This window comes from Rhipicephalus microplus, chromosome 5, assembly GCF_043290135.1.
Source record: "Rhipicephalus microplus isolate Deutch F79 chromosome 5, USDA_Rmic, whole genome shotgun sequence".
NCBI lineage: Eukaryota > Metazoa > Arthropoda > Arachnida > Ixodida > Ixodidae > Rhipicephalus > Rhipicephalus microplus.
Window position 1 is genome coordinate 194,589,434 of NC_134704.1, and position 288,358 is coordinate 194,877,791.

The window sequence follows — 288,358 nt, forward strand, 5'->3', positions numbered from 1 at the left end:
TGCTTCAATCGAAAGAAAAAGCTCGCCCACGCTTAACGTCCCTCAAAAACGCCTTCACCCTGATGAAATGACACACACAAACAGGTTCGCTATGTTAAAAGACCTCACTTATCGTCCACATGTATCGAAAAACGTAAGACGACGTCGTTATCACGCTTTCGGAGTTGGCAAAGTGCTGACAGCAGGAATGTGGTACAGCCCCGCCATGGTGGTCTAGTGGCTAAGGTAGTCGGCTGCTGACCTGCAAGTCGCGGGATCAAATCCCGGCTGCGGCAGCTGCATTTCCGATGGAGGCGGAAATGTTGTAGGCACGTGTGCTCAGATTTGGGTGCACGTTAAAGAACCCCAGGTGGTCTAAATTTCCGGAGCACTTCGCTACGGCATCTCTCATAATCATATAGTGGTTTAGGAACGTTAAACCCAACATATCAATCAATGAAAGAATGTGGTATATACCTGGCGAGTGTTCCAAAATACGACGCCACACGTCCTCGCTTGAGTAAAGTTCCTCTTCGTAATAAGCAGCACCAGCAAAACACATAGCACGAACGCAGAGCGCTAGCACACCTCAAAAAAGAAGAAAAATCGACCATCTGCGAGGTGCCCGACCAGCGAGCAAGCACGCCCAAAGACGTATCATGGTTACAGCCCCGCAGACGTATATGGGCGCACTTAAAAAGTTTGGTGATGCATATAAACATAAAAATATGCGTAACTATATATAAAGTAAATAGTTAACGCGCAAAATAATTTTATCTATACGAACAAAAAAGTAAACTCTGAGCACGCGGAATATGAAACGTTTGCAGGTACAATGAAATTTTGAACAAACGAACAACAGTGCTAATATTCACACAACACTCATTTCATTTGAATTCAAAATATACTAATGTTGACGCACACCTTTACACTCGAGATTTTATTACAATGATTGATGGTGCTTATGCATAAGCGTGCCCACCACGGAGGCAGGGGGCGAGGGTGGCCTCTGGTCCCTTAGGGGGCAATGTAAAGCCGTATAGATACATAAAGAAATAGAGAGGGGGCACTGTAACTCAAAGGGGGGCTGCAGTGCCCCCTGCTGATCACCTGATACACCCCACCCCCGAAGAATTGTGGAACTGAATAGAAAAACTTTACGGCTTGGGACGCGGCGTCTCACTATATATATATATATATATATATATATATATATATATATATATATATATATATATATATTTATATATATATATATATATATATATATATATATATATATATATATCGCAAATAAAATACATATACATATATATTTAAATATATATATACATATATATATACATATATATATATATATATATATATATATATATATATAGGATATGGCACAACGGGAGCGTTGTCAACAAGGATAAATATATTTATTTCCCAACAGTTTCGGGAGGGGACCTCCCTTCATCAGGGGATGAGTTATACTGACATGAGCTTCCAAACTTCCTTGCTGCCGCGTCCCTCTCGCCTTGAAAGACGTTTGCGAGAGTGAGAGGGAACTGGAAGAAGGAAAAAAAAGGAGAAAAAAGACGAAAAAGAAAGAAAAGAAAGAAAGTAAAAAAAGAGGAAGAACCACTGTCAACACTGAGAACGAAGCCAACTGTCCGTCTACATCCACCTACGGTTCATATCACGTGCTGTTCAGTTCTTGGCGTGCTGCCACCCTAGCGTCGCCAGCGCGAAGTCGGCGACGGGAATGACAGCAGGTTGGTTCGTTCCGTACGCAAGCAGAGACAGTGAAGAGATCAGAGACGTGGGAAAACAAAACAACTTTACTCTAGTGATATTGCAGCACACGGGATCTAATACAACACTTCAATACAACTAACAAAATACATCGACACTTGATACAACTAAAGAGATATATAACAGAAACAATAAACCAGCATACGAGAGAGAACTATTGCAAACTACACAAACTAACAAGAATAGAACGATGGAGGAGAAAGTTCGAAGATATAAACAGGTGAAAGCATACGTGTGATGACCGGCAGCGTTGTGTCCCCGACGATCGGATGCGAGAAGTCGAAGAGAGTTCTGGCACGACTTCGATGTCGGTGGTGTTGCAACGCTGGTGGCTCCGGGAAGCTAGTGCTTGCAGGTGACTTCGAGCAGGTTGAGCTAACTCGAGGCGAAGTCCCGTAGTCTACGTTGCCGACGTTAATATCGCGTCACAACTAGACGAACGGCTAAGTTTAGGTGGCCAGCCGATACAGAGCCACACTAAAAACTTCTAGAAGAGATGCTTGATGATCTGTTTCTACACCATCTTGGTCAGCGACTAGTCTGCCTAGCAGGGCAAAATCCTGCGCTTAAATCCCCCTCGTGTCTCCTCGCTCTCTTCCTTGGGGACAAGAGACCTCTACCTGGGTCCAATCATGCGCGTTTAATTGATGGGAAGCTCCGCCCCAAAAATATTTTGACCCCACCCCTTCTTAATAGGGAGAGGGCCCGCAACTAGCGAGAGTGGCAACCTGTCGGGTTGTTGTCATACGGCTTGGCCCCCAGAGCGTTTCCCACGCTTTTCTCCGTGGGAACGGTCAACCACTTAGCTCTCAGCCGGGCGTCTTGTAGTCTAATCCTTGTACGGGGTATACCGCGGCCTTCTACGACCTTGCAGACGTCGCCACGGTTACAAAAGGATTAACTATCGGCGGCGACGTTCTAAGGAGAGCACCCCATTTTGCACTTATCGGTTCCCTTTCATGTGCCGCCGTTTCTCACGGTCAGTCGGAGAGTACGGCGCCCGTTAATTGCCGTGACGCGGTGTCGCCGAAAATAGCCGTCCGTGACATTGCCCCCCTCTTTCAGAATGTTATTCATAACATTTGTTCGCACGGAGGGGATTTTTTTCGACAACAAGGAACAAAACACCACCAACAAGGGAGGCATGAGGACTGCCCCTCTCATACACAACATAAATAGGCCGAGTGCATCAACGTAACAACAAAAGGAAAAACAAACAATGGTTAGAGTACCAGCTTCATTTACCCGCAACAATATCAATGCGCCATACAAACAAGAAGAGGAAATAGCCGTGTACGGCAGCCATCAATACAGAATACACTGCACGAATGTATACTACGAAATAAAACGGAACAGGTGCGCTCCTCAACTGTAGTGCAATCCTTCAATGTGCATTACAGCAAGTAAAAACAACCAATGCACCAAGCAAAAAGAAAATAACTCAAAATACACTTCTTATACAATGAAATACGTGCATACAAACAGAAAACAACCGACGGAAAAAAAACATGCTCATAGACCTCAAGAACTATATCCGGCTCAAGTAATCGGCTCCCACGTTTTCGCTACGCTTAATATGTGTAATGGTGAACTGGTACTCTTGGAGTAGTAAACTCCATCGAAGTACTCGAGCGTTCAGCTGTTTCGCCTGTTGGATATAACTCAGAGGCTGGTGGTCTGTCTGGACACACATGCACATACAAAGTCTTTACGTTCGCCTACCACTTCATGACCGTTGAAGGGAAACGGACGAAGATTAAAGGTAAATAGCCGACCGACCCATTAACGAGAAACCTTTCCTTTACACACACCGCCCGCCGCCCGCCGAACGACCAATTACGGGGAAACCCCTTTCTTTAGGCACGCCGTCCCGGACCCTCCCGGCACCGCGGCGACAATCTTGGGTGGCCCGACTCACGCCACGAACTGAACAGCACGCGATATGAACCGTAGGTGGATGTAGACGGTCAGTTGGCTTCGTTCTCAGTGTTGACAGTGGTTCTTCCTCTTTTTTTACTTTTTTTCTTTTCTTTCTTTTTTTCGTCTTTTTTCTCCTTTTTTTTCTTCTTCCAGTTCCCTCTCACTCTCGCAAACGTCTTTCAAGGCGAGAGGGACGCGGCAGCAAGGAAGTTTGGAAGCTCATGTCAGTATAACTCATCCCCTGATGAAGGGAGGTCCCCTCCCGAAACTGTTGGGAAATAAATATATTTATCCTTGTTGACAACGCTCCCGTTGTGCCATATCCCATACCTTCACGAAGACTAACTGGCCCATTGAATTATTACTCCCACTATATATATATATATATATATATATATATATATATATATACCGTGTGTGTGTGTGGCTGTATGTGTGTGTGAAGGCGAGAGGCATGTCTCTCCCTCCTCTCGTACCCTTCTCTTCTTCGCTTCGCAAAGGCACTGCGTGCGCTGGCCATCCCATTCTCTGATCTTAAAGAATCACTTCCCGTGCTCCACATGGCTACAGAAGGTAGTGCATTGTTTTTCTTTTCAACCAAGGTCGTCTCGTCCTCGATAATCTTGTGAAAACGACTTGCACTCGAACGCCTTTTGACCGAGCAAGGGTTTTTGTAATACATTCAAGCTTTTTTTTCTCAATCGCTTCTACATATGAATATGTGCTGTCCGTAGAACGCTACAGTAGTCCATTCATTTATTCACATTTATTGTGGACGATATAAAGCAGCAAAGCATATCGAATCATACAGTGCAAAAAGAAGTTAACCTCTTTTACATTTTATCAATTAGTCTTAGAGTGTTCTGTAAAATGTGCCAATGCCTCAATCACTTCCTAGATTTTTTTCATCCCTACGACACTTATCTTAGAAAAGACAGTCGTTGCGCTATGCGTGGCATTTTATTTGCAAAAACGAATGCAGCTCAATTCTTGCACGTGCAACGCAGCGCTACTGGTCTGATACTTATGGTGCTCAACTGTTGACCCGCAAGTCGCAGGATCGAATCCCAGGAGTTCACAGCAGCCACATTTTGGGTGGAGGAGAAATGGTTCGAGACCTGTGTATTTTTACTTAGGGAGCATCTTACGTAACCCCAGGTGGCTTGTATTTTCGGAGCCCTTCAGTACGGCGTCTCTAATAATTATATGACAACTTTGGGACGTTAAGCAGAACAATTTTTATTGCAGAAATTATAGGTGTACATCCTTCAGTTTCTTAACAACCTCACGATCGGCGTAATAACACCCTTATGCCACTTACACTCTTCTCTGAGAGTGTACCAGCAAAGAAAAGGGTGTTACATTCATTCGAAATTGATGTACAGTTGTAAATCACCCTGTTTACACCCATAAGGGTGAGAAAAGTTTTACTGTGTACCAGTGTCTCTAGTGTGTATCCCTATTGCAAAAAATGGCATCCTCAGCCCGATTCCAGAGCGTTTTTTGGCACTAGTACACGCTGGACACGCAGGTGAACGCTGGTATTTACTGGCACTTCGCTGAACGCACTGTGAAACAGCTGTATCGCACTGGTAGGGGCGCTGGCTATACATTTACATGCTGGTAAACACTGGGAAGCGCTTGAAGCGCTGGAATTTTCACTGGCAAGTGCTGGGGAAGTCTGGAGCACGTACACTGTAAGCAAAAGTTAGCCGAGATGGGAGTTTCTCCAGCACATAAGCCCACAAAACTCCCCTGCCCCAATTATTTACTCCCTGGGAGGTAGTGAACTCGGCACATGTCATCGTAAAACGCCCCCTCCTTAATCACAGAGTTTATGAACGACATGACCTTGTTAAACTCCCCAGGGAGTTTCAGGTCACGTGGTTACAAACTCCCTATAGGAGCTTTAAAAACCCTCTTTGGGCGTGACGTGTGTGTGTGTGTGCGGGCGTGTGCGTGTGTTTGTGTGTGTATATGTGTGTGTACGGGCATATGTTTGCACGTCGGTGTGAAACACATGTACTTTGTGTGGCTAACCGTGTAAGCATCTGTCAACAGGCAACGATATTATAAGTGCACCGAAGAATAGCAACGACTGGTTGGTATTTACTGGGAACATTTCAATATATTTCGCACCGTTAAACCACGCTGCACATCGGTCTGATTCCTCAACGAAACGTCGTGAATGCCGCGCTTCAAAGGGCCGAGTAACAAAAAACTTCGAAGAATAAATTAATGGTAGCAAAAGTAAGCTGTTACGATCGTCAGTGGCTGCTCCTGGAGTTTCACCATCAGAAACTTCAAAGTGGTCTGAAGTAGGCTTCGCTCGACTACGGCAGGCTGGCCGGCAACCGGTCTGAGAGTTGCGCCGGCGACGCGCTCGCCCCGTCTCCGCCGATAGTGGCTTCTCGGAGTGTCACCAGTATTTCATTGCGGCTGTAACATCTAAGTGGTAAGAAGGCCTCGCTGTGCCGTCGGTATCAAGCCGGCATCGTATCGAACTCGCATTGCGCGCCGGCCACCGCGGCAAGCGCTACGAGCTAGCACCGACCACCGGCGATGCAAAGAATGTGTTTCACAAAAAATGAAGGCTGCTGGGATGTATAACAGTCTTCTGCGCCTTGCGACCGCAGCTGTCAATGACTAACTACAAGGCGAGCGCCGAACGAGGCGGAGTACGATCGTCAGCGATTGCACCGTAAAACTTCGAAGCGGTTCGAAGTAGGCTTCGCCCGACTACGGCAGGCTGGCCGGCAACCAGTCTGAGAGTTGCGCCGGCGACGCGCTCGCCCCGTCTCCGCCGATAGTAGCTTCTCGGAGTGTCACCGGTATTTCACCGGCTGCAACATCTAAGCGGTAGGAAGGCCTCGCTATGGCGTCGGTATCAAGCCGGCATCGTATCGAGCTCGCACTGCGCACCGGCCGCCGTGGCGAGCTCTGCGAGCTATACATGCAATGCATGCGAGCAACGGGAACAGCGACTGCGAACCGTCTCATTCGTTTAAGTCTATCGCTCCGTAGCTTAAACTGCGTGGATAGCGGACACCTATTTCTGTGCATGGGAAAAACGAGAAAAACTGCACATCAGCAAGCATTTTGTGATCGCCAGCTGTCATTCATCGAATCACCGTGCCGTACTCGTGAGTGAGGCCTAGTCGTCGAACACGGCAGCGGCGGTCTACCTCGGTTCATCGCTGGAGCTGCTAAATGTGCCTCGTTAATGTGTTCATTCAAGGCCGCGCGCACTTTGTGTATGATTCCATGCATTTTACTGGTCCACAAACAGTACTGCTAATGCAAATTCAGCCCGTACGACAGAGCGTCAACTGATGAAACTTTTTCGCTATAGTAAAAAAATAATAAATATTAGGCAGGCTTAGGATAAAAGGCATGTGTGTTGAAGTGCTTACATCAGACCACCGCAAGTTCGTACTTACGCCGTGCGTATTTATTGCCTAATTAATAGCGAAAAAACGCTTTCACCAGGGCTACATGGGAGGTAAAAATGTGGTGCATATATACACCCGGTGACTATATGGTAGGTATGTACTGCGTGTGGCAAGCTGTGGTGAGTGCGAGTGTTGTGATAATACGTGAACGTTGTGATAATGTTTGCGTACAGTAATCGTTGTTGTGCGCAATAAATGTTATGTATTGAAAGTTACGCTTGCGCATGGTACGGCTGCTGACGTATTTTTTTTCTTTGTCGATGCAAAAAATTTACTCCCGTACTGACCTGAAAAAGCTCCCCAATGGATGTAAATAAAAACCCCCCTGGCACCATGCAAAAACCCCCTACTGATGGGGAGTAAATTTTTTACTCCCTCCGGACGGTTTTTTAAAACTCCCATCTGGGCGTGCGCTAGAGGAAAAGGTCATTTACTCCCATCTCGGCTTATTTCTGTTTACAGTGTACTGCTTCTACCAGCGTAGAGGGCACACTATTTTAGCGTGTGCCGTGGTATGTTTCGGTATCGTTAAAATTAAAACGCTTCATTCGACTGCACGGAGAGATGCTAGCTTAACAGATATCAAGCATACGTACTTTTAGCGGCGCACGTGCGTATCGCAGAAAAAAAGACCTTTTTCGCAGGCCCATCGCAGAAATTAATGACCTCTTCGCAGGCCCCCGCTTATAGCGGCCATATTAAAATCAGCCGTGTATTGCTGTAACAATTTCATTTGCAGTGTTTATAAGCCTGAAGGTGGACGCTACTCCTAACCGAAAAAAAGAAATTGTTTTTGTGGGCAAGTTGACAAATTGTAAATGAGCTCTCTCGATCACTTCTCAAGGTTTTCCGGTGGAGGCGAGAGAAAAAGCTGTGTTTCAATTCCGCGACACCGCGTAAATTGATGTCTGGCCATCTTATCGTTCTACTTACTTCAGGTATTAGTTAGAAATGGTCCAAAGCTCAAATGGAGAAACTTCAATCATACCAACATACCGCGTTGGGAAGGCTCTTACTCATTGCCCGGCCCAGTAAGCACTAGGCCTATCATGCCGTTTGCGTCGGCGTATAAGTTACTGGCACTACTTGCTTCATCTACTTACAATTTTAAAGTGTTAGAATAACTGCAAAGTATAGTTAAGAGATCATTGAACCTCAATCCACTATTCTGCCTTGTGTTGATGTTCGCTGAAGGAGCGCTGACGATCGATGCGTCGCGCTTTCAGCTATGCCGGCTGTCACCGAAAGCTGCTGGCCGCACTTAGCCGGTACTTCTCTGACCGATAAGTAAAAACACGCAATTTCCAGTTGGTAATTTGGTATGCCTTCGTGATCTCACTTCCTGGCATATGTCTTCAGCGGATATACATTAGTATTTCTTTGGTTGTTTTTTTTATCGGTTGGTATTGATATAACTGTAAATGTGTACACTGGCACGCACGCTGTATACTGCCAGCGGAGGCCAGAAAAACGACGGTTGTTTGATTCACCACTCCGGAAATGCATGTTGGGCAATGATTAACCTTCTACTGACTTCAGGTACAGTTTAGGTAACAGTTAAAATTGTTTCGAAGCTCAAATGCGGAAATATCAAGCTTCGCAACTCAGCTGCTTCGAGAACGGCCTTGCGCAGTGCCCCGTCCAAGTGAGGCATATATAGTGCAGCCGCGTCGGTATACATGCGGCCGGAGCTTTTTACTTTAGGTAGGCACAATTCTAAAATGTAAAAGTAACCGTAAAGTACAGTTTAGTCATCCCTGAGCCTAAATTAACCATTTCTCTGCGTGTTCTATGCCTGCACAAGGAGCGCCAATGATCAATGTGTGGTGCTTTCAGCAACGCATGTTGTGACCGAAAGCATTCTTCCGAGCGCAGTCACTTCTCTGCCTCTTATGTAACCGGGAACTTTGAGTTGGTAATTTGGTAGGGCTTAGTGAATGAACACACTGCCATATATTTTCAGCGGATTGCATTAGTAATTTCTTAGGCGGTTTCTTAGTTGCAGTTATCGATATAACTGGAAATCTCTAATCTGGCACATCAAATATACACGGCTATGCTATCGCTTGCGCGAAAAAAAAAACTCAATCTTTACGCGTGCGCACGCATATGTACTGAAGAAGTTATTCTAAATCTTCTGTACATGTTGACCAGAAGCAAGTGCGAAAAGCGACTATCAAAGTAAAAAAAGATACTGGTGGCAACAGCAGACGATCTGTGGCTGCTCCTTAAGTGAATTTGAGATTTTTCAGAGATAAGATGGATTCTTTAAAGAACTTTGCGTTCTTGCCAATATCCACACTTCATTCGCTGCCCTTAAGCTTTTCGTCACTGTCGAATCAAGACGCGATTGTTGTTCGGAAATAAAATATTGTGTCAATCTTTACTCTGTGATTTGTAAACATGAAGTCTAATGGCCTGTTCTTTGGATAAATTGTCGTTTTACAACCCAACATACAAGTACTGGCGTGGCGTAGTGGGTAGAGGGTCCAGTTCGAATTTGGAAGGTGGCGAGTTTGAACTCAGCCGAATGTATTTTATTTTGTTTTTCCTTTTCGTGTTTTTTAAATGTATATGCGCGCTATTTACTAATATATTCAGTTATTGATGACGAAGGTACACCCCCATTTTAACCCTGTTAAGCCATTTTGCGAGGAGCACCTGGTGCCTCGATGGTACCGGGAGGCTGCCACTCCAGCGTCCCAGTACCAGCACTGGCAGGCGCTGGTACCAGCACAATACTGTGCCCGTAATCAGGCATGCCGTTACACGCTAGTACCCAGTGGCACTGTTTTTGCAATAGGGTATGATTTATCAATGACCGGAACTGTGAGGAAAATGAAGCAGGTAGAAAGTGTACACTTTGCAATATATGCCAACAATATAACCATATGAAGCACCAACGGCGACATAGGTCATACGTAAAATAGAATAAGGAGAGTGTATGCATTGTGGAAAGCACTCTCGGCAAAATGAGGCTATGTTGTTTGGTGGCGTAGTCAGTACTTTTGGTTATAAATCATTGAGGTATGGATTAATAACCGAAGGGCTATGTCCCAGGATATAAACCCAAGATTGTCTTGCACTGTCACGACAGATCCGCGTTGAAGCAGGTCGAAAAAATTAAACATTCAGGCTTCCACGTAAAACTGAAGGTAGCACCCTCACTGTCATTCAGAATATTTCCAAAAAAAACTGACCAAGTCCTCAGGCTACTAAGAAGAATCAAGAACCAACACAAGGGCCTTGGATAGGACAGCACGCTAAAGCTACTACACGCCTGCACTCTCTGTCACCCCAGTTACGTGGCAGGTCCCCTCCAATGGTCGCATGGCAAGCTTAATTAGCTCAGCACCTTATCAGATAGTTAGTCAAAGCTGTCCTACGTATACCCAAAAGTTAGTCGAACAAGAAGGAGTGCACAATACCATGAAAGAGATGGCCGAAGCGCCGCAGATGGCGCAGCAGGAAAAACTTACAACGACAAGTGCGGGTAGGCTGATACTCAAAGCGATCGGGTCACTCCCCAGTATATTGAAGAACCTGAAGGTTGTCGAGGTCCAGCGTTACGCGGAGCTTAGAGGCAGGATCATAACCACTCACCTGCTAAGAAACATTCGCTCTGAACACAATGTTAGCAGGTGAAAAGTGAGAGTGAAAGCTTTGTCAAAAGAAATTGAAATGGTAATCCAACAGGCAGCCGTCGTAGGCGCAATATCGTTGAAAGGCAAAGAGGCCTACACGGCTATGGTGGCCAACAGAAATGGAGAGGTACGGGATGCCCTGACAATACACACTAAGGACTCCACGGTTGCGAAGCAAGCCACAATTGCTTTAGCTATCAGGAAAAGAAAATTGTCACACATCTATAGTAGCTTCAAAGCTGCAAATACGAGCTTTGACAATGATTGATTTGATTTGTGGGGTTTAACGTCCCAAAACCACTATTTGATTATGAGGGACGCCGTAGTGGAGGGATCCGAGAATTTTGATCACCTGGGTTTCATTAACGTGCACCCAACTCTGAGTACACGGGCCTACAACAATTCCGCCTCCATCGGAAATGCAGCCGCCACAGCCGGGATTCGATTCGTGACCTGCGGGTCAGCAGCCGAGTACCTTAGCCACTGGACCACGGTGGCGGGGCGAGCTTTGACAAGGCTATGTCACTAGGACTATGGTTAAACCTATGAACAAATTCAATGCTATCGATAATGAAATACGATGGTTTCTTGTGCGTATAGGACAAGCGAATGAGACTTGGGCCAACAACGACGAAGTGACAAATGACCTGGCACGAAGAATCGCTTGCCATACCGGTCAGATGTGACCCGATACCCACTACCACTTCGGAGAATATAGAGATCATTTAACCACATACAACGATGTCACAAAGTATATTACTTGTGGCGTAGGCGATCCCCACTGCCACACATCAAGTTGAACAGGGCTCAGGTAGTCACGCTGCGCTTACTGCAAACCGGAGCTTGCCCATTCCGTATTTTCTAAATAATTCACCCTGACAGCAAAATTCAAGATGGGTATGACGCATGCGATGGCATCATTGGAATGAGACACATGCTGGTGGGCTGTCCCACAACTCTCGCCAACCCCGATGAACAGTGGCTTTACTGGCAGAAGATGGTGCAAAGCGCGTCTTTTCAAGACGGGCTACGACCAATCCCAAAGGTCCAAAATTACGGCATAGGTCTCGCCCTGATGGTAACTGAAGTGGACGCGGCACGCCTCATTCTGCAAAAAAAAAACTGGGCATTAGGAAATTATTCAAGTTTTTAAATGAATGATAGTCGCTTAGTCACGTGGTCCCGTCAAAACGAATAAACTTCAACATGGAAAATCGTGCTCCGAACTCACGTTGTGGAAGTCGTACATGTCGGCTCGGTGCACACTCTCTCGACCTTGCGGCGATGGCTGCAGTTGTGGACGACGCCAGCGTAGCAAACGTTTTCAGAACGTCGATGTGGCGCTCGAGTAACACCAAAGTACTGTTCGCCACGTCATAGTATTGCATCATAGTCGTCTAACGTCAGATTGTCTGTCATGAAGGTTTAAACCTCGCTGTTCAGGGCTTTAAGTTCCAGTTTGCTGGTGACTACGTTACCGTGTAGAATTCCAACTCCAGATAGCTCGGACTGATTGAACCGGAGTGCGTGGTTTGACCTCGTTGATGATTCACGAGTTCATCGTTCGCCGCAAGGACCGCTTATTCTTTGCTCACTACATGCCGATCTAGAACAAAGGGGAACTCACCAGGATTGAAAGACTCAGCTTGTTGTTCTATTGATTCCCGGGTCATCGGCATCCAAATAGATTTACAAAACTGCACTTCAGCGTCTCAAGGTGCTAAACGAACAGAATTCAAAGCCGAGGGTCCATTTCAGACAGCGTGTTCTCTTTCACTGAACTTCTCCCCCCCCCCCCACCGTGGTCTACTGGCTAAAGTGATCGGATGCTCACCCGCAGGTCGCGGGATCGAATCCCAGCTGCAGCGGTTGCATTTTCGATGGAGGCGAAAATGCTGTAGGCCTGTGTGCTCAAATTTGGGTGCATGGTAAAGCACCCCAGGAGATCGCAACGTCCGGAGCACTCCTCTTCGGGGTCTCTCGTATTCATATGGTGGTTTTAAGACGTTAAACCCCACACATATCATATCGTTTTCTTCCTCTTCGTCGTTATCACAGTCCTTGGAGACGCGCTGTTTGCGCGGGAGGCTCGAACTATTTAGAACATGCAATTTCTTTTTGTTAGCTCTTAGTATTGTCCTTGTTGTGTGGAACAGTGGCATGCAGACAAGGTGATATAAAATCTAAGTTTGCGGCTTTCGTTCGAGTCAAAAAGACCCAAAATACATTTCTAGTCACTTACTTTTTCCAAGAGAAGTGAGGCCAGGTGTCCACAACGTAGTAGGCGTTCTCTTCATTGCGTTATCGGAAGCTTGGTCACTGAAGATATTCGGTCAAGCTGCTTGGCTGAAGGCGCAGCGTTTTTTGGTGGTGCTTTATTCGTAAATATGGGTAGCGTAGGATAGAGCACGTCGGAACAGATTCTACAACCGAATACACTTGCAGAGTCTTAGCTCCTAATGTGAGCCTTGTTTCTTGAGCAGATACCTTCTCAGCACCTTATAGTGCTTATGTGGGAGCGAAGGCAATTACAGATCAGTGCCCTGGCGAGCTGCCTCAACTAGCGTAAGCCTGAAAGTATCGCGTGCTTCCGGCTTGCTTCGCGATATGTCATATTTTGTTTTACTTTCGGTTGTATGATTTTTTCGTTATTAGGGGCGTTGCAGGATACTGAGTATGCTGTTTGCGTTTCCCTGCAGTTAACGCACCTTGTGACTGTTGTGTCACATTTCTCTCATGCGTGGTTGCTGGCTCCTTATTTTGCGCATGCGGTCGTTCCTCGCCAAGACGGTGAGACATGTCCGTATGCTTGACATTTATTCAAAACGCCTCCTTGGATTTGAGACATATGCACTGGAAAGAGAGTTCTAGTACTCTACGTTTTCTTTCTGGTAGATTGTAATAGTCTATCGTGACCACTATGTGTTTGTTCTTTATCTTCTAGTTTGCTCTTCCGATCGCAGTCTTTAGTACTGGAATAACTCCTCATTTTCGGAGACCTTCCAGGATATTTGTGTCTGTTTCATTTATCAGCTGTTTTTCAGAGTGAAGGTAATTACACAATATTCAAGCTGCGGTGTCGTATGAAAGTGACTGTTTGTTCAGCAACTTCTTTGTGCATTTGTAGAGCTTCACTTTGTTCTTTTGGCTGTACTTCAATCAACAGGCCTCCTGATGCAAAATGTTTGACCTTGTAATCTGTGCCGAATGCCCTTTCGAGGGACAAGATCTTAAAGACAAATATTGATGTCGTTCATTATTTGTGGTGGTTGACTACTAGAAGCTTTGGAAATGTTTTGAGAAACTTACCTCTTCAGGGGACATCGGTGAGGCTTCTTATTTAAGGCCGATATTCGTTTTAAAGTGAACAGATACCATGCATTATGTAAAACAGGTATATGTAATCAGGTGGAGGTTCCGCGTATGTCAATTGAGCTTCTCTCACTTTCTCAGCAAGGTGACGGAGTCACCAACGTTGTAATCAGGTGGAGGCTCGTCAAACAGGGCTTCATTAAGACCCTGATCACCACCTTTTGCGGTTTTCAGCCTTGCAGCTTGTAGTCACGGTACATCTAACAGCGTCAGTATAGAGGCTAAGGGTGAGTAATAGCGCCAAGCGCCATTACCTTGATAGCCAAGGTCCCCCTGCAGGTAGTTCGAATCCGTTGTATTTCTACGAAGCAAACGCCTACCGAAGGACACCCTGTGGCTTGCTATAAGAGTGTCATTGACCAGTCTGTCACTATTGACCCCTTCATCACAATCAATTATTTGCCTCGAACTGTTGCTCATCCAACACAAATCAATGGGCTGGCCTCAACACCTGCTTTTGAAGCGTGCCCACGGTGATAGTGCATTCAACAACAATGCTTCTTGACCAAGCAAGAACGTGTTCCGAATGTTATTCAGCGCCAACACAAGTCAACAAACGAGTGAGAGGACGTAGATGCGCGATCTGCCAAATAATATTTATTCAAAAGAACAGAAAAAAGCAAGCGTAAATACATGCGGGAGTGCAAAGAAAAAAATGTGGCTGATACTTCTTTCTAGGAATCGGTAGAGTGAATGAATGATTGCTACAGCAACAAATTGCGAAGTCATGGGAAGCACGCCAATCAGTTCGAAACTTGCAGCGCGTACCTCAACCAATCAATCAATCAATCAATCAGGATTTATCTTCAGCTTCAAATAAATTCAATGGAGGTCGATTGGTACAGGAAAAAGATCACAGTATATCTAATAATTGAAAAATGATTTGTCGGGCGAAGCGTTCGTCCGTTCGTCCAAGCTTTCGTCCACCCATTTCTTTTTGCTTTCATGCGTTCATTCGTCCGTCCGCGCGTCCGTTCGTGTGTCCGTCGGAGCATCCGACCGTCTATGCGTATCCCATGCGTCCATCCCTATGTCCAATCTTCCGTCTGTTCATCCATCCGTCCGTGTGGCCGCCCCTTTGCCTATCTGTGCCTCTGTGAGTCTGTCCATCTATCTGTATGTACATCTATCCGCGTCTCGAGTAAACACTCCAAGTACAGCCATCTCACATGTTTTCATCATGTAGTCATCGTATACAAATGCCGCCAATGAGGGGACATTCTAATGACCGTTCTTTCGGGTATGTGCCACTAGTGGCTACACACACCATTGGAACATGCACAGACCCACACCCTAAGAAGCTTCGACACTGAAAAAAAAAACTATAGATCAGGCTTCACAGGGACCATACACGCAGGCTTCGCAAACCTGACATACAGAGTATGCAGAAGGGCAAAAACTGGCACATGGAAGTTTTCTTGTTTGGAATAGCAAAATAAATGCGCTAATAAATCTGAAAAGTGTACACAATAAAAAAGAAAAAAGAAAAGGGAGTAAGAGACATTCACAGATACTTTTATTATCATACAGATGCGAATTAGGTAGTAGATGAAAGTGTTGAATATGTTGCTCGCAATCATTCAGTAGTAGCGGTAACTGGTAACTGGTAACCTTAAATGGAAACCACGCACAAAATGAGCACACACACCACCAGCGCGGGCTAAAAATTGCCACTGCTCAGCACCTAAAGTGCTCTGTTCAAATGAAAGACACAATAAATTTACGCACAATTATTCCCAGGGCGAGCGCCAACAACTGTCACAAGTCTCTTTTTCGTGCGTGAGCAACGTGCTTCTTTCGTAAACGTGGCCGTGGCAGCAAGTGATCTGACCTTTGTGCTGCCACTAATCACAGGTGTGATGACTGCGCGCTCAGTAGAGATCATACTGCATGGAGGCGGCGCTCACCAAAACGCGAGAGGTGATGCTGCTCAGCTTCAATTTAGAAGACCAGGTCTGGGCTACCCAGAAAGCCAGGGATGCTATTGGAAGCAAGGTCTTTTATTCTCCATCGGAGTGGTCTTGCAGAAGCCAGCAACTAGCGGGATTTCAAAATAGGTTGTTTCACTCGCTCACACCTTTTCGACCGTGCCCAACGCTTACCCAACGCTACCCAACGCGACGCGATTGTGCCATCTTGCTACTGATTACTAAAACGCGATGAAGTTGCTGAGCTCTTAGGACGGCTAAACGGTATATTGTGCATATAAATCACCTTTCATTAGCGTATTTAACAACGTACGTTCATTGCATAGCAGTTAGCACCACGCGTTGGGGATTGAGAGGTTGCTCGGTTGACGCCCCGAAACAAAACATCTCGATCTCATTCTTTTAAGCAATCTGTTATTCATAATATGTAGGGTTTAGCATCCCAAAACCACCATATCATTATAAGAGACGCCGTAGTGGAGGGCTCCGGAAATTTTAGCCACCTGGGGTTTTTTAACGTGTTGCTCTGATGACTGATGAGTACGGTAGCACGTATCACGTGATTATGGTTACAGTTTCTAGTTATCTTTTTTCGTGGTCATTTTAATCGCAAACATTTTGCGCACTTAGGATTCCTGGTACAAAAGCATTTCGCCGTCTCTAGCGGTGCTCTTTCATGTTGTGCCCCCATTTTTAATTTTTTAAAGTCCCGAAGAAACAATGCCGTTGAATAGTTATTGATACTGCAGAGTTTTCATTACGCGTCTTATAATACCTTGGAGTGTAATCATCAATCCAATAAAACTCAAGACGCACACGGATGCTGTATTAGTGCTCATGCGGAATAACGGAATCATCAAACCCGTATACAAAATTCGGATATCTGGATAAGTATGCCTACCACCATTAGTTTTTGTGAGAATTTTTCCAAGTGAAAACTTCATTATTTAACTACCACGAACAAAACATATGTCCACAAGATAGCACCTTCTCGTCACTGTTTTCAATTACTACATAATATTTCTGCTACAAAACCTTCATTTTACACTGCGGAGAATATTTCTGTATTTCTCTTCTGATTCAATTAGCGTGGATCATTCGAAAAAATCCAACCAGACAACTTGTTAGATATTATTTTGTATTCAAAGAAGCAAAAGTTATGGACCATCTCCCTGAAGGGAAATCTATTGGGGTGCCAAGCAGCAGTGGTGCATGAGGCGTTAACTCGGTTGAAAGGGACGCTGACGTGGTTGCTGGAATAACGATTTGAAGCGAAACTTGTTGTAGCGTTTACTATAGTTAACGCTACTTTGAAACGCAAAGACACGTTGCGGTGGGAACGGTTTTGTGTAAATTTGATCACAGATAAACGAGCCAAAAGAGCACGCAGGAGCCATACGGACGCAGCCTGCTAGTCATTTTCAATCAAAGGGCACGTCCTTACGGCTGCTGTGGACACGTGATTAAATCGGTCTACTGTTTCAACTCGACGTGCGCTCCAGCGTTGTGGGTGGTGGAAAGGGAGAACCGAGTGAGAAGTTTGTTGCGAATGGGCGGAGCCTCCGGCAGCTTCTGCGGGTAAGGAAAAGAGTTACGTAAATATATCGCTGTGGCTTGACCTACTTGGAAACGCTCCAACACCTCTTGCGAGGAGGACTATGAGGACGTACGGGAGAGTGTTACACAGGCTTGTAAAAGAGCTGCTTCGCATCTCATGTTTCAATAAAACGGAAGCAATATAGAGAAAGAAGACTTACCAGTAGCTCTCTTCGTGGCCTTCCTGGGTACGATATCCAACCACTTTCCCCGATCATCTCAACGCAGCCGGTAACTTCGTTGTAGGTTCTGTTCCACCTCTTATCACTGCATACCTGGAACAAGAACGTAAAAGACAACGGTAAGCTTATGAAAAACAAATGATTATGGATCGGGCATATATTGTCAGGGAGTAGTGTGTTACAGACTTTAAATTGACCACCAGCAAGTACCAATCTTTTAAAAGTGTTCGAGCATTTTCGCTCAAGTTTTATTCAGATAGAGAATATATGGACACTCTCGGCTGAATTTTGCCGCTGGCGTCCGCGTCACCGTCACTCACCGTCACTCATATGCATACGTATCTTTGTATGGAAATGTGAGATACAAAACAAAACCCAGGAAAAGACTCCGGCGTGTGGAATAGAACATGGGTCTCTGAATCGTGAGTGCGAGGCGTTAACCCAGTGGAGTGAAACTTCCTATACCCTCCATGGAACGCGATATTCGCTCGCAGCGCCGGACGAACGCCTGGTGTTTGGGGGCGGTACGAAAACATGGCGGCGCATTGCAGACATGCACTGGGGGACGCCATATTGATGAGGACTGAGGATCCGAGTGGCGAGGGGGGGGATTTAGCGCCAAATTTAATTGGGATGCACCAGCAAGCCAAATTGAGCAAGTGGAAGGTATTCAGATAGCGAGCACGTGACCTTCTTCCTGTTGCGCAACCCGCTACATGATGAAAACGGCCAGCATTGCGTTCTGATTGATGGTCTGCACATCCACCTATTTGTGCACTACTTATTCTAAGTAAGACGTTGTTTTTGTTTACGTGTACACACAAATTAGACAAGAATAAAGATCAGAGTTTGTTTGAATGTTTTATTGCCTAAACGTACGGTTTATGCAGTACAAATACAACTTGAATGTTTTACGTTTTTGATCGCATACAAAAGTGGCCCGCACATGCCAGCATGCCAATAACCTAGTATCAATCCAGTGCACATTGCTGCACATACGTATATACAAAGACAAAAGAAAAACAATAATAACTCTACACAAGTTTACAGCACGTATCCCGATATAAAATCATCCCATGAGTGGGACAAGATAATACGGCTCACCGCACACTTAGGATGCAAGAGGAAATGATACAAAAACCATAAGGTACCGGAGTTAGACATTGCTGCATTTTCTATTCAGCATCAGGTTTCTTTATAGAAGCTTAAGCAAAAATTTACAAAATACTGAAGCCACTATAGAGTGTTCTCATAAAATAACACGAAGGGTTTATGCTTTCTTCAGCGTAACGTACCTATATTGCTAATTAAAAAAAACAAAAACAAAATACAAGCAGATAAATAGTACACACACATGTCCGCTTCAGCGGCAGAAAATGGTGACCTCAGCTATAGAAGTAACGGTGACTCAAAAATATGGAAGTAGTGCCTACTTTTGCGCATATGTGTGTCTTTTTGTCGTCCGTGTTTTCTGAGCGCTCAGTTTTTCAAGACCTCAAATATGCAAACAGAATCCTAAAAGCTACAAAAACTTCCGCATTTTTCGTGCTGCAGCAGATTTTCTGGTGCGTTGTTTAGCCAAGGAGATTTTCACGAAGCGAATATGCCACAACAGGCGAATCCTTGCAAAGAGGTGCACAAAGGCTTTCTTGCATTCTTCAGAGCAGAATTTTTGCCTTCCCATACAACTGTGCCAAATGCCTGCCAAAACTCCACTCATATTAGGCAGGTGCGCCACAACACCGATATAATCCAAAAAGCAAGCTTCCATTGCCTTAATATCCTGAAAGCAATCGTCAGAAGGCATTGTTACATAGACAAAAGAAATCTGAGGAGATGTTGCTTTCCTTAAACATAGCAAAATACTGGTGTGATGCACAAAGCTGGCGGTCGGCATTCTTCAAAAGGGTGTTGCACACACAGTGTGGAGGCCTGTGCAACAACAATTGCCGTACGAGATATCCCCCAACATAGTAGAGAACGTTGTCCTCTACTATATCATGGCTAACGGGCTGTTCCTCATCAGGAAGCATATCGACTGTTGGTGCTGCATCACAAGTAGTAGGAAGCGAATGAGGTGGCTCTGACATTTATGCCAACACATTGCTGCGATCCTGTTCACAGTTTCTTTCTGAAAAAAGGGCAACCAGTTTGCCAACAGAAATGTGTTTCAGTCCTGATGTGAACTGAAGCACATTTGGCTTGTCATTGCAGCCATGCTTTAACCTAAGAAGCACGAAAAGTTTCTCCAGGGGGTCCTGCTGTAGCCAGCAAGTCAAGAGAACACGAAATTCAAAATCTTAGAAGAGGTCGTCCCAGAGGAGAAGGATAGCCTTTAGGGTGACCTTCCATGCCTCAACTGTGTGTGGTTGCCGAGGCCCGTCAAATTTCCACCTTTCAACCCACGACAGGCACTCCCGCAAAAAGGCTAGGTGTTCGGACCCTTCCGAAATTGCATAACGTAACTTGTCACTGGCTTTTTTTACAGAACAGCTATTCAGACAGTCGAATAACTTATATATCTTCTCGAGAAAATCAGCTGTTGGTTTGACGAATGCCGGCAACACGCCAAGAGCAATGAATACATCTATGGCCACTGAGACCGATTCACTCATCACCTGGCTGGCATATTTAACTTTCATGTTATTGAAAGGCTTCCGGTAAATGTGGTTGTCGGTTAGTCTCTTCGCCAATTTGAGTTTGAGAGGATGCGAGCTTTCGTATAGTTGGTAATGAAAGACCAATCCACAATTTCTTGCCCGATATGGAGCTTGTGAGGTGCACGGAGATTATTCCTTGCGCATTTAAGTAAGTGTGGTGTGTCATATAGGAAATAAATCTTGCAGCCTTCAAGCACAAAAAACGGCTCTTCAGGCGTCACACCTAGCTTACTTGCCAAAGTGATGTTGCTTCCCTCCTGGTCGCAGATGAGCGCCTTCACAAACAACCGGGCTCCCTGCAGCTGCTTGATTAATGTTATGATCAGATGATGAAGAATGTCTGCGGGCGTTTTGGTCCTTGATACTGTGTAAGCAACAGGCTGAATCCACGTTTTTGAAATGCCTGCCACAAGTATCAGGAGCGCTGAATTTGCCACGGCTGGTGTTCTTTGCCTACCGTCATCGGAGAATCCCATCACACTGTCATGCTTTGCATCATACTGCAGATGTTCCTTCAAGGACATTTCGTCAAATATTAATGTGCACGCATGATCTGTTAAATGCCAATTTCGGGTAGCTTCTTCGAGGGCTTCAATAGCGGTTGGAATAACTCCGAGAGTCATCGGAATATTTGATAACCACTGCTTTAGCGACCTCACAGTTGGCATGTCAAGCAGTCTTGACAGATGTCTGTACGCTTTCGGACCATGAAAGTATAAGTTTAAAGCGAACTGGCGGTGCTCGGGCGACCACCTCCGTCCTCTACGTTTCACGCGATTTCTTTTAACTTGAGTCTCAAGCAATCTAAAGAATGTCTTGCGGACGTAGGGCCTGATAGCATTAAACGCCTCGGACTGGGAAAGCTTTTTAACCTTTCTCTTGTCAATTCTTAACAGTGCTTTCCGAAGCCTTGAATTTTTCTTCTCCAGGTTCGCATTTTTCTGGCTGTCCGGGGCGAGCACCTAGAAGGCTTGTGTTGTCAACCCGCTGGACTGGAACCTGAAAGATTTAGAAAAAAAGCTCATTTATACTGTGTTTTTGTGAAAGCTGACCATGATCTTTAAACCTAGTAAAACTTCTAGCGGCTTTTAGAATTGAAGTGATTACTTCCATGAGTAATCAGTTGGTCATATTTATTTCTCGATCCTTCACTTATTCAAACTTGGGGCATTGGGAACAGGCCTCTGATAAGCACACTGCTGGGCATTGAGCCTACTAATGGCATGTATAAGCATCGTGGGCAACATGAAGCGTCCACTAATTTTTCCTAATCATTAGCATACTCCATGTTAACAAACATTATTGGTTATACGTTTAAAATGGTATATTTAGGAAAAAAACAATGAATTCATAGTCTTCTTTGAAAAACACTAATCCCTCTTATAATAATAATAATAATATTAATAATAATATCTGGGGTATAACGTTCCAAAACCACGATATGATTATGAGGGACGCCGTAGTGGAGGGCTCCGGAAATTTCGACCACCTGGGATTTTTTAACGTGCACCTAAATCTAAGCACACGGGCTTCAAACATTTTCGCCTCCATCGAAAATGCAGCCGCTGCGGCCGGGATTCGATCCCGCGACCTGCGGGTAAGCAGTCGAGCGCCATAACTACTAGACCACCGCGGCGGGGCACTAATCCCTCTTAGGCGGCAACAAACAAGAAAGAAAGGGATCAGACAAGCACTTGTCTGGTCCTGCCTTTCGGTATACATCGCTCTGGTTCTCGTCCCCTAGCAATGAACTAGCTCGCCCAGCTGACACCCTAGTGCACTTTAGGATTTGTTAAATGGTACGTGACATCAAAACGATAGCTGCAGGGCATTAATTTATCTGGAATAGTTTTAAAGAGCTTAGAGAGCAATACAATTTGCGTACATGAGTGCTCAGTCTGTTGAACTTCTTCATCGGCGCTGTGAGCGGGCATTGCAGTGATATTCGCGGGCCGAGCAGAGCCTGTGAAGAGATTTTGGCGGAGCACAGATTTCAGAGTGACATACATACAGCTGGTATTAGGCGTCACATTAAATATTTGCAATTACAATCACTCAGGGCGTTTTCTCACTATTAATTTGTCTCCTCGCGTATTATGTCTCAGTACGAGTAATAAAAAAAGTGTAAACACACAAAAAGAGAACGCTACGTGTCACTCACTAAATATATGGGTGTCCCAACTATCCTAAACCAATATTTTAAAAATCTTAATGCGATGTGCCTAGAACAGGGAACAGGTTAACATCGTGGTGCCCGTGATGACCTAGCGAGTAACCGAATTCTTGCCAATTACACTTATTTGGCCCATTGAAAATAAAAGTAATTTTGTAGTAATAAAGCTAGTAAAAATAAAGTACCTTTTGGATTCTTAATTTTAAAAGCGACCTTGAACTAGGGTGTCGTAGAATATATATATATTTCTAAAAGGCCAGTTCTGTTGCTCCCACTGTCAGAGCTATCGCGCAATTGTTTTAACAGCGACACCAAGTTGGTCGCTACTCACTCGCCATGTGCGAAATAGCTGATAACGCGCCACATGAAGTACTCTCTCAAGTTATGAGGTCATTTTCGCCTTTTCCTGTAAAACGCTACGCCACGGGTAAAATAGCAGAGACAACTGAATCAGAATCGAGGAGGTCACATGTAGAGCGTTCTGAGTGAGACGTTTGCTCTAAATTTAACGATTGTGAAGCCGGCAAATTTTTTACTTAGCTAGTTATATCTACCAGCAAAATCATGCCGGCGAATTCATGGATGCTGTGTACACCATGTGTTGGTATTGTTGGTGTAATCTGCGCGAGAATCTTAAAAATACTGAGTCATGATAACTCGGACAAATACACATATTGAGTATTAAGACATTTCTGTAAATAGATGTAGAGGCATGAAAGTTTGCGCTGTTGTATGATCAATTTACAGTATTCCCACCTGGACTTTAGACGTGTGTCTGCCCATCGCCAAAGATGGAAACTGTTGGCACAGCACATCTTAGCAGCCTTGTCTGTCCAGGGTCTGCGTAGTCCTGCTGGTGAAATGGGTAGAGCACAGGCGGTAGCTGCTGTATATCTGACGAGGTGGTAAATGAGCCAGGTCCTGCCGTCTCGCATACTGAAGCCAAGCGCGAGATCTGGAAAATCAATGTGTGCGTGTGTAGTATTTGGGTTAGAATGGATTTATTTCTGTTTTCAGGCGTAGATGAATAGCTTGGAGTGAAAACTGGCACCTTTATTCGAAGTAAGCGTTATTTGATACATTTCTCATCTTCCTTTCTTAATTGAATCTTTGTAACCAAGACGACTTGTGATAGCAATCCTGAAAGCAAACTTTAAATTAAAATCTGTCTTCATTATTAGGAGACGCGGATACATGCTTCTACTTGCGCGATAGTAATGTTTGGTGGCAACGACCCCAGCTTTCCTCCTAATTCAAAATATGTTTTTGCAGACAATAGCAATCATCCCACACCAAAATCTCTAAACAACTATTCGTACATATATACCCTCGCGCGCTGCGTATTCCTCGGGTATTTCTCGCGCCCTGCTGCAAATCTTTCATAAAAACCTTATAAAGTCCGGTAATAAATTAGTAGAACACGTAAGTTTACATTGTCCAATTATTTATGGGCTTTTAGCTGCAATTGCATTGTTGTAAATATATCGTAATTGTACTTAAGGCTGAAACTGAAAACATGATATTGAAGTATACATTAAAAATAATTACTTTATAAATTTATTGCTAAATTCCCCTGCAATATGCCGTGGATTTACGTGAGGCTAAAATGAAAACACACAATTTAAACGCAATAAGGTATTAACATCCGTCTAAACTCACAAGTGTAATAATTTGTGTACTCAGTACTTAATTAACATAGTACTAACAACACATGCTAAGAACGTATATGGACCCTCCCTTATAGCCAAAAGATTATGGGAATCGCCTTCCTCCAGCTATGGACATAAATAGGCTGACAATATTCAAGAATAATAATAACGCATGCAACGAGAACAGACTGAACGCAGGCAATCAAAAGGTAATAAAAAGAGTGCGGATAAGCTTACACTGTTCTATTAGTTACTGTATATGCTGCTACAAATACATTTGTGACATGCCTTGCATTGCCTTGAGCCAAAGTTCAACATCGAAGTGCAATGCACGATCGAAATGCATTAAATTGAAAACGCAAGTATAAACAATCGTGCGTAGAAAATGTATTCGCTGGAATAATTTCCGGATGCTCTGCCGTGCATGTCATGTATAATTGAAGAATGTAATGAATAAATCATGTACGTGTAGCTCAATTAAATTACACAGTTACTGCAGCAACCGCATCTTGATACGCCATGCAAGCGTAGAAAAGACAAAACAAGCAGCATGCAGATCGTACCTTTCGTCCGCCGGGATCCGAAAGAATTTTATGCCGGTGTGTCGTGAAGAATTCTGACACCACTCAGCGCAGCACGATTTGTGATGACGGCGAGAATCCATGGATGCGTCTGTTTGACTGAATCTTGCATGGGTTTCGCTAAAACAAACTTTACAGCGGTAAAAGCGGCCTTTGGGACACCGCAGGCTGTAGCATACATGGGCGCGCGAAAAGAAACGCCCCTTTTTTGCCGTGAGAGTTAAGACGACTGCGCAATTCCCGTTTTCCATTCGGGTGGCGCTCTTATTTTCGCAATCTCGAACTGCAACCTTTAGGTTTACTTGCGTAGTAAAAACTCCGGAGTTAATGAGTAACCTAGTAATAACTATAAAATAGAACAAGAACGTTCATTTAGGTAGTACAGCCCCCAAACGTTAGGATCGCTGCGGTCACGGGACAGAAAAACCGCGAAGTTTCAGCCTCCTGGTTAATCACTGAGCTACCGAAGAGCACGTCCTTAAACGTTCAAACGGCAAGCTATTTATACCTACCACTTACCGCTGCTGACGGAAATCTCGGGGAGAATTATCGTATTTTCAGCATTAACAGCAAGATGGCGCAATGAGCGCGCGTCGACACATTGCGCATCGGCGTGAGCTCTAATCTCCCACGCGTACTTTGCCCTGCTTATAGGACGGGACCGTTGCTACCTCGCGCACCCTTATATTGTGGTGAGGAGAAGGGGGGATCGTACGTCTTGATCGGCCTCGGGCTTTACCTGAAAGTATACTGTTATAGTTACAAACGTCACTGCAATCATTGCAGTGTCCGGTTGCGAAAAGCGCGCGCTTTTTAAACACAACGAAGAAACAACTGAGAATCTTAATCACGTGCATCTGTATCTCTGAGAACGTTTCGTGCGTCATTTGGGCGTGAGAAACACAGAGCACGCTTCCATCTGCTTTCTATCCTGCACTTGACATTTCATTTTTTGCTCTCGCGTTCATTGTTTCGCCTTTGCGTCAAAGCTGTGACTTTTTGAGCTTCAACAAGCAAAAACTGTGGATCACTTGATACCGTTTGTTGCAATGAGCCAGTGAGTAGCGATCTCTAACTTGTGGGTGTAATTTCGGGACTTCCCCGGAACGATTCTCTGAATTCCTGCGGAGACGCCTAGCATGTCAATGCGTTGCCCGGGCTCTGCAAGTGCGTCGCTGCATACGCGTCGTCGAGCCAAAGGTTGGCCTCCCACTCCATTGTGTCGGTTGTAAGTAGCTTAGACATCAGTTCAAATGAATCGGGGTGTGCAGGCTGTAGCGAAGCCACCTACAAGGAGAAGAAACTTGCCGAGTACGCAGCCCTTACCGCTGATGCTCACACATTAGTGACAGAAAGCGATAATGGCAGCTCACGGACTGCCACCTCTTAGAACCTGTAGAGACGCGTCGTGCATGCTTTCAGGCTCCCAAAACTTCTCCCGCCACTTTAACACCATTACACAGCTACGTGGAGGGATGGTTGTTTGGAATATAGATGTTATCTTCAAGCACTCGATTGCAAAAACGGTTTCACTAAGAACGGAGCAGGTGTTCGACGACACGCTATGCACGAAACCCTTTTAGAGTGATTTCATCTTTGCCACGCTGTTGAAGACGAATGCGCGTGCCTACACCCGAGTACAAAAATAACTATGTGCAAAACTGTCGTAGGGTTGCCGTCTTACGTGGCTGCGTCGGACGACACATGTAAAGAAACGATCCGCGGAACCAATGTGGATCTTGATTGTTACCCGAAGGAACCCCAACGTGCTGGGGCCTCGAAGAAACAAGGCCCCCAACACTGATCGTGTTGTTTGACGGACAGAAAACCCCCCCACGTCCTGTGCGATGGGGTTCAATCAACACCCCCTAAATTCCTAAGGTTTCTCTGATGGTTGCGTGGCGCCAGAATGTGGACCCGTGCGGGCGCTGCGTTCTGGTATTTCGGAGCATCGCGCTTGTTTCGACTGGTATCGCAATAGTATGTGATGGGTGCGATATACCATGTCATGTATTTGAGAAAATATCTTGGGCAAAAGTGAAGCGTTCTGCATGTAGTGTTATGCTCGTAAGAGGAAACCATGCGGCACAAGACGAGGTTTATTCTATTAAAACAGCACTTTTTCTCCTGTGTTTCTGTTTTTCGCGCTGCGGCCGTGTGCGCGTTGTATTGGATGCTGCATTTTTTAGCCTGCAAACGGTGTTCAAGACAGCACTGATTGCTGTGTGACGTACCAAGCACAAGATAGTTTGTGCGGTTTGGCCACTTTTACATGCATCAATGCTTGATTGTGGTTCAAGCAAACAAAATGCCAGCTAAGTTACGATACCACCTAGGTGGATGCATGAGTGAAAGTCTTTGGCATATTCTCCAAAGGACAGTTCCTGCAATACTATATTCGTTACATGAACCATGTCACAACACTACCCCGAGCAGCGCATCAATTGGTGATTTCGGGACGTTAAACCGCACATATCAATCAACCCCAAGCACAAAACTTGGCACAGCGCTACCACAAGGAACCGTTTCGTGTTGCACTCTGTTCAAAACAACAGAAAGTTAATGAGCTAGGAGAACAATCAATAAGCAGTAACGTAAAGAAAAGGATTGTTTTTGTTGACAAGAACAGAACACTTACGCAATCGTAACTGATAGGCACTTTCCAATAGTTAATAGTGCAGATCTGTGATAGCTTCGTTTTGAAGTCCATATATGAAGACACCTTGTTTCTTTTTTGCTTAAGCTGTCTTGACTCAAGTGACCTGTTTATAGTTTCTTCAAAGCAGCGCTCTTCCTTGCGATTGCCCTGCTGCGGTGGTCCAGTGGCTAAGGTACTCGGCTGCTGACCCTGGTGTCGCAGAATCGAAACTAGGCTGCAGTGGCTGCATTTTCGATTGAGACGAAAATGCTGTAGGCCCGCGTGTTAAGAGTTGAGTGCACGTTGAAGAACTCCAGGAGTTCAAAATTTCCGGAGCCCTCCAATACGGTGTCTCTCATAATCACATGATCGTTTTGGAACGTTGAACCCCACATATAAATCGATCTTTCTTGCAATCTTCCTCGCTGGCGATTTACGAGACGTTGGCTTTCAGAACAAGTATCTTGCACAGTTTGGAAAATGGAAGGTAAACATTGCGCTTTAGCTTGCGTTTCTCCCGTTCTACATGCAATGTCCTTCCTGATCGTTCATCTTGATGTGACAGCATCGTTATGAAATCCTCTGCTTGGAAGTGCAGCTCCCGACTCGGCGAGCGTGAAAAAAAGGTGGCTGTTCGAAACTCGCGACACACGAAACATACTACGGGATATATAACATGTGGATAGCTGTATCTTCCCATATCTTTAACAGTGGTATAAGCACGAAGCCGTTCTTAAACGAGAAAAAAGAGGCACAATGATACGCGTAGCAAAGCAAAGAGATCTCTTCAGAAACGGGACTGAAATCGGAAGCGTCCAGGTGATACGGCAAAATGGTGTCAAGAGTACCGCATGGATCATGGTCGTATAGAAGAAAGAAAGGCGAAAAGTCTGTTGTTGATTGCACCGTGGTATGATATGCATAGGTAAAAACGGTAGCACCACATGCCAGTTTTACTGATCAGAATCGATATGCATCGCGAGCATGCCTCCCAGGTTTCTATTGAAGTGCTCCGTCAAACCGTTAGTCTGTGGGTGGTAGGCAGTAGAGGTGCGGTGAACCATACGGCTGCGCGAAGGAGTGACAAACTCCGCGACTCGTGCCTCAGCGACTGAAATACTCAGCGACTCGTGCCCTCTGTCGCTGAGTATTTCGCATGGTGCACCACGACGCAGGACGAATCATCGTAAGATGATGTTGGCTACGTACTGAGCAGAAGCTTAAGGTAGATAAGCTGTTTCTGCATATCTCCTCACATAATCCGCGGCGATGATTACCCATCGATTGCCAGGCAGGACTTGTGGTTCATAGTGGGGTTTCAACCGATCGACGTGCACGGCCTCGCACCCGCGGCCCCGTTCATCTGTAGTTGGCTCAATAAGCTCTCCAGCGTAGTTGACTGAGGATGTCTGGTACAGAACCCGGCAGAGAGCGTCATACTTGGCCATGCAATTTGAGGAAAGGCCGGGGCGAGAGGACTACATGCTGAGCCCCACTACTGTTCCAGGGCAGTATGACGACGCAGATGAACTTCTGTCATGAGAGTTCTGGTGAGACAGATGGTGCGTGGTTAGTTAACGTGTGAGCTGCCGGCAGTCTTCAATCAGTGGTGGCTTCGGCAAGAGTTGTCAATTCTGAAGAGTGTGGGTAGTACAAAAGGACAGTTCCCAAGAACCAGGAACATTCCTGCCTATAAAGAAACAAACGGGGAGAACCTAGGCGTGGATGCTTGAATTGCGTTGTTGTAGACACACATGATAAATCACAGTATGCGGTCCCAATTCAGGTGGTCATCGTAAATATACATGTGGAGTTTGTCACCCTGCGTGCGAATGAAGCGCTCGGTCATCCCGTGCGTTCTCGCCGGAGGGCTTGTACAGTTTCACAAAAAAAAAACCCGCGGTCACTGAGAATCTCGCGGCGTGCACTGTGCCAAATGATGCAGTTGTTAGGAAAAATGAACAAGGCGATTTCGCGCGCGCGGGGGGGGGGGGGGGGCTCTGGCAGATTGAACTTTCAGCGCAGCGCGTAGGGTGGTCCACGGCCATGTATTCTGATGTAAAAGGGGGAGACAAAACAGACGGAAGGAAGCACGTACGTCCCTGCTATGTCTGACCCGTCACGGTGAAGGCACTCAGCTTCTGGCTCGTGAGTGGCGAGGCCCTATCGCGGTCGTAGCGGCCGCAGTTGCCATGCAGGTGAAAACGTTTGAGACCAGCGTGCCTATATTAAGGTAAACTATAAAAACTTCAGGTGGTTGAAAATTCCGGAGCACACCACTACAGCGTCGCCCATAGTCCCGCGGAGGTTTTTGGGGGTTAAATTTGAACAATAATTTTTTCCGCGTTTTTTCAGCGGAGCTAATCAAACTAGCCCTACATCGAAAACTGGTACTGATCTTTTGGAATATTCAGCGCGCACAGGCATACTTGGTGATAGGCGATGTAGCTGGCGCTTTCTGTGATCACTTCCCTCGGTAGTGGCGGATGGGGATGTCCACGGTGCCGCGGGTTGGGCTGCTCCAGGTCGAAGTAAAAGCCAGCAAGGGAGAAAGTGAGCAACATGCGAGACATCACGAGGCGAGCCTGTTTCTCAGAAGCATACGAGGCTCCGATAGAATCAACCAGCTTCGCCTGCACAGGAGTCAAAAGGACACGGCGTATTAGCGCCCTATCAGGCTGGCATCTTTGGCATTCCAATTTTACACAGTACCACAGCCTACTCAGAACATGTCAGGTTTTCCATCTGATTGTGGTTAGTAACACGTTTAAGACGGGCGTATAATTAAAACAGGCGTCAAAGGAGAAACCTAGAGATTATTCCCTAGGTCCATGGCATTTCCCACGGAATTGAAAAAGTTCCAAGTAGGCACGGCCTACCTGTGGTCTTTACGGCGCCTCACAAACTAATTTCACTGTGTCACCAAGTAAACGGCCACAATCAGATGAAAAACGAGATATGTTCTATTAAGCATGTTAACAAGAATGTACTCTGTGAAAAAAAAGATGCTGTGTATGGTAATAAGTTTTCATGCAGGAAGCAGTAAAATGAACAAATTGGTAGGTGCGATAATTCACGTCTACTCACGCATGATTACACCTATACGCTGATTAGTCGCTCCAGTAGCTTAGCTACCCAATGCAGCAGGGGTCATTGTAAGCCAGATTTCGAAATCATCGTTGTACTGAGATCCAAAGAAAAGAAGGAAAAAAATTGTTGAAGCTTTCACGATGCGCATCCTTGGCGAAGCTATTTTAGTGGGTCATCTCAACATTTGTCCGACGATGAATTTTCTTTTTTACATAGAAATTTTGAATAGTAGACTAGGCCGAATTTGATCATGTCAAGCAAATTTTTGCTCTGTTGCCGTGGGCAGTGGGCAGGTTCACGCTTTCTTTCTTCTCCCTTTCCTTCTATACATATGTGGCATGTTTTTATCGAATAAAGAGTTGTTCATGCTAGTGGGTGTCCCTGAAATGCCTTCGGTTTGTCTCGTTTGTGCGCAATTCAGCGCGTCGGGAGTGTCAACCATGCCAGTGGGCCAGCCCTTACACTGGCTCTTCTAACTGAGAAGTATCAATTTGTGGTTTTGATAAAACACTGGTGCTTCATGAAGTTGCATGAGCCGAGATAGCTTTGATAATCGTGTAGCAAGGGCCTGGCGTAATCTAGATTCTTGCATCAACACCAGCTTCTCCGGATTCAATGTAGAAGGCTCACGGTACTTTCTGAACTATATTGCCAAAATGACTGAAAAAAACTATGAAACACTGAAATGGTTGGTGAGTTGCTTTTGTATTGGCGTAAATTTAAATGTGTTAGGTTTAACTAAATTCAAACCAGTAGTTACTGCGCCGGGCTACATCGTTATAATATTGTTACGCACAAGGAGACCCAGGACGTATGCGGCTGAAGGGGCCGTTAATTTTGGTCGCGAAAAGAAGTGCCGGAGTGTCCAACAGGTTGATGATCGCAGTGTCGTCGTCTTCCTTCTTCCTCCAGCTTGGGGCAGCCAGCATGTTCACCCGTCTTTGTTTTCCACCCAGGCGCGCAACGTTCCTCCCCTCGCAGACGAAGCCTACCGGGTAAGGTAATTCATTCACCTTGGTGTGTACAACTTCAGTCGAGCGACATGGACTGCTTCAGTTTTTGGCGGCTCTTCTACCACTTCTCGTGAGGCGAGCTATCGTGTACGTGACTTCCGTGATTTTGTAGAGAACAACAAACGGTCCGTCATATGTCGCCAAGAACTTTTGGCATAACCCGCGTCTTCATACCAGTGTCCAGAGCCACAGAAAGTCACCTGGATGGTAAGTTACAGGCCGATGGCGGACGTCATAGCGTACCTTCAATTTTTCCTGTGATGCAAAAGTTCGTAGACGAGCAATACGACACGCCTTTTCTCCAAGCAGGAGATTTCGGTGACTGAGAGGTTCTCTTGCGTCGAGAATGGCAAAACTGTGTCGAGTGTGTGTCATGGCGGTCGTGCGTACATTTAAGAAAAAGGGGCTATAGCCTGTTTTCTCATGCTTAGCGATGTTGAACGCGTACGTTATAAACAGTAGCACGTCATACCAGTTCTTGTGGTCGGATGCCACATACATAGAGAGCATGTTTACAATAGTGTGGTTGGTGCGCTTCGTGAGCCCATTTGTTTGCGAATGGTATGGTGAGAAGTGACGATAGCGGGACTCACTCAATTGAAGCAGCTCTTCTACTCTATCTGCCATAAATTGTCCTCCACGATCACTTATGATCACGTGAGGTGGGCCATGTAGGAGGATAACGTGCTGCAGCAGAAACACAGAGCCGCCGCTGGCTGTTGCGGTTGGTATGGCCGCCGTCTCGCAGTAGCGCGTGAGGTAATCGACGCATACAATTACCACTTTTCCGAAATCAGCTAAGGGCAATCCAGCGATTGCCCTTAGCCGACTTTGAAAAAGTGCCCACGAGGTCAATGTTCACTTGTTGGAAAGGTGTGCTTGAAGATGTCAAGGGTTGTAGAAGACCAGCCGGAGCAGTGATGGGCGTTTGTGACGTTGACGCTGCGTGAAGCTGGCCACGTACACGTCGACTGACTGTCACATTCCCGGCCAATAAAAGCGTTCCTTAGTACGGCAAAGCATCCACGCAGAACTTAAATATCCGGACGTAGGATCGTCATGCATAGCACATAAAATCGCTGTCCGAAGGCTTTCCGGCACTACCAGGAGGAAACGTGCGTCAGTATCGGAAAAGCTTTTACACAGGAGTCCGTTGCGTCCACAGAAATGGGATGCCGTAGGAGCTGTGCAGAGGGATGATAGCCTGGTGTTCTTTCGCTGTTTATCTTTGAAAGTACTGAAGTCTGGAAACGTTGGTGACACAGAAGCTACGATGCGGTCGAGGTCATCAGCGTCACATTCTGAACTGCTCAGTGGCATGCCCGAAAGGCACTCTGCGTCGGCGTGTCGTCAACCACGTTTGTACGAGACTATGAAGTTATACTCTTAAAGCCGAAGTGCCCAACGTGCTAGACGGCCACAAGGGTCCCGAAGGTTGACGCGCCAACATAATGAGTGGTGGTCGGTGATGACGGTAATAGGGCGGCCATTTAGTAAGAACGAAACCGCCGAATCGCAAATACTACCGCGAGGCATTCTTGTTCTTTGACAGTGTAATTTTGCTCGGGCCTTTTCAAGAAGCCACTTGCGTATGCGATCACATGTTCGCGGTAATTATAACGTTGAACTAGGACGGCACCGATTTCTATGCCGCTAGCATCTTTGTGCAGTTCTGTTGGAGCTGATGGGTTGAAGTGTTGAAGAACAGGCCGCGACGTCAGGAGGAACTTCAGTTGATGAAAAGAGGAGTCGCACTACGGAGTCCACTCGAAGGGAATATTCTTTCGTAGCAAACATGCCAGCGAATACGCGACGTCGGCAAATTTAGGTATAAAGCGACGAAAATAAAAGCAAATGCCCAATAAACCTGTGCAGCTCCTTAACTGAGCGCGGTGCTCTGAACGTTTCAACGGCTGCTGTCTTCTTGGGATCTGGACCAATGCCATCCCGATCGACTAGCTGTCCGAGAACAAGGGTTTGTCGGTCTCCGAAGTGGCATTTATTTGAGTTATGAACAAGACTAGCGTTTCTTATGCAAACTAGTACAGTATCCAGACGTGAATTGTATTCGCTGAAGGTGCGGCCAAAGAAGACGACAGTCGTCGAGATAGCTTATGAAAATGCTCCACTTCATGCCACGCAGAACAGTGTCCATAAATCGCTTCAGCGTCGCCGGTGCTTTGCACAGTCCAAATGGCATCAAGTTGATAACGGTAGGGGCATCAAGATGATAACCGTGGGGGCGGTGTGGCGATGTTGCCACACATCGTTTGCTTAAGTGCTCTGAAGTAAATGTAAAAACTTCTCTGGAAATGGTTTGGACGTGCTGCTACGCCACTTCACCGCGCATGTTAATCGGCTGTTGCTACTATTCACCAAGCGTTGATAGCTCCTTTCTTTCGTCTTTTCACGAAGCATTGTTACAACAACGACGTATCCCAACACTCCTGTTATATTATTCGGTGATTTCAATTTTCCTTCAATAGATTGGTGTAATGTTGCGCCATGTCTTGCACAAAATAACATGGCTACATAATTTGTAAACATATGTTTTATGGCCTCTCACAGCTGGTCGATGAACCTACCCGAGTAACCCAACTCTGGTCAACAGTCTTGGACCTCCTTTTCACGTCACACCCCAATAATGTGCCTCCTTACGTATATCCGTGGTTTTAGGGACCACAACGTCATTCATGCAACACTTCCTTGCAACATCTTGAAAAGCAAGAAATCTAAAAAAGTACTTACGCTATACGACAAAGCCGATTATTCCAGCATCAACCGTGAACTTTCTGTTTTTCACGAGAAACTTGTACTTACATATCGGCAGCATTCAACTGAGAGCGTTTGGATACTATTCAAAGCCGAAATGCTGCGTTTATTAAATCTTTACATCCCAACTATCACTATAAATGAAAAAGCACGTTCACCTTGGTTTAACAAGTCTTCAAAAGGCCTTACTAATAAATAGGCGATTATTTTGAGTTGCTATACGAACTGGTTCATCCTTGGCCTGGAAATAGCATAATGAGGTCGTTAAAGAGTACAACTCATTAAAAGTACGCGCCAAGCGTGACTACTATTCCACTACCATACCAAATATGCTGCAGTCTAACTCGCGGTGTTTTTGGAAAACGATTAAGCCTTATAATAAAAGTGCCATTTCACTATGTGATAACACGGGGACACCCATTGCTGATTCCGAAGTTCCCGACGCACTGAATCTAGCGTTTTTTTCAGTGTTCACAAAAGAAAGTACAGATGCATTACCACACTTTCCACATTTCAATTTTCCTCCAATGGAGGGTATTGAATTCAGGAAAGAGGGCATTGTCAAGGTCACTGACTTCCTGAAGTGCTCTTCATCCTGCGGTATTGACGGAATTAACGCCAAAGTAATAAAAGTACAAAATATGCGTGCAGTGCAATTTTTTGTATTATCTTTCAGCACTAGCTTGACACAGGTACAGTGCCAGATGACTGGAGGATAGGGAAGGTCATTCCAGTCTTCAAAAAAGGTGACCGGTCTTCCCCTGGAAACTAGCGTCCCGTTTCCCTCACCAACATATGCTTCAAGATGATGGAACACGTCATCTACTCTCAAGTTGCTGATTTCCTAAGCTCGGTGAATTTTTTTCATCTGAATCAACATGGTTTCAGGAAGGGTCACTCATGCGAACCTCAACTTGCTCTATTCACTCATGACATTCATTTAATCGTAGACAGTAACAATCCAACCGATGCTCTATTCTTACATTTTGAAAAGGCATCGATAGTGTTTCTCATTCTCGCCTTTTGTTGAAATTTTTGCGCCTAAACATTCATCCGTTTGTTCGCAATTGTATTGACTGTTTCTTAACCAACCGGAAACAGTTCGTATACGCTAACAACTACACATCATCCACTTCAACTGTTCTGCCTGGCGTGCCTCAAGGCACTGTTCTAGGGCCGCTCGTTTTCCTAATCTACATCAACAACCTGTCATCTACTGTAATCTCTGAAATATGTTTTTTTGCAGATGATCGCGTCGTGTACCGCCCTATCAATAACTCCACCGACGTTTGTACTCTTCAGGAAGACCTACTTCGTATTCAAGACTAGTGTACCACATGGCTCATGTTACTGAACCCCAGTAATAACGTGAGCATTTCATTCCATCGTCGACTCAACTATGCACCCTCCGTGTAGAAGATTAACAACAGCATTATAGCTAATGTGCATTCCTTCATGTACCTGGAACTTCACCTGTCTGAAGACTTATCTTGGACGGATCATATAATCCACATTATCAATTCAGCGAACAAAATGCTTAGTTACCTTCGCCGAAACCTTTTCATGGCTCAGTCACATGTAAGATTAATTGCGTACATAACGCTCGTGCGACCTAAACTCGAATATGCCCCTGCTATCTTTGACCCCCATCAATCTAATCTCACTGAAGCTCTCCAATCAGTCCAGAACCATTCCGCCAGATTTATCCTTTCTGACTACTCGTATCACGCAAGCGTTTCGTCTCTAACGTCTAAGCTGGAGCTGGTGCCCCTTGCCTCTCGTCACCGCATCTGACGACTTTGCCTCTACCACAGATTCCTTCACACCATGCCTCGTGACAGTTGATTCGTTCAACTGACTCATTTTACACCCCGAACAAGCCACTTGAACGCAGTAATTCCACCCCGTACCCGCTCCACTACATTCCATCGGTCATTCTTCGTCAGAACTGCCCGAGCCTAGAATGGCCTTCCAAAAGACGTTGCACTTGTCCGCGATGCAACACGCTTCCGATACACTATTGAACATACATGAATTGAGGCCTTTGGACTTGCCTTTGTGAAATGGAGTGTCTTATTTTTATTGCCGCCATCTGTATCTACATTTTGTATTTTAGTCTGATTGATGTTTATTGTTATATTATTTATTGTTCTCTGTTTACTTATGATGCCCACCCCTCATGTAATGTCCCTCGGTACCCTTGAGACACCAATAAACAAATAAATAAATGAATAAATAAATAAAAAAGTTGAACTCAAGAAGGCCGTCAGAGGTTACAAAGGCTGTCTTTCGTTATTTTCAATATGCATAGAAATTCGGCAGTAGCCCGATCTTAAGTGTACAGAGGAAAAATAAGAGGCCGAATGTAGGCAGTCTTTAGCATCATCAATACGTAGAAATGGGTACACGTCTTTTTTGTTACAGCACTCTATCGCCAATAATCGACGCAAAATCTCCATGATCCGTCTTTCTTTTTGCCGAGAAGTACTTGAGCTGCCACCGGACTCGCCGACGCTTGAATGACTCCGTTTTGAATAATTTCATTCACCTGCTCATTAATATTCCGCCATTCGGATGGCGAAACACGGTATGGCTTTTCTCTAATCAGATTAGCCAAACCTGCGTCGAGACGCAGGTTTGGCCAATTCGATCCCTGCTTCTCGGACATGTCCGAGAAGCAGGGATTAAGGGCGCTTTGTCTTTCTGTGCAAAGACGAATGCAGACGCGTGCTTCGAAAGTTCATTCAGCAATGTTCGGCGTTCACTTGTACTCAGCGACTTATTCACCATTGAGAGAAGAGCCCTTTCGAAACTGCGACTACGATGGTGTTTCGGCGCATCTCTAAGCTCGGTCACCAGTAAGGCCTCGTGTTGTCCACTGACGACGGCTAATTTTAGTTCATCTGGTAACATCACGGTTTCTGCCGAGCACATGACAGTCCATAAACCAGCGCGTCTGCGTTTGATCGACACCACACAATCTGGGTAAACACATTCTTTTTCATGCAGTTGGCGTACACTGGTTCTACGTTGGCATCAAAGTTGGCAGAACAGCTTTCACTGCAACGAACAGGTACACGAACGGTTGATAATGGTGATATGATAATGTCACCACAGACACACAATGCCGTCTCATCATCCACAGGGTTTTATAGTAGTGCTGGCAGAACGTGCTCACTTAAGAATGTTGTTACTGTGCGGCTGTCGACAGTCGCACTACACTCCCTCAAAACGTTCATACCCAGAATAACATCACGTGTCACCTGCAGAACAATCACGAACTCTGTTGGGATAAAGTGGCCAACGAGAAACACGTCAGCTTGACACACACCAACAGGTTGCAGTGCCTCACCACTCACTCGGCAAAACTTCGAAGCTTGATTCCACCTAAATAAAACCTTGCGTCCCAGGGTATCTTTAAAATACGCACTGATGACAGAAATTGTTGCCCCCGTATCCACCAAAGCCATCACAGGCATATCGTCAACAAAAACACGTACCTTGTTCTTGAGCATCAACACAGGAGGTATTTCTGATTTTAGCACGTTTCCGGCGACCTCACCTTCATCGGCCGCGCTTGCTAACTTGCCTGTGGCAAAGGAGAGTCGTTGCGACGCCGTGGTAAAGGAGAACGGGGAACACGAAGTGGTGGAGGCGTCAAGCTCCTGTCAGATGTAGGAGAGTGGTTCCGGAAGCTCCGTGTCCTGTAGTCTTCGTGAGGCAGCAGGTCTGTTGCCCTAGGGTCGTCGTGAGGTCGATCAGACGATCGTGTGGAGTGTTGTGGTGCACCATAGTACGTTGCTCTCGGGTCGTCACGAAGTCGTTTGGAAGACCGTGCAAAGTGTGGTGGGTGGCTACATGTCAACGGTTCCAAAATCGCGAAATATGTCCTGGGACACCACAGGAGTAGCAAACCGTGAGAGGTCGAAGCTCTGTTCGTCGGTAAATCAAACATCGTCTTCCCTGGCGTAGTGGACTGGTTCGTTCCGTATATCATAGGGATAGACCGGGCGTCGCGAAGAAGGCGGATGCTGAAGGCGCCGGTCATGGTGAGGAGCTGGCAAGCGTGGTGCTCTCCTTGGCTGTGGGGGTGCGCTGTACTCAGAAGCTGCTGCACTAACCATCGATTGTCAAGAGGTCGTAGAAGGCGGCGGCGCAGTCGCAGCCTCACGTGGTTGGTACATATACCGAATGTTGGTTGTTTATAGAATGGTGATCAACTGCTGAATGAGTCTGTTCTCTATAGCGAAAAAGTTGTTCGCGAACAATCTGTCAAATTGTCGAGGACAGGTCTCGGCAGGAGCTCGTGTTGATGCTGGCAACCGTTGTATCATTTGTGAGTCAGCCAAACTTTGGAGATTCTGCGCATTTTCAGCAGTTCGAAAAGTCGGCAATGACGAATGACGTCGGACACGGAGCTTAGGTGCTCTTTTCCGATGAGAAAATTATAGACATCATCGGCTATCCCTTTCAGCAAACGTCCTACTTTGTCTTCTTCGGACATCTGATCATTGACCACCTTGCAGAGCTTCAGCACATCCTCTATTTACGTGGTACATGTCTCACCTGAAAGCTGCGCGCTTTGACAATGTCTGCTCAGCCCGCTTCATTTTGATGCTCGAGTCGCCGAAACACGCTTTTAGCTCCAAAACAAAAACAGCCCACGTCGTCAGTGTCCCCTCGTGGTATTCGTACCACACGAGTGCAGTATCCGTAAGGCGAAAGACCGCATTGCTGAGCTGAGCGGCGGCATCCCAGCCGTTGAACTTGCTGACTTGCTTGTACTGGACAATCCACGCGTCGACATCTTCTCCCAATTTTACTCCGAAAGTTGGTGGCGCTCAGTAGTAGGGCATGGAACCCACTGGCGTTGGCCTTGAAGCGTTAGATGACTGATCTCGGGTCATTACGACTGCCGCAGGCGAGAATCCGGCAAGGCGGTGACTGCAGCGAAGTCCTGGTAGTGAAGCTCCCGTCGTTGGGTTAGTCTTACCCAGCACCGCCACCAATCTGTTACGCGCAAGGAGGACCAGGACGTTTACTGCTGAAGGGGCCATTTATTTTGGTCGTGAAGAGAAACGCTGGAGTGGCCAACAGGTTGATGATCGCAGTGTCGTCGTATTTCTTCTTCCTCCACCTTGCGGCAATCAGCATGTTCCCCCATCTTCGTTTTTTTTTTCCAGGCATGCGCAACAATATTATTACTATAAATGCCGTCCCTACACATTGCTGGACAATATTGTCGTCTTGTTCTCGTTATTATTGTGTCTAACAGAGAAAAAGGAGCCCATAAGTTTTCACTTCTGCGTCTTCGTTGGTAATGAGGGTCTTGTTCTGTTAAACTATATGCCATAGGTATTGTGTGAAAGGCTGTTGTTCAGCTGCCAGCTGGTAATGAAATCAAGTTTACGTGACGCCAATAGACAAGTAAAGGGTTCCACACTTCTTTTATTGGCTACTGGCTTCGCCGACTGATGCTCCTAAGTTTAAAATGTACAGAGATGCTTCATAACGTAGATGTACAGATGGCCACCACTGTTTGTTTCATGGTACAGCATCAGACGCGTCATTAAAAGGTCACAGGTTTGGACCCAGGGAGCTGCAAGTTATCCTCACGACCAATTTTTCTTTTATCACATTTCATATGCAATTATTACAAGTACCATTGTTTCCTCAGCACGACAGTCTGTTAGTTCTCAATAATAGCCTCATAAAAAGAGAGTTAAAGATCCCACTATGTGAACATTATTCACAACACTTAAAATTATTTATTTTATCTCTGATACAGTCTGATGGCAATCTTCTTCCATCGAATGTAAAAGTGCATAGCGACTAACATTTCATCGCAACCGTCTGAATATTCACATGAAAAGCTTTACCATCGCATTTTCAACACCTAGCAGTTTATGTACATACCAATATAACAAAATTTATATGCCTTTATTCGCTACTTCTTTTGCACTTCCGTGTAATCTATATAGTATTAGTGGCTATTGGATTTAAAAATTAGGTTAAACACGTTTTATTTATATTCGTGGCTATTCCTCTCTCTATCCTTAACCGCACCTATGAAGTTTCCAAATATAGTTACTGATTGTTAAGTAAAGCCAGCCATAACTAGATATTTACATTACGTAAACAGGTTATAGGCATACCAATGATCGTGGCTTGGGACCGTGGTGCTCATGCCGGCTGTTGAAAGGTGAAGGGCAAGTCGCCTCACGAGGGTTGACTACCAGGTCGTGACTCCAGACCACAAAAGCTTCGAGCTTCCTGCGCAAATTTTACCAGGGCACTTTATATCGTAACTACGGGAATGCATCGTTTCATGCCATGAACCATGGATAAATGGATGGATTGAATGAATTGATATGGCTGTACTTTTTAGATAGGGCAGTGCATACCGCCACCAAGCCGTAATACTTAGTGAACTTACCATTAGATTTATCTTTTTTGTCCTTTAAATAGTAAGGTTGAGGATTGGTACTTTGCAGTGAAGGATTTTCACTCGTGCCTTGACTTTAGCCACCAATCGGATAACCTCCTTCTAGTTAAGTCTACCCGCTTAAAGTCTATTTTGCCCTCCCGGCCCTGAACTCCAGTGCTTTGAAAAACTCTGCGCCATCATCCTGAACTATAGGGTGAAGCCCTTTACAGAACATTATCAAGTGTTCGGCAGTTTCTTCTTCCTCTCCACACGCACTGCATACTGTGTCTACCCCTTCGTGTTTGGCTCGGTATGTCTTGGTTCGCAAATACTTCTGCCCAGGCCTCAAACAGTAAAGAAATACCCCGTGTATTATCATAAATTCTTTCCTTGGCAATTTTCTGCTTAACGTTCTATAGATCTCTAGTGCAGACTTCTTAATCATGCAATTCTCCACATATCAGTTTTAGCTTACTGCACCTTTTTCTTAACCGATAAATCTTTTTGGTTTGGCCCCCTGCTGTTTTTTAAGTATTCACTAGTACTTTTTCTGGGTCGCTTCCTCCATTTTGCGTCGACAGTCTTTGTTTACAAGTAGCTGAATACCTTCCTAGCCCAACGCGCCTGCCCCATTTCTTTCAATCGCTTGTCAAATTTTATCTTGCTGCTAGCTTCGCTGCCCTCAAATGATGCCCATCCCATATCACCTTGTATTACCTGATTTGGTGTATTCCAGTGAGCTCCTAAGACAAGCCTACCTATTCCACGTTGCTTAATTTCTAATCTTGCTTTAACTTCTGATCTCATGCACAAGAGACGTCAGACCACGAACCATGACCCCTTTCCATATTCCTCTCACAACTTCATACCTATTGTTATTTCACAGTGCCCTGTTTTTCATTACCACTGCATTATCGTTACCTTTCGTCGTCACGTGTATTTCGTGTTGCCTTCGGTATTCGGCCCCATTGCTTTTCCATAGCCCAGATATTTGTATTTATCTGTTATCTCTAGCGTGACAACCTGTATTCTAAGCATACTACCTTCATTGTCATTAAAAATCATGACTGCTGATTTTTCCTTACTGAACCTGAAATCTAACCTATCTCCCTCATTACTGCAGATGTCCATCAATCTCTGCAAATGTTCCTTGTTGTCGGCCATTAGCACTATATCGTCTTCGTACATCAATGATGGTAGTGCCTGTTCAATGAGCTTTCCTTGTTTGACGAAAGAGAGGTTAAAGCCTAGTCCACTTCCTTCTAATTTGGCCTCTAATCCTTGTAGGTACATCGTAAATAACAAGAGTGACAGAGGACACTCCTGCCTAAGCCCCTGTTTTACCTCTGCGGCCTTCGATACCTAGTTTCTCACTTTATAACTGACTTGCTACATTTATATATATCCTTTAAAAGATTAGTGACTCCCATCTTCTACACCTAGAGTGTTCAGTATTCCCCACAAGTCCTCTTGAACCACACTCTCGTACGCCACCTTGATATTCAAAAATGCTAGCCACAGGGGCCTGTGTTCCTGTTCTACAATTTCGATGCACTGCGTCCGTGAGAACAGATTGTCTTCCAAAATCCTGTGTTTCCAAAACCCACTCTGCAGTTCCCCCAGCATCCCCTCATCCTCTATCCATGCCTGTAGTCGTTTCTCAAAAATCTGCATCGCCAACCTGTAGACCACTGATGTCACTGTTATAGGACGGTAGTTGTTTATGTCAGCTTTGTCCACTTTCCCTTTATACATGATGCTCATCCTGCTAAGTTTGGATCCATCAGGGACCTCAATATTGATTATTATTTTGCTCACTGCCTCTCTCTAAGCCTGCTTAGACTTCGGACCTAATGTCTTTATCAGCATAATTGAAATGCCATCTGGGCCTGTTGATGTACTACTGCAACCCTCTTCTCAGCCCTTTCTCACTCTCATTCTGAAAATGAAGCCACTGCTCCACTTATTCACCCTTGTCTATTGTAGGACGTGAAGTACCTCTTTGTTGAAACTTTTCTGTCACCCTTCTTCATATATATTCAAAAGCTTCGTCCCCTTCTAGCCTAGCACCTTGAGCTGTAGTTATAAACCTGTGCTCTAGGCTCGTCTCATTTCTTAGGGAGTTTATATGGTTCCAAAATTTTGCAGTTGGCTATCTATATTTTTATGTACTTCTGCAAGCCTCTGAGCTCCCTTTCTTCTCATCTTTTCATTGATCAGAAGAGATTCATCCATTCTACAGCTTAGAAAAATTTCCCATTTTCTTTCATCTGTCGGTTTACCCCACTGCTTAGCATCTCCGTGTACATTAGAGGCTTCCTGACGTTTTGCTATGGCTCTCTTAACTTTCTCATCCCACCAACTTTTGAGTATGTGTCTTGTTTTCAGGGGTGACTTGTCACGTGACTTAGCAAGCTCTATCTGCAACAGCTTAATGAGATTCGTGTATGTCCCAACTGTTTTATTCTCCTCAGTGATTACTTTCTCAATTCGTTTAGCAGCTACGTTTATTTGTCTTTCTGAATAAAAAGTTTTCTTTAGTTGCTCATCTTGTCTCCTTCTTACTTTCACTGCTCTTTGAAAACTTAGCTTGATACGTTTGTGATCACTACCCAGACTTCAGGAGCCACATTCATCTATGTGCATATCCCTGAGCCTGTGAAACCAAGCACCATAAACGAGCACCTTCTATCGAGCAAGTTTATTTCGAAGCAACAAATCAGTTTCTTCATTCGGTAGTGTTTGATGGGAGAGGAAAGATATAAAACAAAGAGGGAGAGTGAGACAGGTGAAGCGCACACACTTAGTGCGCTTACCTAGCACTGGCGCAGACGACCTTCTCATTGTCTGTTCGTGCCATCACTGCATCAATGTTGCAGCCAGTTTCAGCCGGTGACGACGGGGAGCCGGCGTAAGGAGCTGAGCTCCTGTGGTTCGGTGTTCGAAAAAAACCAATGCACAAACCTCTTTCGAATCGGGACGCAAACTACTAGGCCCTCAATCGCGCTTCAGGCTTTCAAAAAGGCGGTAGAGTGTGAAGTGGGTGGAAAGGGTTTGTGCAGCGTGTTGTTACGCCTGGGAGTCCACGCCAAACGTCCTCGCCTCTGCAAAGGCAATCTGTGTCAAGACCAGCGCGCCAGCCCGCCTAACACCATCAATTCAACGACGTCATCAATCCGGCGGCACCGGTCCGTCTTACGCAACGCACGGCGAGCTCCCTCAGCCCACGGGCACGATGAAGTAAGTGGCGTCATCCAGTCTGGCGAGCCTTACGCAATGCGTGGCAACATCACTCCTTCTTGGCTGTGACCCAGTGCAGTGGCTTCCGATTTGAGGAAGCTGACGCCACCAGCGGCGGTTCCGATTTGACATTGTTGACGTAATGGATAACTCGCGGCCTATAAAAAAATCCAAGCGGCATGTCAACAAGCAGCCGACCTATGCGCCAGAGAGAAGCAGACCTATGCATCAGAGAGAAGACATCTCGGCTCTTCGAGTCCCTAAGCTGTCGGCCCCAGTGCCGAAAATGTAACGCCCCTATTTATATGCTGTACATAAACCTTGCCTTAACTCAGCGTTGTGTTGTCCGCTAGTCTACCAGCTCCGCGCAGAAGCAATCACGAGCTGAGAAACACACACTACCAAACGGCTGGTGTCCTTGGGAACCGTGGCGTCAGAGTTTCGTAGCAGTGTGCAGCGCATGTCTTCTTCTTTTATTACCCTCTTCTCTCTTGCTTCCTTAGCCCCGGGAATGAATAACTACTGTGCTTATGACAGGGCGAAGCGATGGTTATATGCTTTCGCAATTTTCGGAAAGTCGGTATATTATGTTTCATGGCTCTAGGGCCATTCGATGGCCAGAAAGCGCCAGGACATCACTACGCGAGGTAATCATTGATTTGTAAGTAACTGTAAAGGCAGCTAAAATATAAAAACATTTTAGAAGAAGGTTGACGTGACATGCGTGCTCTGAAGATGAATGACAAGTAGTGTACGATCTCGGCTGCTGACCCGCAGGTCGCGGGATCGAATCGCGGCTGCGCAGCTGCATTTACGATGGAGGCGGAATTGTGGTAGGCCTATGTGCTCAGATTTGGGTGCACGTTAAAGAACCCCACGTGATCGAAATTTCCGAAGCCCTCAACTACGGCGTCTTTCGTATACATATAGTGGTTTTGGGATGTTAAACAACACACATCAATCAAGTGGTTTGCGGTAAAAAAAATTTGAATAGTTTGCAACAGCAACAATTTTTTTTCAACACGTTTGTTGCCGAAGTACTGGAGGCAGCCGCTTATTTTAGTATAGCCATCTCACTACAGCCTCTGTTCAGACTCGTGCTACGGATTGCTGGATATTTTCACATGAAAGCTATTGCAGCTGTTACAATGCGAACAGCGATTCGTATGTAAATCGCCGTTCTCTTCCTGTAAACATAGATAGATGTGATGGTATCTGTTGTCGGGACAGCAACGTCAAAGTGTTTTTTTTCGTGATCGTGTTGTAGTCATTGCCATGGATAAGGATGTGAATCACGGTGAGTGGTCGCCCAAGTACATTATACTTTCGTGGTTCACCACCAGAAAGAAAATATGAATTCATGTGAGCTGTATATGAATCTTCTCTTCGCAGTCTGGTACGTCTAATATAAATGCCGCGGAACCCTAATACTCACGCCTGAATTTAGGAAGCGGTTTGATGACAATATGCATATATGGTGTCGATTTGTCCGATAAGCTGTGCCATTAGAATATGTGTTTTTATAAGGATTTTATTTCTAGTGAATGGACAACTACGAAAGTATGGGCAAAGTTTTCGTGGACTGATGTTGCCACCTCGTCCACTAATACAAGTCCTTGGATATCGCGGTTCCCTGGCACCCATACACGACGGTATTAAGTGTTCAAACCGTGATTAAGAGTGAGAAATAAGAGAATATAATATACTTTTTATATAGTTTCAATGTTTGAGGCTGTTTATGACACCTAAAAAACCAGTGTATATAACAGGCTTTGGTAGTTCTAATTTCCCAATGTATTAAAGTGGCCACGCGGAAGGCATAACCTTCTGTTGTTGAAATGTTAGTGTTGGGGTGCATGGTACGAACATCTGAAAACGATGGTCTGACCACTACTTGTAATACAGATGTGTTACACGTTTAGCATCGGTGAAAAATGTGGGCAGCTGTATTTGTGCTACAACTCAAGGAAGTATGTTCGGATGTTAGCACTGGGCGCGTGCTTTGTAACTTTCACAAAAGATACCTCGCACTCTATGAGCTACGACTACCACGACGGCAGGTATATTGGAGAGCTATCGAAATGTGTTTAAGTGGCACATTCGTTTATTTTGCGGGGCCCGTCACATGAAGTGCCAGGAGGTCTAACCGAAAGACGGTGTTCAAGTAGGTCAAAACTGGGAAAATTGATATATCCTTTGTTGTTCATGGTAACATTCAGAAAATATGCAAACGTACTGTAGGATATTTGCAGATGAAGTCGTCATTTGTTGGACTTCATGTAGTGGGTTTCCACCGGGCTTGCACAAAATCATCTGTAGAAACGCGAGTGCCTAGATGGACGACGGGATCTAACATGCTCAATGCGGTAGGTGTGGCAGATTGACCCACTCTAGGCCCATAGTGGATTCGTCACTAGAGGCCTTTTGCATAAATTTATCAGGCACTTACTATCACTGCGTCATGATGTCAGCACCAAAATTATCAGAATATTGACTGTTTCTATGGGTTTGTTAAAACAACAGATGTCAAATAAAAATCTCTGTTTCTTGTCTATAATGATGTGTTTTGTTTTCACAGGTAGCCGCCGACCACGCAGGTGAATGTCTGGATCCGGCCGAAGGCCTCTTTTTCTTGAAAACAAGATGCAAGTGCTTTTCTATGTGGCAAATGTGAACGCATTCTTGTCTGCCCTATTTTAGTTACTTGTTCACGTTTTCTTTCTGTGTCCAAGCAAAGCTTACCTGTCGTTCTAAGATAATAAGGCTGGACAATTCAAAACCAACAGGGCATTTTTTTCATATGTACAATAAAGCTTTCGCCAGAGGTACCCAGGCGCCGCGAGTTTATTTTTGCAATATAAAATGTGAAACTCATAACAGCACTCGGTGGGACCAAAGTTTCTTGAATAAATTATCACAATAGGGCCTTTTTCACTCGGACATGGAATTCGCACTCCACCAAATCTCTATCAAAAATGTTTAACATTTACCACGTAAAAATAGGCGGTAAAGATCTCTCACAGTTCCAAAAAACAACGTTATATGTACACTTTTGTCGTTTCGACAAAAACAGGGAGGAAACACCTGAATGCATCAAAGGCTGACGAACATCTGCCTCAATGCGTATGAGATGGTCACTGATGGGCTGACTTTCTCGAAAGGCACACTGATTAAATCAAGTGATATTTCATTCTAAGAAACGCACTGAGAAGTGATTTACCATTTCATTCAAAAAGCATGCAGTTGAAACCTGTCAGCACAATTGGTATATAGTAAGCGGGTGAAGACGGATCCTTGCCCATTTCAAAACAGAGATCACTCTTGCTCCTTTCAAAGAAGTATTTAGTTCCCGATAAAAATGTGGCATTGTGCAGGAGAAGAAAACGTTTTTGTATTTCAAAAGGTACGTACACAACGTTTCATATTACATATGGCCGAGACCAGAGAAGGATCTATCGGAACATTATATCACTGCCTGACTCCCAGCTAATAGGAAAGGTTCATTTTACGCTTTGTATTTTCTACTTTAAACATTTTATTTACCAATCCTATGAAAATTTCCTGAACGTAATGGTGACGAATCGCTAAGATCTATGGAGCAGTATGAATTCTTTGCAAGGCTATAATACGTCGGCTACTTCACATTTAAAAGTCAAACTAGATAAAAAAGGGGATCAGTAAGACGAACTCGACCATCACACGAGAATTATCTGAAAGAAGCTTCACGGTTTTCGTAAAGACTTTTCATGTACGACCCAACTTCTTGAGTTTTCAATGACCCAGCTTCACCATAGAGTTAGGTTGGCAAACAGACTGCATGTTTCTCGATTGCAGCAAAGCATTCTGCTTTGTTTCCCTACCCCTGTTCTTTGGAAAGTTACGAGCTATAGTGGTAAACAGTAAGTTTTTACCTGGATCGTAATTTCTCTGTAAACACAACCAGTGTGTTGTTTTGAATGACATTAGGTCGGATTTTCCTAAGGTCACATCGGGCGTACCACAGAGATCTGTGCTGGGGTCTCTGCTGTTTATTATTATCACTAATTAGATGAATGTAAGTGTAGGCTCCACAATACGGCTATTTGAAAGTGACTGCGTTAGTTACAAAAATTGAAATGAAATTCAAGTCACTAATATATAGGCGCAATTTGAAAGTATTGTAACGGGGTCATGACGTGGCCGAAGATAGGAGACTTTATGTTGGGATTCAACTGTTTATTTGGGCGAACCTGGGCCCAGTAAACGGGAAGTCCGATTACAGTAGCAGTCTTTCACAGATAGTGAACGAAGCGTCGGCCGTCGATCAACTACTGACAAGCGGCGAAGTGCGTCGGCACTTATACTCTTGCCATCGCATGTTCTAGTGTTATCACTGGCAGTGACATAGGTGCCAGAATAATCTGTAGAGTTCGCAGAGTGGGCGTGATCTTATCGAATTGATCTACTACAGTCCTGACGCTTCTCGAAAACTGCAGGCGTGGTTTGCACTTAAAATTGTGTAGTTTATTGGGGTGGTAACAAATCTTGAGAAATGAAACGTTGCAATATTCATCAGTAATGTCTTAAGGTTCAAATGTTTTTAAACACAAATAGGTGCGTCCATGTGTGTTTTACAAATAAAAAATATTACTAACACAAACTATTATTTAAGCATAAACATTTTAGACAGAAAATGTAGTTACAAATATTTGGGTGTGCTATTCTCACAAGATTGTTCCTGGAATGCGCCAAGGATTATATTGCTAAACCGTCGGTGGCAGTGAAACACACCTAAAGGAATGTCAGATGTGCAGATTTTCAGCTTAGGAGCATGGCTTACCTGACATGTATTTGATCAATTTTAGAATATGCTTCTACCCTTTGGAGCCGTCACACGTAGGCTTGAATAATAAATTTGAAAAAAAAGTCAAAACAGAGCAGCGAGATTTGTCTTGATTCGGTACAAAAGAAATCGCTGTTGTACCGATCTGAAAAAGGAACTGGGAGTCACTTTCACCATGACGTAAAAATTATGTTTGAAATTCCTATTCCAAATATTTCACAATAAAACAGAAATTGAGCGTGACGTTTACCTACACAGCCATATAACACATCCTGACGTAGAGATCACATACACAAAATAAGGCCATAACGCACCCAGACGAACCTGTGTGCGAATATTTTTTTGTGCAAACTATTATTCAGTGGAACCGTCTGCCGTCTTAGCAAGTGTTCGGTGACAGCTAAGATGTATTCTTGAAGTTTTTAAGCTTCTTGCAGTAACGCCTCCTGGTAAAGCGGGCTTATGTTTGAATAAAGAATAAAGAAAGAATAGGATACTGTGCGCAATAAAATTACCAACAATCAATAAAAGTTGGGAAATTTGATCTAGCAGTTTTCCTAGTAGCGTTTTTGGAGTTGATGAGTTGTTCGTATTTAATATGAGTTTTGCTATGCTTAACTCTACAATCGTATCTCGTGAGGCAAGTCTAGCTGTACTATTGGAGAAGCTAGAAGGTGATAAATATTATGTAGTAAGGCTCACTGAGGTTAGGAGGACAAATGAGGCCTATACAAAGCTAAAGAATTGGCACAATAATTGGGTAGGTGGCTTTGCTGAGAGATCAGAACTTATCTACAGAAATACCGCTGGTAACACAAAGGATACCAGTACTATTATTGAAAGAGTGAAAATATAATAATTAAACTCAATAACAGATACATATACTTTATATATATATATATATATATATATATATATATATATATATATATATATGTTTTTAGTATATATAAATCATATTTACTTTACTGTTGAACTCCTATTTTTAATAAATTATTTGTGGATGACTGCGTGGTGTACACAGCTATTGAAACCCGAGACGACCAAATTAAATTAAACAATGCTTGCACTCAATTGAGACATGGTGTAAAAACTGGGGTTCAAGATTAAACGCTACTAAGACAACTTCTGTTACACACAGCAACAAAAAGAGGCCTCTCGGCTTCACCAATTCTATAGGTGATGCTACAATAAATAGATTTGATAAGGTTAAGTACTTAGGCATCACACTTACAAGCAAACTCAGTTGGCAAACGCACATTGACAACATTTGTCGGGTGCACTTAAGAAATTGGCATTTTTGAAAAATAGGTTGCGCACTACTCCTCCTGCTGTAAAATTACACGCTTACAATGCACTAGTACGAGCTAAGTTGGAGTATGCAGATGTCATTTGGAGCCCTTCCCAACAATATTTAATAAGTAAAATTGAAAGAGTGCAAAGTATAGGTTTGCGCTTCATTTATTCTGTTTATTCGCGTCACTCGAGTGTAAGCACTTTACGTAATAGGGCAAACCTCTAAACACTCGAGCAGCGTAGGGTCATATCTAGATTAAAATGCCTCTATTAGCTTTACTACGGTCAGTTCACTATGTCGCGGAAACACTACATCCAAAAGCTTTTCAAACGATCAGCGAGAATTCATCACGGTAAGACTATTAGGCAACCGATTAGCCACGTTAATTTGCACAAGTTTTCTTTGTTTCCTCGAACAATTTCTTATTGGAGTATGTTACCTGAAAAGATGGTCAAATATGTGTCATTAGAGGTGTTTTCTCAGCGTATTTGTAATATTAGCTTTTGTTAAAGTGCCGTTTCAATATTGGAGGACATTATCACTGTGTTCTTTTACCGTATGCATACCGTATCGTATGCTTACACGCAATAATTTACGAATCTTGAATACCTTGTATTGAAAAAAAAGAGAACCTTTAGTGCAAATGAAGAAGCGCTAATGAAGAAATTAGGAACGAAATAAACTATATATTGAGTGCAAACCCAAGCGTAGGGCAGGATGTGGAAGTGCTTGGCAAGATACGATGCAGTGCATATAGAATAGGATGGTGCCGAATCAACCTAATTTTGAAGAGCGAATGACAGAAACCATTACGCAAGAAGCGAAATAATGAGCTTGCGCTGAGAGAAAAAATTGACAGACCACACAGACGTAAAGCAAGGGCCGCTGACATAGATAAAAAGACAAAATATTTGAATACGGTGAGATTCAGAGAAGCTTCACCACATCAGGCAAATGCAAAGAACATGGTGGCCGTGGTCATAGAGCGAAAAGGAAACGTTAAAATTTGTGCCTCCATAGCTCAAGCCTCTATTACAGAAGCGGAGGAGGCAATCAATGAGGGCAGGGAGCGAAAAGCCACACTGACAATAATCGCGTATTAAAAAGCTGCATGTAAGAATTACAAAAAAGGTAGAATATATCAGAAAGCCTTCCAAGTTCTAACCAAAGCCCAAAGACCCTTTACAATTGAATACACCAAGACCATTATCTGGGCGCCAAGGCTTGAGGGCATCACCGGGAAACTGTTTGCGGATGCGGTGGCTCGAGGCTCCACAAATCACCACGCTTCCTTGCAAACTGCAATAGAGGATCCAATGCCCGTAGACCCTAACTTTGGTACAATTCTTCAATATTACAGGGACAATGGAAAACTGTATCCAGCACCGCATAAGAACCTCGCATTAATTAAATCAGTGGCATTACGCAGAGTCCAAACAAACACATACATGAACTTGCACAGGCTACATTTATTTTACCCCACAACATACATTATATATGTCCGTGGTGTAGGACCACACCAACTCTGTTTCACATCACGAAGGAGTGTACACATCACAATGAAGAACTCAACAACAAGAACAACACCGAGGAACAATGAGAGGCACTGCTGTCCAGCTCGGCCACTGCTGATCAGCACTGGCTGGTCCAACGATTGGGGATGATGACTAGGGCCAGCGGACCCATGGAATAGGGGCCCGATAATTTGGAGTGCTCCGCGTTATGCGCAAATGAAATTTTTCCCTCTCTCTCACGTACAGTGAGAATCGATGACATGCGAACCATGAATAGGGAAGGTTGATATGTCATTTAGGAATCAGCACAACTTTACGAGGTGGAAGTAAATGATGGCATACGTGACGTTCATGTCAGGATTATCGCGTTTGTACGTGTCATTTACCTTCGTCATCTGTTCACGTTACCTGATATCGATTTTGGTATATGTGCAGCTGGCCGCGAGCAAGCTATGAGCGTAGCATGCAGTAACTTTTTACACGACACGAATATCATGATTATCATGTTTGGACGTCTCACATATTATTGTCGTCCATTCACGTCCCGTAATACCAAGCTTGGTATATTTGAAGCTAGCGAATTGGCGGCAAGCGCGCGTAACGTTGACGCGAGCCCACACTAAGCGCGAGACGCTACGCAGGCAAAACGTGAGCACTCTATATTCTGACACTAAGTGCGACCAGCGTCTGTCCGTGAGGTCCGGCGGCAACCGGCTCAAAATTCGACATGCTTCATTTCGCGCCGACGACGTCACTTAGACAGCACAGCGTCTGCTTAGCTTCTTGACGGAAAGACACTGAGCGCGCTCAAAGGCGCATGCTTCATAGCAACGCGCCGCGGCATTTGCCTGCGAATATATGCCTGGCAGATCGGCCCCTGGCGTGGCATGGCCAGCGTGACCCGACAAAACGGACGCCGGCGCACGCGCGTACCGGGTGGCATCCAAGTATTTTGGCGCCTTGGGTGTAGCACGTAGTCATGTTGTTACATTACACGCATCTCATGATTACCATTTTTGCAGCAGTCACATACATACACCATTCATTGAGGTGTCGTATTACCAAATTTGGCATACTTGAAGCTAGCAAAACGGCCGCTAGCGCATCATGAGTGTGGCAGGTAGTCATGTTGTTACATTAAACGCATAAGGTGGTTATCATGTTTGCAACAGTCACATACCTTCGTCGTCCATTTACGTCCCGTAATACCAAGTTTGGTGTTTGTAGAGCTAGCGAAATGACCACGTGCGCATCATTAGAGTACCTGTAGTCATGTTGTTACATAACACGCGTTTCATGATTATCATGTTTGCACCAATCCCATACATTCGTCATTCATTCACGCCGCATAATACCAAATTTGGCGTATGTGACACTAGCGAAACGACCGCGAGCGCATCATGAGTGTGGCATGTAGTCATGTTGTTACCAGACATGCATCTCATGACTATCATGTTTCTACCACTCACATACCTTCATCATTCATTCATGTCCCATGACAGCAAATTTGGTATATGTGAAGCTGGCGAAACGACTGCAAGCGTTCCATGAGCGTGGCGCGTAGTCAAAAATCATGACTTACATGACATGCATGTCATGATTTCCACGTTAGGGTCTGTCACTTGTGCTCGCCATGCAGTCATCTCATACCATGCCGTTTTTTCAACATGTCATGTGAACGACACCACCGCAAGAGCAGCAAGACATTGAAATATAAATCATGACTGTTGTGACTTCCTTCATTCATCCCACGCAGCAGACCAGCAGTCATCATCATTATTAAGCCTCATCACGAGCTGACGCTTGGCCTCATGGCAGCGCCCGCTCACCCTTGTCTTTTTCTTTCTTCTTTAGTTCCATTAAGGCCTTTCATCTGGCAAGATGTGTTTTGCTCTATGTGAGACGCGCCGCAGCAGAAAGGCTCAAAGGTCCAACACATGGTGCCGAAAACCCGGGACCTTTGACGACGCCAACATCATCGACGTTAAGAGCCGCAACACCTCGGAAGACGGCGCCTGCGATCTTGGCAAGATACATCGACTGCGGGCGGCAGAATGGTACGACATCTTAGACGATGCCACAGCCTGCGGTCTCAGCTGGATGTCCTGTTGTCGAAGCGGAAGACCACTTTCGAGGAACTCAAGCAGTCACGGCAGTACAGTAAGTGTATTCCTCAACCGAATAAGCTCATTTTATGGTCAGATAGAGAAAGTGGATAAGTCAATTTCTGAAGAGACGCCAGACGACCTGTTGGGCAACGAGACGTTAGACGCTGAAGAATACCGCGACAATGTTGTTACTCTCACAGCGAATCTACGAGTCAAGCTGAATGAATGTCTGGCTCCTCCAGCTCCGCTACTTACGAACGTTCACCCGTTATCATCTGGTAAAAGCAAGCTTCGCCAACTATAACTCGTAAAATTTGAAGGTAACTGCAGACTATGGCCGAGATTTTGGACGCAGTTTACATCAGCAGTTCACAACAACAGCGAGTTAAGCACAGCTGACAAGTTCAACTACTTGAACAGTTTGGTTACCGGAACGGCCGCGTCGGCCATATTGGGATTACAGGCTACCGAAGAGTGCTATAAGGGCGCTATTGAAATTTTAAAGAAGCGTTTCCGAAATGAACAGATCATAGTGCACGCCCATTTGCAAGGTTTGCTGGATCTAAAGCCGTTGTCGTCGTCTGCTGACGTTCGTAAGCTGAGGCATCTTTAAGGCAAAGTGCAGGTTCATATTCAAAGCCTCAAGGCGCTTGGCACAGAGAGAGAGATAGACTTTATTATTTCCGGCAGATTGCTGGGATGGGCTCCCCCCTAGGGGCCAACGGAGAGACTGTGTCTCCCGGCAGCTTCCTTGGCCTGCTGGATCGCTTGGCACAAACTCGACAACTTATTGCACCATGCTTCGGGAAATCCTGCTAAGAGCTCTACCGACGGACATGGTGCTGCGTTTTCACGAGATGCACAAGGCATCCTCGTCCGCTGCATCCTCTTCGAATACGCAAGGCAAATCAAACCGTGTAACGGTTCCAGAAGATAACGATCTTCGAATGCTTCTTGAATTCTTCGAACTTCAACTCACTTCTCGGGAAGCTGTTGCTGAACAAGATGCAACAGAAACTCGTCGAGCCCCAGATGAGGGAGGATTAAAACACAGTCATCCACGTGACGTTTTCACGACAGCTGCTCTACAAAGCTCAACAAAATGTCCACAACGATGCCTGTTCTGCCGCTTTAAAAAGCATTCTGCCCAAGTCTGTGATACGAAGAATATCGACTTCTCAAACAAGAGGCAGATGCTCATCAAAGCTGGACGCTGCTTTCGTTGCCTAAAGCAGGGCCACATGGCAAAAGATTGCAGAAGCCTGTAAAATGCGGCAAGTGCGCAAGAAGGCACGCAACATCTGTTTGCGCATCCGACGACATCAAAAACAACAAGAAGGTAATATCTCCATCGGTCAATCTGGTGTCCAAGCAGGCAAGGTCAGTCGTAATTCTCCAGAGTCTGACAGCCACCATTGGTTTGGTAAATCAGACAGAGTTGGTCACTTTACTAACAGAAGTGGAAGCAGTAATAGATTTATGTTGCCTTCGTGATTTGCGCATCTGGCACTTGTTTTTTTTTGTCTTTTTTTCTTGTGTGTTATAAAATGTTGTACCCACCCCCTCTGTAAGGCCCTACGGGCCCTGAGGGTATTCTAATAAATAATAAATAAATAAATATTGGGCACCAAATCATCCACTCGCTACCGAGTCCTTTTTGATGGCGGAAGTCAGCGAAGCTTCATTACAACCAAGGCTTATGGAAGAATTGAATGCGAACTAATAGAAGAGGAAACTTTAGCCATCGTTGTGTTCGGGGGTGATAACATACGGAAAACCATGAAGAAAGTACGCGTATCGATTCTCCCTGCGAACCAGAAGCTTCCGATTTCAATAGAGGTGCTGGTGTTGGACACGATATGCACTGAATGCATTCCGGTACCAGAAGAAAACGTTATAAGAGAAATGAACAAGATGCACTTGGATACGCGAGCTCTCTCTTTACAAGAAGTAGAAGACAAACAGATTGCGGTCCTTATTGGATCAGACTATTATTGGGATATAGTAATGGGTACTGTGAACCCTGTGTTCGAAAAGTTGAAAGCCGTCAAGACGAAACTAGGATGGACTATGCAAGAACCATTGTCTACTGCAGCCGATGTTACACAGTGTGCCAGTATTGCAGTCCTACGATCCACAGTGCCCAAGCAAGATATCTCGAAACTTTTGACTCGTTTCTGGGATATAGAAAGCACCGGTATCCAGGCCGAAACTGAAGAAACGACGGTCACTGAATCGGTGCTGGCAAATTTTGAGAACAACTTCAATAAGAAAAACAATCGATATGAAGTGGCACTACCGTGGAAGGAAAGGGTTCACCTGTGTGAAAACTACGCAGTTGTACTCAAATGTCTGCACAGTTTGATAAAGAAGCTTAACAAAGACAGTGAGCTCTTAAAACAATACGAAGCAACTATTCGAATGTACCTCGAAGAGGGATATGCTGAAAAGGTACCTTCAAAAGAAGACCAACCAATTGGACCCCGGTATTATATGTCACACCGAGCCGTCCTAAGAGAGGACCGATGTACTACGAAACTGCGCATCGTGTTCGACGCTTCGTCTCACGAATCCGGAATGAAGTCCTTAAACGACATTCTAGAAGCCGGCCCAAATCTAAATTCCGACGTGGTGACGCTACTGCTTCGTTTCCGACGCTACAAGATGGCAATGAATGCTGATGTTGAGATGGCGTTCCTTCAAAAATGCCGGCAAGAACACGACAGAGATGCACTTCGCTTCTTGTGGTTCAAGACTTCACCTCAAGTGGACAGCGCACTGCCGGAAACAGAAGTTTGGAGAATGACGAGAGTCGCCTTTGGAGCTACGTCAAGTCCTTTCCTTTTGACTGCAACCTTAAAGCACCAGTTCAGGTCCGAAGAGAATCACTTTCCTTCGACAGCCCGGCTATTGCAAGACTCCATATATATGAATGATCTTCTTATTAGCGCTGACACCATTGAACAAGCTATTCAAATGCATAAAGAGATAATTAAAATCTTCAAAGATGTTTCAATGAACATTCGTAAATGTTCCAGCAACAACCCCGTTGTATCTGCCGTCTTCGTACAAAGAATGACTTCTTCCGAAAAATCCCTTTGCTCCCCTTCTGGACCTCTCAAAGTCCTGGGACTTTATCGGAACAAACAGACGGATACCTTTTTGTTTAGGCTCCAAGATATTCTACAGTTTATGGAGGAGCATCGAATTACCCAACGCTTTGTGCTCCAAGCTGTTGCAAGGATCTACGACCCTTTGGGGTTTCTGTCACCCTTTATAAAAAGGGCGAAGATCTTCCCACAAGATCCCTGGAGGGAAAACCTCGGCTGGGATGACACCGTGCCGAAGAAGCTGTCAGCTGTCTGGAAAAAATGGAGCAAGGAGGTAGCCATGCTAAGTGAGATCAGTATTCCCAGGTTCCTCGCAGCGGGCAGCGATGGCGCTTATCAAAAGGCAGAGCTGCACATCTTTGCCGACGCTAGCTATTCAGCATGCGGTGCTGTAGCATACTTTCGTACCGTCGACTCAAGTGGTACCGTTCACACTATACTATTAATTGCAAAGACAAGAGTTGCACCATTAAAGACGGTTACCTTGGCGAGGCTGGAATTAATGTCAGCTTTGCTTGCAGCCCGCTTATATGCTTACATCTTCAAGAACTGTGACCTGGGCATTGGTGAAGTAACATTTTGGTCAGATTCTCAGATTACCCTTTGCTGGATTTAGAAGGACCCCGTTTCCTGGAAAGCATTCGTACGAAACAGGACGCAGGAGATCAGAAATTTGACAGAATATTCTTGATGGCGATTTTGTCCCGGAAAAGGAAACCCTGCAGATTTGCTCACTCGAGACATGACTGTACACAAACTGAGTAAATCAGAGTTGTCGTGGTATGGACCCGGATGGCTTGCCATGTCTTATACATAATGGCCTGAATTTAGGAGAACCTTGACCTCGAAAATGGAAAACTCGAGGCAGCTGAGACGGGGCCAGAAATCAATATTTACGCTGTTAACACGAGAACATTGTGCCAACGCTGATTGATAACGAACGAAAACTTGTAACTGTAACGGCATGGGTTTTCCGTTATGTTAAAAAGTTGAGAAAGGAAAGCGATAGGTTCGAAGAGCTGTCTGCTGAAGAAATTTAACAGGCGGAGTGCTACTTGATTCGCGTAGAACAGACAGCTCACTTTGGTAACGAAGCCGACTGCGTCGCAAATGAGAATCCGACTCCTTCCCAAAGTCCATTTGGACAATAAAGATTGTTCCTCGACAACAACGGGCTGCTTAGGGTACAAGGAAAAGATCAGAGAACAGACGACTCGTACGGTTCTCGCCATCCAATCCTCCTACCGAAAGACTATCACCTCGTTAATTTATTCATCAATCATGCTCACAAAAAAGTCTTCCACGGAGGAGGGCGAGATACACTGACTCAAATAAGGGAACAATACTGGATTCCACAATTACGACAGCTGGCGAAAAAAACAATACGACGGTGTGTCATCTGCCAACGCCTACAGTCTAAACCAGTTGAACAAGTTTCACCTTGTATGCCCCAGGGTCGTTATAAACAAACGCCTCCGTTTCTTATAAGTGGAGTAGATTTTGCGGGTCCACTTTACATCAAACGGCATCTTCACCAGCGCTCTTACATCGCTCTTTTTACATGTGCTGTAACAAGAGCTGTTGAATTAGAACTTGTTGAAGATTTGACGACAATGGCTTTTCTTTGTGCACTTCGGAGATTTGTATCACGTTGAGGCCTCTGTCACACAATGTAAGGCGACGATGCGCGAACCTTCGTCAAAACGTCCAAAGATCTAGAGAAGCTCTGGCGAACAATTCGGCATCCCGATGTACTTGCATATTTCTCTTCCTCGAAGATTCCGTGGAAATTTATTTGCCCGAGTGCTCCTTGGTGGGGCGGATTTTACGAGAGACTTTTACGTTCTGTTAAGACCTGCTTGAAGAAAATGCTTGGTCGACGTTTGGTAAATCAGACAGAGTTGGTAACTTTACTAACAGAAGTGGAAGCAGTAATAAATTCTTGGCCTTTAACATATGTGTAGAATGATGTGGATGAGCCATGCCCCATACCTACAGCAGAATTTCTCGTTGGAAGAAGACTGACAACGCTACCACTTTACGACCTCAAAATCAAAACCGAGTCGACCAACGATCAACTGAAGAAATTTTGGAGCAAGAGAGAAGAGGATCTGCAAACTTTCTGCTCTCGTTGGTTAAAGAAGTACCTCAGTGAACTCGAGAATTACACATTCAACCAAGCAAAAAGAAATCACATATTGAGGGAAAGCAATGTAATTCTACTCGAAGAAAAACATTGTCCCAGGCAACTGTGGACCTTGGTTCGCATAGAAGAACTGATCGGTGGACGTGACGGCATCGTGAGGACTTGCTTTCTACGCTTGCACAACGGCGCTGTTGTGAAGCGTCCTGTGCAGCTACTCTACACTTCCGTAGCTACCTAGCGTCATCTGTCGGCGTGGGAGACTGTTGTGACTTCCTTTATTCATCCCTCGCGGCAGAATAGCTGTCATCATCATTATTGAGCCTCCTCACGAGCTGACGCTTGGCCTCGTGGAAGCACCAGCTCACCCTTGTCTTTTTCTTTCATCTTTAGTTCCATTAAAGCCCTTCATCTGGCAAGACGTGTTTTGCCTGATGTGAGCCGCGCCACAGCAGAAAGGCTCATAGGTCCAAAAATGACATTATTGACATACTCGTCATGACAGCCATGCTATGACTAGTACATTATACTCATCATAGAGTCATGTTTTGCCATACAAACTTTGGTATTGATACCATCTGCGAAACGGCCTGGACAGATAGATAGATAGATAGATAGATAGATAGATAGATAGACAGATAGATAGATAGATAGATAGATAGACAGATAGATAGATAGATAGATAGATAGATAGATAGATAGATAGATAGATAGATAGATAGATAGATAGATAGATAGATAGATAGATAGATAGATAGATAGATAGACAGATAGATAGATAGATAGATAGATAGATAGATAGATAGATAGATAGATAGATAGATAGATAGATAGATAGATAGATAGATAGATAGATAGATAGATAGATACAATCAAAGTCGGCAAATTTTGCCAAGAAATGGTTCACATCTAAATGTGGCCGCATTGTTTAGGAGGTATCAATTGATTGGGGAAGGTGCCAGCATCTTCAAAAAATACGATCATCTTTATCATAAAAAAGGTGGCGACAAGGTCTTGAAGATTACAGGCAGGTCAGCTTAGTCTTCGTCGTGCACAAGTTGCTTAATGAGGTAATTGCTAAGAAAAAAAAGACAACATTGATAGTGAATCAACCAAAGAATTAAGCAGGGTTACGTACAGGCTATGCAGTTGAAAATGCCAGCAGTGTATTTCTGAATTGTTCTAGTGTGATCTAGCAGTCACACCAGTACACACTAGTGTTTTGTGGTCTATAGACTGGCCTGGTGTGCTGTGATCTGGTGGTAACAGTGAGCTATTTTGGTGTTCTCTGGTTAGATGTGTTAGGAACCAGACTCTTGGACTAAAACTTTCCAAAATGTTACTAATCCAAACTCACTCCAACTCAGATTTGCTGGTTGATATAAATATTAGTTGACTCATGAGTAAGTTTGATGACCTATCTATATCCCTTTCTGTTATGTCATATTCTATTTCACAAACCACATCTTCATGTGGCACAATACAGCTAGCCCGGCCAGGTGATTTCCAGATCATCAAAGAAAACAACAGAGTCCTACAATTTACTGAGAACACTAAGCTTTAAGCCTGTACACATTGTGGAACTGATGACCAGCAAAAGGCACAGAAACAGAAGCTATATAGTGTGTATACTATATTGCAGAATACATAGTTAATTACACTAACAAGGAGCTTTTCTACGGCCGTTGCTATTCACAAGATACAACGTAATCTGTCGTATCATACTTGCCTAACAGATACCAATAGTAATAAAGTAATTCAGAAATTAAACAGAACACTTTGAATATTAGGTAATTGAATATAGGAGCACTTGAATTACACATTGTATTGTATCGTAGTCTTCACATAGCAGTAAATAGAAAACTAGGTTGGAAGCGGTCATTAGTACTCGTGTGTTTGTCCGGTGCATGGCAAACACATATCTGTATATATGCGTGAGGGACAATTTGACATGGCATCCATGGTCCAATGATAGCGTTTGATATGGTGTTCACCAGTGCAGCACATTACAATTGTGAAAAGCCACACAATTCTTGTAAAGCTTAATTACTTTCAGTACGTGAGGATTTGACATCAATAAGCACAAGGTCCTATTGACTGCGATATTGACATGTGGTGCAGATTAAAATAGAATAATTTTATCAATTTCATCCACTTATATGGGGCTCTAAACATGCCAAAATTCTAAAGTAGCACAAGTGAGATGGCTTAAGAGTTTGTGAAATCTGTATTCAAAAGTAATAATCCAAAATTACCAGTTGCTTTTTCTAGCATCAACTGCAAGGGCAAGCCTTCAAGGGCTATAGATAGTGCACTAGTAAGCATCAGTGCACCTTCCAAAATTATGTACACGTTAGTAAGAGCTCCTACTGTCCCCTGACACCACGACGTAGTATAAGCTTTTTATAATAATCTCACCAAAGCTCAACATATTGATACCTTTCACTGTTGGCTTTGTTGGAGTCGTACTAGCACTCAACTTGTTTATTTTGACCCTGACATCATCAAGGCTGCCCATACTGGTGCACAAGGCCACAAGAACTACACTATCGGGTCAATATCACAATGTGCACCAAGCTACGCTACTATTCTTCGCCTTTCTTATGTTTCGCACTTTCTCGTAGCCATCTGCGTATAAAGAATATTTGTTTGGCAGAGTTAAGTGAGTTTTTATATTTGGTGTTTGTACACCTTACAATAGACGCGAAAAATGTTTTGTCAAGATAATGCATTATGCCGCTTCAGCAAGCCGTCCACCTGTGTATATTGCAGTCTAGTTGTTAAAACAAAAGCCACAACTAGCACATAGCTTCTAATCTCCTTACAGAGAGGCCAGAAAGCATTACTGCTGAATTTATTATTTTAAAACCCAACATCAGCATCACCATCAATGGCTTGAGCATCTTCAGGAGCTTTTTGACTACATTACGAATCACCGTGAACATCACTGACTGACTATTCAAAAAATCATCCCATAGACTTTGTTCGTCTGTGAGCCCATCAATGTTCTCAGCTAGCTCAATGGAACTTTCCTGCATAGAAAAAGTGAAAGAAAAGTACAGTAAGAAAATATTGGAAATTCATTCATTCAAATGTTAGATCATGAAGCATACGCACATGAGCGTATTTGTAGACACAGCAACAAACGACATCAGAATGACTGACAGGAATAGCTGTCACATATAGAAGCTGAAACCCACGACAACGGTAGCTGTCGATTGTTGTCGGTATGAAGCCAGCAGTATACACTTAAGCTGGCTTGACACATTCTCTAACAAGTTAGCTACATTTGTTTTTTTTTGCTGTTTCTATGTGGCACATTGTGTATCATGTTAAAAAGTACATATTATTCAGGCTTCGTGCTACTGACTGGTCTTTTTATAGCGATTCTGGACAACAAGCAATATATTCTTGTTATCTGCAACTAAGCAATCTAGCAAGGGGAACGAGCTATGGACCAGGTCATGTAATAGTCCATTTCGTCGCTTGCCACTTTTCCATTCAAAATAATTATGATATTTAGGCTTCAAAATGCACTCACAGCATGACAGCAAATGTGAAACTGAAAATTAGGACAGGAAATTGTTGCGATCACAAAGAGATCACAGAACCAGCAAAACCACAGAAGTCATGGGCACAATTCATGGTTCTGGCAAGAAAAGAGTAATAAAAAGTCTTATCCACACAATTTCCTTTATCACTCTCTTTTCAGATGCTAAGCATCTTGAATAACTAGCAACACTGAATGGAAAGGAAAACATCACAGCACAGCTCAATCATTATTCTTTAAAAAGATTTGTTACTAGGTCATTTTTTACATTAAAAGTACACAGTAGCCTTAACAGAAAGAGTTCACGCCAGAATTTCTTCCTAGCTAAGCTTGCAATACTGAGCATAAGTTACTTCATTCATCTTAATAAAGTAAATTTCATTAAAAGCTCCATAAATTGGCTGTAGAATTACGTGTTATTCCTAATATTACACTACTACAAGCCCCCACCCCCTGTTCCTCGCGCTGGACGCCCAGCTCATGCGTAGATGTGAAACAGCTAACTGCGTCACCCCGCAGAGAAAATCTGTCACTTACGGCAAACAAAAAAAAAGCGGTTGCCTCACATGAGCGCGAACGTAAAGGCTCCGTGTGCGAATCGACATTGACAGATGACAATATATACTTCAAAATAGAATTTACCTAAGTGGCATCTAGGGTAGCAGATGATCCTTTTACTGACTCCACACATTCCCCAGAGGAATTTTGATGAGTCGACACGCCCCCGCTATTGTGACTGGCCAACGCCTCTACGGGCCCATCACTTCAACAGGTGAACGCTACTGACCCAACAACAAATAACACCTGCGCACGAACGTATAAACACACGTGCGCGCACAGAAACACCATGATATATAAAATATCACTATTTCGTCGTACGATTGTACATGTGAAGTATTGCAATAACCTGCTCTGTGCTGCGATAGCTGAGTCAGATGGCGCGGTGCCACCACGTGAGTGATTCCACACGTCGCAAGTTCAAATCCTAAGTGTGATATCTATTTTTTCAAGTTTTTTCATGTCACAATTTGTTAAAGCTAACCTTACTGCTTTTAATAATTTGTTGTTTTTATACAAGTAATTTGGCGGAAGGCTGAAGCTGTATTTAAAAGGCCCGACACTTACCCAAATATTGCTTTTTCTGCTGGTGCGTCATTTCAATGAGGCACCAGTCTGATCTTGCCAGCCTAATCTATTACTAAGAGTAATAGCACTAAGTTCAGGAAACAAAAATAGTGGAAATATTTAGCGTACTAATAACAAATCCAACTAGCTTTGGTGTCGTTTGAATTAGAAACTGACTATACAAAAAGTATCACAACATAATGACATAAATATAGTTATTTTATGCTTGTTACTGCTATATTCAAGGTTTAGAATTCCGGTTCCTTGAATTGAAACAGCAAGGTTGATAGACACCAAAAATTTATTATTAGTATACCTTTACCTAGCGGTGAAACATTCATTCTTGCGGCTCTGTTAGCGACACTGACGTATTTTCTTTTTAATTGTTTCACGAAACATTTTGTGTGTGTGAACGATCGTTGGCATGTAAACTGTTGCTGAGACGAAGTTGTTTTACAAAATATAGCAGTTTGACAAGATCAATAGGGTTATAAGTGCTAAGAGCGTGTGGTTGTAGTGGCTACCTTAGTGCGGCGGTGTCTGGGCCGCAGGGACGTTGACGGCTTCACCCCTAGGACGCCAACAGTGCTTACAGGTAGCACGAATGAGAAAACGACACGCTGCCGCTACGACACCGTACTTCTGCATACGACAGGTGCAGTAAAATTCCTATTTACTCATTACAATATCCGCGTATTGTGTGCGTATGTCTAATGTCTTTTCTGACTAGCCTCGTTTAAGAAGAGATCCCCCCCCCCCCCCCCGTTCTTGCGATGCTCCCAAACACGCCGAGTTTAACCAACAAGGCCATGTCCCAGAGTGCTTGCTTTCGCTAGCTCCATGTCCCCTGCGTATAGAATACTGTACGCAAATCTTGCAGTTGTAGCTTTGCAAGCGTCATGGAAAAGGAGCACGCGAGAGATGGGCTCAGAACGCACGCGCAACACAAACGCGAAGCTTTGCGTGCGCAGTTCTAAAATTTGATATACAAAAGTATGTGCTAACGCGAAGCTGCCGTGAACGCGAGAGAGGCATGTCAGTAGACGCAATGGTTTGGGCAGTGTGCAAATTCATGGAATCGTGGTTCGCGAATATTTTTTATTCGGAGTGAACCTGCGATAGTATTCAGGGGACTTGTCGAATACCGCAGTTCTTGGTCAGGCGTTTCGTCCCAAATGGAGTAAGTGCGGCAGGTTCAAGTGAATAACTATTATTATTATTCAATTATTTTCAAGTACTGCAGCCATATGCAGGGCTATGGCAGGAGTTGGGTACTTGGATACAATAAGCAAGAATAACGATAACATCACAGGTTCTTCAACAGAACAATTATCCTTACATTTGAAGCATAATTGGGTACAAAAGGAATGATATAAACCACCAGTAAAAATTAAGCTATTTGCAGATGACTGTCTAATCTATTGTCCGGTATCATGCAGAGAAGATCAAGTGACTATCAATCAGCGCTTACGAACCCTAAGCTTATGGTGTTCTAAATGGGGTGTGGAAATTAACAGTAAAAATCTACTTATAGACACATTACTAGAAGAAAGAAGTGCTTTCATTCGCATATAACATTGATGATAATATGCTGGTGAAAGTCTGTAACTTTAAATACTCGGGTGTAACTATAACAGATAAGTTGAGCTGGCGTCCTCATGTCGATAACATCTGTCAATCAGCATGTCAAGAATTGTGCTCCTTACGAAGGAGATTAGGCCGAGCCACAAAAGATGTCAAGCTGCTTGCCTACAAAACGTATGTCCCTCCGAGATTGGAATACACTAGCGCTGTGTGGAGCCCACATCAATTGGTCTTAAATAATAATTTAGAACGCATTCAGAGAATTTCAGCTCACTTTATCTGCTCTAAATATCAACGAAAGGATTCTGCTGCTGAAATGTTAAAAGTATGTAAATTAGAGTAGCTAGAGTTGACGCGGAAACAGACGTTGTATGGTCTTTTTGAGATCTTGCATGCCGGGGTGAAAATAAACAAAGATGATTATTTGAAGCATTCTGACAAAAGGTTTCCAAGAACAACATGCACTACATTCATACAACCAATACATCCTCGAACAGATATCTTCCGATTTCCTTCTTTCTCGATGCTATTATTATGTGGAACGAATTACCAAATGATATTGTGCAAAAAGAATTTTGAGTGACTTCGAGGTTGCTTTTGATAGACATTTCGTTGAAATTGTATAGTTACCAGTGTTAATGTATGTGTTTCCTTACAAATGTGTCATCGGTCATAGATATCATGTTGTAAATGTATTGAGTTAAAAAGCATTTAACTATGTTTCTCATATAATTATGCTATATGTTACAGAGTTTATATTTCAATTTCTTTTCAAATATTTATTTCGTGCAACTCCATCCTTCACCCTCACTGTAACAACCCTCTAGTGAGGGTTAACAGTATGAAAAAGAAATATATCAATAAATAAATAAATAAATACAGGTCATTGTAGTAAACGTTATTGCCGTTAAAACTTAGTTGAACATATTAGTACATGCACAAAAGTCCTGAAGATAGTGCCTACGTCTAGTTGGAAAAGCATTAGCATACACGATGTAACTATTTTTAGATAGTCAACATATTTTCTTCGATGCACTGCACCACAGTGCTCATACACCGGAAAACCTCGAAACAAGCATGCAACCTTCGCAGGCCGATGCTTACCAGATTTATGGTTCCTTAGTACACTTCTACATTATTTGGCTTCATGTGAATATAAATATTTCTTCAAAGTTTTGTTAAATGGCAGTTATTTTCTGCTAGTGAAGTGTTTCCAGCTCAAATGTGAAAGCGGCCCTGTGTGTCGAAATCACCTCTGTTTATGTGCTCTTTATGTTGTCGCATACTTTTCTTTGTTTTTCTGGCACGACACACTTGGGACATAAGCTAGTAGTGGGTAGTCTGCTGAGGATTAAACAGGAAGTAGTTGGAACAATGGCGGAGATGCATTATTAACCGCGCTGTGTTTTCGGAACCGCGTTTCAGAGTGCTATAGTGTGACTGTTCATGGACACCTCATCGTCAGATGCAACCACTAGTGCCTAATCTTCCCAAACCATGAGCATCTGCCAGTCAAGAAAAAAAATATATCAGAACTCACACTGTCACTGCCATTCCACTTTGAGGCACTAAAGAATGACATGCTTAGTGAGACTGTGTAGTACTCCCATTTGACTATACATATTAATTTCAAAGTTTTGTAGCGGGAGATACTTTGGCTACAATATCGCCGTTTTGCTTCATTCGGTGATTGCATCACTCAATGCTTCTCCTGGCATGCGAAAGAGGAGAAGCAAATCCCATTGCAACTACGTTTACAATTGAAAGTCAACACTGTGACTGTGTGGAATTGTTCAACTACATTTTGCTGTTCAGATATTACAGATGAGGGGCTGTCTTTGCATAGTGAATGTAGAAGCGGGGGAGCGGTCGGTTCTGTTCGAAGATACAGAAAGTGAGTTTTAAACGCGGGCTCAAAGGAGCCTTGGGCATTCGAACGAAACCAGAAAGAGGCAGCGAGCTAAGGACCCAGTGGAAGAACAAGCCATATGCCTCCAAAAGCGTAGCCGTGCAGACAACCAATTTGAATACAATAGACAGATGTAGTGGGCATACGCAGCAGCTCTATGAATGCAGCATGCCACCATTTCGTATAGAAGGCTGCGCTAGCAAAGTTACTGCGGCTGCTAGCTAAACTTCTCCAGTAAGAATAACTATATATCTCGCTACACACACCCACGCATAACTGAACTAAGCCACAGCCGTTTTTGAAGTGGCCTTCCATGCCAAATCAACCAGACCATTACGAATATAGCTGACAAAACGTCCACACCTTTCTTAAAGTTTGAAACTCGTCCTGTTTGCCTACAGGGCTGTGTTATCGCTCATTGACAATGGCTCACGTGAGGACACTTATCGCTATAACTGAGGCCTTTTTTGCCAAGTGTCGGACGGAGTGTCACTATATTTATTAAGTGGATGTGACACTACAGGTGCTGTAGAGGTTTTTGCTGCTTATCTCGAATAAAAAATTCCGCATGAAACGTTGCACATTTTCTTTTCAAGCGTGTGAACTGAAACTAAATTTTGTGTGGTTCAGCAATGCGCTTTTTTCGTTTGGCATGTTTTACAGCTCTTAATTTCATTTCTGACTGTCCTCTCAAGGATGAATCAGTGTGGTTCTACTGAATGTGTTTCAGTTCAAAGTGTAATTCAGAGCTTATGAAACCCAGCACCTCGTTTCAGTCATTTGGATGAAGTGATCAGTGTTGGTTTGCTGTTTTATCATGAAAATTATTTTGGTTTGTGAGGGCACAGGTTCATCTAGCTAATGGTGTGATGGCCTGAAGAGCCGCCTAGAATAGGCTGATGGGAGTTCCAAGAGCTTCCATTTGGTCAAGTGGTCTACCATCACAATGAGGTAAATAAAGGCCGGTACAGCACGCATAGGAGCTTCACAAAAAGTGTTGGAATTGGTTTGCGGCAGGAGGTGGCCAGAAGCCTGCACAGCAGCAATGGCCTCCCCAAGAAGATGAAGCATAGAGAGGTTAGCAAGGAAGCTTCCTCAAGTCAGTGATGCGTATGTTTTGTCATGAATGCGTTTTATAACCTGTTTCCAGTTTGGCGGCTATAGTGCCCTGTTTATGAGCACAACTGCAAGATATATTTCCAGCCACGAAGTTTTCAGCCATTGGCACACTTAACTTTAATGCTTCGACGATTGCTTTAACTGATGCTAGTGCTGCGAAGTGTTGAATTCTGCATGTTTGGTGCACCTTATAGTATGTATGGAGCGGGAGTTGATTTGAATAGTAAATGTTTATTTCATGTCTGGCTGAAAGGTGCGTTTATTTGACTCACTTGCCAAGTTTAATTTTGCCATGTTTCGCTCATGGCTATGTTCCACGCACCCCCCTAATTTGTTGCCATATGCTTGTCTATGCAATAAACCAGTTTGTCTGACAGCTAAAACACCATTCGTTTTCGAAAATTCAGTGGCTGCTTGAACTGGTTCATGATGATAAGGGGCGCGAAAAAAACGACACACAACAGAGAAGAAGTACACGGGACGACGCGCTTTTTCGCGCCCCTTATCATCATGAACCAGCACCAACTCGCCCAACTTTTTACTTTACTGCTTGAACTGAATAATCAATTTGTATAGAAGATCAACTGCTAGCTCACTACCTTTCAGATTTATTTATTGTGGAATACTTGCAAGCACTATGAAAGTATGTTTCCTCAGTTTTTCAAATACATTACTTTTTTCAGCAGCAGCTGCACTTTCAAACTAGAAAGATGCGTCAGTTTTCACACGCAATAGTTCACGTCTGAGACAAGCGCTGGCAACGAATTCCACCAGCTTGAGTAAAATTATCCACGATCAAAATGTAGCCAAACCATACCTGCCAGTTGTGCTTTTGACCTGCCAGTAAGGCAGATTTAAACTGGAAATTTACTCGAGAAATCAACGCGCACTTCATCTATTACTTTTTGCAGTGAAAAACCGTGTTCAACACTTGACAGCGTTATCATCAGTCGACGTAGGTGTGGTGTAGTAAAGCTGATGCTGTAGATGCCTCATGAAGAAAATGTTTAAAGGCATTGCTACTTTGCTGTTGTCCTAATTGCATACAGAAATAATTTGGTATTGCTGACACATAGGTGGCATCTACGTGTTGCATGTTGTTTGTTGTGTGTAGTTGTCTGTGGAAGAAAAATCTAAACTGTGATTCATGATTATACTATCATTCCAGTCGTTGCTGTTTTATGATGTGTGAGCTTTCTCTAAGTCACGGTTTGTTTGACCAATAGTACTACTTTTAAAATGAGTTTTTCATTTAGTTAGGTTGTATGACAAGCCCATAACATTCTTAGCTAATATATATTTACTGCTAGTTCTTTCTTAGCGAGCTTATAATGAACTGCCATATTACAGCCAGAGGCTATTCTTAATGAACAGAAATGAATGTGTGTTCTTTTTTTTCTAGAGCTGTGCAAATAGCAAAAAACTTGTGTGCGAAGCGAATTCTGATATTGAAGTGTGAGTTTGAAGGAAATATTTTTGAGCATTTGTTGAATATATTTTCGGTGCAGCCAATGTGGTGTCGACAGCAGTTCACAAGTGAAGCCCCCCCCCCCCCCGCCCACATTAACTTCTGTGGAGGCCCTTCTGATTTGGTGGGCATTAGCGTGATCTTTTCGAGTTTGGAGTTGCTGATCTGCCTTGCAAATATATGTGTATAAAACACGTGAAATTTCAGATAGTGAGAAGGTTCGTACAATTTTTTCTGACCTTTTGGTCTGAAACGTTAAAGAGCGCTTCTAATCCTGCCATGCAGGTTTGAATCAGCGCTTTCGTGAGTCAATATGATTATGCCTGTAGCGTAGCCCATGCAGCGGTGAAGCACATTGAGAAACGTAAAGGTTGAGTGTACCGGCACAGTCCATCTATATGTTGGAACCAACACTTTCTCGAGTGAATGCAATTGCTACCTTAGCCTATAACGCAGCTTTGCCGCAGGGTGAGGCTGTACTGAGGTAAAGCACCAAAATTTGAACGGGCCACAGTCAATTGCACATTGACTGTTGTCTTTGGCAAGTTTTATTAGTAGATCTTTCAGTGGAAAATACACAATTATCAAGTGCTATTTGAAAAATATTTTAGAGTTCAAATATTTGCACATTGTTAGTTTTTTTCGAAAAGTAAGAGCACAAATCTCCAACAAAATATTGAATTTTATTTATTTATTAATTTGTTTACATACCCTAAGGACCCTGAGGGCATTACTTGGGGGGGGGGGGATCAGGGAGATTTTCAACATGCGTAAGATACATGAAATGTTCAGAAGCATCATTATACAAAGCTTGAATGGAAAAAAGAGTACACACAACAGCAGTGAGAAGAAAAAATGCATATATGTTAACTCTGCAGAAGAAAAAGTAGATTAATAAAAATGCAATAGGCTCCAGGTAACCAAGTGTAGGCGCAAATAGCACACACGAAAAATTAACCGCTTTCAGAAAGGATGGAGAATCTGTTAGAATCGCACTTCGTGTTAGAAGAATCCGTGGCTACATCAGCTGGCAAACAATTCCAGTTATTGACAGGGCTAAGGGTGAGTTTTCGTATTTTTTCTTCTCGGATGGGATTAACTTTGTTATCAAATTAGGCAATGTTTTAGTGAGTTTTTCGTCTTTTTCATGCTCTTCGGTGCTTCCTGAAGCCTTGTGGAAAAGAAAACGACGCTGGTCAACCCAACGATGGAGCCGAGACATGAAAATAAACAAATAAACGGAGAAGTCATTTTCAGTCCTACGCTACTGTGCAAGCTTGCTGCTTTTGCCTATGGGCACCTAAAACTGCATGTTTTCATCTACAATTCATTTATTTACGTAAAGAGAAAAATGCACGAGGGCCCATCGTGCAAAAACAGACCAGCCCGGTTCATACCAAGCCACAACAGTCTGGCTTTTCCCAAGACAGACTAGCCCGGGTCTTGCCAAAATACACCAGTCCATGTCACACCAGAAAACAGCCTTATACATCAGACCAGCCGTATACGCCAGAAACCGTGTCTGAATTCCCGCACTGGTGTGAATGGTAAAACACACCAGACACGGCCTGCTGGATTTTTCGACTGGGCCTTCTAAAATCGACCACATTCATACCAATAATCAGGTGATAAACAAACGCGCTATATACAAGCAATTGTTATTCATATGCTTCCTAGATTACAAGAAGGCGCCTCATTCAGTGCAGATATCAGAAGTCATGCAGACACTGCAGAATCAGTGTTGAAAAACCATACATAAACATCTTGAAAGAAAGCTACAGTGGACAAACCGCCACAATAGTGCTTGATAAAGAAAGTGACAGACTACCAACAAAGAAAGGTAGAGAACACAGAAATAAGAGCTGTGTCGAGCCGATGTTCCAACAAGCAAATTTCGCTTCCTCAAGGCTAGAGATAAACCGAACTGATTTTTTTAGCGCTAGCCTGTCTGCACTTCGTACCCTCTGCTAAACCTTAAGAAAGGGGGGGGGGGGCGCCACTTTGAATATGAATGTGTTAGAGAGTGATGAAGGGCGGGGGGTGCTGCAATGAATTGCGTTAGTGAATACGGAACAAGTTTTCCGTGAAAAGACAGAAAAAATTAGTTGGTGAGGAAGTAAGGATGTACAAGTGTCTCGTAGTCCCAGTTGCCGAACCGGTACTCACAAGTCAAGAGTGGCCGGTTTGAAATTCCTTGGTGTAGGGCTTAACTCACAGTAGTTTTTTTGTATATATACTATACCGAATTGATTCCAGACCCATTTTAGAAACATATACACCTACTGGCTGCAGTGTACTGAACTCATGAATAAAATACGAATCCGTATGCTTCCTGTCTCTTGTGGACATTAAGGTTGACTGAAGAGCGTATAATTTGTGAAGAACAAAGTTGTGTCCATCTACATCAAAATACTGTGCCATTGCTTTCGGCCATTTCTTCGCTGCGTCGGCGTGATGACCATTTAATCCAAGATTAACCGGCTGCCGTGCTTCGCCAATGTACTGTTCATGACATCATGAACATTTTATCACGTAAATAATGTTTTCACTAGCGCAGGTAAAACTAGAATATATCTAACAAATTCACCTCCGGTTCCTTCAACTATAACGTCACCTTGAAGGTGTTTACAAGTCTTGCATTGTTAACGAGAGCAAGATGTTATTTGGGCAGTGTATTAACAGTTTACTTGTCCATGCAATAACATCTCCCTAAAATTTCTATTGTAGTAACACAGGAGCTTTGCTAGTTTGCGTAACGCTTTTCTAAGGCGCTCGTCGCCTGCCAATACTGGGAAATACTTAAGAAGAATATCATTTACGCTTGGAAGCGCATTTGAGTATTTGGGTATAAAGGCTGATGGATGGTTGGTTCATGCCAGGGCTTTTTTTAACTAGTGTTATTTTTCAAATAGTTTTGATGCTTCGTTTTAGACCTTGTTTAGCGTCAGTTCTGGGTTATTTTGTTCTACGTGTAGAGAGGAAGAAGAATATGTGCCGCAGTGGGTCACGCCTTTAGGAAGAGGAGCCGAGCGCGAGCTGTTGCCCCGAGCGTTGTGTATCCTGCGTCGGTTCCTGCTGCCCGGTTCCCGCATCAATAGACCTGCTGTGCAAGCACTACTTGTGCCAATAAACCCCGTTCCAGAGTGGTGGAGGTGCGGGGTAACTCAACCTGGAACTCCGCAACCGGAAACTACCTGCCATCCCAGACATGGCTGAAGAAACCATCCAGCAAGGTACGACCCAGCCTCCGATGGTCATCGTTCCCACTGCGCTACGCGTATGCGATCCACCTTTTTTCGATGGTACTGATGAGCAAGACGTCGAAGATTGGCTGTCGACATTTGAAAAGGTAGGCGCAAGCAACAAGTGGCACGACTCTTCGAAGCTGCAATATGTACCCTTCTACCTGAAAGAGGTGGCTAGTCTCTGGTTTAACAACCACCAGTCGGAATTTGCCACTTGGGGTGCCTTTAAGCTACGCATTGCCGATGTGTTCGGTCGCCTCGAGGTACGCAAGCTCCGTGCCGAACAGCGCCTACGGGGACGCGCACAGCTTCAAGGAGAAGGCTTCACAAGCTACATCGAGGATGTGCTCGACTTGTGCAAGCGCCTTGACCCTTCAATGATTGAGGCAGACAAGATCAAACATATTTTGAAGGGGATAGACGACGACGCCTTCCAGATGCTGCTGGCCAAGGGCCCACGTACCGTGTCCGAACTCGCCACTCTTTGCCAGAGCTTCGAGGAGTTGTGCAAACAACGAGTCATGACACGGCGTCCAGCAGCTACCGATGAAACTCTCGCGGCATTGAGCCTGGGTGGAGACCACAGCGCAATAATGTCCGAAATCAAACGATATGTGCGCGAGGAGGTGGCCCGACAACTTTCGTGCCTGTCGTATCTACCGGCAACGGAACCCTCTTCTGAGCGTCTCGCGCCCGCCATGAGGCAGGTAATACAGGCGCAGGTCTCTGAGGCATTACCGTCCGTCTCTCAGACAGCACCCGTCACCGCGCCATTGACTTATGCTGCTGTTGCTGCTACTCCACCACGACCTCCGCTTGGGCTGACTCCCCAGCCTGTACGAGTATCAACGACGCCATTTCCGGCAACACAACAGCGCTATAACGGAAACCCTTGGCGCACAGTTGACAATCGCCCGATCTGTTACGCATGCGGATATCCAGGTCACGTGGCGCGCTTCTGTCGCCGGCGCTTCGCAACGGGTCCGGCTGCACCTCCGAGGTACCCTGACTACTCTTTACTGGCCCCGTACAAGGCGCATCGAGAACTGCCACGTCAATGCGACCGACAATCAGTGGAACGCGACCCGTCACCAACCGAACTAGACCACCGCCCTGCTGCCGACTACCGATCATTCGGTTCCCGTCGCTCATCCTCACCACGCCGCTACCGTTCTCCGTCCCCTCTGCGTCGCCGACCGAACCCTGTAGAGACGGAAAACTGACTGCCGCAGCTCCGGAGGCACGAGCTGCGAAATCGGCGCATTGTACAAGTCCTCGCCCGTCCCCCACAAACGTTCTGGAAGTGTTTGTTGAAGGTATACAAACTCTTGCGCTTGTTGATACGGGTGCCGCTGTATCTGTGATGAGTCAGAAACTCTGCCGTTCGATACGAAAAGTAACGACGCCGCCTTCCGACGTTTTGCTGAATACCGCTAGTGCGCAACCACTTCGACCAGTCAGAGCATGTACGGCGAGAGTAAACATTCAAGACGTCCTGTACCACATCGAGTTTCTCGTGTTGACCACTTGTGCCCACGACATGATACTTGGATGGGATTTTTTGTCACGCCACCACGCCGTAACTGACTGCGCTCGCGCGCAGGTGGAATTATCTGTGTTTTCAGATACGCCATCTACCGACAATGAGTGCACTCACCTTGGCAAGCTTCTTGTTGCTTCCGACGTTGATGTTCCTCCTCTTAGTGCCATCATTGTCCCCGTCAAACGCACTGAATTATCCGGCTCTACCGTTGTGTTCTCGCCATCTGACGTTTTCAGTCGCCGCCACGGTACGTCTCTGCCATACGCCGTTCTGCCACCTCACCAGGATACTTCCGGAATTGTCGTTTGCAATCCTAGCTCATGCCCTCTCACCTTAAGAGCTCACGAAACACTGGGCTATGTTCATTCTGTTGATGACAACGCTATTGTGCCTATTGAGTCCCACGACCCTGGCCAGCAACTTCAACTGAACGCCGTTACTCCTCTTTTCACGCCGGATGACTACTCCTCGGATATTTTCAATCGTTTCATCGACAGCAAGCTTCCTCCGGATCAACGGGACCAGCTAATGACCCTTCTCCATGAATTTCGAAATTTATTTGACCTTCCTCAAAAGGCACTGAGTCAAACTAACACCGTCGCTCACACAAACTACACTGGAACGCACCCTCCTTTGCGGCAACGCCCCTACCGCGTATCACCCAAGGAATGAAGTGTAATTGCAGAACAGGTGGATGATATGCTTCAGCGCGGCGTCATCAAACCATCTTCTAGCCCCTGGTCTTCACCTGTGGTGCTAGTGAAGAAAAAAGATGGTTCGATTAGATTTTGTGTCGACTACCGGCGACTGAACAAAATTACTCGGAAAGATGTATACTCTCTTCCCCGCATCGACGACGCTATCGATTGCCTACAAGGTGCCGAATTCTTTTCTTCACTGGACTTACGTTCAGGTTACTGGCAGGTTCCGATGGCAGAGTGTGACCGTCCCAAAACAGCATTCGTTACGCCGGATGGCCTATACGAATTCATGGTTATGCCATTCGGTCTGTGCAATGCACCTGCAACGTTTGAGCGAATGATGGACAGCATTTTACGCGGCCTTAAATGGCAGATATGCTTATGTTACCTCGATGATGTTATTGTATTTTCTCCTGATTTCCCTACCCACGTCGACCGTCTGCGCACCATTCTTCAGTGTCTCACCAAGGCAAACCTCCAGCTTAACCTAAAGAAGTGCCGCTTTGGGGCTCGCCAACTTACGATACTTGGTCACGTTGTGACAAAGGATGGAATTTCCCCCGACCCAGACAAACTTCGAGCCGTAGCAGACTTTCCGAAGCCGACTTCACTCAAAGAACTTAGGAGCTTCATCGGCTTGTGCTCGTATTTTCGTCGTTTCGTCCACAACTTTGCAACAATAGTAGCCCCACTTACACAACTACTGAACGGTCCAGCTAATCTTTCTAACTGGAACCCGGCATGTGACGAAGCTTTCCTTACACTGCGCCGCCTACTTACGTCCCTACCGATTTTACGCCATTACGACCCAAGTGCCCCCACTGAAGTGCACACAGATGCCAGTGGCGTTGGTCTGGGAGCAGTACTCGCGCAACGAAAGCCAGGTATTGCAGAGTACGTCGTCGCATACGCAAGCCGCGCACTCACGAAAGCGAAGGTGAACTACTCCGTAACTGAAAAAGAATGCCTCGCAATCGTTTGGGCGTTAAGCAAGTTTCGTCCTTACTTGTACGGACAGAGTTTCGACGTTGTGATCGATCACCATGCACTTTGTTGGTTGGCGTCGCTAAAAGATCCTTCAGGTCGCCTTGGACGTTGGGCTCTTCGACTACAAGAATTCGACATTCGTGTCGTCTACCGCTCAGGACGAAAACACTCTGATGCGGACGCCCTCTCACGATCACCAGTGAGATCCACCGCAGACCTGCATTCGGACACCAACTTTTCCATCGCTCCCATTTCCGTCAAAAGCATGTCGTCTGAACAGCGGAAAGACCCATGGATAACATCTCTCCTTAACATTCTTTCAGACTCTTCAACGTCTGCGTACCCACGTGCTCTTCGCCGCCAAGCCCCACATTTCGCGATACGGGACGCGCAACTATACCGCAGAAACTACCACGCGGATGGTCGTAAATGGCTCTTGGTTATACCACGCCACATGCGATCTGATGTCTGTGCGTATTTTCATGCCGACCCACAACATGCTGACGCTGGTGTGTTAAAAACATATCAGCGGATCTGCCAGCGTTTATACTGGCGTGGTATGTACACTTTTGTACGAAAATACATTCAGTCTTGTTCATTATGCCAACGACGAAAGACAGCTGCCCATTCACCCGGATTATTACAGCCTCTACCATGACCGGTGCACCCTTTCGACCACGTTGGTATCCATCTATATGGTCCCCTTCCTTACACTGCCACTGGAAATCGATGAATCATTGTCGCCGTCGACCATCTGACGAGGTATGCTGAAACAGCTCCACTACCTACGGCTGGTGCACGTGACGTAGCCAGTTTCATTTTGCGACGCTTCGTACTGCGTCACGGGGCACCACGTGAACTAGTGATCGAGGGCGTGTCTTTTTATCCGAAATTGTACAACAACTCCTTCAGGCATGCCACACGGTGCACCGCACCTCTACAGCCTACCACCCGCAGACCAATGGTCTAACTGAGCGCTTCAACCGAACGCTAGGAGACATGCTCGCCATGTATGTCGATTCCGACCAATCAAACTGGGATGTCATTCTCCCATTTGTCACCTATGCGTACAACACCGCGACGCAGTCAACCACAGGCTTCTCGCCTTTCTTTCTTCTATATGGGCGTGAGCCATGCTCCACCCTTGACACAGTTTTGCCGTATCGTCCCGACGTCTCAGAGTTCAGCCCTCTTTCTGAAATTTTGCACCACACTGAAGAGTGTCGTCAGTTGGCCCGATCATTCACCTCGGACAAGCAAGCATTCGAAAAAGACCGCCACGACCGCGACCAGCAAGTCGAGACTTTTGCCGTGGGCTCGATTGTCTGGCTTCGACTGCCCTTCCACTCCCTAGGTCTGTCAGCTAAGTTTGCCCCCAAGTTTCACGGTCCTTATCGCGTCGTCGAACGTCGATCTCCTGTCACATACGTGATCGAGCCGGTCACGCCATCTACAGACAGGTGACGCCTTGGTCGTGCGACTGTCCACGTGAGTCGTCTCAAGCCCTATCACGACCCACTCCTAATATCATCACCTTGACTTGCCAGGGTGGCTCGTCTTCGTCGCCGGGGTATTGTAGAGAGGAAGAAGAATATGTGCCGCAGTGGGTCACGCCTTTAGGAAGAGGAGCCGAGCGCGAGCTGTTGCCCCGAGCGTTGTGTATCCTGCGTCGGTTCCTGCTGCCCGGTTCCCGCATCAATAGACCTGCTGTGCAAGCACTACTTGTGCCAATAAACCCCGTTCCATACGAATGTTTTGTTTAGGTTACTTAAGCAGTGGACGTGTTCACCGCAGTCGCTACTGGTTCTTCATATACGCCTCACTTTTTTGACGAAGATCCATTGTTCGCAGTGTCGCGAGAGGTGACTAGTGTAGTCTGCACATTGTTGGCTGTCTGTCAGTTTTCTGTAAAGCGTCATCTTCCATTGTCCTGCTTCAATTATTTCTCTGACGCCTCGGAAGGTTATATCAATAGGAGAATGTTGCATTATAAGTTGATTGCAAGAGTGAAACTTGTTACATTCATCAATGAATTGGAAGAATTGGGAGAAAATGCACTTAGTGCGCCTATATCATGCTTTTATACAATAAGTATGTCGTCTTTGTAACAAAGACAGAAGGCTTTATTAGATTTGATTTCAACAGTTTTGATTTTAGGTGTCCCATAAAAACTTTCGTGTATCTTGGCGCAAAATAGGCTCCCATACTAGTGCCATGACTAGAGGCAGTAGGACGAATCGAATTCAAAATATTTCAGCGTAAGAACTAACTCCCGTAACGAGAATAAGCATAAGCACTATGTGTCTGCTTGCTTTGTACGAGTGACTTTACCACCACTTCAATTCTTTCAGGAATAAAAATGTTAGCATATAAAGCACATACATATCATTTTATCATAATAGCTTGGCCTGAAAGTGTTTGTGTTAGAATATTGTTAACTATAATTCAGAGGGGAAAGAGGTTTATGCCGAGCAACGGATTGAATGTCAGATGGAATATTAGATATATTAAAATATACACATTTTGATAGTGACTTCGTAGGTGTCTTGTTGGACACTAGAGGTCTTCCTGAAATTTCCGTGGTAAGTAGTTTGTCTATGGCAACCTTATGAATTTTCGGAAGGAGGTGAATGCGACCTTGTTTGTTTTGGGGTATCAGGAAACGGTGCTTACAGGTTGTGATCTTTTTCCTGGCTAGAATATTTGTTATAATGTGTTTTATGCAATTAGTAAATTCCTAAGTCTAGTCTGAGGCTATTTTTTATAGTAGACGTTGTTGCTGAGTAGCCAATAACTTCCTTTTTATATTTTGCAACAAGCCAGATAACTACACTACCATCCCAGTGCACTGCGTTTTGACAACAGTCTTTCTATTTGGAAGCTGTTTCGACACGTCATGTTCTTTACAGGTTCAGTTCTTTGGTTTTCGACTCTGTATAGTTGCTCCAAGGGTTTTTCTTGCAACAATTTTTATGTATTAATCAAGCTCTTGGCATTGTTGTGCATCAGGTACACAGGTTTTCGGTGATCGCAAAGAATCATGGCTAAAGTGTTCAGGTGCTGTCTGGTAGAAAAAGAACTCCTCTATGTGCAAATGTTTTCGAAATCATGTCATATCTTTGTGGAGATAGTATTCGTATGCTTTTCAAGCGTCAGGATAGTCTCAATACTTCAACTGAGACAGTCACCACTCTTGTATAAAAAAGTAATACAGAAGTATTTTTCTCAACTTTTATGAAAAACGACGTGGTACACTTCTAACGGTCTTTTCGTACATTGTGAAAGAAAAAATGAACCTGCATATGCATGTTTCACTGCAAATGTGGTCGAAACACAATACTCTTGCGTCTGGAGAGAGTGAGCAAACAACTTATTTGATGGAGCCGCTGCATTAGAGTGCCTCGATCTGTGCAGCGAAAGCGAACGAGCGCATCGAGGCACGGTAGACACGAGCGCTATCTGGCAGTTATCTTGGAAAATGAAGAAAGGCGTGCACGCCAAGCTGTTTTGTAGGTGATAAGGTGTTGAACGCAAAGCGACGAGCAGGTGCCATCACCGTGCCATCCTATAAAAAAGGCGAAAACACTTCCCTTTTTTTGTGTATATCTTAGCAGTGTCAGCGCAAAGTGATAAACGCTATGGTCCTTGTAATTACGTAAACATGCTTTCTAGAGTTTGAAGCCGCACATACAAAATATTGACGTGTTGTTATGGTTCTTCAGATAAGCGCCAGAATTGCTTTTTAACTCAGAATTGGCCAAGTATTAGTGCTAAACCTTGAGCAACATTGGTGGGTGCTGCGGATGGGGTTGACCGTTTTAGGTACTGTTTAAAGTATCGTTACAACGGGCAAAGAGATCATTTAAAATGGTCGAATTCAAGTAACGTTTGTAGAATTCTTGGTTTTTTTGATTATTCGAAGATGTTTGATATCAGTCATAACTACTTCTGTAAACTTTTTAAGCAGGCGGGCTTCAGTGCCAGGTTTATTAGCATGTTCAGGGCTCTTCATTTTCGCCCTAGTTCTGCTGCTGTCATACAAGATCGCGTCTCAGAGCCGTTTGGTGTGTGCCGTGGAGTCAGTCAGGGTGATCCGATTTCGCATGCTCGCTACGTCCTCGCATTTGAGCTGCTCTATCAGAGGCTTTCTAAAGACAACAGCACTTGTAGATTTCCTCTTCCGCAAGGTTCCCCCTTGGTGGTAATGTTGACCTATGCAGATAACCTCACCATTGTCGTCGTGGACGACGTAACTGCTTGCACCGTCTTGGGTGTTATGGAGGGTACTGCTTGGCGAGTGGCGTCACGATAAATAAGTCAAAGAACGCAGTCATGTATGTGAAGTTCGCTCCCTAGAGACCACGCCCCGTGCACGGCCTCCCCATAAAGCAGCGTCTACGCACAATAGGTTTCCATTTCGAACTAGATGGCATGACTGCCGAAAACTGGTGCCCCGCCGCGGTGGTCTAGTGGCTAAGGTACTCGGCTGCTGACCCGCAGGTCGCGGGTTCGATTCCCGGCTGCGGCGGCTGCATTTCCGATGGAGGCGGAAATGTTGTAGGCCCGTGTGCTCAGATTTGGGCGCACGTTAAAGAACCCCAGGTGGTCGAAATTTCCGGAGCCCTCCACTACGGCGCCTCTCATAATCATATGGTGGTTTTGGGACGTTAAACCCCACAAATCAATCAATCAGTGCCGAAAACTGGTGGTTAGCTAAGGAAAAGCTGGCCAACAGGATCCGGGAACATGGTGGCTTGTCTTGTCCATTTACGGCTAGGACCACAATAATTCAACCACTGTTGTTTAGTTTTCTCATGTATGTAGCTTCAGTTACGCCGGTTAATCCCCATACCAGGATTCTCTTGGAAAAGAAGCCTTTCGATTTTCTTTAGAGTCGTGCATCTGCATGCTTGCCGTGCCCCGTGCTCAAGTTGCGCAGGGATGCAGGAGGGCTCGGTATTCCTATCCTGGGCGTTCTGTCCACTGCGTTAAAAGTTAGATGGACACGGGTAGCTCACTATTCAGATATGCTCCTTACTTTAAGCTTTGTTTCGTATTTCCTGAGCACGCGGCACAGGCTGTTCTCGCTTGGGGCATTTTCAAACTCGGTGCCTCGGGCGGGAACACGTTCTGCCTTCTATACAGGGGCCGCTTTTACTTTGGCCCGTCTCCACGAGCTTGACCCCGAGATTGATTTAACTTCGATCGAACTCCACGAGCTAGTTGATAGACTCACACCAGAGTTACCTGCACGCTGTAAAGATTTTGACCTGTCTCGCCATAGTCCTAACTGGCGGTTCATAACTGCCAGTTTTTTGACGCCAAGTATGCTACATTCATGTACCGCCTGGCCAGAGGGTGCCTGCCTATCATGTTTAGGCCCCTCACTAAAATCCCTAAATGAAGAATGTGCTCCTTTTGCAGCAGTAGGGAGGACGTGGTTCATGTTTTCTACCAGTCACCCTCCATTGAAGGATAGCTAGCTTGTTTGCTCACCCCGGTGTTCCTTTTGACACCGTTCGGTTTTCGCATCCCCTGTAGGTACGAGCAGTTATGCAGTACGTGCTCTTGCTCGTTGAGTGCTCCTCTCAAGTGTGCGTGGCACGGTGCTGTGCAGTCTTTCTGGGAGGCGGCCAGTGCTTCACGAAGTACTTGCAAAGTATGAAAAGAGGTGCGGTTCGTTCTCCAATGAGAGTGGCAGCGCCTAGGTGCAAAGGCGTTTTACGAAATGTGGCACCGTTCGACAGTAATTTTCAGTGAGCCAGGAGGGCCGATAACTATCAAATTTTAATATGGCGTTCTTTAGAGTTCCACCACTTCGCCTAGTCACCCGGTCACCCTTGAGATTAGCTTGTATGGTTGTTCACCTTGTTTTTGCATGCGCTACGCTGATCTTGTCGCCTTTACTCGCAAAGTTCCTCCTGGGCCTTTTTCGCGATTGGTGACTCCACTAGCCGAGGCAGGCGGTGGCTCGCTTCTTGAAGGTCTAAGCTGGCTTTTAGCCGCGCTGGTTTACCAGGATACGTTGGGTTTGCGTGCAGCGGCATTCGCTTCTGCACCAAACAGAAGTTCCTAGTCCCCAAGGAAAAGATTGTGTCTCGCTGGGCCCTAGCAGTCAGGAGACTGCCCGTGACCACAGCGCGCCCAACGTGCTGCGATTGCCCACCTTCTTAGGTTACGTCCACTTTGCGTGTTGTGACCGAAGTTATCACACTGAAGGGTAGCCCCTATGTTGGTTCTCCCTGGTTTGTATGCCGGGAGGCAGGCCGCGTCTGTTTGGCGCCTGGCGCTTAGCGGTGGCCCCGTTGCTAGGATATGGCCGTCTACCCGAAACAAAACTTCCCCCCTCACACGACCCTGACGGGGAAGCACATGCCGGGACAGACGTATAGATGAGTTACGTGAGACTGTGACAAAGCCTCCGGGCGCCGCGTATCTTTCCTATCTGACAACGGCATGTACAGACGCCAAAACTTTTTCGTGGAAGCACACAAAAAAGACTATTGTCTTTAAAATTTTAGCCGCGTTAAGCGCCCCTAACAGTCAAAATGCCCACTACTTATCCCACCGCTAAAAGATGAGTGAGAAGTTCTAAAGTTTGCGCACTTGATGAAAATTGCCGCGGTCAATTTTTTTGCCCTCTATGACCATCACTGGAACTTGAGTGTCAATGAGGAATGACTGATTCATTGATTAGAACTTTATTTTGTTCCTGACACAACGCAGGGGAGACCCCGCGCCACCAAACTAATTCCACGTAGGAACTGTCAAGCCGAGATTGGCAACCCATTGCTTGTCCTCAGTGAAGGAGAAGCCGGTGGCTTCACATGCCCACAAGACAAGGTTGAATGTTGCTAACAGTTCAAAGGCGGGCATTCGGCACATGGATACCGTTCAGGGTACATGGCACGAACAACCGCCGGGTTAGGACACGCATTGGCTTGCAATAGTCTGAGGGCAACTGCCTGTGCTCTGCACAAGGCAGGGTGTGGGAGGGTAAATACCCTTCTTGACAGATAAAAGTGCTTTGTTATTTTTATGAATGCCAGTAAGGGTTCCTAGCGAGGCAGAGGGATGGTGGGGGCAGCGCGGTCAGTGAGTATTCGCGTGGAGTCCTGTGCGCCCTCGTTAGGGTTAGAGATAGGGCCCTCAACCGTGCCCAGGTCAGCAAGAAACCATGTGAGAGAATGGGGTGTGGTACTCTTGACGCTTGAATAATGTTGAGGGCCTGAGGGGCTACCGTCCTAGTTTTAAAAGTAGGCCTTGATAGCCGCCTTGGAGTCATTGTAAACTGACTCTCTGCAACTATCTATCATAGCCAGCGCGATTGCAAATTCTTCGGCTATCACTGGCTTCGATGTGCGTACCGTGGTGTAGCAAGTAAGCCTAGAATTTTAGTCAACGATAGAAACAGCGATTGCCTATTGTAGTACATATGGCGCAATATCCACTAAGCTTGCATCAGTGGGGTTGCTAAGGACGTGCTCGAGCAGATCTCTACCCTTGGCCCTATGTCAACTGGCGTTGTTCGCAAAGTGCATATTGCGGAAATGGGTGCAATGTCCAGTTGAGACCTGATGTGCCTGAGAATCTGCATGGAATTTGGGCACTGGTCAATAGAATCGAGGCACAAATTGTCAAGTACCTTGCCTCAAAACGCGTGCTTCGACAACTTCAAAAACGCGCGCTTCGACAAATAGCCATTGTACCCTATTTTCATCCTAGCGCTCAACTTTTTCAAAAACATAATATAATACGTGCAACAAACCTTTACGAATACCGACTTTTATATTCATTTTGTTTCGGCTCCGACAATATGAAATCCTTCCTAAAACATACGTCACGACTCGAATAAAAAAAAGTGACTCGCGTACTCGTAGCCAAGACAGGTGGTTAGTACCATTCAGATGCACAAATTATCTTATGCAGTCACTAAGACATAGCCTACCTTCGTTGTTAAATAAAGTGCAAGGAGATAAATAAAGTGCAATATAAAGTGCGTTGTTAAATAAAGTGCAATAAAGTGCATTTATTCCGAATACTTTGACTCGCAAAAAATTTAGAGAATACTTTTGTAAATCAGAATGAACATATAAAAGACATCGTTATTACATTTTCGCATTTTCTGTTGTGTTATCTACTTCGCGTTCAATGTTTCAATATACAAAGTATCATCATAATGTGCGTCAGAGTCATATTTATAGCAGTGCTTTTCTTAGTGTTGTAAATACTATTGTTTCTGATATATCACAATGTATTGTCGCATTTTTCTTACATATATATTACATTTATATGTTATTTTTAAGTATCATGTGTTCGTAGGAAATCACTAGTGTTATTCAACATGTTGTAATTTTTTAGTTTCATATAAAGTGGTGTACTATACTTGGATATATACTAAACATCTGTATGTATGCTGGTTTGAGTGTTAATGCTGCCATGTGAGCGCCTTCAGGCCCATTCAAGCTGTCCTGTGCAGCTTTTTGCCTGAAGGATCCCCAACAATTTCGTTGGAAATTAAAAGCATTTCTGATTTTTCTGATTTCTGAAAACGTTCGATCATGTCGATTGCGCGCTGCATGGCTTCCTAAACTTGACCATTACTCCCGCCGGTGCACCAGATAGCTATATCATCTGCGTAGATAGTATGATTGATTCCTTGAAGCTTCCTGAGTTCCCTGGAGAGCCCGATCATCCCGATGTAAATAATGTTGGTCAAAAAACCTAAGCCCTGAGGCATACCGCGTAAACCGAGGTTGATCTCTTGAGAGAAGTGCCCTTCAATCTTGAGCTTGGTAGTTCTTTAGCTAAAAAAGGATCTCATGGAGTCACAGACCCTCTTCTCTATCCCTAAGCTGGCAACTGACTGGACAATGAAATTTTAAGAAATGTTATCGAAAGCCTTCTCCAGGTCTAATCCAAGGACTTCTCTGGTATCTCCTGTGCTCTGGTCGATGATCTGATGCTTTATCAGCTCCATGGCTTCTTGTGTCGAGAGGCCAGCTCTAAAAGCGATTTTATTGTGGGTGTACACGCTACTGGTCTCGAGATGCAACTTGAGTCGGTTCAGCCGGAGCGTGCTCTGCAACCTTACCAACAGATTTATTAAATAAATTGGTCTTAGATGATGCATTTCTGCTGATTTACCGAGTTTCGGGATTTGTACCGTGTAGACCGTCTTCAACTGTGCGGGAGCCTCCCCACGGTGCCACACCTGATTAATCTCTTCTTCGAGAATTTCGATAGAGTCATCAAGAAGGTTCTTGAGCATCTTATTAGTTATGCAATCAGGGCCAGGGGCGGATTTGCCATTTAGGGAAACAATAACCTGTCGGATCTCGGCGACAGTACAGTCCTGGTCTAATTCCGGCACGTCACACTGCATGTAGTCCGGAAACTGTGTGGGTGCAGAGCTATCCGTGACTCACAGATACTTGTCTATAAGCTTCTTGATAACCAATTTGTCCAGGGTAGAGTCGGTAGCAAGATGGATTGCTCCCTTGAGGGATTGCCTCTGGCTAGACCTGGAGCTGCCCTGATCAACAAGGTGCTTGAGAAGACCCCAGCTCTTCACAGATCTCAACTGAACCTCGATGTTCTTGCAGAGCTCATGCTATTGTTGTTTACACAGGGTTTTGCGGTGCTCCTCGATCGCCCTGTTAACCTCGTGAACCTTCTTGCGGAGCCTCTTGTTATGCTTCTGCCCCTTCCACCTCGTGAGTAGGGCTTGCTTGGCTTCTAGTGACTGCGGCAACCTGCTGTCTATGTTGGTAACGACGAGTTCAGTGGCGACCTTCTTGTCGTTGCCATGGCATCATCTCTGATTTCTTCGTATCATCTTTCAAAATCTGTCTCGGCTGTCGGTGCTCGCTCAGCTCAGACTACAAAAAACGCCCCAGTCGACCACAATGAAATTGTTTGTCCTGAAGTGGGCAATCGTGAAGGATACCTCGACGACGTTGTCGTCATTTATGAGGTGTAGAGCCGTGTTGACCCACTTGACCCCACCTATATCCTTAACAAAATTGAGGTCCGGGGTGGTATCCCGGCACGTGGAGTTACCTCTCCTATCGGGGAAGTTCTCCTCAGCGATACGCATCAAGTCGGCTTCTGTCGCAGTGTGCTATAGCTCACATCCCTTGGGCGTATTATAAATGTCTCCCCACACGCTGTGTGGGGCGATGAAATCCCGACAACGATACGGGGTAACCACTGGCCATGTTCACAGCTCATTTGAGGAAAGAGTTTGCTCTCGATCTGCCATAACTGGGGCAGCAGTATACGTTGAGAATAGAAAGGCTGTTTCTTCGGAGGCCTTTTTTGGATGATTTCATTATAATTACACGCATTACGCACTTGATGTCATCAGCAACTGCACCGAGGTCACGCGCTAGATTACTGTACTTTTTGCTGACAAGTGTGGCAACTCCCCTACCTCCTGAATTTGATGTCGCTACTAGGTAACCCTAGAGTTTGATCGGAGTGCAAGATGCAACTTCCTGAACGGCGATGATTTGGGGCTTAAAATCCAGAATTCTTAAATATTGCTGTACAAGGACTTTTCGTGAGTAAACACGCCACAGTTTCATTGCCAGATTTTGAAGATTTTGTCCGCACTATCCACGTTTAGGCTGAGAGAAGGGTTGCGCAGCTATTGCAGCCCGCAGGATCGCACCCTAAGTCGGTGGCGCTAGTACGTTGCGTTGTGCTGGAACCTGAAAAGAAGTCGGACCGAGGTCTCTCCCGCCATCGACCTCATCTAGCTTGCTTACGCGTTCACTCAGTGCTCGTAATCCCATATCGAGGTGCGCCACGGCATCTTGAAATTTCGTTAAGGTAGACTGCATGTTGACCAAGAAATCCTTGAGCTCTGATAGCAAGTTTACCGCATCTTCTTCTTGTGTGTTCTCAACCACTCGGCACTTGGTTCCGCAATAGACCTGTGAGGTGCCTCAGACGTATTTGTGATGACCGGGGCTGAGGCGAGCTGCTCCGAAGGCGGCGACAACCCGAGCTTTCTAATCTCCGCCACCTCCACAGCAAGCCTGCTCATTTTTTGTTTAGGCTGAACGTTTTCTTTGCTCAGATGCTCGTTAAGTCGTCGAATTTCGTCGAGCTCGCTCACGAGGAGAGAACTGCGACTTGATTCGTCATCGCTAGGAGACTCACGTTCTCCTCTGGCCTTCTAGGCCCAGCAGCGCATAGGCTTCTTTCTGTTTGAGGTGGTGGGCATTCGAAAGCGGGATCTGTTTGGCCTCAACGAAACCGTTCTGACCTTGAGGTGCAGTGAGGCTGACAGGTGGAACTTCCTCGGGCTCGTTCTCTCGACCTGGAGCGCGAGCCGGAAAATTCCTTGAAGGCACCACGGCGCCTGGATCCGGAGCTGCCTCCCGAGTGTCCCCTGGAGCGAGAACGTCCACTGCGCTTGGCATCCGTTGTGGGTGACCAAGACTGGAACTCGTTTGCAGTATCGAGGTGTTGTTGCAGGGAAAATGACGCAGCACCAGCCATTCTGGCATGCTCACTGCGATGACGACGCACAATGTATGGCATCTTGAACCTTTGAGCACTGTCTTTCCTAGCCGTGAGACGCTGGCAACCAGAGAGTTTTCGTTTAGGAGAACACACATGCTGCTTCTCGGGGCTTGCGACACAACAGCCTCGGCAAATCATGTCACCGGGAGTGGGGCACACGTCAGCAGGATGTCCAAGACGGCCGCATGCATAACACACGTCGATTTGCTTGCGGTAGAGTGAGCACTGCATCAGCACTGGTCGATACCTGACAAAGTTCGGTACACGATCCCCCTCGAAAGTGATGATGACAGTGCCGGTTTGGGCTATTCTTTTGGCTGCTAAGGCGAGTTAATTATTGATGTTGACAATCTTGGTATTTATAATATCAGGGCCGTCTTGAAGGGGGACGTTGCGAATTACCCCTTTGCACGTGGAGTGTGGGGCAGTCTCATGGGCATTTAGCTTGTGCACCTAGCCCGAAATGAGTATTTGCTTCATGCGAACTTATTGCTCTGAATTTTCGCGCTTTGGAGTACTGGTAACCATTATTGTGTGAGCGCTGACTATTTACTTTATCATCTTCATCTGCATACCCAAAATCATTGTATAAATCACCCTCGTTAGATGCGCGGGCTTAGCTGCTTGTGGCTCTCGTGCCTCTGCTGGAGAATACAGCAGTCGTTTCATCGTACCTGACGTTATCTCACAAGATGTGGAGCGTGCTGTGATTACAAAGTCCTTAATTTTTACCGGTCATCCCTGGAGCTCCAGTCTGGTCGACGGTTGTGCTTGCCAACAGTGATGGTGCAAATCAACCCAACCCTTGCCGCCTTCTTCGCACCACCCGCTCAGCCTGCTGAGCCTCACCACCCCACGAGGGCACCACAACGTCACCCTGTAGTATTTCATGGCCTTCGCGAAGATGTCGAAAAGAGGCGAGATAACTACAGCAGAAAGCGCTTGTAATTATTGAGATTAGGCCGACAAACTGAGCTACGTCACATTCTACCTCAAGCAGGTCGCTAAGACATGGTTCCACAAGCATGAACGCGACTTTCTTGATTGGACTACGTTCATGGTGCAACTCCGGCAGATTTTCGGCACGTCTGCTGGATGCTCCGAAGCCGCCGAACAGGAGCTCGCCACTCACGTTCGAGGGAGGGACAAACCCTATATGTCTTATATTGAAGACGTGCTGGCTGTTCATCACCACATCCAAATTGACATGCTGGAGGCCAACCGCATCTGTCGCCTACTAAAGGATGTCAACTCTGTCACTTTCAATGCCCTCGCCATTCAAACCACCAATACAGTTCAAGACGTCATCGCTACGTGTCAATTTCTAGACGTACTTCATTCCGTCCGCCTTCCACAGGCCTCCTGTGACACCCGCTTTACCGGAGAGCCTGAATTACGAGCTCCCATTTAGACGATTGTTTGAGAGGAACTTCACGGTATTGTTCCGGGCAACCCCACTATCTCCGTGTCCGCCCTCCTTCTCCAAACTTGCATGACATTATTAGTGACGAAGAGGCACCGTTAACGAGCGTCACACAGGCCCCGTCTGCTGTGCCATTTCATGCACCTTCGTACGCCGAAGCTGCATCACGAGCCCCTGCATCAGTTTCATCTGTACCTGCTGACGTTGTATGCGACTATATGCCTTCGATAACACACTACCCGACCTGGCGTCCTCCGTGCTCCGTTTGCCTATACTGTGGCATACGGAGCCATACCCCGCTTCTGCCACCGCCGTCAGCAGGATGAACGACGTCGATATTCAGCGTATGAGCGAGACTTCGCCCCAAGATCCGATGCCTACATTCTGGTGCCGTATTCAGCCTCTTCACAGCATTCGCCCTCACCTCCTCATTCCCGAGGCTTACCCTGTTCTTCCCGCTCATCTCGCTACTATTCTCCACCATCATTTCAGCGTTCGTCGTGAACCTTAAGTCCTGCTCCAACCTCTCTCGACAGCCACCCGTAAAACTAGAGGCTGCAGCTTCTGGAGGGGAAACTGCACGGCATCGAAACGCAACAAGAATCTCTGCCAGCCAATTTAATGGCTGGTTGTGCTGAAGGTGTTTTTGTTGAAGCTCTTACAGACACTGGCGCTGCCATTTCGGTCATTCATCGCGAATCGTATTTTCATTTACGAAAACTGCTGACTGCTTATGTTGGTTCCATGTTTTCCGGTCCTAATGACAATTTATTTGCCCTACCAGATAGTTTACTGCCCGTGTGCTCATCGACGGAATCCTCATCGTGTAGAGTTGGCTGTGCTTCCTTCATGCGCTCAACAGATCATATTAGGCTGGGATTTTCTATCGGCTGCGTCAGCTGTCATTTCGTGTAGTCAACCTCATCTTCGTTTTGCGGACACTGACCATTCTTCTTCCAAAGTTTCGTCGCCCTACTTTGTTACTGTGTACGAGCCATGGCATGGATCAAACAACAACTTCATTGCCGATAGTGACGAGTTTAAGTAGGCCAGGCGGGTGATGCCACGCTTACATAGAAGCGACAGCCTGAGCCCGCTATCTTGGCCATGCCAACTCGTTTACATCTTCCTTTCCTTAGGAAAATATTGGTCGCTTTGGCATGGGATACCGACGAGGCTCGCGACGTTCCAGAGTGCTTCTCCGTGGTAGTGGTGGCTCTGGAACGGGACCCGAACCTGGCAAGCCTGAGGAAGGTGTTGTTTTAGTGTCGGGGCATGGTAGCTCTGGAACCTCCCGGAAATGTCCCCGTGTGCGTCGCATTTCTCGGCCATCTTCTGTTTTTACCAGTAGGGAGTGGGGAGCTCCCGCTGTTCCCAGCACAACGACCAGTGACCACGTCCGTGTGTGCATGTCGTAAAACGAGGCCTTCTGACCAGGTGAGAGGGCACGCATGTCCCGAGCACCTTGATTGTTGTAGACCTTCTGCTTGTGGCGAATCTCCTGGAGACAGGAGTGCACCTTCCTGCTTGGCAGTGAAGACGGATTCAGGTGGCAGGAGGGAACCGGGACCAGTGATCTCGTCTGTTGGCCTATCAGCCGCTGCACAGGTGAATTCAGAATACCATCACGCGCAACTCAAGCAGAGCTAAATGGAAGTCTGGGTGATTATACGAACACTTCTTCAGCAGCGTTTTCGCTTCTTGAACTGCTCTTTCGGCCAGGCCATTTGCACGACGCTGATAAGGGCTTGACGTCACATGGGTGACTCCTAGTTCATGCAGAAATGCACGGAACTCTAGGCTACTAAAAGGGGGCCCATTGTCACTACAGAGCTTCACTGGTAAGCCGTAGACAGAGAAAACTTTCGTGCACCACTCCTTCAAGTGTCGGGCTGTTGTGTATCGAAACTCCTTTATTTCAAAATAAAAGGAGTGGAAGTCTCTTTACCACCGTGATGGAATAAGTTCATTCCAATCATTTCCCATGGCAGACTGAGGACATCGTGAAACAGTAGAGGAATCTTAGTGTTTGCTTCTGGTGATTTGGGCAAACTTTACATGATGCTGCAACCTGGTCAATGTCACTTGACATGAACGGCCAAAACATGAAACTCCTAGCCCGAATTTTAATCTTTTCTGCCGCCGAGTGGGCCAGATGAAGACACCGAAGGATTTGAGCTCTTTTAGCGCTTGGTACGGTTACCTTGTTGCTGCGAAAGACGAGACCACCTTGTGTATGCATCTCTTCTCGATACGCTCAAAATGGCCTGGCACATGGTAGGACATCTTCTTTGTTTTCCGGCCAGTCAGTCTGTGCATAGGATCGGACGGTCGACAGAGCTGGATCATTGGCGGTTGCCACAACTAGTTTCTGTAGGCGACGCTCAATAGATAGAGGAAGGGCAACGACGTTAACATTGAAACGCTCGGTTTTTTTTGTGTCAAGAACGCCTTGCTTGTAAAACGATAGAGCGCATCAGCCAAAAACAGCTCTTTTCTTGACTTTTACAGTAGATTGATGGCGTATCACCGCAATGTCTGTCGCATTCGTTGCAGTTTAAGTGGGCATTGGTGAAGTGGCTTACTGAAGATTGGGCACCAACGAGCTATGGTCGGTTTCCAACGTAACCTCAGATTGCCCGAACACGTAGTCGTGAAATTTTACGCTGCCATGCACAATCGCCATAGCTTTTTTTTATTACTGCGTGTACCGTGTGTGAGCATCGCTGAGCGATCTAGACAAGAAAGCGATAGGGCGGCCGTCCTGTATTGAAACGGCGACAAGGCCCATATGACTGGCGTCAGCAAAGAGGTTGACTGGCTTTTTCGGGTCGAAGTAAGCAAAGACCGGCGCTGTTACTAAGGCTTGGTGCAGCTCATTGTAGCTGCATTCCTCTTTTTCTGTATATACCCAGGCAATATATTTGCGCAGCAATATTCTCAGTGGTGTGGTGAGTGCAGATAATCAAGGAGAGAAGCGCTGCACGTGACTTATCGTTCCGAGGAAGATTTTCAATGCTTTACTGTTACTCGGCGCTGGCATGCCCAAAATGACTTGGACGCGATCACGTCCCAGGCTCAGTCCTTGCATGGTGAAAACATGTCCCATGTAGCGAACTTGCTCCTGCAGAAAGACACATTTCTGCGAGTTCAGGCAGAGGTTGTAATCACGGCAGCGTGCAAGCACCCTGGTCAAGTTGTTTTGGTGTTCTTCCTTCGTTGTGCCCAGAAAACTATGTCGTTCAATACAACCGCTACTCCAGACAGGTCCTGCAAGAGGTGGTGCATGACTGCTTGAAATATTTCCGGGGCGGAAGCAATTCCAAAAGGCATGCGTAAAAACCTATGGCGCCCTTAGGGCGTGCTCGTTGGGCACAATCTGAAGCTTCTGCCAGAATGTTTTATTTTACAGAACCCGGGTGCTGCGTTTATGGTCGAAAAATATTTAGCTCCAGCTAGTCGTTGCGTGACCTCTTCCAGAACTGCCATAGGGTAGTGTTCACGCAGAATATCTTTGTTAGGCTCCGTTGCGTCGAGACAAACTCTTGCTTTATCACCTTTAACTGACGCTCCAGCTTCTACCAAACCACTTGCATATCTAACCTTCGTTCGTCCTCAACTTGAATTCACCTCATCAGTTGGGTCATCTCATCAGGCCTACCAAGTTAATGCCCTCGAACGTGTTCACAACTGCGCCGCACGCTTTATTGCGAAAGATTATAGCCGACATTCCAGTATCACTCACATTAAATCATCACTATGATTGCTTGCCTTAGATTCTCGCAGAAAGATTGCCGTCATCTGCCTGTTTTATGAAATAGCATCCGTAAGCACCAAACCACGCTTCCTCTCACCAAGCCAAAACGCACTTCTCGCCGTTTGCACAATAGCTGATCTTTCAAACGCATTTTTTGGCACACGAACGCATTCAACTCTTCACCATTACAAGTAGCTTAAAAAAATGGAACGGTCTTCCCGATAATGTTGTCAACATTCAAGATCCCGTATTGTTTTGTCACGAAGTAACAACCATTTTTTCATCCCCAGTGGCATCAACCTTCCACTAAACCATTTATATTGGTCTTTGCTGTATATTGTAATATTTGTTATAGTTCTGTGTTGCACGCTTACAAATGAGTTTTTCTGCATTTTATTTACTAGCTGAATGTAATGCCTGCTCTCGCTAACAATTATATAACGTTATTTTTTGTTACATAACGAGTGTAATCATATTTTGATATTTCAGTTAATGTGTTTATGTACTGTATATAACCCCCTCACACAATACTCTTGATGGAGCCTGTGGGGTTTTTGTGAATAAATAAATAAATAAATAAATACACTACGGCTACCATATAGCTTGACCATTTCGTTGGCTTGGTTACCTTGGTTTTGACGTTGTGGTCCTTCATGCGTTGAAGCTCAGCCTTTACTTTTTCTTCAATGGCTACCGGAACCTTTCTGACTGGCACAACAACACCGACAGCACCAGGTTTAAGCTTCATTTTGTGTTCAAAACTATTCAGCTCTCGCAATCCTGCGAAAACATCGGCGAAGGGCTCCATCACCGGGTAGAGTTGCTGCGTCTCGACGTTATCGACAAGATAAATCAAGCCAAGGCTTTCCGCTGCTGCTCCGCTGAGGGTCACCGGTACGTTTTGCTCAATGACGAATAAGGTTTCATCATGCTGTTTATCGTTCATGGATAGCGATAACTTTGAACTGCACTGCTGTTTTGTGGCCGAAAAATTTGTTAACATGGCTCGGCAGACTTCACGAATCTTTTTCGGAAGCGACAAAACATCTTCCTTTGAAATCACACAACAGTTTGCCCAAGTATTAAGTTTGCAGACATTCAGATGGCCTTCAATGGAAGCTGTTGCGGTCCACTGGTCGCTAGCGAATGCGTTCACAGGTAAAGCGTCCAGAAAAAAATATCTCACGTTTTGTCAACATGTATTTCTCGTATTTCTCTGAGCTTTGCATCTTCGCTGCGCAAGAAGGATCACTGCGAGCATGTTTGGGCAAAATGATTCGATCCTCCGCATTTCTAGCACGCTTTTCCTGTTGCTGGGCAGCGGCGGCTGCGGTGAACTTTGTAGCCACATTTGTTACATGGCTTTGTCATTCTGGCCAACGCATTTACGGCTGCAGTTTCAGCGCTTTCAGTGGTGCCACGTATGTGTCGAAACTGCTCCTCGCCTCGCTCTTGGATGCGACAGATTTTGACTACTCTTTGGTAAGAAGGGTTTTCAGAAATTAACTGCTTTTGCAGTCCCTTCTCCCGGATACCGAGTATGATGCGGCTACGAAGCACGCGCTCTTCTAAGTCTCCAAAATCACAGTGTTGGGCTAGCGTTCGCAATTTGACGAGCCAGTCATTGAAACTTTCATCCTCGTTAGGTTTCGGGAACCGAAGCAAAACTCGTCGTAAGTGAGGTTCTTCGCAGGTTGGTAGAAATCTTTAATTTTTAATTATAAGGGTTACATTGGTTGTGTCCTTTCCTGGCTCAAACTTGAACGAAGCGAATACTTTTCTAGCCTCTTCCCTAATGGTCACTAAAAGCGTCGCCACCTGCACCTTTCTTGGTTGCTTGTTCAGCTGAGTTGCCGTGGAAAACAGTTCAAACTCACTTTTCTAAGTCTTCTACCCAAGCCAACAGTCTCGCGATGTGTTCTTGGTCTTCGCAGCATTTATATTCGTTCATTTACGCAGATTCACTGGGCAACGCTGTCCACTGAAGCCGGCATCCGACATCAACCTGACCGAAAAAGATACGCCTGCCTTCAGCTGTCCACGTGGTAACACGGGAACTTGCAATATTCGGCCGGGCTTGGATCAAGATCCGCTGTTGAGGCTCTGCGCTGGCGCGGGGACTCGTCAGCGACATCATCCGGGAAAACTACACGGCGGGCTTTCCTGTGTCGGCATCTCAGTTTGGCAGCAGCGCTTTTGGTCTTCGCAGCACTTATATTTTTTTCATTTACGCAGGTGAGCAAAACCTCTTCTATAATGTTTTCTCGGTAAACCTTTGCACTGCTTCCGGGCTGTAGGACTGTGTTTGTATATTTTAAGTTGACTGTTTTCATCATAACAAAGGAGATGACTAAAGCTTTCGATAATTTCCGCCATGAAATGCGTGCCGAACTAAGAGATACACGCGAAAGTGTAAACTTTTGTAGCGAAGTCTGTGACAACGTTAAGCAACTGTCAGATTAAATTAAGCTGCTCCGTGAAGAGCTGCAACATGCTAGACAAAAAAATTATCAACTTAAACAGAAAACAAGAAATTGCAACGTAAGGTTGATGAGCTCGAGCAGTACACTCGTGTGAATAACTTGAAAATTAAAGGTGCCCCTAGTGATGAAGACCTAATGGAAATTGTAAAAAAGCTTGGCGATGCCATTGGGGAAAAAATGCTGCCATCAGACATAGACACGTGTCATAGAATACCTGTTGGCAGATCTGGAGACAAGAGTGTAATCGTTCGTTTTGTCCGACGTGACAAAAGAAACGCTGTCTTAACTAAAGCACGAAAGAAAAGGCCGTCTGCCAAAGATATGGGTTTCAAATCAAATGAACCCATATATGTGAATGAGAACTTAACCAAACACGTGAGGCAGCTGCTCGGCTTAGCAGTTGCTTAGAGGCGAGAAACAAAATGGAAGTTAGTGTGGACAAACGGTGGCAAAGTTTTTGCGCAAAAAACATAGTAGTCTGAGATTCCTAAGATTGTTGAGCCTGCAGATGTCGCAAAAATGACAATGTACACTATCCAATCAAGCCTTATACTAACGAGACTTCGAAATGAATCCTGTCAATAGCCAGTACAATGTCATAAGCGGTTTCAACAGGCTGGTTAATCAAAGCTCGCACACTTTCAGTGTTCTGCATCTAAACTCTCGAAGTATCAAGAACAAAAAAAATTTTGCGGTGTTTCTCGACTCTTTGGCAATAAAATTTAATGCTCTAACATTTTCCGAAACTTGGTTAACACCAAATGATGTCCCGCCAAGATTTGCTGGCTATACTTACAATGGCTTGGTACGTCATTTCGGTCGAGGCGGAGGCATCGTTGTATACGTCAAAGAACCTCTAAATCATGAAATAATTGATGATCTCTCGTACATTTAACCATGCATTGAATGTCTTGTAGTCAAAATTATTGTAGACAACGTAATTGTTGTCGTGGTGTACCGGCCACCAGCTGGTAAAAAGCAAAAATTCTTTGACTACATAGATACTCTCTTACAGAAGCTACACACAATGCGCATGCCTTTTTTAATTATCAGTGACGTCAACAATAACATGCTAGGCGATTGTCCTAGCTCTCAACAACTTCAGTCGGTTTTGAAATCATACGTATGTGCAAACACAATAACAAGACCTAGTCGCATATCGGAAAAGTCTTCGACGCTGCTTGATATAAGTGTCACAAATCTTCCAAGCAGAAAATGTATTTCAGGGTTATTTTCATACGATGTAAGTGACCACCTACCCATATTTTCTCTTTTATTATTATGTTCAACACCTAATAAAAAGCATATCGTTGAGCAGTATTGCAAAATAAATAATAGCGGACTAAACCGGTTCCGAACGGAAGATGCTTCGACGAACTGTAATATCGTGTGCACAGAAACAGATACAAACCGGGCTTTCAATCTTTTTCTTGGGCAACTTAAGAGCACTTATGACCGTGCCTTTCCTTTAACGAGAAAGCCTTCGAACGAAGAAGAAGATACGCATGCCGTGGATGAACAACGCACTGTACGACCGAATACAAGAAAAAAACAGAATGTATCACGCCTTTGTGAAATCTCGATGATTATCACTTCTTGAAGGCTACAAAAAGTTCCGCAATAAGCTAAATGCTGACATCAAACGAGCCAGGATATCATATTATCAATACACATTTGAAAAAGTCAACGATAATCCCAGGAAAATGTGGAATGAGGTAAATAACTCAACTGAACCTAACAAAAAAGGTTATGGTAATATCACTGAATTTGTAGACAATAAGGCAGATGTCGAAGCAGTATGAGTCATGAATGAGTATTTTGTTAACGCGGGCGACTACACAGACTCATCTTGTGGAGTAGCAATTCCGCCTGTATGGATAGAAACCGTCTATCACACTCACTCTTCCTTACTCCAGTTACACCTTGTGAAGTTGAAAAATTATTGTGTAAAATACGTGACAATGTTGCTTCAGGTGTTTGCAAAATAGCAGCCAGCCCGATAAAATATCTGACGTCACTAATTTCATACCCTCTTTCATACATCATGAACACTGTGTTAGAAACCGGCATTTTACCTTCACAAATAAAAATAGCCCGCGTTTGTCCTATCTAAGAAGGGGGTGCCATAAATGTATTATCGAATTACCTCCTGATATCGATTCTACCGGTACTCTCCAAAAATTTGAAGGAATAATACACTCCAGACTGGTATGCTTTTTCAGTAAGCACCTGATAATCAATAAAGCATAGTATTGGTTTCAAAAGGGTAAGTCTACGGAGTCGGCGCTATTAAATACGAAAGAGAAGATATTAAAAAACATGGAAAACAGAACTTAAACCGTAGGTCTTTTCATTGACTTGAAGAAGGCCTTTGACATAGTCAAACATGATATTCTGATATCTAAGTTGCTTGACTACGGTGTAAGGGGCGTGGCCGCAAAATTAATACAAAGTTATCTTACCGAAAGAAAACAATATTTTAAGGTGGGTAACCTTGTTTCCCCAATGAAAACTGTTAAAAATGTTGTACCACAGGGTTCAATCCTTGGACCGTTACTATTTATAACATATATAAGTGATCTGTGTGACATTCCAAGATCCCCAAAATTAAGTATTTACGCTGACGACACCAACATATCTATTACAGGTAGAATACTCATGCACCTTGAAACTGAAGTAAATGATTACTTACTCAAATTAGAAAAATGGCTTCATCAAAATAAGCTCATGCTTAATATATCTAAAAGTAAGTACATAGTGTTCCAGCCTATTAACAAGCCCTACGAGGACGACATCAAGTTCTTTTTCGAAAAACAAAGGCTGGAGCAGGTTAAATGGCGAAAATTTCTTGGAGTGTGGTTCCAAGAAAATTTGTCTTGGAATACTCATGTTGATAGTCTCGCATCCGAACTAAGTAAGACTGTTGGGTGCATATTTAAAATAAATCCACTAATACCAATTTGGCTTAAAAAAAGATGTACTATGCTCTTTTTGTTCGCGTTAAAATTATAGTGTGCAAATATAGGGTAATACAAGTGAGAAGAATTTAAATAAACTAGAAATCTTACAGAAAAAAGTTCTCCGCCCATTATTATGGCAACCCAAGGGAGATTCCTAGCGGTCCTATATTCATAAAACATGGTATACTCAAAGCAAGACAGGTGTATAAATATAGGCTATTACTTTACATTTATAAAAATAAACTCCACACTATTACGGCACCGGAAGGCGCACTCAAATATTCGCTCCTTGGGCAACAACTTCGCGTTCCTCATATTAGGACTGAATACGGTAGAGCCCTAATTGCATACCACGCCCCACAGCCTATAATTCATTTAGGTGAACAAATAAATTTTAAGCTTTCATTAACGCATTCAAATATCACATAAAACATTTTCTCAATAATTGAGTATAGTAAACGTCACGTTTCCAATAAACTTCTGGCTAGGTTCCACATATACTCTCACCTTTAGGTACGAAACGCGTGTATATACAGTTGCATGTACGTACATATAAGCAGATGTATGTATTAATACGCGAGTGTATTATATGAATATATCCATATGTATGTTTTTTTTGGATATGTAATGAAAAGAGCCTTGATGTCTAATTCCGTGTGTCTATGCAGCCTAATTTTTGTACTTTTATGTCACCCATTTTTGCTTTTATGCTAATGCTGTGTTTCTGTTATTATGCTGCTTCGTGTATTGTGTTAATTATTATCCAATGTAGCACTGTTTGCTGAACTTTTCTAGCGTAGCGAAGCCACGTCAGGCTGAATGGCCTTAAGCTTCGCTTCGTTTTTCTGTATTCTCTCTAGAAATAAAATCTGTCCATTTCAAGAAGAAAACGCTTCGTTGGCAAGCAGCATCACCACCACTTGGGTACTGGTTGCTGGGCTCGTCTCACTCGCCTCGTGCTGATCGTCACCGGCATCTGCCTGAACGTTGCTCTTTCCCGATCGTGTTTTCATTGTAGAGCCGCCGTCGCAACACACATCCATAAACCCCTTCTCAATCGGTCGAAGATGCTGACATTCCCCGTCCCCACCGCTTCACCACGCGAGAGCTGTCCATCTTAGGACACATCGCGTTCAAGCATGGTGTTCTACCCGACCCTGCGAAACTTCGTGCAGTCGCGGAGTTCCCGAAACCTACTGCGCTGAAAGAAGTACGCCAATCGTTAAGATTATGCTCGTACTTCCGGCGCTTTGTTCAAAATTTCGCATTAATCATATCACCAACCTTCTACGCGGTGACGCAGACCTTTCATCCTGGTCTCCTGACTGTGACGTCACGTTTGTCACACTCCGTAGTCTGCCAACCTCACCTCCCATTCTTCGGCATTTCGACCCAACAGCTGCAACGGAAGTTCACACAGAGGTTAGCGAGTTGGGTCTTAGCGCTGTCCTCACCCAACGCAAACCGGGCTACTCCGATTACGTCGTCGCTTATGCGAGTCGCACGCTCACTGAAGCTGACGCCAGTTACAGCGTCACTGAAAAGGAGTGCTTAGCGCAAGTGTGGGTGCTCCGCAAGTTCCGCCCTTATTTGTACGGTCGCCCATCCGACCTGGTAACGGAACACCATGCACTTTGTTGGCTCACCACAATGAAACATCCTTCTGACCGCCTAGTGTGGCGGGTATTGCAAAACCAAGAGTACGACATTCGCCTTATCTATCGCAGCAGACGCAAGCACTCTGACGCTGACGCCCTGTCCCGTTCGCCTTTACCTCCCGACTCGGCCTGCGCAACTACTGGCGCTAACTCCGTCGCATCTCTCGACCTTGACTCCTTTGCCAGAGAACAACACAAGGACCCGTGGATCGCTTCCCTTTGTGACTGTCTCTCTGGATCGTCGATCACGGCGGCATCACGATATCTCCGACGTCAGGCTGCTCATTTTGCCATTCGTGATCAGTTGATACACCGACGCAACTACATCCCTGAAGGTCGTAAATGGCTGTTGGTTGTTCCCCACAGCTTACGATAACAAATATGCGCCTCCTCTCACGGTGATCCCCAATGTGGCCATGCCGGAAGTTTCAAAAATTACGAGCAAATTCGTCTTCTACTGGCACGGAAGGTATAACTTTGTTCGAAAATTTGATATGGGCTGCCCTGAATGTCAGCGCTGCAAATCACTCCCTTTCAGCTCGCCCGGAGCGCTTCAGCCACATCCGTTCCCTGCCAAACCTTTCAATCGGATCGGAATCCATCTCTACGCCCTCTACAAATAACATCAGATGAAAATCGGTGAATCATAGTTGCTGTGGACCATTTAACACGCTACGCTGAGACCGCCGCCCTTCCAAGTGCTACTGCGTGGAGCGTAGTGTCCTGCGTCCTCCATGGCTTCATACTACGACATGGTGCACCTCGAGATTTACTAAGTGACCGAGGTAGAGCCTTCCTATTAGAAGTCGTCATGGATCTGCTTTCTGAATGCCATGCTGTTCTCATCGCAAGACCACGGCATACCACCCGCTGACAAACGGGCTCATGGAGAGATTTACCCAAACCCTCGGTGATATGCTCATGATGTGTATGACATCGGATCATACAAACCGGGATCGCATTCTTCCAATAACAACGTTCGAATACAACACCGTGGCACCGTCTACCACTGAATTTTCACCTTTCCTTCTCCTTTGAGGACGCGAACTTTCCCACACCATCGATACTCTTCTTTCATACCATCCTGACACATCCGAATGCCCATCTGTGTCAGAAACTGCCCGAAAAGCGGAAGAGTGCCGTAAACTCGCACACACCTTTACGTCACAAGAACAGAAGCGCCAGTAAGAAAACCACGCCGACTCTTCACGGAGCCACAGCAATTCCCTGGGATTACTTGTATGGCAGGCCGTTCTTCACCAAACCCCCGGCCTTTCCTCCAAACTCGTCCTAAAGTACGAAGGGCCTTACCGCGTTTCGGAGCAAACCTCGCCGGTGAATTTTCTCAATGAGCCACTTTCCCCATCTGATGACATGCGCTGGCGTGGACCTGACATCGTCCAGGTCACCCGCCTTAAGTCATACCACAGCCCGCGGCCTCCAGACTCTTAGGCCGCCAAGATGGCTTTTTTTTGGCCGCTGCATATTATGAACAAAACGCATCGTTGGCAAGCAGCATCGCCCCCACTTGGGTACTGGGCGCTGGGATTGTCTCGCTCGCCTCGTGCTGATCGTCGCTGGGATCTTCCTGAACGTTGCTCTGTCCTGATCTTGCTTACATTGTACAGCCGTTGTCGTAACACACGTCAAGAAACCCCTTTTAACCGTCTACAACACGACAACCGAATCAATACTACTGCCAGAGGGGACCACTTTTGCAGCATTCTTGAGAAAGCACCGGTATGCGTCGTGACTGTTTCACCTGTGTCCTTCTCGCCACATTGCCCACCCGCAGAATGTCCATCTCGCGCTCTCAAAGCCACTGTGAGCGCAATCTGACTGAGACTGATGCTTTGCTCACTGTACTATTGATACACAAACCTGCTTCGGCGTTTATTCCGATGGCCTTGGGCAAACAACTGTAGTCACTCTCCGCATCGTCACCGACAAATCCCGTATTGTTCGGTGCTGCCCTTGCCTTGCATCACCTTCTGAACGCAAGGTTATAGAAGAACAAGTTGAAGATATGCTCGCACGCACCGCTATTTGGCCATCAGCAAGCCCATGGTCTTCTCCTGTTGTACTAGTGAAAAAGAAAGATGACTCGGTGCGATTCTGCGTCGACTACAGAGCGCTGAACAAGATTACCCATAAGGGAGTTTATCCTATGCCTCGTATTGACTAAGCTCTTGATACATTACAGACTGCCAAGCACTTTTCAATCTTCACTTACGCTCTGGTTATTGCCAGACCCCAATGCAAGAGTCCGATAAAGAGAAGACTACCTTTGCCACACCTGATGAACTCTCCGAATTCAATGTAATGCCTTTTGGCCTACGCAATGCCCCTGCCACATTTGAACGCATGATAGATATGGTACGGTGGGGCTTTAAATGGTAGACCTGCCTTTTCTGTCTGGACGACATCATCATCGTTTCATCCACCTTCTCACAGCACCTAGAACGGCTAGACCACGTTCTAACGTGTCTAGCTAAGGCTAGTCTCCAGCTCAACACTGAGAACTTCCGGTTTACCAGTCGCAGCATCAAGGTTTTAGGTCACGTCGCCAGTAAACATGGCGTTGAGCCCTATTCTCACAAGGTTGCTTAGGTACTTTGCTTTTCTACACCAACGACATCGAAAGACCTTCGCATACTCTGTGGCTTAGCGTCATACTTCCACCGCTTTGTGCGTGATTTCGCCACTATGGCCACTCGTGTGCACAAACTTCTGACCATGAACGTCCCTTTGTCTGGTCGGATGCCTGCGCACTGGTTTTCACAATGTCAAGCGGTGCTTCACATCGCGGCCAATGCTCTGCCATATTGACCCTGCAGCACCTACTGTTCTACACATTTTTGCCAGTGGACGTGGCATCGGTGCGGTCCTGCTTCAGCAAAACGACTCCTCCGAAGGACAAGTCGTGGCCTACGCTAGCTGTACTCTTTCTTCTGCTGAGCGAAATTATAGAATAACCGAACAAGAATGCCTCACCATTGCGTGGTCCGTGCGAAAGTTCCTACTTATACGGCCGGCATTTCACAGTCATGACTGACCACCATGCTGTGTTTGGTTATCGGCTCTCAATAATCTCTCGGGACTCCTTGGGCATTGGGTGCTACGTGTGCAGGAGTGTGACTGCGGCGTCACATGGTGGTCACGTCGGCAACAGGAAGACGCCGACGCTTTGTCGCGTTGCCTACTCTCACCAAGTGCTCAACTTTCACCTTCCATCTGTTCGTCACTGACCAGCTAAGTGACTAAGGAGACGGCTCTTGGTCCGAAAGATTTTGTTTTCCTCGGTGGACCTTCTTTCATATAGAGATTTCGCATCTCTCCAACATTCAGACCCATAATACTGCCGCACAATCATCAATTGTTTCTGTGGCTTATGCCGGGCTCCAAACAGGTGCTTAAGACGACAGATTGGACGCTTCAAACTTCAAGATGAAAGATTATGTCGGCAAATTTACCATCCTCTCGGTAGCCAATGGGTCCCGGTCGTTCCTCGCTCACTTCGTCTCCAGGTTTTCCGACTGTGCTGCCCTAACTTGCTGCCCTCTTTTGCGAAAGAGGGGAGTTAGTGTGAGCGCTGACTATTTGCTTCATCATCTTCACCTGTATATTCAAAAGCAAATGTAAGCATCATCAACGTTAGACGCGCGGGTTTCGCTGTTTGTGGCTCTCGTGCCTGTGCTGGAGAATACAACAGTCGTTTCATCGTACCTGACGTCGTCTCACAATGTTTTGCTGCAGATTCTGGCATAGAGTATCCTGGCACAAATATTCCTGGCTTCTGCCAGCAGCAACTAGTATTGCGTCTTCCACCTTCAGCACTTTTTCAGAGTCCACCTTCCGGCTGGATCGCAATCTGTGTGTCATCTCGAGGAAGCGGGAGTATCTCTTCCACCCGTAGTATTTTGGACTTCAGCGCACCACTGCACGATTTGCCACGTCGTGCGCTGGAATGATGATGCGTTAGAGTCAGCAGTGCGTGTTTTGACGCCAGCTATTCTGGCCCCAGAGGAATGCAAACATTTATATTGAGTAAACTCTTCTGGAATGTTCTTTTCGTGCACTTCATACTTCATCGCGAGGAAATATTTAATCGCACCAGGCCTTCAAGGGCCTGCCACAGGCGAGAATAAACCCAGCAAAAGTGCAGTCTCCAAAACCACTCGTAGGGTTAAAGAGAAAACCGCGCTGCAGGAAAAGAAACTGCTCCTAACTTGACAAAAAGTCACTCAATGTCGTCAAATATGGTATCGTTAGAATCCTGATAAGTTCACGGAACCGATGCGAGTAACACTTATTGAACACTTGACGAAAAAACTCTTAGTTACACATATTTGGTTGCGCTTCAGGAGAAGCCGTAGGAACTCAGCCTCTGTGTGCTGACCAACCTGAATGGGGCGTGCTTTAGTCCTGCTCGCATTGCCCTCGGCCATTGTAGCACATCTTCCTGTGGTGCGGAGCTTACTACGAGGATCGCCGCGACCTCATCGCACTTCACGGCCGTGCGGGGCTCGCAACCACCATCGTGGAGAAGCTGTTGTTCCCAAGGGCGCACGCCACCGTGTTTAAGCGTCTGCTTGGTACGCTCATCACGTTCTTCGGGGTTAGCGCACTCTTCGACTGCCTCTGACTTTGAGGACATTTGTGCTTCTTCCTAAAGTACACGAAAGTTGTGTGAACTTTTCTTGGATGATCCGACGGACCTTCATTTTTTCTGCATCAGAGGCTATGTGCTCTAGCGAGCGCACTACACACTCATACCTTTCTAGCATACCTCAATTGTGCATGATGGCCCTTCTAATGACAGTTCCGATTTTACTTGTCTACTCTGTGGCTGTTCTGGGAGGTATCGTATTGCAATCGTTCGGAGACGGTGCGAGTGTGTCCTACTTCTATTTTTTTTCTTTTTTTTTCATGCGAATCAGCTTTTTGACAGGCTTGTGTAGCCCTGTCCTTCCGCACTGAGGTGGCGCCAAGTAGGCTACGCCTTCCCTCGAAGTGTGCGGGTGACGTCGCTCTCTAAATAGCCTGTCGCCGCTTGCTGCGTGTCATTTCCTCTCGCTTCACCTTCTTTACTGCGCGCAGCGCTCGAGCCCACTTTTTACGTCGGCATCGTCTCCTCATGCACACCACCTCTCTGCATCTGTCAGAGAAAAGAAGCAATGAAAACGCGTGCCTCGCGTGCTCGCGCTCCATCGACTAGCCCGGCCGTGGTCCCGCTGCGCCAGCAATGTAGACAGACCGTGGCTGCTTGACGCGCGATCACGCCGACGGGCGGGACGCCGCTGGCGTGTGCTTCCCGCTAGTGTGCGCATACTTTTCCCGGTTGTCGCCGGCGTTACGAGTTAGTGAATCCGATCACGTTTGCGAATGGCGATGTCACACCTTGAACACCGATGAGGTGCGAGCCAGAGAAGCCGAAAAGCGGAACTAGAAGACCAGCCGGAAGTATAGTGGAAGTGGAAGACCCACGGAAGGCCAATGACACCAACGACGTGCGACTTGGGAACGCCGATCGGGTTCGAGAATAGGGATGGTGCGCGTTTAACACGGAGGAGACACGAGCCGAGAAAGCAAAGCGCAAGCGACTCCCGTGTTTTTGAGCGCAAGCGCCTCCTCCTGTATCTTTGGGCTTCAAGAAACTTTTACTCCAGTAAATGCTACACCCGGTTTCACTTCAAACCGGTCTTCCAGCACCCGCGTCCACGCCAGTTTAGACAGGATCGACGCCAGGTGCACCACTGTTGCTTCGCATCTCAGCAGCGTTCTCGTCGGCGAGATGGTCCATAGTTCTTACTTTAACATCTCTTATTTTTGCTTTCTTATATCTTTATTTTCTTTACCCCATCCTTGTGGCGATCTGTTGAGGCGTCATTCTGAAGATATACACTTATGGGTGGCACTTTTCATTTCATGACCACTCAAAGAGTAGAGTGCGTACCAAAAAGGAAGCATGAGGCAATTCGGAGATAGGTTGAAAAGAACAAACATTGTTAATCACGACGGCATGGCGTCGGTTGCTTATATATTCTTTGTAATATTTTAGAGTCCACATTTTCTTGCATGCGATAGCGCCACGTGTTGTAGATAGAAGCGGACAGCCAAACTGCCGAGTAACCATGTGACCCGGCTGCGATCAGCAAAATCTCATATGTCTAGGCGGCCGCCCACTCTCTCTTTTTCGTTTGATTTTGTACCGTCGTACGAGTAACACCATATATAATTAAACGGTTTGCTACAATTTCATGTTGGTCTGCGGGCTTTCAACGTAACATCTGGCGACAAGGTGCTTCAAACCTGCAGCGGCGTTGGCACAAGAAAAAAGGTTCTACCTTGTTCGATGTTCCTTGGGCTGTCGCCGTCACATAGCGAGCTACCGAAAGAACACGAATGGCAGAGCCTGCAGTGACGCAAGTGGTGGGAAGAATTGGCGACATAGAGCCTTTCGCCGACTCCTCAAACGACCTGACTTCATATGGCGAGCTGTTGACGTCGTTTTTTCAATTAAACAAAGTACCGGAGGGAGACAAAGTTAACACATTCCTGAGCCTAATAAGGGCGAAGACTAATAGCCGAAGCCACGTCTGTGTAGAGCTCACAAGGAGGCGGTTTTTGCTCTGCGGGGCGAAACTTCGAGGAAGTTTCGAGCTCTGAAGTCCTGTATCAGAAGCATACGCGGCCAAGCTGCCAGGCTGACCACATTAGAGTCATAACTGCTCCGAGGTTTGGCCATGTGGAACAAAAACTGCCTCCTCGCATGCTCTACACAGACGTGGCTGTGGCTCTACGCCCTACTCAAGTCGCCTACCGCCCCTGATCTTCCATCAAGCAAGTTCTACCAAACCCTCAGTGATCGGCTTGGTGAATATCTGGCTCCGAAGCTTTCAGTAATTGGTGAGAGAGCCAAGTTTCATCGACGGTCTCACTGCGAGGCTGAATTAACTACCAATTTTGTCGTGGACTTTTGTTGCCTCTCGAGTTTGTGCGAGTTCGATAATATCTTAGACGAGGCACTTAGGGACAGATTCGTTTGTGGGTTACAAAGACAAGATTTCAGCGAGTGCTGTTTGCTGAGAACAAGAAGGTAACATTTCAAAAGGAAGTCGAAAACACTTGCCAGTGGATTCAGCAAAAAAAACTCCCAAGCATTTTTCCAAAGGTGAACGTGGTTAAGTGCGAAGGCACAGGGGGACGCTATGAGGGGGAGTAAAGTCAAAATCTGTTGGCATTCGCCAGCGAGTTAACGTAAACTCCCCCGTGTGATCACATTGCAATTCCCAGGAATCATTAGAACCTCTCGAGCAATCTTCAAGAGTTTACGCGTTTATGTGAGAGTAAATTCGCACTATAATTATGCTGAGGTCCTTGGTCCGCTTTGCCCGCTTGCGCTCGGCATCACGGACTCTTCGCAGCTCTGACTTGTCTTCAACCGGCGCGACATCTTCAACGACGCGAGCAATGCTCGCATTCGATTGCGTTGTACTCAATGTTGGAGGTACCGCAGTCAAGGTTGATGCCTGCGATGGATCCATATGTATGACGACTTGCCAATCTCGAGCAAGTCGTAGCTGCGCGCGCCCACGCAGCCACGGAGTGGAGGGGGGAGCGTGCGCAATCACGTGGTGTGTGACGTCGCTGCGCCGTTGCTGCAGATGCTCCTCTCCGCTCCTCGCGCCATTGCTAGGGGAGAGGAGGAGGCGCACCGTTGCAGGGTTGCTTATAAAGTTCATTCGCACTTAAAAAAAAGGGCAGCAGGAGTTCATGGTTCAATGAGCGTGTCTCACGTACACCATTTTAATGCACAAAAGTCGAGACAGAATGCAGTTACAGTAAATGTGCCAAAAAAAGAAAGCATGAAACATGTGTTTGCAGTGCTGCTCTTTTAAACACGTGAGCGAAGACTGCAGACATGCGTTCGCGACGTGTTTCGACTGTGGGGAGAAAGGGCATATTCAGCGTATATGTCAGTCTGATAAAAAATCAAAATAATCTCGCGTGCGAGCGTGCAGTATAAAAGTGCTTGACTGTGCCACAGAAGTCATGCTAAATGGCATGTCGTGCTCGGCGAAAGATGTAATAACTGTGCGCGTACTGATAAACAAAACTCCGCTTGAAATGGAACTAGACAGGGGGCAGCGCTATCCGTAATTTCTCGCAGACAACAGCAACAGTTTTCCCATATTTGTAGCTGAACATGACAAAATTACATCTACGCAGTTACGCAGATGCATTAGCCGAACCAGCAGGAGTGGCTGAAATTGTTGTAGAGCATGATGGGCAAAGTATTCCATTATCTTCGTTTGTCACTGATGAAGCAGGACCGCCACTTCTAGGCCGAGAAAGGTTAAAACACGTGCGCCTTGACCGGAACGCTGTATTTTTCTGCAACAAGCTCTGTTCGGTACGGGAGCCGACAAACAAGGAAGCAAAAGTAGAGGTGAGCAAGCTTTTTCAAAAGTAGAGTCAACTTTTTAAAGAAGAAAGAGGATGTATTACGTAAGAGAAGGCAGAACTTTCTCAAAATGCACGCTCATCTAAAGTGGTTTGAAGGCCCGCAGTGCCTTTCGCACTGGTTCCTGCAGTTGAAAAGGACCTTGACAAAATGCTGTCAAATGGTGTGATCATACCATTATCCACGTGCGAGTGTACAACGCTGGTAATCTGTGGTAAAAAAAGATGGACACATCTGCCTGTGTGACGACTGCAATACTACCGTGAACCGCATGATAGACACAGATCGCTATCCTTTACCACGTGTTAGATATTTTCGCTGCGCTCAGCGGAGAAAAAGAATTTGCTAAAAAAGATTGATTGATTGATTTGTGGGGTTTAACGTCCCAAAATCACCATATGATTATGAGAGTCGCCGTAGTGGAGGGCTCCGGAAATGTCGACTTCCGGGGGTTCTTTAACGTGCACCCAAATCTGAGTACATGGGCCTACAACATTGCCGCCTCTCCCGGAAATGCAGCCGCCACAGCCGGGAATTGATCCCGTGACCTGCGGGTCAGCAGCCGAGTACCTTAACCACTAAACCACCGTGGCGGGGCGAATTGCTAAAAAAGACTTAAACCGGCCCTATTACGAGATATTTCTAGCGGAATCAGCGCGTCGTCTTCTGGCAATTAAAACGATGAAAGGGCTATTCACCGTAAACTGGCTACCTACGGCGTGTCTTCGGAACCTGGTATTTTTCTGCGGATAATGGACACTGTGCTTAAGGATCTCAAAGGTGCCGCCTGCTACTTGAACGATATCCTCGTGACCGGAAGGACTAGAGCCGAACACCTACAGAACTTGCAAGCAGTTTTAACCCATTTGGAAAGCCGGGGAGTCAAGTTAGACCAAGGGCTGAGAAATGCACTTTTTTTAGAAGAAACTGTTCTACTTGGGGCACAAGTTGAGTGTAGATGGCATACGTCTTATGACGAAGAATACTAATACATGGAAGCCGCTCCAGCATCAAACAACAAGAAGCAACTTTGTTCTTTGCTTGTAGCCGTAAATTACTACGGAAAATTTCTACCTTAACTGGCTACGCTGGCCCATCCCCTGTGCAAACTGCTACAAGACCACAAAATTTGGGCGTGAACCAGTGAATGCCAAACGGCCTTTGACAACATTAGCCTGCGTTGGTGTCCACGGAGGTTCTGCCTCACTATGATCCGCAAAGACCGCTTTAAAAGGCTTGCGATGCGTCTCATTACGAACTAGGTGCTTTGCTTTCTCTTATTTTTGCTGATGGCACCGTTCGTTCTTAAAAGAAGTGTTAGCAATCATCTTCGGTGTTAAGAAGATTCACTACTATATTTACGGGCACCCATTCAGGCTGATAACGGATCACAAAACACTGCCGAATATTCCTGGCTTAAAGTCTGGCACACTAACCTTGGCAGCAGCAAGACCCTACGTTGGGCATTGACGTAATCTGCCTACGCGTACACAATAAAGTTTAAACCGACAAATGAAAATCTAGAGGCTGAAAGCTTAGCGCACTTGCCAGTTCATCAGGACTTCTCATATAACGCCGAGGAAACGTTCGATTCGTTACGCTTGCAATCAATGCCGGTGACGCACCAATATATTGCACGTACAACATCACATATGATCAACTTCTTTGCAGAGTACTCAAGCTCACAAATACGGGGTGGCCTAATTTTACAGATGTTGTGGAGCTGAAGCGTTTCTTCGACAGACGGACACAGCTGACCCCACACCAAGCCTACCTCCCGGGGGAACTGCATGTAGTTGTGCCTGCGAAGCTGAGGCTTCAGGCTTTACAAGAACTTCACGATGGTCATCCAGGTATTGTGCGATCGAAAGAGTTGGCCCGCAGCTGTTTGTGGCCTTCAATTTAGCGGAGCTTGAGTCTCACTACTCATTGTTTGCCTACTTGGTAATTGCCTAATGATATGCTTTGGCATCAATTAACGCAAGTACAAGTAAAGGAATACACAAGGACAAGCCAGTTGTGGTTGTCCTCGCGTGTTCCTTTACTTGTGTTTGGGTTATTTGTGGCAAACCATGTCAATAAGATTGAGTCTCAAGTCAAAGAATCCAAACCTTGCCAGAAGCAGCGTAGTGCCCCTAACAGTGCTCCTTTGCACCTATGGGCATGACCAACATCTCCTTGTAAACGAAAACACATCGATTTTGCTGGTAGTTTCTGACATCACATGTTTTCAGTTGTGTTAGATGCGCATTCTAAATAGCTAAATGTGTGCGTCATGAAAAAAATTGCCCGCAGCTTCCCTCGGGGGAACACTGAGGAGGATGCGGAGCATATAATTGGTTAACGGGGTGTTAAAGTGCGACTTACTTGGGTCGATGGCTAAATTGGTTAACGTGGTTGTGAAATGGGGTGTTAAATTGCTACTTACTTGGGTCGATGGCTAAATTGGTTAACGTGGTTGTAGGAGGGGGTGTTAAATGAGTGAGCACGTACACACGTATGCGAAAGGGCGGCGCTGGTCGAAGGGACGTCGATCATTGTGTTTGTGGATTCGTTGGAATTCATTTCACCGCGACCTTGGACGTCGACACGCCGTACAAACCAACCGACGAGCGGCAACTGAGCGAGCGAGCGCCGACCTTGAGTATATATACAGCTCGACGGCGCATGCACTGTCAGCTGTTGAATGTTCTCGAAGCGCGACGCCACATGCGCGTCCACTGGAGAATCAGGAGAATTGTAGATGTCGAACGCGGTGTGTAGAGGAGGAAGGGTGCACAGATGGTGGAGGAGTGAAGCGTGCGCGGTGTGTAGAGGAGGAAGGGATGCACAGATGGTGGAAGAGTGGGCGACGGCGCGACGGCGCATGCGCGCGCGTCAGCTGTCGAATGTTCGAGAAGTGGTGCGGACCGCGCGGACGGCGCGGACGGCGCACTACAAGGCGCGAGTATAGGATGCTTCCGCATCTAAAAGAAAACTAGCACGACAGCCTCCGATTGTCTTCGTGAAATGTTTCGCCGCTTCGGTTATCACGCAACAATCGTGTCTAACAACAGGCCGCAACTTACGTCTGCCGAGTTGCAGGCGTTTGTGCGCTTTCCAGCGCCTTATCACCATGTTCCAGAGCCTTATCATCCAAGTTCAAATGGCTTGGGAGAATGTTGCGTTCAGTCCCTAAAAACGGCCATGAAGAAGTATTTATCACTGGAAGCCTGCACCCTACTGAAACGTTCCGTAAGATGCGGAGACCTCAAGTACGGAATTATTGGAATATGGAAGAAGTATGATGCGGACTCCGCATAAGACGTATGATGCGGACTCCGCGTAAGACGTATGATGCGGACTCCGCATCTTATGGAAAGACGTATCATGCGGAAATTACTGAAATGTGTGCATGTTACGCCTGAATCTAGTGCAAAGCAATATGTGTAAATTGAATAGACGTCCACATCTTGAGTACTTGCAATACTGTGTACAAATCACAATATTTCTTAAATGTGCATGATGAGGGATTGAATCATCGGCATCTTTCTAATTGTCGTGATGCGGAGGCAAAATTACTTTTTCAATAAAATACATTACAAAACTACTAAATTAACATGCTAGCGATCTTAAATGGTGGTTACAATGCAACGCATTAATGCAGTGTTCTATGCAAAACTTAAAAAAGTTATAAAGTTATTATTATCAATAGGGAAGCATTAATATACACATCAGCCCTGCTACAATCAATATATCTTTTATTTGTCTGTATGCTCCAGCTGTGAATAGTGACATTGCAGTGTTGATTGTACACAAATGAGGTGACTGCACCGTAATTTCATGAGCTCCACCTAAGCCACAGGATGGTGGCACAATGTAACAGCAATTTTAGAACGAAATGTTTAAACATAAATAATAATCATAGCACTGTGAAAGTGTGGCGCTGTGTTTATCTCATGAATGCCTTGTGGAGATCGGCGAAATGCTGCTTGAGGCTCCGGCACCACTGTAAATTTCGAAGGTCACTGCCATAGAACTTATGTGACCTTCATAGGTACCTGGAAATGAAAATAATTGGCACAAATATTGTCAGAGACACATGTTAGCACAATAGTTTACATGCACAAGAAATATAACACACAGAATGAAACTGAAAATGTAAGGCACACAATCCTTCATGTTATGCATATGTGAATAATAGAAGGAATGAGTGTATAAATTAGTTCTGCCACATAAAAAAACAGCATGCTTAACAGTGAAAATAACTAGGTTATCACGATTTTCAATGGTAGAGATAATCGATTATGTCCTTATGAAATTATAATTTAAATGCTTCCTCTACAGTAAAACTTTAGAAACTGCAAGTGAAAGCTCTCAATGTACATTATTAGTGTGTGCATGTACATCTGCTGCCTTTATACTATATAGTTTGTGCACAAAATTGGCATCTTGAACAATTTTGAGAGTTAAACCTATGCAACTTGTGAAGGTGAAAATCACCATGAAAGCAAGCAGGACCAGGCAGGTGCCATTAAAAATCTGTGGAAGCCAGATAACTATAACCGAAATGCACACATATAGGGGAGCAAGAGTAACAGAAATTCGGCTGCTGACCCGAATGTCGCGGTATCAAACCCCGGCTCCATTTCCGATGGAGGCAGAAATGCTGTAGGCACGTGTGCTCAGATTTGGGTGTACGTTAAAGAACCCCAAGTGGTCGAAGTTTCCAGTGCCCTCCTTTACGGCGTCTCTCATAATCATATAGTGGTTTTCGGACGTGAAACCCCACATATAAATCAAGAATAACAGAAATAAACTGCCAACAGAAACGTTGGGTGCATGTGCTATCTGTAAGTGCTTACACCTTACTACATACAGAATGCTCATTCCATTTTAAATACCGATATTGAAAATAACTGCTCTATTAGGAATGTAAAACGTAAGGTAGAACTGAACGACTCTACAAAAAGTGACCCTATTATGACATCACGTTTTCTTATAACAAAATTGACTAAGACTCTCAAATATCATTATGCAAGGAAAAATCTTCAAAAGAACAATCAAGTTTGAAGTCATAATTTTTAATATGGCTACTATGACTATAACCAAGAAATCGACCTCAACATGGCTAATGTTAGTTTTTAAGGCCTATGTTCACTAGACAATGAACTATACCACAAAAAGCACAACGTTCAGGCAAAAAACCACACAAAAAAGAAAGCAGTCCTTTTTGTTATTACCTACAATGCCTTTAAAATGGTATTTTTACCTCTACTTTCCGCTTTTTATCTAAGTAACTGGTGTGAAACAAGTTAGCTGAAAATGCACTGTGCCTCCAAAACCTGTTGGTTGAATCTGAATTTTTTAAAAATGGTGAAGCTTGCACTAAATTAGGCACCACAAGCCTTGGAACAGCGAGGCTACATGACTCTTAGGACTACTTTGGTTACTTGTGTTTTGTTTCTGGGCCTAAGCATAAAGACAAGGGCTTAACTGAATTGCTGCTAACAAACAAATGCTTTCGAAATATCCCGAGCGTCAAGGATGTTCAGCCATTTGTTGTTTTTCGCACTGGGCTATTCTACACCAAACATACAAACCATACCGCCTTGCGACCATCACAGATGTATAGTTTAAAAAATGATGGTAATTTACTCTTCTGAAAATAGTTATTTGCAGAAATGTTTTGAAGAGAAAGAGTAGTGGTCACGTGGGTACCTTCAGAATTTCGCAGAATGTCGTGCGGGTGTTATTTGTGAGAAAAATTTCAAAGTACCGCTTTTTCTTGCCATATCAAATTTGATCTACATATTAGGTAAAGATGCTTCTTAAAGTATTTGAAGCCAAGTAACATTAGTGCAATTTTTCCGCTACATAGGCTTTAAAGAATTCAGCCAAACTGTTTATCGTTTGCATTTCTTGTATGGCAATACTGCATTTTGTATGAATATTTGAGCCACAAATACTCACTGCACAGAAGTTATATTTCACGAAAAAAATAATGTTAGGTCCAGATTACAAATATCACTATATAATTGTTTTTGTCCACATTGAGATGCAATTTGAGCTGTGTGTTTGTCTAATTGAAAATTACTTTTATGTGTAAGTTGAAAGCAAATAAACAGTTCTTGTTACATGGCAAGTGTTATCATTACAATTTTTGTTTAGGTGAGGAAAATGATTTTTGAAGTCTCCTATTGAGGGCCATGGGGAACTTCGGAACAGAAGCTGTCGTATATCAAATGCAGAAAACAGCCATCATAAGAAAACTTCAAAAATTCATTTCTACTTTAAGACAAAGTGTAATCATATAACTTGCCATATAAAGAGAACTGCTTCCTTGCTTTTGATGTGGCGAAAAAATTGCACTAATATTACTGAGCTTCACACGCTACACACAATCACCTTTACTTCATACTTAAACCGAATTTGGTGTAGAAGGGGCAGTATTTTTGAAACACTTTTTACTTTTTACAAACAACACCCAGACGACATCCTGGGAAGTCGAGAAGGCACCAACGTGGCCTAATATTTTGTTCACTGCGATATATTTTAGCATTTTGCTGTTTTCAGAAAAATACACTAAACGAGCACAATATTTTTTTTCAAAACACATTTAGGACGGTTGGCAAAATGGCTGGGATGTTTTAAGCGTAATTGCCTCACTGCCAGCATTTATTTTTCCGAAGCTCAAGCTATCAACTCTCTGTTACTGCCTCCCTCACATACAATGCCTGCAGAGGAAAGAAAAAGCAAGGCAGGTCCGACAAAGTTCACAAGGCAAGATATTTTCATGTTGGATAAATTCATTACCATAAACAGCAGAAAAATAACATTCATTTTGAGTAGTCCAAGACACAAGCTATATACCAGCATACTAAGAGCCAAGCACAAACTTTTCATTTGAACATGTGTGGTGATAGACAGGAAGCACTTATTGCAAGACTGATCAGTCTGTAATTAACTAAATGAAGTACAATGTCCTGTTCAATCCAACACCACATAGGCATCTTTGCTATAGCAAAGCCATTTGTGATTGATTCGTGCACTAGATGGGACAATGGAAATGTAACAAAAAAGATGAAAAAGAAAACAAGGAAAAAAAAGAAGAAAAGGGGGAATGCAAAGTAGGAGCAGTGTAGCACTACTTTTACTTTGCATTCCCCTTTTCTTTCTTCTTTTTTCTTCTTTTTCTATCGTTTATCTTTTTTCTGCTTCCCTTATCCCCAACCTCCGACAGGACAACACTTTGTATCAGCGCAACGTAACTTGAAAAGAAGCAAGGGCTGCACTCTTCTGCGTTATAGGTTTTTTTTTTCAGACAAACATTTCCAACAGGCACACACGCCTACACCAAAAGATGATGTCATTACTGACCCCATTTAAACTAACACGCCAAGGATGACAAGGTGACTTCTAAAAAATTGGTCTTCCTATCGCAACATCGGCCAGCCTGTCTGAAGCACTTCTACTTTTCACCCTGATTACCCCACTAGATATTTCCATCTGTCGACTCACATCTTCATTTTGGATAACACTAAGACGAGCTTACATTGATGAATACGCACGAAAGTTTAGTGATGTATCATGCATCAGGTTAAGCAACTCCGTTAAAAAATTATTGATAGCTTGCTTCCAGGCTTTTTATACTGTAGCCTGAAACTTCGTAATGTCTTCTATGCACATGAACTAGATTGACAACGTAATGCACAACATGCTTAAGATTACTGCAAGGAACAAGATAACGACAAAACGACCAGCCACCCAAAAGTTTCGCTGTACATGTTATAAAATGTTCATGTACCCCAAACGGGGTGCTTATGATACAAGCCGAAAAAACCTACAAGTAGGGCCTTGGAGTCTTCTGGAAGTAGACGTGTTGCATTTTTTCTGTAGAGGGCTTTACACACATAACTGAGGAACAAAACTCCTGTATAATGAAGAATGCTGGCAGCTATCAGTTATAGAAAAACCTAATGCAGCTAATCTTCCCCGACACATCTGTACATTCAGAGGGGTGACGTAGCTTCTGTGATTGTGGCAGTAACTCCAACAGGATCAGTGCGAAAATTGGCACTACTTGGCTAGACAAATGTCCAAACATGCCTGCCCGACTCCCTCTAGCCATCCCGGCTGAATCTGACACATTATTTTTAACTGCTGGCTGGACAAAAACAAAACCACTGAAGCACTCACAATACACAGCGTGAAGTTCCTCTGGAGTGGTCAACTTCGTCTTCTGTGATGAAAGAGCAGCACAGTGTACTGATAAGGCACTCCTTGCAATGGTTTTCAATGCCACACAGTGACCTTGCTGTTCCTGTCGAAGAGAGCTTCGTGAGCTTGGAGGGTGCTTGCTCTTTTCTGGGGGCTGCTGCCGCTCCTCGTTTTCTGCTCAAGGTCAACCTGCATAAATTTGTAGACGAGGCTTGAAGAGTTGTATATAATGATATACAAATTTTCGCTGAACACACATTTCCTCGTGGCACACTGAGGAATTTCTTATAAAACTTAAGGCCTCGCATATGCAAACATTTACAATCGATCCAAAGATGCACTCGACTCTAAAGGAGCAAGTTTGTTATGTAGTGTATATAAAGAAAGGTCATTCAGCACAACCACAACTACAGTTGCACACGAAAACGACATTTTACACGATCCTGTTTATTTACATGGTCCATTTTATTTCATTTACACGATCCATTTTACACGGTCCTGTTTTACACGATCTGGTCTGCATGAACTCTTGAACCGGGCACCATATAGGTTGAAAGACACACACAGAGTTTGAGACAAACCTAGTTTCCCGTGGAGCATCCTCTTGCACTATAACAACACATCTCAATCTGGTTAGTTGATCAGAACGAGGTGAAAACAGCTCGCACTTGAAAAGCACAGGCAGAAGGAATGACGCCTGCACCCTGTGCTTTCTGTACATTTTCGTTGAGGGTGCAGTTTTCACCTTATCCTTATGCAATTTCGCATTTATAACATTGTTCGCTGCATAATCTTTGTGGCGCTAAAGTGTGTCATACCGTCATGTGTATCCTATGTAATTTATAAAAGTAGAATACAAGATAGCTTGATTCAAAAATAACAAAGTGCATCCAGCGCCATGTCCTGTAGCCATTCTTTAGGCAAGTGGCAGAATGATTTATTCTTCAAAACATATCTTACTTGTAACCACTACAAGAGCTAACTCGTACACTGGCACATTCTGTTTGCCTCTTCAGATTATAAGGTACCTTTTTTACACCAGGAAGTCTTCAAGAAGAATAGAAGTGTTGTAATTGTGAAGAAGAAAAAGTAGAAGGAAAAAAAGATAACCTGCCCTGTACAGGGACCGAGACTGCGAACTTCGAATAACATGTTCGATTCTCTATCAACTGAGCTACCATGGCGGCTATCCCTCTTCCATTTTGTACGGTATATATGTGCATTTATACATGGAAGAGTCAGTCAGCGCTGCCTGTTACCATTATGGCGAGTGTGGGACACTTTTGTTTTGCCTACTGGCAATTACATTACGATTGCAATTACGTTACGATTACTTCCAATATCCCTATACTTCTTTGGCAGCAATATGCATCTGTCAGTTCTCAGAAAATCTGCTAGTCACAGAAGGAGGCAATAGTTCGCCCTCCCACCTAAATGCATGTACTTGAACACATGCACAACTGATCAAAAAAAAACAAGTCACACACCTCTAAGATTACTGAGATTCACTGTTTCAGATTCATGAGTAAAAGAAAGAACTATAAGTTTAAGGGTTTGTTGTCTTTGTTGAACACATTATAATGAGAACTAGCAGAAAATGATGCCAAACAAACAATAGGGGATGTTATCAAAAGTAACTTTAACAAAATTGTGAAAAGAAAAGTGAACAAAAACGTAACTTGGCAACGTTTTTTGACAATTGAATTGACATTACTTTTTATAACATCCCTTTATTTTACTGGGTAGTGTTGTCGGGTAATTCTCATTATTAGAGTGGTGAGTAGGCTGACAAAGAAAGTATATGGCATTGATACTTCTTTTGAACACGTAAAAGTTTGAGGAACTTAAAAGAGCGGAAGCTACTTTGAGTAGACCAGAATATTTAGTTGGAGCAAAAAAAAACGTACAAACATTTTTACCAGGCTTTTTAACCTATTTTGAGACATAAAAGTGTATGCTGCCAGTAATGTTAAGTACCACTACTTTTGTCACACTATGCACTGTAGCAGGTGTAGTTAGAGCGGTGATAGTGAAGGATTAATCAAGCACGCCACCAACTGCGTTCACATCAATGGTCGCGTATTTTAAAAATAAACCTGCTGTATAGTAAAAAAATTTAGGGCATTTATAATTTTATCCAAATCAAGTTAAACGGACTGGGTAAGCAAACCATTTGCATAAAATCAAAAGGCATAAAGTGATTCATGTATTATAACTATGTGAACAATTTCAGCAATGCAGGGCAAAGTGACAACAGTTCTATTAAAAACCCCTCTTATTATAACATGCATGAAAAGCACCACACCAGAATATTTTATAGTGCATGTAATATCGAGACTACTAGACGGTCTATTGACCTTTTAGAAGAAGGGTATCTCCTTAACATTCAAGGGGCAACCACTCAGCCTTTTCCTGAGCTTTTCTGTGAATATTTCCTGAATTTCAGATATCATTAGGATTGATTTAGAGTGAACAGATTTCGCTTACGCATTGAAACCTAGTTCTGTATGTAACTGCAATTATGGGTGCCAAACCATCTCCAATTAATTTTTAACATTTAACTTATATTTTAACTGCAGCAGAACAACTAGCTATGGGTGCCCAAAAAGTAGCTAGAAACAATACCTTTACCTCTTTGAGCCTCTGAAAGTGTTCAGCCTCTCAGTGCTCACCTTACAATATATTTTTTAAATTACTGTTTGTGTGCCCACTGCTCTTGCACCTTGTACAGTGAGGAGGAGCATGGCAAGAAGAGACAAGAAAGAAGCATAGCGAAAAAAAGCGAAATGAGCGAGGACCTTTTTTGTATCGTACAATGTGTGTAACATTACTACTGCGACAACATATAGACAAATTATCGCGGCTATGCATCCATTGTAGAGTCATACACAGCTGCAACACCACGACTAAATTTCAACCTTGTGTTAGTTTAGGATCCTTTTATAGTGGCAAGCTAATGATATCTGCATTTGTTTGGCACATACTAAGATGCAGTGAAATGTGATATGGTAATCTCATTTAGAATGCACGTCATGTGGCTTCATTGTATATGTGGCCACAAGTAACTCTAGTTGCAAAGCAATATGGCAGAGCCTAAACAGACGTCACCGACCACTCCAATCTGAACTTGCCTTTGCTACTTTCCCATTATCATCCCAGCAAAAAATGAATAATTGAATCTGCTACAGATAAGTGCTAGCTTATGCTAAGGACCAAGTATGAAGGGTGTTTTGTCATTATTGAGATCAGTTATTTGTTCAAGAACACTTGCTGTCAAACACAAATACGTTGCTGTCGAAGCATCAAGACTCAAATATAAAGCAAAAAGAAGTGTCTCTTTAAAAATTACAGGCCACAAGGCAAGATAAATATTTGATATACTTGGGATGTAAGGCATGCACAAGAGGTTCTGCCATATTATACTTTTCCTTGTGTTGAAATCTGCTTGCTTTACTCACCCAACACATCTGTAAAGATGCCGTGAAAACACCAAGGAGCTGATGCAGCAAGGTTGAACACATGTCCAGGGATTCCACCATTCCTAAGCGGCCCTACAGCCTCCACAGTCCTGCAACCATTTGTAAGATAAATATAGTTCTACCCAAAGTTCTTGGTTTACAGACACACATGCAAGACGCATAACCACATTATAGAAAGTTTGCTTGATAATGCGCTGGGTAGCAAAATGGATGCCAATATCAAGTATCCCAGCCTGCCGCTTCTTTCTTTCCGTTCTTAATTAATCAATCCATGGTTAATAAATGTTCCCCCAATGTGAAGTGTACTGGCAGTCCTGTGAAGAATTGCAATGTATTTCGAACACAGTCCAATTCATGGCAAGTATGCATGCAATAGCCTTTTGTCAGCTCTTCGAGAAAAGAGCATGAAGTTTAGCTAAAACTCATGTTTTTTATAAACACCATTCAATTTGATATAAAAGTTGTGAGCATTATGTAAAGAAACACGGATTCATGTTTAATCAATGATTTCTTATAATGTACTGATATGAATGCAACTAACTGAATATGAAACGTTAATTTTTGCTCGAGAATTTAGAGTTATGAACACTATCGCACTTGCCAGCTGCATCTTGTCCAAAACAGCGGCAAGATAGGCTAGTTTCTGTAGGTGAGTAGTAATGAGCAGTGCAAAGTAACAAGAAACACCAGTAACAACAGTATGGGGCAAGCACAGACTGCCAACTGTATAATTTATTACACAAAAGTTCGCCTGAATATCAGTCAGGCAACTTGTGCAAATGAAGGTCCAGTTGGTCATGAACAAGTTACGAAATCAACAATGCCTGCTTTCACTAACAGGACCCTCATTCACATAAAGTATGCAGCGATAGGCCCCTACCGAGGTACGTCACAGCATGATGTCACTGGCACATGTAAAAGGTGTGGCTGGAAAAACACTCCCACTGGTGGCTCAGCCCGGTACAGTCGTGCGGTGTTTGGGGCAAGTTTTAATTTTTCAAAGCTTACAGTTCACGTTACAATGTCGACATTAGCTGTAGTATGTGTCAGCAAACATCCAGCTGTGTGGTAAACTGTGTGGTAAAATATTTGCCACGCTGTCTGTTTATCTTGAAGAAGTGAACACACGTGGTGGCCTGTGCGAGCAACAGCGGCATAGTCTTCAAAAATGTGCACTGTTGATTGCGGCATGTAGTGTGCATTGGAAGGTATTGAGAATATCGGTTGAACGGAGAATACTGTGTGTAGTGTGTGCAATGTCAATAACAATATGTCTTGTTTGCGAAGATGTTAGCACTCATGGCAGGGACCGGTCGATGAAAAAACTTGATTCGACATTTTAGTCAAGGTAAATATGCACTTGACGCGACCATCTGCGAGTGGGTACATCTCGGTGTTTGCGCTGTGTGCAGAAAAAAATTGCAAGGTCACCGGGCTGGAAGATACCATTTGCTGAAGCTGCATGTATGAATCGCCCCGGCGAGTACGCAAGCTCAATAAAGGTATAACTCGTTTTATCGAAGGCCTCATATTTCTTCATGTAATAAGCAGAGATTCTTGTTTCACATATACTCAGTACCTTTACCGCTCGATATTCATGAAGTGACAATGCAAACAACAAGTTTGTGTGTTACGTCCTAAGGGAGCAATGTAAATATGCAAATAAGTTGTAGGTGTCAGATGCAGCGATGTAACTGCACAAAGGTTACGTATATATTAGGCTACAGGTTTAGAATCGCATACATCTCAGTGGTCTATCAGGAACGTCACAAACGACTTCCTTGCCAACCAGCCCTTGCACAGAGGGAGGGAATGGCTGGCACGGTGCTCGAAGTGACGTCACACTATTTGCAAACATAGAGAGGTTTCTTACTTAGGCAACATTTTGCACAATATATTTTTGAGATGTAAGACTGTACTCATCCACATTGATCATACTGATGTCTTTTGTTGTTACTTTGTGCTGTGAGTTACTAGGCATTTAGTCACCATGATCTTTAAAATCTAATTTCAATGTTCTCTCTCATATTGCTGACAACTGTGTTGTTGCATAAATTGGGCAAAAAAAGCAACACAGAAAGGCTGTCACAATAAGTACACCAACATGGGTATTCTCCTGCAAACAAAAGTCGGCACTGTTCCTGTCATTACCCGTCTTCCTTCTCTCATTGCCTTGTTTGTGCTGAAACAGCAAAACACCTGATGAGTTAGATGAGAAATATTAACGCATCAAAACTATAAGTGCTTGCATCAGCAACTACACAACATCGTGATAACCGCACCCCTGCCACACAGCAGCAAAACATATTTTGAACATGCTGGCAGTGTATTATTTTATAAAAAGCAACTCTGGCAGATTACAAAATCTCACATTGTGCATGCAAGTTTTCTTCAAAGTCAGGCGTACAATGTAGGTGCTGGCCGGTACATTATTAATTACAAGCAAAGGCGTCTTGCAGGTACACATGCAGATTGCACGAACACCTCTCTTTCTCTCTACACTAGGCACACACATTATATCTTTCAACAAGCACACGCCACTGTTTACGGGCATAATAACGCTCTTCCGTGAACGTATGCTAATCAACACACTTAGGCGGTTGGCTAGGTGAATCGAGCCAAGTTACAAAATTGTATCGCCCGCGAACATAAACAAAATGCTGCTTTGCATCAAATGGCACTGCAGGCTTCGTTTAATCAACAACGTAGCAAGCACCGTGTGCGTCTTCCTCATTACAGTGCAAATATGAAAAAATCGATCACCATACACATGCATGTTGCCGCAGTTGTCTCGAATTAGCTCCAGTAAGGCCGCGCCGATGCGCCATGGCTCTGCTGGCGTTAGCGTTGTCAAAGCGAATCGGCAACCGCACTCGCAAAGGCGCGTAAGGTTGTCGTTTCACGACGCCTCGTTCGAGTGCAGCAACACACACTTGCACTGAGTGGCATACTAAGTCTACACAAAAAAGTGTCCCCCTTACCTTTAGTTTCTTTCACACTGTCCTGAGGGAAGTGACCACAGGCGTCAGCCGTCACCTCGGAGTCCTTCGAGCGCCCGCCCAACCCGCCGATTCCTTGGACGAATCGCACTTGATCCGCACTCGAACAACCGCGGGAATAGGGCGCTATTTTAGCACATCACACGAACGAGGAACGGCGCTTCCTTGCGTAAATTTAACATTTTGTGCTCTCGTGTGTAGCAGCGCGAACACATGAGAGACGCAACCAAACGGCATGCCCACAGAAACAAAGAAGACAAACAACATGTGGCTTTAGCTGTGAATGGATTTGACTTGGATATCTGTGTGAGGAAAAAAAGCATCTGTCGCTGCTCTAAACTGAAAAAAATGTATGTTATCTGGAGAAATAACTTTAAAAGTGATAAACGGTTATTCAAAAAACAAGTTACAACTTATGAATATTTTCGCAGGTATTTGTTTTGTTTTTGTTCTAGCAGACGACAGCCTCCTACTGCTTCTACGACAGACGTAGTGCGGTTTCACGTTCGGTGCGTGTCGCCGACGCAAAGCTCTACAGTAGTGATATCAGAGTTATCAATTCTCAATGAATCATAGGATGGCTACGAAGCAGTAACATTTTGATATAGTGCAGTACGCAATCTTTCAAGGTATGACATTTCTTTGCTCTGAAGCAAATCGAAGCAAGCCGGCCGGCGCAATCAACTGATGTCGCCACTACGCGAGGCATGGTCGTGCGCAATAGCGTCGCGCCCCGCGCTCGATTTGTCATCAAGCGATAGAGCTACTAAGTGGAATACAGCTAGATGTAGGGATTAATGGCGTATCACTCTAATTCCCTGTGGTGGCCGACTCAATCGCAAGAGAGCCCCGGGAAACAACCTTCAACTGCTCAAGCTTGTGTGTGGGTGTAAAAATACTTGTTTTCATCCGCTGCGGGGCAGCAATCTATACTTGAAAGACATGCGAAAAGCATGTGACGTATATACAATCCCAAAACATATGCACACAACAATAGATACGATCGCATGTCGTACATAAATATGCCAACACATAGCGTGTAAAAAGCAAATTTATATACATAACATAAACACACGTGCTACTTTCAGCGCGAATAGCTTAGCAAGCTAACGCACTCAGTTCACGTACGCGAGCACAACTGAACGGCGCAGGTTCGAGTCCCGCCAAGTTTAATTTTTTTTGTTTTTTTTTCAACGTTTTTATTGTACTGCTATCTTTTCTAATGCCTTTGGTTCCAAAACGAAATAAAAGCAATTTCGCATTCAAGTACGTATGTGGGACTGTGTTTTTGCGCAACAGTTATTAGTATTTCTATTTTCATTATTAATTTTTTTATTTAATTCATAATGTAACAAAATTAAGGACTAAGGGGAACATTGGGTCTGCTTGATTGTGAAGAGACTCGAGAAGTGAGAAAACTCAAACCAAAAAGTTTATTTGAGAAAAAAACTGAGCATTTCACAGCCGGACCAGTTTCTTGAAGGGTAGGCCCTAGGTATGCGCGAGAGTTGCTATATGACTCATCTCAAGCTGTGGCAGTTGAGGGAAGGCAATATCACTGAGAAGCAGTTCCAAAATATATTTTGGTTGATGTTTTTTGATTCATCCAAAATAAGGGCTGCACAATTGTGATCGAGCCAAACCAAGAATGGCGGGCACGAAGTCATGAAACAAAAAATGAATAATGTTGATTGTTTGAAAAATTGCCCTTAATAAAAGGAAGAGTTAAGGAGTGCTACGTAGCTTAACTCGCAGTAGGAATTTTATATATACATATAGATAGTTTAAAATGGACAATGTTGCACAAACAGACATTGGTTAAATTTATTTGCAGCACAGTTGAAGCATCTATGTAGAACTGAAGCATCAAGAAAAGCTCATGCGTCCTCACTTTATTGCGCTTTACATAGCTTGTATGCGTCCATGCAGCCATGATATGATATATTTTAAAGCATTTGCTTAACCTATAATCTTCTTATTCATTAAAGCTGGCCCATAAGTTGTCTTATGTAGCACTACAATTGAAGCCTAATCTGCATGGTGGTCTAAAACAATGCTTTTGAAAATCTCAAAACGACCCAGCTCTATACGCGACCATCCGTGCATCAATGATAAGCACCATTATGTGTTTGTACATATCAGTTGTGCTCTCATACTTAATTATTTTTCTGACCACTCTCTCTGCCCCTACCTCGTTTATGTCGTGAAGCTGTGGCAAGTTGTGTATAGCTGTATTTATATTGTAGGAGCACATACTATCAATAAAAAAATATTTTTAGGCTACATGCAATTAGTTTTCATAGATTTTCATTTCTTTTGTCGGTGCTCAGGAGAGCTAAGCTCATGGTCGATATTTTAAAATGACATTTGTCTTTGCCAATGTTAATGAGGACAATTTCATTAATATTGACAAGTTCATCCACATTGAATTTATTTCTCATTATTATTGTTTCTATCAAAAAACGCGCCCCAAGTTATGCTTTTTTGCTTGATTTGTTTTCGTGTGACAGCATGCAAGTAAAATGACAGTTATTGTCATTCCTTGTGAATGACACATTTTACGTGTGACAGACTTTAGCACCTGGTCATCTGCAGAAGTTGTATTCATTCTGGAAAAGGGCGAACAGCGGTGACTGACAACACAGACTAGCCTGCGTTATTCTTTTGTACTATATATGTCATATGTCACTGTTCATTCATTTATAACTTTATAGAGCTCGGATTTCCTGCTGAAAATGTGACAGCAACGTAAAGTTTCCACATTTTTGCAACAATCCACATGCCTTTCATACACTATTGCACATTTTCGTAAGCACCTTAAAAAATCTGTATATTTTCGTAAGACCTTACATTCTGCATTTTCCTTATGAAAGCTTCTGTACACTCCATACACTTTCCTTATCCTTCCATATCTTCCATCATGAACTCTTCGTATGCTCCATAGGTTCCTTATCTTTCCTTATCTTTTCGTATACTCCATAAAAAGCCTTCCGTATACGCCATACAATTTCCTTATCCTTTCTTATACTTCATAAGAAGCTTTCCGTAAATGCCATACAACTTCCGTATATTTCCATAAAACTCCATATTTTTTCCATATGTAGCATAAGGAAATGTTACGGAGTCCATATATTTTCCGTAAGATTTCTAATGGAACGTTTCAGTAGGGCAGGTCAGCCTTTATAACTTTCTGCTTGCTTATCGGAACACACTGCATGCTACGACGAACGAAGCACCAGCTGACTTTATGTTTGTTTGCCATTTTCGTTCCACACTGGACATTTTCAAGTGAGAAATAGGGGAATTCTTCTCCAACAGCAATTTATTGAGTCCAGCTAATACTGTTCCTAAGCTCGGCATTTGCTGTAGGTGACGGTGTTCTTGTTCAAAGTTACAGAGGCTTCCAGGAACACAAGGGCTTCCAGGAACTTTGGTGCGGCAGAAAGGACCTGTTTTGTATGCCAGCAATGTACACACAGCACTGGGTCTGGTGGTGTGGCATCGTCACCAAGATCAGCTTTTCTTCGGAGCAGTAGACATTTCTAATGTCCAAGGGTGAGGAGAACAAGGACACCTTTCGAGAGTTCTCGGACACCCCTGCGGAGAGGACTACGGCAGTACCCGCAACTTCGCAGGCAACCCCACCAGTACGAACGCATCCCGTAGACAATCGACGAGTGCCAGACGACACGCTTCTTAGTTTTGTGTAACAGTAGCTAGCCACAATTAAAGCGAACGTAAATGTCCTGTATGCGATATCGCCGCGTGTTGAAGAGCAGCCGGCCAATTCGCCCAATAATTAGGTGACCCGGCTGTGATCGGTATACCTGGCAAGTCTAGGCTGCCGTCTGCGCTCTGTTTTAAAGACGATAGTCTTTCTTAGGAACCTTCGACGGAAAAATTTTGGTCTGTCTGTCTGTCTGTCTGTCTGTACATTTGTCTGTCCGCCCTAACGATACCTCAAAGGTGATGGTCAAATGACCAACCCCATCCGCAGCGCCCACCAATATTGCTCAAGGTTTGCGGTCATAGCTGTGCAATTGCGAATTAAAAAAAAACAAATATTGCGCAAATCTGAGTTGCCATGAAAACACGTCTATGTTTTGTGTGTCTGCCTATATACTAGAAGAGGCACACACAAGTAACTCTAAAGACTGTAGCGTCTATCACACTGCGCTGACAGTGCAACGCGATGCCCCAGAAGGTGTTTCCAACGCTTCGCTACGACGACACGGTGGTGGCACCTGCCAGTTGCTTTGCATTCTACACCTGATTTGACTGGTGCGCATCTTTCTCCGCTGTCGCGCACTTCCTTCGTTTTCAAAGATAACTGCCAGATAGTGCTCGTGTCTAACGGGCCTAGATGCGCTTGTTCACCTTAGCTCCACGCTCGAAGCACTCTAACGCAGCGCCTTCAGAATACCATTCACCAATTTTCTTGTACAGAGCATCAGATAAACTTTTTGCTCACTCTCTCCAGACGCAAGACTGTTGTCTTTCGACTACATTTACAGTGTAACGCGTGGATTTGGGCCAATTTTTTATTTGCTTTTGTACCGTCACACAAGTGACACGATGTAGCAATATTAGTTCAGTGGGCGCGTCGGCTAGCATCCAGCGAGCCCCATGTAAAATACACTCCTGTTTTTCATGCAGCTTGCTCTGATTGCCTCGACTACCGAAGCCAGCACAGAGAACATGGTATCCACGCCTGTTTCATGCCCCGCCGTGGTGGTCTAGTGGCTAAGGTACTCGGCTGCTGACCCGCAGGTCGCGGGTTTGAATCCCGGCTGCGGCGGCTGCATTTCCGAGGGAGGCGGAAATGTTGTAGACCCGCGTGCTCAAATTTGGGTACACGTTAAAGAGCCCCAGGTGGTCGAAATCTCCGGAGCCCTCCTATAGGGCGTCTCTCATATTCATATTGTGGTTTTGGGACGTTAAACCCTACATATGAATCAAATCAACGCCTGTTCCATGAGCAATCTATGGAGACTGCGCAAAAGAATTCCTAAGGTTGGGTGCCGACTGGAGACACCCGTGTGCAACCTCATCGATTACACTGAGCAAAGATATAAACGCCCCATTTCCATTAGATTTCTTCAATGGGCACGTCGGCTGGCATCCAGCGAGCACCATGTCAAATCCACTCCTGTTTTTCATGCAGGTTAGTAACAATGCTTCCACAATTACATCCAAATACCTTTGCCTTGTCTAGCTGAAGTGCCCACGTAGACTTACTAAATTGCACTTTACTGCCTGTGACTTCGTCTTGTCGCTACTCGTGCTATATGGTGACATCAAGCCTGATCCAGGGCCTACCACTCAGCAGGTACTAGCTTAACTGCTTGAGGGCCAGAAAAATATTCAACAAAGGCTGGTGAATATTGATGTCAAAATAGAGATAGTTGATGAAGCTACATCTGCTATAGATGAATCAAGAATTTGACGCATCACCTAGATTCACGAGTTACAGTTTTAGAAAGAAAGCTTGTTGACAGCAGCCGTAACAACCTAATTATTTTTGGGATAGCTAGAAAACCAAAAGAAACGTATGAATAACTGTCGCAGTTGGTGTTGAAGGTTGTGTTCACTGAAACATTATGTGAAAAAGTTATTTTTACAAAAAAAAATCATATGTTAGGTCGCAAATAGCGTAACAAGCATCGAGCGGTTATTATCAAACTATTATCACAGTGAGAAATTATTATCACCATGAGAAATTAAACATACTAAAACATTGATTTAGTCTAAGAGGCAGTAGCTACTTTGTATCGGAAGACTACTCCCCTACTACAAGGCAAGCACGCAAGAATTTATGGGAAAGCACTGCGGAACTTAGAAGGACAGGTCAACAGGTCAATGTATCTCGAACAAAATAACGATTATGAAAAACTGTTCACTTGGGGTGGTGCGCATGACGAGAGAATCCCGGTGCATGATAGCATAGATAAGACAAAAAAAGGAAAAGAAAGCAATAAACTGACACCAGACACAATGAACCAGAAAACCTAGTGCTTCTGGGTTTTAACGCCCACAGCCTTGTAAATAAGCTGATTGACTTCAGTTGCCTAGTACAGTGTCATAATCCGTCAATAATATGCGTCACTAAAACCTGGCTTCATGAATGCATCTCTGAAAAGGAATTTCTGCCCTCTGGTTACTCGGTTATTCGAAACAACAGGTCGAGTGGTCGAGGTGGTGGCGTGGCGCTCTTTATCAAAAACGACATTGAATATACAGCAATGCCTGATCTCCTCGAAACAGAGTCTGTCTCATGTGAGATCAGGGTATGCAGGGCGTTTGTAGTGATTGGGGCTGTTTACCGGCCACCAAACGAAGATGACCATTGCATATTGGCAATCGCAGACTACATCGTCAAGCAGAGGCTTCTTGACGGTAAACTCATCATATGCGGGGACTTCAACGCACCCCACAATAACTGGGAGTCCTTCACTATGACCAGCTGTGACAAGGTTCTCTGTAATTCATTGATTGACTTCGCTGTATCCGATGATTTTACTCAATTTGTTCAAAGTCCTTCAATCCGGGACCTTGTTTTTGTTACAACTGACCAATTGAATGATGACTCAGAGAGCGAGGTTGTAGAGCGTATCTCGAACCACAATGCAGTCTTTGTTCAATTTTCTATTGACTACGAACTTAAGAAACCAGAATACAAAGTTGTTACAGATTTTTCACGTGCCAACAATGAAGGCGTACTTTCCCTGCTAGCAGATTCTTATGCGAATTTTCTCCTTTCCAGCGACAGTCGTGGTGTAAATGCGTTCGTGGAACACTTTGGCACGAATGTGTCCGACTGCATATATAAACTTGTGCCAAACAAATGCATGAAGCGCAATCCTAAACACCCATGGTACAACCGAGAAAAAATACAGTTTATTCGCTGCATAAAGTGATTACGTCACCGATGGATGCCGCTCCAATTCAAACCATCAATTCACTTTGTGTGCGTTAAATGCAACACTCAAAATTCAATTGCATGAAGCTAAATATTTCTATTACAATAACACGCTGTGAACGTTCAATAGGGAAAATCCAACCAAATTTTGGGAGACAATCGCCATCGAGGAGAACATGCTTATTCATTATTGAAAACGAAGTATGTTCAGATGCTCAGACGATCTCGGAGGCCTTCAATAATTTTTTTAATTCTGTTTTCCCCGCTGATAACAGCAATGTTCCTTCTGTTGTCACTCTTCTGTATTGGTAGCTATTTCGGATATTGAGTTAAGCTGCTCGTAGTTCATAATCTCTTACTCAACATAGATATTACTAAAAGTGCCGGTCCAGACTGTATCCCTAACGCTTTTCTAAAAAGGTATTCTGAATGGTCTGCACGATGGCTCATAATTATTTCCAGAAATCACTTGACTTCGGATGGGTCCTGCGACTTTGGAAGATCGCTAATGTTGTTCCTATTTTCCAATCGAGTAAGAAGGAAGTCGCTTCTAACTACAGACCGATTTCATTATTATCCACGAGCTGCAAGCTACTCGAGCACATCATTCACAGGCACATTATTCAATACCTAACTTACAACAATATCCTTTCAGAGCATCAGCATGGTTTCCGCAGCGGTTTTTCCACTGTCACACAATTCATCGAATTTACACATGACATCCCCTCATCACCACGAACAAGTCGATGCCATTTTTATTGATTACTGCAAAGCTTTTGACAAGGTATGTCATAAAAAAATTCTGCTCAAACTTCGTAACCTTCTTACAGGCCCATATGCTGACAAATTACTTGATTAGATTACGGATCATTTGCACGTGAGGAGTCAGTTTGTTTGCTACAATGACGAACAGTCGTCACAACCTCATATTTCCTCAGATGTTCCACAACGCTCTGTGTTGGGGCCCCTTTTATTCATAATTTACACTATGTCCCTCAGGTTGTCATTTACACTCCAGGTAAGTTCCGCCTATACGCCAGTGACTGTATATTGTATTTCATTATACGTAGCGTCACTGACGAAATTTTGTTGCATGATGTGTTTTCTTTTGACGAATGAAGTATAACTTGGCAAATGGAGCTTAATTTTCAGAAAACCATGACAATAACTTTTACAATTAAAAACGAGCCATTGCAATTTAGATATGGCGACTCCAATCACACACTCAAAAAAGTTCAGGAATTAAAGTATCTTGGTGTCGTATTCTCTCCAAACTTTAAGTGGCACAAACACAACCACCTTATTTCTGCAAAATCACTTAAGAAATGAGGTTACTAAAAAGAACGCTAAAGGGCGCCACAAACGAATGCAAGCTTATAGCCTTCAAATCACTGGCCAGGCCGCTTCTTGAATATGCGTGTGTTGTGTGGTCACCAATCTTCCAATTGACATAAAGAAACTTGAGGCCAACCAGCGAAAAGCGATTCGACTCATTTTCAATCATTACGACCGTGATTTCTCCTCTTCAGAGCATTATCATGCTTTATTGCTAAACCGTTTAGACCACAGACGTTTGTGTGAACGGCTTACCATGCGACATAACATCGTGCACAATTCCGCCAGCATAGCCACACCCATTTTGTCCACCAATCATCCTACCCATGTAACTCGCCGATACAATTCGTTTAACATTGTGCCATTCAGATGTTTCATTCATTGTTATAAATACTCTTTTTTTTCGTATACAAATGACACGGAATAATCTGGACACTACTTTGAAACGGGTACCGCATGCACTGTTTGTTAAATAAGTGTCCAATTACGTAATTTGGTGTTTTTTTATTTTGCTGTTGTTTCTTTTGTTTGATCATTTATTGTGTGTTGAACATGTGTCTAACTACATGTTTTTGTTTTTTATTTTTGCTGTTGTTGTTCGTTTATTGTAACCACTCCTGCAATATCTCAAACATGAGACAGCAGTATCTGTAAATAGTTTGCGACAATTCCACGTTGCTCCCAGTTGAAAAATCTACCAGGCCGTGTCTAGTGTGTTTTTCCCGTTCCCACCAGAGCGGGAATTACGACACGGTCTCTGGCATATAAGGCCGGGCTGGTGTATACGACCGTTTTCTGGTGTAACCCTGACTGGTGTGCTTTGGCAAGACTCGGGCTGGTGTGTTTTGGGAAACTCGGACTGGCATGGTTTGATAAGAACCCAGGATGGTGTGTTTTTGCATGACGGGTCCTAGTGTTTTCCTTCTTTTTACGTAAATAAATGCATTGTGGATGAAAACATGCACTTTATTGTGCCTTTGGGAAAAAAAGCAGGCTCGCACAGTATTGTAGGCCTGAAAATGACTTCTCATTTAATTTTTTTCCCGTATGATCTCACCCTAATCTTTGGATTGACTTGCGTTGCTTCCATTTTCACAAGGATTCAGGCAGCACTGCAGGGCATGGAAAAAAAGTACAATTCCACACAATAATGCCCAATTCGATAAATGATGTTAAATATAATTGTTGCAGAGTTGTGCCCTTATAATACAGAGAAAAAAGTGTGGAAATATTCGATCTTTCAAATATTTTTGAATAGCACATACAAATGCACTATTTTACACTGAAAGTTTTACTAATATAACTTACATAGGACAACAGTCAATGTCAATTTACTGCGGCCCCTTCAGATTTTTTAAATGCTTTACCTCAATACGATTTCACTATGCGGCAAAGCTGCTTTTCAAGCTACGGTAGCAATTGCAATCATTTGAGAAAATGGTAGTTGCAACATGGACATGCACTGTGCCAGTACAGTCAACCCTTATTTTTTTAATATGCTTCACCATGGGCTATGCTAAGGGCATATTCAGATTGACGAACGAAAGAGCTGCTGCAAGCCTGCATGGCAGGGGTGGGAGCTTCATTTAATGTTTTTATTTATTTTTGTATAGTTCAATATACTACAGACCATTTCGGTCCAATCAGGAGTAGTAATAAAAATTATTACAATTTTGGCGAAAACGACGACCACATAAAAATAAAAAAAATAAAAAATCAGTTCAATGCTGGATGGTTGGCATCAGGTTCAAAAATATAAAGTTTATATATCATGCGAGCATATTACTAAAATGTTATAACATAACCAGAACAAAAAATATTGCTGATTTCTCGAACATAAGATTCCATCATTTCACCGTTCCCCGCACAAGTTAGACTATTCCAGTATGCTATTGATGATGAGAAAACAGAGTTTTTATGAATGTCATAATGAGTTTTAGGCAGCCGTATTGTCTTGTTGTGGTTAGTTCTTGAGGAGTTTCTGAAGGGTTGAAGGAGATGTTCTTTTACGGATATTTTAGAATGCTCAATATACAAATGATACGGAAATTTAAGTTAGAAAATCATTTTGCATTTATCAAGACAACACAGCCTGGCTTTTTTACGCAGAACTGTAACACTGGTATGCCGACAATAAATGAAAACATAAATTAGACTGCTAAATTCTGAACTCCCCTAATTGTTTGATGAGAACGTTGTGCTGGGGACTCCAAATTACGTCGGCATATTCAAGAGCCGGACTAATTAGTGGCTCATACGTCTGAAAAAAAATTATAGACCTTCTCACTATCTAAAATTTCAGGTGTTTTGATACACAGACATATGCAGGGCAGACGAGCAACTCTGGACTGGAAAGGAGCACGCCCTTGTTCACCAAATCAGAAGGACCTCGACATAAGTTGATGTAGGGAGGAGGAGGGACCTTTCACGTGTGAACTGCTGCCGACACCACATTAGTTACACCAATTTTGATAAGCAAATACAATCCGGTCTGCACTGCTTCATCCTTGATAAAACAAGAGAGCACCTTCCCTTCAGATATTCACATACCTATCCAAAAAGACAATGTCATATACCTATCCTATAGTAAAGGACTCAGAAATCTTTTGCAGCTTACCTTTTGTAACTTTCATTTGAAGTATTCAAGAAATATTCAACAAATGTTCAAGAATGTTTGATTCACACTCACACTTCAATATTGGAAATCAATTTGCACACAAAATTTTGCTATTTTGTTGCTCTAAAAATAAATAAAGTACAGATTTATTCCTCTTCATATTAAATGCCTATTGCTGAACTACGGCAGGTAATTATTAGCTCACTAAGGAAGTACTTGGAAAAAATACATATTGTAACATACTAGAAAAGGGTAGAGAAGAGAAGCAGAGGAAGACGAAGAGTCTTGGCACGACCGCAGTGTGCTGCCGCAAAGGACCATCGTTCACCTCCTGTAAATAAAACCATCTTATCACAGCTCGCTGTTACAGTTGTGGTGGACGTGCTGGGTAATCGACACCCGGAGACGGAAGGTGAACCGCAAGTTCTTCGACGGAGCCGTCGCATTGCTGGACTTCCACCGAATCCATCTGGGCTGGACATGTCCCACAACGCAAGTGAACACCGACCCCTCTCGACTTCTGCGCCGACCAGTTCGGCTCCACAACTGAGAGATGCTCGTCCCTTTGCCGGCAGACCAGATGAAGACGTCGAGGCTTGGCTCATCCATTACAAACGGGTGAGCGCCGTTAACAAATGGGATGCCGCTTCTCAGCTTTTGTACGTCGTGTTCTTTCTGACCGATACTGCATTAATGTGGTACGAGAATCGGGAGGAAACGCTAACGACGTGGGACAGATTTGTTTCTGAAATCAAAGAGCGTTTCGGCGACCCAACAACGATAAAGAAAAGAGCAGAACAGACGCTAATGCAACGCGCTCAAGTGCCAGGTGAAACTTGCACGACCTACATTGAGGAAGTCATAAAGCTATGTAGGACCATTGACTCCGGAATGTCTGATGAAGACAAAGTCGGGCACATTCTAAAAGGAATCGCCGAGGATGTTTACAGTTTCCTCATCGCGAAAGGCACCTTGACATCTGTCACCGATGTCATTCGTCATTGCCGCTATTTTGAGCAACTAAAGACGAGGCGCATCACGCCAAAGTTCGGCAGGCTGCCCAATGTGACGACCATCGCGAGCATAGACAGCAATCAGGCACTTGATCTTGCAACAACAATCCGGCAGATCGCACGTGAAGAACTCGGCCTGTACGCGCAAGTGGTAAACCGCCCAAGCACTCATCCTCCCTATCAGCCACCAGAGTTCGAGCGAAACGTTGCTTCATTTTCCTCGCACCGAGTGGCGGAGGGCTTTGAGGATTCTGATGCCACACCTCAGTATCAGCCACGTCTATACGATAGAAATCTGCCTATGACGCACGATCACGACGAGCACAGCCACATTCTTATACTCAGGGTTCTCAGCCGGACTACGTCCCGCTGCGGTAAAGACAGTACCGACCCTACTACTATGATGTGACTTACGATGAATACAATGCATTCCAGAGAGTGGCAGAAACCCGTTCTTTGCGTGATAACGAACTTCCTCACCGACAACAGCGGCCCAGGATTTGTTCCATTCAATATAGTATAAACCGTGACCCTCCCGTGTGCTACAACTGTGGTTTCACTGGGCATATTGCTCGGTATTGCCGCCAACAACGGCGCCAATCACGAAGGACACCAGCCATGTCTTCGCCACCAAGACCCGGTGCTTCATATGACCTGCGGACAACCGACTTGTTTCCAATGGACCGTTTTTTGCGCGAGACCAGACGCGGTGATTCGCCAGCATCCGAGCGGAGTTTGACACCACCATCCAACCGTTGTCGTCGCTCGCCGTCTCCTCTGCGTCGTTCTTCTCCGCCGCCGAGAAACTAGCATCCGCGGCCAATGGAGGTGAGGTCGCCGGACGGTCTTTTCAAGATATACCTCTGCCTATTGTTATGATCAAAAACAAAATGAATGTGTTGATTGATGGAATACCGACGATGGCGTTAGTTGACACTGGGGCGACTGTGTCAGTGATGAGCCTCGCCTTCAGAAATCGCTTAGGTTGCAAAGTCGTGTTTTCATGGGACGATACAATCACATTTCGTGGTGTAGGCGGCGAGTGGCTCAATCCTCTTGGTGTATGTGCTGTCATTGTTTCATTGGCTGGAAAAGTATTTGTATCGGAATTTCTGGTTCTATCTCGTTGTTCGCACGATGTCATTCTTGGTATTGATTTCCTGGAGCAATGCTGTGCTTCCGTTGACTGTGGTAGTGGGGAAATATCACTAAACAATTTGTTTCCACCGTCGCTTTCCGAAGAAGACTACCGTGGCGAAAACAGGAACACACTTAGTGTGATTGATGAAGTGATAGCACCATCTTGGTGCCTGACACCCGTTCAAGTCTCTTCCACAGCTGTTGATGATGCTTGTGTTGACCTCGTAGTGGGGCCTCTGCGCAAGAATTGCTTCAAGAGGGACATACTTGTGCCTTGTTCTGTTGTGTGCATGACGAAAGGAGCAGCAACATTGTGGGCGCTGAACTGTTCTGCCACGCCGGTTGTGCTTCCTCGCGGGATGAAGATAGCTCTCTTTGATGAAGCCTCATGCAACTCGATAGCAGCAATAGCTACGGACCTCCCCACCTCTTCCTCTGCTTGTGATATTCGCCATAATGAAGATCTAATGCTCGCTATGATCAGGAAGACTCTCAGTACGACGGAACGGCAAGCGCTGGTGCAGGTCCTTTCCCGGCATGCTGCTGCTTTCTACTTCAAACATAGAGATGCACCCCTTCAGTTACCCTCGTCCCGCACTCGTCACAGAATAGACACTGGCTCTGAACACCCCATCCGCCAAAAGCCCTACCGAGTGTCATCCTCTGAGCGCAAAGTTATCGCCGAACAAGTAAAGGACATGCTGAACAAAGGGGTCGTGCAAGAGTCATCCAGCCCGTGGGCAGCCCCGGTAATTCTTGTCAGGAAAAAGGATGGTTCCTGGAGATTCTGCGTAGATTACAGGCGTCTAAACACTGTGACGAAGAAAGATGTATATCCCTTGCCACGAATTGATGACGTCATAGATTGCTTGCATGCCGCTTCCTATTTTAACGCTTGATTTGCGGTCAGGTTATTGGCAAATACCTATGGAACCCGTCGACAAAGAAAAGACTGCTTTCATAACTCCGGATGGCTTATTTGAATTTAATGTGATGCCCTTTGGCATTTGTAATGCTCCAGCCACCTTTGAAAGATTTATGGACACAGCATTACGTGGTCTAAAATGGGAGATATGCATCTGCTACCTTGACGATGTTGTGATCTTTGGCCGTACGTTTGAGGAACATAACAACCGTCTCAGTCTTGTTCTCGACTGCATCGAAAAAGCCGGGCTGGTTCTGAATTCTAAAAAATGTCGCTTTGGCGAACGTCGAACTCTCGTGCTGGGGCACTTGGTCGACAAGGATGGCGTCAGACGCGATCCTCGCAAGATAGAAGCAGTGAGCTGTTTTAAATCACCGCAGTCCGCACGAGAACTTCGCTCATTTGTCGGCCTATGCTCATATTTTCGTCGTTTTGTTCCACGATTTGCGGAGATCGTGTATCCGCTGACAAACGTCTTGCGACAGGATGCAACCTTTAACTGAACACCAGAGTGTGACGCCACATTTTCACAACTCAAGTTTGTACTAACGTCAGCACCACTGTTGCGTCACTTCGATCCATCTTGCCCAACTGAGGTCCACACGAACGCTAGTGGTATAGGTGTAGGCGCGGTGCTTGTACAACGTCACAATGGCGCAGAGCATGTCGTGGCATATGCCAGCCGTTGCCTGAGCAAATCAGAACGCAATTACACAGTTACGGAACAGGAATGTCTGGCAGCTGTTTTCGCTGTACAGAAGTTTCGTTGTTATCTTTACGGGAGGCCATTTAAGATAATTACCGATCACCATTCGTTATGCTGGCTGGTCGGTTTGCGTGACCCCTCTGGCCGCCTCGCACGTTGGGCGCTGCGACTTCAGGAATACGACTTTACGGTGTCGTACAAGAGTGGCCGTCGTCACGCTGACGCAACTGCCTCTCCCGAATTCCTCTTGCGACTACTGACTGCGATGCTGAGAATTTTGACGACTGCTTGCAGCTGTTACAAGCACGTTCCCCAACGCGGCTGATTTCCAGAGAGAACAACGCAACGATCTCAACTTGGATCCTCTTTTTGCCGCCGCACGTGCCTCCCAACACAGTGGTCGCTTTACGGTCCGAGACAAGTTGCTCTATAAAACTAACTACTCTAGACCTGGAGCACGTTTTCTTCTAGTTGTTCCCGAGAGCCTTCGCTCCGAAGTTCTACGTGCCATACATGACGATGCGACGTCCGGTCACTTCGGATTCATTAGAACGCTGAACCGCACGCAGGAACGCTTTTACTGGCCCAAGATGTACGAAACGACGAAGCGTTACGTCGCTAGCTGCAAGACGTGCCAACGTCACAAGCGCCCGGCCACCGCTACACCAGGTCCCCTTCAGCCATTGACACCACCCAGCACACCTTTTGAACAAGTAGGAATTGACATTATGGGTCCATTTCCGTTATCTAACTATAAGAAGCGTTGGATAATCGTCTGCGTAGATCATCTTACGCGGTATGCCGAAACCGAAGCTATTCCCTCTTCTACCGCTGCATGCGTGGCGGACTTCTTGCTTCACTCCATGGTCCTTCGCCATGGCCCACCGCGTGTTATTATCAGCGACCGTGGCCGCCAGTTCACTGCCGATGCCGTTGAAGAATTACTACGCATGTGCACGACACAGTTCCGTCATTCCACAACGTATCATCCACAGACGAATGGCCTCGTTGAACAGACAAACAGAACGCTGACCGACATGCTTGCCATGTACGTTTCTTCCAATCATAAGGACTGGGATGAAGTGCTGCCTTTTATCACGTACGCGTATAACACGGCAAAACGTGAAACAACGAACTTCAGCCCATTTTATCTGTTCTACGCAAGGTTGCCACTAAGCCCTCTAGACACTTTCTTACCCTTCATTCTACACAATGACGACTCTGTATCAAACAACCTGTGCCTCGCGGAAGATGCCCGTCGAATCGCTCGTCTTCGTACTCGGTCCTCTCAACGTCGTTCGAAGGAACGATACGACGACCGTCACGAATCGGTTTTATTCGAAAAAGGTGACTTGGTGTTACTTTGGACACCACAACGCAAGCGTGGATTGTGTCAAAAGCTTCTGTCACGATATTCAGGCCCATTTGTAGTTTTGGAGCGTCTATGCCAGCTCACTTACGTAATAGCTCGTCTTTTGTCCAGTGGTCGACGATCGAGCAGAACACAGCTCACTCACGTGGCTCGCCTGAAACCTTTCCACCCTTCTTGTGCATCATAACTCGCCCTACGGGCTTCGTCTGCTTGCGGGGGAATGTAACAGACTAGAAAAGGGTAGAGAAGAGAAGCAGAGGAAGACGAAGAGTCTTGGCACAATCGCAGTGTGCTGCCGCATACGACCATCGTTCACCTCCTGTAAATAAAACCATCTTATCACAGCTCGCTGTTACAATATATTCAAAAACATTATGTGCTTCTGATACAGCCTACCTAAATAAGAAACTCACTTTTACAAGTAGGACTATCGTTCATAAAAACCGTGACTAAGGCTCACACACCATGAAAGAGAAACGGCTGAATGTCAGTATAATCGTAGATCTCAGTAGAAGTTTTCGTTTCGCAGATCACTAAGGACAATACAGAACATACAACAGGTAGATGCCACCTGAGTTTCAACAATATCAAAATATTTTTGTATGCAAATAATGAAAAAAACTAAGTGGCCATGCCTTTCAGCATTCCCTCCATCAGGCATGTACAGCATCAGCTTTACTCCAACACATGAGACCTGCTTCGACTGATGCTAACGCTGCCAAGTGTTCGGCACGGTTTGTTCACTTCAACAAAAAATAAATGACGTGCAGCTCAATTTCTCCAGTAAATTTTCTAGTTCACTTCTGCCTAACTGGCGGGTCAAAAACAAACTTAGCATCTCCGTTTTTGTCACACTTTGCTCGCGCATATGTTTACGCAAGCTCATGAAATTCGTTGCCAACGCTTATCTCAGCAAAAAAAAAACATTGTGTGTGACAACGCACGCACATTTCTAGTTTTATATTGCAGCTGCTGTTAAAAAAATTGGCAGATCTGACGTACAGAGGGAATTTGATGATATGCGAAGCACAAATGAGGAATGTTGATATGCCATTTTAAAATCAGCACAATGTTACAAGGGGTAGGTAAATGATGCCGTACACGGCTTCCGTGTCATGGTTATTATGTTTGGATGTGCCGTTTGATTGATATGTGGGGTTTAACGTCCCAAAACCACTATACGATTATGAGAGACGCCGTACTGGAGGGCTCCACAAATTTCGACCACCTGGGGTTCTTTAACGTGCACCCAAATCTTAGCACACGGGACTACAATATTTCCGCTTCCATCGGAAATGCAGCCGCCGCAGCCGGAATTGGAACCCGCGACCTGCGGGTCAGCAGCTGAGTACCATAGCCACTAGATCACCGCGACGGGGCTTGAATGTGTCGTTTACATTCGTCATCTATTCACGTCACATGATACAATATTTAGTACATGTGGAGCAACAAAACGGCCGTGAGCACGTTATGAGCATAAAATATTGTCATGTTCTTACATGACACGCGTGTCAATATTATCATGTCTGCAAAAGTCATATATTTCGTCATCATTGACGTCAGCTAATGCCAAATTTGGTATATCTGGAGCTAGCAAAACGGCCGCGAGCACAGCACAAGCAGCCCAATATATACTCCAATGCAGCATTGATGCGCGCGCACGCTGGGCACAGCGCCGCTACGTTAGCAAAACGCGTGCGCTCTGTAGTATCACGCAAGGCGCGATCAGCGTTCATTGACGTGGCCTGACGGCAACCAACACGAAATGCAACATGCTGCATTTCGCGACGATGCGTTATCCAGACGACACTGAGTGCGCCTCTTTTCGTGACGGAGGAACGCCGGAATTGCTGAAACGCACGTGCCTCAAAGCAACAAAGTGTGGCGCGCGCCTGCAAGTATACAGCAGAAGAGGCACCTGGCGTGGCGACGCCGGCGTGACGTGACGAAATGAATGCCCGCGAGCACGCGCACCGCGTCACGTCGAAATGTATTGGCGTCCTTGACTGCGCCATGTCGTCATGTTCTCACATGTCACGCATCTAATGATTATCATGTCTGCACTCGTCACATACAGTTGTCTTCCATTGGCGTTTCGTAATGCCAAATTTGGTATATGTAAAGCTAGCGAAACGGCCGCAAGTGCGTCATCAGTGTTGCATGTGGCCATGTTGTTACATGGCTGGCATGTCTTGATTATCATGTTTCGATGTGTCATTTACCTATGTTGTCCGTTGACGTCGCGTAATACCGAGTTTGGTACATGTGAAGCTGTCGATAAGGACGCGAGTGCATGATGAGCGTAGCATGCAGTCATGTTGTTACTCAATACGCATCTCATGTTTGTCATGTTCGCACCAGTATCATACCTTCGTTATACACTCACGTCCCACAATACAAAATTTGTTATAAGTGATGCTAGCGAAACGACCGCCAGCGCTTCATGATTGTGGCATGTAGTTATGTTGTTACATGACACGTACTTCATTATTATCATGCTTGCACCAGTGACACGCATGTCGTGATTTTCATGCTAGGGTCTGTCGCTTTTGTTTCCCATGGAGTTATGCCATACGAAACCAGCCAAACCATAATTGCAAATCATGACATTGATGACATAATGTCATGATTTTCATATTGTGACTAGTCACATGTGTTCTTCATACAGTCATATTATCCCATACCAAGCTTGCTATCGATACCATTATCGAAACGGCCAGGAGAGCTAAAAGTCGTAGGCTGCTAGATAGATAGATAGATAGATAGATAGATAGATAGATAGATAGATAGATAGATAGATAGATAGATAGATAGATAGATAGATAGATAGATAGATAGATAGATAGATAGATAGATAGATAGATAGATAGATAGATACGCTAAAAGTCACCGAAGTTAACTAACGAATGCTTCCCAATAAAAATTTTAAAATAATGAAAAAACTGAAGATACGCACATTGATAGCACTTGTAAAAGTTCAACTATAAATAAATTTGAAATGTGGTAAGCGAGCATGTCATCTTCTCTACCAATATATTACTTCGTTCAAGCGGCAACTGCATTTATATTACTTCGTTCAAGCGGACACTGCAATGGTTCATCGCATGTGGCAACGAATTTTACGGGGGTGCGTGTAACATAGCCATGAGCAAAATATGGCAAAAATAGACTTACCAAGTGAGTGCAATAAACCCACCGGACAGGCAGACATGAAGTAGAAATTTAATATTCAACTCAACCCCGCTCCGTGCTGTCGGGCCGATGGGCTTTTATCTTTGGCACGCACGATGGACGCAGGGCGCGGAGAACACAGGCGCATTGCAGATGCGCTGGACGAGCGTCAGCATCCAAAAGGCCACAGGGGGCGGAAAGCCGGCTGGAGATAAGGAGTACGAGACAAGCCCAGGTGCTTTTTCGGGGGCAGGCGAGCGATAGGATGCTTCGTCGGTCGCGCTAGGCGTGGAGGGTGTTTCCGCCGCGCGTGCTACAGAGATGAGGCCTCGTCGGTTTTGGGGGCGTCGGCTATGAGGTGATCCAATGGCCAGTAGTCAACGGCGAGCTGCGTGTGAGTGTTAATAAAGACGATAGTTTTCTTGGGGACCTTCAACGAAAAAATTTTGTTTTGTCTGTCTGTACATTTGTCTGTCCGCCCTAACGAGACCCCAAACGGCACCAAACGGCCAACCCCATCCGCAGCACCCACCAATATTGCTCAAGCTTTAGCGTTCATAGTTGTGCAATTGTAAAATTAAAAAGCAATAATTGCGCATATCTGAGGCGCCATAATAACACTTCGAAGTTTTCTGTGTCTGCCTTCATACTAAAAGAGGCACACACAAGTAACTCTAAGGAATGTAGCATTTATCGCGCTGCGCTGACAGCGCAACGCGATGCTCAAATACGTGTTTCCAAGGCTTTGCTACGACGTCCCGGTGGTGGCACCTGCCCGTCGTTTTGCGTTCTACACTTTATCACCTACAAGAGTGGCACGGATCTTTCTCCGCGGGCTGCACACCTTCGTTTTCGAAGATAACTTCTAGATGGTGCATTTGTCTAACGTGCCTCTATGCGCTCGGTCACCTCCACTACACGCTCGAGGCACTCCAACGCAGCGCCTACAGAATACCCTTCACCGATTTTCTTGCGCATAACATCAAATAAACGTTTTGTTTACTCTCTCCAGACGCAAAACTGTCATCTTTCGACTGCATTTGCGGTGTAACACATAGATTTGGCACCAATTTTTTCTTGCTGTCATGTTTCGCGCTGACTTTCCTGCCGTTGTTTCGCTGCGTATGTCCCATTGACCGGCCGTCAGCGGAGATTGTTTGTTTCAGGTTTTCAGTACCTTTGTGCGTCAGTGTCGTGTTGAGCTGGTTCGGAAGAATGTTTGTGAATATTTTGAATCATGGATAAAAGACGGTTGTCGTTCACTGCGTTGCTGGCTCGGGCACTGCAATATTTGCCTAGCTGACCCCCCTGATTGGAGGCGGGGCCATCATCTGGCATCCAACATGGGGCCTTATGCGTGAAGTTCTCGTGGTGCGAAAGTGAACTCCAACGAAAAGAATGAGTACTGTATGTGAAAACCACGTTGGCCCGTGTGCTATATGCAGGTCCTGAAAAACCTAATACGGCTTCTACGTAGGCTACGATTCGTCTTCAAGAGAAGCCTGGCGTGCTGCAGAAGACCCGACGCTGGTTGTTTTGGTTTTTGCATCATCCAGCCGCCAGGAAGCATAGCCGCGGGAAACCTTCAGCAAAGCAGCACATGCCCAAAGAGATAACGCTGCATTCTTTCACGCTCGGACAACTACAAGAGAACCAAGGAACCAATGCTCCTACAGAGTGCCCCCCACCTGAAATCCACAGTCTACCCCACAATACAGTGAGTCATCTGCCGCCTCTTTTTTCCTACGCTGATAAAGCACCATTCGTGATGGTTTCCACGGCAGGAGTAAAAGTCCCGGTTCTTTTGGATACTGGCTCAGCTGTTTCTGTTTTCGGGGATAGCATCAAGAATGCCTGTGACGTTAAAGGCATCAAGAATGCTTTTGCGAAGGGTAAACACTGATTTGCGTGTGGTTTCTGCTCAGCTTGTCTCTTCTAGACTTGCAGCTCGTTTAGCAGTCACACTCGATGGGAGAAATTTTTATCAATGCTTCCTACGTTTGCCTGGACTTTCCTGCCCCGTGATCTTGAGATGCAATTTTATAGCCAAGTCAGGAATCGTGATCAATATCCGTACGGGCACCTAAAGCCACGGCCTCACCGCAAAATTACTCATGTTCGTGCCTACTTCACCAGAACCCCCGTCTAATTTGCATGCAACAAATGTGCATCCGTTCTTGGAGACCACTACAGACTTCTCGATTGTTATAGAATGCTTCCAAGAGCCATCAGAGCCAAAAGATAAAATTGAACAGCCAAGAAGTCTGTGTCGATATTCACAGAGGGTCCTGGCAAGGTCATTGTAATAGGACACAGGATTTACAAGGGTGACACCTGCCCTATCCATTTCAACCTACGCCCCTTGATCGTGAACAAGTGCGCACTTTTGAACGCTGCCCTCGAAGAAATGTTCCCAACTGGTGTCGTAAGAACATCACTAAGCCCATGGGCGTTTCCAGTTGTTCTAGCTCCAAAAATGACGGCTCTGCGCGATTGTGCGTAGACTACTTGCCGTTATAGCCGTCACGGTCCGAGACTCGTACCCGTTCCCATCAATTGATTCTGTTCTGTACTTCCTTCTGGGCCGCCAAATTCTTCACTACCCTTGACTGCAGCAGGGGCTTCTTGAAAATCCCGTTATCAGAGTGCGATGTTGATAAAACGGCATTTACTTGACACAAGTAACTGTTTGAGTTTACGAGGTTACTCTTCGGAATGTGCAATTCACCCGCCACGTTTCAGCGTGTCATGAACATTCTGCTTCCAGACGCAAACATCAACTATTAAATGGCCTACCTGGTCGAGGTGGTAGTCTTTTTTTCAAACCTTCGACGACCATCTGATTCACCTAACCGCACTATTGCAAACAATGCAGGAAGCAGGGCTCACCATCGGCACCCAGAAAGTTCAGTTGGTCTCAAACAAAATCAACCTCGGAGGTGGTCGTTGTCGAGCGAGGCACTGTATTACCAATTGAACTGAAACTTCAGGCAATTCTGCATTATCCACCACCAAAGGGTTTGGGTATGTTAGGCTTCTACCGCCACTTCATTCCTTACTGCACTGATATGACTAGACCACATCACCAGCTCTTGCGCAAGGGTGTCCATTGGTCTTGGACTAACGTGGAGCATGCAGCATTCCAGGCTCTTTCGAAGGCTATCGTCAACACATCACGCTTGCACCTCCTTGACATAAACATGCCTTTCACTGTGCAGATCGATGGTAGTGAATATGGAATTGGAGCAGTTTTGCTCCAGGAATATCAAGGGATGCTTTACCCACTAGCATTTGCGAGCCACATGCTCTCGGGAGCAGAAAGACTACACCGTAACAGAGAAAGAGCGCCTCGCAATCGTATTCGCGCTGAAGAAGTTTGGCATATACCTGGATGGAGCCTCGTTTACGATTCGAACCAATCACTAGGTGCTGTCATGGCTGTCGAAGATGAAACCTCATGCGGTCGTCTGCCCCGGTGGGGTTTTTTTTTCTTCAGAAATATAATTACAGAGCACCGAGCTGAGTACAAGAAAGGTACCGGCAACAAAGTGGCTGACGCGCTTTCTAGAGTGCCACTGTCCGGAGATGGTGAGTCCACCGCCGAGGTCCTGGCTCTGACAATGCCTCAAGTTATATGGGGAACACTGGTCTCACGACAGCAGCTTCTTGACGCTCAGAGAATGGATGCCCAGTGCAAGCAAATATGCAGTGGCCTGGCCACTGCCAATGCCACCCGGAATACACGGTTCACAAACAGCTATGGCAGCTACTTTCAAGCCGAGGACGGCCTGCTTATGCGGTACGTACCCTTATTTGATACGCGTGATTGTGAGCCCCCATTCTGGGTTTTCATTTCTCGGACTCTACGCAAAACTTCTTGGCATACTTTCATGACACACGCCTTGCTGGTCCCAGTGATGACAAGAGAACATTTGAAAAGTTGTGTCGAGTCGCCACATGGCTGCACATGAGAAAGAACGTCACAACTTACGTTCGCCATTATGCTACCTGCCAGACCGCGAAATTGAGCGGAGGCAAATCACAGGGACTTACGCAATCTGTAGAAAGCAAGTACCTATTGGAAATCGTTGCCGGTGACGCAATGGGCCCGTACCTCAAATCTGCTAAGGGGTGTCATTACTTGATAGTAGTCATTGACCATTTTTCAAAATGGGTAGAGCTGCATCCGTTACGTCAGCTCGATTTCAAGGTAATTTGGAAGCGCCTGCTCCAGACATTCACTCACTTCAGTCTTCGAAAGGAGCTAATAACAGACACGCAATATATTTCACAGGTAGAATATTTGCGGACACTTGCAAAGTTCTTGGTGTACGCCACAAAAGAACGACCCTCTACCACCCTCAGGCCAACATTACTTAGCGCGTCCACAGAAACCTCAAGAAGATGTTGGTGGCTTTCACCGACCGGCACAGGGACTTCGATGCCCGTGTACAGGAAATGGCAATTGCCACGTGAACAACGGTAAATCGTTCAACTGACTTTACTCCTGCAGCCATTCTCTTAGCTCGCGAGCTCCAATTTCCCATCGAACATGCGCTCATCCATGACTCCGAATCACCGCATTGCAACTACACAGCATTCGCACAGAATATTTCCCGTCTCTTGAGCGAAATCTTGCGGGAAGCCAGGGAGGATTTGGAACTAGCCCACCTGAAACATTGCAATGAATATAACAAGGGCAGGAGACCTCTCGAGTTCTCGGTCGGTGATGAGGTGCTCCGGCGCACGCATTCACTTAGTGTTGCAGCAAAAAGGTTTGCTCCCTCCCTTGCACAACGATAGGACGGTCCCAACGTGATTACAAAGGAATCTTTAGGTTAGCATACCTTCTCAAAACAAACGCGGGGGTCGAGTAACAGGCCCTGTAAATGAACACTATAAGGCGCAGCAAACAGGTAGAGCCCAACACTTCGCAGCACTGGCATCAGTCAAAGCAAATTAAGGAGCGGCGTCGAAGCATTAAAGTGTGCTGATGGCTGCAAATTCTGTGGCTGGAAATATGATTTGCAGTTGTGCTCACAAACAGGGCAATATAGCCGCCAAACTCGAAACAAGTTATAAAACGCATGCATGATGCATGCGTTTCATTGAAATGAGCAAGCTTCCTCACTAACCTCTCTATACTTCATCTTCTTGTGGATGCAATTGCAGGTGTGCAGGCTTCAGCCCGCCTTCTGCTGCAAACCACTTCCAACGGTTTTCGTGAAGCTCCTAAGCGTACCGTAAGAGCCTCTGTCTACCTCAATGTGATAGTAGATCACTTAACCAAATGGAAGTCCTTGTAACTCCCATCAGCACACTCTGGGCGGCCCTTGAAGGCATCACACTGTTAGCTAGGTGAACCTGCACACACTCAAACCACAAAAATGTTCATTATAAAATACCAAACCAGCACTGATTACTTCATCCCGATGACTGAAATAATCTGCTGAGTTTCATAAGCTGAGAATTACGCTTCAAACTGAAACGTATGGAGTGGAACCACACTGACTTATTCTTGAGATGACAGTAAGAAATTAACTTAGGAGCTGTAAAACAGGCCAAATAAAAAATGCACTGCTGAACCACACAAAATTTTGTTTCAATTCTTGCACTTGAAAACAACCTGTGCAACGTTTTCTCGGGGATTTACTTGATTGATAACTCAGCAATGAGCGATAACTCAGCCCTGTAGGCAAGCGACGAGGTTTGAACTTTAATGAATATGATGAAAAATTTCTGCCATACTCGTGATGGTCTCGTTGATTTGTCGTGGAATGCTACTCAAAAATGGCTGTGAAATAATTCAATTATGCCTGGGTATGTTTAGCGATAGGTTCAGTTATTATTATTGGAGAAACTTAGCTAGCATCCGCATATGTTTGCGAACACAGCCTGCTATACGAAATGGCTGGCAGGCTAAATCCACACAGCGTCTACGTATGTCCCCTAAACCTGAGTATGGTTTTCATATTGCTTCTTTACACGCGTACATTTTTTGAGGCATGCGGCTCATTTTTTCTCTTTGCCCTTAGCTCGCTGCCTCTTTTTAGTTTCGTTCTGACGTCCATGGCTCCTTTGCGCCCATGGCTCCAAATCACTTTTTATATCCGCCAATGATTCCGACCGAGCCGCCACTTCTATATTCACGACGATATGCCAGCGCCGCCTCTGTTATGTCTGAACAGCACAATAGAGTTGAACACGCACACACAATGTTGACTTTCAATTGTGAATGCAGTTGCGATTGGGTTTGCTTCTCCTCTGTTACATGCCAGATGATGCGGTGAGTGGTGCAACCACTGAATGCAGCAAAACGGCGATAATGTAGCCAATGTAGCTCCCACTACGAAACTCTGAAATTGATATGCATAGACAAATGGGAGATCTTTATGGTCTCAAGAAGCATGGCAATAATTATAGCCTCAAAGTGGCATGGCAGGGACGGTTAGAGTCTTGATATGTTTTTTCTTGACTGGCATGCGCTGATCATATTGTTTAGAAAGAATTGACAACGGTGATAGCATCTAAAGATTAGGCGTCCATGATCAGTGACACAAAAAGCACATAAACAGGGGTGGTGTCGACACACCGGGGCACTTGAACATTTGAGCTGGAAACACTTCACTAGCAGAAAATAACTGCCAATGAACAAACACCTCAAGAAATATTTACATTCACAGGAAGGAAAATCATGTAAGAGTGATTGATCGATATGTGGGGTTCAACGTCCCGAAACCACAATATGATTATGAGAGATGACGTAGTGGAGGGCTCCGGAAAATTCGGACACCTGGGGTTCTTTAACGTGCACCCAAATCTGAGCACACGGGCCTACAAAATTTTCGCCTCCATCGAAAATGCAGCCGCCGAAGCCGGGATTCAATCGCGCGACCTGCGGGTCAGCAGCCGAGTACCTTAGCCCCTAGACTACTGCGGCGGGGGTAACATAAGAGTGGTACTAAAGGAACCTAAAAGCTGGTAAACTGCGGGAGTCGCTGGTCGCATTCATGTTTCGAGCTTTTCCTGAAGCATGACTACTGTGGTGAGCGCATTGAAGATTATGAGTCGGCTATCTAATGGCAATTACATCGCGCATGCTAATATTCTCCCAACTAGAAGAAGGCGCAGTTTTAAGGCTATTTTGCATGTACTAATATGTTTTATTGTAATTTTTTTCGAGCAATATTGCTTACAAGAATGACCTATATGGTGTATTTCTTTGCTTTGGTACCCATGACGATAGTTATAGCGCGAGAACAAAACGACGACACAGAGACAAGAAAACACGAAAAAGTCTTGTCTAAATGTGGTCGTTTTGTTCTCGCGCTATAACTATCGTCATGCCATACCAACTAGCCCAAGCTGCCACACTTTGGTACCCAGTTATGCTTTGGATTTATATTCTTTGTTCTGTTGAAGAACCTGTGGTGTTATTGTTATTTTTTCTATATTATTTATGTATTGAACTGCTGTAATAGCCCTGCATTGAGCTGCATGCAGTACTTGAAAATAATTCAATAAGAATATTCAGTCACTTGCACCTGTCACGTTCACTTCATATGGAAAGTAACACGTGACCAAGAACTGCGGTGTTCGACAAGTCACCTGAACACTATCGCAGGGTTACTCCGATTAAAAAATCTTCACAAACGATGGTTCCATGGATTTGCACACTGCGCAAAGCAAAGAACGCTGACATGTCTTTCTCGCGTCAACGGCAGCTCGGCGTGAGCACATACTGTTGTATAGGCAGTTTTAGAACAGCGCACGCAAATTTTCGCATTTGTGATGAGCATGCGTTCTGAGCCAACCTCTCATGTTGTCGATTTACAGGACGCTCGCAAAGCTACACCTGCAAGCTTTGCGTACGGTCTCTTATATGCAGGTTACATGTAGCTAGTGGTCAGCAAACGCTCTGGGACATGGAGTAGTTGGTTAAACATGGCGTGGTTGAGCACATCGCAAGAATTGGGGGGGGGCGGGAATTCTCATTTTTTACGAGGCTAGCGAGAAAAGGCTATAAACATACGCTCACAACAAGCGGACTATGTTATGAGGAATTAAAAATTTTACTTCACCTCTCTTATGCAGAAGTACTGTGTTGTAGTGGCAGCCTTTGGTCTTCTCATCGGTGCTCGCTGTAAGTACTGTTGGAGTTTCCAAGAGTTAAGTCATCAACGTCCTTGCGGCTCAGACATCACCGCACTAAAGTAGCCACTACAACCACTGGCTCATCGCACTTGTAACCTTATTGATCTCGTCAAACTGGTGGATTATGCATAAGAACTTCATCTCAGCAACAGTTGACATGCGAGCGATCGTTCACGCACACAAGATTTTCCTTAAAAGTCATTAAAAAGCGAATACGTCTGTGCTGCTAACAGAGCCGCAAGAATGAATGTTTCACCGCTAAGTAAGGGTATACTAACAATAAATTTTCAGTGTCTATCAGCCTTGCTTTTTCAATTTAGGGAGCCAAAACTCTAAACAATGAATATAACACTAACAAGCATGAAAACTTTTTCATGTAAAAAATTTTCTTGTCGAAAAATTTTACCTAGTAAGATATCCTCTTAAAGAATAATATATTACCTGTGTTGCTATTCTTTTCATTCAGTGTTGCCCCGCCGTGGTGGTCTAGTGGCTTGAGTACTCGGCTGCTGAGCCGCAGGTCACGGGATCGAGTCTCGGCTGCGGTGGCTGCATTTTCGATAATGGCGGAAATAATGTAGGCCTGTGTTCTCACATTTGCGTGCACGTTAAAGAACCCCAGGCGGTCTAAATTCCCGGAGCCCTCCACTACAGCGTCTCTCATAATCATATTTTGTTTTGGGACGGTAAACACCATATATTGTCACGGGGTCGTGACGTGTCCGAAGACAGGAGACTTTACGTTGGAATTTAACTGTTTATTTGGGCGAACCTGTGCCCGGTAAACGGAAAGTCCGATTACAGTAGCAGTGTTGAACTGATACAAAGAGAAGTTTATTAACTTCAAACTCAAAAAAACTCGTCACATCATTGTATACATACAGTGCTCGTTTAGACACCACTCTTGTGCACTATGGGGCATACAAACTCCATTATCCATAGAGGAAACTATCGGCGCATACACAGATGTCTATATATGTATATATACAATTTTGTGCTAAACTACGCATACATTCGTAAAAAAAACCACAAATATATATTTACAATCATATATACATATATTTACAACAGATCGTGAACATGGGTAGGCATATTTACAATAATTCGACTGGCGCTATACATACGCTTGTAACACAATGTTTTGGGGAGAAGGGGTTAGTAGAGGATTATGGGGGTACGGAGTTTCGCACCTCTGACGAAAATAAAACTTTGTGTGCCAGCGGCGAAGGAACTGGTCCTCCCCGCCAGCTTCCAGTTGCTTGGCCAAGTACTGCACTATTTTCTGCCTGATTGTCACGGACGGCCGATTTCGGCGACATCGCGTCACGGCAATTAACGGGCGCCGTACTCCCCCACTGACCTTGAGAGCGGCGGGCGCATAAAAGGGAGCCGAGAAGGGCAGAATGGGGTGCTCTTCTTAGAACGTCACCGCCGACGGTTAATCCTTTTGTAACTGTGGCGACGTCTGCAAGGTCGTAGAAGGCCGCGGTATACCCCGAACAAGGATTAGACTACAAGACGCAGACTGAGAGCCAAACGTTTGACCGTTCCCACGGGGAAAAGCGTGGGAAACGCTCTGGTGGCCAAGCCGTATGACAACAACCCGACAGGTTGTCACTCTCGCTAGTTGCGGGCCCTCTCGCAATTGAAAAGGGGTGGGGTCAAAATATTTTTGGGGCGGAGTTTCCATCAATTAAACGCACATGATTGGACCCATGTAGAGGTCTCTTGTCCCAAAGGAAGAGAGCGAGGAGACACGAGGGGGATTTAAGCGCAGGATTTTGCCCTGCCAGGCAGACTAGTCGCTGACCAAGATGGTGTAGAAACCGATCAACAAGCATCTCTTCTAGAAGTTTTTAGTGTGGCCCTGTATCGGCTGGCCACCTAAACTTAGCCGTTCGTCTAGTTGTGACTTGACATTAACGTCTGCAACGTAGACATCGGGACTTCGCCTCGAGTTAGCTCAACCTGCTCGAAGTCACCTGCAAGCACTAGCCTCCCGGAGCCACCAGCGTTGCAACACCGCCAACATCGCAGTCGTGCCAGAACTCTCTTCGACTTCTCGCATCCGATCGTCGGGGACGCAACGCTGCCGGTCATCAAACGTATGCCTTCACCTGTTTATATCTTCGAACTTTCTCCTTCGTCGTTCTATTCTTGTTAGTTTGTGTAGTTTGTAATAGTTCTCTCTCGTAAGCTGACTTATTGTTTCTGTTATATATTTCTTTAGTTGTATGAAGTGTCGATGTATTTTGTTAGTTGTATTGAAGTGTTGTATTAGATCCCGTGTGCTGCAATATCACTAGGGTAAAGTTGTTTTGTTTTCTCACGTCTCTGATCTCTTCACTGTCTCTGCTTGCGTACGGAACGAACCGACCTGCTGTCATTCCCGTCGCCGACTTCGCGCTGGCGACACTAGAGTGGCAGCTTGTAACACTGATCATGGCTAGTGCTGGGTAGGCCGCTCTCATTGAGGTGTTCTGTACCTCAGTAAGACACCGGCGTTTATGTGTGATGGCAATCACCAGCCTTGCGGAGCAGCCCCTGTTCCTTTCGAGGGCCGGGGGAGGGCGGATGCTGAAGCACCTCGCAACCAGGCTCCATACCAACTTGGCCGCCCCGCATTCTAACAACGCGTGGGTGATCGTTTCCTCAGCGCGGCAATCAGGACACTGGCTATTCAGCGTGTTGCCGAAACGGTGCAGGCGATGTCTCGTGGGCAAAACTTGCCACTTGCGCTTCCACTCGAAGTCATGTACTTCGCGTGGTCGGTACTTATTGCTTTTTTAATTGCACAGTCCTAGGCTTTTGATCTGCTCCTTTTCTTCTTCGGACAACTGGTTTTCTGTTATCGCTTCGACGATTCGGGCGGGTGGGTCTTTGTCAATGTCGCAGTTCGAGGCTTCTTTTTCTCTGATCTCCGTCGTAGTTGCCACCATCCTGTAAAGTCTGAGGGCGCTTCCGTGCGCGGGCCAGTGTGTTTGTGATTTTCCAGATAGTGCGTGATGGTGCTTGTCCAGTAGTTAATTAGATTCTTCCCAACGTAACTCACTGCGTAATAAAGCATGCGGGTAATCTTGAGGGCCAGTATCTGGCTGGTCATTTGTACGTGTGGGAGGCCGAGAGCACCTTTGTCCTCTGGTAGTTGAAGGAGGTCGCTTGACTGGTGCCGGTTTCCCTTCCCATAGCAAATCGGTGATCACGGCGTTCAGTTGTCTCGCGGTTTTCCTAGGGATCACCGCTACGCTATTGGCGTAGAACGAAAACGCGCAAACGGTGGTCCTTGCTGCCAGCGCTTTTTCATGCAACGTGAGGTTGGGGAGGCGAATGTGGTCGGCTGCCTGCTTTGCCATCTCGAGGGCTCTCTGCCACGTGGCTGGTGCCACCCCTACACTGAAGAAGTAGATTCCCAGTACTTTAACGAGAGACACCACTTCGATGTTTCCTAGGGCTTCTCTGAGGAAAGTTCCAAATAGCATCGCCTTGCTCTTGTCCGCAGCTATCGCCGCTCCGGATGCCTGCGCGTATCTTGTGAACGTCACACTGAAGGCTTGGAGGCTGCTTTCATCCCGAACAAACAGGGAAATGTCGTCCGCGTATGCCAGCACTTTCACCTGCTCCTGGCCCGTCAGTGGGAAGCCCCGAATGCCTTCATGCGCAATAACACTTGTGATCAGCGGCTCGCACGACATGACAAAAAATGGTCGGGCCCAATGGGCATCCTTGCCTTATGCCTCTGCTATACTTGAATACCAGCGTTGTGACTCCGTTTATCACAACGGTGCAGGTTAAGTCCTCGTACAAAGTTTTTGCCAATTTTTTGAAACTTTCCGGTAAGCCAAACTCCTGCATCACGTCGAAAAGGTAATGATGTCGTACCCTGTCAAAAGCTTTAGCTTGGTCTAGGGAAATAAAAACACCATTGAAACCTCTTGTCCTTGCGTATTCGAAAGAGTCACAGATCACTGTGAGGTTCGCAAAAAGCGACCTTCCTGGAATCGCGCACGTTCGGTACGGGCTAATGATGTCCAGTAACAGGAGCTTGAGCCTGTAGTTCAGTATAGTGGCTACCAGCTTGTAATCGGTGTTCAAAGGCGTGATTGGACGCCACGCCGTGGGCTCGTTTGGTTGTGCACCCTCTTTCTGTAGTAGGACAATTTTACCCACTCCAAAGGAGCCGGGTTTCTTAAAGGACCTGGAGATCGCATTCACCATCGCGAGCAAGCGTTCATAGAGAACTTCGAGAAAAGTCCCATAGAAGGCTGCAGTCAGACCATCAGCGCCTGGGGCAGGATCGGGGGTCATGCTTCTTATGGCTTCGCGAAGCTCTGCAGGGGAGACTTCAGCGCTAAGGGTTGCTGGCTCCTCCTCCTCCTTAATTCGCTGCAGATTTTTGCAAAGTTCTTTTACATGGTCGGGTCCCCGATTGGTGTCTATCTGTTCAGTGCGTTGGAACTGTATGCTGAAGTACACTGTGAAGATGTTCTGAATTTCTGCTGGGTAGTCGGTTACAGAACCATCTAAGCGCTTTGCCTCCGTAATTCGGAAACAGTCATTTCCACGTACTTCGCTCGCATTAACTCCGGTCGCCGTGCCCAACAGTCCATGCTCACTTCTAGGTCGCCTCATGGTATCTCTGAGGAGTTGGTTGTATTGCTCCTCGAGCGAGGTCAGGTACTCTGTTCTACATGAGGTTAACGTGTCGGCTGCCTTGATGATCTTTCTAGGAATTTGTGAGACCGTAATCTGCTCCCTCAATTTGTATCTTTTTGTCTGCTACCATAGTTGGTCCGCAGCCCAGAAACTCCAGGATGCGTCTCCCAGCTTTGAAAGAGGACAGTCGTGCAGCTGGTGCTGTTTGTTGCGCTTCTGCAATCTCACTAAATGTAGAATGGTTGTAGATGATTTCGATAAAATCACGCCCACTCCGAAAACTATACAAATTATTCTGGAGCCTACGTCACCGCTAGCGATAATGCTTGAACATTCGACGGCAAGTGTATAAGTGCCGATGCGCTTCGCCGCTTGTCAGTTGATCGACAGCCGACGCTCCGTTCACCCCTTACCTGGTGCCGGGATTACCGTGACCAGGCACGCTGCCAGTCGTCGACCCCATTTCATCGAGCATCGCGCGGACCCCTGGACATCCCCCCGGCTCTGTCCAGGCCTTCACGTGACTCAACGCCCGGGCACCACAGCGCAAGCCGCGGGAGCCAGGGCCAGGACGGAAGTGTGATGGCTTTCGCAGCGCCACCGCCGAAAACTCATTGTTTTCATTTCAGCGCTCCAGAGGGCAGCACCATCGACATCATAGATGCCCTCGAAGCCGTAACCGGCCCGTCCGGTATCATGTCCCTCCAGCACATGGGAGGAGCAAAGTTCGGCGCCGCAGCCGCAAGCGTCCACACAGCCACCAAGCTGAAGAGCCGAGGCGCCATTCTATTGAACGGCGTGTCAGTTGCACTAGTCAACGTCGGTCCTGAAATAGTCAACGTCACAGTCTTCTGGGTACCGCTGTGGGTAGGCGACGCGGCCCTAGCGACTGCCCTCTCCGCCTACGGCAACGTGCAACATATCCCCGAGCCAGTGTTCAAAGGTCACCCTGGGGTGGGTACAGGTGTCCGTGTAGCGCGAGTGGAAATGAAAACTCAAATACCAAACTTTCTGACAGCTCAAGGCTACAATGTCTTGTGTGACTACCGGGGAGTCAAGAAAGTGTGCTCTAAATGCCGGAACGCTGGCCACGTAGCCAAAGATTGTGCCACGCCCCGTTGCACGCGCTGCAACGTGTTTGGACAGGCCACACAGGGATGCGCAGAACCGTGTCGCAAGTGCTCGGGCAGCCGTGCAACAGCTGACTGCGTACGTCCGAAGTCCTTCGCAGTGGCTGCAACAGCGGCAACTGAAGAACAAGTGTGCACCGACCTCACGCCCACACTACAAGATGATTATCCGGCACTCGAGCCTGAGAGCGACACTGACACAAGTGATACTGACGCCCATGATGAACCACAAGACGCAAGAAACCTGCCTCCTCTGTCTGCGAAAGAATCGTCAACCTTTCACGCCCCATCTGAGACCAGCGACTTTTCGCCGGACGCCCATGAACACCACAGCTCATTCAAAGCCGAAGCCAGATTGCCCGTACTTCCAGAGACCATGAGGGCTAGAGATCCGACACAGTTGGCACCACCAGCAGCACCGAGGCGCGGAGGGCTTCGATGGGACGCGGCACCCGAACAACGGGACGCGCAGACGCTCCGGTCATCGGCCCAGAAAAGACCACAACGGTGATTATGCCACGGACAACGCCAAGCACCCGCGCCGGCAAATACTCTGCTCAGACCCGCAAACTAAGCCTAACCCCATTTACCAGATTACAGGTGCGGCCGCTGGTGCGAGTGTCGGTGCCAGCGCCATGGAAGTTGACCGCCCAGCAACAAAACGTGCCCACCCACCGACCGCAGACTCTGAGTGCTCTACGGACAGTAGTAAGCCTTAAAAACTCGCTAATGCTCTGACAATGTCAGAGCGTTTCTCTCTTTAGTTACGTTCACTCGTTGAGCGCTCCCTCTTCCTCTGCAAGGGGTTTCTTTGAAGTTTGCGCGCCCTCTTCCTATTTTCGAAATGGCTACGGTGCATTTTCTCTCCTTAAACGTCAGGGGTTTCAGACGCCGAGATAAGCAGAGACAAGTCATGCACTTCACAAGGTCACGTCATGTCAATATCCTCTTCTTACAGGAATGTAATTTTAGAACCCCTTTTGATGTGCAATCTTTTTGTTCACATTTTGGAGTCGATGCCTTTTTTTCGCTGACTGATTCAAACATGTGCGGAGTCAGAGTTGTTTTTTCGACACCGGCGTTACGTCGAAGAGCACACTGTGTTTATGGTTTTGACGGCCGCACACTAGCAGTAGACTTTGACCTTCACGGCAGACGAGTAAGGGCGCTCGTAATATATGCCCCAGCTCAACGTGGGGGCACAGCCGACTTTTTCAGTTCACTGAACTCATTTAGGTTTGACAGTTACCCCACTTTCTTAGTTGGAGATTTCAACTCTGTTGAGGACACCGACAGAGATGCGCGCGGACGCAGACAAAGCAGACAATATAGCGGAGTTAGTGCATTGCGACATCTCATCCGCAATTTCAAGCTTAGGGATGCGTGGGTCGACACTCACGGGAATGACTTCGTTGCAACCTGGCAACGGGGCCCCAACATGATACGGTTAGACCGCTACTATTTTTCAGAAGTGCTAGCCACACATATCCTTAGTTGCGAGGTCCTACGTTTCCCACCGAACGTTCCATGCATTACAGACCACTTTCCAGTGTCTGTAAAACTTTTCTTTGAACAATCCACTACATTTAGAAACTATTGGAAAATAAACACCACACTTATGCACGACCCGGAAAGCGTAGCATTATTGCGCCGCCTGAACCCCGTAACTGGGACGCATTGAAACAAAGTTGGCGCGCTGAGCTTATCAAGGCAGGGCGCGAAAGGAAAGCGCGCCTGACGACAGAGATAAACGACACGCTACGAAAAGAGCGCATTGTACGAAAAGACGAGACGCTCACGTTCGCAGTGCATGACTATCTCGATCAGTTAAAGGCGCGGTACGAACTTTTGCTACGTCTTAGTTCGCGCACGGCTGCGCAGTCTTTCATCATCGGACGACCGGTTTCCGATCCGGCTGTTCTTCGAAGTGTTAGCAACGGCTCCTTGGGTGAACAAATGCATGTTCCTTTCGTTCAGTTGCCGAACAGTGAACAGTCCTTACGAGCAGGAGACATAATGAGGGTCTTTGAAACACATTTTTTGAATCTTTTCAGGGCGGAGAACGCGAGTGACGTGAACCATGCCACTATAATTAATGAGTTTTGCGCGGGAATTTCCCGCGTACCGGAGGAGCTCCGCGATGGTCTGTGCAGCCCCGTGACGCTGGATGAATTACGCATCATGCTTCAGCGCATGAACACAACAGCCGCCGGCCCTGATGGGATACCTTTGAGTTTCTACAAAACCTTCCTTGAAACAATACAAGACCACCTTTTGACAATGCTAAATGGGCTTCTTGCTGACGGAATCAGACCGAATACGCTTCGTGAGAGCAGATTTATACTCTTGCTTAACAGCGAGGGAGAGCCCTCCGATCCAAGGGCGTGGAGGCCCATTTGTCTACTTAACTCAGATTATAAAATATTGACAGCCATCCTTGCAAACCACATAACTACCATTCTACCGGAAATAGTAACCGACACATAAACATGCTGTGTTCCAGGTCGTACGATCTATTCCTCGCTTGCGCTGACCCGCGACTTGTTCACGCATGCGACAAGAGCACAAACATCTGGCATTTTTATTTCCTTGAATCAGGAAAAAGCTTTTCATCACGTATGAGAGAACTATCTCTTCGCTGTGCTTGAATGCCAAGGTTTCCCAGCACATTTATTCGACGTCCTCCGCTTACTCTACACAGACTTAGAAACGTCATTAGTAATGAATGGATATACGTCTGACCCTACTGAAGCCAGCAGGGGCTTTAGACAAGGCTGTTCCTCTCCGCAATTCTTTCGTATTATGCATAGATCCATTACGTATTATGCATAGATCCATTATTGAAACAAATTCAGAAATGCACTTCGATACACGGTTTTCTTCTCCGAGGCTTGGGAGAAGTGAAAGTAGCGGCATACGCCGATGATATCTCGTTGTTTATTCGGAACATAGTTAGCTACAGAGCCTTCTTGCGAATATTTCACACCTGTCGGAAGCACAGTCTGAATCCGGAAAAAAAAGCAAAGGTCGCGGGATCAAATCACGGCTGTGGCGGCTGCATTTCCGATGGAGGCGGAAATGTTGTAGGCCCGTGTACTCAGATTTGGGTGCACGTTAAAGGTGGTTGAAATTTCCGGAGCCCTCCACTACGGCGTCTCTCATAATCATATAGTGGTTTTGGGACGTTAAACCCCACAAATCAATTAATCATCAATCGAATAAAGGCAAGGCATTGTGCTTTGGGATGCCCATTGAAGAGTTCCCTGACGGCGTCCAAATCGTCCAAGGAGTTAGCCTTAGGTGTAACTTTCCTTTCGACTGGTGAGGTAGCCCGCACCACATAGAAAAAAAATCCAACACAAAGTGGACAGACGCATTGAAGTCGCCAGAACCTTTCAACTACCTTTTACTGAAAGAGCTTATCTAATAAATCTAGGAGAACAGCGCCACTGCTTTATGTAGCCAGAATTGCTCGACCACCTCGTCGGGTTTTGCTGAGAGTGGCTACTGCGTGCGGCTCCTTTTTTTTGGTATGGCCACGCCGAAGCCGTCGCTAGAGCCTTGGTCTGCCTGCCAGTAAAATGGGGAGGGCTCAGTGCGCCCAACCTTGATGTATTGTGCCGCATGTCGGCTGTCAAAAAAACTTGGGCACTTTTGGAGAACTCATCGTATTGAGGCAGGCCACTCGTAGTGTATGTGCTAGAAACCTCTAGAAGACTTTTTGGTTTAGCAAACGACACGGGCCCAGCTGCTGAGCAGCCACTGGTGTTATATAGACATGTTATAAAATCTTTGCAACAATGGCGAAATGATTTTCCAGTTGATGAACTTATGAAAATGTCCCCTACCGACATGAGTGAACTAATAGCATTTAAAAGCTTATCTAAGGAACAACGCCAGAAATGCCGGGCGAAAAGACGTTGGACTCTTACAAACACATCTCTCACCTCCGAAGTCCGTGACCTAAACTGGCTTAGGGAATGGGAGGCTTTACCAACGGCCGACCGCCTTGCGGCGTGGAGCGTGGTGCCCTCCACCACATGCCCGCAATGCAGTCGCATTAAAACACTGAACCATGTCTTTCATGAATGTATTGTAGCGCCCGCCTTTTGGCGCATGGTTACCAGAATGTTCCAAATAAGTATGCAGTGGACGTCTAGCCACAGGGATAACTTTGTCGTACTCTTAATGGCTATCGTAGCCTTCGTCTAATGGAAACGAAGGGGACTGGCCTGCCTGAGGGGACGCCCCCCGAGAGCCATGTTTCCCCTACTACAATGGCTAAGAAACATAATGCTTATGCATCTTAATGCAGAACTAGTCATGCTGGGAGAGGAGGCTTTCCTCCGACGCTGGTCTACGCAATTTATTATTGTTAAAATAACACTGTCCATGCCTTTCCTCCCCGATTGAGGTGGTAGGCTAGAGCTTGTACCACTGTGACATTACAGAGTGTTTCCTTTCCCTCCATAGAAACATGTCCAATTTGGTGAAGTATTGTTCTTGAGCGTGAGAGCAAGTTGTCCGCATAGGTGATTGCTAAACATCACCCTACACTGTGAATGACCTACCTTGTTTATTCATATAGCCTTACTATTTATTTAAGTTTAATCATCTCGATTTCATGAATGTCCTGTCTCTACTGTACAATTTTGCAATGTACGCAACTGCATATGCAATAAGTTCTTTTCGCTGTTTATAACAGCTTGCATTGTACATACGCATTGTTCACCATTGTCCATTTTTATGTGTGCACATAAGCTGCGTATGATATATCCGGAAATAAAATTCTCTTAAATGCAAGCCTGCTATTGTGATCCGACTTTCGTTTACCGGGCACGGGTTCACCCAAATAAACAGTTTAATCTTCAACGTACTCCCTGCTTTTTCGTCGACGTCACGCCCCAATGGCAATATGAACGAAAATTTTTAGCTTTGCACTTTCTATGAATATTCAGAACTAAATTTGGCAAATACTATAATAAATACTATGATATGCTGCACAACCTTTTCGAGAATGTCGCCACACCCATTTTACTGCATTGACAAGTTGCCGAAACTCTCCGTAAAAAATATGTCAGAAACATAGATAACTATATTAGAACAAGAGATATGCTAATAAATATTCATGATACATTCTGAATATGCAGAAAATATGAATAAATGCATTTATTTCACCTTGTTCAGTTGTTAAAAAACACTTAAGACACATGTCTGACATTAAGATCAAAGATTTCTATGACATCATTTTCACTCGTGACAATGAAAAAAATTAAAAATCTTAAGCTCATCAGGTTTAAACACTTCCTTTGGCCCAAACAGCCCATCTCTGCAAATAGGTCGTGCAGAATTTGCGGCCAAGTGCTATCCTCTTCGCCACCTCGACTTCGCTAGGAGAGTCCCTGATTACTTTTTAGAGGACATCTGCAAGAATCTGAGAGTGACTAATATAACCTAAATGCACTACTGTGAAATCAGGCACACTATAGTTTTGTTAATTTGCAATTAGTGAGTTCACCTTACCCAAAGGTTTGAGCCAGCAGCTTAAACATTTTGCTAATGAGAAACTGTCTTTAATTTCACTGTGCAACTAATGCTCTGCTGCTCGCAGGTTACAGTGAATTTGTAATTCGGATTTAAAATTTCTTGTCTTTAATTTCTCCAAAAATATCGCCATCCAAACAAGGCCCCGAATGCATTACTACAAACTTGTTCAGCTCTTGTGCTCTCTTTTCAGAAAATTAGCAAATTGATCCAGCAGTATAATTGCAGACGGCCCCGAATGCATTACTACCAACTTGTTCAGCTCTTGTGCTCTCTTTTCAGAAAATTAGCAAATTGGTCCAGCAGTATAATTGCAGACGAAAACAAACCACGGCTGCAAGAACGTTTGGCTGCACAAAAGGTAATTTTATTTTTAGTGTAACCTTTTAAAATATCAGTAAGGCTAATTTTTATATATACAAATTTATGTATTATTTCTAAAAAGCAAAAATTTTAACCATACTAATTATTACATCTGCCTTCTCTAGCGTGGCTAGAAGCTCTGCTACACTGTCTGTCTGCCTGCACTGCTGCCCCGTGAGGATCCTGAAATATCTCGCAATCTGCTTAGCCGCTACCCCCCATTTTCTCTCCGTATAATGAAGCGAAGCATAGTGGCATTGGCGATAATGCTGGATTCAACGTGAACCTGGAGCTTGAAATGTCACGGCAGAATAATAAATTGGTATTGGGAGATCAGTTATTCACGTTTTATTGTTTCATTTGTTGCTGTGTTAGTGTAAGCTGCTCAAATATGCTTTCTAAAACTGCAATGCAGTCCTCTTTTATTGTCCTGGTGAATAGAAGTATGTATATTTTACCTAATTTAAATTTACGTATCTCAGTTTACCAACAAGCCACACAAATCTGAAGCTTCACAATTTGTACCATTGTGCTCATAAGAGACCTTTGGCGCTGTGGCCAGAATGTCATTCATTTTGTGATAGTGCATAAAATTTCGTTTATATCGCTGACGCTGATTGCATTGATTAGAAGGTTACTTACAAATGCCTATTATGTGCTCTATGAATCAAGTTTTATAATGCAAGAAGCATTTCAAAACACTCGAGCTTTGTTTTCAAATGTAGAACGTAATAGCAGAATTGCACCCTAATCGCATCAACGTTTTTATTGCTATACTCAGGTACAAGTCAAAAGCACGGCAGCTTTTCGCTGTCTAAGGGTTCCCATCGAGCCAATGGTGTCGTGGCTGCTTTGTACCATTTTTACGCGCTCCTTTGTGATATTTCTTTTGAGCACTGCAAAAAAGACCGTCTGACGCAGATTTATCATGACACGACAATGTCACTGACTACAGTGGGGTACTTTGACAGTGAAAAATTCGCACTGTTTTTCACTTGTATCTGATTGTAGCTTGGCTTTATTTCTCTTTAGACACTTAATCAATGCCGCAAGAAAAAGAATGTGTTTGAACCTGAAAATTGGCCCTTTCAAACTACTGTATATTGCCGCATATAAGTTGACTTTTAAACCCCGAGATCTATAAACTAGAAATTGAAAGAAATTATTTGAAATAACGAGCCACAAAGAAATGATAAATATTGCCTGCAATTTACAAGTTTAAGACTTTTTGCTGTCGTCATGATCATGCACTTCTTCAAAGCTTCGCACCTCATGCTGCCGGGCAGCTTACACCAAGCGTCACACACCGACAGTGCCACAGTGTACGAAGGTGCCCGCTTCACTTGCCTCACCAATGTCTGAGGCTAGTCGTCCTGCTCTATTTAGGTTTTGTACAGTGCCACCACACGACCCTAAATGGCTAGTTCCATGCCACGTTGAGTGATAGGAGCATAGGAGTCAAGTCACCTAGAATGATTCTCAACCGGCAATCCGCACAAGCCACAGCTCTTTTCGTACATTCCGTCATGTGACCACAGAACGAGTGGAGCACTAGCGCGGTCTGGGCACTGCTGCCAGACGAGACGGGAAGAATCAAGAACCTTCTCGGCGAAAAAACACCTCTCGTTCACGCGAATGATAAATTTTGTGGAGAATGTCTTCCTAGGTATTGTGGTGGCAGTTTGTGGCCATCGGCGATTCAGCAAATCATCCCATAAAACGCTTTTGCTCGTTGCCCATTGTCTTCCCGTCACTTACCACTGACGTTTAGCTGACATGGATAATGTGGTGGGAATGTTGAACCAGATAGGCGTCTGATCAGCATCGCCAATCTTGAAAAGCGTGAAGATGTGTCAAAACTTCAGATCACCAAGAAAATCTGGAAAGGGTCCCGTTTTCATCATATTCATAGGGTGACATTTGACAAACGGTATAATGCCACCTGAGACTTAGCTCATTCCTACTTATGAAGCTTGTCACCAATTTCTTCAAAGTTTTAGTCGTGGCAGGTGATTTGCAATCTGTTCGCAACACTGCAACCTTTCACCTGAATGTCCTTCTGGGACACACTCAGGCCTTTGTCCCACAGTCTGTTTACCCATTGGTAAGCTGCTTCATTGATGATAGAGTAATCACTTCAAGTTCCAGAACAACTTTTGCCAGCCTGTGCACACGAAAAGTTTTTCCTTTAGTTGACGACAACTTTCGATATAATTTTCCCGACATGCTGACTTGGTGTACTGCAGAAAGGTGGCGTGTTGATTTGACGTCAAAAGTCACTTTCTGCCTAGACATTGCATTGTAGCTGGGCTGATGAGTATGTGCCATTTCTGTGCGGTTTTGTCGACGATGACAAACCTCCTGAGAGAGCAGAGCCCTTCATAAGCCCTTGCAGAATCAACGCGCACCAATGCACTCAAGCACAGCGCCCCGGATCGCGAACCAATTGACAGTCCATGTCGAAGCTCTTCATCCAAATTTTGAGGTTCGAGCGTGCAAGAGCGGATTTCAGGAGGCTTCATTTGCCGCGTTGATTTACTGTACGGACAAGCTGCACATAGTTTTATTACTCACATTTGCCCCATTCTCTTCGAAAAGCTGCAGGGATGTTGGTTCAGTTCAATTCTTCCATGCACCACCTTAGAAAAAAAAATTCAAGAATGTGTTTACAAGCAATCATAAAAACAGTGGCGGCACTTCATTGCTAGTAGTTTAACATATCACATTATCTCAAAATAGTAAACAGAAGATCTACAGGATCAAAGCACAGGAAAGGTAGCTCTAGCAATTGTAGCGATGCCCTCTTCAGAGCAACTATATTATCCCCTACACATTGAGCACGTTCCCAAAAACCACTATTTGATTGATGGACACAGCATGAAGGGCTCCTAAAATCTCAATAATTTGGTGTTTTTTAACGCGCTGCGACATTGCACACAACATAGGCCTCTACCAATTCGCCTCTACACAAATGGGACCACTACAGCCGAGATTAAAACCACGACCTTCGGTTCAGTGGCCGAGCAACATAAGCGCTACACAAACACAGAGGGCCTTTTCTCAGCAATTACTGAAGTATTCACTGTGCTTCAAATACTGACACCAGCATTTAGTGAATTAAGCTAGCGTAAAAGACGTGAAAAAATAAAACAAAATTTCATTAGGCCCTACTGCCACAGCATAAAGACCTTATAAACTTTGGGTAGCTCACCCAATGCAATGCTTTTTTTTTCTAAATGAAAGCATAAATGGGCAATAGTATTACACTCAAACCTCATTACAAGAAAGTTGCATCTCACACAAAAATGGGTTTTTTTCTGAAAATTTGTAATAAACATAACTTTCAACACTGTATAGATTTATTGCAACATAATTCTTCATTATACTTTGTTATTGTCTGTCCCCGAACCAGTGCAGGTGAACAGTTCAATAATGCACCACCAACTCTGCTGTTATCAAATGCAAATTTAGCAAAGGCTGTACTGCTACAACCTACAATTTCGCCAAACACTTGCTCAAATACAGGTCGACTTGGTCGTCTGTGCTTTCAGTTCCCACAAACAGTACGTACATCTTGGCCAAAGAAATAATGAAAAGGGCAATGAAGTTTAGGCTTCATGAACTTACTTGCCCTGCCCACCACATTGGAAGAAAGCTGTGACAAAGAAGGTGATGCCTCAAGTAGCAAGTGCTATCATCTAAAATTATTAAAAGGTAAAAAAATATTTAGTACATAATTGAGACACCAACAGTTACAAATCTTGCATCTTTCATCTTTCAGCACGCGAGTGTAACCAGCTCGCTATTTAGCAGCGAAATCATTTCCAGTATTTCTTAAACGGGGGTCCGCGGCTCTGAGAGGGCCTACGAAGGAATTTCTATTATCCGCGAAACCCTCACTTTTATTTAAGCGTGACAGCGCCACACAATGATGAGCTGCTCAAAATGAAGCGATGCGTAACGTTTACCGATGTTTTTGGTAGCAATAAAGGCCCCTGTTTCACGCTTCAGTTGCGTTAATTTACCTACGTACCCACCTTCCCTCCCCTCCACTGCAAGCGGTCCACCATCACATTAATAAATATTCCACAAAGGGTCTCAGACACATTTATGGTCGAGAACCACTGCATTACTTCATATTTTGTAACCCCTAACTAGCATTACAATAACACAGTCATCTTTGCAGAAACTGTGTGTCGCAGTTCAAGATTGAACCCCTTTTTTTTCTCTATATAATCCTATTCAAAAGTCTATTAGGGATAAAATTATTTACACACATTTTTCGCAAGCATACAGCATAACACCCAATATTTCTGCAGAAAATAAGTAATCCTTTATTTCGCAGAACAGCAATAATTATAACAGGTAGATATAACAGAAAAATATAAAAGTTGATTTAGAAAATGCTTGTCCAAAAGACAAATATTTTTTCCTGTATAGCACCCCTTGCCCACACAGCAGACACCACACGTTGTCTCACCAACTTTTAAATTCTGTATTTAGAATACTAAGCACCTATAAAAACTGTACACAGTTCGAAAAAATTCCGTTTCTCGATGCCTTCTCCAGCACTTCATAATCTACAGGTTTGGAGCCTGAGTAAAATAAAGCAGTTAGAAAGAAAAATGCACCCCACTGAACACATTATTGTGATTGTTTTAAAAATAGTGCTGCATCTACTCCCTCTCTACATGAAGACCTTTAAACGTTTGGCATGTGAGTATGCAGGTAAAAATCAGGTGAGAAACCAATATTGTGCTTTTTCAAGCTGAAAGTAGTATAAGAGACAGTATTGCTGCCATTGTCACCCCAAGTTAAGCGCTTAAGTTTCGACAAAAGTTGGCATGACCATGTGCTGTATATTTTGAAAAGGACCATGCGACAAAAATTAAGCCTGCTATTTCCGTTCCTCCTTCTGGACACGTGGAAAGCACCAGTATTTTGTGCAAGACGCACTGCCAAAAACAAAGTTGTTGTAACCTTATTCCAATTTTTCGAAAACATTATTTCAACCTTGATTGCGGATGGCAGCAACACACCAGTATTTTGTGCAAGACGCACTGCCAAAAACAAAGCTGTTGTAACCTTATTCCAATTTTTCGAAAACATTATTTCAACCTTGATTGCGGATGGCAGCAACACACCAGTATTTTGTGCAAGACGCACTGCCAAAAACAAAGCTGTTGCAACCTTATTCCAATTTTTCAAAAACATTATTTCAACCTTGATGGCGGACCAGAAGGGCATCACGTGGCACTGGGTATTTTTAGCATCTCGACATGAAAAGTTGCACGTAATAACTATACAATTCCAGCAGGAGTGCGATACCGAAATTTATATCGAAGACATTTTTGGAGCAGCAGAATCTTACTTTTGGAGCACTAAAACGCAAATTGGTAGCAGGTTACGCGAAATAAAACATCTATTTTTTTATCACGAAATACTACATTTGAGACAAAGAACGCTTACATAAAGAAACAAAGTATGTTCTAGCAATTCGACACCTAAACCATGCTGAGTAAACATGAGTACTGCTGTCCTAATCAAACTTCCGATCTACCCCACTGAGCAAACAATGATGAAGTTCACATTAGCACTTGTAGCGCCTGTGAAATTCTTTGACAAAATCCGTGAAAAAAAATGTAGATCTGCCAAGCTGGCGACCTCGAAATTCAAGCGATTCGTGAAATTGAGGAGTAGGGGCGGCGCAAAAAAACTTGTGCACTTTGTTTTTTTTTCTTGTCTATAGAATGACAGATGTGTCACACACTGCTGTAAATGATTGCCAGTAACTTTTCAGACGTCAGCGATCATGCTAGTTCTCGCACATATGTGATAGTATACATGCATGAGTAATTGAACAAAATTTGCTGTCCCGTGAGTAGGGCTAACAGCCCCTTCCAAATCATGATACGTTTTTCCGCAGGGCATGCACCAGTGTATTGAGGCAAATGTTGTTTAGGCAGTGTTCTGAACGGGTTAGGACATGGGCAATAAATATTTTAACACCACTACGCCTCTACCCCTTCCCTTTTTTTCACGATGGGGGTCAGCTTTAGGGCACAGCATCTCAGCTCGCTTGTAAGGCGTTTTCTACCAGGTAAAGTAAGAGCGGCGCATGCTGTTGGTCCGGCGACAGCACCGAATATCTATCACCGGGACGACGCAACTAAAGACACTTCAAGACAGAAAAAATGTTGTATGTGCCGTTGCTGTGGTAACCAACGTGGCCGCGGGAAACGCTGGCGTTCACAGCACGTGGATTCTGTTTACGCACGGAAAACGGGGTATGCGCTTCCTGTTCTATAGTTGCTAACATGCCATAGCCGCTTTCACTGACCAGGAAGTTCATGTTTCCCGCGAAGCGTGCATGGCTACAGCAACGTATTTTTTTCTTCATGTTGTGTCGTCCCACCGATATGTATCTGTTGTGGTCTGTGGACTGATGGGCGCACGGCTTTGTTATTATATCTAGTCGATCACATATCGCGACTGCCCTGAACTAATAGAATTAAAGTCAGCGTTGTTTGGTTATCATGATTTAAGGTTATAGTCTGCACGCTTGGTTTGATTTATGACTCAAGCTTCAGGTGGGCAACGTAAGTGGCCTCTATTTTTCGCTTAAAGGAGTGCGACTGAGAATATTTGGAGGCTGGCAGGGCATTTTGGAGTGGCGTGGCGCAAGTGCAGTGAATTTCATGGTTGCACAGCCCAGCGCAAAAGTGGAAAATATAATCAAATCGGCGCAGCTGTTGCACCGCTGGGTCCCGATAGGCCACATTATTGCGTGCTAAAATTACAATAGCAGTTTGACACTTCCTGTAAATTTGTTTTTCAAGACAAATTTTGAAAACCATTGCGACATGATGCGCTTGTGCAATGGCCAACATGACTTCCAGACATTCTGACAATGATTGCATCCAGCCCTTGATATTCATGACAGGGGAAATGTCATAAAACACATGTTTTCTCATCTACTGGAGTTTTGTAGTTTTTAGACTAGTAACAATTAATCCTGTGCACTAGTTTTGATGATAATTCATGTAGTCATCTCACTATTCAATCATACACAATCCAGTGATGTATAACGAAGACGAAAAACTCTGCAGGGCCACTTTAGGATAAAACAGGCTGCATTACATACTGAGCTGAGAGTAATGAAACTGCTCCATGTGCTCTGGATATTCCAAAGACCTATTCCAAAATCAGGCACTAGAACTACAGCTTAGATATAAGTCCCCATCCATTTCATTTAGGTGTTTAGAGTACTCTTCTAAGCAACACAAAGTATCAACAGCATCAGTCTTTTAAAGATACAGCGTCCAATTAGAGACACGAGAAAGAACTCGACAGCAAAAACATAACGGAAATCTTTTAGAGCGAAAAATTACCTGCTAGCCTAGCTCTCTCTTCTTCTAAACAACATTCCATTGTACTAAGAACATGCTATATTCTATGGTTGAAAAATAAGCAATAAACTAAACAAAACATTTGTCTGGGCACGACCGGGCAAGACTGCACCTGTGCACGCTTCTTTCCTTACTGCCTTCTCACCTATCACAAAAGCAATAGAAGAGTTTCTTAATATCTTTCGCCATCCATCGGCAGTAGGGGCGCTGCGACCCCAACATTGAAGTATGCAAATGATATGGTAATAATGGCCGAAACAAGGAAGATCTGCAAGGATTGATATAAAACTTCGGTGATGAGGGAGATAGTTTAAATTTGAAGTTCATCAGGGAAAACGGGCAATCAATATTTTTATTGATAACAAAGGCAGTGAGCATAAGATACAGGAATTCATTCTATAAGTAGTAAATAAATACAAATACTTGGTCGTATGGATAAATAACGGGGCCGAATATTCAAAGGAGCACGAAAGATACGTAATGTCTCAGGGCACCAGGAATGCAGCTGTAATGAAAAATAGGACACTGTAGAACTACAACAGGTATGACGTTGTGAGAGGAATTTAGAAAGGTGTCATAAGCCCGGGTTTGACGTTCGGCAAAGCGGTATTGTGCAACAAATCAGAAGTTCAAGCAACACTGGAAATTAGATAATGTGGCATAGGTAGACTTGCTTTAGGAGCACACGGGAATACTCCAAATCAGGGGGTACAGGGAGGATGAGCGCTCGTCCTTTTCTCTTGTGTTAGTTGTCGGAAGTTTTTGCACTGAGAATTTTGATAATAGATTATGAACTAGCCCAATCGTACACTCTACTTTAGTACAGGGAGACATGAAATGGACCTCGTTTTAGTGCAGGGAAGCTAGCAGCAGAATGGAATTTGAGGAGCGATTGAGAAAAAACAAGAGAGGGGCGTTGGGCTAAGAAAGTTTTCAGTTAATTGTACACGAAGAATGTCTACACTAAATAGAGGAAACGAATTCAAAAGTTCTTAGGTAAGCATTTTGACAACAGCAGAATACCAAGCCAAAAGGAAACATTGATTATGAAGAAGGTAAAGGAAACAGAGAGGGACATGTGGAAGATGGGAGTGCTAATGAAATTATCATTGGATACCTACCAACTTTTAAGCAGAAAACTGCAAAAAAAATGTCTGCAATAATTCTCGGGGTGGTAGTTGACTGTTGTTTGAGGCGAGAACTGGAATATAGCTGGCCAAGATGTACCGAGTTAAATACGAAGGCACAGACACGTTATGTAGTGCGTGTGAAAAGGAGGAGAAAACGGCTGAACATTCAATAATGTTCTGTAAAGGGCTCCAGCCTATAGTCCAAGATATTGGCTCGGAATGTTTCAAAGCGTTGGGGTTTAGGGCAGTGAAAGCAAAATAAACTTTAAATGGGTAGAAATAACCAGGAGGAGGCTAACTTTTTGACGGCTACAATCGAAGCGCGAGTGAAATTCAGTCCTCAAAGGTCAACTCCGGTGATTTTTCGACAATGTCAAGGTAATGGTGTTCATATGTTTTCTAAACAGTCGTGTCGCGTGGCCAATAGCTGAAATGCTCAGGCACATTTAAATTATACTTATTAGGCAAAAAGGTGCAATACCGAAGCCGCTACCCAACCGACCACCCTGTCTGTGTATGACGTACTACTTGGTAAGGAAAGAAGGCCGTATACTGGTCCCACCGGTGTGGAGTATGAAAACTGTGAAAGCCAGGCTAGCGAAGAGCCGGCCAAGCAGCACAGAAGAAGGAGGAAAGCTTTCCCGTGTTATATCAATGCAAAACACAACCGCAGTCGCCTTGTGGCCAGCACAATAAACGCTTTAGCAGCCAAAGCAGCAATGCCTTCAGCTGCGCAACTGTGACGTAATGCGAAAGTCGACGTGACAGAGACAAAGTTCCCAATATTTCTTTCAAACAAGGTGAGGTTTTCGAGGCAACATATAAAATCTACTTTAAAGCAATCAGCGCATCTCTCAAATCTGTTTTTGGTATATATGACGAAAATGTGTAAATCAATGTACCCAGCGAATTTCATTAAAATCCATTGATCTCAACAAATCGCTGGCGTTGGCCTTAACGAGTACCTAACTTTATGGCTAGGTGGAGTGGGCCACAGCCCGATCTAAAGGACCGAGCCTGATCCATCCATCCATCCATCCATCCATCCATCCATCCATTAATGCATTGCCAGCGCCGCGCACATGGCATAAGAGTGTTGCTTGAGGTGAAACCGCAAAATGGGGGTTCTCGACGGAGGGGCATTATTCAAGAAGTGGGGGGCAGGGATAGCCTTAAAAAAGACAAATGTTATCAGACTGCTCACCGCGTAGTGTAAGTAAGCATGTACTTTTGAATAATACCAGCTGAAGCTTAGTAAAAAAGTGGAAGAATCGGCTAACGAGCCACAACGCAGGAGGCATAAAGCCCTGGCAACAATCAGAGAGAGAGATAAACAATGCTGCACCTGTTCGGTCAGCTGAGAGCACAAAATACATTTAGCCCTTCGTCCTATTTGATAACAAGGCTGCAATGAAGAGGGGTCACTTACTGAAATAACGAGCAAGCCTTGCCTATGCTAGCTATTTTGCATTTATTTAATTTTGCCAAGTATATCCCGCGTGGTTTCCATCGCCAAAATATGCAGTTTGCAATATGACAGCTTTTTGAAACACGTATGCGAGTTGTATGTCTAATGGTCAACAATCAGTGCACACTTTGGACAGCACGCCGGGAGTGGTGGTGGGCATCGTCAAGGTGTTAAGACCACCTGGAGACATCAATTTCAGGGACCCCAAGTTCCTCTTCGTTCCTTTGTACTGCAATCCACATCCATGAAGAAAGCAAAGAACACAGCTGCTTATGCTTGCAAGCCGCTTGCCCCTGAGTTCATGGAAGAACATGTTCATAAAAAACTCTGACAACATTCCAGCTTTCCCGCAAGTAAGCCGAAAATCTCTTTTTTTCAGAAAAATCTGTAAAAATTTTCCTGTGACTTAGTGCTACAGGCAGGCTGTTGTCAATTTCTCTTTCCCTCTAGCGTCGCTTCCTTTATTCAAGAATTTGTCCAACGCGGATACATTTTGTTCAGTGTTTCCTCACTGTTGAATCAGCAGTTATTTCTCGACTCGAAAAGATGACCGTACAACCTTCAGGACGCGCAGTACGTGCATTATTAGTTTGTTTTAATTTGGTTTCCATGGTGCATAGGCAGCTTAGGCCATCATGCAGGAAACGCATGGTATCATTCTCTTAAAATGTTGGGATACCTCGCTGAGTTTTTTCTTAGGTAAGAGCCTCGAGAATACTAACCAGGTCTAAAAGACCTCGATTGTCTTCTCAAAAGTGAGAAGCCCTACGAGGTGTTTTTCAGTGTTTAGACGATGCAGTATCTGTATTTAAAGTTTGTCTAAAAAACCTGCTCTTTTCAGGAAGCTAAAAATTTCTGAGTTATGAACAAACCCGTCTTCACTTGAAAGCATTGCAGGATGAAGAGGTATATGTTTTTTTTTAAATACGATAAAATGTTTTTCCATAGTTCTTCGAGTTTAGTGCATGACATTTGAATATGATTTACTGATAACTCACATCCGCATTTCGGACAGAGAGGTATGCCGTCTTTTGCTAGCAAGTGTGAGCTGTTTGGGTCCAATGCGTAAACGACATAAAGCTACTTCTACGAAGCGTTCTTGGTGTGAGCAGGACTTCCATTTTATTTAATTGGGTTTCACTAGGTAGAGTTTCGTTTCTGTTAATGAGGGCCATCTAGCTTGTCATGCACTTCTGTGTTTGTGGTGTAGTGATTTTATGACGTCTTTGTAGGGAATATTGATGTTCTTCATTTTTTTACGTCATGATTTTGCTGCACACTTATCTGCCTCCTTGTTTCCACGTCGCTCGGTACCCAGCAAAGCTTCATGTTGCTTTCCTATTCTATAACTGTTTTGTTGTGTTGGATGTCGCCTATCATAAGTACACACGTATTTTTCGGATTGATCAATATGTGGGGTTTAACGTCCCAAACTACCATATGATTATGAGAGACGCGGTAGTGGAGGGCTCCGGAAATTTCGACCACCTCGCATTCTTTAACGTGCACCCAAATCTGAACACTTGGGCCTACATTTCCGCCTCCATCAAAAATGCAGCAGCCGCAGCCGTGTTTCAAACCCACGACATGCGAGTCAGCAGCCAAGTACCTTAGCCACTAGATCACCGCGGCGTGGCCATTTCTCGGATGAAGGGCTTTTAGTACACTTAATGAGTCTGCGTATATTATACTGCTCTCGATCCTATCATTTCTAATTTTTTCATTGCTACTGAGATTGCGTGGCATTTTGCGGTAAGTACAGATGCACATTGTGGTTGCTGAACGGTATGTTCCTAATGATTTTGTATTACCACACTGCCAACATATCATGTAAGTTTGGAACCATCGGTGGGAAAGCCAGGCTAGCGAAGAGCCGGCCAAGCAGCACAGAAGAAGGAAGAAAGCTTTCCCGTGTTATATCAATGCAAAACACAACCGCAGTCGCCTTGTGGCCAGCACAACAAACGCTTTAGCAGCCAAAGCAGCAATGCCTTCACCTGATGTGTGTCTCGCATATTTTGCCTGAAGTGCAAGGAATTACTGTAGTATATACCCACGCCGTGTTTGCTTTTTTTTAATTTAGTAAGCGCGAAGTCCCACACAGAAGGGAGGCAGTACCAAGGCGGGAGTGCATTTGGTTTCTGAGCAATCTTCGGCAACGTGTCCTTTAAATTAAATCTTGGCTCTTTGCTCCAAATCGAAAATGGAGCGGCCTATTCACTTGGTATTTTTTAAAGAAAAAGTGTTCTGGATGGGTATTGTGTTCCTATAGGGTGACAGACGTGGTTGGGCATTTATCGAGTTTTTAGAACGTATGAGCATGTGAGCATATTTATTCTGTCTGCCAGTGGTGGCTCATTTGCTTCTATATAGAAAAATTTTTAGGTGACGTTCTAAATGCACCGCTTGTGAGGGTAAACCGGATCAAGGTGTTTCAAATAGCATTTTCTTGCGGTTTCATATAGTGTACTACCAAATTTTAGGTAGGATTAACCACGAAACAGTAAATTCATAGTAGGCATGTCCTATCTGAACCCCAGCGTTTGCGTGACAGGACCTTCAGTATGTTGAGAGAATGGGATGCTTTTTTCTTTATTGCTTTTTGTGTAGGACAAATATAAACTTTTTATCAAATACTATACCCAAGAACATTTGTTTTTTTACTGGTAACTCGGTTTGATTTAGGTTACAGGTAGGGTTTGTCTGTATGCTCCGTTTGAGAGAGGAGAGAATGGCCGCGGTTTTTAGTGCAGAAAAGCGGAAACGATTTCTGCACTCCCGTGTTGTTAGTTTGTTAATAGCTAACTGCACTTGTAATTCGCATGTTGATGTGTCGCAGGATGTGCTAGCTACTTGGAGTTCATCGACGTAGAGTGAGTACATGATTGGTTTGGGTATTACTTTGCTGATCAAGTTCATTTTTATGAGAAATGGTCTTGTGCTTTGAAGACACCCTTGTGGCACTGCGTTTTCCTGAGTGAAACTTTTTGATAGTGCTGAATACAGGCGCACATGGAATGAACGGTTAGATAGCAAGCTTTTAAGGCAGCTCAACATCCTTCCGAAAATTCGTAGCTCTGCCAGGTTCTGGAGACTAAGTCAACAAAGACGACCAGACAATTTTGTTTGTGTACGAACGCTTCACGGACCGTATGTTCGAGTCAAACTAGGGGGTTGGTTGTGCAGCATAATTTTTTAAAACCACACTATTGAGGAGTTTGCAGGATACTAAGATGACTGACACCCTAATATTATCAACACTTTCAAAGGGCTTCGCAAGACAGCTGGCGAGAGTTATCGGTCTTTAGCTGCTAGCATTGGTTGGTGGCTTTCCCGGTTTCAAAAATGGGATGATGATCGGCTTCTTCTAGGCTTCAGGTAATTTTTCAAATGCCCAAACATGGTCAAAGAATGTTAAAAGTCTTGCTATGGCGCGTTCGGAAAGATGAAGTAACATTTCGTAGTGTATCTCGTCATGTGCTGGTGCCGTTTGCTTAACAGTAGTCCTATTTCTGTGCGTATTTATTGATAGGTAATTAGGCAGTTGTAAGGTTTATTTGTGTTGCCACTTGTAGGAAGCCCGTGTTTTTCGGCTGTCTGCTTGTGCTTCAGAAATAATTGTGTACAGTGTGATGAGCTGAAAAAACGGACAGAAGAATTTACCTACAATATCCGCCTGTCCTTCGATACAAGTCAGTATGCGAGGAAGATTCAGCAACGGTACAGTGAACGGAAAAACCTGCCGTCTATCTTCCGGACCTCTTCTCATATTTCTTTGCACGTAGTGGTGCTGTTTATGGAAGTGACGTACTTTTACCACAATGCTTTTTCAGCGTTGCGACGGATGTATCTAGCCTTCGCTCTAGCTATTTTGTTTAACTTACAAGGTTCTCCGGTGCTGCGTGTCTGCGAAAGGTTACCTAGGCTTGATTTTGTTTCTTTTTAGCTTCTCTGCATTCGTATGTGTGCCATGATTTGTGATTTTCTTTTGTGAGTCCAGATGTCTGAGGGATAGATAGCCGGGCAGCTGTTACGATGCAGTTTGTAAAACATTCGTTTAGATCATCCACGTTGAGGTTCTCTGTCACTAGCTATTCCAGGCAAGCCTTTTCTTTGAAGAGGACCCAGTCGTGTAAATGTAGCTTCAAACGTCGTGGTTTTTTTTTTGAATGACTTGAGGTGATGTTTCGCTAAATAGTATCGGCAGAAGATCACTTCGTATGGGTCATTTAGGACGTCGCCCTTGAAATCCATAAAAATAGAAGGTGAAAAAAGCGATAGGTCTATGCAGGTCATTTCTTCAGCTAGCAGAGCAGTAGGATGGTTTTCCTGTATTAGGTAGTCAAATGTTGTTGCTCGATAAACAATTTTCAATGATTTGGCCTCTAGTGTCGGTTTCTTCACTACACCGAAAATCACAGTGTCCATTAAAATCTCCGACCACCAAAAGTGTCTCCGGCATGTTCTATAAGGTGTTCTAAATCAGACATGGATATTTCAGGATGTGGCTCCAAGTATGCGCTGCACACTGTAATCGTTTATGTGTATGGTGGCCGCCACGGCTTCTATTTTGCTTTCAAGTTTGTGTTCTCGTACGGGTAGTTTGGTCTTGACTATAATAGCAACACCACCTGAGAACCTACTTGCCTGCTCTCGGTCGCGCCAGAATACACTATAGTTTTAAATGCGAAACATTTCTTAGCGAACTTTTTTGACATTAAAAGTATCTATCTATCTATCTATCTATCTATCTATCTATCTATCTATCTATCTATCTATTTATCTATCTATCTATTTATCTATCTGGCCACTTACGACTTTTAACTCTCCTGGCTGTATCGATGATGGGATTGATACCAAACTTGGTATGGCATAACATGACTCTGTGAAGCACATACTTGACTGGTCATAACATGAAAATCTTGGTATGTATGTCATGAATGTCATGATTCCCATTTCATGGTCCTTCAGCTCTTGCGGTAATTTCTTTCACATGAAATGTTGCAAAACTGGTATGGTGTGGCATTATTGCATCGCGAACACAAGTGACAGATCCTAACATAAAACTCATAACATGCGTGTCATGTCACAGTATGACTACATGCCACTCTCATGATGCGCTCGCGGCCGTTTCGCTAGCGTCATATATACCAAAGTTGTTACTACAGTACGTGAATGAATGACGAATATATGTGACTGGTGCTAACATGATAATCATAAGATGGGTGTTATATAATAACATGACTATATGCCACGCTCACGATGCGCTAGCGGCCGTTTCGCTAGCTTCACATGTACCAAACACGGTAATACGTGACGCGAACGGGCGACATAGGTAAATGACACATCCAAACATGACAATCACGACATGCGTGTCGTATAACAACATGACTACATGCCACACTGAAGGTGTGCTCGCGGCCGTTTCGCTAGCTTTAATCATACCTAAATTGGTATACGTGACGTCAATCGATGACGAAGGTATGTGACTGGTGCAAATATCATAATCATGAGATGCGTGTTATGTGAGAAGAAGACTAGATGCAACAGTCAAGGCCCCAATACATTTCGACATGATGCGGTGCGCGTGCTTACTGCCGTTCATTTGGTCGCGTTATGCCGGCGTTGCCACGCCAGGCGCAAGTCCTGCCATATACTTGTAGGGGCGCAGCGCTCTGCGTTGCTTTGACGCATACGCGTTTCAGCGCGTCCGGCGTCGCTCCGTCACGAAAAGAGGGAGACGCAGTGCTGTCTGGGTAACCTATCAGCTCGAAATGCAGCATGTCGCATTTCGCACCGGTTGCTGTCAGGCCACGCCGACGAACCCTGGTTGCGACTGGCGTCAGAATGCTCGCGTCTGGCGTCAGAGTGCTCGAGTTTTGCTAACAAAGCGTCGCTGTGCCCCGCGTGCGGGCACGTCTATGCTACCGTGGACTATACTGAATCGTCATTATGCACTTACGGCCGTATTGCTAGCTCCAAATTTACAAAATTTGGTGTTACGTAACGTCAATTGATGGAGAAATATATTACTGGTGGAAAAGTGATAATCCTGGCACGCAAGTCTTGTAAAAATATGACAACATACCACGCTCATAGCGTGCTCGCGGCTATTTCGCTAGCTCCACATGTACTAAACTTGGTATTACGTGACATGAATACATGAGGAAGGTAAACGATACATCCAAACTTGAAAATGATGACAGGGAAGTTGTGTATGGCATCACTTACCGCTACCTCGTAACGTTGGGCTGATTTGAGAGTGTCGTATCAAGATTTCTTATTCGTGCTTCGCATATCATCGAGTCCCACTGTACATGGGATCTGCCAATTTTTTTCAAGATGCTTCTATGTTGAGCATTTAAATTTGTTTCTTGTAAACACAAGGCTTCTGGTGAAACAGTGGCTAGTATGTCCTTTATGTCGTTTAAGATATGTAGTAGTCCCATGCAGTTCCAGTGTATAAAGATCATGTTGTCTGTTACGGGTAGTGTAAAAACCCAAGTTTTCTTATCAGGCCCAATCCTCAGGGCTTGTCTTTTTTTTCGATCCAGGGAGTCCCGCTGTCATTCTAACGTCCGCTGTCCAGGACTACCCTAACTTATGTCCATTCCACGCTTGACACAATAGACGTCCGTCCTCACTGTACGGATTTCTTCTCGTTTAGCCTCGCCACGTGGAGAAAGGCCTTCAGTCTCACTGAGCTTGAGGTTCGCACAGTCTGAGTGTGAGGTAGTGGTGCAGCGGGCGCTGCGTCCACTTGGGTGCTGTATGCCCTGGACAAGCGCTGAAAAGACCACTGTATTACCACACTTTGTTGCAGCACAATGGAGCAGCTTCTGCTTCGCATCAACGAAAGACGCTTGCGAGCTTCTCTGAAGCTGATGTCTTCCTTAACTTTGAGAGTAAACATGCTTTTTTTTCCTTATTGGACAAGCATGCGAGTACGCAGGATGACAGTGCTGGCTGTTCACACACTGGTGTGGTTCGACTTCGCAGTTTTCTGAAGTGTGTGCGTGAGAGGCACACTTAGCACATGTGTTTTGGCATCTGCAGCTCTGTGAGCCGTGGCCGTATCATTGACATTTGAATCTGCGTGGTGGGTTAGGTATGTATGGGCGTAGTTTGAGTTTCGCGCGCCCCATCTCCACAGTTTCTCGTAGTATGCTCCATGCAAAACTCAGAACAAAGTGCTTTGTTTGTATTTCTTTTTTTCTCGTTTGATTTTTATTCTATAAACAATTGTGGCGTTTTGGTCCTTCAGTCCATTCAGTAATTCTTCACTCACACATTTCAGGTAATCTTCAGAACTGACGTTTCAGACAGTGTTTATTGATTGGTGAGGTGTAATAGACACTGGAATGTCTTCGACGGCAGTGATTTTTGAAACGTTTTCGTAGTGGTGCTCATACAGTACTTCCAAAAGAAGTTCACTAATGACTACTTCCTTGATTTTACAACCTTGCCCTAAGGTGTCGATTAAGTTTCGGGATACTTTGAAGGGAGAAGCATGCCTCGCTGTTCTTACTGCGTGCTCGCTGTGAATCACGTACAATCTTGCGAATGTGCATTTGTGGTTAGTGAAAAACTTTGATGTTACATAGGTGTGCGTCCTCTTGTGAGGGTGGTGATCGGGTGAAAAGACTGGAGAGTTCAACTGGTTTTTGTGCGCTTCAACCGAAGTAGCAGCCGCCCACCATGGAGCGCAACGAGGGGACAGAACTGTATCTCACGTGCAAGACCTGCTCAAGCCACCTGTATACCCCGTCTTTACCCAAATATGGCTTAACTCCGCGCAGTTAGCCACACAAGGTTAACTCTTTCCACCAGAGAACAGGGAATTAGATAGAAAAGAGGAGTAGACAGGACAGATAAAAAGTGGTGGGGAAGACGAAGATGTAGGAGGAGATAGATAGGAAAAGGTGACTGCCGATTTCCCCTTGGTGTTCAGCCCAAGAGTGCCGTCTTCGTGAATCTGGGGCCAAAGGGGTGTGTTCCTTTAATTCCAAGCACCCATCGTCGGCTCAGCCCTCAGGATCCCCTTTTCCCCGGACACGGCTAAGCCACACACAGCGAAAGGTGGGAGGGAGTAGAAACCCCGCCGTTAGCTCGGGTCCATGGTGTCGCTACGCACCAAACGCCTGCTTACGCAGACTCCGCTGTGGGAATCCGTACCTGAATGTATAATGGCTGTCTCTTGGTTCATTGCTGTGTGCTATATTGCGAGTCCTGTTCGGGTAAAACGCCATTTTTCACCAATTCCTAAACAACGCTATGCTTTGCGCTAAATAGCAATAGAATACTGCGAGAGACAACATTATTCTCAATTGCAAGTCTGCATCGACTGTCATATGTACCAGACATTTCCGGGATGAAAGCTGTGTGCCTGCGTGCCACATAAGAAAACGCCTCCCTGACTCTGTGCCTACTCTCATAGTGAACTATCCTTCCTAATTGATTCCAAGTGCAAAAAAGCCTCCAAAGCTCTTGCTTCAGAGGCTTCGCCCCTACGCGAAACATCAAAGAAGTAAAAAAAACAGACGCTAGCGAACCAGGTTGTGACTCCACAGGATGCTTTCACAGACCAGGAAGCATTAAGTGAACAAGATATTTTTTAAGTCCCGCAAAGTTCTCACTTGAAAGTGTTCAATTAATGCCAGTGCCTATGAGCAATATATATGGTATTTATTCGAATTCAAGCCACTGGTCTTTCTTTCGAATTTCTTCGTATCAAACATCAGGATTGACTAAGAATTGAGAATTTAGAAGAATGCGTCATTTTAAATTGAGGAAAAGGCAGAACTCGCGCCACCTAGACGGTATTGTATCTGTTAGTAGCCGAGCCAACAACTGGCTTAGGTACACACCTAGAGCCGCCATAATGATCTTCGTGACAAGTGTTGAAACGAGCCGTTTGTCATTTCAATTTCAAGTTACGCTATGAGTGGTCTGTGTGTGGCGTAGCTCAATGGCGCAAATAAAGGGGTGTAAAATATATTCCCACCTATAAAAGGAAAGTTGTGCTAGCCACGGAATTGCCGCGCAACTTTGAAGCCAACCGGGGCTTAGGAGTTGACAAAAAAATGTACATCGCTGGAAGGGCTGCAGTGTGGAATGACATCCCAAGAACATTTTGCGCTCTTTTATAATGCGCGTTATATATAACGTGCTTGATGGAATCGAGGATTGTTCCCTGTTTGAAGACATCGTGAAGGAAGTCAGTGACGACTACTTGAAATGAGTGCGGAATTTTTATGACCAAATAACTATAAGCTGCTCTAAAAAAACACAACAAGGAAACACAAGAAGACTATCGGTCATATGTGTCTCAAGTTATTTGTACCATGAACCAACTGCTTTGTTTCTACGTCATGTTCAAGAAACGTTTTCTCTTTGTGAACGCTGTCTTCACTGTTTCGTTCGACCTACAATCGAGGGTCCTTTTTTAGCCGGGCTTCAGACTTTTGGGGTAGGCTTAGAGTTGGGGCTGACATAGATGCGAGTAAATACATTATATACTTCCAGACCTTGGAATGTCAACATGCTTGATGGTGGAGAGCTGCACCTCTGGCTCCTAGATTTATATGTTTTTTGATAAACTTAAACTGGATGCACATCACTCAAGCAAGAAGTAAAAATAAACCATTTGTGAGACTCAAACGATTAGGCAAGTTGTTTTTATATTGCGCAGTGAGTAAACAAGCGCACCCGAACTCATGCTAGCGTTGCGTGCACTGCATGGAGCATTGGAGGAGGATCAGGAAGGCCATAAGAAGCATGTGCGCAGGTGCAGTCCAGCCCAGCCGTGGTCTGCGGTGAAAACAGACATTACTAAAGAATCTTGTACAATCTTTAAAACGAGAATTGGCATAAATTAACACTTCTATCCACCTCAAAAACACTTTTGGGTTGGCTGCAGCTACCTTTGTGATTGGCCCCACTGGCATGGTGCCGCTTACACGTGAGCCGGTTGCTTGACAGCGCTCCCAGAGGTGAACCAAAAGCGACAACGACACGCTAACCTTACTTGAAATTTCGCGGGGCCGACCTCTCTCTTCGTAGAATTTTTTGAACTAACCCGTCCTTTTGTCAGCTAATGAAGGGCTGTTCACAATCAAAGCGACTTAAAAAGGGTGGTTATCTTTGTACGTATTTGCTCGTCGGAGTGCCGAAGACAACGGGCCAAGCGACCGAGGTTCATGTTCGAGTGCGTTCTCAAGTTCTCGGTGCTGCCACCATGCCACCATTCCTAATAACCGCGGCTTGCCTGGCGTCACCGACTCCTTACTGCAACAGATTACGCACTTGATTTCTACATAGAACCCAACATCTTCGTGCCCCGCCACGGTGGTCTAGTGGCTAAGGACTCGGCTGCTGACCCGCAGGTCGCGGGTTCAAATCCCGGCTGCGGCGGCTGCATTTCCGATGGAGGCGGAAATGTTGTAGGCCCGTGTGCTCAGATTTGGGTGCACGTTAAAGAACCCCAGGTGGTCGAAATTTCCAGAGTCCTCCACTACGGCGTCTCTCATAATCATATGGTGGTTTTGGGACGTTAAATCCCACAGAACAATCAATCACCAACATCTTCGTGCTGTGCTGTGTCGTGCGCCTGGTGCAATGTTTGTGCAGTGTTTTCTCCCTCACCATGGTACGAACTGGGCGTGCCTCTCTCCTCTTTGCTTGCGTTAGGAAGGAGGCGGTGCTTCACCCTCCCATATCGAGGATGGAGGTGAAGAGGACAATTTGATTGGATCATCCTGGGTTTCATTCTTTCCCCTGCAAGAGATCCTGGGAAGACTTGGACTTTAAAAACACGAGCGCAGAGACATTCGACGATGCTACCGAAAACATTGTAGTATGATGCTAAATTGAACCTGTATATAATGTTAATAAACGCTCCTGTTAACCACACCGGCTCTCTCCTCGACATCTCACCGGGACTTTAGCTGGCTCCGGTCTTATGGCCAGACCCCTAACTACATCACTACTCCATGTGAATAGAGCTTGTTGAAGTAACGTCCCTAAATGTGCACATGGTTTAGGCATATACAGAAGCACAACAACAGCCAGGAGAATAATTTCTTCATTATAAAAGACATTCTGTCTCACTCTATTTCTAATCTTTTACAATGGATTAAAATGTATTGGCAGGCCACTTGGCAAGACTTTAAAACATATGGCAGTGCACTCCAGATTACAGAAAGAACATGCACACAAATAAACGACACACTTGAATTGTGTCTTTCATGATTGATTGATTGACGTGTAGAACTTAACGTCCCAAAGCCACCATATGATTAAGACAGAGGCCGTAGTGGAGGGCTCCGGCAATTTCGACCACCTGGGGTTCTTTGACTTGCACCGAAAACTGAGCATGCATGCAGGTGGTCGAAATTGCCGGAGCCCTCCACTACGGCCTCTGTCTTAATCATATGGTGGCTTTGGGACGTTAAGCTCCACACGTCAATCGATCAATCATGAAAGATACAATTCAAGTGTGTCGTTTCTTTGTGTGCATGTTTTTTCTGTAATCTGGAGTGCACTGCAGCATTTTCGCCTCCATCAAAAATGCAGCCGCTCCGGCCACGATGTGACCGCACGACCTGCGAGTAAGCAGCGGAGTACCTTAGCCACTGAGCCACCGCAGCGGAGTGTGTCATCTCTTTGTGTATGTGCTCTTTGTGTAACCTTAGATGTGCTGCCATTTACTGTAGCGTTAACCAATAAGTACGTGCAGTTTTTGGCATTTCTGTATATTCGGTTGAAGTTCTTTTTGAATAAAGGTGATTTTTCGTTCTCTCAGATGGAATCGGAGAGTTGGCGTGAGATGGGGAATCAGCTTAAAACTACGTCGTATAACCAAAGTTTGTAATCATTTCTACGGGAATTTCGCCAGGACCACACTTGTTCACCATAAATGCAGGTCATCGCAATACTTGGTAACGTATAAGCACAGTTCCACTGTAAAGTACTGCTATGGTTTTTGAGTACATAAGGCCAATAAGCTCTTTCAAAGCATCATTACTATTTTCAATGCAAATTGAAATGACCCCAGAAACGTCTGCATAAAGTGCTCACAACAACCTGACCGAATGCTCATTAAAGTAGCACTAACTTCAAAAGTACTTATGTAAAAACATATTACAACCTTGACAAGAGACGTCCGGCACTTGAAGCTGAGCCACATCATTCTCGACTTGACGAAGCCTTGTGCAGGTGCAGACATTGCGAGCTACTTTTGTGAAAAAATAGACAGCATTAGGTCCAATTTCGTACAATGAAAAAAAGTAAAACACGAAGGCCACATATCTCTAATATACTTTAAATAATGGGACCATTGATTTATTTTTACTACACACATTTAACATCTGTCTCATGATTTCAATACGTATGTACTTTGCCCACCTTAGAGTGCACTAGATAATGACCTCTACACAAACTGTTACAATAACCACTGTCCCCATCTTTGTTCCATGAATTGGTAAGCAAACGACCTAGGTGCCATAAAAATCCCACCTCATTATCAAAACATATTGAAATAGTAACGATGGATACAACAATGCTACTACAAAATGTACCCCCTCCTATATCACTTAGTACAGCCTTTTTGAATTGCAACGAATACTCTATTTATTATCGTACAAACTCAATAAAGCACAGAAAGTATAAAGTTTTCATTGAAATGAAACATTGGTAAAATGAAATCCGACAAACAAATGCATTATGCAACAATCTCACACTACAAGCATTCTTGCACTTACTACTGTGCTGTGTCAGCAGTAGCTTCTCTGTGCCCTGTCACGAGTACTTATATACACATAACATTTGCAGTATCACAAGTACCGAGGAAAACTATTCCGAACTAACACTTAGATTCTCCCACAGAACCCTTATTAAAAAAAAGTTATGCCACCAGTTCAACCGAAACTGCTTAATTGGCAATACTCAGCTACCAGTGGCCGCAAGCAACTCTATCTCAGCTTTATATTTGCTCCAGTTAAAATACAAACTAGAAAATACGTCTCCATGGCTTTATTATCCGGCTTTTTTGCTGGCACACAAATTATCACGAATTATTTTGAACCACAGAAACTGCATTACTGACAATATGACTGCAGCGGTTTGGCTTTTTTTTTCAGCAAAAAAACTTATAATAACTGCAATTATTACAGCAGTCAACAACCACGTTTACTAGAATGCAATGGAAAGCTTGCTGGTCAAGAGTGTTTCATCACGAAATGGTATTGGGGAAAAAAACCCACAAAATTAAACAAAAATGTTTCTTGATGCAGTAGGTAAAAGCTGTGCTGCAAGTTGAGGACAAAAAACCGGAGTGACAGAGGGAAATTAAATCTAACAACTAAAGTTTTTTGAAACAAAGAACGAAAAAGGGGATGCGGTGACCTACGAGGGAGTGGACACTGCAAGCAAATCACGCATGATCCTACCGCAGAAACTATCTATGTCGTAATACAAATGCTTTTATCAAACTCTCTTTTGTCTTAATTTATCGGTAAACAAGCCACTTGTCTCTATTTGTTCGCTATCGGAGGTGTGTTAACGCACGCGCCAAACTTTCCAGACATCATAAAGTAAGCTTTAAAGATTGTTATTCTGATTTTGTCTTTGCTGTGACCCACACTAGTAGTTTTCTCGAAGTTAGGTAGAAATCGACAATCAAAGCAGTTTTGGGCAAAATTACCTTCTATTGCAAGCCTACTGCACAAACTACTGTGTCCCTAACCCTTTGTTAAGGCACCTACCCGTCTGGCCAGCGTATAACGACCCACAGTTCAAGGGAGTCAAATAAACTACTCCTACCCTGCACTCAACAATTTTTTTGACGTGCCTAACACTACAGGCTTTTTCTCTGGCTTCGCCTTCACAATCCTCAGATATTGACTTTCTACACAAGCCTACCAGTTAATAGTGCGCCGAGTAAACGACTTGCATACTATGTCGGGAAGCCACTTTTGTGTTAATATATGTGCTACTGTTGCTACTGTTTGCGTGCACGCCTACACCACTAGCGGGTTCTTCCTTCGTTCCTTCATCTTCACGGGGCAATTTATCTCTTTTAGGCAGCATTCCGCCACTGCCATCGAGACTCTATCTGTATAACCACCCTGATCATGCATGGTTTACTTGCAGTCTCCATTTCCTTGTATGTCCACCCCCCCCCCCCCAACTTTTTGGTTGTTCGTTTCAATAAACTTCCGTTGTTAGACGTGCTTTCCCTGTGTCAGTCCTGTGTTTTTTTGTGCTCAACTTTGAAGTGCAGCCTTTTCCTATAGCATATTCTGGCTAGCCCCCACACAAGCTTACCTTTCAAAATGTAGCCTCTGTAAAATTCCATACATGCAATACATGTAACATACAGCAGAAAGCCAGAGCAATATGTCTTTGTTTACGACTATTGGCTCTGCATGAACCCATTCTGCGCACAGCTCCACATGTTACACTAGCTGCTACAAAAGCAGCATGGCTTCTCAGCATGCAACTCCTTTTAGCTTGCACACAGCGCAGCATAGACAAAGATGGATAATATACAGACCAGTTTCGGGCACTATTACGGTGCACATAAAAGCGCGAGACTATGTACAGCCAACTGAGCGACTACATAGTACAGCTTCAAGGCTGTTCTTTTAGGCTGCATAACATACCCGTCTCCTGTGATATTTCAACGCAATCCCCCCGCCCGAACCTGATATAAAAGCTGCTCAGACTTCGTAAAGAATGCTTCAATCTGTTACTATATTTGAGACTTTTCCACAAGAACTTGACGAATGTCAATTTTTTATCTTGCAAATTCTTAATCTTTTGAAATTCCAACACAGCTCTTTTATTGGTTCTTCTTTTTTACAACCATCAATTAGCAAGAAACCCAGTCCACATGTTCTCATTTCTCCCATTGGTGGCACAGGTTTTGTTTTACTACAGCTCAAGTCATTCTTAAATTACAAAACATGTCCTCCTCCTTTTCCCACACAGCTTTTCTGTTTGTTTCTTTTTTTTTCTTCTCATAGTATAAGACTCACTGAAAGACACACAAGAACACAAAAAGTTTTAAATTCAGCTATATCGCTAGAACTCAGACTTGCAGTGTGTTCTGCTTGGTCGTTTTTCAGAGCCCACTGTGGTGGGCGATTTTTTCTGTTTTTCTGTTTATCTTGTATGTATATGTGCTCTATGCAAATTAGGAACATTGGTTGTAATTTTTTATGCAATGGATACCAATGTGGTGTAGTACACATAGTCAAGGGATAGAATAATCTCACTTTTCGGCGAAAGCCTATCATTCGAACCATATGCCGCAAAATGCTGAGTAAGCTTCACCCTCTCCCCCATCACAGTGAAGTATAATTCGACCAGATGTTTAGGGGGTTCTTGTTCGGTCGCAAATTGGTCATCGGCACTTACTTCAAATCTCTTAAAAAAGGAAGGTGGTGCTTGCTTGGGTGGGGGCAATAGGTCGGCGTTTTATGGCAAAGAGTGGCACTTATTTCAGACCGCCCAGAAAAAGAAGAGGGGGCACTTGCTCGGGTGGGGGCGGTATTGACATTTTACGGTATTGTTAAACAAAAAAATGAATAAGCTATTACCATGAAGGATGGCTGCACAATAAGGGGGCTAGTGCTTGCTGCAATGCAGAGTAACTCAACTAATAAATAAACTACTCAAGATTCCTCTTTCATCGCATTCATAATTTTGAAACATAGTCACCAGAGAAACACAATAATATAAATGCTTTCACTGACCTTTTTTCCAAGAAGTACATCGCACGATCTTGAATTACGCTGCCGCTCTTCCTAAAACTGCCCCTCTAGTTCCTCCACCTTCTTCCTATAGCTTATCAGTGGTGCCTCTTTGTTCGTCCTCTTTTGTTAAGGGTGCAGATAGCTATGCAGGCAAATCTGAGAGGCTTTCCCTGCTTGTCTCACAAGGTTGGAATTTCCTCCCATATATTTTGCCTTTCCTATTAGCACGGCCTTCTCTATTAAAATGGCCTTCCCCTTCTTAAAGACGGTCTTTCTCGTCTTCTGAAGGCTGGTCCTTGAGCTTCAAATAGTACACGCTTCTTCCTATACCTATGCTAAGTTATTGTATGTGTACGAATGAGATCCTCTCTTTACCGAAAACATATTTTTAATATTTTTATGTGCCCTGAAAGCTGCCCGTAAAGCACCTAACTAGCAGTGCAAATGAAGAATTCCAAAAGCATATACTATATTCCACCAGACAATTACGAATGTTCCTGCTAACTGTGTCCACAAAACAACATCACAATATTTTTAGGGGAATGCTGATGTTTTGAGTAAGACCACAAACTGAAATAATCAGAAACTGTTGCACAAGACTGTTGCTGTAGCTAACTGCTTTCATTAAAAGGAACTTTTTTTCATTAGGGCAAGTGCGTTCTTAAGCTGTATTCTTATATCTGCGTAGCTCACTCCCACATATACACTACAGCAGGAGGACTAACATAACCTATGGGAAACGATGACCGAAATATGACAAGGCTGGGACTGTCAATGTCGTGTACATTCTTTTTCTACCAGCGACCACGCACTGTGAGCCAGATCACACTACCATTGCTCGAAAATTGATTGACTTGAGTTTTTTGTAAAATGTGATATACCGGGTGTTCAAAATTAAGCTTTATGATTTTTTTAAAATTAGGCGCTCGAAGGCACGTGAGAACCACTTGTGCAAATAAGTTAAGCGGCCAGGGGGACAGAAAGTTAGATGATAATTATCGCTGTCAGCAGCCCAATTAACTAAAATTTAATAATTAACTTTTTACTGGCTGCGGTAAGTTGGCATGTTTATATTGAAAAAATGTAGGCAGTGGTGTTTGTACACAGTTTCAGTTGGAAGATTTTTTCTAGCACGCCTGTGTTCCGAGATATCCGGCTCCAAAGTTTAATTGTCTTTCGCACGATTACGCATGCAAGAGGGTGAGGGTCCGCGCAAAGCTCCTCCCTAAAGTGACGCATCTGTTGCGTGTGGTGTTTAGTGTGTGAAGAGGGTGGAAGCGTAGGCATAGGTGATAGCAATTACCCTTGCCCTCTTCGGCCGTCGAAATCAAAAATCGAAGAACGCTTGCAACCAGTGTCGTAACACGCAACTGCAGAGCCTCTAACGATAGTGGCAGATACCATGCCGAGATAATGGTGCGAGCGGAGAATCTGGATGCCAGTGCGCGTGCGTAATAATCACTAGAGAAGCATGCGTGGTCGTTGCCTGGGCTACGCGAATAGCGTGACTGCTGATGTCCGAGTACTGTAACTTTTATTGAAACAAGAGCAACAACTCCACCAATAATAACTGAAACAGTTTTATCCTTGCTAACGCATATTTCCTGCTGCTACATAAGCATATTTCGGTCATGCACAAATCTCATCGAAACTCTTCACCTCTCAAGACGTCAATGCCCCAAAAAGTGTTCAAAATGCCTGCCTTCGGCAGCAACGCAAAGCATGAACCGCTGTCGCGTCGACTCGATGACTCGGCGCAGTACTTCTGCAGGAATACTCGCACAGGCAGATGTTATCCTGTCCTTCATGTCATTAACATCGCTGGGCTCTGTTACGTAAACTCGATCTTTAACGTAGCCCCAAAGGAAAAAGTCGAGCGGAGAAAGGTCAGGTGATCTTGGTGGCCAAAACATCGCTCCTGCGCGCCCAATCCACTGTTGTGGAAAACGTCTGTCCAACCAGTTCTTCGCCCTGGTAGAAAAATGTGGTGGTGCTCCATCGTGCTGAAACCATACTTGGCGCAGGTCATTCAGGGAAAGACTGCAGACAAGATCATCAATGACAACACCTAATATTTCTTCTGTGTACATCTTTCCGTTCAAGTTGTCCTCAAAAAAGTGAGGTCCGATGATCCTGTCCCCGAGTATGCCGCACCACACATTCACACTCCAGCGAACTTGATGCTTGTGCTGCCTCAGCCAGTGTGGGTTTTCTTGTGCCCAATAATGGGCGTTGTGAAGATTAACACTTCCATTTCGGCAAAACCGAGCTTCATCAGTCCAAATTATTCTGTGCAAAAAGTCATTTTCTTGATCAGTTTTGATGAGGCCCCAATTGCAGAAGTCAACTCGCCTTTCAAAGTCCGCCTCATTTAGGTCCTGATGAAGGTAAACGTGATATGGATGGAACTTGTGCTTTCTTAAAACATTTGTGACTGTTCCGATGCTGCGACCGCACTGATCGGCAATCTGTCGGATGCTGAGCTCTGGCATCGAGGTTACGCACGCGACAACGTCGATTTCAAAGTCTTCATCGACGATTGCCTTCCTGGTCCGTCTCGGAAGGTGGACAGAGCCTGTTGTGCAGAAGCGTCGAAACAGGTTTGTGAAAGTGGGCCTTGTTGGAAGGGGACGGTGTGGGTGGCGAGACGCGTAAAGCTCCATTGCTAACGAAGCGTTGCCATTCATTTCAGCCATTGCAAGCACCACGTCTACTTTTACTTTGGTAGAATACCTCACGCCAGAAGCAGCCATATTAGCTCGAAAGGACTCCACGTGGATTTCCTTGGTAGACCTTCAATGCAGAGACGCTGTGCTCTAACCGGAGGCACCCTAGTGCAGGACGGTCCTGCTAACGCGTTCACAAGAAGATGTCTCAGTGTGATCTAAAGTCACGAAAAAACGTCGCGAAAAATGGTCTCCTGTTATCGCGTTCATCAGGATCATGCGTAAGGCTCATGGCGCACCGCGCTGTCACATTTTGATTTCGCCGGCCGAAGAGGGCAAGGGTAATTGCTATCACCTATGCCTACGCTTCCACCCTCTTCACACACTAAACACCACACGCAACAGATGCGTCACTTTAGGGAGGAGCTTTGCGCGGACCCTCACCCTCTTGCATGCGTAATCGTGCGAAAGACAATTAAACTTTGGAGCCGGATATCTCGGAACACAGGCGTGCTAGAAAAAATCTTCCAACTGAAACTGTGTACAAACACCACTGCCTACATTTTTTCAATATAAACATGCCAACTTACCGCAGCCAGTAAAAAGTTAATTATTAAATTTTAGTTAATTGGGCTGCTGACAGCGATAATTATCATCTAACTTTCTGTCCCCCTGGCCGCTTAACTTATTTGCACAAGTGGTTCTCACGTGCCTTCGAGCGCCTAATTTTAAAAAAATCATAAAGCTTAATTTTGAACACCCGGTATATGTATGCTCTCTTTTATTCACTGTCAAGTGAGGTAATGTCAATTAATGCAGCCCCCATGCTGGCATCCAGCCAGATAATGCTAAAATACACACTTGAGCACTTTGGCATCTTGCCGAAAAAATAGATAGTAACTGGGAGCAGAAGTTCTAAAATTATGCAACAAAGGCATCACATACGAGGTGACTGTCCTTGCCAGTCTTAAGGGTTTTCAGAATGTGCCCAAGGTCTTCCCTCTCTGCTTGCCACTTTCGCTTGTTGTTCTTTTTTTTTGTCAGCCTTTCAGGAACCTTGAAAATACGCAAAGACACAAAGCACAGCCCACACTGATAAATTCCTAACCTCTCCCCATAAAGATACCTCAATTTAATAAGAACGAGTTAAAACGAGGAATAATACTTGAGACAACATTCTGACAAAAGGACTTGCTTTCTTGAAAAATTGAATTCCTGCACAAACTTGAAGGAAAACAAGGGAGACATGAAAGAGCGCAGGGCAACCACAGTACTTGCTTTCGTAGGGCAACCACAGTTCAACGATTTCAAATCACTTCAAGCATCTCATTTTTTCGTAGGCTTCTGTTTTGTTTGCAACAATATTCCATTCAATTTTTTTCCTACCAATGACTGCAACTAGCTGGCGTTCTCACAGTCCATTTTGTTGAATCTAATTTTCGTACGTCTCCCATACAGTACTACAAGTGCATGTTTCGGTTCAGAACTTGATAAATGAGGTGCACAATGACCACGTTTTGTTACAAATAAGGTTTCTCCTCAAAAGCAAATGTCAGCTTCAAATGATGTGGTCAAGTTTAGGGGTGCCTACTTAACAAGAAAGTACTCTTTGTTACAACATGCGTGCCGACGTCTTATCCTTCTGCACTTTCTTGCTTCAAGAACTTTTCTTAGTAAGAAAAAAATAGTAAACTGAAAGGGCACTTGAAGTAGCCAACAACTGCTAGTTCAGGCAATTATATCTGGGCAAAAACAATATCAGCATGAAATATAGTGGCAGATTCAAGCATTCCTATTGCAATATGAGCAGATTTTATATTTTCAAATCATGTTCAAATGTCACATGAAACAAGAACAAAATGATGGTCTTGCGAACTTGCAGAAGAGCATTGAATCTGGATTACGGAGTCGCTCACTTAGTTGTATGTGATCTGATGCAGTCAATCTCACCAAATTATGTACTCAATATTGGAGTATGTGTATTATTGACTATCTACTCTCTATTCGGAGCTGCTTACACGGCAAAGAAGTTAGCATGCTGAGAACGCAGTGCTCCCTTCGGAACATGAGCGGCATCACATGTGCCGAAAGCTGCCACACACAAACGTGAACCACTCGTGGGCATAACTACAACTGTCTTAAGCATGTGTTACATGTACGAAACTTCGTATTTCACAGAGAGAACTGCTCATGGTTGTGTCATGGCCCTCTATGCATTAGGGGAGAGTTTGGAGGTTCGGGACAGTTAGAGCAATAAGAAACTGGAGGAATGAGGTAACGCATTTATCTCTCCTGTAATTAACTTATATATGTCACCGAAACACTCACGAAATGATGTTTAGCAAACCAATTTCGTGGTTGTAAGTGCTGACGCCTTCGGCGGATGGAGCATTCTGTAACTGAAAATTGCGTTTTTCGCACCTTTGAAGTTTTTCTACCTGACTTGTATCGCTCCCACACTTAAATCGCTTTCTAGATGCCAATCTGAACTTTTTTCCGAAATCACATATATTCACTGTTTTTATCGAAGAAAAACATTACGAGTGAAAAACACACATGAGGACGGTACTTTATCAAAGAAAATCGTTACGAGTGAACTTTGCCAAATGAAGTTTGTCTAACTTGGTAAACATAATTTGGGAGGACTACGACAGTTCAGGAAAGAACTGAGCACTATCCAATTACTTTCTCTCCTACTGCTGCACCAAATATCACAGCGCGAAAAGAAATAAAGACAGAAGTCCTTGCGTATGTATTGGGGAAGCATACGATTTAAGTATGCATAGACATAGCACGACAGTCCGAAAACAGGAGCGCAGTACGGTCAAGACTGCTACCACAGCCCATTCAATAACAAAATGGCTTTTGCTAAAGAATTAGTGCTTTTAAGTGAACAAAGCACATTGTTCACTGTTGCCTTTAGCGAGTTTTAGAAGTCATGTCTAGTTTGAATAATGAGTGGCATGCACTACCGTCCCACTCCTTCCAAGGGATGCTCCATTACACACTCAGCAGAGTCAGGTGGAATGGGACGTAATCGAGCCACGGCAAACCCTTTTTTACAGCTGTGCCAGTTGTAGAAATTAGAGCATCACAGAAAATTTGCACCTCATTCATAACTGTATCATAATCAATCAAACATTGTTGAGCATTCAAGTTGACTGAAAGTATAGTGAATATTGTCACAATCTTGCCGACTTTCCCATACAATTCTCTCATTAGACGATGACCGATAAGCTTTTTATTGTGCTAAAGAAAGCAGGTACCATAAAATAGATTGTCGGCCTTTTCAAACCTTCCGCGTAAAAATAATGTAAGCACTAATGACAGCATCTATCGCTCAATGATCTGAATTTTACAAGAAAGGTATTTTTTTACCTGAACAGGTCTTGAAAAATTCTTACAGAGTCATTTCTGGAGATCTTTCCCAGAATGAGTCTAGGAAAAGAGACCTCAATGTTCTAAAAGTAGCCAAGAGCTTTTCCATTGAGTCTGACAGGCTTTGGAATGAAAAGAATTATACACAAAAACCTTCAACAAGCATGATTCATTCCGTTGTTGAAACTTAAGCGGAATATTGTTGTGCTTGAAAGTATCTATGCAAATTAGAATACTGTGTTCAATCTGCGGTAACAAGGCCCCCACAGTTTAAGATACCGCATTTCTTTATTTCGGCACTTTGTTATTTGACCTGTGCCAATCACTGCAATTTGCTCTACCTACTGTGATCGATGAGCAGCCCGTCACAATCTCTGCAAGCCTAACACGTGCTTGCAGAGCATGTCTGGCTCAAGCACGCTCAATTATTTGCAACAGTTACATCCTAGGCAAGCTCCCAGGTGCTTTTACGACAAAATAAAGTGTACACCTTTGTCACTAATGGATCTAAAAGAAGTGACTGCAGCATAGTGTGATAACGATGTGTAGTGCATATCAGCATGCAAGCTAAATTGTTTTGTAACTGTGCAATTCTCATAAGCATGCTTACTGAAAGGTACGCTCCACCAATGTGTAGAGCATCTGGAAAGAAATAGAGAGAGAAAAAAAACATTTATTGCTAACAAATAACCTGACAGGCCCTGGTAGTACGGGCTCGGTCGACTGGGGCCTGTTGCTGCACTAGGCAAGAGCAGGACAAAATCGCCTACCTTACACAGGCCTCAGCGCAATTTATACGAAGACCGTAGGTGACACACACAACACAGACTAGACTATAATAATAAGATTGCGGCTCGCCGATATGAAATAAAGTGGCTTTCTGGGGGCGGAATTTGCATTACGGGTTGTACACAGAAGGATACAACATAGTCAATACACATCGGGCCTCTGCTGCTTCCTCCATAGCGCAACTTTATGCTCACTAGGACAATCTCCAGCCCCTTACACGGCAACACATTACGCTTAGTAAATTCACTACACCCCACCTGATCCAAACCTAAATAAGGCCGCTAAAGTCGCGTGGCGACGATTGCAATAAGCTGATTGACTAATCATACTTTTCAAATCCTATGCAACTAAAGGTCACCTGGCGACCATTATTTAAGAAAACGCATGCTTTCACTTTTTCAGCAGCGTATGCACGATATTCTTATTACCTAAGATTCCTGAATAGAAATGAAAACGAAATCACATGACCATACTGAATACTCGGCATGCACGTGAAGCGTGCATACGTTCATCTTTTACTCGTTTTGAATGAAGCACAGCCCTAGCACAGGACGGAGACGAGTGACATGAACACGGCACTCCATCCTGAGCCTCCGTCCTGTTACAGCACTGCGTAGCAACCAGCCACAGTCAAGATGCAAATACAATGCTTTACTCACCTGCGAGTGCCGTAACTTTCGATGGATAGAATTTTTCGCATTCTCCGTCCTCGTCGACTCAGTACGCAGAATGCTCGCGATGCTTCTGGTCATCGCCAAAGCTTTTTCCTTTAAAATCCTTGATTATTTTACGGGCAAAATAGTTCGCTCGTCGTCTAGAACATACCTAACGCACGCGTACATGGCTCTGAGATTGCTGCGTGTGGACGCCGAGACTAGGTGCAGCAGAAATAAGCATGTAGTACTGTACTAAGAGCGCCACGAGCGATGCAGGTGTATTGAAAGTTATTCAATCTTATGAGTTGCAAAACTCCCCATAGGCTTCATGTATCAAAATTTAAACACATTGATCGAGAATGAACAGTGTGCGCGCCACCTTTGTGTTAAAATAAATTGATTGATATGTGGGGTTTAACTTCCCAAAACCACCATATGATTATGAGCGACGCTGTATTGGAGGGCTCCGAAAATTTCGACCACCTGGGTTTCTGTAACGTGCATCCAAATCTCAGTACACGGGCCTACAACATTTCTGCTTCATCAGAAATGCAGCCCCCGACGCCGGGATCCGAACCCACGACCTGCAGGTGAGCAGCCGAGTACCTCAGGCACTAGACCACCGCAGCGGGCCTCTGTTAAAAACACTACTCAGGAATAAATCATTAAAGTTTTGTATTTTATTTCCTAGGTGGCACGACAGTCAGCTAACTTCTATATATAGGACATATTGCGTTTTACTCCAATGGTTCTACTCCACTCTACTGAAGCATAAGTTCTGTAAACGTACTGCATTTCATATGGAAAGCGAGCATTTTTTATTCGCAATGTTCATAGACTGTCAAGTCACCTAGCGGAGGTTAGGAGTGTCCTCCCAAGAATCTTCAGTAGGCAGACACTACCGACGCTCCTCTGCTCGGCACTGCTAGACTCAGTGGTAACGTATTAGCAAGAAGTGAACACAAACCACATTGTATATTGCGTGCATCAGTGAATGTAACGTATGGTCCGTAACATGATACATCTGATTCGTTCTCGCGAGAGGTGAAGTATTTGTGAAAATACGTCGCAACTCGCGCTTCCGATTACAGGTCGCAGAGTACACATATCAGCTTCGCTAGGTTTCTGCAGCCCCGTTGGATAGTTAAATGTTATTGTCTAACTTTTGCAGTTCAAGCTCACCTTTTTTATGTGCGTATAGCATTCGTCACTGCTTTTGCAGAGCATAAATTCTATATATTCAATGCAAGCGGAAAGTAGCGCAGGCTCATGATTTGCGCTTCCGAACCACGGCCTACGCTGCGCCACTTATTTTTTAAGTTCGTTGATAGTCGGCAGCACACTGCAAGCGATTCCTTTCTTGCCTGGTATCGAAGCATAGAGCTAAGACGTATTTATTCTCTGTATCAGAGCAAAATGTTCTCCACATCCTTAGGTAAACGTGGTGAGTGACGCTGTGTTGGGGCTGTGAAATGACGTGTTGTTGGTGCTATTGAAGTCCTTCGGCAGAGAAAATTCCTCAGATTCCTTTCAGCCATGATGTGGAAAGAAACCGTCGTGATGCCGAGGATTTTTCACTGGATATTGATGGTTGTCCACGCCATGAGAGTGACAGTGACGAAGAGCGATCCGCTGCTAGCTCTCGAGCAGAGGGTTGCACTACACGTACTGTCATGCGTTAATCTTTTTTCACGGTCGTAAGTAACTTTGATTGTTCTTATTATATAATATTCTTCAATTAGCTCAAAATAAAAGCATAATTTTTCTTCTGCAATGAATGTATCCTAATTAATCTTGATATTACAAAGTGCCGCATGACGAAAACATGCTCGAGCTCGATCATTGAAGGGAAATAATAAGAGCAATGTAGTATGCACTTACGACTGCAGTCCACGCTAAATTCTTCTGCACTTCACCGGCACCGTCCGAATGACGTTGTTGTTTGACAAATTTTCAGAATTTAGACATTGAGAAAAGCGTGGGCGTGCATTCGTTTCGACATCCTTCTTTCGATCGCGCTGATTCAAGTTGCAACAACCGAGTTCAGTGAATTGTGCACTGTTGAAGTCTGATGAAGGCTGTGACACAAGCACTGCTTAATGGGAATTTGAATGCTTGTGTTCTGTTGAACAAAGCAGCTGCATGATGCTTACAGTCCAAGTAATGACGACGGCGTAATATGCTTACAAACCATCGTGACGGTAAACATTTGGTCCTGTGCAACCGTAACAGCACGCTACTCGCTAGTGGCCTACTACTGGGGCGAATTCGCCAGGCAGGCTCGGCACAAATTATCTCGCAGTGCCGTTCAGTTCATATGTGAATTCTAGTTCGCGCAGTTTTCTGTAGCACGCACACGATTACGCAAAGCATTGTTAATACACGGACAATCAGCTGACACCACTACCCTTTGCACTGCAGCAAGAAGCTTCATAGCGAACATTAACCATTTTCTATTGTTTGGGAAAGTACATTGGTTCAATGTACAATAATTTGACGATGAAGAGATCAACCGGTGAAAGAAGCACGGGAAGTACGTCCGTGCATTCTATCTTTTTCTATGCGAGTTCACAAGATGATCATCCCTCCGCAGCAGTCTTGGATTGCACGACGAACCACCTATAGGGCTTGGGCATTCCGAATCTATAAATTTTATTTCTGTGTAAGAGAACTCATTTACCTTACCTCTAATCCAATATGTAACTTTCGTGTATAAAAAATAACCTTCACCTGTAACCAACGCTTTCTGTCCATTCACGCAAATAGCGAGCCAAGTTACAAATCACAACAGCTAGCCTCTCAGCGCGCTTTTGGTTCGCACATGTGCGTTGTACCGAGGGAACTTACAGTGGGTCATGCCACGTATCACTATCACACAATTGCTCGAAGAAATATATGGTTTCACACGGTATTAGTTTATGTTGGCCTACTTACTCGGTTCATTTACTCATGAGCATATCAATAATAATAATCATGAGTCACTTTTCCCCCAACACTTCAAGCATGAATTTGAACATAGGATTCTTAATCCATAGATTCTATCTAACTTGGGTAGAGCTCATGGAGGATGAAATAAACTCCATGACGATGGTAGAGCTAGTTGAGACTTTAGACGGGTAGTATTGCCAGCATCAATTATGGCGACAAACCAACCAAAACGACCGCGCAAGAAATATTTGCACCATTCCAAAAGATTCGCCCTACGAAAAACTACTCAGTATGCCGCACATGAAAGCGATGAAGTCGACGGGACAAAGCAACAGCTTCAACGAGAGGGTTTTCATCAGCCGACGCAGGCAAGTCACGATCACCTGCCGTCGAAAACGACGCCGATACATGACTTCGTCTTGCCGATAATGACAACGACGAAGCGCCCTTGATTACGGGAAGGTGCAATTCTGACGAAAGTGGTACATAAAAGACTGCCGACAAGGAACTGCGCAGCGAAAGGGAGGTAGGTGGCCCTCACGGTGAACACGCCGTAGATGACGATGTTCAAGGCGACGCCGATGCGAAAACAGCGGCACTTTCGTTTGCCAATTTGAGCAGCCAAAAGCTCCCAAGTATTGGAGCATCACATGCCGGGGCCGTTCCCATGACAATGTCCCTCAAAAAGGAAGTTAACTTCTTTGGCGCAAACAATACGGAAAAAGGAAAAAAGAAGGCGAGGAAAGAAACAGATTGACGCCAAACTAACAACTACTTTATTCTTCACACAGCAACGCATATATATGCCGAAACCACATACATTACATGCGCACGCACAGCTTCGTATCGTATACGTAAAAACGAAAAATTCCTAAACCTTAACACATCACACCACACACCTGAATGTACACGCGTGTTGTCATATTACACTTGTAGAACACGATATCTTAACCAAGATGTGTACGCGAAAATTCATATTCGACGGCATGCAAAGAAACGGAAGTATCACTGATACAGTCAGCTCCGCTTTTCTTAATATGATAAGCCTCCAAAGCAAGTCTTGCATCTTCATTCCTGCTCCTGCCCAGAATCATCGTATCATGAAACCGTGGCGAACATCCAATGCAGGATTGCAAGTGAGCAACAACTAGACCCAACGCAAGTTGTACCAACTAGACCCAACGCAAGTTTTACTGAATTTCCATGACAATGTCGTTTGTCGTCGCGCACGAGCTTATGTAGTCCGTGATGGGCGATCTCGCCGGCCTCATAAATAGCAGTGTGGGAGTTCATGTGCTGCCATGAAGCAAATATGTGTTTCGCTAACTGTGGGCGGTAAAACAAAAAATATGGCGAAATATTGTTTCCTTTGGTACGGCTACGACAGACTTATCAGCATGTCAATTGGTCGCGGCTACTGCACTTTCTGCAAAAGGCAAAAAGAGGGTAAGAAGCTGTTGTGTCATGGTTCCTTTTTTATCACAATGGATACGGAGACGCAAATGTGCCCATTATTTGATTGCAACAAAGATGCGCTCAAAGAAGGGCTCGCTCGACGAAATGACGGGAGCGGTGATGTAACAACATCACCACTGCTGCATGTGTCTAAGAACTGCGTGAAGACGAGAGCCTCCAAGAAGATGATTTGACCCTCATAATAAATACGGATGGTAGTCCTGCTTGTAAGTCATCTAAGATGTCTGTGTGGCCATTGCAGTTCAGTGCAAATGAACTACCCCCAAATGTGCGTTTCAGGCAGCTCATTTTTTCGGCGCTGTAGCTTGGCTTGAGACACCTAAACATGCAGAACTTTCTTGGGCGTTTTGTTATACAGACGGCAAATGTGCGGCCGATTGTGCGGATAAATGGAACTGTTGTGCAGAAGTCACGCGTGTTTGTGTTGTGTTGCACTGTTGATGCGCCTGCCGCGGCATCTGCTTTTGACGTAGTGCCGTTCATTTGAATCCATGGATGTTCATGGTGCCTCATTTCTGCTCAATATGTTGAGGGTAAGCAGAAAACATTATCTTGTTTTCCTAGACGAGCCGTCTGCTTTATGTGCTATGAACTCGCTGCATAAATAATCCACGTATGCAGCTGCCTTGTTAAATCAAAGAGCTGGCCAAGGCACTGTGAAACATTCGGAAAGAAATTGTGTATAGGCCACCACAAATGTAATAAAGGAAAAATATATGTAAGCCCAAATGCTACAGGGGCAAAAAAGGTCCAGCAAAATCAGAAAAGAATTATTTCAATATTACATGAGCATGTGTGTGTAACCACTACAATTCTAAAAGACAGGTTCCTCGAAGTATTACCCACTGAAGTTGTGTGTCATGCTTTTTCTTATGTTTCTATCAATGTAAAGCAATAGTTTTTTAGAAAGGTTTATAGGCACATATCACTACTGTAGCTTGTCAACTAATGTACTTCAGACAAATTTACCTTTGCTGCCTAGAAACATCACTACTCAGACATTTAGTATGAACGTTACTTTTTTATTGAGCACGCGTGCTTATTAAAGGGTATTCTTTTCCGCAGCAGTGCACTTTTATTGAGAATATGAATGTGGCATTACCAACACTCGAGTTTGTACGGTAATAGAAAAGCTGCAAATGAATTTTGCGAATGTATAGAGTTAATTTGTAAAATAGTGTTCAGTAATCTGCAAGCTACTTCTGAAACTTTCAGGTAGCATGCAGTATGTTGCACGAGGACGCCCAAAAACAAACAACCAAGTCTATTGGGATATGCACCTTGCTTATGCTTGCGATGACATGGTTAATGGCTTTAGGTTCTTTCTGCCTAATGGGTCTGGAAGTTAAACAACATTTTCAGAGACACCATTTCATTTTAGTTTGTTGAATGATGAAACGAATGAATGAACAGCTCTTTTGTCATTGATATATTTCAACCACCAAGGTTCTTCAGCAGCTAATTTGTTGTCCAACTAATCTAGAGCATGGCGGATTCATTTTAAGGGTAACTAAAATACGAACCACCAACGTGCATTCGATTAAATGTATTTCAACCCATTCCCTGCCATTACTACTGGCCAGTTCTTGTTTGCCTAATTGATTTCATCTATTTACAGATTCTCTACATCATCTTAAAGGCTATATGAAGGGCGGGAAGAGAAAAACAATCATTAAAATGAATGCGTAGCAAAATGTAGAAACACACATACAAATCGCATTCGCATTTATCATAACATAAGTATGCATCACAAAATACATTGTGAGTGCGTAGTACATTCATAATGCAAGAACAATTTCACAGCATAGAAAAATACAAGTCATTATTTACTAAGTCTTCAGTGAAACTATTTCACTATCTTATTATTTTTGGGAAAAAGTTTTACAAAAAAGTTAGAGCTGAACTTGAAGCTAGGAATTTTTTTGCTATTATCAGAGCGAGTGCATTTGTAAGGGGTGTAACAAGGTAGCTATGGTATTTGATTTTTGTGTTAGAGTGATATATCCGGTTCAACAGTTTAAGTCGTAGTTTGTGTAGCCATGGTGATTTATTTTCGTGTTAGAGTGATATATCTGATTGAAAAGTTTAGGTTGAAGTTTCTCTTTACGCACTTGAAGTACATCCCATATCAAAGGAGCCTTCATTTGTAAAACGTTGGTGTAGGGGATATAGTTATTTAAAACAAACCTTGCTGCTTGGTCCTGATTTTTTTTATATTTTTATTGAGGTAGTCTTGGTTGGGAGCCTATACTATGCATGCAAAATCAAGTATAGACCCGACATGCAAATCATATACCGTTTCCTTGATATCGCGCGTCCCCTGTTTGATATTTCTGCAAATAAAGCAAAACATTCTACTAACTTTTGCTATGACCGTGCCATTGTATGTTCATAGAGTGAAAGTAACAAAAAAGGCCCTTTATTGCAAAACAACTGCAAAAACGTTTCTGATACGCGAAGGATTGACTTCTCTGGGCTGCAAAAATACCCCCTAAAAAACTAAAGAACGAGTAGAATTATGAAACTAAACCTGTTTTGTATACCTCTGTCAGCATCCGTTTCCGATACGTCGAGATGTGGTCATCATCCACATAATATAATTCGACGTAAGTGCACTGCTGTATGTTGTTTAGGCCACATTCAAAGGAGAACAGAAATTACTCTTCACTCCTTAAATCCTACCGGGATTTACAGAGCGAGTGTCTTTTATCTCTTTTTTTATTTCCGCGTGCAGCTTATTCCAGTACATGCGCTCATATAGGCAAAGGAAGATGTCAATTTTAATTCTGGTTTTGAGAACTCATTTCTCGAATATATTGTGTGGGTTCAAAAGTTTTATATATTTTATGAAATCATGTGTCGAAGCCGAATACAGCTCGGCAAAATGAATCGGGGCACCTTGATTGCAGCCCTGCAAGACGCTTTTTTCTGTGTAGTGGAGCACGGCCACTCTCCTTTGAGAGTGGTACAAACCACGCAGAAAAGCTGAGTTTGAGTTTGGTAGAAAAAAAATTTTAAAGGGCCTCACGTGGTCAAACACAGTGTTTCCACTATAGTATGCCCTATTTTGACATCATAGTTTTGGCAAGCGAGATTGTAGAATTCTTTTATTTCATTGAAATATAGATAATATAGAAAATATAATGAAATAGAGAATTCCATAGTGAAATATAGAAAATAGTTGTGCAAGAACGACTTGTCTTTCATTTGAAATGCGAAACATTTCTCAGCAAACTTTGGCATGTATGAGTACTGCTCTATCTATCTATCTATCTATCTATCTATCTATCTATCTATCTATCTATCTATCTATCTCCCCGCAGGGGCGCCTGCGCAAGTAGGCGTTTGGTGTGTAGCGACACCACGGACCCGAGCTAACGGGGGAGTTTTGACTCCCTCCCATGCCTAGCCGTGCGTGGCTTTGCCATGTCCGGGGAAAAGGGGATCCTGGGGGTTGAGCCGACGCTGGGTGCTTGGACCTTTAAGGCCCCCCGGCAGAGGCAACACACCCCTTTGGCCCTAGCTTCACGTTGACGGCACCCCCGGATTGACCCGCCCGGGGGGAATCGGCAGTCGCCTTTTCCTGTCTGCCCCTCACATCTTCGTCTTTTCTCTTACTTCAAATCTTTCCTGTCCTCTACTCTTTTCCGTTGACTTCCGTGTTTCCTGGCGGCAAGGGTTAACCCTGTGTGGCTATCCTACCTTGGATACACCATATTCGGTTATAGTGGTGGTGTACAGCTGGCGTCTGCAGGTCCTGTTCTTACAGACCCTGCAGCGTCCCCTTGTAGGACTCCATGGTGGGTGGTTGGCGCTGCTGCCGAAAATGAACTTTTTCTTATGGCTTGTTCCTTCCCCCCACTTCCTGATCGCCCTCAGAAAAGAGGGCGCACCGATGAAGTATTCCAGTTTTTTGGTCACCAGAGAGTATCCTTTCCCCGATTCCACGTTATCCACGCTGACACACCCGGCAAATCAGTGGGAACAATTTCACCTTTTCTTGTTTCGAAGTCTTTGACAGAAATCTTTGGCCCAGGATATAAAGCATCGAGAATGGCAAGTGGTGACCTCCTGTTGGAGCTCCGCGACCAGAAACAATATGAGAAACTGCCTAATCTAGTGAAATTTGGAGATACCAAAATCATAGTAACCCCACACCGAACCATGAACACCACCCGTGATGTTGTTTCAGATGATGACCTGTTAGGGCTGACTGAGGCTGAACTCCTGGAGGGTTTCAGCGAACAGAATGTCATCAACGTGAAACGAATTAGGATGAGACGTGATGGCAAAGAAGTCTAGACTAAGCACCTAATACTTACATTTAATTCAAGTGTACTGCCCGATTCCGTTGAGGCAAGGTACATCAAGCTTCGAGTGAGGCCTTACATTCCAAACCCTCTATGATGTTTCGAATGCCAGCGGTTCGGCCACAGTTCGCAGAACTGCCGAGGCCGCCTAACTTGCGCAAAATGCAGTGCTGAAGACCACATATATGATGCCTGTGAAAACTCTCCTCACTGTGCGAACTGTAATGAGGAGCATGCCGCATACTCACGGTCATGCCCATGCTGGAAAAAAGAAAAGGAAATTATAACAATTAAAGTGAAACAGAACATTTCATTTAGGGAGGCAAGAAAACATGTGTTGTCTACCAGAAACCAGCTTTGCCGAAGTGACGCGTCAGGGGGCAGCGCCACGACGGCCCCCGGCGCCTGTCTGGCACACGCGTAGTGAGCCAGTGGTAACGCCTTCCGCCCCCTCGGCGGTTGCAGCATGTGCTGCTCCGCCATCCAAGAAAGACCCACCAACCCCCGGGCTGGGGGCCGCGAAGGTCTCGTCCTTTGAGGCGAGGCCCTCAGAACAAATGCAGCGCTCGCAAGAGCGCGTGTCCAGCGCCTCGCAAGAGGCAATGGACACAACACCGAGCGTGAAGGCGCAGCCAGCGCCTTAGGATCGGCGCGACTCTGTCGACCAATCCAAAAAAGAAAAATCTCGTGTCACGGCCCCTGGAAAGGGTCCGTGAGCTTACTTTCCATCCTTGAGCACACAACACAAAACACACCTAAAATGGACACACAAATACTACAGTGGAATGCCAGAGGCCTATTTAATAACCTAGATGATATCAAAGATTTGCTTAATGACTGTCAGCCAAAAGTGTTTTGTGTTCAAGAAACTCATTTAAAGTCGACTCATGTGAATTCCTTAAATCAATATGTGGTTTTTCGTAAAGATCGAAATGGTGGCAATTTCTCTTCTGGAGGTGTGGCCATCATTGCACAAAGAAGCGTAGCATGCCAGCACATTGTGCTACAAAGCTCTCTTGAGGCTGTGGCTGTTCGCGCTATTCTATTCAACCGTCCTATATCTATCTGCTCGATCTACATAGCCCCTGACGAACCATTCAATAAAACAGAGTTCGAAAAGCTTATTCATCAGCTTCCAGAACCATATGTGTTAATTGGAGATTTTAATGCTCACAGTTTGCTATGGGTTGATATCAAATGTGATGCGAGAGGTCGTGCAATAGAAAACTTTCTTCTCGCATCTGGAGCCTGTCTGCTCAATAAGGCAGAGCCAACATACTTCAGTACCACACACAATACTTATTCATGCATAGATTTAGCCATTGGGTCACCGTCACTCCTACCCTGCTTAGATTGGAAAGTTATTAATAATCTATATGTAAGTGACCATTTTCCAACTCTTTTAGTTACAAAACAACGGGATGACCGGCCGTCTTATCCCAAAAAGTGGAACTTTCATGTTGCAAACTGGGTGAAATTCAGAGAGCTATGTACACTACACCTCGAAGAGGTAGATAATTTGTAAGTAGAAGAGATGGCCAACTATATTTCGGAATATGTTCTTACTTGTGCAAAAAAGTGCATACCGCAGTCCATGAATGATAAGGTTAACGCAAAGCCATGGTGGAATCGGGAGTGTGAAATTGCTAAAAGCCGGGAAAACAAAGCATGGAGGGTTTTTTCTCGCTACCCAACAGCAGAAAACTTGATAACCTTTAAAAGTTGCAAAGCGAATGGAAGGCGTGTTCGCCGTATAGCCAAACGGGAAAGCTGGACACGCTATATATCCTCAATAAACTCCTACACAGACGTCAGCAAGGTTTATAATAGGGTGCATAAACTTAAAGGACAAGGTCCAAATCCCTTCCCTTTGGTGAATGACTGCGGTGATACAATAGAAGAACAGGCAAACGCTCTTGGCGAACACTTCGAGAAAATGTCAAGCTCAGAAAACTATACCGCTAAGTTTTTACGCCACAAAAGCATAGCTGAAAGTGTACCTCTGTGCCGGAACAAGGCTCGATCAGACGGATAGAATAAACCAATAACAGTATACGAACTGAAGCTCGCCCTTGGTTCCTGTAGATGTTCTGCTCCTGGTTCTGATACGATTACTTATGAAATGATCACAAATTTATTTATTTATTCAGGTTACCCCTAAAGGCCCTCTAGAAGAGGGTATTACATAATCTCCCTGATGAAACCCTGAACAGCCTTTTAGCAGTTTACAACAAGATTTTCAGTACCGGCAAAATACCCTCTGCTTGGAAAGAGGCAATAGTTCTACCAATCCTTAAACAGGGCAAAGATCCCTCTTCGGTAAATAGTTACAGGCCTATCGCCCTCACAAGCTGCCTACTCAAAGTACTTGAAAAAATGATTAACCGCCGCTTGGTCTATTACTTGGAATACAATGACATGTTGGACCCGTGCCAGTCTGGTTTCCGTACAGCTAGATCCACAACCGACAATCTTGTCCTCCTCGAGTCGTATATACGTGACGCGTTTGTACACAATCAATACTGTCTGTCTGTATTCTTCGATCTTGAGAAGGCATATGATACTGCCTGGCGATAAGGAATCTTGCAAGATCTACCGTCTTTCGGTATATGTGGCAGGTTGATTACCATCTTAAAAGATTACCTGTCTGAAAGGAAGTTCCGTGTAAGAATAGGTACTGTGTTATCGCGCACATTTATTCAAGAAAATGGAGTGCCGCAGGGAGGAGTATTAAGCTGCACACTATTTATAGTTAAAATGAACTCTCTTCGCTCTGTTATTCAACCTGCGATATCGTACTCTCTATACGTGGACGACATTCAAATTAGTTTCAAATCGTGTAACTTGACTGTATGCGAACGCCAGATACAGTTAGGTGTTAACCAACTTGCAAAATGGGCTGACGAGAATGGTTTTAAGTTTAACACTGACAAGACTACTAGTGTGCTGTTCTCGAGACGACGAGGTGTGCATCCTGACCCCTGCATACTAATGAATGGACAAAACATAGTCATCGCGAAAGAACAAAAATTCCTCGGTGTAATTTTTGATTCCAAACTCACCTTCATCCAGCACAAAAAACAGCTGAAGTTAAAATGTCTCAAGACCATGAACCTTTTAAAGATTTTATCGCATCAGTCGTGGGGGACAGACAGGCACTGTCTCATATCTCTGTTTCGAAGCCTGGTTCTGTCACGCATAGACTATGGATGCATAGTATATCAGTCAGCTTCAAGGAGAGCACTGAAAATGTTGGACCCTGTATACCACCTAGGTATCCGGCTGGCACTTAGTGCCTTCCGTACAAGCCCTATTCATAGCCTTTATGCAGAGTCAGATTAGTGGCCACTAGACTATCAGCGCACGTATCTAGGAGTCAACTATGCAGTTAAGATCATGTCTCTGAAGCAGCACCCATGTGAAACACTTATGAACGATGTGTCTACTACCCAGTTATACCTAAACCGTCCTTCTATCGCCCCACCGTTTCCATTGGCAATAAGACCTGCAGTAGAAAAACTTGCAATTTTCTTCAATGACTTGGAGGAAAGTGACCATGTCGAACACATCCCTCCCTGGCAGCAATGCCCAGTCACTTGTGACTGGTCTTTCAAAGACATCATAAAGGAAAATTGTCCAAGTGCACTTATTGAGCAACATTTCTTGGCCCTTGAACACAAATATCGTTCAACCGCGTTCTTCTCTGATGGCTCAAAATCTCAAACATCTGTATCTTGTGCAGCCTATGGACAAAAGTTCTCGGACACCAGAACCATGCATACACATACCAGCATTTTCACAGCGGAAGCCTATGGTATCCTGCTTATTATACAAAACATTAAACAACACAAGATACAAAAGTCTATAGTGTACACAGATTCTTTAAGTGTTGTCAGGGCCCTGTCTTGTGGCAAGTACAGCAAGAACCCTACTTTCAACAAGCTCCTTAATGAAATCTATGCAGCCTACAACTTAAAACTTGCTATTGTTATTTGCTGGGTTCCAGGTCATTCTGGAATTGCGGGCAATGAAATAGTGGACAAGAATGCACGAGAAGCCGCTGGTCGGCAAACCATAAATATAACCTCTGTTCCGGGTGTAGACCTAAAACCTGTTGTACGTAGAGGTCTACGCAACCACTGGCAAGCTGAATGGGACAGAGAAGTCGACAACAAACTCCATCTTGTAAAACCCCAGCTGAGAAAAGTTATCCCCCAAAAACTCAACAGGTTCGCCGAAGTCGCTCTAACACGACTCAGAATAGGCCACACTTATGCCACACATAAACACCTTTTGACAGGCACTGATCCACCTACATGTATATACTGAGGAGAGAGTCTAACCGTTGTGCATGTCCTCATACAATGTCCTGTGCTTCACCAAGCACGACTGACCCATTTCAGGGAGCTCTATCGATATCATATCCCACTTCATCCAGTGCTGTTTTTTATCACTTGATGCAGTGGTTGACCTTAAGAGACTTCTTCATTATCTTGGGAAAGTGAAATTTTTAACAATGATATCATTCCATCCTAGGCACCAGGCTGCGCCTCAAGGGTGAGGTACCCCCTGGTGCATAAAAAGTATGCCTGAGCCTTCGCAGTTCTTGCTCAGGCAAGGACTTCAGCTGCGAGGGTCTTGGGCCTTGCAGACTAATTTATCAGCACAGACTTCAGCCAACAAAATGAAGGTTTTAGCAAAGTGACATTCCTTTTTTAAACAAAGTGACATTCTTTTAAATGTACTGCGTTTTAATTGGGTCGTAGATATTTGTTATTTTTAATCATGTTTTAATCATTTCTTTTAATTTTTAAACCAATAACCGAAATGAAACAACACTTGTACTGGCACTCTTTGGCCTTAGATGCCCTTGCACCAATAAAACTTAACGTGATAAATAAATAAAAATTATCTATCTATCTATCTATCTATCTATCTATCTATCTGTCTGTCTATCTGTCTGTCTATCTATCTATCTATCTATCTATCTATCTATCTATCTATCTATCTATCTATCTATCTAGACACCTACGAAAATTTGCTCTCTTGGCCATTTCGATAATGATATCAACCCCAAACTTGGTATGGCATAACATGATTGCATGAAAAACATATTTGATTAGTCATAATTCTAAAATCATGATATGTATGCAATGTATCTTATAGTTTACATTTCATGGATCTGCAGCTCTTGCGCTGGTTTCGTTCTAATGGCATGTTGCAAAACTGGCATGGTATAGCATGATTGCATGGCGAAAACAAGCGACAGACCCTAACATGAAAATCATGATCCGTGCCATGTATCAACAAGACTACATGCCGTGCTAAAGATGCGCTCACGGCCGTTTCGTTACCGTCACACACACCAAGTTTGGTATTACGATACGTGATTGGATGACAAGGGTAGGTGACTGGTGCAAATATTATAATCAGGAGATGCGTGTCACGTAACAACATGAATACACGCTACGCTCATAATGCGCTCGTGGCTGTTTCGCTAGCTTGAGATGTACTAAAGTCGGCATCACGTGACCCAAACAGACGACATAGGTAATTGACACATCGAAACCTGATAATGCCGACATGTGTGCCATGTAAAAACATGACTACATGCCACACTGATGTTGCGCTCGTGACCGTTTCGCTAGCTTCACATATGCGAAACTTGGTATTACATGAGGCCAGTGGATGACGAAGGTATGTGACTGGTGTAAGAATGATAATCCTGAGATGGGTGTCATGTGAGAACATGACTACACGCCACAGTTAAGACCCCAATAAACTTCGACATAACGCGGTGCGCGTGCTCGCCGGCGTTCAATTCGTCGCGTCATGCTGACGTTGCCACGCCAGGCGCTGGTCCTGCCACATAGTCGCAGGCACGTACCGCGCTGTGGTGCTTTGAGGCATGCGCGTTTCAGCGTGTCCGACGTTCCTCCATCACGAAAAAAGTGAGACGCAGTGTTGTCTGGGTAGCGCATCGGTGCGAAATGCAGCATGTCTAATTTCGCGTCGGTTGTCATCGGACCGCGCCGACAGACGCTGGTCACGCCTGGCGCACGTACTATAGAGTGCTCGCGTGTTGCTAACGTAGCGTCGCCGTACCCAGCGAGCGTGCGCATCACGCTACACTGGATTATAAGGGGCCCTTCATGATGCGCTCGTGGCCGTTTTGCTTGCTCCACATATACCAATCACGGTGTTACGTTACGTGAGTGGATGACGAATTATATGACTGGTGCAAACGTGATAATCATGACACGCGCGTCATGTAAGAACATGACAACATATCACGCTCATGGCGTGTGCGCGTTCGTTTCGCTAGCTTCACATATACTAAATTTGGTATCACGTGACGTGAATATATGACGAAGGCAAACGACACATCCAAGCATGATAATCATGATACGGAAGCCATATACGGCACCTTTTACCTCCACTTCTTAACGCGCTGGTTTTAACGTGACATATGAACATTTCTCATTCGTGCTTCGCATATAATCGATTCGCACTGTACGTCGGATTTGCCAATTTTCATTTTGTTTTTTTGATAAGGATTCAGTGCTACACTTTTGTTTAGTCGTCCAATTATTCAAGATGTCTGCTACCTTGCGCCCTTTCCAAGACCATTCATCAACAAGAGATAGTGAAAAAAAATGGGCCCTGTTTCAGCACGTTCCACTGCAAAGGTCGTGTAACTACGATAGTCTTGCGCCTATAGAGTGCCCAAAACGTTTATTCGATGTTCTGCGCAAGAAAATTGGTGAATGGTATTCTGGAGGCGCTGCATTAGAGTGCCTCAAACGTGCAGCAGAGGCGAACGAGCGCATCGAGTTCCGTCACACTTGAGACAAGAGTGCTATCTGGCAGTTATCTTGGAAAACGAAGCGCTATGCCCATGGATTCCTGAACTCGGATACAAATTCGTTGACTCTGAGGACGCCGGAGTTCAACTCGTGATTGTGATGGTTTCAGGGTGACTATCAAGAGCTTGATCCGGTGAACGCTAAGCGGGAGCTTCTTTGCACATAAAAAAACTTTGGGTGAGTTCACGCTACTTGTGCAAGGCTGCAGTCATAGAGGAGTTTGCGATAATCTATAGCGTGTCGCAGCTTTTTAAGTTGGTTGTCTACTTATCTGCGTGGCCGCCTACGAAGTAAAGACCACATATATTCTGTCTTATTTTCGATTGTACTAATCAGCTGGGGCTTACCGACCATTACACTAAGCTGTCTTGTCTTCACTGATAAGGTTTTAATTAAAAGGCAATTATCTCTGGCACAAGCACCGATGACAAGATTAGTATCAAACTATTAAACGTAATTTGGCTTAGCAGAATACTAATTGTCATCATATTAATAACGGCTAATTAACATGGTCTTAGCATTCTCACGATTAACGTCGCGTAAATTACCATAGTTTAGTTAGTTCATGAATTAGCGCAATTTATTAGGCCCCGTTCCAGGTTTACATAACTTCAATAGCATAGTCTGCTTAAGATGTGGTGTAACTACCTCAGCCTTACCATGATTTCACTTAATTAGCTTGGTCATAGCATGTCCAGGCATGACCTTTTAGGTATACCAACCATCCAAAAAAATCACAGCATATTGATGAAGTGAATGATGATGAGTGAGGTAAAACTTCGGAGGGTTCATTGGTATAAACTGTTAATCGTCTGTCGTTCTGCATGTATGTCTGTTTTTCTGTCTGTCTCTTTATCTGTCCGTTCATTTTCCGTCCGTCCAAGATGGTGAGGGAGTGATTTACTAGGTGGTCACGTCAAACAAACTAGAAGGGACAGACCTATGGCTTCAGTAACTTGACCCTTAATATAGCTAATTAGCCAGCCACACGTGCTCTGGTGCTAGCTGGCGATGACAACAAAGACGACGCGAAGCGACCGAGGAGCATGCTAGAATGTAGAGGCTAGCCGTGTGAATTAGCAAGTGGCCTTGGGTTGAGCTGTGGTTGCGAAGTTGTGAGACGCTTGGCAGGTACTGATCTCAGAGGTCACCGTGCTGGTTATTTTCAAAGAAATTCAGTGCAGGCAATAAAAGACTCAAAATTGTAATAAACACCCCGTTGCTCTAAAAAATACCATCACGAAATGTTTATAATGCTTTTGTTTTATGGGTGCACTTCTGCACTCAGTGGAACGAGAAACAAATGAAAGAAGATGCATCCGTTTTGAAAACACCACCCAACTTAGTCGACCATCCCCTACGCAATGATTGGTTACATTGTAAGCAATAAAACGCAGCGTGCTGATCGGTGCATCTGAACTTTTCGTACTGTTGGCTCATTTGAAAGGGGGTGTCACCAGAGCTCAAAAAAATCTCGAGTTTCGCAAAACTCGACCGATCCTGCATAGCGCCCTAAATGACCAGATCTGGGCTTCTCGTCACAGGCTAGAATAATTTTGTGTCATATGTAAGAAGGGAGCACAAGTAGGTACGCTTACCCATGGTCATTCAAGTTTGTTTTGTAAAAGACCTCATTTCGTAAGCCGAATGAATAGAGATTGCGAGAAAGGTGTCGGGGTACAGGTGTGGTGCGTCCTTCCAGATTGTTAATGATTGTGCGAATCTCGATGTCATCGTGTTGTCGTACGGTCAAATCAGTTGCAGTGAAGACACTGAGAAAGGCGCTAACATTCTCTTTGTCGGGATAATGAACTCCAGTAAGTGCACGGTACAACAAATTGGTTGGTATCTTCGTCCTTGCAGCCTGTCATAAAGATGATCGTAAGTCCCATTCTTGCAAACGAAGACTACATCCTGCCGGGTGCCGAGCAGGGTTTCGTAAGTTAGCTAACCAGCACAATAAATGGTGATCGGTCACTACTTTGATGTGGCGATTATAGAGGTGAGGCATGAATTTCAAAGGGCGGGGCACTTCTTATCCGAGGTTGAAAAGTTCATCTCGGCATGAGACAGGGTATGGATGGCGTGAGCGATTACTCGCTCGGTGTCTTCTTGATGTTGGACAAGCACGGCGCCGAGACCTATATCGCTCACGTCGGTGTGAACTTCGTGGGCAGCATGCTCGTCTAAGTGAGCAAGAACTGGGGGTGCCTCACTGGGGATGCTCACGTAAATCAATAAATTCCACATTCTGTTTTCCCTTCCAAACCCATAATACGTTGTGAGACTAATCAGAGGCTCCGCAGTTCTAAATTAAGTTTTGATCAAGCAACGATAGAAGGGGCAAAGGCCGAGGAAGTGACGAACCGCCGTTTCGTCACGGGGAACTGGAAAGAAGTCTACGGTAGTTGTCGTGTCGGAGTCAGGTGTAACACTGTCTGCGCTCACAAGATGGCCCAAAACGTTATTTTTTATAGCCGAAGTGGCATTTTTCTGGCTCCAGCGTTAGAATCGCAAACTGGAGCGCCTTCAGAACAGCCGGCAGACGCGTCAAGTGTTCTTAGAAAGAGATCGAAAACACGACGAAGTCATCAAGATACACTAGGTCTTTCGTTACATTGCCCATTCAAGTCAATCACCGTTGATGGCCGCTTTTGTATAATCAATTTCGGCACGTTAAATTTTGTTTATCGTGCATTCAGCGCTTTCTAGTAGTTAGTACAGTCACTCAACTTTCAGAATCAATTTGAATTAGCTCCTTTTGACAACCTTGTTTCTAAAAAGACTTTTGAACGGACCAATAGGCTTTTATTAATGAAAAAGTGCACTACACTGGTGAACTTGACAGTAGTGTGTGCCCCCCGTAATTATTCAACAGAAACATCAAAGTTCTGTAATGAAAAGAACCTTTGCAAGCCAAGTATTGAATATATATATCATGTTAGCAATTTGAGCATTCTGAGCAATAATAATTGCCAGTAGTTTATGCCAGTGATTCAATAGAGACGTGTTCCTAGAAATCTGGAAAAATTTGTTCTACAAAACAATTTAGGAAGTTCCGTCGCGTCTTTCAACTGTCGAGGTGGCCTTCTCTGACCGTTTATAACCTTGCTTTCGTTTCTATATCCGAAACAGGGTCGCATCTAGTGTCACTAGTCGCTCTTGTGACGTCACTGTCACGCGCCGCGCATGGATCTGCACTTGCGCTGCGAAACACAAGCGCAGTTTGAAACTGTCTTGCAACTTCATTTGAACCGAGTAAGGACGAGCTTAGTATTCGAGGATGACCACACGTAACATTCAAGTTTTATAGACACGCCTTTTTGCACCAGCCTGAGACATTCGCAGCTGTTCATGAGTTTGTTTTGTTTCCATCCTCAAGATGTCTCCTCCGCCGCGAATGCGCATAGCTTCTGACCTTTGTGCATGATCTTATAGCTAGTCTGGTTACGTGCGTGGTTCACACTTCGAAGGGTACGTTGTGCTGGCGCCTGCTGCAGAGCTTCTTCTAACGAAAAAAAGGCCCTCGGAGCACATCTTAGCCCTGACTACGGAGCATTGCGAAACGTTTTACAACTACGTGCTATATTACCCTTTTCAATACGATATGCGCGAAAGCGCAAAAAAATATGTTGAGATTCATATATTGGAATGACAACATATGCGGTGTGAGGCGGCTCATGGAAAGAGGTAGCGCTAGATAAAATAGCAAAGTTCATTGGACATCTCATTTATTGAGAATTTTCACATCCCGTATATTCATCTATATTGGAAGACCAAGGGACTCCTAAGGCAAGACAAGACAAATTTACTCGCAGAAGGGTACGAGTGCACTTGCGCCTCACGAAAAACCATGCAATGTTTCACCAGACGGCATGAGCAACAAAGCAGCACATCGGTTCTGACTTTCTTTGTGTGAAGAGAAACAATTTGTACAAGAAATATTATTTTTCATACTTTTCCTCAGTCATTTATGAACTAAAGCTATATTCAGAATTTTGTTTGCTTTAAAAATTTTTCTAGGTATAGTGTTTTTATTGCATTGTTTACCAGCGGCTCACCAAAAATTTCGCACATTTAACCGTTTTATCCAGTCCAAATAATTTTAATGCTCTACAACATATAATTTTGGAAAGAATATTTACTTGTAGAAACATTGGTATACTGTAATGCGTACTGGCCGAAACGAACTTCCTGAGGTATGCATAAGTTATTACCATGATCGCGACGCTGGTACGTCATGATGTCATTACTCGTGTGCTCGTTTCTTACGTACTCTTCTTGTATTGCCACTGCATTGCCTTGCTTGTAAAGAGTTTGTATCATTTCCACTCCTGTAATAACCCTCAAGGAGGGTTGACAGTATTTTGTAAATAAATAATAAAATAAATCTTAATCATAGGATCATCTTAATACATAAGAAAGGAGATGACAAGGACTTGAAGAATTACAGGCCGATCAGCTTGCTCTCTGTAGTATACAAGCTATTTACAAAGGTAATTGCTAACAGAGTAAAGAAAACATTAGAATTCAATCAACCAAAGGAACAAGCAGGATTTCGAACAGGCTACTCAACAATTGACCACATTCATACTATCAATCAGGTAATAGAGAAATGATCAGAGTATAATCAACCACTATACATAGCCTTCATAGATTACGAGAAGGCGTTTGATTCAGTAGAAATATCAGCCGTCATGCAAACACTGCGGAATCAGGGCGTAGATGAAGTATATATAAACATTCTGGAAGAAATCTACAGGGGGTCAACTGCTACCATAGTGCTTCATAAAGAAAGCAACAGAATACCAATCAAGAAGGGTGTAAGGCAGGGGGACACAATTTCCCCAATGCTATTTACCGCGTGCTTACACGAGGTTTTCAGAAGCCTAGAATGGGAGCAGTTAGGGATAAGAGTCAATGGAGAATACCTTAGTAACCTGCGCTTCGCCGATGACATTGCATTGCTGAGTAACTCGGGGGACGAATTGCAACTCATGATTACGGAGTTAGACAAGGAGAGCAGAAAGGTGGGTCTTAAAATTATTCTGCAGAAAACGAAAGTAATGTACAACAACCTCGGCAAGGAGCAGCGCTTTGAGATAGGTAATAGTGCACTTAAAGTTGTAAAAGACTATGTCTACTTAGGGCAGGTAATAACCGCAGAGCCGAACCACGAGATTGAAGTAACTAGAAGAATAAGAATGGGGTGGAGCACATTCGGCAAGCACTCTCAAATTATGACAGGTAGATTGCCACTATCCCTCAAGAGGAAGGTATATAACAGCTGTATCTTGCCGGTACTTAGCTACGGAGCAGAAACCTGGAGACTTACAAAGAGGGTTCAGCTTAAATTGAGGACGACGCAGCGAGCAATGGAAAGAAAAATGGTAGGTGTAACCTTAAGAGACAAGAAGAGAGCAGAGTGGATTAGGGAACAAACAGGGGTTAAGGATATCATAGCTGAAATCAAGATGAAGAAATGGACATGGGCAGGGCATGTAGCGCGTAGACAGGATAACCGCTGGTCATTAAGGGCAACTGACTGGATTCCCAGAGAAGGGAATCGGGTTAGGGGGAGACAGAAGGTTAGGTGGGCAGATGAGATTAAGAAGTTTGCGGGTATAAATTGGCAGCAGCAAGCACAGGACCGGGTTAACTGGCGGAACATGGGAGAGGCCTTTGTCCTGCAGTGGACGTAGTCAGGCTGATGATGATGACGATGATGATGAATAAAATAAATAAAATATCAAAAACAACCATTTTCGCATGGTAAAGAAACAGGTAGGAAGGTCTTCCGCTTCATACTGGAAAGAATATTGTCCATCGTACTTTGAAACGTCGCTGGTAGGAAACACAGGCTGAAGGGCACTGCCTTGAATACATATATGCCATCCGGTGTAACAAAAGCAGTTTTTTCTTGGTCTTTTCCATCAAACTCAATCTGCCAGTATCCACTTTTCAAACCTATTGATGAAAACTATCTTGCCCATCGTTGTCTGTCTAGTGACTCGTTCATGCATGGCGGAGGATAGTCTTTTTTCATCACGCCGTTCACCATTCTGTAGTCCACGCAGAATGGCAACGTTCCCTCCTTTTTTTTACAATAACGTTTGGCGATGCCAGCAGACTATTTGACGACTCTATAACATCATACTGGAGCATTTCTTCAACTTCAACATTGATCGCCTCACGTCCTTAGCCTAAACTCGGTAGGGTTGTTGCTTTGTGAGCGATGCGTCGGTGCACGTAATAATCGGGTGTTTCGTAAGGAGCGTTTGATGCACCTTTGAGGAAGCAGCAAAACACTCTTGCAATTTGAGCAACAGTTGCTGGAGCACTGCGCATTTTTTCTCCGTGAGGCTCGAATTGATGTAAACCATTGAAATAGCTGTAGAAACGCCTTTCGGTGTCGATGGTAGCCTGCTGTTCATTTATGTGACGGCAAAAGATGCAGTAACGTCTTCGATGGAGTAGGTGAAAGTAATGGCGGTGCGACAAAAAGGAGCCGCTGCTCATTGCTGAAATTTGTCACAACCAGCTTAGTACGTCTGTCGTGAAACGTAATGTGGCTGCCGGCAGCGCATATAGCTATTTTGAACAAAAGTGCCAAGTTGCCTTCGGCGACTGCCTCACCCTCACGTAGCTCGTCACACAGGACATCAATAGACGCTTAAACGCGTGGGCGACATGATTAGGTCGGCCGAAACGCGAAACGTGCTGAGATGGCTGCCATCAAGTTTTTCTGCTGCTCTATGTGTCGAGAACGTCACGGTGTGCTCTCAGAGGTCAATTGTAGCACCGTATTCACGTAAAAAGTAGATGGCTAGGGTGAGGTCTCGGGAGAATTCAGGTTGTACAAGGCAGCTGCAGAGAAATGTGCGTCCGCGAACGCTGACTCTAGTCGTGGACATACTGAGCGGGGTGACGACGTGCGTGCCGGCTGTACATATTTGTGTTCTGTACCACGGCGTAGCAATTTTCTTGAGATGCGTCGCCAGATTGCTGCTTATGATGGAATAATCAGCCCCTGTGTATAGTAAAGCACTAGCATTGTGGAAGACATAGAGCACTACAGGCGTTTCCAGACAAAGTCGGCTTTATGATTCGGAAGCTGTCGTCGAATCATGGCTGGTACGCACTCGCGTTGATGGGAGTCCTTGCTCGAGTTGTTTATCAGCAGCCTCGCCACCAAAGGTCGCTTTGGTTAGTTTCCCCGCCTAGTGCTAAGCCACCGCACTGACACTGCCTCTGGGTAGTTGGGGACACTTGAAGAAGACTTTGTTGGACATGGTGCATAATTGAGACTGTCACCGCGGGGGCAGTGGCATGCGCTGTTAGGACATGTGGCATGCGCTGCTGGGACAGGTATTCCTCGGTCTCTTTGGGTATTTTAATAAGTCTTGGCCTGCACGAGTCGGCAGCGAAACCCAGAAATCCAGGGCAGCGGTACTAACATTCGCCGTATAGATGCAAGGCTCCGCCGCAGTGGTAGCACAACGGCCGCCTGTCCGGTGCGCGTCATACGTTCATTTTCTTCGGGAGCAGCTGCTGATTAACTAAATCCTGGAACGGTTGGATTGATAGAAGTGAATCGTGAGGCGTAGCACGTGCTAAGTTGTGTGAAGGAGCGTTACGGCTCACAGCTTCTGCGTATGTGTCAGGAGCAGCGTAACGACTCGCGGCTTCGGCATGTGGTGCACGCCGAGACTCCGTCAGTACCGTCGGGGAAGCATCACTGGAAAGCAGTACCTGTGCAGCCTGCTGCTTTTCGCTCCTGCTGAGGCTGGAGATGATCCTGCAGTAGATGGAGACAGCAGTGAATCCTTTGCAGGTCGTTGCGTACCCATGACCTGATGAGGTCACAGAGAGCTTCGAGTTTGACGTTACTGCCCGCAACTCCAATCTGGCCCTACGGCGAAGCGGCATTGACATGGCTGTCATACATAGCCGACCACTGCTGCAAGCATGCCATGGCTGTGGCTTCAGTTAAAAACTCCGCCGCAGTGTTTGGGCGACTTCAGACAAGAGCAGCAAAGAGCTGCCCTTTAACTCTTCGCGATAGATTCCGCATTTTGTTTTCTTCTGCCATACCTGGGTCAGCGTGACGGAAGAAGCTTGCCTTGTGCTCCGTGTACATCTGCACGTTTTTGTTCTGCATTACAACTTGTGACTGAATGACCCGCTGTGATCGTTCATGGCGGTTGGGCTCGGCGCACCTTTCCAGCAGATGACGACAAACCACTGTTCACGATTAGAAGGGTTCCCGGTTCTCGTACCAAGTACGAGCGCCATCCTCAATGCTGAATATACAAAGCGCAGCTTGTTGGAGCACTCGTTGAAAGCAGCAACGCGTTCAAAATGAGGTAGCCAGTTCATGGCATTCTTTAAAATGGAGCCACAGAACACCCTTGGAAATTGTGGCTTCTGAAGCGTGTAATTATTTGTCGGAGTATTTTCTGTACCACTCTGAGGTGGAGCAGTTGAAGTAGTCTTCTGCAGGGGTCCATGCTCGGGAGGGAAACCTACAAATTTCTGGCTGGCCGGTAGGAAGGTCTTGTGACTACAGGTACACGGCTAGCAGGAGGCGTTCGAGTCGTTTGCTGGGAATACCAAGCGACTCCACCAGTTGTCAAGCGTGATAAGAAGGACTTTGGGCCAGCAATATTGTTTGTCACAGTGATGCAGGTTAGTGACGTGACACAACAAAACAGCCAGAGCGAGAGAGCGCGCCTTCTCAAAACGACTTCGTTTGTTTCTCCTAAATTCGGGCTCTGGCTCCCCGCAGTTCATGGCCCGGTGACAATTTCCACGGAAAGTTTCTTCTGCTATCACAGCTTCAAGCGTTTGTTTTACTGTCACTCGTTCGCTTTACTTGTCTCCACATATGTGTTTTTATTTTGAGGTCTTGGTTTATACCAAAGTTTTGTAGCCTTCTGTCTGATTGAAGATGGGAAGCAGTAATGAGGGGGCTCACTAAAACACTCTTAAGGACAGTAGCACCTGCGGTTGTGAAAAGGTTGGAAAAGCCGGTTGAGATTTCAACTCAGGAGGACGCACGTTTTCGAACTCCTGTCTTTACCCCAATACTCGATCTGGGATTTTAGTATGCAACCCTTTCAAAAGCTACAAATGGCTCCTCAGAGAGGCAATTGGAAGACAACGCCACAGCAGGACACCGTCATGGCAGCCTCGGCATCGTCATCGGTGCCAACCCAGCAGCAGCAGGCACAATTCAAGCCAGCATGCTCTAGGAAAACCTAGCCGCAGAAGGTCAGCAGGCACCACACTGCCACCCTCTCACCGACTCACAGTTAAGCGAAGGTGCAAACCGGAGCTTCCTCCTCTCCAGCAATAGCCATGGCTACTTTTAGGAAATACTCCCCTGGCAGCAACACCTTCTAATTTCATTTTTCAGCACTGCAGCCACCAAGCAAGCGGCGCCCGCCCTGATGCGCGCTTGCCCCGAACAAGCCTTCGCGCCGCGATGGTGCCCACTTCGTTGGCGAACTTTCTTCTAATGACCGTGTGGCCATCATAAATTTTCAGCCGTTGGGAAGAAGGCCACCTTCCTGGCTGCCTCGGGGGTTACGATCGCCACCTTCCTCTTAGAGTTCCCAGCCACCCTCTCTGTGCGGAAGATTTCAGGCCCAACCTGGTTGCGGTAGACACTTACCCTACCACCGATCTGACCGCCCTACTCTATGTCAAGACGATCCGTGAGAACCAGCTTCAGGCGAAGAAACTCACGGGAACATCTGCATTGGCGTGGTTTTTGGTGTTGACCGAACAATCCCATTCGAGTACCTCACCGGCTAAATTGCATCACCTGTGCCACTCGTGATCAGTGACCGGTGAGACAACTGCCTCACCTCCGTCACCTTCGAAGGGGCCCCCGTCCACCCAGATATATTGCTTTATAAGAAAAGGCGCCCTGTTCGCCCTCATGAGCCTCGAGCTTTGCAGTTCTCAATTTGCGGCCACTTCGGTAACGCAAACGCCACCTGCTCACGAAAGGAACGGCGCCTGCGCTGCGGCAACAAGCACGCCCCAGGATCATGTGCAGCACACCCTCACAGCATAAACTTTCTCGGGAAGCATCCCGCATCGAAGCTGCGTTGACCGTCCTGGCAACTCCAGCGCAAGACCGCGGTCATCATGTCCTCAAATTACGGCACTGTGACTCGCCGCCAAGCCCTGGAACACGCTATCCTAGCCGCTGCGCCATCACCACGAAGGGGCGCTCCTTTTGAGATGCACTCGCTGGTACCAGCGGCACGACATCAGTGGCCGCCCCTCGTCCCACAGCGAATGCGCACGTCGTCCCCACTACAACTACGATGACCTCGCTCTCATCCACATCTCAGCCGGCGCCTGCCGGGATCAATAAATGTTCGACAGTGGCGTAGACACGGCGCGTATTCCACAACCACCGGTTCCTGCCCTTGTTCTCAGGAGAACGATGACAACTGAGCCCGCTTTCTCAACCTCACCGAATTTTGACACCCCAATGAGGAAGAACATCGTGATCGTTCTTGCTTCGAGACTTCGTAGGGCGATCGAGTCCCTCCCAGCTGGCTCTCGCGACCGCGATTCCTGTGCTGTGCCCCTTTTCGCCTTCCAGTCTTCGGATCATCTGTTTGGCCTATCAAGCGGCGCTTCCTGCGGACACACTGTGCGAGTTTGGAAGTCATCGTTCTTCTTGCCCTTGTTAAAGCGTGCACATCCCTGGACCCCCGGCTTTCTCGGCAGTCTTCTCAGTCGAATGCATGTGGCATGAATGTGTGCTCGCGCGCGTACGTGAGGCAGATTGAGTGCTTATTTTTCTCTACTCTTACCTTTTTTGTTCTGTCCCTTTCCTTCCCGTTTTGGAAGGAAAGGGTGCCCAACATAGCGAATGGCAGTAACGGCACTGCGTTCATTTTTTTCTTCTTGCTCTAAACTTTTCTACGTGAAATGGTTGACCTTCACTCAGCCTCCTAATTGTTGCAATATTTTAATAATTTATTTTTCCAATTTATTGTTTTCATTATGGTTTTATTGGCTCGCTACTTGCACGCCTTGTATTAAAGCAATACAATATCGCTAGGAGGTCTCTCTGGCAGCGTTTGCTTCGGGACCTCCTCCTCTAATACTTATTAACATTGATGTTTTCGATGATGTTACAATAAACTTGAAACTTCAACTTTTCGCGGCTGGATAATGAATGATGGCACTTTACTATAGAAAAAGTAAAAACAAGACTAGGGCACTATATTGCGCAAATCAATTTTCCCATTGATTTCTACTAAAATTGACCTATTGGCCGTTGTTACGAAACAAAAATTTTTGAAGTTAGAAAACTGGTGATCATTGAAATACACACTGCGCATAGGAGTATGGCGAGAAGTAGGTGCTCCGACGGTCCTCTTCAGGTGGAAGAACAATGGAGAAAAATTTGTCTCTCTTCTTCATGAACTCATAGAACTCCTGCACGAGAAAAGATAACTGTTTAATAACGCAGGCTGAAAGAAGTTGAAATATTAACAGATGCTCTTTCATCTCGGCAATTGTGTGCACAATCTGACCATGCACCACCTTATGAAGTCATGCATCATGGACCATTGTAAGTCTGAGACCGATAAAAACAGCCTCACTGAAGAGTGATCTCCCTTGGGCAGCCTAGGAATACAATTCCTTCAGGACATTGAAGAATAATGTCATGACATTTCTAATAGAAAGCAAGATCGAACTAGAACCAGATGCAGTGATACTTGTCAATATTTATCTATTTATTTATCTTGTTAGTTATCCATTTATTTTTAGAATCATTGCAAGCGAGTAACTTGGCTGAAGTAGGATTAGTTTTCCGTACACTGCAAAAGTAAATACACAAGCAGTGCAATAGCTCTACACAAGAAGGAAAACCAACCACAAAAACTTGCACGAAAATGATTTTGCAGATATGGCCATCAAATGAAAGGAACGCACATGTACGTGTAGGAACAAGATAAGTAAAAACGTTAGGAAGTGAGCGTGCAAGATCTTCAAAGCTTCATATGGCATATCAACACAAAGTCATCAGAGCTGAATGTGCTACCTCCTTACCTCCAAAGAATTCGAATCAGCGATCATACGAAGAAGAAACTATATTGTAATGCTTTTGTTCGAGTAAAAAATTGGCGTTTTATCATTTATTGAGCTGGCTCAATGTCATCATTGAACACCACGGCGTTTTGTCACGTACTGAGCATGCAAAAGCTTCACGAGAAATACAGTGGGCTTTAGTGAAGGCCAGTTTGTATGAATTTATTAAATTTAGAACGACCACTTGCAAAGCATTGAATAATTTTTAGAACACTGTTAGCTTTATTGCCACTAATAGCAAATTCCAGATGTTTAATAGGGGGATTTAGGGCTTCCATGATACTAATTGTGTTGCGATGCAATAAGCATGCTGCGGAAATGCATCGCATGAACCGGCGTCGACTTATCTGTATTCCACGCTGAAGAGACTAAAACGATAGGCGGTAAAGGCAAGTTCCTCCATGGTTCTCTCTAGTTCTTCTAATTTCACCACTGGCTCTGTTGAAGTGGTGAGATGAACAATGCTCAGGTATGGTTGTATCCCCTAATTGCTAGCTTCCTGGTGATTAATCTCTTTATAGACAAGTGGGGCCCAAATCTGACAATATCGTTGTAAAAGCACTTAAAGCGGTTCAATTGTTCGCAAAAAGTAATCAGGGTAGAAATAAGGGATAGAAATGGGTGAGAACACGTAGTAGAAATCGCCCGGACCACCACTACAGTGTTGAGATTTCAATCAAAAAGACGCACCATCGATTGTAAACGACAACAGCTAGAGAATCATCAATTTTAAAGAGACTCATCAGCTTTACGTGAAATATTTCTGGCAGCGGCTCACACGGTGTATGGCGTCATGGCTTGGCAAGCGAAATCCCAGAGCGTGTGCTCTTAAGGTAGAGAGGTACTAGCGTGACAAATTACCCTTAGCAGCTGTAATGAAACACTTGGTTGAAAATATGAATGAATCAACTTTTTTTACCAATAGAGAACTACTTATATGAATGATTATATATGGTAGCACAGGTAAAGGACGTGGACAAGAGAAGGCACATAAAGACAACACAGCGCTAACTTTCAACAAGCGTTTATTACACGTATATCACCCTAGTGTACGTACTCCACCACGCCATACGCCACATGTGCATAGCTCTCACAACCATGAAATTTAACCAAGGCTTTTTCACACTTTTTTACTTCTTTTTCTTTCTTTTTTATTTTCCGTGCGTAACCATAGAGCGCTTATCGCAATTACATGTATTTATATGCACACCCAAGTTCAAGGAAACTGTTATTAAGAATAGAAGTAAGTGCGAGATGACGTGATTGATAATGGAAGCTGCCAGAATTTCAACCATTGTTGACGCGTGTGTGAGCAGTCCATCAGTAATGTTGACAAATATGAAACTGGATTACATGTATTCGCAATGTTCGTTTTGTGGTTACACACGGAAGAGAAATAGGGTAGCCAGCCAGTTTGAGAACTGACTAACCTCCCTGTCCTTCCTCTTTCAATCCATGGAAGATAAAACAAAAAAAGAAAAAGAAAGAAAGTGGAAAAAATAGTGTTGTAATGTGCTGATTCGAGCGCCTTGGTTATAATTCATGGTTGTGAGAGCCACGCTCATGTGACGTATGGCGTGGTGGAGTACATAAACTAGGGGGATCTGCGTGTAATAAACTGTTGTTAAAGTTGGCGCTCTGTTGTCCTAAATATGTCTTCTCTTGTCCGTGTTCTTTGTCTGCGCTATCATATATTATCATGCTACCGTACCAACAAGACGAAATTTCCACCCTCATTGACTAATACATGAAACTCTACGTTTAAAGGTTTCTCGAAAACTTGTGTTCAAAATCTCAGCATAATGACATGACCTTGCTTTCAGTTACTGAACACAACTGCTGAGTTTAGGTGCTGACTCCTTGCATGGAGTGCTCATTGCCACAAATTTCGAAGCATTGGCACCTGCTTATAGGCTTAGTTAAAGCAACTGTACTTATGCCGTAACATTGACTGTCTAGATAGTTGGAACGAGGCAGTTGCATAAGGAAAACAAGGGACCTCTGCATTAGCAGCTCCAAACGAAAAAAGGTGATACATCAACCCCGAACTTTTGTTGACGAAGTTTCAGTTGTTAAGTCCAAAGAACTTCATTATAACCATACAATCCTAAATTAGAAACCTGAGAGGCTCAACAGTACCTCTAGCCACGCTTCCTACATGCACAATGTAAATCTTACAATCTGCTTACTGGTACCAGAGCACTTCATGGTATTCGTTATGGCATTCCAAAGTTGATCATGACAAATCTTCAACTTGTACATCTTTGTTTTTTTTGGAAACAGATGTGAGAATATTTAATCGCAGACATTTAGCTTCTACTCTTCGAAAACCTGGCTTTATTGCAAACGTTCCCGTGCTCACGTGTTAATACTGGCTTTATTGTGTAGGTATGCACAATGTAATGAAGTGATAGCTGCATATACGAGAAAATTGATATGTCACTACAAGCACAGCTGAAAGCCTTTTGAGAAGATCTCTATGTGTTCCGTCTTCTGCTCAAAAATATAAAAGCTCTCCTTTCGATCACCATCAAAACTAGTTCTCTTGCCCGAATGGCAATATACGTCACTCAGTGACCGAACCTATTAGATAACTGTTATCAGGAATGAAACTATTCCACGAAAACGTTGTCAAAGGTGCCATGGTGGTAAATAGAGTGAATTACTGACCGCGACTGCCTGTCGACTAGCGAGCTGCGAGTACTTACAAAGATAAACTCGTTTATTGCGTAGTCTGAGGTAGTGAAACTCTCCGGGCGGTTGATGTGCACCAGGAGGCCATCGAAGTCCAGCATACGAAGCCATTTTTCGGAGTTTGCCATGAGAGCTGAGCGGGCACCTTCGACACCTTCGACAGGCTCTGCGAAAAGCCGGCTGTCCATGTCCGGGCCACCCACGGCCAAGAGAGCGCGCAAGCGAGGATGGTGGTGTTGCCGCCGTTTCAGTGCCGACACAGCTCGGAGTCCCCCTATGAACAAGCCATATTTACACTCAGCGCTGCTCTTACACGTACAGTGCTCCTTTCTGTCAATTTATTTGTTAGGTATACGGTCCGTATTACCTGGACTCCAGCAGAGCCTTGTATTTATAAAATAGAGCTACAGTTGTGCACCGCCGCATCGCGTCTCCGTCTATTTTTGCTCACGCTGCCCGTGCTGCCGCCGAAGTACTGGGAAGCACAATGCCGCCACCACTGCGCAATATTTTTCGCGCGCCGCTGTTTGTTAGATGCGAAGCTGCTCTTCTAACTAGCCTGTGCTACGCTGTCATTCCTTGTCTCCATGCCAGCGCACGTCCCCGTATTCCCCCCACCGCAATTGTTTGAACGATGCCAAGTAGGTCGAGTCACTGCTCCACGCCGACTTCGCTCTGTCTCTCATCTTCAGCAGTTGCCGGCTCCTCCCAACTTACCTATGTGGGGTTGCTCCTTCACCTGCTAGCAACACACTTCTCTATCGCTTCACCCGCTCCCCCGCCTGCAACGCGCGACCATACGTTGAGTGGAAACACTCTTTAAGTTCGTTTACCTGCGATGAAACTTATACGAAAACCAACCCACTGCCGTGCGTTAGCGTTTCCAAGAAACATTTGCTCGAGTAAAAGCTGAACCAAGTTTTGCTTCAAACCATTTTGCCATCACCCGCGTCGACGCCCGTTTCAGCCGGGTTAACGGCGTGCGCACCACTGCTTCTTCACATCTCATCATGATTTCGTTTGGGTGATGGTACGTAGTTTTGTACATTTCAACACAAATATAAAATATCTGGAAAAAAATTGCAGCACTTCACCAATTGTCTCACTTCATCACTTCTCAATGTCACCATGTCATGGACTGTTCGTTCAAGCCGTCGATGACTAGTCGTAGCATGTTCAGCCCTCTTTCTAGTTCTTCCTGTTCAAAGCCGCTTTAATATTACCAAGATTTCATGACTCTAGATAATGTTAGAGGAACAGAATGCGCTTGAAGCAAATACATGAAAAAATTGGCAGATCGCACGCACCTTGGAAATCAATGTTTTGCAAAGCGTGCCGCTGAAAAGTAAGTGAGTTGTAATTTTTTAAGAAGCGAGGCGTGACGAGGCAGCAACGAATTTGTGTACTAATTCCCGGGCGGCTATACGTTAAAAAGCAGCTTACGTTTCATATAGACAGTCGTTTACAGCTGCGTACTAATACCAAGAACAACGTAGATATTAGCAGTGCCAGAAGCCCTAACCCAAGTAATGCAGAATGTTATCCCAACGTTAAATGAAAGCACCCAGAAGTCAGTCAGCAACGTTGCCAATGACATGATAACATTCCTTGTAACATTCAGGACGATATGGCAACTCCAGGATCACATTTTCAACGTCAATGCAATGTTTTCGCAACATCCCGGCAACATTGTGTCAACATTATTGTGTGATGTGTTGACATTCATGTGACGTGTGCAGAAAATATGCGTGCATCATCAATGAAAGGCCTCTTGACTTCCATCGTAATAAAGCTTGCAGTGCAAGCACGAAAGTGCTTGCACTGCACATGTGTTGTCCTCTTTGTCTTCCATTTCTCGCCTTCTGTTTGCCTTTCTTCCAGCATTTTTGTGCTTGCGCTGCAACCCTTAATACAATCTAATCTAACCATCTACTCCAAATAGCCCTTCTTCAGCACCTTTACTTGTTACGAGAACCGCCTTGAAGCTTTTGGCCAAGCAGACAGCTCTGGTATGGTGTGAAAAAATGCATAATTATTTGCAATGCAACAAAACTGTTTCCTAACAGCTCTTTTTCAACGCATAAACAAGTGGTGTTTCAATGCATAAACAAGTGGTGTGTTAGAACAGCCAAGCTATAAAAATGTCAAGACACATTTGTGCGTCCCCGCAAGACCCAAAAAAGTTTTTTGAAGTTCCAAAGCTTCCAACGCATGTGATATACATACTACGTTTATGTTAGAACACTCAAAGGTGTGATTTCGCTCTGTGTCAGCAACGACTACAATAAGTGCACATGTGTTGAGGGTGCAGTATTTTCATGTGCAGAATTCCAGCAACCAGGAGGAATTGAAGTGCCACTGCTTAGGCAGAAGAAAACATGCCGAAGTGCCTGAATTCCATATGGAAGAAAAGGACATTTATTTAAGAAAATTACTTACCTTTTATTTTTTTGTCGTAGTGACCGAGCAACACATGAATGGGAGAGTTAAAAAACAAATTTTAAGCATTCAATAAATATTATGAACAAGACACGTTGCAAGTTTTTTTTCTTACTATGTCAACTCCTGGGTCATAAAAACAAATACAGGTGCAAAATGGAAACAAATCTTGTTTATACAATCTTAGCGAAAGGTTAACAAAAAAAGATGTCATTTTAAGTTTTTATATTATCAGTGGAAAGGTGCATAGACAAGAAAAAAGAGGCTGGTGAATACCATAGAGATTTATTGACTAGTCGATATTTATCGAACCTATACGCATGCGTTGTATACGATGACGGTTGCCACTGCTGTCGACTGTTTATGTCACAATTTCATGAATGGAGACAATACAGCAGCGTTGAAAAACTGGCACTACTCACTCAGGTACATCTTGTTTTGGCGGAGGTTAAAATGTTTAAAACAAGATATTGTTTTTGCCAAAACAGAAAAAAACCTCCGGATATTTGTGTAGCAAAACATGTCGCACATCAGAAGAAACTTTTTATCAGTTTGAAAGCAACTAAAGTCTATAATTACTGGCTGGCATGCATTCACTCAAAAGCGGCTTAATAAGGATGACCCCATGATTACATCACAATATAGGCCTTTGAAATTTAAGGTAGCTGACACCCGGCCAGAAAAAGCGAAACAAGATAAGTGACGCAACTGCTCAGTGTGATTCGCGCAGCACAGTGACCTCCCAGCCTTAACCAAGCGGAAAATATTGATCACAAATTTCTATTCAGTTCATTACCAAATTGTTGTTCTTTCATTCGTTAGTCCATGAATGAATAAACCACCTTGAAACAATTATGCTTAATAATTTGGTCCATAATTTATTTATTTTTATATAGTAGTCAGCTCAAGTTATCTTTAAATTGTTATAAGCTGCTGTGCATAACTCTCTAACATTTTTCATTTAAGCACTGCTAGTGCTGTGTTTGCCACTGATTTTTGCATTTCAACTTTTTTTGAATATGAAGCGTATCCAGCTTCCAACTTGACACTTTGTAGCAAGTGATTATGCGCATCTTCGGAAAAGTGGCAAAGTACTCTCACTGGTTTGTGGAAGCGGTTAGGGAAGAAGTTGATTTTTTGAAGGTATATATAACGAGTATAATTACAAAGTAGCCTTTTTTTCACAAGAATATAACACTATAAATATCTACTAACGATGTACATACAATTATACTTGTGGACACAGGAACAGCAGAAGACACAAGAAATGCTATCTTTTAGAGTAGAAGGACAAATGGACATAAACCTGCTTCAACATTAGAGAAGCAACTAACAGCCATACCACCACAACAGTTCACATGCCCAGTGGAGTTCACATATGCAAACTGAGCAGCATATTGAAGTTGCCAGTTTTTAATTAGGACTTTATCAATGTGGTTCAACTTCAGTGAACAAGCTCACCAGGTCAGGGTACGCTCAAGAGTGATTCATTTTTGTCGACGATGTCGGCAAACAGCACTTTCAGGGTGATGGCAGTGACGACCGTGGAACAAGCCATGAAGTGAGGCAACCGTTTGGCAATGAGGGCCTGCATTATGAAGAGAAAATGATTGGACCCATACTAGTAGCTAATCAAGCAAACAAAAAAATAAATGGGAAAACTTCTCTAAAAAATGCAGCGAATCGGCAGAAAAAATCTGTCTGCAACATCCTAAGAAAGCTGAGCCAGGACTGACAGAAAGGTATGTAACAATCCAGCAGTCAAAAAACACAGTGGGGAAGCTTAAATGGCGCAGACATGAAATTTGTGAAACTTTCTTTTGAGCTGAATCATTGGCCCCTTACTCATTGTTGATGGCAAAAAAATTAACAATTCGACCTTATTTATGGTGTTATTTCAGTTCTTCAGCTCAAGCAAATTCAGTCTAGCCAGTTATTTTTGGCTGGCAATGTTCGTTGAGTCATTTAATATACATTATGCACAAATAAAGTTGTTAGTAGTGCAAATTGCTTATCATATGAAGATTACTAAACAGATGGCACTCACAGCCTAATATTCCTTTCAGAGTCTCTTTGTCAGCTGCAATAGCGGTAAAGTAGTGTGAAATTCGGCTGCTCATTTTCTTCCAGCACGTGCATATGTACCTGAAACGAAATAAAAAAATTCATCTAAATCATCAAAATAAAATTATCAGCATGTTTTTTGGTACACCACAGTATTCAGCAGAAGTATATTCAAGAAGCAGATGTAAAAATGTTCCAAAAAACAGGCCAGGTCATGATTAAAAATATAGACTCATACTTAACACAGCAAAATATAGCAAAAACTGCATAGACGTTTCGCCAAATATGCAGCTGGCATCCGCAGTATGCCCTGGCACAAAATGAACGAAAGTTACACAGTTCGCTGTTTGTCTCGTATGTCGCTTAGTATGCGGCTGCGGTTGTTGTCGCGCGCCCAATTGTCACACTTATAAATCATGACTCCAGAAGCTTTCGGTTGTCCCACTTTTGTTCCTGAGCTAGCGTTGTCTCATTACTGAAGTCGAAGGCATGTCCCGTCGTCGAGCAGTGTTCGACGAGCTTTGTCTTATAATGCGTGGCGTGGGTGGCTTTTGCAATTTCTCTTTTGTGTCATTTAAGCCCTGTTGGTCGCTTCCTGCCTATTTCACTCATGCCTGTGGTGTCGTATACATCACTGATCAACACTTGCAGTCATATAGATAGAAAACGTGGTTAGTTAATGGTAACGAAGCCATTATCTGAGCAGGTGTATCAACAACACCCAGAAACACATTCAAAAGAGAACAAGGAGTGTGCCACAAAAAAACACAAAAGCCAATGTTTCTCTACTTTACGTTGAAGCCTTTTCAGACTCTGTTCCATTAGCCCTTCGTCCACTGAGAATTAAAACAATCTTCAAGCCTCAATGTACCTCGGTAAACGGGCTTTCTAAGTCCAAAGACAGCACCCCTGTGAACTGTAAAAACAGGGTTGTTTACAAGTTCCTGTGCGGTGGCTGTGACAGCACCTATATTGGCAAAACTGGAAGGAAGTTGTCAACAAGTTTTATTGAACACAAAGGAGTCATCACAAAAACCACGCATTCTCGGACAAAAATCATCAAACACTGCTTGAAAATGGGGCATGCCTTCGACTTCCATGATTGTATGACTCTGGCTTGGGAACAAAGAAAAGAGAAGAGAAAGCTTTTCGAGTCGAGGTTAGACCGTTGTGACCAACCAGCGTGCAAATCAAATCACGGCCTCCATCCGGATGAGTAGACACATAAGAGACAAACAGTGAATTCGGTCACCTTCACACATTTGGTGCCAGTGCACACTCAGGATGCTACTCACATAGAAGGCGAAATGTCAGTGTAGATTTGTTATAGTTTGTTGTGTAAAGTCGAAGTACATATTATATTCGCTGAGGAGCAGTTTTATTTTCATGTTAATTTGGCATATGTTCAAAGAGTTCCGGAAAAAATATTGTTTGTTCAAACAAAAAACAAAAACAAATATTTATAGACTTGCTTTCTATCTTCGCGTACATAATTTCCTCCTGAGGCGAAATGAACATTGCTACTCAGCATTGGTGCAATGCGTTGACTACCGGTGATCTGCCATCTCATAATTATGCTACTGCCACTGAACTGTTTTCTTGCAAATTGTTATCTATTTGTATCTTCTATTTGGCTACACCACCTTTGTTAATTCAAGAAGTGCAGCAGTTGACTACCAAAATTTTGGCTAGTAGTTAGCTCAAAGAGTGTTGCTCACTCTATCAGATTGCTCCTTCTACATTTAAAGCATCAGAACAAACTTGACCCATTTCGTGCATATGCCTTAGTGAAATTTCTCAAATTTTTTACAATGGGACAAGCTTGGTTTTTGCTTTACACTTTGTCGTATGAGATTAAAAATTTATGTACTTCCACGTTATTAAGACAATGTATCAGTGGCTTCGCAGAGGCATTGCATTGAATATAATGTTAAGCTGCAAATTCACAACAAAACATGGCTAACTAACGTACAATGCCTAGCCTTCATCATATGGAGATAACTTATGTTAGCAACAATTCGCCTCATGCAAAGCAGCAGCATACCTACATTTCACATTTCGTTTACAACATACCGTCTCTCTGACACTCAAATTACTCTAATTTGCATAACTGCAGAATGCCATTGATGGAGCTTAAAACACACTGAACAAAAACAGGGAAAAAAGAAGTAAGCATTCAAATTCCACTTAAGAGCAGCTTCTGTTCCGATAAACCATTCACTTTCAGTGTGTATGAAATTATGCCTGTATTTTTGAAACATTGCTAGCAAGCCACAGCTGCACACCAGACTTTGTCAGGCAGCACCTTGATTGGAATGATGTCAGACATCCCTGCGGCACATGTAAGCTTCCTGTCCTGCTACTTTCCTTTCTCCACCTCTGCTTTACATCATGCACTGCTTGTTTAACAGAAGTGCTTAGTTCGCCCCATTTTCGGGGCTTTACTGCCCAGCTAGTAGCTTTATTTACTGTCGGTGCTATTATTATTCGTTCTAGGAACCCTACAGGGGGAATGTATTGAGTTGAGAGACACGAGCAATAGCTGGCGAGTTTGCAAAACCGTTCCAGGGGACGTTAATTGTCACCTCTTCTACATGATCACGTGGCCACTAGATGTGGCAGTTTGTAAAAAAACAGAGCAGATGACACGTGCTCAGGCGTTCCCTTTCACAGTGGACCGCTCTGCACATATACTGCTGATGTTGCGCATGTTCCACCTGATACTTATGTCACTACACAAAGAAGCTACCCGGAAAACGATCTTTTACTACTTCCTGGCTATCATTACACAAAGCCCCTTTTTCATGCTTTGCAGGGAGTGAAAAAATTGTGAATTCATAGGCATGAACGACGGAAGGGATTTGCCAGCAAAAACAATACTAGCCTCATGCATCGCTAAACAGTTGTATCGGTTGCCACTCTCTTTTTCTTTCTCTTATAGCTACTTGAAACCCTCAAGAATATGCATGGGGACCAGGGTGACATCAGTCATGATGTGGTGCAAGTGTGGCGAGTCGACATAAGGAAAGCGGAGGTCAAGCAGTGCAACATTGATACTTGGAGGGCGCTCTCACACTTACATACACAAATGCAGTGCTCAGATTTAGTGAATCATATGAGAGTCAATTCTTTCAGCTAAAAACGAGTTCCGCTCACACCGCAATTATTTGTAAGACAGGTGCAAATTGCACCTGCTTAACTTTGAACAGCGAATCTAATGATATCATATTCACGCAGATTTTTATTCCAAAAACTGGGTATTTATTTTGATATGCCTTGTGCAGAATTCAATTCAGTGGTTTGCCCGTAAACTACGCCAGCTGTCACTGATGCTGTAGGCAAGCAAATGAACAAGCCCGTGTCGGATGGTGCAGCGAGTTCGGAGCGTGTAAAGTTGATAATATTCGTGCGCTCCTACAAAGTAAACAGCACAGTACACATGGTCGGAAAAGTTTAGAGGCCTTTTCAAGCGTGAAAATTGCCTGTTGCTGTCTACACAATTGCTAAATAAAAGAATTGGTTCACATCATAGATCACCAAAATTTTTGAAATCATGATGTCATCGAGTGACATCGCCGCTTGGTCTAAATTGGGCAGATCCCTGTGATACTTACAAACCGCATGAGGTGCAGAAAGCTTTTGGCGAAGGAATACAGTCGACCAAGAAGCAGAAAAGGATGGCTGCTTCGGCGTTAAATCCTCTAAGACAAACGCATATGGGACCTTGAAAGTCTTTTTGGAACCGAAATTTCACACACAACCTGCACACTTACTTGGCTTTCACAAACGCAACGGTACACCTGCCATAATCTAATCAGTTTGTGCACATGGTACTGCAGATGATTTCATTCGAGTTTTAGAACAGCAGCACAGTGATGTGGTATAAAAAGTGATCACACGAAACGATTTCTTCATTAGTGCTCACCTATGTGTGTACTCATAGCACTAGCATGTGATAAGGTTATCGCGAAAACTCAGGCACAGTCTTTTTTTTTCAAGGTTCCAATTCTTTTGTTTTCAACTTGCAATTGCCTCCTCCTCTCCCACCCTCTTTGTGCTTTTACCATAATGAGTGTCTGGACAGCACGCTAGCTGATTGGGACACTTGGCTTAGCGAGTAGAACCTCCAAAACCACTCCGGGTATTGCATTTGTCATTTGGGAGGTGCAGGGAAATAGGCGGCTCACACATTTGTGGCTTCACCCGATGGGCACTCGAAGAAGTTCAATGGAGAAATACGCTTGAGTACGTCTATGTTTTCTGACAACGTCTCATTTTCTAGGTGCCTTTGGTGTCTGATAATCAGAGTAAATGCGTTATGTCTCGCTATGTTCAGTGAAGGCCGGGTGGCTAGAAAGTAAGATGTAACATGACCTACATGGGCGAACAGAATATTTGCCAAAGCTTAGCTTTGCTAGCGGTAAATGGTGACCATCTTGTCTATTTCGTGCAGTTCAAGCTTTATTCCTACTGCCTCTCTGCTAGATCAGTCACTGCCCACTACAACAAGCAAGTGGCATCACATCAATGACCTTCGAGGAAACAATAATAATTCACAATAAAAGTGTTACCGTAATTTGAGAGTAAGCATTATGCTAGCAAACACATCTTGATTAAAAAGTTGGCATACTAAAAATATTGTTTCCAAACTTCCCAATGCGTCAAGACATTTGACGTTTGTTTTGCTGCGCGTGGCAGTGAACGCTATAGAGCTTACGCAGCTATCTGCACTTTTTGCTGCAGTCAAAGAAATACGGCTCATTAACTCACAGTTTATATTATAGTTACTTCACATATGCAAATTCATTTTCCACAACTTGCCCGCAAATTATCCACAAACTTGTCAACGTGCCCTTTTCAAGTCTGAAAAGCGCCTCTATGAAGGTTACCGAAATCGAAACTGGGGTTCGTAGCCTCTGAAGTTATCCCCCACGCACTGGTAAAAAATCTTGAAGGCTTAGTATTTTTCAGGAATAATTTGCAGACGATTCAAGCTACCTCTGAATTAGCAACTGTATCCACTCTGTGCAACGTTAATAGAGGTTGCTTGGCCTTGTGACCTCCCCTCCTCTCCAAGAAAAAAAACACGTGACGCGCGTCGTGTCACCACCCCTTCACTTATGCATACTAGTCTCTCGAAAGAGGTCCAATGGTATATTACCCTTCAACGAGTGTCACAAGGAACGCACACTGCCAAACATTCCTCACCTCCCCGCGAACGAAAGACCACCAGGTAATGTTCTTCGAGGCTCAAAACTAGTAGAAGGCAAGGTCAAGTTCTCTGTGTACTTAAGAAACACTCCTGCAGTCCCCTGGCTATAAAGGCGAGCAGCTGAACAGGTCCTGGAATCCTCGGCACAATTGCCAAACCACTTGGTCAGGAATGTGGCACGCCTTGTTTCCTTATTCATACTGTCACTCCGTATCTTTCTTTTTTTTTTCAGCAGCCTCTTAAGGTTACATTGTGCATTGGAGACGTAGCGACTAAATTTACCCAGTGGGCTAGACACTGAAATCTGAAATCTTGAGAAATAACCCATATGTGTTTCGGCGGCATAGGCATGTTTAGCAGCATCACTTTTGACAAACGTCAGAACTGACACGAGACAACTTCATGGTTCTTTTTACAGATGACGTCACCACCAAAAAATGTTTGCAATATTTATTAATTGTGTAAAATCTTTTGAGTCAAGCGCTGCTACGAAAAGTTAGTAGACACTGGTAATTACAAAACATGACATAGTCCTGCTAATGTACGATAATTGTGAATTAGAAATAAACAAAAAAATTATTTCGCACAAACCTGGCAAGAGGAAAAACGAGCTAAATTCACTGTCTTACACTTTTCAAATAAATTATGACAGTTTCTCTGCATAGAAAAGATGGCTGCTTCAATATTGAAAATTTCAGATTTTCGTCTTGAACGATTTTTCTACCTCGTCGGTAATGCCTGATAATGTGGATCCATAAATTTCTAAATTCAACCAGTTATTATTATTGAGCTATTCGTCAGAACGCGAAACAATTGCGCGGAGATATTAGGTACATTGTAGCCTCAAAACCCATTCAATATTGTTCTACACAAAAAAAGTTTTTCACTCATAAACCTACATTGTTCTGCTCATTTTGATTGAAGCCTGCATGAATTTTTGTTTGCTTTACTGGCTACATTTTTTTCATAGAAACCTTTAATATTGCTTTATGAAGAAGCTCAGGCAACTTGATTTTGTTATGTTGAACAGTTTTGCCACATTTTCAGTGCAATAGAAGCTTGTACAGCAAAAGCATTGGTCTTTGCTCGCACTGTTATGAGTGCTTTGCAAAACCGCTTCAGACTAGGCGACAATACTAGCTGTCAATAAAAAGTAGAGAATGTAAGCTTTCTAATGCTATACAAGGTAAATGAATAGGCTGAGCGTAGAATGTCAGCAAACAGTGAATATAATGCAGAGCAGGTACTACCAGAGTGGGACCGCCACCGTAATAAATCATTTTGTTGGGCTAGTCGGTACATGCTTACTTAATTATAAAAAAAATGCATACCATCGAGGTAGAAAATTGAGGACAGAAAAGAAACGGTGTCACTCGCAATTAACTTTATTCTGGGAAAATCAGCGAAATAATTAAGCGTAGCAACCTTTCGCACGCATATTGCCTTACAAGGTAGTCAAAAAACACGCGATAAGATTGACAACAAAAGAATTATGACAAAAAGCCACAAAATCAAAAAAAGATTCTGTAGAATGAAATTCCCCACCACGCAGAGCAACAGATGTAATACTAACATGCGTATCTCTCTTCTTTTCAATGTACTATGCTTCCAGAATTTTGCGTGCAAGGTGTCATTACTCCTTCCTAAGAAGTATACACTGAAAAACCTAGCCTCGCGCTTGCAGGAACCACAATGTGCAGGCAAATGTGCCGGTGCATAAAGAACAGAATTAGGGAGCAAGAACGTCTTGTGAAAAATCAACTTTCGGCATATTTGCTAGCATATTGTGGTTTCTGCAATTGTGAGGCTAAGTTCTCTAGTGTATTCGTCCTTTGAAATAGTAATGATGCCTTGGCGCGCGAAATTATGGAAGCATTCTACATTACAAAAGAAGAAAGATAAGCATGTTAGTGTGACATCTGTTGCTCTGCGTGGTGGGGAATTCGGTTTCTTAGAATCTTTTTTGTTTAGTGGCTTCTTTGTCATCATTGTTTTGTTGTCAATCTTATTGCATGTTTTTTGTCTAGCATGTGAGGCAATGTACACGCGAATGGTTGCTACGCTAATATATTTCACTTATTTTGCAAGACTAAAGTTAGTAGCGAGTGATGCCTTTTCTGTTCTGTCCTCAATTTCGTTCACCGATGGTATGTATCTTTGCGTATTTCAGTTAGTACTGGGTTATTTTCCAATAACGAAACCCTTGAAACACCAAACTTCTTCTGTTCACCTGTTCATCTAGTTACAGCAAGGGTAAGCTGTATGCAGAAAAAATACAAGAAATAAACGCATCAAACCATGCACCAGATTGAAAATATCAGGATAAGCGAAACGAAGAAGATGCAGCCTAACTGCTCGCATCTCTAAATCCCACCAAAAGAGAATGTTCTTTCTCTAAAAGGTGCAACGATAGCACGCTTACACATGCGTCAGTTGACCTTGCAATCTCTTCCACCTCTACTATCTCCCTGACCCTTTCACCTAGACTAAGTGCATGAAACACAGTGTCTTCAAAAATGGGCCTCAGCCATGAACCCACGGAAAGATTCCGAGAAACCTTTAAACTGCTGTTTATAGACTTAAATGCTGCTCACAGAGTCTATGATGATGTAAAGTTCCTGTCTGAGCCACTGACCCTCCTGCATGTCACAGAACAAATAGAGCATTTAAGGGCTCAATTATCTATTGTGGACGCAGCCTGAGCACTCACACAAAATATTTGCATAGAGTTTTTTGTAGCAATAATTATGTAACGACACACTCTTCGTGGATGGAACAGTTGGTTACCTAGAAAAAGGTTTTGCAGTGATCAATCATGAGTTTGGTTTCAGAGGGCGCTAAACAAGTGAGGTGGGACGTAACGTGGTTTTCATGCGAACATAGCTGGTTACATGAACACAAAGGCACATAAACGTGGTCTACACACAGACAACTTTCTTCAATGAAGGCTTTCTGGGTGCAGCAATAGTTGCCTCTAAGATGTAAGTAAGCATGACCCGTAAAAATGCGCAGCCAAAGCAAGGACATCAGACTTTGTGCTTCCATAAATCTGTGCACCTTCTTTATTTGAAGAAGTCTTCTAGGAGAGCACTTGCAAGGGTTGTGGAAGCCAACACAAACTTGTCACGTAGAAGACAGTGGGTTGTTTAGACAGAAACCAAAGAGGTGTTGTGCAAGTAATAGTGTGACAAGCACTGTAAAGTTGATTTTAGGTGTGTTCTGACATATATCACTCGTTGATATTTTGTAGACAACAAACATGCCCCCGCCTATCTATCCCACAAGTTAACTCGCCTACAAAGGCTGCTCCGAGCAAATGTGATTAGAGGGACAAAATATGCAAAGATGCAGCACCATCGTACATCTGAAATTTATTACAAAGCAGTGCAGATGTATATACAGTTCTTAAATGAGAGCAGATAATCAGCCCATGAAAAATATAGGAGACGTTATTAGTAGATGTTCGACTATAGTACAGCAATTACGATAAAAATGTGCAGAAGTTAAGGTGGACAAACACATAAGTTTCCACCGGCGAAGACTGAACCTACAACCTTCGGATAATGCATTTGATGCTGTTATCAATTAGCTGAAGCGGCGGCTGTCCTGTTGCCGACATTATCGAGTGTTTCCGAGAACGTTGACCTGAGAGTGTTAGTGGGAACGACTCGTAGTACGTGATATTTCTACGTGGTATTAGCTGACAATAAGCCCTCCCACACTACCTAAAAGCATTAGGTCTACAGGAACGAGACCCTCGCTAAGAAGGAAGAAAAAAGAATTTTAGGGGGTCATTTTTCTTCATTAATGGGATTGTGTTCACCACGTGTTTAAAACATGTTACACACTTCTGCCCATGAAGAGAGCTGCAGCCTGTTTAGTTCATTCAAGAGGTGGATATGCAAAAGCAAGAAAGTACACTGCCTGTACTTTCTCCCTACCTCCTTGAGTCTGCGAGAGGCACTGTACATGCAATGTACACAGTTGCCTTATTCCTTTCTTGGACTTTCGATGTGGCGAGCCAGTCCTCTTCAGGCCCAGGATCCACCACAAACGTTAGCGAACTCACAGCTACTAACAACGATACATATTGAGTAAAATCCGCAATCCTAAAATGGGATGTTTACTCGGTGAATGCATCATCCACGTTGTTTGAGATGAGCTGATTGTCACAGAACATTCTGCAAAGACAAGTGCATGCGTTGCCTTTCAGCCACTTTTGAATACCGTGACACAGAAGCACAAAAAACTTTCAAGCACAAGGCTCATACCACCAATATAAGTGTTATTCTCTGAGAAAGCTGAGGAAGTACTTTAAGTTGAAGAATTTAATTGTGCCTCATTCAAGAAGCAGCAACGCTATTTCAAGAAGTTGAAGCACATCCTAAGAAATCTTCAAAGTGGGTGCGACATTCTACTACCAGCCTTTTAATTCTGCTGCCCAGTGAAACATCAAAAAACCATCCACAAAGCAGGAGGATCTTGCATCAGTAGAAGTCATCAAGCTTTTATTAAGATTTTTTGTAGCGCAGGCCAAGACAAGTCTATAAAAATCAATGCAATGATTAACCAAATATAAACATTCTGCCAGCGCAAAGGATCAACTGCTCTGCATCAAGGATGCTATCGAATTTTTTTGAGCAGTATCCTTTCTTAGAAAGTGTTGAATGTCACTTGGGCAGGTCTTTCAAAGCGTTTCTCACGCTGTTACTTGGGTCTACTTTTCCTGGTTAGGTCATAAAGCTGTATTTGTAACGGCAAGGTATTAGTATCGAATCGAGCACTTATCAAATTTTCGAAACATGCACTTGACCAGTAGTTAAAGGAACAGTAATAACAGATTGCTAGGTTTTATTGCTGTAATCTCCTGCTATGGGAATGATTTTTTGGATTTTAATTTGGTAGTATCTGTGGGCTGCAAGTAGGCTGTCTAGCCCAGTATGATAGTTTTGCAGGACAAGCTCCAGCATCTTGTGCCAACACATGAGCTTCCCGAATGTTTCCCAATCGAATCCCTGCGCTTGTGTCTACAAATCCCCACCTTGTGCACCACAAGATGTTGCACAAGGTGGCGGTATAAGTCTCGTCTATGAAAGCCACTGCTGCCTTTATCATAGGGGCCCACAAAACGAGCCAAGAGGGTGGCCATGCACAGGGCCTTGCAGAGTGCTCTGTGTGGATCACCTTAACACAAGGTGGTAGAAGCGATTTCCAAGTAAGTATCTAGACTTCACAATGAAGGTTCAACTCAAGACAAGTTTCCTCTAGCCGAGGATTTGCTTAGGAATGCGAGGTATCGTAGGCGTAGAAACGAGCTACAGACCATCTGAAGGGCTGCAAGAAATGACGGCCGTCGCACTTAGCATGCACAGAGTTCCTCACAAATTCTACTAGAAAATAGGAAAAAAGTAGTGAAGTTGAAGTAATGTTTATGTCCCCCGAATCTTTCTGACCTATGCCCATTCGTCGATTGATGAAAAGAAAGAAACACTGCTGCCCTCATTACAGGCAGAAGTATGTAACCTTGTTAAAGGCACGATGTACACAATCACTGACATATGGCAGGAGCTACATTGGTTGGATGGGACGATGTCTTAAGGATAGACTCCATGAAACCTTTATAGCATACAAACAACAGTGACAAAGAATTTCCGAATCTATATGTGGGATTTTAAATGTCTTTGAAGCCAGCGTAGTGCTTTCAAGTATTCTTTATCAGTGGGTTATTCCACTCTGTTAATTGTTACACATTGAGTCGTTCTTGAGTGGTTAGCATTCGAGTGTCGAGATTGGTTAAACAATAATAGCAAAGTTGCATTTATTTATTCACTTTTCAATTATTTGCAAGCGGTTAAAGCAAATTAATAGTTGTGCTGCACGTCACCACGTCGTTAGGACACGCTTTACAGGCTGCGGTTGTTTAAACTGCCTTAACACAATCATACTTGTTCTGCTCACAGACTGATTTGAGTAAAATTAGGATATTCCTGAAAAAAGAAGAAACTTGTACAAATATGGTAACGCTGACTTGAGCCAAACGCAGAAGGCTATGATAACAGACGCGACGGACGAGGTTACGGCAAAACTGGTGGCCCATGGACAGATGGTGAAACCGTTGTTTAAACGAACAAGGGGCTGCCACTCATTAAAAGGGCCAATTTTTTGTAGACATAATCACACAGAGCAATCTAACAATGATTCTGAGAATAGAATAGTTGATAATATTTCGAATTTATTTAGTGCATACATCGTATACACAACATATATCCGGATATTGAAAGTTAGTGTACGCAAGAAATGACACATTTGTGATTTTTTGGTTGCATACAGTAGATTGCATCGGTGTCATACGAACACTTTTGCTCGTCATAAGGGTTGATTTGAAAGTGTGGCAGTTTAGGTTAGTTGGTATGACAAGACGACAGTTATAGCGCGAGAACAGAACGACGACTGGTATTATTTTTTGATCGCGATCAACAATATTCTTTGCTAAGCGGTGCCAATTATTCTGGATCGAGTTTGCCTTAGACGAGAGTCAAACCGCAATTCGGGAGTCAAAAGTGCCCGTGTGACACCGGCAGTGAACGTGACTTACGTCACAAATATTGCGACGAAACATGCGATGGAAAATGGCTACTAAAGAGAAGACTGCAAACACCGCTACTTACCCGATCATGCAGCGGGAGGAGTGGTCAGATGGAAGCCGTTCAGCCACCGAACGCCTCGCTTAGTTGTACACAGACAGGAGGGGGCACCGCAGTACACAAGCCGATAAATGCAACCACGCAGGCTCTATATAAACTAAAATTTCACATTATAACTACTGATGAAGGCTCCCCAACCCTCCAATATGTTGAGCACGAAATGCTATCACGTGACTATAACAGCCCATAATTCAAGGCGGGACCCGATGTTAACAGAGTATAGCCTCCGAGACTAATAAAGCCAGTGTCAATCTCAATGGCTATTGCTTGTTTTATAACTAGGTAATTTTAGATATTATTCGTGCAAATTGTAATATTATTTTTAATCATGTCTGCATTTTTGTTTTGGCAACATCTGATGAGCGCAACATAAAATCATTGTAAAAAAACTTCACTTGCACGGTGCAAGTCCTAGTCTTGTCCTACACATATTTTAGAGCATACAGTAACTGGGTCGTTTGCCAACAACTTTTGTCTTACTTTTTTATGGTGCCTTACCTGCTTTTTTTTCACTGTTGCAAAAGCACTTTAAAATCGAAGTTGAAATCAAAACTTGTGCAATTTTGATTTCGACTAACTGTTATCTTCATCCACATCGTAACACAATAGCATGGAGAATCTTGTTTTTGTGTGTTTTCGCCTTGCACTCTCCGTCAAAGGCGTCAAGTTGGGGTGGCTTAGTCTAGCGTGAGGAGTCGTTCAAGTGTGACCGATAACAACAACCTCTAGCGAAAAAAGCAGAGTACCTCCACACAACAGGTAATCATCATCATTGAGCTCACTTGATGCGGATCTTCCTACACAAAATAACTTCCACAGCAGAGACATCTGAACGTGTAAGTGCATGATCGGCAATTCGTGGGATTACTGGATGCTGTTAACACTGTGCTTTCAGCTTTATTTCAGCGTTGAAATTCAACAAACTGCATCTATCGAACGGAAAGGGATCCTCCGACTTTCTACAGCCGGTGCACCCATTGCCCTTATATACAACAGTTTAGACTAAGGTCCTCCAACTGAGGCGACACTGCAACCAGAAATGAACCTTTCTAATGTGAAGAAAACGCTTCATGCACACTTAAGGCTGACATGCAACAAAGCGTACACCCGCTAAACCCTTCGCTTAAAGGGGAAAGCTAAGTAACGTCTCGGCTCTTCCCTGGCTGCCTCCATCCTAGAAGCGCATGAGTGTAACAATGAGCAGCAGCGCGACAAGATTAGCAGCAACAGACCTCCCAAGGTATGAAGTACCATTTGTGCAAACTAGCGACAATACTCCAGAGTTTTTATGTACAGAGCTCGCCAAGATCACCAAGCAGTGGGAGCTTGCAAATAGCTTCCACCTCAAATCATCATCAGTCTAAGGGCCCTCAACTAGCGAGAGTGACAACCTACTGGGGTGCTGTCATACGGCTTGGCCACCAGAGGTTTTCCCACGGTTTTCCCGGGGGAACAGTCACACTGTTTGGCTCTCAGCCGGTGCGTCTCGTAGTCTAATCCTTGTTCGGGGTATACTGCGGCCTTCTACGACCTTGCAGACGCCGCCGCAGTTACAAAAGGATCAAACGTCGGCGGGGACGTTCTAACAAGAGCACCCCATTCTGCACTTCTCGGCTCCCTTTCATGCGGTCGCCGTTCTCACGGTCAGTGGGGGAGTACGGCGCCCGTTAATTGCCGTTACGCGGTGTCGCCAAAAATGGCCGTCTGTGACACATATACATCCGTCGTTTTTGAGGCAGTGACTACATCTGCAACTATTACTGCAACCATCATGCTTAAACTCCTGCGGGTCCTGGCGTGTTTAGCGGTTTTGGTGATCCAGAAGAAGTGGACGTTGAGGATTGGCTGACACAGTTCAAACGTGTGTGTACTCGGTGCCGATGCAGTGTAACTCCTATGCTAGCCAACGTGTTGTTCTATCTTAAAGAACTGCGAAAGTGTAGTATAAAAACCATGAAGCAACACTCGGGAGTTAGGCAACGTGCCGGTAGAAATTGTTCGACTTGTTTGGAAAGCCCTTTGGAAGTAAGATGGCCGCAAACAAAATGCTCGCATCTACACTCTAAGGCAAAAGGGTGTTAAAAAAGTGTGTGGTTCTTCCTTTTGGGGACTAATGTTGCTGCCGCAACCATTAATCTTTTTTAGGGACCAACGGCACCAGGTCTAACACTTAGCCCCCACAGACCAGCTCAAGGGACTCACAATTAGTCCCCACATTTACACCATAGCAGGAAACCGTTATTCTCACAAAATCACCTCAAAAGACTAACATTTAGTCCTCACACTGACAACTTATCGGGCCACCATTAGTCTCCACCTTTGCACCTCAACGGGCAACCGTTAGTCGTGGCAGTTGCACCTCGTCAGACAAACGGTTGGTCCGCTGAAACCAACCAGATCAACTTTTTAGATGCGGAGCATCTTATACTCGCGCCTTGTAGTGCGCCGTCCGCGACGTCCGCACCGCTTCTCGAACATTCGACAGCTGACGCGCGCGCATGCGCCGTCGCGCCGTCGCCCACTCTTCCACCATCTGTGCATCCCTTCCTCCTCTACACACCGCGCGCGCTTCACTCCTCCACCATCTGTGCACCCTTCCTCCTCTACACACCGCGTTCGACATCTACAATTCTCCTGATTCTCCAGTGGACGCGCATGTGGCGTCGCGCTTCGAGAACATTCAACAGCTGACAGTGCATGCGCCGTCGTGCTGTATATATACTCAAGGTCGGCGCTCGCTCGCTCAGTTGCCGCTCGTCGGTTGGTTTGTACGGCGCGTCGACGTCCAAGGTCGCGGTGAAATGAATTCCAACGAATCCACAAACACAATGATCGACGTTATACAATAAACCACCAGCGCCGCCTGGTGGCGGCGCTGGAAAGGGCGGCGCTTCAACCAGCGCCGCCCTTTCGCATACGTGTGTACGTGTTCACTCATTTAACACCCCCTCCTACAACCACGTTAACCAATTTAGCCATCGACCCAAGTAAGTCGCAATTTAACACCCCATTTCACAACCACGTTAACCAATTTAGCCATCGACCCAAGTAAGTCGCACTTTAACACCCCGTTAACCAATTATATGGTCCGCATCCTCCTCAGTGTTCCCCCGAGGGAAGCTGCGGGCAATTTTTTTTATCCCAAGATCGAATATTGTTTTTCGATTTATTCTTCGCCAGTCCTAATACTTTTTGCGCCTGTTTTCTGCGCAGGGATAAACAAATGGAGCGGAAAAAAACACACCAAAAAATATTTAGCCACCTGTGTGTCATCGCTTTTGCAGTCACTGCAACAACGTAAGCAAAAGTGAGACATTCACATCTTTCATTTTTCGCTATGCTAATGAACGTTTTTCATTCTTTAGGGTAATTCGTGGTGAAACGTACAATTCCAGCCTCTTTGTCACATTTTGTACAGTATTTGTGAAGCTCATTCAACGGAAGCGATAGATGACAGGCATTCCAAATGCCAGCGTACATAGCCTTCTGCGCGTTGTGTGCCCACGGCTGTACAATGAGAGAGTCAAAAATAGTTAGTCACACGTCACACAAAATCAGGATTCACGCAAGTACATGCAAGTTGATATAAAAACATACGTGTAAACTATGACACGCAAATAACTTTGCCTTCACATCGATTACAGTCCTTCTGAAGCTGGTCCGAAGAAGGCGATAGATGGCAGGCATTGCAGATGCCAGCGAACACAGCCAAAGCTTTCTGCACGGTGTGTGACAACGACTTCACAATAAGATTGTAAAAATAGTTATTCACACGTGACAGAGGATGAATATGCATTGGTATGACAAATACATGCAAGGGGAGACAAAAACATACGTGCATAACAAGAGATGTAAATATTTTAACGTGATGTCACACATCGTCAAACACAAATTTTGATCCCCGTAGTGCAACAGCTTAAGTGCGGTAGCCGCAATCATAACTCCGAGGTGCCGCAAACCACCGTACCGCTAACGAGGCAGTGATTTCTAAGCGAGCGCCATCGTTCAGCTCGAGCAAGCGAACACGAGACCAAACACGACGTTGCACGCGGAGCATCCGCCACCAGCGAACCTCGAAGAGGAGAGCGACCGTACGCCGGGCCACCGCCAAGAACAGCGCCAAGAAAACTGGGGGATCTCACGTACAGTGGGAATCGTTGATATGCGAAGCGTGAAGGAGAAATGTTGATAGGTCACTTTAAAATCAGCACAACGTTACGAAGTGGAGTTGAAGGATGCCATACATGACTTTCGTGTCGTGATTATCGTGTTTGGATGTGTCGTTTACCTTCGTCATCTATTCACGTCACGTAATGCCAAATTTAGAATATGTGGAGCTAGCGAAACGGCCGCGAGCGCACTATAAGTGTGGTATGTTGTCATGTTCTTACCTGACACGCTTGTCAGGACTATCATGTTTCCACCAGTCATATACTTCGTCATCCATAGATGTCGCGTAACACCAAATTCGATATATGTAAAGCAAGCAAAACGGCCGCGAACACATCAAGAAGAGCCCAATATAATACAAAGTAGCGTTGACACGCTTGCACGCTGAGCATAGCGACGCTACGTAAGCTGAACGCGAGTACTTCATAGTCTAATGCCAGGCGTGACCTGCATTCGTCGGCATGGCCCGACGGCAACCGGCACGAAATGCGACATGCTGCGTTTCGCGCCGCTGCCATAGAGTACAGATTACTCTATGCCGATGCATTACTTGGTGACTCTGCGTCTCCCTCTTTTCTTGATGGAGGGATGCCGGACGCGCTGAAACGCGCGGGCGTCAAAGGAACGCAGCGCGACGCGTGCCTGCGAGTATATGGCAGGACCGGCGCCTGCCGTGGCAACGCCGGGGTGACGTGATGAAATGAACGCCGGTGGGCAAGCGCACCGCGTCATGTCGAAACGTATTGTCGCCTTGACTGTGGCATGTAGTCATGTTCTCACATACAAGCATCTCACAATTAAGTTTGCACCAGTCACACACCTTCGTCATCCGTTGGCAACACGTAATACCAAATGTGGCATATGTGACGCTAGCAAAACAGCCGCGAGTGCATCATGAGTGTGGCATGTCATGTTGTTACATGACACGCATGCGTCATTATTATGTTTTGATGTGTGATTTACCTATGTCATCCGTTCGCGTCACGTAATACTGAGTTTGGTACATGTGAAGCTAGTGAAACGGCTGCAAGCGCATCACGAGCGTAGCGTGTAGTCAAGTTGTTACATGACACGCATCTCGTGTTTATCACGTTTACACCTGTATTATACCTTCATCATCCATTCAAGTCCAGTAATACCGAATTTGGTATAGGTGAAGCTTACGAAACGGCCGCCAGCACTTCATGAGTGTGGCATTTAGTCATGTCTTTATATGACACGCGTCTAATCATTATCATGTTTGCACCAGTCAAATACCTTCGTCATCCATTCACGTACCATAATACCAAATTTGGTATATGTGACGGTAGCGAAACAGCCGCGAGCGCATCATGAGCATTTCACGTTGTGACATGACACGCATGATGCGTGGAAACTTGGGCAAGCTGGTAGGACACACTTAATCGGGAAACGCACAGCCTAGAAGTAGATACATCGTAACTAGGGAAGCGAAAAACAAGAACAGAAAAGAGCGCTGACTTTCAACCTGAAAGTCAGCGCCCTTTTCTCTCCTTGTTTTTTCGCTTCCGTAGTTACAAAGTAACCACTTCTAGGTTGCGCTGTTCCTACATTGAGTTATGACAAGCATGTCATGATTTTCATGTTAGAGTCTGTCTCATGTGTTCACCATGAAATCATGTCATACCATACTAATTTTGCAACATACCTTGTGGACGAAACCACCGCAAGAGCTGCAAGACACTAAAATGTGAATCATGACATTCATGACATACATGTCATGATTTTCATGTTATGACTAGCCAAATATTTTCTTCATACAGTCACGTAATGCCATACAAAATTCGGTATCAATGCGATTATAGAAACGGCCAGGACAGATAAAAGTCGTAGGCGGCTAGATAGATAAATACGCTCAATGTCGCCGAAGTTCGCTAAGAAATGCTTCGCATGTAAAAACCGACAGTAATGCGGCCCTTTTCCACAAATCGAGCGAAGACAGTGAGCAAACGCGAGCCCGCCGCCGTGGCTGCCGCGAACAGTCAGTGCCGAGCTGCTGGTGACCGATTCGCGGGGAAACCAACTGTTTTTACGACCAATTTTCACAGACTCAGTTCCAACGCTAACGAAAGCTTCTCCAGCCCATGTCTGTGCACTTATACAGAGAGCAACATTCTACAACGCAACATGTTCTGTACGAATCGCAAAACAACCACGACGTATGTGCCGAAATATTGTCAGCCCGGAGTTCAGCATGGCGGCGAAGGCATCCGTGCATTCGATGAGCGAGCGTCCGGGCGGCCGGGCCAATGGCGGTCAATTTCCGAGCGGTCAAAAAGCACAGGCGAACTACTGACACCGAATTCAACATTCGCGGTGCATTTCGTGCGTGCGATATACAAAACGACCTAGCCCGTTGCCGCAAGTGCCATACGTATCCCACACCCTACAAGTACGGCAGAACAAAGAATGATCACCTACTTGTGAAAAAATCCAGCGCTGATTTCTGCCCTGAGTCAGACTGAAATAATGCATCAGACAGGCCTGCTGTCTTCTCGGCCGCAATGTTGGCCGTGATATGCAGCCGGTGGTGTCGTGAGTTGGTCGTCACCATTTTAACTAAGCCAGGGATATAAAGCGCGGCGTGAAGAGTTCTCGAGACCGGCGCCAGATTTTATGGGTGCTGCCAAACGTGAATGCACGCGCACGCTCAATCAAGCGCACGCACAAAACACGCCTTGTAAATCCTAGATCGTCAAGCTCTCCGAACGCGACGCAGCGCGTACCGTCTCCAGCAAAATTGGGGAGGAGATTGAGCGAAGAAAGAGGAGTGCGGCTAGTTTCCTGGACAGCAGTTTCCGGGTTTTCGCACGGCCCGCATCTCCCGCGCAGTTCATTCGTTTGCATGGAAGAGGGAAACTAAGTGGTTTGCACGCAGCAGGCATCCATCTGTGGTTACTCTTCAACAGTCTATCCGTTCATCGGGCGCCTATAGGGCTCTCTTACTCCTTTTTTGCGTAATTTTGTCTTAAAGTGCAGGGGGCAGACGTCTACAGAATCAAAAGTCGCTCACATCGAACATTTGATATTGTATCTGAAAGCCAATGCGGAGATGCCGTAGGCCGACAAAGTTAGTGATATTCCTAAAGAGGTCATGCAAGAAATACTGAACCGTGTACACCATTATTATGAGTACAGGCGCCTCAGAAAGCTAAAAGCCAGCGCATCAACGACGTGTTAGCCGAGCTTCCCAGCATGGCTGCGACGTCATCGTTTGAAGATCACAGAATGCAACCATTGGCTCCCCTTTTGTCAAACATGACATCATTGATGGGTGATCCCGTATCTGTTGAAATTGTAATGTACCGCAAATGAAACTGTCTTCGACGCGTTTACTTCTTAGCGCACAATGAACAAGCGTGCTAAAACAATGAAAATAAAGTAACAACAAGTCGCACCTTACCCGCCTTAGGCATAACCTATCCTTACGTCTAACAAACGCTATTATTGTCCAACATTAATTAACATCATTCGTATAAATATTAGTCATAACAAATATTCTATGTTATTAAGCTAACTGTAGATGTAATTACTAGCACGTACATATGACTGCTTTATCATGTCCACTGCTATATCATTTACTAAAGTTTTAACTGCTACTCCAAAACGCTAAAAAAAGAATACAGCCACTAGACCGCGTTCGTATATTCTTTAGCAACTAGCAACTTTTCGCGTTTATTTTTCATGCCCTCCAGCCACCCTCAACGTATAAGCTCAACCTGACAATCGCTTAAAATTAACGGATTAGCTCAAAAAACAGGAGCACGTAACTTGCCAATTGATAGAAAACGTTAAAGAAGGATTGTGATCACTCAAAATCAAGAAAACATCAACATTGCAGACACTTTAAAGCCAAAAATATCGAAATTGAGCGAAACAGGAAAAAGTCAAGAGAAAATAAACGCGTGAGAAGGAAGGAAATTCCAACACTAAGCTGGACGATGTGTATTCGACTCAACAGGTTATGTGTATTGTTTCACCACGAAAAAAGCAAAGTCGTGTTAAGTGTGGGAGAGTTGTTTCTTTGTCCAAAGCGTGAAGTATAGTCTGCATGTTGAGATTGAATTCGGTGGAGTTAAACTCAGTCGTAATGGCGCTTGTCTCTTACGTTGGTGGTGTTAACGGGGGGCCCCGCTTGCAATTGATCTGCTGGTGTGCACAAGAACAAGACACCTCCCAGTGTTGGTTAAGCGCTCATGGCAGAAAGCTTTTAAAAATTAAGTAGCTCTCATATACATTTCGCTTTCAGTCCGTGATACTAACCTATTCACCCCCGGTTCACTAATAGCAGATGTTCAATGGCAACACGGTAACGTACTGTGACCATACAACAGCCAGAAAAATTAAACTCATGATGTGTTCGAGGAACCATTTTGTGGTGCAAGAAAATAACATTTCAAGACTCACAATACTATTTATCTGAATTTCATTGTAGCCATGTCTAGTATTTTTCTTCTCGGTTGATAATTCGCTGATCGTAGAGTACAGCTAACGTGACGTCACAACACTGCATTATACACGCTTAACAGTTATAATTTCGCTCACAGAAGAAGAAGTAGCCACCAACTTTATAAAACAGTGGGCGACAGCTGCTCCAGTGAGTGCGCATAGAAAGAAGCGTGAGCTTGCGCTGAGTCACAAATGTCTTGTCTTCAAGCCCCGCTTCGACTTCATCGAAGGAGAGATGGCGCCATGTCTCCAAATCTTTGCACATCTTGAGGTGTATGCAGGGAACCGAATCCCAATGCGACATGGTTGGTGAAGTGGTTGAAGTTGCGCGTGGGTGCTGCTTAGTTGTTTTATTGATTTAAGCATGTTTTCATACGTGCTTTGATGAAGTGCGTAATCTGATCCTCGTTTGTACGTGAGTGATGTGCAAGTGATGATAAAGTAAGCAAAGGCATCCGTAAAAATGCGTGATTGCCCGTAAATGACCCATGAAGCAATACAAACGGGACGTGATTCAGTGCGCTGGCTGACCGTTAGTTACAACGAGCTGCCTTGCTGATTATTCACCTGTTTGAGACTTGCAATTATCGAGCATGTTGCTCCATCGGTTTACGGTCACTGAGCGCAGCAGTAAATGTCATCTACAAGTAGACAATACTCTCTCTTCAGTAGGCTATTTGAGTGTGTAAATGTGTTGACGTCACATATGTACTGATTTCATGTTCATGCTTACGCTACTGTAAGAGATCGGTAGTGTCAGAAAAATAACTTATGTCTTGTTTTATTGCAGTGCATTGTAATTAGCAGTATTCCCTCTGCATTCATTGTTACAAAACGTATGTTTGGGCGCACATAATCTAACATGCGACTTGAATCGTTTATTATTATACCCGTTTATGTGAGAAACAATGAAGGAAGGAACTTTAGTCGTTCCCGCCGTCACAGTCTTGGTACCTTGAAATAGCTCAATACGTATGTAATGTTGTGTCGGTAAAGTGTGCCATCAAGTGTGTTGGTGAGCGTTCATATCTGTGAGCGAGTGGATAAGCGTGCTTGATGATGATGTTTGGTGTTTTGTGGCACAAGGTTAATAGGAGCGCAAGTTTATGGGGCCAGAAATGTGGACAATGATTTTGATAGGCGGCTGTATAAGGGCACTAAAACTCCTCGCGCTATGGTGGGTAAAACATACAGGTAATTAAATCATGACCATGTAGTGAAAAGCGTGTAGTGTCAATGGATGTCGAATGTTTGTGATAATAAAAAACCATGGTGGAGATGTATGGCATTAGCACAAGTGCCTCGATCGGTTACACTCTTGCATATGAGGGCCGTGAGGCAAGTGCTTTGTTCAGTGTAGCCATCGCAGCGGAGACCTCTCTAGAGAGGTCGGACTTTGGGACACCCTGATTTGTGATATGAAAGGTACGGGCTTCTCTCAAAAAAGCCAACTACCATTCGTGTCAAAAAGTGGTTCCCTACCAACGAACATTGCAGGATGAAGTGGTATTTGTTATCGGTAGGGTAATGAAAAATGTTATCTTCTCAGCGTGCCTAATTTTTTACGCTGGATTAGAATGCGAAGTACGATAAGTGGCTCTTCACATATCTGACACAAAGGTAGATCGCCACTGGACAAAAAATTAAAGTGCAGTGTCTGTATTTCCTGTTCTTAACCTTGTAAGTATTATGTTTGGCGTGATTTAGATACTGGCGGCCAACGACCAAGTTGGGCTTGATAACATGCAGTTTATTACCTGTGTGTGTGTCGCATGTGATCTGCCAATAACCCCTGACCTTTCGTTTTTTAAAAGGTCTCAAGTCAATTGCAGGAATTGGTATTAATGTATTAGTAGCGGTTTTGTTGGCGGATCCAGCTAGCTGGTCCACCAAAACTTTGCCTTGAGTTTCACGGTGCCCTGGTACCGAGCAGACCACAACATGCTGTTTGGATGAGTATATTGTGCATAAGAGTGTGTAAAGCGAGACAAAAGACGGAGTTTTTGTGCTTTTTAGGAATTTTCAGGGCTTTTTATACGCTTAGAGAATCGGTGTATACTATGCCCTTCCATAGTTATAAATGTTTGTTGTGTTTAACTGCCGCAATTGCGTATCGAATAGTCTTCGCCAGTGAGAATACTTGTATCAGAATGCAGAACGCCGGGTTCCGAAAAAGATTGGCTGACGGCTACGTACGAGAGACACATGTAAGACTTTGAAGTATCCGTAACTACCTCAGGACATGTGAATTCAGGATGTAGTTCTAGAAAATATGCCTAAATATGTGCTACTGGCACGTGCTTTGTGACCTCTAAGAAAGACACGTCGCAGTCTATCGCCTTCCACTGCCACGTTGGCAGGCATACTGGGGAGCCATCAATCGGTGTTCAAGTGGCACACTGGTTTCCTTCGCTAGACCCCTCACACGAAGTGAGTAGGGCTGTCTCATAGAGGGCTCTTTTTCAAACACAGCAGAACTTGACATGTGATTATTTGCAAAATATGAAGCGCATTCGTTGTCTGCGTTCACGTTTAGATAACATTTAAAAGACATGTAACATCTCTGTATGTGGAAGGACCGTTTGTTTGATTCCACGAACAGGCTTTCCACGGGGCTAGTGGGAAAAGCGCCCGTAAAGAGGTGGATACCTAGATAATGAACAGGATCAAGCATTTTAATGTTTTTCTATGCACTCTTTGGCAAATTCACTATATTTTCGTCAATGAAACCCTTGCCTACAGATGAAAATTCGACTAGCACAAGCGTCTAGCACTCACTGTTCAGAATGTTGACTATTTCATTCTTTACAAAAGTCAGCTTCAAATAAAGTCATCTGTAGAGAGGAAGAAGATTTTGTGCCGTAGTGAGTCACGCCTTTAGCGACAAAAGCTGAGCGCGAGCTGTTGCCCGGGCTGTGTAATTCCTGTAACGGTTGCTGCCACCCACTTTCAATATCACTAGACCTACTGAGCATGTACTACTTACGCCAATAAACTTTGTTTCAGAGTGGTGGAGGTGCAGGGTAACTCGTGGGGTAACTAAAGAGAGGACTCGTGGTGCTTGTTTAGTGCTGAAGAACGGGCATGGATCCTATGCTACAAGTTTAAAAAAACTAATAAGTCGGGTTTCTTATACACAAGAATATCACTAACAACTTAGAGTGACACTATAGCAGCCAGAGACAAGCAAGTATCATAATTAGGTTTAACAAAAGTACAAGATGAAGGTAGTCTAGTCTACCCACATGTTCCTACATCAAGCCATGATGATCATTTCATTGAACGCTCATAGGAAATCGCAGAGTCAGCCTTTGTTAAATATATATATATGTATACGAAATAGATGATCGGAGTTTCTTCCGGCTACCGTAATAAAAGTTATAAACTTCCAGAATAGTGCAGTATAGGAAACAAAACAATAAAATATTTATTTAATCCTAACAGTTTCGGCTGGTGAGATGTAAGTGAAATGGTACAAGTTCCGTGGCAGAGGGTCACCCTCACAGTTTGAAGACCCTCCGAAAAAAAGAGACAAACGGGTGAACGAGGTAGCAACAGACAACAAGAAGCAGAACAAGGAGAGGAACTAGAAAGGAGCGACGGAGAGCCGTTTGCTCGTTTCCGGCGGCTCTCCGTCGCTCCTTTCGAGTTCCTCTCCTTCTACGGTATAATATATATATATATATATATATATATATATATATATATATATATATATATATATATATATATATATATATATATATATATATATATATATATATACGTATTATCATCAGCCTGACTACGTCCAATGCAGGACAAAGGCCTCTCCCAAGTTCCACCAGTTAACCCAGTCCTGTGCTTGCTGCTGCCAATTTATACCCGCAAACTTCTTAAGCTCATCTGCCCACCTAATTTTCTGTCTCCCACTAACCCGGTTGCCTTCTCTGGGAATCCAGTTAGTTAACTTAATGACCAGCGGTTATTCTGTCTACGCTCTACATGCCCGGTTCATGTTCAATTCTTCTTCTTGATTTCAACTATGATATCCTTAACCCAAGTTTGTTCCCTAATGCACTGTGCTCTCATTTTGTCTCTTAAGGTTACACCTACCATTTTTCTTTACATTGCTCGCTGTGTCGTCCTCAATTTACCCTGAACCTTCTTTGTGTGTCTCCAGGTTTCTGCTCAGTAGCTAAGTACCGGCAAGATACAGCTGTTATATACCTTCCTCTTTTACAACTTCAAGTTGTAAAAGACTATGTGTACTTAGGACAGATAATAACCGCGGAGCCGAACCACGAGATTGAATTGACTAGAAGAATAGGTGGAGCACCTTTGACATTTGGCAAACACTCTCGAATTATGACAGGTAGATTGCCACTATCCCTCGAGAGAAAGGTATATATATATATATATATATACATATATATATATATATATATATATATATATATATATATATATATATATATATATATATATATATATATATATATATATGTATACATATATGTACATATATATATATATATATATATTAGTTATGTGTGTATGTGTGTGTGTGTGCTTTGAAGAAAGGCAGAATTGTTAACCGAAAAGTGCAAATACCTGGTTTGCTACTCTGCAATATTGAAGAGTCAGTACACTATTATGATGGGCGACAATAATGCAAAGTAGGTAATAAACAGCCCGAATTCCATGTAGTGGGGCGACATGACCTCTAGAATTGCCAGGGGTATTTCTTGTAGTGTTCACAGAACGTATTATTATTCGGATCATGAATACTTTCTGCAGAAGACGAGCTAGCTTTAAGTGCACAAGGAGAAGTCCTCAATGCCAAACTAACAACAAAATCTACTTCATTCTGTGCGAATATCGGTGCACTGTACAGGATGTAGATGTAGTTGGCAAGATTCGATGCAGTGACTATTGAGTGGTAAGAGCTCATACACACCTAAATTAAAAAAACGAAGGCATACACTGATACGCAGGCAGTCAATTATTTAGCTATCAGAGGGAGGGAAATTACAAGAATTCAGAGTTTCACTTCAGAATAGATTTGAGGTTCTGAATGAGGTAACCATCGTTAGCATTGACACAACGAACAATAATCCTATTTGCATCATCAGGATGTGCAATGGAAGTCAGAGGTACAGTAGCTAGAGAGGGCACTGATAAACTAACTCAAAAGAGGAATTACTCACTAAGAGACGGCAAATTATGAAAGCATCAAATGCAACCCATCAATTAGAGCTAGTAGAGCTTTCGAAGTTATACACTAGGCATAAGCTAGCTGACATGGGAAGGTATACCATGCAGAGAATTGATCAACCTGTAAGGAGCGGCAGATGCTTAAAAGCAGTGACGGCTAACTTATGCATAAGCAAAAGTCGGAAGTGCGCATTAAGGAACAGTTAAGGCATTGTCAGAACCAAATGGAATGGATATTGGAAGTGTTCGAGGAGTTCTATTCAGGAGCAATGTTTAGCGCACCTTCACCTACCTAATGTAGTGAATTCTGGTAAAAAAGCTAAGCTGATGCTTTTTGCTTAGCTCTATGGGTCTTTAGGGACTGCACATTCAAGGTCACGCAGGCGATATTTTATCAGCAATTTCATTTCGGTAAAGACAGTGCAACATTGCATGCATCGGCCGCCATACTATTCGATGAGAACATATTGCCAAGTGCGTACTGCTAGGAAGACGAAGACGACAGCGCATACGCGCGTCTGCATGCTTTTATGTAACAAGCAGTAACAAGAAAGAAGAGGAACGTCCTGGCACGCAGTAAATAAAAATACTGACCTGCTGCTACTTTCTCAACCTGTTAATTACTACTTCTGTCGTCACGTTGCGGCAATACATTTGTACTTAGCTTGCAGTCATTGGAACTAGACCACGGCTGAAAATATTTCATCAATGCTGTTTTCTAACTACATACAAAGTCAAGGCTTTGACCGAAGAACGTCCGCTGGGGAAGTTACATAAATTAAAAGAAGGGGATCCAAAATAAAACGAAGAGAGAGAGAGACAGAGAACTAGAGAATGCGTTTCGGCTCCCCTGAGGAGAGCTTTGTTCGCAATTTAGTCCAAAAGACTCCCGTCATTGTGAGCAAGGCCGCGAAAGGTCACGGAAATGTCCATATTTTGCATTTTTCTTTATGGTTGGTGTTCTCTTCCTAATTTCCATGACGCACTCTTAAGGACACATGAAGAGGAACATTCGCTACAGTAATTAAATAAAGCGTGCCTGCTAAAAATACATGACGTTCATGTTCGTTTTTAAGGGACCTGATGGCCTGCTGACGTGGTGGTTATGGCTAAACAACTGTGCTGTTGTTTTTCCTTGCAGGTGGTGGACGTTTCATCTCCAGCTTTAAAAGGTTCGATCTTATGGATGGGGGGAGGCGGGAGAGTGTTCTATGCATGGCTACACCAATGTGCGCAACATTACATTCTTCAGGCAAATCAGTGTACTTTGAGAGTGTTGACTAATCACGCAATTAACACAGATGAAAGAAACAGGTACAGAAGAATTGTCCCTTACTCTATTGAACGTCACTCTTATTGTATCTTCCATCTTATAGTAGTTTGCGTGCTTTATCGATGAAATTGCGTTTCTGTCACATTACTTTCTGCTTCGATTCACTACTAGACTCGCAAGCAGCTAGTAGTGCGAGCCTTGCTGGTATCAAGATGGTTAACGTATACTAACAGTATAAGCAAAACGGCCTGAAAATGTGCATATGTAGCCTTGTAGGCACGTGTGCTCAGATTTGGGTGCACGTTAAAGAACCCCAGGTGGTCGAAATTCCCGGCGCCCTTCATTACAGCGTCCCTCATAATCGTATGGTGGTTATGGGTCGTTAAACCTCACATATCATTCAATTATTTCTAGCCTTGCTCATTACACCACAAATATAAGGGTGTACATGGGGTGTTTTGAGGGTGTTTTATTTACGAACACCTCAAATTTTCAAAATGGGCGTAAAAAGGGTGTTCGTATAAGTGCTTTTAATGCGTACACCCGTTTTACATCTTTAAGTGTGTAAAAGTTTTTAGAGTACTTTAGGAGATATGCAGTCAATGTACGTCGCAACCGATCACTCTAACTGGGACAGTATTCTCCCTTTTGCTACATGCGCACATAATACTACTGTCCAGACAACCACAGGTTTCTCTCCCTACTTCCTCCTTTATGGTCGCGAGCCCTCTTGCACGCTAGACATCATACTTCCTTACCGCCCGGATGTTGCTGAGTCGACGACAATGTCACAAGCTGCTAAATATGCGGAAGAGTATCGTAAGCTTGCCCACTCCCTCACAAGTGCTGGACAGCAACGCCAGAAACACCACCGCGATAGCCCGACGCCTCCAGCGTCTTATGCATGGGATGACCTTGTGTGGCTTCGCATCCCTTAAACTAGCCCTGGTCTCTCAACGAAACTGATGTACAAGTATAACGGCCCTTACCGTGTGGTTAAACAAACTTCACCCGTCAATTACATCGTGGAGCCGCTTGAGCAGCCCCATGATAAACGATGCCGTGGACGTGAGACCATCCACATAGACCACCTAAAACCGTATTACGATCCCTCTATTGTCTCCTGCCCATGAGTCGCCAGGATGGCTTTTTTTCGGAGGGGAGGCTAATGTAGTGAAGAAGAAGAGTGCCACGCAAAAAGGCAGAGGGTATCACTCAGTCTGTGAAGAAGACGACGTTTGGTTGGCTGGGCATACACGCTGGTTCCGTCATTACCATTTGACTTGTGACCACTCTCCTGTTATGTAAAAGAGTGCTGCTCTAAAACGCCTCAATATATATATATATATATATATATATATATATATATATATATATATATATATATATATATATATATATATATATATATATATATATATATATATATATATATATATATTTCTTGAAAGTCTTCCTGGATTCCGGTCGAGTTATAAGTCACCAGAAGGAGCGAACGAGCAAACGAAAAACGATGCTTTATTGTCAACGTTACGGCCGGGGACCGGCCTTCGTCAGGGCACGACATATATATATATATATATATATATATATATATATATATATATATATATATATATATATATATATATATTGTAATGAATCGGTCTTGCACTCTAATGCAAAATTACCCGAAAAAGGAGTAACGGAGCCCAATAGACGTGTGCGATGAACGGATACATGGTTGTGAAGAAACCACAGAGGGAAGCGTGTGGCGTGAAAATACTTAGTCTTCACTAGGATGAACCGCCCGGGCATTGCAGGCAGCGCGAAAAGCGTTGCCGCGATGGCCAACCCGCCTTCTCCACAGAACACATGTCCCTCTCCTCCTCTGTTGGCTCAGTCTTTCTCCGTATTTCACCGGTGGCGGTCGCGTAGCGTCGCGCTCGGAGTGCTTGTCCACGGCTGCCTGGATTCGGCGATCTAATAATTACGAAGTGGGGCTTGTGTGTACGCCTGTATGAGCGTGGTCGGCTTCTTTAGCGTTTCGCTGCGCCCATGAAGTCTGGAGCAAGCCTCGACAGGTCAGCACGCTGCGCTGTATATCTCTGGCTTCAAGATAGTCGCGACCAACACACGACAGCAACAGTTGAAAAGGCCAGCATGGCGGCCGAAAAAACAACAGGCCTATCGGATATATACTTCAGTCCGACTCAGGGCAGAAAACAGCGCTGGATTCTCAGGCAACTAGGTTATCATTCTTTATTCTACTCTACTTGTCGCATGTGCGATATGGATTGCGCTTGCCGGCAACGGGCTCGATTGTGTTGTATATCGCACGCTCAAAATGCATCGCGAAGGTCAGCAGTTCTCATGTGCTTCAGTCCGTCATTGCCGTCGGCCTCCCGTACGCTCGCTCATCGAGTGCTCGCCTGTCTTCGCCGCCGCGATGAGCTCCGTGCTGATGATATTGAGTTGAGACCTCGTCGCTGTGTTGGGAGTCGTCGAAAACACGTTGCGGGTTCTCGTAAAGATCTTGGTTGTAGCGTGTCACGCGCTCAAAGTGCACCAGTACGGGCTGGCGGGGCTTTCGCTAGCGTCGGAACTCACTGAAAATTGGTCGCAATTACAGTTGGCTTTCCTGCCAGTCGGTTGCAAGCAGCTTGAAGCCGTGCGCTTGCCGCGGTGGCGGAGTCGCGTTTGCCCACTGCACTCGCTCGAGTTTGCAAAAAAGGGCTTCATTAGCGTCGATTTCTTCGGCGCTAGCTTCAAACCAGCTCGGTGCTGTTCGTGGCGGCGGCCAAGCGTACGCCCGCTATCCTGTTCGAAGTTCGCTGGTGGCAGACACTCCGCGTTCAATGCCGTGTTTGGTCTCGCGTTCACTTGTTCGAGCTGAACAACGTCGCTCGCTTAGGACTCCCCGACTTGTTAGCGCCACGGTGGTTCGCGGAGTTGTGACTGTGGCCGCCGCTTCTAAGCTGTTGCGCTACGCGGATTGAAATGAGTCTTTGACGATGTGTGACATCACGGTGAAATTATTAGCATGTCACATCTCACATATGTTTTCATTTCACCTTGCACGTATTTCTCATATGCATTTGTAATCATCCTCTGTCACGTGTGACACACTATTTTACATCCTTATTGTGCAGCCGTGGGCACACACCGTGCTGAAGACAGTGTGCGCTGGCAATCTGCGATGCCTGACATTCATCTCTTTCGTCAGAGCAGCTTCAGAAGGACTGTGCGAGACGTGAAGGTAAAGATAATTGTGTGTCATATTTTAATGCTTGTTTTTATATTAACGTGCACGTACTTGTCATATGCGTGCATCTTCATCTTCTTTGACGTGTGCTTAACTATTTTTACTATAGTATTGTACGTGCAGCCGTAGGAACACAACAGGCAGGAGGCTGCTTGCGCTGGCGTCTGCAATGCCTGTCTTCTATCGGTTCTGTCGGAGGAGCTCCCCAAGGAGTGAAAAAGATTTGACAACAAGACTGGACTTGTAAACTTCATCATGAACTCACTTAAAAGAATGGGGAAACTTCATGTGTATGTAGAAAAATAAAATATTTCGATGTCTCACTTTTGTGTTTCGTTGTTGCCGTGACTGTGAAAGCAGTTACACATAGGTGGCTAACTAGTTTTTCGCGTGTTCTTTTCTCTGGAATTTGTTACTCACTGCGCAGAAAAACAGGCGAAAATGTATTAGGCCTTGCGGAAAAAAAACAAAAAACAATGTTTCAACTGGGGACCAAAAGTTCATTCGATAGGAGTATTTGAGTGGATCAACCGTTTTCCGGCAAGGTGCAACAGTGAGGACTAACGGTTGCCCTGTAAGGTGTAAATGTGCTAACAGTTGCTCTATAAGGTGCAAATAAGAGGATTCAATGTTAGTCCTTTGGGGTGAACTGTGGGACTAACGGTTACTCACTAAGGTGTAATTGTGTGAACCAAATGTTTTTTTTTATTTATTCATACTGCCAACCCTCACTTGAGGGTCATTACAGAGAGGGAAACATAGGATATGGAAACTAAATACAGACATTGATATTTTCAGCAACTTTGAACAATAACACAATAGCATATTCATTGCTCGGCAAAGTAAACATCAAGAGCACATTCAAATTTTTTAGCGTCAGAATTTTCAACAATATGTCGCGGCAATTTGTTCCACGCTTCTATAACATCAGCGAAAAAAGATTTGCGAAAGACGTCCGTGCGAGCACCGAAGGGGCGCACTGCCATGTCATGATTAATCCGGCTGCTGAGCTTATGCGGGGGGTGTACGTAAATTGTTCTATCTATTTTTATTTGACCATGCAATATCTGAAAAAATACTTTTAGCAGCTGCTTTTGTCGTCTAATTTCTAGAGATTCCAAACCATTTAATTTTAACATCTCGGTAACCGAATCAGTCCTTTCATACTTCGAACATATAAATCGCGCGGAAAGTCTCTGAATTCGTTCCAGTTTATCTATTAAATCCTTTTGGTGGGGGCTTCAGGCAGCACAAGCATATTCTAAAACAGGGCGCACAAATGTTTTATATGCAAGCAGCTTGACGTCTTTCGTAGCATTCGGTTTTTAGCACGCAAAAAACGCAGTTTTCTGTAAGAGGCACAGCATACATTCTCGACATGTGCACGCCATTTCAAATCATTCGTAATATGCACTCCCAAATATTTAAATGCACACACCTGCGGTAAATAATTAGGTCCAATGCTGTACGTAAATGGTAAAACGTGTTTCTTGGTAGTTATATGCGTATATGTTGTCTTAGAATAATTTATTTTCATCTCCCATTTATCGCACCATGTTTGAAAATCAGCAAGACAATCATTAATTAAAATTTGGTCATTCGCACACGTCACCGGGGCATAGATTAAAAAATCATCAGCAAACATTTTAATTTTTACTGGAGGGTTAACAATGTCAACGACATCATTTATATACACCAAGAACAGCAATGTGTCCAACACGGAGCCTTGGGGCACACCGGAATAAACATCAAGTGATTCAGGCTCAAACCCATCAATTCGTACCAACTGCTTGCGGTTCGTTAAGTATGCCTCAATCCACTTGAGGGTATTTTCGTTTACGCCTGTTCGTTTGAGCTTGAAGAGCAATTTATGGTGGGAGACCTTATCGAAGGCTTTTGCAAAGTCTATGCATAACACGTCGACTTGTTCTCTATTATCTATATTAGCCCCTTGAGGAATATAACTGTTAGACCCGGTGCCGTTAGTCCTTAAAGGGATTATTGGTTGTGGCAGCTCCATTAGCCCCCAAAAGGACGAACCACACACCCTTCTAACACCCTTTTGCCTTAAAGTGTGGAGACAACGTGATTGCTGCGGGCCGGCTCTTTCTTTTTCTCTCATCGTTCTTGTCCTCCTTCTAAGCCCCACACTCACCCATCCCCGAGCCCCCCAACTACATCTACATTACACCACTCAGCCGCGCTGTGAACTGCTTTAGAAGAACAATAACTACGTTCCGATGGACACGTTTTCTGTTACACAATGGTCGTCAAAGGCCGAAATTGCACTTTTCTTTTCCAAGCAGCTGGTGTTGCTGAAGACTGGCAGGTCACCGGTGTAACTTTCAAAACGACTATAACAATTAAAGTCCCACTTTCGCTGATGGTATCAGTTGCACACAACTTCTTGGTCACTGCATGTGCGAGAACCAAATATTTCATGACGCACTACTGCTTCCGTTTTTACGTGCCCGATGAATACTGATCACTTAATGAACACGCACTCATGCTCGCTCACAAGCTTCGATGTCTAACTGCTGCAACTGAGCGACGCCATCGCTGTTTACCGGGGAAAGAAGGTGAATTGGCACCAGAAAACTAGAAACAGCAAAGAACAAAAAACCTGCACGGCTGAAGCTTCCTAAAATTATGTGAACTATTTTCACATAATGTTTACTTCTTTAGTTTTTATATTTTTTATTACACTACGTGGTGTGCAAATGTTGGCATTCGTCGTCTACATGCAGAAGCATAGTAAAAGAGGCCGTTCTCTGGCTTCACAGCCTAAGAACACCCTGTTCAGTTCGAATTGGCATAGTGGAAGGACGTGTTTTTTTAACGCTCCCGATTGACTGTGCAGATAAGTGGTTTTGCGTGTTTCGGGGTTGCTTTTATACTTAATATTGCAGCAGTTGAAACATTTGTAGCACTTATTACATTGTACGGCTTTTCGGGGTTCAGTCCCCAGGTATATACTAGTGTGTGTGTGTGTGTGTGTGTGTTTGTTTTTTTTTTCTCACGTCACTACGCGGAAAGGTGCGCGTACAATGAACACGCAAATTTTTGTAGTAGAGCTTAGACTTTCTTTTTTTTCATAGGGCAGGGCTAATCGTCCACAGTGTTTTGTAATTATCGAGTGGGGCAATTTACAAGGACAATTGGTGCCAAAAATACATGATTGAAAAAGCTGTGAAACGCTCACGATGTGGGGTGGTTTCGAAATGGACTCAAGTGCAGACGCGAAAAAGAAAGGCTGCCGCCAAGTGTAGGCAATTGAGGTCAAGGAAAAAATGTAGGAAGTGATGGTTGCCCAGAGTGAACTGCTGGTGAGAATCACCTTGCTGGAGACTGGGTTGGCGACAGAGCACGAGAAAACGAGGGCTTTAGGAAAAGGACTCAAGTCCGCCAAAGAGGCACTAGCGAAGGTGAACAAAGGAGCAGCCGACAGCGAGAACGGTAGAACACCGGTGACGAGAACAGTGTAGAAGAAAGAGCAAGCAAGTTAGGAAAAAAAACAGGTTCAGCCGGTTCTATTCTCATAAGACCCAGCTTCAGCGAAGTAGTGGCGAGGATGGGAGGAGACAAAACAGCCGGCGTCACAGATGCAAGTAACCACCAGGTGCAGAACGCTCCAGCTGAAAAGTCACAGCATGTGATGATCGCCGGGGACTCGAATTTAACTCGATGCGCAGAAGCAATCAAAGAGAGTGTAAGAGGTGACAAGAAGGTTGCAGTAGAGACGCTCCCGGGACGCAAGCTGGAAGCAGTGATGAGGCAATAGAGCGCAAAACTCAAAACTACAGCTGATTAACGAAACCTCATGATAATTGCAGGTGGTTTATACGATGTCCTAAAAAGATATGGCAGGACTAGCAACCACATAGGCGAAAGGAGTTGATGACATGCGTGCCGTTTCCCCTCAGGTACAGGTAGTGGTATGCACAATACCGGAGGCACCGTTTCGGGACGGCAACCTGCAAAGTGTGGTTGTCAAGGCAAACCAAGGTATATGGCGGATAGATTGAAAGAAAGGCTTTGAGGTGGTGGGGGTAATAGGTGGGGTGGTTTGAAACAAGACAGAATTCACTTCAATGGGAGGCTAGGTCATGAGGTTGGTTGGCGACTTGCAGGACGCGCAGTAGCTTTTTTTAGGGGGGGGGGGGGGGCACGTGGGCCCTTCGAGGTCTGGATAGCTTGTAAGAAGGAAAACAACTAGGGGGACTCTTTGACAGGTGGTATAGACTAATACGATTCCAAAGTGGCACCAATATCTAAGACACATAGAGTTCGAGCTGAAATCGACGTAGCCACAAGGGCTGATCCGATTCAGACGTAAGGTGTAATAACATGCATGGTGGCAGGAATATGCTGAAGTGGGGAGAGAGAAAGAAAATTTGCATATCCCACCTACACTAGGAACCGATCATTTGCGAAGCACGAATGACAATGGTTTATGTCACTTTAAAGTAAGAATGTTAAGAGCTGGAGGTAAATGATGCCGTACATGACTTTCGTGTTATTATTATCATGTTTGGATGCGTCGTTTACCTTTGTCATCTATTCACGTCATTTGATACCAAATTTAGAATATGTGGAGCTAGCGAAGCAGCCCCGAGCACGCCATGAGCGTGGTATCTTATGTTCTTACATGACACGCGTGTCAGGATTATCATGTTTGCTTCAGTCATATACTTTCGTTATCCATTAACGTCACGTGAAACCAAAGTAAATATATGTCGAGCTAGCAAACTGCCACGAGAGCATCATCGAGGGTCCAATATACTACAATGTAGCGTTGACGCGCGCGCACATTGGCCACAGTGACGCTACGTTAGAAAAACGCGAGAACTCTATAGTCTAATGCCAAGCGCGACCGGCACAACCAGCGTCATTCGGCGCGGCCCGACGAAAACCGGTGCGAAATGGGACATGCTGCATTTCGCGTCGATGCGTTAGTCGGACAACACTGCGTCTGTGGAGGGGGGGGGGATGCCGGCGCGCTGAAACGCGCGTGCGTCAAAGCGAAGCAGCGCGCGCCTGCGAGTACATGGCAGGACCGGCGCCTGGAGTGGCAACGCCGGCGTGACGCGACGAAATGAACGCCGGCGAGCACGCGCACCACGTCACGTCGAAATGTATTGATGCCTACACTGTGGCATGTAGTCATGTTATTACATGACACGCATCTCATGATTATCATGTTAGCATCAGTCACATAACTTCGTCATCCGTTGACGTCACGTAATACCAAATTTGGCATATGTTAAGCTAGCGAGACGGTCGTGAGCGAATCAACAGTAAGACATGTAGTCATGTTGTTACATGCCGCGCATGTCGTCATTGTCATGTTTGGATATGTTATTTACCTTTGTTGTTCGTTCAAGTCATGGAATACCGAGTTTGGTACACGTGAAGCTAGCGAAACGGCCGCGAGCGCTTCATGAGTGTAGCATGTAGTCATGGTGTTACATGACACGCATTTCATGTTTATCCTTTTGCGCCAGTTTCATACCTTTGTCATCTATTCACGCCCCGTAATACCAAATTTGGTATAAGTGAAGCTAGCAAAACGACCACCTGCGCATAAAGAGCGTGGAATATAGTTTTGTTACATGACAAGCACCACATGACTATAATGTTTGCACCAGTCACGTACTTTCGTCATCCATTCACGTACTGTAATACCAAATATGGCCTATTTGACGCTAGCGAAACAGCCGCAAGCGCATCATGAGCGTGGCATGTAGTCATGATGTTACGTGCCAAGCATGTCATGATTTTCATGATAGGGTCTCTCGCTTGTGTTCAGCACGCAATCATATCAAACTACACTACTTTTGCAACATGCCATGCGAACGAAACCACCACAAGAGCTGCAGCACCTTGAAATGTAAACCATGACCTTCAGGACATACATATGTTGATTTTCACGTTATGACTACTCAAAAATGTTCTTCATACAGTCATGTTATGTCATACCAAGTTGGGTAACAATACCATTATCGAAACGGCCAGAAAAGCTACATGTCATAGGCGGCTAGATAGATAGGTAGAGATGAATAGATAGATAGATAATTAGAAAGATAGATAGATAGATAGATAGATGACAGATAGATAGATAGATAGATAGATAGATAGATAGATAGATAGATAGATAGATAGATAGATAGATAGATAGATAGATAGAGAGATAGATAGATAGATAGATAGATAGATAGATAGATAGATAGATAGATAGATAGATAGATAGATAGATAGATAGATAGATAGATAGATAGATAGATAGATAGATAGATAGATAGATAGATAGATAGATAGATAGATAGATAGATAGATACGCTCAGCCACCGAAGTTCTCTAAGAAATGCTTCGCATTTAAAACAGCTAACGTAGGAGAGGCCGATGCTATATGGTTTTGTAGAAACACATCTTAGAAACATGTAACAACCTCTTAACAATCCGGACTACGCATGGGATAATTGTAATAGAACAGAAGTTAGCAGAATGGGGGGTGGTAATTGGGCCTTCATTTATAAAAGTTTCGACTGGCAAAGGGTCAAGCAGAAATGCAAGAAACATTGATGGCTAAAAGGGAAAGTGGCAGGGCAAAGACACTCCTGGGTTTTTGTATACTTGTGGACAGAGGCAAAAGCCACCGAGGAAAATGAACAAATGATGTAGTGCGTAAGAAATGACTTGACGAGCTAGGGAAAGAGTGCAATGTACTTGTATTAGGAGATATTATTGTGCCCATGGAAGATATGGATGTATATACTGACCCAACAGGCAGAATGCTACTTCATATGTGTGGAAGGCATGATTTATTCATTCGCAAAAACATCGAGAAATACGAAGGGCAGATATCATGGGAGCTGGGAAGGCTGAAGTCGACGATAGATTACCCAAAAATGTCACATAGGATGTATGACCGGCTAAGGTTGATGAACATAGATCAATACAGGTCCAGTCACTTAGGCAGTGATCACAAGCGTGTCAAGCCGAGTTTTAGAAGAGAAATGAAATCGGAAAGGCGGCAATACGAGCAACCACACAGTAATATTTATTTAAAAAGGCAAATGGAAATAGCAACTAAAGAGATTAGGAAAATATACATCGAGAATACTAAAACAGAGTGGACATACACAAATCTGACTCGATTGTGTGAGTTAGAGCTTGCTAAAGTACGAGTCAAATCAACTGGGAAAAGCAGACACAAACCCAAGAGCTTGTGGGATGAGGAAGTTAGAGGAGCCATAGTGAGACGTCAGGAAGCCTCCAGGAAACACAGGTATGCTAAACAGAGAGATGAACCAGAAGTTTACGTAAAAAGAAAATCGGATAACTTTTTGAACTGCAGAAGAGGAGCGTCCGATTTGATCAGTAAAAATATTAGAAGAAAGGGGGCTCAATGAATGGCGGAAGTAAAAAAAAAAGGATAGATAGGCAGCTGCAAAGTTTTGGTACCATCTCAATTCTCTGAGTAATAACGCACGCATGACACAGAGGTTTATAACTACAGTTCAAATGGTAGGATTAGAAGGAGATGGGGCAATGGAATATAAAAAAAACAATGAAGACAAAAATTTGATTACCAAGAAAGCGCTACATGCACCGTGCCGTAAGAGAATGGACCAGCTAGCTCAGTGGCGCAGCTGGGACAATGCGAGTGGGAAGTGGCAGGGAAAATATTTTCTAATAACACATCGACAGGCCGTGACGGCATCCCGATCACGATATAAATAAACTAGGACCAAATTTTAAGCAAAGATCAAGACAGGCAGCGAGCAAAGCAGTAATGAATAGTGGAGCTCCGAATGGGTGGAAACTATGCAGGATGAGCATAATCTATAGAGAAAAGGGAGACAAAGCTTATATAAACAACTACCGTCCTATAACAGTGACACCAGTAGTTTTCAGGCTGGTGGTGCAGATAGTCAGGAAAAGACTAGAGACATGGGCGAAGAATGAGGGGGTGCTAGGAGAACTACAAAATAGATTCCGTAAACGAAGGAAGCTGGAGGACAATCTGTTTTCATTGATGCAGTGTATTGAAATAGCAGAAAAAGAACACAGGCCCCCGTGGCTTGCATTTCTGGATATCAAAGGAGCTGGCCATAGTGTGATTCAAGAAGACTTGTGGTGAATACTGGACACACTAGATGTCGAAAATGGAATAACTAATCAGTAGAGAATATCTATAAAAGTAACAAGGTAGTTATCAATCGACAAGAACAGGTATCTGAACCTATTGAGATAGAACGAAGGCTTCGACAGAGATATCCCTTCTCACCGTTGTGTTTTATGCTGCATCTACAGGAACTAGAAGCGAAATTAGGGAGTACTCCGCTCTGATTCAGCCTCTCAATTGCCAAGAAAGGAAAACACATCGAACGGCCATTACCAGCATTGATGTATGCAGACGATATTGTATTATTAGCAGACAACAAGAGAGATCTGCAGGGATTGATAGAAATCAATGGCAATGAGCAGATAGGTTAAATTTGAAGTTCAGCAGCGACACATCGGCAATCATGATTTTTAATGATAACAAAGGCAGTGAGCATAACATAGAGGAAGTCACGCTAGAAATAGTGAATAAATACAAATACTTAAACATATGGATAAACAACAGGTCCCATAACCTAAAGGAGCACGAAATATAAGTAATGACTAAGGGCAACATGAATGCAGTCCTAATAAATAAATAGGGCACTGTGGAACAACAATAGATACGTCGTATAGTGAGTGGTTTGGAAAGGTGTCATTGTCCCGGAATGGACGCTCGGCAATGCAGTCTTGTGCATGAAATGAGAGGTTCCAGCGAGATTGGAAATTAAACAACGTGGCATAGGTAGACTTGCTTTGGGAGCACGTGGGAATACCCCAAATCAGGGGGTACAGGGTGACATGGGATGGACATCGTTTGAGCGCAGGGAAGCGAAGCAGCAAGGTAGAATTTGAGGAGCGATTGAGGAAAATGAGTGAGGAGCGTTAACCTAGGAACATTTTAAGTTACTTGTACTTAAAGAATGTCGAAACTGAAATAAGGAAACGAACTCAAAATTGTCAATCAAATTTTAGACAACAGCAGAATACCAAGCCAAAAAAAAACATCGGATAAGAAGAAGATGAAGTAAACACAAAGGGACATGTGGAAGATGGAAATCTTACAAAATCATCGCTGGAGATCTATCGAACTTTTGAGCGGGATATTGGAACGGAAAAGTTCTGCGATAATTATCGGGGTAGTTCTCTGCTCTTCGAGGCAAGAATGGGTGTATTGCGGACTAAGACGTGCCGAGCAAAATACGCAGGCACAGACACACTATGTAGTGCGTGTGGAGAGGAAGAGGAAACGGCTGACATCTTATAATGTTCTGTAAAAGGCTCCCCCCTATAATCGAAGATAATGACGCCGAATTTTTCAAAGCATTGGGGTTTAGGGACAGTGAAAAAAAAATAGACTTAAACCGTGTAGAAATAACCAGGAGGATGCTAACTGGTTGGTGGCTACAATCGAGGCGCGAGTGAAATTCAATCCTTAAACACACAGCGATAGTATTTAATTTTATGGCTAGGTTGCGAGAGTCACAGCCTGATCTAAAGGGCAAAGCCGTATACATCTATCTATCTATCTATCTATCTATCTATCTATCTATCTATCTATCTATCTATCTATCTATCTATCTATCTATCTATCTATCTATCCATCTAGCCTTGGCTGTGCTTAAACAGAAAGTTGTCACCGAGTGTACAGCTGGAATTGCATATCGCGTTTCTCGCGACAGGAAAACGCCACCTGTGGCGAACCGCGCTATTGGCTCCATGAAGTGCAGAACGCCGCTATGGACGCCACGCAATGGATATGCATCTCTTTACCAAGTCCCTCCGGCGAGGCAGGGGAACTTTTTAGGGGCGAAGCTCCTTATAGCGGCACCCGTTCGTCCCTCATATCCGTTGTAGTATGTAACAAGTGTAACATTTTGATCTCTTAGGTGGTGCCTGGGAGAGGTTTTTCTGTGCGTTGTTGAACAATAAAAAATAGTGCTCAATGTACATGCCGATGGCTCCTAATTTACATGCCAATGGAGCCGCAGTGGCACGAATACAATGAACTAGTATATACCATGAATGAACTAGTAAATACCATGAGGTGGTTAAAGGTGGCAAGTAGGTACGAAGCGCAAGCCGTAAGAAAGTAAAAGCCGCATTCTCCTGTCTCTCATTTCCCTTCAGCAGCCAGTGGCATGTACATTGAGCATTATCTGACAGAAAAAGGTTGCTACGTTATACTCGCTGGGCGTAACCTCCTTGGTTTTAGAAATGTTTAGTGAGCGTTGGGCCGCAGGTCCATGAATATAGTGAACTAGTATATACCAAGAACTTGAGATGGTTAAAGGTGGGAAGTAGACCCGAAGCGCAAGCCGTAAAAAATTGTGCATGTGCCACCTCTCGTTTAGTCTTTGGAATGTCCCTTGGACGGCGGTGCTTCTATATGGGGAATATATGATGAAAAGATGCGAGATTGTGGTACTTGGAGTGTTGAATAGATGAACGAACGGACACACAGACAGATGCATGGATGGACGCATAAACAGACGCAGGGGTGGATGCATGGATAAATGTAGGGACGGACGCACGAACAGACGCACGCACGGATGGGCGGATGAACGCATAGGCGGTCATAGAGACGGACGCATGGATGGACGGAAGAAAAACGATAGATGGACGAATGCTTCGCTCCACTCTCTATGATTCACTCCGTGGATATGCTGCAAATTTATTTTTTAACAACAAGTTTTGGACTCAATGAAGATCTCTGTGTAGAATTTCTCTTCACTCTATATTCTATTTCTTAATACATTGTTACACGTCACGAAGCGTCCAATGAAGATTAACGCTTTTATCTTTTCCCGTACATAGTATTATTCCAATCGGATATTTCGAAATTAAGCCGCATCCTTGCTAATAAATGTCACCTCTGAGCAATTCACCACACATAATGCTAGGGTATTAGAATTTTCGCTTGTACTTACCAGGTCCAAAGTCGAAATCAGGCTTGTAGCTGGTTAGATTCCGACCACCGGGACTCAGGCCCAGATAAGCGTACACAACGGCCGTGCATTGCGCAGTGGGAATGTCTCGAGGCAGGAATCGCCATGGCCGCTCGTCCACCCGGTTGTCATAGACGCACCACAGTGGTTTCGTCCGCTCTGAGTGTACAAAAAATGCAAAACATTTATTACTGAGACAAACTCCCCCTAACTTTGGAATACTACCAGTCAAGTTTTGCTTCCACATGCAAGGTACCAGTGAAATTAGTCGGATTCGATAGACCATATTGACTTCCCGAGCAAGATATTGCGCCACGGGCGAGTCCTGGGCAATATTCAAGTGGAGAGGAACTCCGCGAACACAAAGAAAAACTTCGGCAGATCTACGCGCTTTGGAATCAATGTTATGCAAAGCGTTGCTAGGGAAGGTGATGGTGTCATGATTTTTTTAATGAGGAACATTCCTTATTTGAACGATCTCGTACTTCAACGTCGGTGGCGCCGTCCACACCACCACAGCGCATGCTCACGTCTCTAGCCGGCCCAAGAAGACACGCGCTAAACGGTCGCTCCAGCTGTCAATGAAGGAGAAGACACTTCCGAATGTTCAGGAAGCCGAGCATGCACAGTGGGGTGTGGACCTCTCTCCGGTACTCCTGTACCTCGAACGCTGACGGTGTGTGTATAGTGGCTAAGCGCACGTTCGGCATTCAGTCAAGGGCATCTTTACTTGCCTTTCGCTTGACTTGACACCTTGCTCGACAGTGTAGATGTGGTGGAAGCAACAGTACCCTCAATCAGTAGTGAGGCACAACGCAATATCAGTGGCCTACCACTCATTGAAGGTGGCGTTATGCCTTTCTTCAATAAATAGGAATAATAAAGGCAAAACACTATTAGGCATTAGCAAAGAATACTCATTTACGCAACACCGACGCGATGTCCCAAGCACACTGTGACGCATTTAGTCGAGTTCCCCCCGTGAGATAATTTGGGTGCGTTTTTTGTAGAGCTAAACGTTGCGAAAGGACGCTAGATATATATACAAATGTTGTACGCACAGACTCATGTTAAACAGTCGCATGGTTACTGTTGCGTAGCAATACCGGCAGCAACATGGGTATTAGAAACACCAGGGGCCTTATTCACAAAACTCACTTACGATCAAATTTTGCGCAAGAGAATTTTTTTCGCGTAAGACGAATCGCATAGCGAAAGCAACCGCGTAAGAGGTCATCGTTTTCACATGGGTCGCTGCAAGCAAGCACGCAGTGACTGCCTAGCAACTAGTCAGTGCTGGTGATGAAGTGGCTATATTTTCTTAGGGCACCAAAAATGCTCCTAGGTGGATTTACGAAGCGAAATTTTGCGTGAGAACAGCATGGCTAAAAATCCAGAATGGTCCGGACCACTCCTACTAACATTGTGGCTACTTAGTACCCGCCGGCGCGGTGGGATACCTGGGTGCTATCACTTAATTCGAGGTAATTCACGGCCATGAAGGGCATCCTGATGACTGTTGGTGCTTTTTCAATAATTTTGATCCTCTGAAATTCATGTGCTCACTCCCTCGTATGCAATCGACAATATTCACAACCACAGTCATCCAACAGCCTTCGAGTCACAGTAATAAAAAATTATATCGGGCGTCGATAGCATCAAATATACATTCAAAGCCTTGTGGTTGGATGAAGACGCCAATGTGATACGTGATTGGCCGTCGAATTCAAATAAACACGCTATATTGTCAAGCTTATGTGTCATGTTTTGTCGCGTCCCACATTATCCAATTAAAGTAAAACTCGTGATACTTGCCACATTAACGGAAATTACCACCAAGTAGGTTAATAGGAGTACATTATCTGCATGCTCAGGAATAAAAAGGAGCGGAACTTACCAGGTAACCGTTGAAGGATTGATATGTAGGGTTTAACATCCCGAAACCGCTATTTGATTATAAAAGACGCCCTAGTGGAGGGCTCTGGAAATTTTCACCACCTGGAGTTGTTTACCATGCACCAAAATCTGAGCACACGGGCCTAGAGCATTGTCGCCTTCATTAAAAATGCGGCTGCCGCCGCCGCGAATCGATCCCGCAACCTGTGGGTCAGCAGCTGAGTACTTTAGCCACTAGACCACCGTGGCAGGGCTCAGGTAGCCGGTAGTAAAGCATCTTCTGTGGTTGTACTATCGTATGTTTCGGTTGGATCTAACTTTAATGGGCAAGATCTCCGAAAAACAGCTGCCCATGCACTTTGCGACTATCTGCACCGCGCGCGTAATTTGGCAACAGAAGCCAATTAGGGGTGAGCGTGATTACGCATGAAACTACAAGCAAGTCAAGCTTTTCCAACTTTAACGTTCGGAAACTGATGTGTGACGCGTTATTAAGCTAAGCAGTTAGGACGAAATGGCTTTAGTGATCCTAAATGACACCGGAAATGTACAAATCCTCGCAATTCTCGGGAGAACGTTTGCTTAATTCATCCTATCGACAACTACCAGCCCTTCAAATTGGCCTAAGAATATCATTTAAAGGTGGAACCAGCCACTGATATGTATCCTGCGAGAGGAAGTGACCACTTTACCTGGGAATAACCGCGTCGCGAAGGCGAAATACCTGCCGCATGCTCTCTTTGAAATAGACGACAAGCGCAGCTTGTGATTGGTTGGGAAGCAGTGCGCTTTCAAGTTATCGTATGTCGTTGCCAAAACACTTTTTTCACCAGGCACCACCACCGTGTTTATCAAATCTTCGCCCTATCGCATAAGAGCGAATGTTGTCTCGCAGTGAAAAACGCGCAGGAACTTTCTTAGGGCGCGTTCACAGTTGACCTCGAAGAGAGCGAAAGCGGTGAGACTCTCCGAAAACAGGCTCGTTTCCCTGCCCAAGCGGCCGGAAAACCACGCTGCACGGCCGGTGCACAAAAGTTAATGTGAGGCCAATTTTGCCGCCACGAGAAAGCAGATCCGGTTTCCGCTTCACGGCCTTGGCTTCACTAGATCAAACCACGTGACTTGACCAGCCGGCCGCACATTCCACGTGGCAGCAAAGGCGTTGGCGGTGGCTCGCATCAACTCAACTCGCAAACTACCCGTGCAGCATAACAAAGCTTGACGTCCTAAACGAGGATGCGTTCATCGAGGGCCTGGTTTAGATTACGATCACCGAGAACTCTTGAATGAGATGGTGCAGCATCAGCGACTCGTCATACACCAACGTGTCTCACATTTGTGTACAGCTGAATGTGCCGCCACCATTGCTGCGGTGTTAGGTCATATCGTTTCTGCTGGCTTATCTCCCAAAACAACGTTTGAAAAGGTGCGAGCTGTTTATTTTCACTACTTTGCATGAATAAAATGAATTCGGTAGAAACTTTAGTTCTCAGAAAACCGGCAAAATTGAACTAACTGTCAAGGTATTGACGGGAACGGCGGCGGAAAGGGCAAGAACGAATGTGAACATCTTTGAAGCGCGCTGTCGTGGTTTTATGGCTGCTCTGGCGCTTTCGTTTCTCTTCACTTCTCAAGTGTGAACACGCCATAAGAGCTCTCTTAACTTATACGACCTAGATTAGGTATGTTCTTGGCACTATACTTACGTGCTCGCAGTACGTGAACACAACATGGCATCACAAGCAGTTCGAGTGTGTTGCTGCCGATTTGAACAAACGCTTCTCGCTTAAGTTGCTTCAGCGTTCGACTCGATGTGTTGTGACTACCCCTGCTTTTTCAGTTTCGGTAAACTGTGTGAATACCAGCGGCAGTACATAGGTGTACGGTGAAGCGTAGCAAAGCCTTACGCTCAGTGTGTCTATCAAGTGAGAATGGGTGGCTGTGTATCAACGACAAATAGCTCTTGAAAAGCCTCCAATTTGTGTTTGTGTGCCGGTAACAGTTCATTCGCTTCACTTTCCCGTCTCTCAAATGGGTGCTCTGCGACTTTCCTGATTGACAGCGTTTTAGCACGTACCTTGAGTGACTACAAGTACGTACGGTAGCACATGAACGCTGTGCTGGGTACTTCTTCGCCGCTGGCTAGCCCGTGCGCTTCTATTTTGTGCAGTCAGTGAAACGATGTTCGTTAAGAACAGCGGTGCTGTGCTGAATTTCCAACCTTGCTAAGAGGTTGTGCTCGTGTGACAGAAAATTGAAAGACGGTGTTTATCACTTTTCTTTTTCTGCGAAGCTGGGGCGATGGGGCTTGGCCTTTTTGTTCTTTGGGAGGTTTATAATAGCGCACCGCAAGCCCTTGCGGTGCCGTCACTGCCACTGTGCATGCGTCTTAACGCGAGCCGCCGTTCACGCTTGCAGAGTGCCCGCAGAAAATCGGAAATAGCGTGGGGCGTGGGCGGCCTGTAATGCCTGCAAAGGGCTGGTGTCGGGGCTATGTAGCTTCCGTGCATTCGGGTTAGCGGGGGGAGGGGTATAAGTCTTTAGATTTTTTTTCTGAAGAGGGCAAACGCTATTTTAAAACTCACATGACACCTGCTACTCCCGCAACGCCCTGAATGCCTGCAAACCTCCCTATAGTACCTCGTGACGTTTTAGTGAGAGCCGTAGTCCGAGGGCTCTCTGTGGCGAATCATGGTCATGAGGTGCTACATTCTGTCGTGGAATATGTTGCTTTGCCTGCGCGCTTAGACTGCCTTCCGATCAAAAATCAAGTAGCTGCCAGTGAGAGTTCATGAACGTCAAGCTGCTCTCTAGCCCTTGGAAAGAGCAAGGATTTCACCAAGACATTGGTTTGGAAAAAGTTATAGACATGTGCTGGCAAACTACTGGTTTTCAAGCCCCTCTGCCCTTTGTTTTCTGGTGCACTAGAGCCTTAACTACAGCGGAATGACCAGGTCAAACACATTATCAGTGAAAGGGCACACCTTGCCAGCCTTTAATTCCTACGTTATCAGCAGCTTGCAGCCTACAGACGTTCTTTGCCTGTTGGCCCCAGAGCACACTTGATCCCTGATGACACAGACTGCTACCAAACGCTTTGCCATCGGTGAGTTGACCATGCAGAACTAATGATGTCATCCATAGGCAGATTCGGAGCACTTCTGGTAATGATTTCTTCTGCTTCATGCGGAGCAAGACTATTCCATTGGCAGATTGATAGTGCTTCCTGTATCTTCAATTGGCTGATATAGAGCAGCTTCGTCGTAATATCAACTTCACCGGGCAAACTTGTCTCCTCCACAAAAATTTGCAGATTCAACCGGAAGTCGCCAGCGCCTCGCGTCTTGAAACAGTGCCAGCATTTGGCACACCTGTGAACTCGGGTCGCGTCAGCTGCGCCTCGAGTCGGAGCTCACGTTTTGCTAGCGTATCGTCACTGTGCCCAGCTGGCCCACTCATGCAAGAAGAAAGACGCGTGCATCGCGTTCCATTCTGACATCATTCTAAGCATGCCATTTGCTCCAGAAGTAGTACGCGTGTTCCATTCGTAGATTCCTTTCTGTTGCCCTCCACTAAAGTGGGGTGCTCCGGTGCCGAGTTCTTTGGTCACTCTGAATCTTCCAACGGATGACACCATTATTTGTTTGCTATTCGCATAGTACTGTAATGGGTGCAAGTTATTCAGTCCAGCAGATGTATTGTTTTCTCGTCTTAAGTTAGAGTAAGAAGAAATTTACTGCTACCACTATATTGTTGTGGGTTTTAAAATACAGGGAGTGAATTTAGGAACAGGGTTTACAGTAGAACACGTATAGACGATCCCAAAAAGAGGGCAGCTAATATTGTCGTCTTCTTCACTCACTTGCGCTGCGCCTCTCGAGCACATCAGTGATCTTCATTGTCATTGCTAGCTAGAGGCGGCTATGCACGCGGAATTACCCTCCCACCAGAGCGAGTGTTGTCCCGATGCTCACCAGATAGAGGTGCGGCTAGCGGGTGTTTACACTCAGAATGGTAAGGCTTAATGCAGATCACGTGCACTGTCTCAGGCAGATGCTGGCGACGTTATGAACAGGAGGAGGCGTCGGCCTCGACTTTGTACGTCACGTCGCTAAGACGGCGTAACACTTGTGGGGTCCAAAGTATCGGCGTAGGAGTTTCTCCGAGAGGCCTCGCCATCGAGGCCTCTCGGACATTTTCCCCAGGTTGATACGCGAAGAATTGATGAGGAAGGTTGTACCGCTTGGTGTTAAGTTGCTGCTGACTAAATATTCTGACGTGGACAAGCTGCCTTCCTCAGCGTTCTTAGGAAAATCTGCGGCGTCTGTCTCTGAATTTTTGCGATCATAAGACTGAATAGCGTCTAGCATTGTAGTAACTTCTCCGCCATGAATTAGTGCGAACGACATCAATTTGCTTGTTTCCTGGCGCGTCATAATGTATGCGAATGTGACTCACGGCAAGATTGGGTACCCATTTTTGTGTTCCACGTCGACGTACATGCAAAGAGAGTCAGAGCAAGTCGTTCCGCAAGCCCATTCGTTGGTGGCTGGTAAGCTGACGTCGTCTTATGCGCTGTGCCACTGAGCGTAGGCACAGTGCACAAAAGCTCGGCTGTGAACGTCGTACCTTATTCTGCTATGACAACCATTGGACACCATGCCTCAGGACAATGTTCTCAATGAAGAGCCGGGCCACTTCGTCTGCAGCACCACTCGAAATCACCTTGGTCTTCGCGCATCGAGTGAGGTAGTCCGTCGCCCCTATAAAACATCTCTTGCCGCTGCCCGTTGTTGGGAACGGGCCCAGCCGATCTATTTCGATTTGAACTAACGGAGTTTTTGGCACTGACACAGGATGCCGTAGCCCAGCGGGCTTGATAGGTGGTACCTTGTGCCGCTAGCAGCCAATGCATGTTCGTACGTCATGTTTCATCTCTACTGCGATTCTTGGCCAGTAGTTTTTTTTTCTTTGACGCGTGTTAATGTTCTTGTGAAACTGAGGTGGCCAGCAGTGGCTTCGTCATGGCAGGCTTGTAAATTTTCGCTCCGGAAAGCTCTAGGAACTACTAGCTGATAACTTCTACCTATTTTAGAGAAATTCTATTTTTAGAAAATTCCGTCCCGTCATCATAATGAAGCTAAGTTCTTTGAAAACACTCTCGGTGCATTTGCGGCTCGTCCGTTCAAGAATTCTATTTGGGAGTTAAGCGATTGCCTTGTTATTGCCGAGAAATGATAGCTTCATAAACAACTCCTAAAAAACCTATGAATTCATTATCCGCTCTAGCCGGTGATTCAATCGGTGACCTTGACAAACAGTTGGTGTCTAGGTGTCGCCTCCTGGACTTGTACACTACAGTCATGTCGTACTTTTCGAGCCATAAGCTCTATCGCATCAAACGTTCAGATGAGTCTATGTGTGTGAACCAACAAAAAGAGTGGTGGTGGCTCACGACTTGGAAAACGTGGCCATATGAGTAGGGTAGAACTTCGTAACTGTCCAAACGACAGCCATACACTCCTTCTCCGTTGTCCAGTAGCTAGACTCGGTGCGTGTCAACGTTCTGCTAGCTTAGGAACTACTCTCACCGCAACATGAGAGCACTGGACAAGAACAGCACCTAGGATCACGTCGCTAGCGTCTGTATGAATGGCTGTTGGTGCACCCTTAACAAAGGTAACAAGGACGGGTGAAGTTTGTAGATGCTGCAGCAGCTCGTTCAGCAAAGCTTCTTGCTCTTCAGTTGATACAAACGCAACGTCTTTCCTTGTATTGTGGGTGAGAGGCGAGACGATGTGCGCAAGATCTCCTATATATCACTGGTAGTAAACGCAGAAGCCCACGAAACGCCTGACCGCTTTCTTATCAAGAGGCCTTGCGCACTTTGCAACGTCTGCACTTTAATCTGAGTGAGGCATCATATCATCGCGACTGACCACATGTCCCAGAAACTGCAGTTCTTCAAAGACGAAGGGGCAATTCTGAGTGCGATCGGTGGACCGTTTAGCTTGAATTACAGACAGCTAGCAGCCGCTTTAGAAGTTCTTCAAACGTGGCGAAACACACAATCACGTTATCGAAGTACACAAGGCAAGTTTTCCATATCAAATCAGACAGAATGGTACCCAAGAGTCTCTGGAAAGTGGCTGAGGCTGAACATAAACCGAAAGGAAGAACTTTGAATTCATGAAGCCCGTCTGGCATCACGAAGGCAGTCTTTTTTCGGTCACGCTCATCTACTACTAATTGCCGGTACCCACTTTTAGGATCCATTGACAAGAAATAGCGCGCATGCCATAGCCTGTCCAAGGAGTCATCGATCCGTAGTAACGGATAAACGTCTTTCCTCGTTATGTTCTTCAGCTTATGGTAATTGATGCAGAAACTCAAGCTGCCATCTTTTCTTGGTCAGCACCACAGGTGATGCCAAAGGCCTTTTTGATGGTTGGACTAAATCATCCTTTAGCGTCTTCTTGACTTGCTGCTGGATTACCTCGAGTTTTTTCTGTGCGACGCAATTTGGGTTCTGCCGGATTGGTCTTGCGTAATGATGTGATGCTTAGTCAGGGACATTTGACTCACTCTTGACGTCGACAAGAATCAGCCCTTGAATTGGTTGAGCTGCTTTATAAGACGGCATCTCTCAGTCAGTGTTAGGCTCGAAGCCATGTCGACTGGTGGTGTAGGCGGTGCTGAACGCGCTGTGGCTTCCCTTTGCATAGCAAGACATTTGTGAGAGTAGTGGAGATCCGCGAGGTATGCGACAGCCATGCCTTTACCGATGTGCAGGCGCTTATTCGTGCAGTTTTTAGAAGCACCTCCGCACGCCCCTCCACTAAGCTGATGATGCCGCAAGCGATGGCAATGGCTTGGCGAAAAAGAAAGACAGTAAGGCGTTCGGCTATGGCATATTCTTTGGAGTGCGCGCCGCAACACACGAAAAGAAGGCTGCATGACAGTGCTGGCATGCACGCGTCGACGACGATTACACGTACCAGCCTGCGTTCTTGGCTTGCATCACGGGTCACAGGATTGTCAGCAGCGAGTGTAATCACACCATCACGTATGTTGGCCACAGCACCGTACTCTCTTATCAAGTCCAGAGGTTCGTATCGGACTATCATAGTATCAGAGGTTTGCAACACTCCGGTAAGGTTAGGAATGTGGCTACAGACGACCGATTCTCGAGCGTGAGTCTTACTGTATATTTTCCCGTGGGTGCACTTCCTTATCTGGCCTCCAGCATTCCAGATATAAGGGCTCACACATTGCATCCTGACTTTCCTAAATTCGTCTACCAATCGTTCCCTTATGATGAAAACGTTTGCATCAGTGCCGACTAAGGCTGTCAATTCAAAGCCACCAATCGTCATAGCTAGATTGGCCGTCACAGTTTTCTGTGACTGCCGACGTGTTTCTGTAGCAGTGGGCAATTTTCGGCATTTCAACGTTTTGAAACATTCCCTGCGCAGGGCGCTGCTTCCAGTTTCCCCGCCGTGGGCTAGGAGACCAACCTTCGACGCCGTCAGGAAGACTACGGTGGCCAAAACGAGCCAGAGAGAGTCAGCGCGATCGAAAGGTAGCAGAGCCGTGCCTCCAGGCTGTATGGTCGTCATCGATGGAGGCATGGCTTTCGTCGAACTGTCGGCGTGTAGCGTCAGGTGCACTCTCACGGTATCCAGAACGGTGATGTGGGGCGAAACGGTAAATGTGCCCTAGCTCTCCACAATTGTAGCAGAGTGGTCAGCGATCCACAGTGTGTCATATGTCGCTCTTCCACATATAGGGTCACTGACAGAGCCCTGCTGGACCCAGGTTGTCACAGGATACGATTCGAGGTACCGCGGCGCCGGCATGGGCGTGGGTCGACAAACAGTATCTGCATAGCTGTATTCTTTTGGTTGGTAGGATAATTCTGGAGCAAATGAGCGACGCTTATCATCTACGTAGATATACGAGTTAGGGTGGGACGGCAGAGTGGAATACTACTCAGGAACGGCAAATGGTTGTCGTTCATGACGAACGGCTTCAGCGACGGAGACAACCATAGAATCCTGCTACGGGGCGCTTTGACTGCAATGTGTACTTGGAATTTTCCTTCGCAATCCCCTCACGCACCACCTGTCAAATCAGGTGGCGTACAGGCAGTTCGCCGTTTGTGGTAAATGCAGTGGTGCCTCCAGCTGCGCCGATCGCCGGGTGGTCAAACTGACAGTACTATTGCGGCAGCACGCGCTCTATTGAGGAGGCCTTCCTGATGAAATTGTCCATTGTTGTTAGCGAATTGCACACAAGACCAACAAACAGCTGCTCTCTGACGCCCCTCATAAGATGGCCTATGTTTTAAGACTCGGGCATGTTAGAGACAGCGCGGTGACACAAACACTCCTTATTATCAGCAAGCATGGCGATGCTTTCATACAGCTGATTTGTGCCTGCCTCAAGAAGGCGTTGTGCGTTTTCGCGTCGACCCAGTTGTCAATGAACCAACGGCAAAACTGCTCCTATGTCGTAAATCTGACCTTGCGGTTGATAAACCACGTCTTCGCGCCGTCTTCAAGAGCAGAGTATGCGTGTAGGAGCTGTAGGAGCTTCTCATCGAAAGTCGAGTAGTTCTACTTAGCTACCAGTTTAAACTGCTCAAGCCAGTCTTGCAGATCTTAGTTCGAGCGGCCATAATATGGTTCGAGAATGCGCATATTCTGGACTGTCACCTGTGCAGAACTCATTGAAAATGTCTTTTCTCGAGCAAGGGAGGCGTTTGAAAGGGTTGCTGCAGCTTAGAGGCCAAATTCTGGTCCAAAAACTCAAGGCGACGGTTTTAGCGATACTCAGGCCTCTCAACGCATGGCTGTCTCATAGGGCTGGACTCAGCGTTTCTCAAAGAGGTGCCGACCATGAGGTGATGGTACCCAGCTCCTCTACAAGTGTCGCTGGTTATCAAATACAGAACGTCGTTTTAAGAACAAGATTTACAGTAGCACTCAAAGAAATGTTCTCAAAAAGAAAGCCGCGGTGATTGTCATCTCCTTCATTCGCTTGCGATGCGCTTCTCGAGCAAATCCTTGATCTTCATTGTAATCGCTATGTCGCACATAGGCGCAGCTATGCACGTGGAAATATACATACTGCCGTGTCCGAAACAGAGAACGAAGACGATGTGCGCACCAACAGCCTCGTGAAAAGGGTCACTGAAGAAGACGACATTCTTTTGTTTTACCTCTCTTGCTCTTGGCTCCTGCATAAAAACACACGCCGTCGGTTCTCGGACTCAACATCTTGGTGAACTGTTAACGTTGAACCGCGACACTGGTGGAGGGGTTGGGTTGCAAGCCTGCCGATGCTCAACACCCCATCTGGGAGCTTTTAATCAAGTCCCGACACGCAGCCGCCTGTTACGACATCAGTGCACCACTTCAGTCGGTGGTTGCTAGGCCTCTCTTCTGAGCTGACCTCCTTCGACGAACATTCTACCAGGCATTACGTACCTCTGCCAATGGCCTTCACCAGCCAGCCACAATTAGTCCAAGGGATTCAGGGCAGCCCTGTTTACAATCCAGCCCAGGTAACACTTGTTCAGCCACCCTTGCCTAAACGCTTCAGTGGTGCCCCATATGAAGATGTTGAAGATTGGCTTGAGCATTACGAACGCGTTGCCCCCATCAACCAGTGAAACGCTCAACAGAAGCCGCCCACACGTACTTTCCTCTCGATGACAGTGCTCACACGTAGCTTGAAAATTGAGAATGCAGTATATCCATATGGGATGAGTTTCTTCAGCAGCTGGTTGACACCTTTGCTAGCGTCGACCGTCGAAAGCGGGCTCAGCAGTTGCTCGAGTTAAGGCTTCAAAAACCTAACGAAGCTGTGGCAAATTGTTTGCTGAAGACGTGACGCGCCTATGTCGTCGGGCTGTTCCCAATATGTCCGAAAAAAAGCAGTTGCGCTACCTTATGTGCGGCGTGAAAAAAGAACTGTTCGCTGGACTTGTGCGCGATGCCCCGACTACCATGGCCGATTTTATAAGAGAAGCGACTGCCAATGAGCGTGCTCTGCACCAAAGCTCAAGGCAGTATGATCGCTCGTCCACTACTACCCCAATCAACACCGCTTCAGTGGAACTGAACATTCAGGGCTTCCTACGTGACCTGATCAGAGATATTGTCCGAGAAGAAATTCAGAAGCTTTGGGCTCCTCCAGTGGATACCCCAGTGACCGCCGTCCGTTGCCGCAGTCGTTCGTGACGAACTTAGGCTGAAGCAACGCGTCGGCGTAACTGAGTTACGCCGATGCTGTCCATCGTTCACCACCCGTACCACCTATTACATCATACTACCAGCCACATACAGCCACACCTTCATTGTCACCATTACAGGAGGCTTTCAGACGTCGGCCCATGTCTCCGATGTCTCCATGCAACCAGCCACAACTTGCCACGCCTTACTAAACACCACAAGAGGACATGGGACGCCCACAATTTCGCTGAACGGACGCTTGGCGCGCTGTCGATCAGCGCCCTCTCTGCTTCAACTGTGGTGGTGCCAACCATATAGCTCGCTATAGTTGGTACCGCGACACGTCGCTTCGCCCGTCTCGGCCAGGGTACGATGGTCGCTGTGCCAACGCCGACTACATTGTTCGCCATGACGATCCTGGTTTTCGAGGACCTTCAACAATGGGGTCTCCTTATCACAAGTCGCTTCCTAATAGCCAGCCTAATTCCGCCCACAGGTCATGCTCTTCATCCCCTGCTCAGACATCGTCACCGAATCGACGTACTTTTGCTGACCTTCGGGGAACAAGGTCGCCCAGCCCTTACCAGTGAATCTAAAGGCGGCGACCTCTCGGGGTGAGGTCGCAGCCTGACCAAAAGACGATAAAAAGTCCACAGCACTGCCGCTACAGGAAGACTCGACGCCGACGAATATTAACAACAATGAAAAGGTAAGCGCCTATCTCAATGTAATTATTCATGGAGAGCAAGTGACGGCCTTAGTCGATACGGTGGCTTATGATTTCATAATAAGTCACAAGCTGGCTGATCATCTAAGAAAAGTAAAAACACCATGAAAAGGACCAAATATAATAACAGCGGGTGGTCAATCGCTGCTCCCCACTAAAAGATGCACAGCAAGAATCAGCATAGGAGATTCTTCTTTCGTCGCGTCTTTCATCGTTCTCGCAGAGTGCTGCAAAGATTTAATTATAGGAATGGACTTTCTCAGGGAGCATGGTGCAATAATCAACATCCCGGACCGCGTGGTTTCAATTTGCGAGAGTGCTCGTCTGACTGATTCCACATCACCAGAGCACTAATCCTTTCGTCTCAAAGACCACAATATAGTCATGCCGCTTCGATCATGTATGCTCGTTTCAATAGCATGTCACGCACCGTTCGACGGTGAAGGAGTCGCCGACCAACTAACCTCACTGCTTTTCACTCAGAGGATTTCCGTAGCACGAGGAATATTCAATGTCACCGACGGCCGAACGAACTTGCTGTTAACCAATTTTACCTCCGAGCGACGGCACCTTCCAAAAGGCACAACTTTGGCACATTTCAACGAGATCGCAGATGTTTGTGACTGCTTTTCGGCACTCGAAGCGACACCTGCACAAGACCCACATGACCTAGCACCTAACCATGACGTCAGCTCTACTTTAACTCAGCAACATAAGGAACGCCTGCTTGTGCTGCTAGCCGAGTACCACGACTGTTTTGCGTCGACCTCGAAAGTTCGCCGGACGTCCTTGACCTAGCACCAAATCATCACAGAGGACACGGCTAGACCAATTCATCGAAATCCGTACCGTGTGGCTTCAAAAGAACGAGAAGCAAGAGAACAGCAGGTAACAAAAATGCTTGAAGACGACGTCATTCAACCATCGAAAAGCCCTTTGGCATCACCTGTTGTTTTAGTGAAGAAGAAGGACGGCAGCCTGCGTTTCTCTGTGTAAAACCGAAAGCTAAGTCAGTTTACAAAAAAAAACGTTGTACCCACTTCCCCGCATATATGAATCGATCAACAGGCTTCGAAACGCACGTTAATTCTCTTCCATGGACTTAAAGAGCGGATATTAAGCAAATTGAAGTACACACCAGGGATCGTGAAAAAACCGCTTTTTTTACGCCAAACGAAATGTACGAATTTAATGTTTTACCATTTGCCTTGTGCTCCGCGTTTGCTACTTTCCAGCGTCTCATGAATACCGTTATCTCTGGGCTTGAATTAAGAACCTGCCTAGTACACCTTGACGACGTCATTGTGTTTTGATTGATATGTGGGGTTTAACGTCCCAAAACCACCATATGATTATGAGAGACGCCGCAGTGGAGGGCTCCGGAAATTTCGACAACCTGGGGTTCTTTAACGTGCACCCGTCATTGCGTTTTCTACAACGTTTGACGAACACCTTGAATGATTGCAATTGGTCTTGCAGGCCATACGGGCCGCAGGCTTGACGCTCAAGCCGGAGAAATGTCCCTTCTGCTTTGAGGAACTGCAGTTTCTTGGCCATGTCGTCAGTTAATCAGGAGTTCGTCCAGATCCCGAGAAAGCTGCTGCTGTCGCACAGTTTCTACCACCATCGGATAAAAAGGCAGTGAGGCGTTTTCTGGGTCTCTGTGCATATTATCGGTGGTTTATTCCAGATTTTTCGCGCATTGCGTCGCTTTTATCTCGTCTCACGAGGGATGATGTTGCATTTGTTTGGGGCGACGAACCGGAAACTGCTTTCAAAGACTTGCGGCAACGTCTACACACGACCCCCGTGCTTGCCAATTTTGATGAGACAGCACCAACAGTGCTCCATACTGATGCCAGCAATGTTGGCCTCGGAGCTGTGCTTGTGCAGCGCCAGGATGACGAGGAAAGAGCGATCGCTTACGCAAGCATAACTCTGGCAAGCACAGAAGTAAATCACTAGACCACTGAAAAGGAATGCCTCGCTGTGGTGTGGGCAGTTATGAAATTTCGCCCATACTTGTACGACCGACCATTCAAAGTTATCAGTGACCACCATTCGTTGTGTTGGTTAATAAGTCTGAAAGATCCTTCCGGGCGATTGGCACGCTGGATCGTTAGGCTACAGGAGTTTGATATAACGACGGTGTATTAATCAGGAAAACGACACACGGACGCCGACTGCCTATCTCGATCACCAATAAAGTCGGCTGCTTCTTTTGATGAAGAGACAGCGTTTCTCGGAATCCTCGACACGTCAACTATCAGAGATCACCAGTATGACAATCCTGAGCTAGTTGGCTTGAATTAATATTTAGAAGGACGAAGTAGAATGCGCCCAAAGCCTTTGCAAGAGGACTATCGTCGTTATGTCTGCGAAACAATGTCCTTTACAAAATGAAGTTCTCGTCAGATGGGTCCACTTACCTGATTGTCGTCCCTACCACTCTTTGTTCTGAGGTATTGCAAGCCTGCCACAACGAGGTAACATCTGGACCTTTAGTCTACACGCGCACACTGAGCAGAGTTCGAGGGAAGTATTACTGGCCTAGACTCACCGCTGCCGTGAAGCATCATGTTCGAACCTGCCTCGATCGCCAGTGGCGCAAGTCACCTCCAACGAAACGAGCCGGTTTGCTAGTCCATGTCCAGATCCCTACAACGCCATTTGACCAGATCGGAATCGACCTTTTGGGCCCACTTCCTACCTCGAGTGTTGGTAACCGCTGGGTTATAGTGGCGAACGACTACCTTTCTCACTACGCCGACACAAAAGCCATCCAGAGAGGCACAGCAGAGGAGGTTGCCCGGTTTTTCATAGAGACCATTGTGCTTATACATGGTGCGCCATCGATCGTTATAACGGACAAAGTGAAATTAAAATATAGCTTAAATACATTGAAAGAAACCAAACAGCACAAAAAGCTGCTCTAGAAGACTTGACGAAGCGCATGTCGTCCTTGGAATTTGCAGTAGCTGAATTTCCGAAAGTAGAAGCCGCAGTAAATTAATGTAAAAAGCTGTGCGACCATCAAGAATGCAGTACGCAGTCTCTGATGTCAAAAGTAGCGACCTAGAAAATCGCATTAGCGATGTAATCTTATTTTCTACGGTATAGCAGACAGCGATAGCCAGGAACCGTGGTCAGAGTCGGAAAAGCACGTAAAAAACATATGCACAATATGCTCAAAATCACACCGCAGTTCATCGAACAAGCGCATAAAATCGGCAAACTCCTCCCGGGAAAAAATAGGCCTGTGATTGCTAACCTTGCTTCTTACAAAGAAAAACAAGAGCTTTTGATGAGTGCAAAGAATCTGAAAGGAACCGATATCAGCCTATCAGAAGGATATCTCGCCTCTAAGACGAACGATAAGGCGACGGCTTTGGAAATTTGTACAGGAACACAAAACTGATGACACACAGGCTATAATAAAAAACGACACCCTCTACTTGAACAAAACCAAATGTTTATGTGTACAGTACTGAAGAAGTCATACAAAGCAAGTAGCCATGCAGCGATCCGTCCGAAAAATATCTTTTCTTGTAATCAATTGCCGCAATATTAGGAATAAGGTTGATGAACTAATGTCACAGAACGAGCGCTAAAAATGGGCGCGCCGCCAAATTCTTGCGATAACGGGCGGGAGAAACGCCGCGAGGTCAAAAGAAAAA

At 44.6% G+C, this 288,358-nt stretch overlaps 1 protein-coding gene and 1 long non-coding RNA gene across 2 annotated transcripts; both read right to left on the reverse strand.

The window, feature by feature from the left end:
• Positions 1–17,568: 17,568 nt before the first annotated feature.
• Positions 17,569–222,640, reverse strand: LOC142817619 (uncharacterized). The gene is made up of 5 exons (XM_075894674.1): positions 222,543–222,640; positions 40,605–40,722; positions 30,004–30,207; positions 17,853–17,966; positions 17,569–17,667 (listed from the first exon to the last, which is right to left on the reverse strand). Exons 1-5 carry the CDS (start codon positions 222,629–222,631, stop codon positions 17,569–17,571), a joined length of 624 nt encoding a protein of 207 aa, XP_075750789.1. The 5' UTR covers positions 222,632–222,640.
• LOC142818075 (uncharacterized) lies at positions 110,920–124,473 on the reverse strand. The gene is made up of 4 exons (XR_012895539.1): positions 123,284–124,473; positions 120,282–120,391; positions 116,803–117,012; positions 110,920–112,664 (listed from the first exon to the last, which is right to left on the reverse strand). It is a non-coding gene; the product is annotated as an uncharacterized LOC142818075 (long non-coding RNA).
• Positions 222,641–288,358: the final 65,718 nt, after the last annotated feature.

Bases quoted from the DNA above. Each gene is read 5' to 3' on its own strand.
- LOC142817619 (XM_075894674.1), bottom strand. From the start codon at position 222,631: ATGAAGAAGAGAGACAAATTTTTCTCCATTGTTCTTCCACCTGAAGAG. The intron at 17,967-30,003 runs GTATGCCTGTGC...TTCTTGTTCCAG, and splicing joins GCTACATCGCCTATCACCAA to GTATGCAGTGATAAGAGGTG. The intron at 17,668-17,852 runs GTAAGTCTTCTT...CCTTACCCGCAG, and splicing joins GGCCACGAAGAGAGCTACTG to AAGCTGCCGGAGGCTCCGCC.